The sequence below is a fragment of the Lepidochelys kempii genome, chromosome 28 (assembly GCF_965140285.1).
Source record: "Lepidochelys kempii isolate rLepKem1 chromosome 28, rLepKem1.hap1, whole genome shotgun sequence".
Classification (NCBI taxonomy): domain Eukaryota; kingdom Metazoa; phylum Chordata; order Testudines; family Cheloniidae; genus Lepidochelys; species Lepidochelys kempii.
Window position 1 is genome coordinate 3,522,521 of NC_136407.1, and position 270,543 is coordinate 3,793,063.

Consider the following 270,543-nt stretch of genomic DNA (forward strand, 5'->3'; position numbering starts at 1 on the left):
ACTTTTCTAACGGCTTCCAAGCCTGTCCCCTGACTCTATCTTGTATGTGGCTTCTTTTATCTTTGTCACCCACTCTTCCCCCTCGTGGTCCAGGGAAGAGGTAGGGGACACCCAGGCCCACCCTCTCTGAGTTCCAGCCCAGGACCTTGAAATCTCAGGGCAATGAAATCACAGGGAAGATGGAAAGGAAATCAGAAGTAGCAGCAGAATTATTGTCATGACTGGGAGGGATCATCTTGTGGTTGGGAGGAACATAAAGGGCTCAGAGATAGTAGCTCAGGTCCCAGTGGGAAGGGAACATGAGGTGGGAGGAGTAGGAATTGAGCAGTGGTGAGATAAAAAAGTGAAAATAATATTTGGGAAAAAAAATTACTGCGTAGGAAGGAGCGCTGCAGACAGGGATCTGGGGGGTCACAGTGGATTAGCTAAATATGAGTCAACAGCGTAACACTGCTTCAAAAAAAGCAAACATCATTCTGGGCTGTATTAGCAGGAGTGTCGTAAGCAAGACGTGAGAAGTAATTCTTCCGCTCTACTCCGCGCTGATTAGGCCTCAACTGGGGTGTTGTGTCCAGTTCTGGGCACCACATTTCAGGAAAGAGGTAGACAAATTGGAGAAAGTCCAGAGAAGAGCAACAAAAATTATTCGAGGTCTAGAACAGTGGCTCTAAATCTTTCCAGACTACTGTCCCCCTTTTAGGAGTCTGATTTCTCTTGCGTAGCCTCAAATTTCACCTCTCTTAAACTACTTGCTTACAAAATCAGACATAAAAATACAAAAGTGTCATAGCACACTAGTACTGAAAAAATGTCTGACTTTCTCATTTTCACCATATCATTATAAAATAAATCAAGTGGGATATAAATCTTGTACTTACATTTCAGTGTATAGTTAGAGCAGTCTACTGTATATAGAGCAGTCTAAACAAGTCGTGTGACATTTTAGATTGTACTGACTTCGCAAGTGCTTTTTATGTATCTGGTTGTAAAACTAGGGAATCTCTAGATGAGTTGATGCACCCCCAGAAGACCTCTGTGTACCCCCAGGTGTACACGTACCCCTGGCTGAGAACCACAGTCTTACACCACATGGATGGTGGCTTAGCTTAAATCTCTGAAAGCTAGGAAATGAAGAGTGAAGGTACACAACACCTCTTCAATGCAACTTTAACTTTGCCCCACTCCCTAATCCTGGAGCTGGCAGGAGCCACTGGGAATGTGTCAGTCCGGGTGGAGCAAAGGTTTAAAACTACCAAAGGAAGTGGAGGATTCTCCATCTCTTGAAGTTTTCAGGTCAAGACTGGATGCCTTTCTGGAGGAGGATTTAGTCAAACACAAGGTATTCAGCTCGGTACAGCAGTAATTGGATGAAATTCTGTGGCCTCTGTTATACAAGAAGTCAGACTAGATGATTTAATAGTCTCTCCTGGCCTTTCACCCTCCCCCCCAAAAAACAAACAAACAATAAATCCATAATAGATATGAGGAAGGTCTAAGAATATGCCATTATGTTGTGTTCACAGATCGGAATGCCAGCATTTGTCTGCATGCCCTCCAGCTGTGTGCACTGGGTCAGGTGTAGCTGTCACTGAATGTGGGAGGGATTAGTTGAAATAGTTTGGCAGAGCTGTGGTTGTGATATGAAGTCAGGTGCATGTGAAATCTGAAAGAGCAACTATGCCTCGTTTCAGTGCTGAGTGTTGTCAGTAATCGTGCAAAAGGTTATGCTCTTGCCGTGAGGATTGTCAGCAGTCTGGTGGCCTACATGCAAGTGGTCTGCTGGGCTTAGTGAGGGGCAAGTGAAGGCAATGACTCAGAAGGAAAATTCAGCACAAGAGTACAGGAGTGGTAACATTTTACAAGTCTCAGGTGGTTTATGTGGCTCAGTGTTTGAGTGTCAGCCCAGGGTAGGCAGCTTCTGTTCGTTGTGCTGGACCTAAATACAAGTTTTGCCTTAGCCAAGAGAAGACATTAGACTTTGTGCTGAACTGCTCCGTTCCCAGAGCGTTCTGTAGCAGGGGAGGGGAGAGGGCTAGTGTGTGTGTCACTGGCATGTCGGGGTGATGCTGAAACAGGGCAGAGGAGAGGTGGCATTGTGGGGTGTTGTGATCCTTAACTCTGCATTTCCACTTCTAAGAACTGAGGGAACGGGACGCCTTACCCAGCGAGGTCACATTCTCAGAGTTCTCCTGCATGACGTCTCTGCAGAGGGCTCTCTGAGCGGGGTCCAGCAGAGCCCCCTCTTCCCTGGTGAAATACACAGCCACCTCCTCGAAGGTCACCAGCCCCTGAAAGAGCAAGAGACCCACACTCAGTGTCTGCTGCCCCACTCACAGCCCCACCATTCATGGGGGAGCACGGACAATCAAAGGAAGCTCTGGGAGACTTGCAGTCAACAGAGTCCCACCTCCACCCTGCTCAGAGCATCCAAGAAGGCATCAGGGTGAGGGGATAAGGAGAGAGCTCCTTGTCTCTCCCAACAGATAGAGGGGGCAGGGTCTTCATATTCATCACATACCTACTAGCTACAGACTGATAGAGGAGATGGAGCCCCTAGCACGGTCCAGGGAGAGCTCCCTGGTAGGAATAGAATCATAGAATATCAGGGTTGGAAGGGACCCCAGAAGGTCATCTAGTCCAACCCCCTGCTTGAAGCAAGACCAATTCCCAGTTAAATCATCCCAGCCAGGGCTTTGTCAAGCCTGACCTTAAAGCCCAACACCCTCCTCATTGTGAGGAGCTGGATATAAGGCAAGGGGCATGTGTACCCTAAGCCCCTTCATAATGGTCGCCTTCTTCATATCTCACAGCAGCTGTTGGTTAGTTGGGTCAGGCTCCAGCACTGGGAGTCTGGTCCGTTTTCCTACCCCACTTAGGTGGGTTGTTTCCTGTTCCATAAAAAGAGAGGAACTTCCACCTCTCACCCCCCTGAGTCTTTTCCTAGAATTTAGGTGCCAGGTTAAACAAGTCTCAGCATGTTTGTTATACTTTATCTCCCTCCCTTTCTCTAGCCGGTGTATTTTCTGCCCCCTCCCCACCAGCGTCCACCTCCTATCTATTTACACCCCCCCCCCAGCAGCAACCCCCCAAAAAACTTTCTGATAACAGTGGACCTACTTCAGGCAGGGATTCTCGTCCCTGGTGATGGAGAGGATGGGACAATCTGACCCAAAATGTGGGTGGTGTTCTGCAGCCCCTCAAGGACAGAGTGGCAACTGAAGAGGTTTCAGCAGGAGCTTTTGACACCTGATTTCCCCCCAGTCTCTTTCCTGGCAGATGGACTTTCTAGACTCCACCTTGCTGGGCAAACACACAGTTGCTTTTTTGCAGCACAGACCCAACCCTTTGCACATGGGCTAAACCCATGGAGACTTTTTTAAACCCTCCCAGGAAGAGAGTCTGAACCAAACACTAGAAAGGAGCAGAACCAAAGGAGCTGCTTTGAGGGGCTCCCTCAGACATAAGTCCTTGGGATAGCATTCTCCCGCAGTGGCGTGGGGATGGGGCCGAGGCAGGAACTGGCTTTTCCTCCATCTGCCCCTCACCTTGTTCACAGGAACATGATGTTGCAATGTGTGTGTCTAGGCTCGTTTGAGAGCTGGGCATCTCTCTCCCCACTTATTTCTCCTGCTGCCTCTTTCAGTGTCTCTCTCCTCTTTCCCTCTCTCCACTCTGGCTGGGAGACTTGATCACTGGGCCATTTCCAGGGGCATTCGATCTGCAACTGGATTAGCTGACGCAAGTTCTAACGGGAGCAAGACCCTGTGTGCATCAGTGACGGCAGCAGCTCTGGGAGCTGAAGACACCTGAGGGGCAGAGAATGACCTATGTCCAGCACTTTCCCCAAGGTCTCCCGCAATCTCCTGGAGTCTCCGGCTCAGGAGCTGATGTCAGTTGCGCTAGGGGCTAGTCCTTGCAGGTGAAAGCCCCCACCCTGGCTGGGCACAGAGGGAGCTTTCTCTCTCATAGCATTCCCACTGGGGGAACAGCAGCTGTTCAGTCCCGGATCCCACATCTCAATGGAAGCAGCATCTGACTGTTGACTAATATATGCTGGCTAGCCTACAGATATATTAGGCATTAAGTACACACATTAAGCATTAATAGAGCAGTTATATAGACCAGATTAGCCAGTACCTTTGTTATAATCCTGTTCATTCATCCTGTAACATCTGGCATGAGCTGAGGTAAACTTTGGCTTAAGTAGCTGGGAAAACTGTTAGTATCAGGATATATAATTGTTTCCTTATACCAGGGGTGACCATCCAAGCCACAGATGACAATCTTCAGAAGTTCGAGAGCCAGGGTGTGCCTGCCAGGGCTTGGGGCTTCAGCCCTGCTCCTGCAGAAGCCCTGAGCCCCAGCAGGACCTCCCCATGGGGCTCAAGTCCCAAGCGCCCCTTCCCCGGGCAGAAGACAGAAATGACAGGCGGAAGGGGGCAAGAGGGCTCAAGTGCTCCTCCCCCATATTTTTGCCACGGTTTACTGGCCCCGCTTGGTCTCATGGTACTGCCAGGCCCCCTCTTTGCATGTCTGGTGCTGGAGCCTGCAAGCTGGGAGCTGCAGCCCTGGGGAAAGGCAGCGACAAACAGCTGAGGGCTGCAGGGAGAGCCACTGAGGGTAAGAGAGGGGTGTGCCTGGGCTGCGGGTGATTCAAGCTGTTGGGGGGCTGAATCTTTAAATTGTGCCCCCACACTCTCAGCATGCACCAGTCATCTCTGGCAAAAGCCTCTAGCCCCACCACCCCACTGCAGGGCAGAAGCCCTGAGCCTCCTCCCCGCACCCCCAAGTCTGGTAGGCAGAGGATGAGGGGAGGACATGGCGGGGGATCCGCAAGCCAGATTTTAACTGTAAAAGAACCACACTTTGGCCACCCCGCCCTATAGCAACAGGAAGGCAGTTACCCTCACAAACCTATTTATACAGGTACAGGTACAGCCCAGGAGTGTCTTCGTACCCCTTAGTTACTGGAATGTATGTGCCCAGAGCTAAGATAAGCGGGGAGGGATAGCTCAGTGGTTTGAGCATTGGCCTGCTAAACCCAGGGTTGTGAGTTCAATCCTTGAGGGTTTGTTTAGGGATCTGGGGCAGAAATTGGGGATTGGTCCTGCTTTGAGCAAGGGGGTTGGACTAGATGACCTCCTGAGGTCCCTTCCAACCCTGATATTCTATGATTCTGCACCATGACCTGGGATGAATGGTGGGTTCAGAAAAAAGAGAAAGGGTACACCATGGTACCAGATAATTAAGATAAAACATAATCTAGTCTGAAATGACTTATATGGGACCTTTTACTGGTAAACCAGTAGGGTATAAAAAGATAGCTTTAAGGATGTAACTTTGGCATAAGGTGAATGTAACAATATGGGCGGTGGGTATCACAGGCCAGGGGAGGTTAGATACAATCATAGAATATCAGGGTTGGAAGGGACCTCAGGAGATCATCTTGTCCAACCCCCTTTGAGCCTCCCTAAATAGCCATGCGTGGCCCTGCCAACGCTCCACCCCCAGGCCTCCTCCTGCATCCCACTCTTCCCCCATGGCCCGGACTGGGGCAGGCTGGCCTGTGGCTTGGGTCTCAGGGTGGCTGGGGCCAGTGCTTGCACTTCCCGGTGCTCTGGGGCTGGGGATGCTGGGGTTGCTCTGAGCTTCGGCAGGAAAGGGGAATGGGGCAGAAGGGGCGGGGCTGGGGGCTAGCCTCCCTGAACAGGCAGTTCACGTGCCGCTGTGTGTAACATCACTGTACGGGATGGCTCTTCAGACACTGGTATCATACAGAACCTCCTGTACCATATTAATCCACATGACTGACATTGGCTATTGGGTCTCTTGCATATATTGCATACTGAACGAAAGCGTGGTCAAGCATCAGCGATGCAATTTATCAGCATGACATTGGAAACTCAAACACCTAGACAGAGGCAGAGAGATTGAGAAGTCTCCATTCCCTTGAAAATAATCAAAGCCCTCTGGTGATGGCAGCCACTTCCCACCGATACAGAACTGTTCTCCACCCCAAAACCTGAACTTCCTGCAGTTTGAAAGAGAGGAAAGTGGAAATATCGGAAGGAATTTATATCAATAGTTGATAGGTAAAGTGATCAACTCAGAGTGGAGTTCATAGCAGTATTCGAGCATTAGAGAGGGACAAAATTGGCCAGAATTTTCTATCATTATTGGAATTTGCCGCCGGGGCCCCACTGCTCCTCAGCTTGGCCAGCTCCAGCTCATACTCACGTTGCCTCTCCTTCTCCTCCTGCTCATGCTGACGTTGCTTTTCATGATCCTCCAGCTCCATCATTTTCATCTCCTTCTCCCATTCCAGCTGCCTCCGCTCCAGGGATGGGGAGCTCTGCCAGAAGATTGAAATCTGAGTTGATTTTGTTGATGCCGGATAGTCAGAGGGATGGGGAAATCACAGGGGATATTAAAACAGCAATAGATAACAAAAGAGAACAATGGAGTGAATTTTTAGGGTACTTTACATCAGTCTGTGAGAATTGGGAAGAAAAGGGGCCACACTAAATAGCTGACAGCAATCCACAATAGCTGTGGGGATTGTGTAGGATTAGCCAATAAGAGGGAAAAGTCAAAAAGTCTGAGGAGAGTGTATAGGAATGATCAGTAAATAGAGAGAAAGGGATGGTTTCCCTGCTGCCCTGCCATTCACATGGGCAGCAGGGAGCCCTGGGAAAGGAGGGGTGAGGAAGCCCCAAGTTTACTTTGCAGCAGGGCGGCAGTAGCAGCAGGGTTGGGCAGGTGACTGGCAGCTGGCTGTCCCTGCGGAGCGAGTGCCTTGTTACCCTGGAGGTGGATGAGTGGAAGGTCAATGGATACTGGGGTACGGGCGCAAAGGTAACGCTGGCCTGGCCCATGGTGGTGGCCCCAGATCGGGTGGTACCAACACCAACCTGACCCTGACGGGGGTGGGCAAGACCACACAAGGGTACACCTGAAATGGGGGGCCAAGGAGGGCCCCAATGATGTGGGGGGTGCACCACCATTTGCCCACTAAGGTTTTGATGGGGGGAGACCTAGAGGACTGGCCAAGCAACCCCCAGAATACCCTGGTGGTGACCTGTAGCCAAAGCTGATGAGGGGCACTGTGCCCCGACCTCGGGGAGGGTACCACACCGGAGGTGCAGGGCCCTACCCTGATGGGGAGGGAGCACCGAGGGGCACAGCTCAGAGAGGCTGTGGCCTCAGACCCGGCCAATGAGAGGGAACCGGTCCCCATCCCTTCCCCAGCCGCTGAGTTCCAGGCCGAGTTGAGGAAAGATCCCTCCTTGTGGAAGCTCAGGGACCTGGCCGACCTCAGTGTGGGACGGACCATGAGGAGAGGTTGCCAGGAGAGGTTCTTGTGGGAGAAGGGGTTCCTGTACCGAGAATGGGCTCCCACAAGGGAAGTAGAGTCCTGTGGGATCAGGAGGTAGCTGGTGGTCCCCCAGAAGTATCACTGCAAGCTCCTGTTCCTGGCCCATGACATCCCCCTCACAGGGCACCAGGGAATCCGGCGCACGCGGCAGAGGTTGCTACAGAACTTTTACTGGCCCGGGGTCTTTACCACGGTCTGGCAGTATTGCCGATCCTGTGACCCCTGTCAGAGGGTGGGGAAGGCCCAGGACAAGGGGAAAGCGGCTTTGAAACCTTTGCCCATCATAGAGGAGCCTTTCCAGAAGGTGGCCATGGACATAGTGGGCCCTCTCAGCAAGACGACCCTGTCAGGGAAGAAATACATTCTGGTGGTGGTAGATTTTGCCACCCGCTACCCCGAGGCAGTGCCCTTAGCTTCCATTGAAGCAGACACCGTGGCCGATGCGCTCCTGACCATTTTCAGCCGAGTGGGGTTCCCCAAGGAAGTCTTGACAGACCAAGGATCCAACTTCATGTCGGCCCTGCTCCGGTGCTTGTGGGAGAAATGTGGGGTCCGGCACGACTGGGCCTCAGCTTATCACCCCCAGTCCAATGGGCTGGTGGAGAGGTTCAATGGGACACTAAAGATGATGCTGAAAACCTTTATGAACCAGCACCCGCAGGACTGGGACAAGTACTTACCTCACCTGCTGTTCGCGTACAGGGAGGTGCCCCAGGAGTCTACCGGATTTTTGCCTTTTGAACTGTTATATGGAAGGAGGGTAAGGGGCCCCCTGGACCTGATGAGAGACGAGTGGGAGGGGAAGGCCACTCCCAGTGGAGAGTCAGTGGTGGAGTATGTCCTGATCTTCCGAGAGAGACTTGCTGAACTCATGGGCCTGGCCAGGGAGAATCTGACCAGAGCCCGGAAGAAGCTGGTCTGGTACGACCGCACAGTGTGGGCCCATGCCTACGCCACCGGGGATCAGGTGATGGTTCTCATCCCCATGAGAAGGAACAAACTACAGGCCACCTGGGAGAGCCCTTTCAAGGTTGTCAAGCAGCTCAATGACGTAAACTATGTGGTGGAGCTGTCGAACCGGGCGCACCACCGCCGGGTGTACCATGTGAATATGATGAAGCCATATTATGCCAGGGGGAATGTGGTGTTGGCCGTGTGTGGACATTGGGAGGAGCAAGGACATGACCCTTTAGTAGATCTATTCCCTGGGACAAGAGCTGGTTCCCCCTGGAAACAATTCCCCTCTCAGATCAGCTAACCCCTGCCCAGCAAGCTGAGGTCGGGTGGGTGCTGCATCCGTACCGACAGCTGTTTTCCAACCAGCCTGGAATCACTAATCTGACTGTCCACCGGGTGCAGACAGGATCGCACCCGCTGATAAGATGTTCCCCCTTCCGAGTCACGGGGAAAACTGGAAAGAGAGGTCAGGGACATGCTGGCTTTGGGGGTGATCCAGCCATCTGCCAGCCCTTGGGCCTCGCCGGTGGTGCTGGTCCCCAAAAAGGACGGGTCGATCTGGTTCTGTGTGGACTATCGGAAGCTCAATGCCATCACTGTATCTGATGCCTACCCCATGCCTAGGCCTGATGAGCTCCTAGACAAACTGGGAGGAGCTCGATACCTTACCACCATGGATCTTACAAAGGTCTACTGGCAAGTGCCGCTGGATGCAGCTGCCCGGCTGAAATCGGCCTTTATCACCCCTCTGGGGCTTTATGAGTTCCTGACCCTGCCTTTTGGCCTCAAGGGAGTGCCGGCCACCTTCCAGCACCTGGTGGATCAGCTACTGAGGGGGATGGAGAGTTTTGCCGTGGCGTATATTGATGACATCTGTGTCTTTAGCCAGACCTGGGAGGACCATGTGTCCCGGGTTAGACAAGTGCTGGACCGATTCCAGGGGCTGGGCTGACCATAAAAGCTGAGAAGTGCAAGTTGGGGATGGCTGAAGTATCTTACCTGGGCCATTGGGTGGGGAGTGGCCGCCTAAAGCCGGAACCAGCTAAGGTTGGGGTGATTAGAGACTGGCTCACTCCCCACACCAAAAAGCAGGTCCAAGCCTTTATTGGGGTGGCAGGAGACTATCGAAGGTTTGTGCCTTGCTTTAGCACCATAGCCACCCCCATCACCGAGCTATGCAAGAAGGGGAAGCCAGACAAGGTGGTCTTGACCGAGCAGTGCCAGGAGGCTTTCCGGGCGCTGAAGGAGGCTCTGGTCAGTGGCCCAGTTCTGGCAAACCTAGACTTTGACAAGCCCTTTGTGGTGTTCACCGACGCCTCAGACACGGGACAGGGAGCGGTGTTAATGCAGGAGGATGAAAAGGGGGAGAGACACCCCATCCTGTACCTGAGCAAGAAGTTGCTACCCCGGGAGCAACACTACGCGGCCATCGAGAAGGAGTGCCTGGCCGTGGTGTGGGCCCTCAAGAAACTAGAGCCCTATCTCTTCGGGCGACACTTCACCGTGTACACCGACCACTCTCCCCTGACCTGGCTGCACCAGATGAAAGGAGCCAACGCCAAACTCCTGAGATGGAGCCTGCTCCTGCAGGATTACGACATGGACGTGGTCCACGTGAAGGGAAGTGCCAACCTGATAGCGGAAGCGCTGTCCTGGAGAGGGGGCCCTGAACTTCCCCAGGTCACTGGTCAGAGTGACCCCGCTCAGCTCAGTCTCGAAGGGGGGAGAGATGTGATGCAGTAGGGAGCGGGGAGTGTTGACCTGGGAATGTGGCAGGGGAGTTTCACTGGGGATGGGAAACCTGAGAGCCTGTAACCTGAGCCAGGATGGGGAGGGGGAGGTAGCACCTCTGCCCAGGAATGTGAACAGAGGCTGCAGGAGGGAGCCTGCTGGGGTGGTTTTGGTTTCAGTTTTGGGCTGGGTGGTGGAACGCAGGGAACCCCAGGGCTGGGGTCTAAGTTCCCTGCCCCCCAGAAGGACTTGACTGAGGGGTCCTGGTTGTACCCACAAGCTCTGTTTTAGACTTTGTTCCTATTGTCCAATAAATCTTCCGCTTTACTGGCTGGCTGAGAGTCACAGTGATTCCCAGGAAGCGGGGTGCAGGGCCCGGACTCCCCCACACGCCGTGACAGCCTGTTAATTCATTTCCAATGGGCCAAGGCAGAGATGTAGAAATATCCTCAGACTGTAAATGTCTTGGGGCAGATCAGGGCTTCCTGGCATTGACAATGGGTTTAAATTGCTGCAAGGGTGGTTTAGATTGGACATTAGGAAAAACATCCTAACGGTCAGGGTGGTGAAGCACTGGAATAAATTGCCTAGTGAGGTTATGGAATCTCCATCACCGGAGATATTTAAGAGCAGGTTGGACAAACACCTGTCAGGGATGGTCTTGTTAGTATTTAGTCCTGCCATGAGTGCAGGGGACTGGACTAGGTGACCTCTTGAAATCCCATCCAGTCCTACGATTCTGTGATGTTATAAAGCTGAGATCTTATCTCGACAGTGAAATCTAAGGTGTTTATACCACAATCAGCTACCAGGTACTGGGACATCTGTTTTCAGACACCCAGGATATCAATCTCCCCAAGACTGTTTTGGGAAGGGAATTCTATTAATTTTCTTTTCCGATGGTTTATCCCCTAAAGATTCCTATAAAGCCTTCGGTCAAGGGATACTGAAAACGCTCAGTAATGCGCGCACGTGTGTGTGTGTGTCCAATGCCAGTTTTATGCATGGCAAAGCAGATTTGTGCGCGTGCAAAATCTTGGCAGCTGGGAGTGCCACTCACTCCTGTGTTTCTTAAACATCTAAACGGCACCAAAGTTTTTAAAGGGACCTGAGAGAAGCGGGCGGGGGGGGGGGGGGAGAAACGTCACACCCAGGCCTAAATGCCCCATGGCACCAGCAAGCAGGGCCTTTTCAGTGAAAATAAATGCCCAGTGGAGAAATGTCTTGGGAAAACACAGGAATGAAGAGAAATGGAACCACGCGGGTGCCTGAAATGGAAGAGCTGAGGTCAGTGCTGAAGCGGGAATAGGCTGAACTCACTTAAACCCAACTGGACACATACTGGTCCATTTTGCATAATAAGTCTCACACAGCAAGGAGCACAGATTATCAGTGAGGGTGAACGACTGTAGTGTCTGTTAGAGAGCTTATTCCTTCACTCTCCACTTAGAATCATAGAATCATAGAATATCAGGGTTGGAAGGGACCCCAGAAGGTCATCTAGTCCAACCCCCTGCTTGAAGCAGGACCAATTCCCAGTTAAATCATCCCAGCCAGGGCTTTGTCAAGCCTGACCTTAAAAACCTCTAAGGAAGGAGATTCTACCACCTCCCTAGGTAACGCATTCCAGTGTTTCACCACCCTCCTAGTGAAAAAGTTTTTCCTAATATCCAATCTAAACCTCCCCCACTGCAACTTGAGACCATTACTCCTCATTCTGTCATCTGCTACCATTGAGTACAGTCTAGAGCCATCCTCTTTGGAACCCCCTTTCAGGTAGTTGAAAGCAGCTATCAAATCCCCCCTCATTCTTCTCTTCTGCAGGCTAAACAATCCCAGCTCCCTCAGCCTCTCCTCATAAGTCATGTGTTCCAGACCCCTAATCATTTTTGACAGGTTTCAGAGTAACAGCCGTGTTAGTCTGTATTCGCAAAAAGAAAAGGAGTACTTGTGGCACCTTAGAGACTAACCAATTTATTAGAGCATAAGCTTTCGTGAGCTACAACTCACTTCATCAGATGCATATCGTGGAAACTGCAGCAGACTTTATATATACACAGAGAATATGAACCAATACCTCCTCCCACCCCACTGTCCTGCTGGTAATAGCTTATCTAAAGTGATCATCAGGTGGGTCATTTCCAGCACAAATCCAGGTTTTCTCACCCTCCACCCCCCCACACAAATTCACTCTCCTGCTGGTGATAGCCCATCCAAAGTGACAACTCTTTACACAATGTGCATGACAATCAAGTTGGGCTATTTCCTGCACAAATCCAGGTTTTCTCACATACCCCCCACACCCCCATACACACACAAACTCACTCTCCTGCTGGTAATAGCTCATCCAAACTGACCACTCTTCAAGTTTAAATCCAAGTTAAACCAGAACATCTGGGGGGGGGGTAGGAAAAAACAAGAGGAAACAGGCTACCTTGCATAATGACTTAGCCACTCCAAGTCTCTATTTAAGCCTAAATTAATAGTATCCAATTTGCAAATGAATTCCAATTCAGCAGTTTCTCGCTGGAGTCTGGATTTGAAGTTTTTTTGTTTTAAGATAGCGACCTTCATGTCTGTGATTGCGTGACCAGAGAGATTGAAGTGTTCTCCGACTGGTTTATGAATGTTATAATTCTTGACATCTGATTTGTGTCCATTTATTCTTTTACGTAGAGACTGTCCAGTTTGACCAATGTACATGGCAGAGGGGCATTGCTGGCACATGATGGCATATATCACATTGGTGGATGTGCAGGTGAACGAGCCTCTGATAGTGTGGCTGATGTTCTTAGGCCCTGTGATGGTGTCCCCTGAATAGATATGTGGGCACAATTGGCAACGGGCTTTGTTGCAAGGATAAGTTCCTGGGTTAGTGGTTCTGTTGTGTGGTATGTGGTTGTTGGTGAGTATTTGCTTCAGGTTGCGGGGCTGTCTGTAGGCAAGGACTGGCCTGTCTCCCAAGATTTGTGAGAGTGTTGGGTCATCCTTTAGGATAGGTTGTAGATCCTTAATAATGCGTTGGAGGGGTTTTAGTTGGGGGCTGAAGGTGACGGCTAGTGGCGTTCTGTTATTTTCTTTGTTAGGCCTGTCCTGTAGTAGGTAACTTCTGGGAACTCTTCTGGCTCTATCAATCTGTTTCTTTACTTCTGCAGGTGGGTATTGTAGTTGTAAGAAAGCTTGACAGAGATCTTGTAGGTGTTTGTCTCTGTCTGAGGGGTTGGAGCAAATGCGGTTGTATCGCAGAGCTTGGCTGTAGACGATGGATCGTGTGGTGTGGTCAGGGTGAAAGCTGGAGGCATGCAGGTAGGAATAGCGGTCAGTAGGTTTCTGGTATAGGGTGGTGTTTATGTGACCATTGTTTATTAGCACTGTAGTGTCCAGGAAGTGGATCTCTTGTGTGGACTGGACCAGGCTGAGGTTGGTGGTGGGATGGAAATTGTTGAAATCATGGTGGAATTCCTCAAGGGCTTCTTTTCCATGGGTCCAGATGATGAAGATGTCATCAATATAGCGCAAGTAGAGTAGGGGCTTTAGGGGACGAGAGCTGAGGAAGCGTTGTTCTAAATCAGCCATAAAAATGTTGGCATACTGTCGGGCCATGCGGGTACCCATAGCAGTGCCGCTGATCTGAAGGTATACATTGTCCCCAAATGTGAAGTAGTTATGGGTAAGGACAAAGTCACAAAGTTCAGCCACCAGGTTAGCCGTGACATTATCGGGGATAGTGTTCTTGACGGCTTGTAGTCCATCTTTGTGTGGAATGTTGGTGTAGAGGGCTTCTACATCCATAGTGGCCAGGATGGTGTTATCAGGAAGATCACCGATGGATTGAAGTTTCCTCAGGAAGTCAGTGGTGTCTCGAAGGTAGCTGGGAGTGCTGGTAGCGTAGGGCCTGAGGAGGGAGTCTACATAGCCAGACAATCCTGCTGTCAGGGTGCCAATGCCTGAGATGATGGGGCGCCCAGGATTTCCAGGTTTATGGATCTTGGGTAGTAGATAGAATATCCCAGGTCGGGGTTCCAGGGGTGTGTCTGTGCAGATTTGATCTTGTGCTTTTTCAGGAAGTTTCTTGAGCAAATGCTGTAGTTGCTTTTGGTAACTCTCAGTGGGATCAGAGGGTAATGGCTTGTAGAAACTCGTGTTGGAGAGCTGCCGAGCAGCCTCTTGTTCATATACCGACCTATTCATGATGACAACAGCACCTCCTTTGTCAGCCTTTTTGATTATGATGTCAGAGTTGTTTCTGAGGCTGTGGATGGCATTGCGTTCCGCATGGCTGAGGTTATGGGGCAAGTGATGCTGCTTTTCCACAATTTCAGCCCGTGCACGTCGGCGGAAGCACTCTATGTAGAAGTCCAGTCTGCTGTTTCGACCTTCAGGAGGAGTCCACCTAGAATCCCTCTTTCTGTAGTGTTGGTAGGGAGACCTCTGTGGATTAGTATGCTGTTCAGAGGTATTTTGGAAATATTCCTTGAGTCGGAGACGTCGAAAATAGGATTCTAGGTCACCACAGAACTGTATCATGTTCGTGGGGGTGGAGGGGCAGAAGGAGAGGCCCCGAGATAGAACAGCTGCTTCTGCTGGGCTGAGAGTATAGTTGGATAGGTTAACAATATTGCTAGGTGGGTTGAGGGAACCATTGCTGTGGCCCCTTGTAGCATGTAGTAGTTTAGAAAGTTTAGTGTCCTTTTTCTTTTGTAGAGAAGCAAAGTGTGCGTTGTAAATGGCTTGTCTAGTTTTAGTAAAATCCAGCCACGAGGAAGCTTGTGTGGAAGGTTGGTTTTTTATGAGAGTATCCATTTTTGAGAGCTCATTCTTAATCTTTCCCTGTTTGCATTTTTGTTTGCCCTTCGCTGGACTCTCCCCAATTTATCCACATCCTTCTTGTAGTGTGGGGCCCAAAACTGGACACAGTACTCCAGATGAGGCCTCACCAATGTCGAATAGAGGGTAACGATCACGTCCCTCCATCTGCTGGCTATGCCCCTACTTATACATCCCAAAATGCCATTGGCCTTCTTGGCAACAAGGGCACACTGCTGACTCATATCCAGCTTCTCGTCCACTGTCACCCCTAGTTCCTTTTCCGCAGAACTGCTGCCTAGCCATTCGGTCCCTAGTCTGTAGCTGTGCATTGGGTTCTTCCGTCCTAAGTGCAGGACCCTGCACTTATCCTTATTGAACCTCATCAGATTTCTTTTGGCCCAATCCTCCAATTTGTCTAGGTCCTTCTGTATCCTATCCCTGCCCTCCAGCGTATCTACCACTCCTCCCAGTTTAGTATCATCCGCAAATTTGCTGACTTCCCTGGTCCTTCTCGCATGAACAGAGAGCAACAATACCCGAAGTCCGAAGGTGCAAATAATTGGATGTTTATTGGGGTGAACTTCCAGCAAGCTTAAATCCAAGTTCCTTTTTCCTTATTTTCGAATCCCACCTTACTTCCTGTTTGCCCCTAATTTATATAGTAATATTCTTAGCTATACCTTAACCAATCATTCTACTGAAATTTAACTAAACAATCCTAACATATTGTAACATGATTAGCTAACCAATTATATCCCACCACCTTAATTAGTTTACACCCAGCAAAATTAATTATACAGCCGACAGAAACAATCACAGAACCAGACAGAGACCATGCAAATAAACAATAGCAAAGTGGAAACTATAATGACAAAACAATACAGAAGTGAGGATTTCACAACTACATCTTTAAAGACTTAAGGGTTTCCCAGCTGGGTCTATTGATAAGTGAGTTCTTACCAGACAGAAAACTATCAACCTAAATTTCCTTTTACATCTCCTAGGCTCTTCCCTTTCTCTGGAGGTGATAGATCGGATCACCTTGCTCACAGCCCCAGATTGACTAGTTTGGAATGGGAGGAGATGACCAGTCGCTTCCCAGTTTATGGCTGCCTCTGCTGCTTAGCCAAAGGCCTTGGCCTAAGAACAGGGCCTCAGACTGTCACAGTGAGAGAAGGCCCTTACACAGATTCTTTCTTGTATACCTCTATTACTAGCTAAATGACAAACATATACCTACATTCTTAGAGTATAGGCCTTTACAGACAGGCCTGAATATCTATATCCTAACAGTGTCAGTAACTGAAATGACCTTTTCTCTCCATCTCACTCTCTATTTCCTTCCTGTTTCCCCCTCCCCCCAAAAATCTAACTCCCTTTCCAGCCCAGTTATTGTGGGGCCAGACAGTCTCTACGAACTCCAGTGCTGGACTTTGCAGGTGATGTGAAAGGCGCTCACTGTACTAGGGTGCTACTGGCTTTCAGTTTTAAACTAGATGGAAGCACAGATGGGAGGTGGAGGAGAGGACAAGAGAATTGGTGAAGAGGGTCTCAGTTTAAAAGATCAAGGAAGCCCCCAAAATCAGGACTGAAGCTCCATTCTGCATTCATGGCAGGTTCAGAGTGGCTAAAGAGATGGCAGTGGTGAGATTTGAACTCACACGTCCAAAGACACTGGAACCTTAATCCAGTGCCTTAGACCGCTTGGCTACACTACCATCTCTAAAAAGATGACTGTTTTGTCCTCTGTGAGGGCTTGTCTACTTAGGTCACCACTGTAGAGTGGAGGAGGGACCCCCCAGCAGCTCATGGGGTGTCACGGAGTGTGGGGGAGTCCAGGCCCTGCACCCCTCTTCCTGGGATTCACTGAGACTCTCAGCCAGCCAGTAAAATGGAAGGTTTATTGGACCACAGGAACACCGTCTCAAACAGAGCTTGTGGGTACAACCAGGACCCCTCAGTCAAGTCCTTCTGGGGGAGCAGGGAGCTTAGACCCCAGCCCTGGGGTTCCCTGCGTTCCTCTACCCAGCACCAAACAGAAACTAAAGCCACCTAGCAGGCTCTCTCCTGCAGCCTCTGTCCACATTCCTGGGCAAGAGGTGTTACCTCCCCCTCCCCCTCCCAGCTCAGGTGACAGGCTCTCAGGTCTCCCATCCTCAGGGCACATTCCCAGGTCAACACTCCCCCCTCCCTGCTGTGTCACATCGTCACAGGTGGGTTTCTCATAATAGAAAAAATTTCTTGCTCACAAAGATGCAGCAGAGAAGGTGATGCTTCCAAGACCCTGGGGAGATGGACCTGGGAAGACAGGTCAGGTTGCTAGGAAGATAACAGGATGCTGACCCCATCAGGAGAGGGATAGATAAGAAGACAGAAAAGATCCGATTGCTTCTATATCAATCCATGGTACGCTGTAAGGTGTTTGCAGCTGTTCCTCCATCTGTCTGGGAGGGAAGCCATGCCCCCTTGCTACAAGTCCTCTGGAAGGGCACAGTTCAGGTGGGAATTAGCACTGGTGTGATGTTGCACTCTATGACTTTATGAAAATATGCTAATGAGTGTGAATATAATGTAACTGGAATATGCCTCATGCAAAAGGTCTCTTGTAAGGTATCATTACAAAGCTTGTAATCTACTGAGTGTGGTCATCCTATTTCTATTAATGTATCTCTCTTGTATCTGAAATTAGAAATATGAAATATAACTCTGAGGTCCTGTTGTAGTTATGTAAAGTGTGGGCCATTAATGGTGGTTTGGAATCTTGATGGCTCCCATCAACCAGGACAATTGACTGTGGATGGCTCTGTTTGCAGGCAGGCCTTCCTGTGGGTCAGGCTGGGAGGAATGAAGGCTTGGGGTCTTACAGTGCCATGTGATCATGTCACCGGAACTGGGATCAGTCTTTAACCTGGTGCTTCTCCATTGACAAGGAGGGGTGGGAACCCAGAGTGGGACAAAGGATTCCTGCCTTATGCAAAAGATATATAAGGGGGTGGAAGAGAACAACAGGGGCTGGAGTCATGAGAAATCCCCTAGCTGCCACCTGAGCTGGAACAAAGACTAGAGCAGGGGAAAGGATTGGGCCCAGACTAGGAAGGCATCCAGTCTGTGATAGAAGCTTATTGAAATGTCTCTGAGGGTGAGATTTTATCTGTATTAAGTTTTCTTACTTTATTAAGTTTAAACTTGTATGTTTTATTTTATTTTACTTGGTAATTCACTTTGTTCTGTCTGTTATTACTTGGAACCACTTAAATTCTACTTTTCATAGTTAATAAAATCACCTTTTACTTATTAATTAATCCAGAGTATGTATTAATACCTGGGGGACGGGAGGAACAGCTGTGCATCTCTCTCTATCAGTGTTACAGAGGGTGAACAATTTATGAGTTTACCCTGTATGTGCTTTATACAGGGTAAAATGGATTTATTTGGGGTTTGGACCCATTGGGAGCTGGGCATCTGAGTGTTAAAGACAGGAACACTGCTTAAACTGTTTTCAGTTAAGCGTGTGGCTTTTAGGGGACATGGTTAAGACCTGGGTCTGGGTTTGTAACAGGCTAGCAGGTCTGGCTCAGATCAGGCAGGGCACTGAAGTCCTAAGCTGGGAGGGAAAACAGGCTCAGAGGTAGTCAAAGCACATAAGGTGGCAGTTCCCAAGGGGATTTCTGTGATCCAACCCATCACAGCTGGGGTCTCTGCCACTCTGCGGGGTAGCACAATACTGAGGGTAGGGGACCCTGGCCCTCTGACAGGGTGGGGTACCAAACAGTTAGAGGGCTCTGGCCTACAATCAGAGTAGGGCACCAGTGTCCATAAGCCCCAGCCCTCATGCAGAGCAGGGCAACAAGCAGTTAGGAGGTTCTGGTCTGTAGTCAGGACAGTGCAGTAATGAGTTTATATGCCCAGACACTCAAACAGGGCAGAGCAGCAAACAGATGGGGGACCTGGCTCTGGCGGACTGCTGACAAACACAGGTCTCTTGGCCTATGCTGGGGAGATTGCCACCCCAGGGGTGGAATGGCAGGGGATGCGGGGTCAGCAAGGTCAACAAGGTCAGCTCCCAGACTACTGCACTGGGCACCACAGCATGGGGAGGAGGTGGCCAGCCCTCTATGAAGGAAGAAGTGGTTCGGGACTATTTAAAAAAACTGGACGTGCACAAGTCAATGGGGCCGGATGCGTTGCATCCGAGAGTGCTAAAGAAATTGGCGGATATGATTGCAGAGCCATTGGCCATTATCTTTGAAAACTCATGGCGATCGGGGGAAGCCCCGGAAGATTTGAAAAAGGCTAATGTAGTGCCCATCTTTAAAAAAGGGAAGAAGGAGGATCCTGGGAACTACAGGCTGGTCAGCCTCACCTCAGTCCCCGGAAAAATCATGGAGCAGGTCCTCAAGGAATCAATTCTGAAGCACTTAGACGAGAGGAAAGTGATCAGGAACACTCAGCATGGATTCACCAAGGGAAAGTCATGCCTGACTAATCTAATTGCCTTCTATGGATATGGATAACTGGTTCTGTGGATGAAGGGAAAGCAGTGAACGTGTTATTCCTCGACTTTAGCAAAGCTTTTGACACGGTCTCCCACAGTATTTTTGTCAGCAAGTGAAAGAAGTATGGGCTGGATGGATGCACTACAAGGTGGGTAGAACATTGGCTAGATTGTCGGGCTCAACAGGTAGTGATCAATGGCTCCATGTCTAGTTGGCAGCCGGTATCTAGCGGAGTGCCCCAGGGTCGGTCCTAGGGCCGGTTTTGTTCAATATCTTCATAAATGATCTGGAGGATGGTGTGGATTGCACTCTCAGCAAATTTGCGGATGATACTAAACTGGGAGGAGAGGTAGATACGCTGGAGGGTAGGGATAGGATACAGAGGGCCCTAGACAAATTGGAGGATTGGGCCAAAAGAAATCTGATGAGGTTCAACAAGGACAAGTGCAGAGTCCTGCACTTAGGACGGAAGAATCCAATGCACCGCTACAGACTAGGGACCGAATGGCTCGGCAGCAGTTCTGCAGAGAAGGACCTAGGGGTTACAGTGCACGAGAAGCTGGATATGAGTCTACAGTGTGCCCTTGTTGCCAAGAAGGCCAATGGCATTTTGGGATGTATAAGTATGGGCATAGCGAGCAGATCGAGGGACATGATCATTCCCCTCTATTGAACATTGGTGAGGCCTCATCTGGAGTACTGTGTCCACTTTTGGATAGCTACTTTCAATTACCTGAAAGGCGGTTCCAAAGAGGATGGATCTAGACTATTCTCAGTGGTAGAAGATGACAGGACAAGAAGTAATGGTCTCAAGTTGCAGTGGGGGAGATTAAGGTTGGATATTAGGAAAAACTTTTTCACTCGGAGAATGGTGAAACACTGGAATGCGTTACCTAGGGAGGTGGTGGAATCTCCTTCCTTAGAAGTTTTTAAGGTCAGGCTTGACAAAGCCCTGGCTGGGATGATTTAATTGGGGATCGGTCCTGCTTTGAGCAGGGGGTTGGACTAGATGACCTCCTGAGGTCCCTTCCAACCCAGATATTCTATGATTCTATGATTCTGTGAAGGACCAGGGAAGTAAGTGGGTGAAGGGATAATCCCCCTGACACTGATGATGAAAAGAAAAAATGCTGGAGTGAATGAAAGATGAGATCATAGAACGGGAAGGAGAAGGGAAGCTCCACAGAGGGCCATGGGTGCTCACACAATGCAGTTAACCTGGGGAACTCTCTGCCAGAGAATGTTGTGAAGGCCAAGTCTAGAACAGAGTTCAAAAAAGAACTAGAGAAGTGCATGGAGGAGAGGTCCATCGATAGCTATTAGCCAGGATGGGCAGCGATGGTGTCCCTAGCCTCGGTTTGCCAGAAGTTGGTAATGGGCAACTGGGGATGGATCACTTGCTGATTACCTGTTCTTTTTATTCCCTCTGGGGTGCCTGGCATTGGTCACCATTGGAAAACAGGATAGTGGGCTAGATGAACTAGTCTGATCCAGTATGGCCACTCTTATGTTCTAACTGCTGTTTATGGAAGAGACAACCTTTCAGGCTACACAGAACTGAAGAAGTGTTCTGGGTTAGCTCCAAAGCTTTTCTCTTTCACCAGCAGAGGTTGGTCCACCACAAACTCTTACCCTCACCTGCGTTGTCTCTCTTGGACCCTGAAAAGTGTTTTCTCTCAACTCTCTTTAGAAAGAAGTTAAGTTTTCCCCTTGGGAAATTGTCAGGCTGAAGCAATTGTAGTGATTGTGACACTAGAATCAAAGGATTGGCAACAAAAATGATTAGGGGACTGGAACACATGAGTTATGAGGAGAGGCTGAGGGAGCTGGGATTGTTTAGCCTGCAGAAGAGAAGAATGAGGGGGGATTTGATAGCTGCTTTCAACTACCTGAAAGGGGGTTCCAAAGAGGATGGCTCTAGACTGTTCTCAATGGTAGCAGATGACAGAACGAGGAGTAATGGTCTCAAGTTGCAGTGGGGGAGGTTTAGATTGGATATTAGGAAAAACTTTTTCACTAAGAGGGTGGTGAAACACTGGAATGCGTTACCTAGGGAGGTGGTAGAATCTCCTTCCTTAGAGGTTTTTAAGGTCAGGCTTGACAAAGCCCTGGCTGGGATGATTTAACTGGGAATTGGTCCTGCTTTGAGCAGGGGGTTGGACTAGATGACCTTCTGGGGTCCCTTCCAACCCTGATATTCTATGATTCTATGATTCTATGATTATTTAATATTATAAATAAATGAGTGTAAACCTGGGCTTCCTGTTTTCAAACTGGTTTTCCCAACTCAGTTCTCAATTCTCTTCTAGAAAGGATTCCAGGATGCCTGCCAATGCCAGCAGAAGTGGCAAGGAGAAAGCCCCCCAGTGCTGCTCTTAGTCCCAGGTGGATTGTTCAGTGGCAGGGGGAGTTGGTTTGTTTGTTGCTGAGAAAGCTGCCAGGAAAGGTGTCTGGGCACCAGATCTCCTTGCTTCTTCCAGCACTCCCCTGGCTCCTTCCCTGCTCATCACTGGTGTAGGAGGGTCCTACATGCACTTAGCCAAAAGCCTTTCATAGACTTCTTAGTGCAGTTGGCAGTGTGTCAGTCTTATAATCTGAAGGTCCTGAGTTTGAGCCTCAGAGAGGGCAGACAGTCTGCTCCCTGCTTCATCTTTTTCTAAGGGAAATCCCAGAAAAAAGAGACTGGAGCAAACTGATTTCTGGAAACCCTCCTACCCATCTAACACACACACACACTCACACACACACAGACTTTTCTAAGACATTAACTCTTCCTTCTCTTTTATGACTCTTTAATGCAGCTGGAAATACCAGTTCCTGGAGACCCTTTCCACAGAGAACACAAGTCCTCCCCCTCCTTTCCATCTCAAAGCGGAATCTTTTTGAATCCATTTGAATCTTGATGACTGTGATGCTGAGTTTCCACTGCCTCAGCATCCTTGACCCTCACTGGAGGCCACTGTAGAGTCCTTAGATCCCTGTTCATATTTCAGACCCCAGCCGGTGCAGCATCCCTGCCCAGCAACTTACCATCTGTCCCAGGAGAACCAGCTGGTGGGCTGCACCCACAGGCAGATAGCTTATACCGCTCCCCTCAGAGCAGCAGCTGCAGCTGTTGGCAGCTAATCCACAGAGAGGAACTTGGGGGAAGGAGCTGGGGATCATTTGTTATTTCTTCTATATTTTGAGTCTCAGTGTGTTTGAACACATTTCTCTCTAAAACTGATTTAAATTTAGATACTCTTCCCCCCACTTCTGCTTTGTAAGTCCCTCATTCCTGTACATAAAACATAACAGTCATCCTGGGTCAGACCAATGGTCCATCTAGCCCAATGTCCTGTCTTCCAACAGTGGCCAATGCCAGGTGCTTCAGATGGAATGAATCGAACAGGTAACCATCAAGTGATCCATCCCCTGTCACCCATTCCCAGCATCTGTACAGATGTGCACACAAAGAAACATTTAGGGACCACTTGCACCTACTCAGGAGGTCATCAAGTCCAACCCCCTGCTCAAAGCAGGACCAACCCCAACTAAATCATCCCAGCCAGGGCTTTATCAAACAGAGCCTTAAAAACCTCTAAGGATGGAGATTCCACCACCTCCCTAGGGAACCCATTCCAGTGCTTCACCACCCTCCCAGTGAAATAGTTTTTCTTAATATCCAACCTAGACCTCCCCCATTGCAACTTAAGACCATTGCTCCTTGTTCTGTCATCTGCTACCACTGAGAACAGCCGAGCTCCATCCTCTTTGGAACCCCCCTTCAGGTAGTTATCAAATCCCCCCTCACTCTTCTCTTCTGCAGACTAAATAAGCCCAGTTCCCTCAGCCTCTCCTCGTAAGTCATGTGCCCCAGCCCCCTAATCATTTTTGTTGCCCTCTGCTGGACTCTCTCCAATTTGTCCACATCCTTTCTGTAATGGGGGGCCCAAAACTGGACGCAGTACTCCAGGTGTGGCCTCACCAATGCCAAATAGAGGGGAATAATCACTTCCCTAGATCTGCTGGCATCACTCCTAATGCAGCCCAATATGCCATTAGCCTTCTTGGCAACAAGGGCACACTGTTGACTCATATCCAGCTTCTCATCCACTGTAATCCCCAGGTCCTTTTCTGCAGAACTGCTGCTTAGCCAGTCAGTCCCCAGCCTGTAGCGGTGCATGGGATTCTTCCATCCTAAGTGCAAGACTCTGCACTTGTCCTTGGTGAACCTCATCAGATTTCTTTTGGCCCAATGCTCCAATTTGTCTAGGTCACTCTGGACCCAATCCCTACCCTCCAGTGCTTGGATTCTTTATGTGCTTTCACAGAGGGAAAAGCACATGTTCCATGATTTCATAGGGCAGAGTTTTAGGGCTATTTTGAGTCAGGGAACTATTCTATAGGGTGCTTTCCCTGTGTGGATTTGACAGGTGGATCAAAATAGATGCACATTGTGACCCTTCTCAGGGTGCTGAAGGCTCTGAGCCTCCTTGTTGCCACCTGCCACTAGTAAGAGGGACTTTTGCCTTTGGCAGCTGGATTTTCACGACCGAACTCACCCAGCCTGTCAGCCACTCAAGCACCCTCCTCTGAGCTACAGCAGCCCTGCCAGTTGACAATAGAGGCACCCTAACCCCTGAGTTCCTTCAGTGTGCCCCCCTCGGGGGTCCAGCCCCAATCACCAGATACTCAGAGAAATCCCAGATCCTCTCTGCCCGAAGCAATGGTACATCCTAGGTTACCAGTTTTACTGTAGACCACTGCTCCTGCATCACACACAGCACAGTTATTGAACAAACGGAAATTTATTCAGCAAGGAATAAAGATTTAAACAGAAACAAATGTAAGTGATGGAAACAGTTACAAACAAAACAAAACAACAAAATGCAACCTACACTATTTAATAGTTACCTTTCCTAGCTAAGTAGAGTCTCACCTCACATTTCAGTCTATTGCAGTGATTGCTAGTCCCTAGGAGCCAGGGCCTTGCCTTTCATGAAGCACCACTGGTCGTCAGGGATCTCCTTGGTGAATGGACACAGAGTATTTTTCTCCCCGCTTTTATAAACTGAACCAGTTTTTTGTCTTCATTCACAGAAAGGACGATCTCCTCATTGTCATATTGTCCTTGTCACTTCCACAGGGTTTCGATGTCTATAGTTTATCTTTGATGGTTTTCCGTTGGCTTTTCTGGGTTGGTGCAAAGGTTGACAATGGAGCAATACATTGCATAACTAGCTAGCAAGGCAGGGGGTGACAATTCCCTCCCACTGGATGGGCCATTCCCACCAAGACCTATGATTGGGGTGACTCACTTTCATGACAATACCATATGGGCATAACTTTCCATGTACTTACATTACTCCTTCAGCATGACTCGTACACACCTCTTGCAGTGATTACGAGTAACAATAATTTACAAGTTTTCATTAGAGATCTCACTGCTATGCTTCCTGGATAAATATAATAAAATCAGTGTATTAGGTGCGGCAAGTTTCTCAGGTCTGATACAGAAGTTGCTTGTGAACAACAGTGACCCATTTGGCAATTGGCACCAATGAGCTTTTGTCACACATGCATGAGCTATACTGAGATATACAGTCACACCCTGATATAATAGAAAGGCCAGCACAATAAGATACTAAAATGATAACGGTTGGAACTCTCCATTTCTCTCAGTCTTTGGATGGATAGGTACTAAGAGCTGTAGCTACAGTTGATGAACCAGGCGACTGGACAGCTGGCTCAGCCTCCATGCTAGTAGCTTTCTCACATACAGAAAGAAAGGTCAAGATCGGAATTGATGTCATGACTTGCTTCCCATAGGGGATCAATCTGTCTAAGGCTCTGTCTACACTTCAAACACTGGAAGTATTCTTCTGACAACCTAACACTGTCTACACTGGGGCTCAGCTCACAGTAACTACTTCTCTCAGTGGAGTGGATTTTTCACACACCCGAGAGATGTGGCTATGTCAACATAGCTTTTCAGCATAGACCAGCCTTTAGATGGCTTTTTGACCTGAAAGGCAATGGACTTCACCCTTTTCCTTGATATGGACGGTTGACGATTGCAGCTTTCCTAGCTGCTGGACACATCCTGTGACAGATGTCATGCCTTTCCTTTGAAAATTAGAGAAGTGGGGAAGTCAGTGACCCTACAGTCTAAGTGGGTAAAAAGTTATACAACTTGTCTCCTCAAGTAATTTTCCTTTTAATAGAAATTGACTTTGAAGCTAAGCAAAATAAGTTCTATTTGAAATACAAAAAATTAAAATCTATACTGGGCCAATATTCTCTTATACACTATTTCTCACATACATTCTCCCACCCCAACCTTTGGAGTGAGATTTTCTACCAGAACTCCTTACACTACAGGGGGTAAATTAAATCAAAGTAACTTTTCAAGATTAGCCATCATTTCCTGTTTGACAAAACAAAAAACAAGACAACTTTCAGTTTTCCAAAATAATTCAGATTATCACACAATTAGTCTCTTACTTTTTAGCCAATAACTTCAGCTATAATTTCATTTTCATTGGTAACAACAACATATTCAAAGATCACAAATTCTTCTCATATATGTTAGTTTTCTTTTAATCCCCATTGCCAACAACTGAACTTGGCTCAAGTTGTGGTTTGTCCCAACGTAGGTCCGAAGCACTTCTGTGAGTTCATATATGTCTGGTTCTTCTGCCATGTGCATTGGTGGAAGGGGTCTCCTAGGTGGGAATGTTTGCATCATGGGGAAAAATACCTCTCTTTTCACACTTTTTAATCTTTCAAAGTAGGAGGAGGTAGAGGAGAAGTGATGTAAATGCATAAAACACAAGAGAAAACTAAGGTCTGGTCTACACTAAAGACATTTATCAGTATTCCTATTTTGCTCAGGGGTGTGAAAAATCCACACCGCTGAGCTACGTAGTTACACAGCCCTAGCCCCTTGTGTAGATAGCGCTACGTCAGCGGGAGAGCTTCTCCTGCCAACACAGCCACCGCTGCTTGCGGGGCCTGGACTAATCAAGTCCGACGGGAGAGATCTCTCTCCTTGGCAGAGAGCATCTGTAATAACAATGCTAGACCAGCACAGCTACAAATCGGTGCAGCTGCGCCAACATCAGCTTTATTGTGTAGCTGTCGCGTCAGACACAAAACCAGAGAATCAGGACTCAGCATGCGAGTATCCGGAACTCTGAAATTGGAGCCTGACATGATCGTTGCCTCATTGGTTTCCATCATTTCTACAGCCTGAAAGTCCTTGTTACCCACTCAGGCAGCCAGTTTGGGATCCACGGGGAAGGAATGTCCTATGAAGCACTCTCTCTTTGGATCCAAACAATGAAGGATGATTGTTCTCAGTCGAACCCTGGCATCCTTTGGAACGGTAATCAGCGACACTGCACTAGTAAGTGGAGTTGTACAAACAATTTTCCTGGGGTCATTGGTCACCATCGCTTCCTTTACTGGGATGGAAACCAAGAACTGGTGTGGATTCTTTCAACCCCAGTTCTTTCCAAATCCTTGGCCTTTGTTAGGGTAAATTTACACTTCTCTGAAGTAGAATCCTTTACAAAACTACTCCAAATCTCAGCAGTGTTAGTGAGGAATGGCTTCCCGAAACATGCCTGGAACTGTGCCACCAAATTAAAGAAAAACTGGGCAAGGAACTGGACACAGGCCTGGATCAGAATCTCTGTTAGTTATCAGAGCTGCAGTTTCTATTAAAAACAGCTATTTTTCTGCAGCTATTAGATTTCCCACACTGATTTCATTTTATACACATTTTTAGCACCTACAAAGGATATTCAACAAACCCCCCACTTCTATTTCTACAACATCTGCGTCATGAAGGACAGCATCTCCCATACCATAGGATTAGCTATGAGAGATCTTCTGTGGAGCCTGGGTTACAAATGCTTTGGGAACGAAACATATGGGCATTTTGCCTAGTTCAAAATCACTTACCATGGAATTCTCTCCCCAGATCATCTGTGTCGATATTGACTTCAACAATTGAACTACACTGTGACCATATGCACGTCCTTCAATTAGTTGGGGTTCTGCTGTTGTTCACCATTTCCGAGTGGAGATTTTAAATCACGGCTGTTACTTTGTTAGCATGTCAGTAAATTGGAGAGTTCTGTCCTGTTGACCGAACTGCACTTGAACTGTCTCCATGTCATCATGGAGGGATGGGGAAAAAGCAAAGCTGAAGTGAGAAATGATGACTTTAGCAAATGGTCGTTTGTCTTAAATTCTCCTATGAATCTGAGCTACATCCTATCAAACTGAACTAATATCCAACTGGGTGGCCAAACAGCCTTTAGGAAAGAAAAATCCACATCACAGAGAAAGAATACATGACAATGAAAATGTCAAGTGAAATTCCAGAGCAGGTTACATCTGATTATTTAGAATCAGGACAAGAGATTCTCTCATCACATTCTCCTCTGATCCATTCAAACCTGCTTCACTCAGCACTGTCTCAATGGTCAGTTATGTTATTTACAAAATTTTTAGTATCCTAACATCCCCATAATGGGGGAAAAAACAGCCACCTTGCCAGAAGTGGCTTTACCAATAGATGGAACCTGGGATTTAAACTCCAAATGATCACACTGTGTTTGGGATCCATTTGAATTCCCCTTCCAGGTCTTTGACACTTTCATCTCCGGTCATAGTGACTCTGATATAGGATTAAAGAAGTAAAACATCATCTCCAAGCACAGACAGCTGAGAACACTTCATCACATGACACTTTGAAAAGTGGAGGGATAGAATGTGATGAAGATACCTCCTGTTTGAGCCATGCAGAAATTAACAGTTCTGGAGTGATGGGGAAGGAGCGAATCTCTGAGACACCCCATCTCCTCACAGCTTCACAGAGGTTCAAATGACACTTTTTTTCCTTACCCTGTTCCTCTTCATTTAAATATAATTTTAAAAGTTCCCAATATAACGGCTTTTCAGCACAACCCAGATCAACGTGAGAACAACTGGCACTGAGGTTCTGGCAAAGTCAGGAAATTATGATGTGACTGGAATAACAGACTTGGTGGGATAACTCACATGATTGGAGTACTGTCATGGATGGGTATGAACTGTTCAGGAAGGAAAAGGAGGCCAGAAAAGGTGGGGGAGTCGCACTGTATGTAAGGGAGCAGTATGACTGCCCAGAGCTCAAGCATGAAACTGCTGAAAAACCTGAGAGTCTCTGGATTAAGTTTAGAAGTGTGAGCAACAAGGGTGATGTCGTGGTGGGAGTCTGCTATAGACTACCGGACCACAGGGATGAGGTGGACGAGGCTTTCTTCCGGCAAGTCGCAGAAGCTACTAGATCGCACGCCCTGGTTCTCATGGGCGACTTCAATCATCCCGATATCTGCTGGGAGAGCAATACAACGGTGCACAGACAATCCAGGAAGTTTTTGGAAACTGTAGGGGACAATTTCCTGGTGCAAGTGCTGGAGGAACCAACCAGGGGTGGAGCTCTTCTTGACCTGCTGCTCACAAACCGGGAAGAATTAGTAGGGGAAGCAAAAGTGGATGGGAACCTGGGAGGCACTGACCATGAGATGGTTGAGTTCAGGATCCTGACACAAGGAAGAAAGGAAAACAGCAGAATACGGACCCGGGACTTCAGAAAAGCAGACTTTGACTCCCTCAGGGAACTGATGGGCAGGATCCCCTGGGAGAATAACACGAGGGGGAAAGGAGTCCAGGAGAGCTGGCTGTATTTTAAAGAATCCTTATTGTGGTTACAGGGACAAACCATCCCGATGTGTAGAAAGAATAGTAAATATGGCAGGCGACCAGCTTGGCTTAAGAGTGAAATCCTTGCTGATCTTAAACACAAAAAAGAGGCTTACAAGAAAAGGAAGATTGGACAAATGACCAGGGATGAGTATAAAAATATTGCTCAGGCATGTAGGAGTGAAATCAGGAAGGCTAAATCACACCTGGAGCTGCAGCTAGCAAGAGATGTTAAGAGTAACAAGAAGGGTTTCTTTAGGTATGTTGGCAACAAGAAGAAAGCCAAGGAAAGTGTGGGCCCCTTACTGAATGAGGGAGGCAACCTAGTGACAGAGGATGTGGAAAAAGCTAATGTACTCAATGCTTTTTTTGCCTCTGTTTTCACTAAGAAGGTCAGCTTCCAGACTACTGCACTGGGCAGCACAGCATGGGGAGGAGGTGGCTAGCCCTCTGTGAAGGTAGAAGTGGTTCAGGACTATTTAGAAAAGCTGGACGTGCACAAGTCCATGGGGCTGGATGAGTTGCATCCGAGAGTGCTAAAGGAATTGGCGGATGTGATTGCAGAGCCATTGGCCATTATCTTTGAAAACTCATGGCGATCGGGGGAAGTCCTGGACGACTGGAAAAAGGCTAATGTAGTGCCAATCTTTAAAAAAGGGAAGAAGGAGGATCCTGGGAACTACAGGCTGTTAGGGGGCTTATTCCTTCACCCACTTACTTCCCTGGTCCTTCTCGCATGAACAGAGAGCAACAATACCCGAAGTCCAAAGGTGCAAACAATTTGATGTTTATTGGGGTGAACTTCCAGCAAGCATGATTCCAGTTTCCTTCCTTAGTATCCTCCTTCCCAGCTCTGACACCACAGAGCCTTACACCTGTGTCCCTGTTCCCATTTCCCCCTTTAGCAAAACATGATTCCAATTTTCTTACCCCCATTCCCGGTTCCCATCTCCCTCCCCCACCCACCTTCCCACCCACACCCACTCACTTCCTCACTGACTACAGATTATATAATACAACTTGAGTTCTGCTTAGCTATACCTTAACCAATCATTTTCCTGAAATTTAACCAACCAATCCTAACATGTTGTAACATGATTATGAAACCAATTATATCCCACCATCTTAATTAGTTTACACCTAGCAAAATTAATTATACAGCAGACAGGAACAATCACAGAACCAGAGAGATTATACAGACAAACAATAGCAAAGTGGGAACTATAATGACAAAACAATACAGAAGTGAGGATTTCACATCCCAGCTATTGATAAGTGAGTTCTTGCCAGACAGGATGCTATCAAACTAAGTTTCCTTTTACATTTTCTAGGCACTTCCCTTTCTCTGGAGGTGATAGGAATACAATCCTGTCCTGACAGTGCCTAACAGCCCAATAGCACCTTATTTCAATGTGACTAGTTTGGAATGTGAGGATGTGACTGTTCGCTTCCTAGCTTATGGCTGCCTCTGCTGCTTAGCCAAAGGCCTTAGCCTAAGAACAGGGCCTCAGACTGTGATAGTAAGAGAAGGCCCTTACACCAGCAGACAGTGATTTTGATTCTTTCTTTTATACCTCTAGAACTAGCCAAGTGATAAGAATACACCTAAATTCTTAAAGTACAGGCCTTTGCAGACAGGCTTGAATATCTATATCCTAACACAGGCCAATCAGCCTCACCTCAGTCCCCGGAAAAATCATGGAGCAGGTCCTCAAGGAATCAATTCTGAAGCACTTAGACGAGAGGAAAGTGATCAGGAACAGTTAGCATGGATTCACCAAGGGCAAGTCATGCCTGACTAATCTAATTGCCTTCTATGATGAGATAACTGGTTCTGTGGATGAAGGGAAAGCAGTGGACGTGTTATTCCTTGACTTTAGCAAAGCTTTTGACACGGTCTCCCACAGTATTCTTGTCAGCAATTTAAAGAAGTATGGGCTGGATGGATGCACTACAAGGTGGGTAGAAAGTTGGCTAGATTGTCAGGCTCAACGGGTAGTGATAAATGGCTCCATGTCTAGTTGGCAGCCGGTATCTAGCGGAGTGCCCCAAGGGTCGGTCCTGGGGCTGGTTTTGTTCAATATCTTCATTAATGATCTGGAGGATGGTGTGGATTGCACCCTCAGCAAGTTTGCGGATGACACTAAACTGGGAGGAGTGGTAGATATGCTGGAGGGTAGGGATAGGATACAGAGGGCCCTAGACAAATTGGAGGATTGGGCCAAGAGAAATCTGATGAGGTTCAACAAGGATAAGTGCAGAGTCCTGAACTTAGGACGGAAGAATCCAATGCACTGCTACAGACTAGGGACCGAATGGCTAGGCAGCAGTTCTGCAGAGAAGGACCTAGGGGTTACAGTGGATGAGAAGCTGGATATGAGTCTACAGTGTGCCTTTGTTGCCAAGAAGGCCAATGGCATTTTGGGGTGTATAAGTAGGGGCATTGCCAGCAGATCGAGGGATGTGATCGTTCCCCTCTATTTGACATTGGTGAGGCCTCATCTGGAGTACTGTCTCCAGTTTTGGGCCCCCCACTACAAGAAGGATGTGGAAAAATTGGAGAGAGTCCAGCGAAGGTCAACAAAAATGATTAGGGGTCTGGAACACAAGACTTATGAGGAGAGGCTGAGGGAACTGGGATTGTTTAGTCTGCGGAAGAGAAGAATGAGGGGGGATTTGATAGCTGCTTTTAACTCCCTGAAAGGTGGATCCAAAGAGGATGGATCTAGACTATTCTCAGTGATAGCAGATGACAGGACAAGGAGTAATGGTCTCAAGTTGCAGTGGGGAAGATTTAGGTTGGATATTAGGAAAAACCTTTTTACTAGGAGGGTGGTGAAACACTGGAATGCGTTACCTAGGGAGGTGGTGGAATCCCCTTCCTTAGAAGTTTTTAAGGTCAGGCTTGACAAAGCCCTGGCTGGGATAATTTAATTGGGGATTGGTCCTGCTCTGGGCAGGGGGTTGGACTAGATGACCTCCAGAGGTCCCTTCCAACTCTGATATTCTATGATTCTATGATACAATTTGCATCATTGGTGACTAACAATAACTTTGCAATAGGAGGAATGTGATAAATGTGATGCTCCCTGGTTCCCTTTAGGAAGGGCATATTCAAATTACTCATGGGACAATGGAGTTGATAGAAAGGACAAATGGGTCCATCTCCAAACCAGGAAAACTGCAAAAGGCAAAAATGGGCCCCTCCTCTGGACAAGCTGAGGTATAACGGTGCTGCCAACACTTCAAACAGCTTTAAAGGTTAGTATGTGGGAATCAGCCAAAGTATTAAAGAAAAAAAGAAGTCTTCATAGCCCTAGAGTCTTTTATGGTGTTGATCTCCCTTGCAGATTTTCTGATGCCTAACACGGTCTGAGCTCCAAAAAAAAGTTTTCCCACACTCACTGCATTCATAGGTGCATTCATTTCTTACCTGTGTGCATTTTCTGATGTGTAATAAGATGTGAGCACCGAATGAAGGTTTTCCCACACTCACTGCATTCATAGGGCCTCTCCCCTGTGTGGATTCTCTGATGACTAACAAGGCTTGAGCGCTGACTGAAGGTTTCCCCACACTCACTGCATTCATTGGGTTTCTCACCTGTGTGCATTCTCTGATGTGTACTAAGATGTGAGCACCGAATGAAGGTTTTCCCACACTCACTGCATTGATAGGGCCTCTCCCCTGTGTGGATTTTCTGATGCTGAAAAAGTCCTGATCTATGAGTGAAGTTTTTCCCACACTCACTGCATTCATAGGGCCTCTCCCTTGTGTGGATTCTCTGATGGGTAATAAGGTTTGAGCTGCGATTGAAGGTTTTCCCACACTCCATGCATTCATACGGCCTCTCTCCTGTGTGGATTCTCTGATGGGTAATAAGGTGTGAGCTGCAATTGAAGGTTTTCCCACACTCACTGCATTCACAGGGCCTCTGTCCTGTGTGGATTCTCTGATGGGTAATAAGGTGTGAGCTGTGATTGAATGTTTTTCCACACTCACTGCATTCATAGGGCCTCTCCCCTGTGTGGATTCGCTGATGACTAACAAGGCTTGACTGTTGACTGAAGGTTTTCCCACACTCACTGCATTCATAGGGCCTCTCCCCTGTGTGGATTCGCTGATGACTAACAAGGCTTGGGCGCTGACTGAAGGTCTCCCCACACTCACTGCATTCATTGGGTTTCTCTCCTGTGTGGATTCTCTGATGTGTAATAAGATGTGAGCGCCAAATGAAGCTTTTCCCACACTCACTGCATTCATTGGGTTTCTCTCCTGTGTGGATTCTCTGATGTGTAATAAGATGTGAGCGCCGAATGAAGCTTTTCCCACACTCACTGCATTCATAAGGCCTCTCCCCTGTGTGGATTCTCTGATGTTGAAAAAGGCCTGATCTGTGAGTGAAGTTTTTCCCACACTCACGGCATTGATAGGGCCTCTCTCTTGTGTGGATTCTCTGATGTTTAATAAGGGCTGAGTAGTCACTTAAGTTTTTCCCACACTCAGTGCATGTATTTTTTTCTCTTTCCCATGAGGATTTCCTGCTGGATTGTTGTTTCCTTGAGGTTCTTCTGAGTTCCCTGAGAGTAAATACATTTACCCACTTTCTCCCCTGGCTGGTTTCCCTGCTCTCTCTCTGGTCTGTGCTGAATCTCACAGGATTTTCCCTGCTCATGACTCCTGGACACATTCCATTCCGATCTCTGTGATAATGCTCTGTGTTTATCTACTTGCTCAGCATCTTCCTGCTGAGAATTCTGCTCCTCTTTCTCACATGCCATTGCATCACCTGCTGTGATAGAGACAGAAACCTCAAACAGGAATGGAAAGGGGAAGATCAAACCAAAAAAAGTGCTGGAGACAGGTCAAATAAAAATCAGGGACCGAACTCCCCCAAACTCTTCCCCCAAATAGGAGAGAGGAGGGGGATCAATTCAGCCTTCACATCCCATCCAAATTTGAAGGGGGAAGGGAGGAAGCAATGGCCCGGTGTCTGCTAGGATTTACAGGAAGCCATGAGCTATATTTACCCTGAGGATACAACCCCTGCTAGGGACAATAATGAACCGCAAGACCTCCCAAGGGCTTTGTAAGGCATCCCAGATGTTTCCCTCAGACACTTACAGATTCTGAGTTGGTTTAATGTTTCCTCACCTATGCAGTGAGTTCTCAGGATCTCTCTTTCCTCTGAACCCTGGAGGTCTGGGACCCATGGCTCTTCCCCTTGTTCCAGCTGGGAGAACACATCAGGTTTGGAAACTGGAAACCCTGCTCAGATGAAAGAAAAGAAAGGAGTTCAGGTGATTTCATAAAAAACATTCTATTAATTTAACTTCAGTGCTTAGTGTGACCCAGTGTGCCTGGGGAAGTCCTCACTGAAAATGCCAAGATCTGGGCAGGTTGACTCAACAGGTGTATCCCCTTGGTCTTTTCCATGGGTTCATTGTACAGCTCAGGGGTGGCTCTGGAAAATATCTTCAGAAGATAATATGTGGCTCCTGCTAGGAGCCGACTCGGGGGAAAAATGGTGGTTGCTCAGCACCCACCAGCAGCCCTATCAGCCTCCCTTCCCTCCCCCAGCACCTCCCACCCACTAGTGGCCTCCCCGATCAGCACCTCCTTCTCCCTCCTCCGTGGTCTTGCCCACTGTGATCAGTTGCTTTGTGGTGTTCAGGAGCCTCTGGGGGGGAAGGGCGGAGAAGTGAGGACATAGCATGCAGCCCCCCTTCTTCCCCTAGCGCTTCCCACCCACCACAGTCAGCTGTTTCACGGCACTGAGGAGGCACTGGGCGGTGGGGGTAGAGGAGCAAGGACACGGTGTGCAGCCTCACCCCTCCCTCCCCCAGTGCCTCCTTCCTGTGCCTCCTGCCTGCTGCGATCAGCTGTTTTGCAACATGCAGGAGGCTCGGGAGGGAGGGAAGGAGCGAGGACACAGCTAGGGATAGGGTAGGGGGTGAGAAGAGGCGGGGGGGACTTGGGGAAAGGGGTGGAGTGGGGGGCGGGGCCTGGGACAGAGCCAGGGGTCCAGCACCCCCTGGCAAGCACCAGTGTCTCCTTGAAGAAAGCACACAGGGATTAGCTGGTGTGGAAATTTTTAATCAGAATTTTTCTTACACCATCTAACAATGGAAGGCAAGTGCAAACAGGAAAGAAAACACAGAGATGAAAATTGAGGTTTCCAACAGGAGTGGGAGAATAAGTACTTTTTCATTGAATGTAACGGTAAGGCCACGTGTCTTCTTTGCCAGATGTGTCTCTCTCAGTTCAAATCTTCAAACTTGCAGCGTCATTTTGCTTCTAGCCATCAAGAATTCCCACAAGGTTCTGAACTCTGCACTTTAAAACTGAAAACTTGGAGAAAACAAACAGATGTAGAAGCCCAGTTCTTCACCAGATGAGCCAACCGATCGCAGACTGTAACATTAGCCTCCTATTATGTGGCCTGGTACATAGCCCACGTGAAAAAGCCCTACTCTGAAGGAGAGCTTATAAAAACGTGCCTCACTGATGTGATTTCAATCCTGTCACCAGAGAATGAGAATCTACAGAAGAAAATTTCTGGACTGCAGCTTTCACACCACACAGTAGAATGCAGAATCTCCAATCTGAACAGTAACATCGAATCACAACTGCACTCACAACTTCAGCAGTATGAATATTTGAGCATCACTTTGGATAAGTCATGCCATGCACAGGATAAACCTTATTATTGGTATTTGTCCGCACTGTGTCCTACGACTGTGTTGTAAGGGAAGAACTCCTCGATATCGTGTCACTAAAGGACAGAACTCGGGGATGAGATCTAAAGGAGGCGTTGATGTTGGTAGCTGTGAAAAGCCACTTGCCTTTACAGAGGCTCACTGCCATTGCAACAGATAGGGCTCCATCCATGAGGGGATTTGCAAATGGATAAGTAGGGCTTTGTAAGTCTAAGGAGAGCTTTCCCGAATTTTGGACATTTTACTATTATTCATAGGGAGCAACTGATATATATAAATCTCAAATTTGATCACATCATGAAACTGGTCTTGCACATTGTGAATTTCATTCTCTCAAATGCACTCAATCACAGACAATTTCAAAATCTAATTGAAGAACTGGATGAAGATGACTCCCCTTCCGATTTCACTGTGCAGTTCAATGGCTCTCAAGAGGTAAAGTTAATTCCTGTTTTTTTGAGCTCCCAGAACCAGTAAAATTGTTTATGGAGGAGAAGCACAGAATACATCCAGCAACAAAACTTGATGCCAACTCTGCCCACAGATCTACACCAGCGACACCACCACAGGACCTAACCAGATCAGTCACACCATCACTGGTTCATTCACCTGCATGTCCACCAATGTTATATACACCATCATGTGCCAGCAATGCCCCTCTGCTATGTACATCAGCCAAACTGGACAGTCTCTATGTAAAAGGATAAATGGACACAAATCAGCTATTAGGAATGGCAATATATAAAAACGTGTAGGAGAACACTTCAACCTCCCTGGACACTCAATAGCAGATTTAAAGGTAGCCATCCTGCAGCAAAAAAAACTTCAGGACCAGACTTCAAAGAGAAACTGCTGAGCTTCAGTTCATTTGCAAATTTGACACCATCAGCTCAGGATTAAACAAAGACTGTGAATGGCTAGCCAGCTACAAATGCAGTTTCTCCTCCCTTGGAGTTCACACCTCAACTGCTAGAAGAGAATCATAGAATCATAGAATATCAGGGTTGGAAGGGACCTCAGGAGGTCATCTAGTCCAACCCCCTGCTCAAAAGCAGGACCCATCCCCAATTAAATCATCCCAGCCAGGGCTTTGTCAAGCCTGACCTTAAAAACTTCTAAGGAAGGAGATTCCACCACCTTCCTAGGCAACGCATTCCAGTGTTTCACCACCCTCCTAGTGAAAAAGTTTTTCCTAATATCCAACCTAAACCTCCCCCACTGCAACTTGAGACAATTACTCCTTGTCCTGTCCTCTTCCACCACCGAGAATAGTCTAGAACCATCCTCTCTGGAATCACCTCTCAGGTAGTTGAAAGCAGCTATCAAATCCCCCCTCATTTTTCTCTTCCGCAGACTAAACAATCCCAGTTCCCTCAGCCTCTCCTCATAAATCATGTGTTCCAGACCCCTAATCATTTTTGTTGCCCTTCGCTGGACTCTTTCCAATTTATCCACATCCTTCTTGTAGTGTGGGGCCCAAAACTGGACACAGTACTCCAGATGAGGCCTCACCAATGTCGAATAGAGGGGGACGATCATGTCCCTCGATCTGCTCGCTATGCCCCTACTTATACATCCCAAAATGCCATTGGCCTTCTTGGCAACAAGGGCACACTGCTGACTCATATCCAGCTTCTTGTCCACTGTCACCCCTAGGTCCTTTTCCGCAGAACTGCTGCCTAGCCATTCGGTCCCTAGTCTGTAGCTGTGCATTGGGTTCTTCCGTCCTAAGTGAAGGACCCTGCACTTATCCTTATTGAACCTCATCAGATTTCTTTTGGCCCAATCCTCCAATTTGTCTAGGTCCCTCTGTATCCTATCCCTGCCCTCCAGCGTATCTACCACTCCTCCCAGTTTAGTATCATCCGCAAATTTGCTGAGAGTGCAATCCACACCATCCTCCAGATCATTTATGAAGATATTGAACAAAACCGGCCCCAGGACCGACCCCTGGGGCACTCCACTTGACACCGGCTGCCAACTAGACATGGAGCCATTGATCACTACCCGTTGAGCCCGACAATCTAGCCAACTTTCTACCCACCTTATAGTGCATTCATCCAGCCCATACTTCTTTAACTTGCTGACAAGAATACTGTGGGAGACCATGTCAAAAGCTTTGCTAAAGTCAAGGAATAACACGTCCACTGCTTTCCCTTCATCCACAGAACCAGTTATCTCATCATAGAAGGCGATTAGATTAGTCAGGCATGACCTTCCCTTGGTGAATCCATGCTGACTGTTCCTGATCACTTTCCTCTCATGTAAGTGCTTCAGGATTGATTCTTTGAGGACCTGCTCCATGATTTTTCCGGGGACTGAAGTGAGGCTGACTGGCCTGTAGTTCCCAGGATCCTCCTTCTTCCCTTTTTTAAAGATTGGCCTCATCCAAAGAGGGCCTCATCCTCCCTGATTGAACTAACTTTGTTATCCCTAGCCTGATTCTTGCTTGCATATTTATACCTGCCTCTGGAAATTTGCACTACATGCATGAGACAAAGTAGGTATTCACCCAAAAAAGCTCATGCTCCAATACGTCTGTTAGTCTATAAGGTGCCACAGGACTCTTTGCCGCTTTTACAGATCCAGACTAACACGGCTACCCCTCTGATACTAGAATACATCTTGAACTTACAGATCCTGGATGGGTTCTAGACTTGGCATGTCTTGCAGACATGCTGCTGCATTTGGATAAAATAAACATGGACTTACAAGGAACATTTTGGTTGCTGTCTGATCTAGTGCAAGGCATATTTGCATTCATGAACAAACTGCAGTTGTTTCACAGATAAATGCTTGAGGGAGAGAAGCATAGAATATCAGGGTTGGAAGGGTCCTCAGGAAGTCATCTAGTCCAACCCCCTGCTCAAAGTAGCACCAATCCCCAACTAAATCATCCCAGCCAGGGCTTTGTCAAGCCTGACCTTAGAAACTTCTAAGGAAGGAGATTCCACCACTTCCCTAGGAAACCCATTCCAGTGCTTCACCACTCTCCTAGTAAAAAAGCTTTTCCTAATATCCAACCTAAACCTCCCCCACTGCAACTTGAGACCATTACTCCTTGTTCTGTCATCTGCTACCTCTGAGAACAGTCTAGATCCATCCTCTTTGGAACCCCCTTTCAGGTAGTTGAAAGCAGCTATTAAATCCCCCCTCATTCTTTTCTGCTGCCGACTAAATAATCCCAGTTCCCTCAGCCTCTCCTCATAAATCATGTGCTCCAGCCCCCTAATCATTTTTGTTGCCCTCCGCTGGACTCTCTCCAATTTTTCCACATCCGTCTTGTAGTGTGGGGTCCAAAACTCGACACAGTACTCCAGACGAGGCCTCACCAATGCTGAATAGAGGGGAATGATCACATCCCTTGATCTGCTGGCAATGCTCCTACTTATACAGCCCCAAATGCTGTTAGCCTTCTTGGCAACAAGGGCACACTGTTGACTGATATCCAGCTTCTCGTCCACTGTAACCCCTAGGTCCTTTTCTGCAGAACTGCTGCCTAGCCACTCGGTCCCTAGTCTGTAGCGGTGCATGAGAGTTGACATACTTTCCCTCAATGTTACAACTTCAAGCCAGATCAAAATAAGATGCAGCAGAACCCCTAAAATGGAGCACAACTAGATATGTGAGCCTGATTAAATATCTTAAGGACAGTTCTGAGGAAAGATTCCAACATTTGCAGCAGAAAAGACCTCAAAACAGATTTCTGATTGACCCTTTTAGTGCTGAAGCCAATTGTCTGAAACCCCCTTTAGTCACTGATGAAGAAACTTCCCAGAAGGAAATAATAGAACTTTTGGAAGATGACAGATTGAAATCTGTTCAGAAGACACAGGGGGACCCTTACTTTCTTGAAATCTGTATCAAAGGATAAATACCCCAACATCAGAGGAGTGGCCAAAAAATTAATCTTGATGTTTGCCTTGACCTTTCTTTGTGAGTCTGTTTTCTTGACACTCAAACATGTGAAATCCAAGCACCGATCCATTTTGACAGACAGCCACTTAAGAGAACTGCTGCATGTGAGCACAACTGAACAGAAACCAAACTTCAAGGGAATTGTTGAAAGCAAAGGTTGCCAGAAGTCCCATATCTACCTATCTATCCAAATATACACACACACACATATATAGATATATGTATATAATCATTACATATTACTGGGCTCTTTGGCAATGTACATTGGTAAATTCTGGCTTTCTCTCAGGCTCAGGTTGGCCACCCTTGGTACAGCTGATGACTCTTCATGGGCCATCAAACAGGCTAGATAGTGCTAATGGCATTCTGCCTGGGGATGTCCCCCAGAAACACTGGACAAGTCTGGAAATACAGATATATCCTGCATATCTATAACTCACAATACAAAGGTGATACAAACATAGAAACAAAAAGGAGTACTTGTGGCACCTTAGAGACTAACCAATTTATTTGAGCATAAGCTTTCGTGAGCTACAGCTCACTTCATCGGATGCATACTGTGGAAAGTGTAGAAGATCTTTTTATACACACAAAGCATGAAAAAATACCTCCCACCCTCCCACTCTCCTGCTGGTAATAGCTTATCTAAAGTGATCACTCTAAAGTGTGGGGGAGGGGAGGGGGGGAGAGAAAACCTGGATTTGTGCTGGAAATGGCGCAACTTGATTATCATACACATTGTAAGGAGAGTGATCACTTTAGATAAGCTATTACCAGCAGGAGAGTGGGGTGTGGGGGGAGGTATTTTTTCATGCTTTGTGTGTATAAAAAGATCTTCTACACTTTCCACAGTATGCATCCGATGAAGTGAGCTGTAGCTCACGAAAGCTTATGCTCAAATAGATTGGTTAGTCTCTAAGGTGCCACAAGTACTCCTTTTCTTTTTGTGAATACAGACTAACACGGCTGTTACTCTGAAACATAGAAACAAGAGTCACATACTTGGAAACTCATAACATTTTCACAGATACCTGACAGGGCATAGCTAGCACGATTCATTGCACTTTTATAATATTGGTATTAATAATAATAATATAAAGTGTCTCACAATTCCATACAGTGTCACACTTAGTAAACCAGTGAACAAGTATGGCTTGTGAGATATCGTTCTGAAAACTCATAATCCACTGAATATTATCCTCCTGTTAAAATATGTGTAGCAACACTGTAAAGTGATGAGATTTTACTGTATGGTATTACTGAAAAAGTTACAATTCTGGGGAACACCCACAGACCAGTTCCTCAGAGACAGCAAGGAAAACAGCTGGTGAAATAGCCATTCTCCAGCAGGGAGAAGGTGTGAACAAGACATTGGGCTCAAGGGGTAGCAATCAATGGCTCCATGTCTAGTTGGCAGATGGTATCAAGCAGAGTGCCCCAAAGGTCGGTCTTGGGGCCAGTTTTGTTCAATATCTTCATTAATGATCTGAAGGATGGCGTGGACTGCACTCTCAGCAAGTTTGCAGATGACACTAAACTGGGAGGCGAGGTAGATACGCTGGAGGGTAGGGATAGGATACAGAGGGACCTAGACAAATTGGAGGATTGGGCCAAAAAATTGTCCTTGACAGAACAAGGAGTAATGGTCTCACGTTGCAGTGGGGAAGGTTTAGGTTGGATGTTAGGAAAAACTTTTTCACTAGGAGAGTGGTGAGGCACTGGAATGCGTTCCCTAGGGAGCTGGTGGAATCTCCTTCCTTAGATGTTTTTTAGGTCAGGCTTGACAAAGCCCTGGCTGGGATGATTTAGTAGGTGTTGGTCCTGCTTTGAGCAGGGGGTTGGACTAGATGACCTCCTGAGGTCCCTTCCAACCCAGATATTCTACGATTCTATATTCTATGACTCATTTACATGGCATCACAGGGAAGGCTTGAAGCTCACATCCACAACAGACAGCCCGTCACCATGACTCAGGTGAAAATTGAAGATGTTTCTCGTTCAAAGGACTGAATTAAAAAAAGAGGTGGGGAAAATGCTTGAGACTCTCCCCCACTTTTGCCTCTCCTCATGACAATAATTCCTGAAGAATTGAACTTGGGCGGGAGGGGTGGGTTAGGGGGAGTCCTGGCAGAAAGGAAAGCCAGCCGGTCTCAGCATATGGTGAGAGAAACATTTACTTTGAATCCATTTTAGCTTGTTAAGTTAGACATTAGTGTGACGTTATTGACATAATCGGGACTGTATAGATCATTGTTGCAACCACGGTCCTGTAGTGGCACCAAATCTTCTATAAAGGGGGTCAAATGAGGTGTCCAGGACAAGGTTATGGTATTGGCTCTCTACTGTCTTTATTTCAGACTTTTGCTATTGCTTCTGGGTGACACCCCAGACAAGTTGGTGTCAGCTCTGCCTAGCCTGCTAGATGGCCCATTAAGGACCATCAGCGATACAACTGACCCATTGAGAGAAGGCAGACACCTTGGGACTCAGCAAGGTGTGCAGGGACCTGCCTCTGGACAGAACTCTGAGGTTTTTCCAGGCCATGGGATGGGCAGCTTGTCTTTGGGACAAAGAAAGCAAAGACCACATGGCAAGAGACTGTAAAAAGCTGCTGCAGCTCCTCCATCTTGTCTTCAATCCTGCTTCATACCTCTGGAGGGACTTCGCTACACTGAAGCTTTGAACCAAGGACTGAAAGACCCGTCCCAGCTGGGGATGTTCTCCAGAGACTTGATTTGAACCTGCAGTTTATTCTATCACTGCTACAAGCCTGAACCAAGAACTTTGCCATTACTGTAAGTCATTGATTCCATTTAGCCAATTCTAGCTCTCATCTGTATCTTTTTCCTTTTATGAATAAACCTTTAGATTTTAGATTCTAAAGGATTGGCAACAGAGTGATTTGTGGGTAAGATCTGATTTGGATATTGACCTGGGTCTGGGACTTGGTCCTTTGGGATTGAGAGAACCTTTTTTCTTTTACTGGGGTATTGGTTTTCATGACCATTTGTCCCTATAACGAGGGGCACTGGTGGTGATACTGGGAAATTGGAGTGTCTAAGGGAATTGCTTGTGTGACTTGTGGTTAGCCCGTGGGGTAAAACCGAAGTCTTCTCTGGCTGGCTGGTTTGGTTTGCCTTGGTGTGCAGAGACCCCCCAGCCTTGGGCTGTAACTGCCCTGCTTTAAGCAATTTGTCCTGAATTGGCACTCTCAGTTGGGTCCCACCAGAACTAGCATCGTTACAGGTTAGTTTGTGTTTTATCTTTCATTTCTTTTGTAACTAATTCTGACTTTTATGCCTCATTACTTGTAGTCACTTAAAATCTTTTTTTTTTTTGGTAGTTAATCTTGTTGTATTGTTTTATCTAACCAGTGTGTTTGGATTAAAGTCTGTGGGAAATTCCATTCGGGATAACAAGGCTGGTGCATGTCATTTTCCACTGGTGAAATGAAAGATTTTATATGAGCTTGTGTTGTTCAGTAGCATGCTGGACAGTGCAAGAGGCACATTTCTGTGGGGAGTCTGGCACTTGACAATTTGCTGGTGTTCTCCCGAGATGTAATTCAGGAGTGGCTGACTAGCAGCACTCAATACTATGTAGCTGGGAGAGAGTTACATGCTGGAGACTGTGTGTTAACCGGCCAAGAGGGGCTGTTCTCACAGTAAAACAGTGGAAAAAGCACCCCAGGTTGGAGAACTGAGGGGACACAGCTGTTCAACATTCCAGATTGGACTGTGGATAATGTCACAGACACTCATTATGACGGAGCCTCTTACAACACAGAGACGGTAAATCCATGTCCCAGAAATCGAAGACTCCAGACAGAGGACAAGTCTCCCTGGCACTGCTTCTTGCTGACAGAGAAGTCCAGAGACAATGAGAGAGTCCTGTGGAAGCTGGGAACAGTAAGCATTGGCTGGTGGGGTTCAGTGGAGAAAGGGAACAGGAAGGACAGGGATATTACTGAATGCAGGATCTCAGCAGTCCTAGATGTCAGGATAGCACATAGTGCAGCACCTTGGAAAACATAATCCCAACTATACATACAAAATGACGGGGTCTAAATTAGTTGTTTCCACTCAGGAGAGGGATCTTGGAGCCATTGTGGCTAGTTCTCTGAAAACATCCACTCAGTGTGCAGCAGCAGTAAAAAAAAGAGAACAGAATGTTTGGCACAATTAAGAAAGGGATAGATAATAAGACAGAAAATATCATATTGCCTCTATATAAATCCATGGTACACCCACATCTTGAATACTGCGTGCAGACGTCGTCACCCCATCTCAAAAAAAGATATATTGGAATTGGAAAAGATTCAGAAAAGGGCAACAAAAATGATGAGGGGTATGGAACAGATTCTGTATGTGGAGAGATTAAAAAGACAGGGACTTTTCGTCTTGGAAAAGAGATGACAAAGGGGAGATATGAGAGAGGTCTATAAAATCATGACGGGTGTGGAGAAAGTAAATAAGGAAGTGTTACTTATTCCTTCTCATAACACAAGAACTAGGAGTCACCCAATGAAAGTAATAGGCAGCAAATTTAAAACAAACCAAAGGAAGTATTTCTTCACACAACGCACAGTCAACCTGTTGAACTCTTTGCCAGAGGATGTTATGAAGGCCAAGAGTAGAACAGGGTTCAAAAAAAGAACAAAATAAATTCATGGAGGATAGGTCCATGAATGCCCCATTAGCCAGGATGGGCAGGGATGGTGTCCCTAGCCACTGACTGCCAGAGCCTGAGAATGGACGACAGGGGATGGATCACTTGTTGATTGCCTGTTCTGTTCATTCCCTCTAGGACACCTGGCATTGGCCACTGTCAGAAGACAGGATACTGGGCTAGATGGACCTTTGGTCTGATCCAGTATGGCTGGTTTTATGTACTAGGGAATCTAGTGAGACCAGTGTAATGGGAGGGAGTTTGAAAATCGCTGGCTGTGGAGAACACTGGGAAATTAGAAGCAATAATTCAGAAGCAACAGTCTCTAATTAGTCTGGAAAAGCAGAATGTGAAAAATAAGAATCAGGTCATGTGACTTCAGGAATGATGGACTTCAAGATCCACAGAGCCTGCAGAGAAGAGAGATTGTGGTGATTGCACATGGGGATGTGGGAGCAAGACTCTCCATGTCTCAGGAAGTTTCACTACTAACCTAGGCCATTTTCACACGCTGGGGTACAATCCAGATCAAGGAGGAGTTGTGTCACCTGTAATCCTGGGTGAGATTCAAGGTTCTGCTGCTGGAGCTCCCCTCTCTGGATGCCCCCCGCCAGCATTCAAGGGGTGTCTGTGTGATAAATAACCCTGAACCAGCAGCTCCGACTCCAGCAGCCTGCTTCTTACACCCCAAGCACATACTGGTCTGGGTGGAGCAGGCTCAGGGTTTGAGATAAGGCCAGGGGCAGGAAGCTTCTGTTTGTTATGATGGACCTAACCCCTGGTTCTACTTGTGTAAACAGGAGGTATTTGACACGGTGCGATACTGCTCCTGTGCTCTGCTCCCAAAGTGTTCTGCAGCAGGGGAGGGTCTCTGGCAGTGTGTGTGTCACTGGCATGTTGGGGTGATGCTGAAACAGGACAGAGTAGAGGTGGCATTGTGGGGGTGGTGTGAACCTCATCTCTTCAGTTCCCCTTCCAAGAACCGAGGGGACAGGAACCCTTACCCAGCGAGGTCACATTCTCATAGTTCTCCTGCATGACGTCTCTGCAGAGGGCTCTCTGAGCAGGGTCCAGCAGAGCCCCCTCTTCCCTGGTGAAATACACAGCCACCTCCTCGAAGGTCACCAGCCCCTGAAAGAGCAAGAGTCCCACACTCAGTGCCTGCTGCCCCACTCACAGCCCCACTAGTCGTGGGGAAGAGGAGCCAAATGGGAGCTCTGGGTGGACCACAATCAACAGAGTCCCACCCCCACCCTGCTCAGAGCATCCAGGAAACACCAGGGTGAGGAGACAAAGAGAGAGTCCCTTGTCTCTCCCAGCAGATCCATCACACTAGCCACAGACTGATACAGGAGGTGGAGCCCCTAGCAGGGCCCAGGGAGAGCTCCCTAGTAGGAAGCCCAACACCCTCCTCATTGTGAGGAGCTGGATATGGAGGGGAATCTCCCCAAACCTGACTGGTGGGGGCCCCCTTTCATATCTCACAGCAGCTGCTGGTTAGTCGGGTCAGGCTCCAGCACTGGGAGTCTGGTCAGTTTTCCTAGCCCCATGTAGGTGGGTTATTTTCAGTTTCACAAATGAGGGCATTTCCACCTCCAAACTCATGGGTCTGTTCCTAGAATCTAGGCCACTTATTAAACTAGTCCTGGCAGGTTTGCCATCACCTGGCCTCCTCCCTTTCTCCACACTGTGAATTTCCTGCCACGCTCCAACCTCCAAACCAGACTGTGCAAACCTTCCCATCTCCAGTGTATTCGCTGTCCCTCTCCCTCCTGCAGGACCCCACCAACTCCCCCCTCCCTCCCCACCGCCCGAATAATCCCTACCTCAGCTGGCTCCTCTGCAGCCATTTCTCTCCCCTGTCCCGTGGGAGTGTTGTACCAATAAAATAAAAACCAGCAGGATCTTATTAAAGGGAAAAGGGCAAAATACCACATTTATTGTGAATACAGAAAGAATCATAGTAAGCAGTTAGTTATAGCTATAACATTCCATTCAATCTCATATTTATTCACACATTCATTCATACAAACACACACCCACACACATACACACCCACACACACAGGTTCTGCAAGGTTGTTATCATAGTTACCAGCCTTAGAGTTGCTCATGCCAAGCCACTGGCCAGGTGGCCTGGACATGAGGAGGGAGCAGGGCCTTGTCAGATGCTCATCTGATGCTCCTGGAAGTTGGTTTGCAGAATCAGACCCCCCAAAGTTCTCACTTTTTAGAGTCTATTTTTATAGGAATTTCTTCCTATGCCAGTCTATGGGAATTGCTTCATCATGCTGTTGCTGAATCAATCAGCAGATAGCACATTCCTGACGGCTCCAAGATGTTATCTTGTTCTTTGGTTCTCCCATTCTTGAGGCTGTTGGGTGGATTCCAGTCTGCCCACCGGGGGGGGGTCCTCTGGTTATTTCCACTTGACGCCTTCTTCAGCCGATGGACACTGGATTCTTAGGCTGGCACCTCCCTGATCATTCAGTTATTATCCACACCAAGCATCCATCCACATACATCCTCTATCTCTATTTTAATCACAATGGTTAATACAACAAAAGGGCGGGGAGTCTCTGGGTGCTGTTTCTGTTGTTAGAGTATTGCTTTGAGTCTCTCTCTCTGTGAATTGCTTTGAGAACAGACTCTGTCTTGGAATGTACTAACACAATTAGCAGCTTGCAAGTTTCACACATAGAGGGAGAGAAACAGCACCAAAAACCAAGAGACCTCTTAATTAGTAATACCCTGGAATTGAAACTCTGGGGAATCAAACTCATTTGTGATTTTAATACAGAACTTCTTTAATATGATCCAACATAATCCCCCTTTTGACACTAAGATTTATAATCGTCAGTGTCACCTTCTATGTAGCCTATTCAAGAGAAAGTACTGTGAGGCAATTTGAGTTTGTGATTCCAATTCATGCCACATACATGATCCTAGTGATGTATCTTTACTACAAGGTTCTGGGGAAACAGGCAAGGTGAGGCACACCCACTTTTGAGGAGTCCATTCGGTACAACCTCTAGTGTCCAATAGCTTCCCTCCCTCCCCAGCCCACTGGCTCAAGGTCCAGGGTAGCCAAAAGGATCCCATGTGTAATATGGGGAGTGGGTTAACCTTCAATACCTTTGCCTCCAGGGACTGTTGGTGTGCAATTTTGACAACAATTTCTCCCATTAACAAGTCTGGTTTACAATAGTGGAAACATATTGCATCCATTCATATTGATAAGTGTCAAACAATGATCTCTTTCTTTTTTAACAAATGCATCAAACCCTTAATATTTCCCAATATGACCCAGAACATTTTGTGTTCCAAAGTAGCTAGTGCATTTCAGTGCATCCCATAGCTATGGCTGTGTAGTTTCCTATTTCTAATATTTTTTTTTCTTATGGATAAGCCATGTGGTAGTATTAAGCCATTACTAAAGATTCCATTGGCCTTTTAGGTTACCCAGACCAATTTGGACCAAGTCTACATTGGCATGTACTTGTTTTTGTATCAGGCTGTCCTGTAGCTGGGACAGAAAGCTTAATTTATTTTTAAGTTCCTGCAGGTCTTCAGTATTTTTTTTTTTTAAACACACAACAGTGCTAGCAACAACACAAAACACAAGACAAAACATAGAACACAGAACACAATTTCTATTGTGACAGTAGATTCATGGTATTGGGTTGCTTTTCAGCTGGCATCAGCTTTTCCTGATTTTCTGAAAGACAAAAAGAACATGTTTCTACCCCTTTTGGGGTGGCAGATTATTGCTTAAAATATTTCTTTTACAAATACCCTTGCTGATTGCAGGCAAAACAGAGAAATTGCCCCCATATTTTCCTGTTTTTGTTCTATAGGCAGGCCAGGTTTCAAAGGCTTTTATCTTTTAAGGGTTATGGGGAAATTCTCCCACTGTTTAGTCATTAAATCCCTGAGTTTTCCTTCTTATACAGCAGACCAAGTTTATAATGTTTTTCCTGCTGTGTTAAGCTTTAAGTTTTATTTACAGGTAATAACTGAGAAGCATCATTACCATACGACCTTAAAGGATTTTTCCAAAAATCATACACACTATACGTTGTTACAGGGATACTTATTATCATTACATTTATTAAAATTATCTTGTTATCCCATGCCTTTTATTTAGACAATTTGTTTGCTGACCAGGTATGTCCTTTATCTGCAGCTCCTTTGTGCTGCTAGTTCTTTCCTTCCTTTATCATTTAGGTAATTTGCATTTTCACAGAAACTTCCTGCTTTTGGATTTAAAGCCATCAGCAGCTCAGAGACTCTATCTTAAAAGGGACACAATCAACTTTCACCAGAGTTTTGATTACTTTTAACTTCTGCTTCCAAAACACACAGCAATCTGAAAAAGAAAACCCAACCTATTGTGGCTCCCTTTGGAGCCCTAATAGCATTTTAATTAAGTAGCATGGTATGTTTGCATTTCTTTTGCCCCTTCTACAATATACCCTGCACATGTTCTGGGGCAAATGCACATTTCTTCCATAGTTTAACTTCTATAACATTATCCAGATCCATTTTTACATAAGGTGTCACTATTTCTTTTTTTGCTTACAGAGTTTTCATGTACCTTTATCAAAGTGACAGTCTGATTACTCAGAGCCATTTTAAGACTCAGTGTTTCTAACATTGCTTCTTTTTGTTTTGTGCACCTCACCCCTGCTGTTGCTTCAGAGAGGCACTGTCTTTTTTTAATTTTTTTTTTTACTACAACTCTCATCTGCTATTTTGTTACAAAAACAAACAAACAAAAAACAAACAAACACAAAGAATCCAAAAAATTTTTTTTTTATATTCTCCTGATTTTGACTGCCCTGCTGCAGCCACAACTTAAAAACATTTTAAATTTTGTAAAGCATTGAGTTACCTTTTAAGGGTTAAATGCCAAATCCCAAAGCCAAACAACACTAATTACCTGTGTCTAGCAAAAAGGTCTGTCAGTTTTGCAACTTTGAATTAAAGAGTCAAATGGATTTTTAGTGGCATTATTTAAAACAAAAACAAAACTAACTGGTCCTTAGAACTTTACATATTTACACACACACAGACAGATACATACACATTTTCTTTTCCTTAACATCCCTTCCACACTGCTCTGTTTTTTACATCTTACATTCCCTTTATACATTTGAGGCAGTTAAGTTCCAATAGAACCCTCTTATGTTCTTTTAGCAAATTTGACTAAATTGTCCAGTCAAATGGTTTTAATCAGATAGTTTATTTTTGCCTGGCTAATTTACGGACATTCCTTTGGAAAAGGGCCCATTTTTCTTTCAGAATGGCTGCAAAGAAACCAAGAATGCTCTAACACTTTTCCTTTTTAACATTTTCGGTTAAAAGTTGTTTGGGTGAAATACAAAGTTTAACTGCTTAATTCCCTCCAGCCTCTGCAGAGTTAACTTTTTTTTTTTTTTTTTACTCTCTTTTCTCTTTGTAATTATGCCTGGGGGTGCCGTACATAGGACCTTCTCCCCCTTTACCTGCCTCCCTCCAGCCTCTGCAGAGTTAACTTTTTCACTCTTTTTGTATTCCTGGAGTGCCTCTTTCACTATTTTCAGCTGGCTTTGGATATTTGTAGCCAGCACCTTCCAATTGTCTGCTCCCTTTTCCATTTGTGCCTTTTCCTCTTTACATGAAGACAAGCGGAGGGAAGAATCCTTACATGCCTCCCACAACAACCAAATTGCTGCTGCATCTCTTTTGGCAGCACTAGAAGGTTTGTATATGAGGATATACTGAGCCAATCTATCCTCTAGGTCCGAAATAGTGCAGACATCAGCTAGGGCTTGTTTAGTCCAAGGACTGTGCCCAAATTTTTGAAGGATTTGTTTAAAAGGTGTAATTTCTTTAACAAAAGGTGAGGTTGGAGTTCCTTCTGACTCCATTCCTCCCTCTAGTACTGGCTTACCCTGTTTTCTTTTAAACATCTTAACATGGATATTTCAATCTCTTTGTCACTGCTGGTATTACTTAGCAAGTGACACAGCCTAGATTCTGAAATCATAGCTTAATCTATGTGTTTTTCCCCTGCTACCTTCCCGGAGGCCAGCAGGTCCCCTGCTACCTTCTCGGAGGCCAGCAGGTCTGGTTAACCTGTTTCTCCCTGCTACCTTCTCGGAGGCCAGCAGGTCTGGTTAACCTGTTTCTCCCTGCTACCTTCTCGGAGGCCAGCAGGTCCGGTTAACCTGTTCTTCCCTGCTACCTTCTCGGAGGCCAGCAGGTCCCCTGCTACCTTCTCGGAGGCCAGCAGGTCTGGTTTAATCTGTTTTCCCTACTACCTTCTCGGAGGCCAGCAGGTCCCCTGCTACCTTCTCGGAGGCCAGCAGGTCTGGTTTAATCTGTTTTTCCTGCTACCTTCTCGGAGGCCAGCAGGTCCCCTGCTACCTTCTCGGAGGCCAGCAGGTCTGGTTTAATCTGTTTTTCCTGCTACCTTCTCGGAGGCCAGCAGGTCCCCTGCTACCTTCTCGGAGGCCAGCAGGTCTGGTTTAATCTGTTTTTCCTGCTACCTTCTCGGAGGCCAGCAGGTCCCCTGCTACCTTCTCGGAGGCCAGCAGGTCTGGTTTAATCTGTTTTTCCTGCTACCTTCTCGGAGGCCAGCAGGTCCCCTGCTACCTTCTCGGAGGCCAGCAGGTCTGGTTAACCTAATAGAAATGCCTAGCTCACTAGAGCTGGCGGTGTGCACACCAATATTTACAATAACTGAGGTTTTTTACCAATATTCCCCCTTTCGCAATTCTCCACCAAAATGTTGTACCAATAAAATAAAAACCAGCAGGATCTTATTAAAGGGAAAAGGGTAAAATACCACATTTATTGTGAATACAGAAAGAATCATAGTAAGCAGTTAGTTATAGCTATAACATTCCATTCAATCTCATATTTATTCACACATTCATTCATACAAACACACACCCACACACATACACACCCACACACACAGGTTCTGCAAGGTTGTTATCATAGTTACCAGCCTTAGAGTTGCTCATGCCAAGCCACTGGCCAGGTGGCCTGGACATGAGGAGGGAGCAGGGCCTTGTCAGATGCTCATCTGATGCTCCTGGAAGTTGGTTTGCAGAATCAGACCCCCCAAAGTTCTCACTTTTTAGAGTCTATTTTTATAGGAATTTCTTCCTATGCCAGTCTATGGGAATTGCTTCATCATGCTGTTGCTGAATCAATCAGCAGATAGCACATTCCTGACGGCTCCAAGATGTTATCTTGTTCTTTGGTTCTCCCATTCTTGAGGCTGTTGGGTGGATTCCAGTCTGCCCACCGGGGGGGGGGGGGGGGTCCTCTGGCTATTTCCACTTGACGCCTTCTTCAGCCGATGGACACTGGATTCTTAGGCTGGCACCTCCCTGATCATTCAGTTATTATCCACACCAAGCATCCATCCACATACATCCTCTATCTCTATTTTAATCACAATGGTTAATACAACAAAAGGGCGGGGAGTCTCTGGGTGCTGTTTCTGTTGTTAGAGTATTGCTTTGAGTCTCTCTCTCTGTGAATTGCTTTGAGAACAGACTCTGTCTTGGAATGTACTAACACAATTAGCAGCTTGCAAGTTTCACACATAGAGGGAGAGAAACAGCACCAAAAACCAAGAGACCTCTTAATTAGTAATACCCTGGAATTGAAACTCTGGGGAATCAAACTCATTTGTGATTTTAATACAGAACTTCTTTAATATGATCCAACAGGAGTACGGGATGAACTGGAGGGAAACATGGATGTCATTCTGCAGCCTGGGAGGGGGAGAAGGGCAGTTGTGGGGGTTTCAGAACAGTCTTTAGTTAATTTCACATCACAATCCCCCAGGCTCTTTCCCTGCAGACAGACATCCTACATTCTGCCATACTGGGAAATTACTTGATCTCTTTATTACAGTGCAGACCTGGCCCCTCCTGCCAGGCTAAGCCCACAGAGAGATTTTTAACCTTCCTTCTCCCTCCCCCCATCCCATAACAAAGTATCTGAACATAATGCTAGAAAAAAGCAGAACCAAAGGAGTCACTGTGAGGGGGGAGGGATAGCTCAGTGGTTTGAGCATTGGCCTGCTAAACCCAGGGTTGTGAGCTCAATCCTTGATGGGGCCATTTAGGGATCTGGGGCAAAAATTAGGGATTGGTCCTGCTTTGAGCAGGGGGTTGGACTAGATGACCTCCTGAGGTCCCTTCCAACCCTGATATTCTATGATTCCCCTGGACACTGACCACACCCCAGCAGGGGGAATATGGAATCAGGAACTGGTTTTTCCTCTGTCTGATCCTTTTCTTGTTCACTGGGAAGTGATTCTGCCCAGCGATGCTGCAATACATGTGTCTGGGTAGATCAGAGAGCTGGAAATCTCTCTCCCCACTCAGTTCTACCACTGCCCCTTTCTTTCAGTCTCTCCTTCCCCTCCCCTCTCTCCCTCCCCTCTGTGTTAGATTAAAAGTAATAATTAATACATTAATTATTTTCGGGAAAATATGGTCCAGTACAGACCCCTGATTTGGCTTGTATTATTAGAAAGAAATATGTCTCTCAGCCTGCTGAGTTTGAGCGAAGTGAAGCAGGCCTGTTAGTTTGCAAGGTCCGTGCTAATTGTAGAAAAACATCCAGAGAAAAAAAGTTTGTTCTAAAGGTGATAAGACTGCTGTCTCCTTGAGGTCAGGAACAAGATTTGTTAATCCTCCACTTTTGCATTCCTATCTCCCTTGTTTTCTTTTCATGTTTAACAAGTGGCATGGATAGATTCACTGGAGTCTGTCATGCCCCAATGATTTGAGAATGGTTATGTTAAAGAATGTGTAGGTAATAAAATATAAATGTGATAGGAAGTAAAATATGAAGTAAAATGGAGTGTAATTGCAATTGTGTGTTTGGATGAGTAATAAAAAGGTTGAAGTGCCAGCCTAATAAATGACACCACATCAAGAGGAAGAACTGACAGGCTGAAGAGTGCATTGGGTGAGATAGCCGGATGATAAACCTGAGGGCATACCAGAATCCACCCACAACTGCCCCAAGGACAGGGAGAGCTGAAGAAACAAAGAACAAGATAAAAACATACTGTCATTCCGTCATTGCTGTGCCATCTGTGTGATTGACTATCACTTCAAACGTGAGAACAGCATGACAAAGCAAACCCTATAAACTTGTACGAGGATAAAACCCTATAAAAACAGACCCTGAAGACTGAGAACTTTGGGTCTGATTCTGCAACCAACCTCCAGGAACATCAGATGCACATCTGACAAGGCCCTGCTCCCTCTTCGTGTCCAGGCCACCTGGCCAGTGGCTTGGCTTGAGCAATCTCCAAGCTGGTAACTATAACAACCTTGCAGAACTCTGTGTGTATGAGTGAATGAATGTGTAAGAGAATGAAATGTTATAGCTATAACTGATACTTGCTCCTCCCTTCCCTGCCCCGGCAGAGAACCAGCATCTCCTCCCACCCCCACTCCAGGGGCAGCCAGGTTTTGGGGAACAATTTCCCACCTGAACAAGGACAAATCGCTGGGGAGAAAATGGGTGGGGAAGCCCCCCACATGGGAGGAGATTTTAAATGGACATTTGAGAATTATGGCGAGAACAGGGGGAAATCAGGAGAGACGAGAGAGCGGATCATTTGGGGGGAAAAGGGGGAATCGCCCCAGATTTTATAGCCACGTGTGATACTGAGAGAGAAAAGGGGAAACACTTGAGAGAATTTGTATCCGTGTGTGGGAGGAAGTGGCACAAACAGGGACAGGATCCAATTAACTCACCTCCCCCCGGGAATTTCTTGGCTGCACAGAGACAGTTCAACTACCCCTCCCCCCGTCCCATTGAACTTCCCGCTCCCTGCAACTCCGGCTTCTTCCCTCCCTGCCCGACACCCCCCAGGGGACCCCCCCGCCGGGCCCCAGTCTCTGCCCCCCCCCCATCCCAGCGGGGCCGGGGGCAGCTCCTGGCGGCAGCTCCGAGGCTTCTCCCCGGTTCCCGGGGGCAGAGAGTCACTTCCCCCCCCGGGGTCTCTCACTCACCGGGGGGCTCCGGCTGGGGCGGGCAGAGCCCCGGGCTGCCCAGGGGGCTGGTCCCAGCTGCAGAAAGCCCCCCCCGGCCGGGCACGGAGGGGTTAATGTCGGGCCCCCCAGCAGAGACCCTCCGGGTCCCACGGAGCCAGCAGCTGCGTCTGGTCCGGGCCCGCCCCCGGGCTCCGGGCTCCGTCCTCCCGCCCCCTGCCTCGCAGCCCCCGCCCGGCCTGTGCCCTGCAAGCAGAGGGGCCCTTTGTGTGTTTGCAGCGGGGCCATGGCCGGGGCCGGGAGCGCAGCGCGGAGGCTCCAGCCCGGCAGCCCGCGGGGCAGCGCGGTGGGGCCGGGGGCGGCGCGGCGCGGCGCGGGCAGGGCCTGGGCGGGCGGGCGGCGGAGACTCGCGGCCGGAGAGGGGCTGCCCGGGAGCGAGGGGATGGGGGCAGCTGAGGGGGATGTATCGGGGGGGTCAGAGCCGGGCTGGGTGGCGGGACAGCTGGGGATTGGGGTTGTTTGGAGCTGGGACTCTGGGGGGAGGTGTCATTGTGGGGGAGGGGTGGCAGAGCTGGGCTTAGGGGCTATTTGGTTGTGGGGGTGGAGGGGTCTGTGTTCAGATCCAGCACTGGGCTGTGGGTGGGGAGGGTTCGAGAGGGGAAGTTGAGGGCAATGCTGGAAGTTGGTTGCTTGGGAGCTGGGTGGGCGCAGGGAACATTGGGCGCTGGGGGTTGGGCTGCACCCCGTCACCTCTCCAAGGGGTCCTGTGTTTTCCCTGGGAAACCTGGGCCCCGTTTCACCAGCCCCTCAGAGCTTCCTGGCTGAGGCTGAACGAGGCCTGGGGGAAAAAGTCCCAGTGCGTCCCAGGGACTCTGCTCGGGCATCTGCAGGGCGGGATGGGCCCTGAAATCTGGCCTGTGAGGCCGTTTGCAGCGGTTTGTAACCCCCTCCCCCACTTCTTCCAGGAGCCCCCACGAGAGCATCGGGCCCCTCTGGGAAAAGAGGGAGAAGCAGCCAAAGCCGAGGAGCAGCAGCAAAGCGAGGAGCTGCTGGTAGGTGCCCAGGGCCCAGGTTCGCCTGGGATCCCGGGGCCCTGAGTGACGGTGAATGCAGGGCCCGGCCTGCCAGCCTCATCCAGGGACCCGTCCCCACTGGAGCCCAGGGAGAGGGCAGGGTCCGACACGGGGGTGACATGATGCCCTTAGGGTGCGGGAGGTGCTGGGCAGGAGAGAGTCAGTCTGTGTGAGCCCAGAGCCCCTGCCCACGGGCTGTCTGCGTGTCACAGTGACCGGGGAGCCTTTCTAGCACCTGGAGGGGATGGGGAGGAAGGAGATGAAATGTGGGCTGCTGCAGGGATGGAGAGTTTGGCTCAGTGCAAGTTGATGAGGTTTTGGGGGGAACAGGCCTTCCTCACCCCAGCCCTGAGCCCTCCTCCCTTCCTGGCCTAAATATATGTCCCTCCCCCAGCGGAAGAGATCCTGTGTTCTGGTAAATAACTTCCCCACCTACCAAGAGGTGCATTTATGGTTCTCCCTTGTTACCGAGCTGCTCTCTCCCTTTTGCAGAAACAAACAGAAGCCGAGAGGCAGAAGATGGTCTGGGAGTGGCAGGAGCTGCGAGGGTTTCTGGAGGAGCAGGAGCAGCGGCTGCTGTCCTGGCTAGAAGAGGTAGAGAGAGCCGTTGTCCAGAGAAGGGATGAGGACATCTGCAGACTGTCCTGGGAGATATCCCTGCTCAGGGAGCGGGGAGGAGAGAAGGGGCAGCCGCCGCTGAGCCAGTCCCTGCAGGTCAGGCTGTGTCATTGCAACGATCATACACACCGTTCCTATAGGCCAGCGGTTCTCAGCCCGTGGGCCGCACGCCACTCACTAGCACTACTGAGGCCCAGTTCAGCTGTGTGCTAAAGGGCAGCCCGTGGGCTGGGTCCCGCCAGGTTCCCGTCTGCCTGGCGCGGAGGAGTCCAGGCTGCCCCGCCACTGAGCATATGGCAGGAGTCTGGGGCCGGGGCTGGCCCCATCGGGTCAGAGGTCTGGGACAGCTGGCTGGCCCCGCTAGCTACAGGGCAACCAGCTTGCTCCTCAAGCTCTGGGTCTGGGGCAGATGGCCTGCTGTGTGTGGCAGGGTGTGGAGGTGGCAGCCAGCTCCAGGGCAGCCCTGCACCGGGTTCCGGGTCAGGCAGCTGGCCCACCACCCATGGTGAGGGTCTGGGGTTGGGGCTGCTGGCAGGTCCCCCAGGGTCTGGAGCAGCCACGTGGCAGGAGTCCGGGCTGGGCAGCTGGATGGCCCCACCCAGCGGGGGTCCAGCATCGGGGTCCAGGCTGTTGCTGCCGCCCGGCCCCTGTGGCCCAGTTAACACACTGTGTAATAAGCTGAGAACCACTGCTGTAGGCTCTTCTCCACTCTAGACCTCAAAGCACTGTACAAAGCTGGGTCGTGGGCATTATCCTTATGGGATAAATGGGGAAAGCGAGGCAGAGGGAGGGGCAGAGCCCTGCCCAAATCACATAGTAAATCTGTAGCAGCACCAGGGATGGGACCTGGGAGTTTGGGTGCTGCAACTCCAAGATTTTTCTCTCCTCTCCTGTAAATGTCTGTCTGCGTTTGCACTTGGAGGGTGAAATCTCCTCCCCCATGCAGAGGTCCCGAGCCAGCCTAAGGCCCCACTCACACCAGGGGGCTCGTGGGGCTCTCAGCACTGGGGCAATTTGACTCTCAAGACAGAGAAACATTTTCTACCTGGGGAGAAACTTGCCCCTGCAGCCAACTCTCAGCAGGGATTTCTGGGGCTGCTCAGAGCAACTGTCCCTGCTAGTAGGGAGCGGGAGATGGCACATGAGTGTCTGAAATTCCCTAAATACCAGAGGCTCCCATGGTGATTCTCCTGCAGAGCAGGAGGCTTTCCCAGCCTGGCACAAGTCCTCTGACTGCCTCTTCTTTCTCTCCCTCTAGGGTGCTGAGAGCACCTGGGGAAGGTAAGTCCTGGGCTCTGTCTCACTCCCCTCATGGTCTGTTAGGTCTGGTTACTGCACTGAATACGGCGCTCCCCCCGCCCGCAGTGTGACGTGGCTCTGTGATTCTGTCTCCCTTAGCAGCTGCCTCAGCAAGGGGCAGAGTCTGTTACTCTCTGTCAGCTAATGAGGTTACACCAGGGCTGTCAGACATATGGCCCCTGGGCCAGACCCAGCCTGTCTGGTGTATTTATTGGCCGTATCTCATATTCAGAATGTGCAGAATCTGTTTGCATTGTTTTAAAAGTACTTTTCTAGCCCTCCTGGTTACAAAGAAACCCTCCCAAATGGTCACAGAGACAGTGTTGCCTTTTGGATTGTGCAAACAGCCTGGAGCAGCGGCTCCGGGAGGTGTGAATTCCCTTGTCTTCTGTTCATCTCTGTGGAGTGTCAGCTGAAATGACACTTTAATATCAAAGTTCAATATTCCATGGCTGATCCCTTGAGTAGGTGGAAATGGGAGTGAAGCCTTTGAAGGGTGGGTATAGGGGGTTGCTGTAGGGAAATAAAAACAGAGGAGACACACAAGGACAAGAAAGCAAGAGATAAATAGAGAAAGGAGGATGGGAAAGGAAGGGAGAGAAAAGGTAGAAATAGCAGGGCCATAAGGCGGTGTGTGGGAGGGAGGCTATTTCTCCGCACAGTGATACTTTGTGACAGTAAAGGACTTAATAAGTAACAGTAACTAATATTGTATTTCCTATACAAAGGGCAGAGTCTCTGCTCATTCTTTGTGCACGCAGGTCCCAATGAGCAGTGGGTGTCCTGCTGTGAATGGAGGTGGGGTACGGAGTCCTAAATTGATGCCCTTGGGCCACTGACCATAACGGACAGCACAATATGGCCCTCTATACCGAATGAGTTTGACAACCCAGGGTTACTGGTTTAACTGAAAAAAAAAGGAGGACTTGTGGCACCTTAGAGACTAACAAATTTATTTGAGCATGAGCTTTCGTGAGCTACAGCTCACCGATGAAGTGAGCTGTAGCTCACAAAAGCTTATGTTCAAATAAATTTGTTAGTCTCTAAGGTGCCACAAGTCCTCCTTTTGTTTTTGCGAATACAGACTAACACGGCTGCTCCTCTGAAACCTGGTTTAGCTGAAGGGCTCAGAGCTTTTGGTGTTTAAGGGTCCATGTTCATCCCCTGCTGAAGATCTGGACTCTGTCCACATTGAGCATGTGGGACACACCCACTCTTTGGTCTGTGTCTCCTCTCTTTCTACGTAATCCCAGTGCTGGTGCCTCTTGTTGCTGGAATAGCCCAGTGTGGGGGGTGGCTCTGCTTCCCGCAGAACCAGAGCGTCCCAGAGAAAGCTCCTGAACCTGTCTTGGTTCCTTGTCCTAATGTTTCCCAGTGTCCCATCTCTCTGGGCCCATGGCAAGCCCAGGGCTGAGGGCGGGTGACTCACCATGACTATCTCAGGCTACAAAGCTCAGATCTAGGTTTGCTGGAATTTAAGGGTTGCTGGGCTCAATTTCTCACCCCTCCTCCTTTCCCTAGCAGGGAGGATGGGAGATTTCCAAAGCTGGAGCCAGGGTATGGGGAGCTGGAGAAGAGACTCAGCGATTTCTCTCTGAAAAGTGCCATGCTGCAGGAGGTGCTGCTGGGATTCAAAGGTGAATTGGAGTCTGGGGGTGGCGTCTCCTCTGGTTAGAGAGACCCCCACCCTGGGGAGGAGTCGGGGACTCTAGTGATGTCACTGACCCCACCCTCCGTCTCACAGCCCCAGCTCCGAGTCGCCCTTCCCCATGGGAGTAGCCCTGTGGGGCTGGCTCTGTCTGCAGCGGCTGCGTTATCAGCCTCGGTCTGTGTCACCATCTCGTAGTTAACAGCGGTTACATTAATAACCAATGGGAACCTCCCCAGGAATGCAAGAGCCTGAATTCTCACCTCTCCCATCCTCTCCTTCCCCTAGAGATGCTGCGACAGGAGCTGGGGAGCGACACAGGTACGTGTCTGTCTCTGATACAGGGGCCCTAGACAAATTAGAGGATTGGACCAAAAGAAATCTGATGAGGTTCAACAAGGACAAGTGCAAAGTCCTGCACTTAGGACGGAAGAATCCCATGCACCGCTACAGACTAGGGACTGAATGGCTCGGCAGCAGTCCTGCAGAAAAGGACCTGGGGGTTACAGTGGACGAGAAGTTGGATATGAGTCAATAATGTGCCCTTGTTGCCAAGAAGGCCAATGGCATTTTGGGATGTATAAGTGGGGGCATTGCCAGCAGATCGAGGGACGTGATTGTTCCCCTCTATTTGACATTGGTGAGGCCTCATCTGGACTACTGTGTCCAGTTTTGGGCCCCACACTACAAGAAGGATGTCGAAAAATTGGAAAGAGTCCAGTGGAGGGCAACAAAAATGATTAGGGGACTGGAACACATGACTTATGAGGAGAGGCTGAGGGAACTGGGTTTGTTTAGTCTGCAGAAGAGAAGAATGGGGGGGAATTTTATAGCTGCTTTCAACTACCTGAAAGGTGGTTCCAAAGAGAATGGATCTAGACTGTTCTCAGTGGGAGCTGATGACAGAACAAGGAGTAATGGTCTCAAGTTGCAGTGGGGGAAGTTTAGGTTGGATATTCGGAAAAACTTTTTCACTAGGAGGTTGGTGAAACACTGGAATGCGTTACCGAGGGAGGTGGTGGAATCTCCTTCCTTAGAAGTTTTTAAGGTCAGGCTTGACAAAGCCCTGGCTGGGATGATTTAATTGGGGATTGGCCCTGCTTTGAGCAGGGGGTTGGACTAGATGACCTCCTGAGGTCCCTTCTAACCCTGATATTCTATGATGGGCCACGGGGACATTTCAGAGCAATAAACAGGTTAGGGACATGGCATCACGGCCTCCAGTCCCAATGTTCCACAGCTTCCAGCTGCACAATGTAAAGCAGGGGAGCCCCGAGACTGAGTCACTCCTGCTGTGACATCTGATGGGGATTCGCAGTGAATCCAGATCTCAGGGGTGTGTTTCCCTTTGGGGAAAGGAACACCAACCTGAACGGTGTGAAATAGGATGGGACAAGGACAAAATATCCCGACCCTGAGGAGTCTGAAAGCTTCCATGAGTGACTGAAAATGGTCAGATGTGGGCAGCAGAGTCTCAGGCATGAGGAGGGGTGGAGCCCAGCTGTACCCTGTATGGACTGACTCTATCTGAGGCATGGGGCTGTGCGAAGGAGCAGAGAAACTGCCATCTGGCACAGCAGGGGTGAAAGAAAACCTGTGGGTTCAGCTAGCCCCATCCCGCTTTCCCTGCAGCCAGTGCCAGGCCTGGAGAGGGGGAGAAAAGAAGGGAGCCTGGCTCCGTTGAAGAGGCAGGAGCTCGGTTTGCCTGCCTGAAGGGCCAGATCAGTGACATGCCAGCCAGTGGAGACTTTAGTAGGAAGTAGCCCAGGAAATCTGATCTTGACTCCCTCTGCTGGGAGGGACACCCATTTCCACTGTTTAGGGGTTCAACTACACAGGGCCCTGGGCTGGGACCTGGTGGAATGGGGCCCAGGTCCCCCTGCACTCCTCTGACCAACAATCTTGCCACTAGTATCACAGGCTGGTTTACTGCATACAGACTGGCTTTGAATATTCGTTTGGAACAAAGATGGAGCTGATGTAGTGCATGTTGGCGTTTCTCACACTTTAGTGACCCCTTATTTGAAATCCCTCCCCGGGATCTCCTGACATTTACAATGATGTGAGAATAAAACACGTGTCAAGCCTGACCCTATACAACTTGCATGTCTGCACTTCAAGAGGCTGCCAGAAAGTAGTTGTCCTTGAGGGCTAAAAGTGCAGGAAGTGGGGGAGTGAGATTTTCTTTGCTTAAGATCATAGTAAATCTGTCAGTATCTCACGGCCCATCTGACTGCTTGTCATGAACCTCTGGGTGTTGCAACGCATCAGCTGAGAAACGTTGCACAGGATTCTTCATGATTTTGTATCCGTATTGGCTATGAAGGGGAAGAGAGTGTTACTTTTTATATGAAGGAAATCTGAATTCAGCAGCTAGCAGCTGGAGCAGATATGGCCCAACCCTGGGAAATATTGATTTCAATGCAAGCCACATTCTTAATCATTCGGAATCCCAGCTGTGATATTAGTAGGGCCCTTTCTTTTCAGTTTGTATTTGATTTAATTTTTCTGTGGAATTGATCAGTGTTTATTACCCCAACAATGAGAACAGGAGAGAATCAGTGCAAAAAACGATTAATTTTCCTGGGTAAATATTAGGGGTTTATTTTGATATGGGGGGGAGAGGAAGCATTCAGCAGATGAATGCTTTGAATTCCTTTCATCAATGTGGTTTGCTGCAGAACTAAAACAGAACTCAAAACATAACACTACCTTTGAGTTTAAGAAAACAATCTAATCCCCAAATAGAACTTTTCATTTGAATGAACAGGTTACTGGGCAGACTTACAACTATTAGCCTATAAATATTGACATTTAATAACTGGGCCACACCATTTGCAGTGCATACACTCAGCTTCATCCTTTTCTCCTGGGTTTGTTTTTTTAAAAACTTTTGAATACTTCCTTGTGTTCTGAAACATATTCTGAGACAGATTTTCGTTTTCTTCCCATTTTAGTGTGTGAAATCTTTAAACCATTATCTGCTAACAGCTTGAAATGTGTACACGATGGGCACATAGATTCATCAGTACGTTCAGATGCGCGCGCACTTCAGTGCTTGCATGCGTGCCTGTTTGTTTGTTGTGTGTGTCTTCTAGACTAAGACAGAGCTTTTCTTCAACTGGCAGCTTTGTGTATACACGCAGACTAATGTATTCTCCTAATGCATCTATCTCACGTAATGGATTGTATTTTCCTAGCTAAACAAGTTATTTTTTGTGTATTTGAAAGATACAAAAGTAAGGTGACAATCAGAAAAAACTGAATAATACTTTATTTTTCTGGAAAAATTGGTTTAAACTGAAAACGAAGGGGCTTAGATATTAGACAGCCTGAAGCTGGGCACAGTAACTCTTTCGCTGCTCTGTCTGTATCGCAGCCCGAGAGACTGACACCCCACCGGTGTTTAGTAGCGATAGCGATGAGGCAGAGTGTCAAGCCGAAATGGCATTAGTTCTTGCAGGATAGGGAAGGCCTCCAGGAATAGACAATAACCAAGTCTCTGAGTCAGGAGGGGAAAGAAAAACCAAGGAGGAATAAGTGGGGAGAGAGGCCACAGACTCTGAAACCTGCTCAGATCCAGTTCCTGTCTCAGCACTGGACAGATTTGGCCTGGTCCCTAGCTCTGTGGAGTTCCTCCTCTGCTGGGGGAATGTGCCATCCTTTGGAACCATGTCAGGTTTAAAGGGTCTCAGAGGGTTTAGTCCTGGTGGGAGGGGATGGGTCTGCGCTGCAGTGACAGAGTGCTTTCCCAGCGTGAGAGTCTGCAGAGAAAGGGCCAGTGAGACTCGTGACGTGAAATGACCTAAAGTCTGTTCTGAAATCCCCCCCAATAACCCTTCTCCCCCTGACAGGCTGCAGAATAACATCCCTGGGTCACTCCAGATTCTCCCAGCCTGCCCGGCAAAGGGAAATGGGCATGGCAGAGCTGGCTCAGGTAGGGATGCTGGGGGGTTCTTGCAGGAGCCAGAGGGACAGTGAATACACAGGAAGTGGGAGTTTGATCTAAGGGTGGGAGGGTGCAGGAAGTGCACAGGGTGGAGAAAGGGAGGGGGACAAGGTGCGATGAACCTGCTGGGACTTGATAAATCTGGGGTCTTGATTCTAGGAATAGAGGCATGGGGGTTGGGTGTGGAAATTCCCCTATTTGTGGAAGAGGAAACAAACTGGCCTGGGCTGGCAAAACTTCCCAGACTATCAGTGCTGGAGGGTGAACCCACTAACCAGAGATTGTTATGACATGAAGGGGACACCCAGCAGAGGGACTTAGGGGAGATGCCCCATCCCCTGACATCTAGCTGCTGGAAATGGGGAAGGTGTTGGGCTTCCTATCCGGGAACGTCCCTGGACCCTGCTTGGGGCTCCATCTCTTGTATCAGCCTCTGGTAAGTCCATGTCTGATGAAAGTGAAGACCTTGCTCCCTTTATCTGCTGGGAAGGATGAGGGGCTTGCTCTATCTCTATGCTTCCTGGGTGCTCTGAGCGGGTTGTGGGTGGGGCTCTGCTGACTCTGTATCCATTTGATTGGCCCTGCTACTTATGAATAGTGGGGCTGTGAGTGGGGCAGCAGGTCCTGAGTGTGGGACTCTTGCTCTTTCAGGGGCCGGTGACCTTCGAGGAGGTGGCTGTGTATTTCACCAGGGAAGAGTGGGCTCTGCTGGACCCCGCTCAGAGAGCCCTCTGCAGAGACGTCATGCAGGAGAACCATCAGAATGTGACCTCACTGGGTAAGGATTCATAGAATCATAGAATATCAGGGTTGGAAAGGACCCCAGAAGGTCATCTAGTCCAACCCCCCGCTCGAAGCAGGACCAATTCCCAGTTAAATCATCCCAGCCAGGGCTTAGTCAAGCCTGACCTTAAAAACCTCTAAGGAAGGAAATTCTACCACCTCCCTAGGTAACGCATTCCAGTGTTTCACCACCCTCTTAGTGAAAAAGTTTTTCCTAATATCCAATCTAAACCTCCCCCACTGCAACTTGAGACCATTACTCCTCGTTCTGTCATCTGCTACCATTGAGAACAGTCTAGAGCCATCCTCTTTGGAACCCCCTTTCAGGTAGTTGAAAGCAGCTATCAAATCCCCCCTCATTCTTCTCTTCTGCAGGCTAAACAATCCCAGCTCCCTCAGCCTCTCCTCATAACTCATGTGTTCTAGACCCCTAATCATTTTTGTTGCCCTTCGCTGGACTCTCTCCAATTTATCCACATCCTTCTTGAAGTGTGGGACCCAAAACTGGACACAGTACTCCAGATGAGGCCTCACCAATGTCGAATAGAGGGGAACGATCACGTCCCTCGATCTGCTCGCTATGCCCCTACTTATACATCCCAAAATGCCATTGGCCTTCTTGGCAACAAGGGCACACTGCTGACTCATATCCAGCTTCTCGTCCACTGTCATCCCTAGGTCCTTTTCCGCAGAACTGCTGCCTAGCCATTCGGTCCCTAGTCTGTAGCGGTGCATTGGATTCTTCCATCCTAAGTGCAGGACCCTGCACTTATCCTTATTGAACCTCATCAGATTTCTTTTGGCCCAATCCTCCAATTTGTCTAGGTCCTTCTGTATCCTATCCCTCCCCTCCAGCGTATCTACCACTCCTCCCAGTTTAGTGTCATCCGCAAACTTGCTGAGGGTGCAATCCACACCATCCTCCAGATCATTTATGAAGATATTGAACAAAACCGGCCCCAGGACCGACCCTTGGGGCACTCCACTTGATACCGGCTGCCAACTAGACATGGAGCCATTGATCACTACCCGTTGAGCCCGACAATCTAGCCAGCTTTCTACCCACCTTATAGTGCATTCATCCAGCCCATACTTCCTTAACTTGCTGACAAGAATACTGTGGGAGACCGTGTCAAAAGCTTTGCTAAAGTCAAGAAACAATACATCCACTGCTTTCCCTTCATCCACAGAACCAGTAATCTCATCATAAAAGGCGATTAGATTAGTCAGGCATGACCTTCCCTTGGTGAATCCATGCTGGCTGTTCCTGATCACTTTCCTCTCATGCAAGTGCTTCAGGATTGATTCTTTGAGGACCTGCTCCATGATTTTTCCGGGGACTGAGGTGAGGCTGACTGGCCTGTAGTTCCCAGGATCCTCCTTCTTCCCTTTTTTAAAGATTGGCACTACATTAGCTTTTTTCCAGTCATCCGGGACTTCCCCGGTTTGCCACGAGTTTTCAAAGATAATGGCCAATGGCTCTGCAATCACAGCCGCCAGTTCCTTCAGCACTCTCGGATGCAACTCGTCCGGCCCCATGGACTTGTGCACGTCCAGCTTTTCTAAATAGTCCCTAACCACCTCTATCTCCACAGAGGGCTGGCCATCTCTTCCCCATTTTGTGATGCCCAGCGCAGCAGTCTGGGAGCTGACCTTGTTCGTGAAGACAGAGGCAAAAAAAGCATTGAGCACGTTAGCTTTTTCCACATCCTCTGTCACTAGGTTGCCTCCCTCATTCAGTAAGGGGCCCACACTTTCCTTGGCTTTCTTCCTGTTGCCAACATACCTGAAGAAACCCTTCTTGTTACTCTTAACATCTCTGGCTAGCTGCAGCTCCAGGTGCGATTTGGTCCTCCTGATATTATCCTTATCAAATAAGGAAGTGTTATTTACTCCTCTCATAACACAAGAACTAGGGGTCACCAAATGAAATGAATAGGCAGCAGGTTTAAAACAAACAAAAGGAAGTACTTCTTCACACGATGCACAGTCAACCTGTGGAACTCCTTGCCTGAGGATGTTGTGAAGGCCAAGACTATAACAGGGTTCAAAAAAGAATTAGATAAGTCCATGGAGGATAGGTCTGTCAATGGCTATTTGTCAGGGACAGTGTCCCTAGTGTCTGTTTGCTGGAAGCTGGGAATGGGCACCTGGGGATGAATCACTTGATGATGACCTGTTCTGTTCATTCCTTCTGAAGCACCTGGCATTGGCCACTGTTGGAAGACAGGACACTGGGCTAGATGGACCTTTGGTGTGACCCAGTGTGGCTGTTCTTATAGAATCATAGAATCATAGAATATCAGGGTTGGAAGGGACCCCAGAAGGTCATCTAGTCCAACCCCCTGCTCAAAGCAGGACCAATTCCCAGTTAAATCATCCCAGCCAGGGCTTTGTCAAGCCTGACCTTAAAAACCTCTAAGGAAGGAGATTCTACCACCTCCCTAGGTAACGCATTCCAGTGTTTCACCACCCTCTTAGTGAAAAAGTTTTTCCTAATATCCAATCTAAACCTCCCCCACTGCAACTTGAGACCATTACTCCTCGTTCTGTCATCTGCTACCATTGAGAACAGTCTAGAGCCATCCTCTTTGGAACCCCCTTTCAGGTAGTTGAAAGCAGCTATCAAATCCCCCCTCATTCTTCTCTTCTGCAGGCTAAACAATCCCAGCTCCCTCAGCCTCTCCTCATAACTCATGTGTTCCAGTCCCCTAATCATTTTTGTTGCCCTTCGCTGGACTCTCTCCAATTTATCCACATCCTTCTTGAAGTGTGGGGCCCAAAACTGGACACAGTACTCCAGATGAGGCCTCACCAATGTCGAATAGAGGGGAACGATCACGTCCCTCGATCTGCTCGCTATGCCCCTACTTATACATCCCAAAATGCCATTGGCCTTCTTGGCAACAAGGGCACACTGCTGACTCATATCCAGCTTCTCGTCCACTGTCACCCCTAGGTCCTTTTCTGCAGAACTGCTGCCTAGCCATTCGGTCCCTAGTCTGTAGCTGTGCTGCATGCTGGAACCCTGTCCGCCAGCGCTGAAGCCTGCCTGTGCCTTTCCATTTGCCATGAATCCTTCCCTCTTTGGTATTGCACATGGTTGTTGGCCCTCTCCAGGATGTCAACCATAAGTTCATTGTGGACACACTACCTCTGGGACAGGTCTGTGATGGTACAAAGACCCAAGTTTCTGCTGGAGTGTTCACGCGCTGCTGACGTATGACAGACAGGACAGGTCGAACTGCCTGCAAGCAGACAAAAAACAAAACATTATTGTCTCAGTGATTCCAAAACGGCTCAGTGCAAAAGCTCAGAAAAAAAAAATACTGGTGGAATCTGAAAGAAGAATTGAATATTTTGTAAAACTGACCTTCAGTATAGTGTGAGAGGAATGCTGCAGATCCCAGAAACTCCATGGACACTACTGGGTTAATTGCAATGAAAAGAACATACAGAGAATGGTAACTTTAAAATAACAATTTTGCTTAAAATTGCAGAACATTTGGGGCTCTGGGGGAAGGGGGATGGCCATGACCTACTCCAGAGGCCTTCTCTATCATTTCAAGCATTGTACATTTTGGAGGATGTCTTGGAGTCCCTGGGCGATGCTCTGGAACTGCTCCCCACGAAGCCAGTCAGGACTCTGGGGAAGTCTCCTCTCTGGGAGCAGCCTGTCTGCAGGACACACAGCTCACCCGGCTTCCACCTTCCTGGGTCTGACCTCAGAGCATTCAGCATCCTCTGCCCCTCCGTGCGCTTCCCACAGCCAGTCCGCCCAAGTGGGGTCCTGGGGAAGCCAGAGGGTCCTGCCCCCCAACTCCGCAGTCAGGTGTGACTCTCAGCTAGCCATTAAAACAGAGGTTTATTAGACGACAGGAATGTGGTCTAAAACAGAGCTTGTAGGTTCAGAGAACAGGACCCCTCAGCTGTGTCCATTTTGGGGGGCAGTGAGCCAGACAACTCCGTCTGCACTTCACTCCTCGTCCCCAGTCAGCGCCAAACTGAAACTCTCTCCAGCACCTCCTCCTCTGGGCTTTGTCCCTTTCCCGGGCCAGGAGGTCACCTGATTCCTTTGTTCTCCAACCCTTTAGCTCTCACCTTGCAGGGGGGAAGGGCCAGGCCATCAGTTGTCAGGAAATAGGGTGTCGGCCCTTCTCTGTGTCCAGACCCCTGCACACACCTGCCCTTTAGGGCTCTGCAATGATCATACACCCTTATCCCACCACCTAGATACTTAAGAACTGCATAGGGGAAACTGAGGCACCCCCACAATATTCAGAGAAAACATTAAGAACAGTCCCACTTCGTCACATCTCTCCCTCCTTCAAGACCGAACTGAGTAAGGTCACTTTAGCCAGTGACCTGGGGAAGTTCGACCCCACCAACGTTTCCATGCCTGCCCCAGCATCTCTCCCATTCCCTAGCATTGGCTTGCATCAGCCCCACACCCCGCCCTGTGTCTGAGATGTCAGTGAACACTATAAAGGCCTTGGCAAAGTCTGGGTTTACCAGATTTACTGGGCCCTGTATTAGAGCCTTCTTCAACGCACAGAGAGCCCTCTGGCACTGCTCAGTTGCAGTAAACTGCTTGCAAAGACTACCATGGGGATTCCTTTCCCTAGGGGATTTTCTACGTAACAATTCACTCTTCACAGAAATTCTGCCCTTAACCTCTTCACCTAGGGCTTGCTCTAGAGGAACACTTTCCTGAGCAACAACAGACTCTTTCTGGGACTCACTTACATCCAGAATTACCTCTGGCCTATCAGGTGGATTCCTACACAATCCCCTTTCAGGCAAACTTACAGACTTCCTAGATAAAAGGCTAGAAGCATTCTCCTTCCCTTTGCCACACACAAGTTCAGGAATCTTTTCCTTCTTGCGACAGGTTTCCACACCCTCAGTAGGTAACACAATCAAATCACCTTTCTGCTCTCCTTGTGCCCTGGCTAGGATCTCACCCTGATTAGACAGAGTTGCTACACCCTTTCCCAGCAACACACTAGCAACAGGCAAAATATAAGCACCAGAATTATCTGGTCTCTGGGATTTTGCTAGGACACTAACTGAATGCAACCTAGTTACAGGGCCATTCTCCCGAGCAGACACAAACTTAGGACCCTTCCCTTCCCAGGCTTTAGTTGAATCCAGAACCAACTCTGAGACAACTGCACTATTCTCAACCATCACAGGCTGAAAGGGCCCTTCTGTCTGCTCCACAGACAAAGAAGAGCCGGAGACACATTCTCCTTTCCCAGACACCCAGCTTGGGATCTCATTCCGCTGGTCCCAGCACACAAGGCTGTTCACAGACAACTGCTTGGAGATCAGGGTAGCTCCCTCCACAGGCAAGTCAATACCCCTGACAGTCACAGGCACGTTTCCTTCACTGTCCCAATTCTCCACCCAGCTAACAGGTAAGGTCCAGGGACACTCATCTTCCACCCTCCTCGCCTTCCCACCCTGCTGACTAGACACAGCCATCAGCTCACAAGGCTGCCTAGGCTCATCCAAACTTTCCTTACCAAGCACCTTGCCACTCCCAACAGATAAACTGCTGCTTCTTCTCACTACCCTGAGCTACTTCCAGCAAATCGCAGCTACCCTTCTCAGGTTCCCTTTTACAAGGTGTGCTCTCAAAGTTCTGTTGTCCTTCCCTTACCAACCTCTGCTTCCAAAAGGAACTAGATGTTAAATTCACTGAGAGACTACAAGTCATATCCAAAGTGTCTAGAGATGAGAGTAGACCTGCCATCCCCTGCATCCTCGAGAGATTAACTACCCAGCTGTTCTGCTCTGCAGACTCAGCTACCCAGTCTTTCCTCTCGCTGGCTGGGCCTGGGGTCACAGCCCCGCTGAGCCCTGTCCCTGGTAGCTCCATCCTTGCCGTGGACTCACTTCCCAGCAGCACCTCTGGACAAGGCAAACCTGGTTGGCAGCTGACCTGCCCTGCCTGTGGGTCCCCCCATTCAGCTGGGGTCTTATCTTCCCCCTTGCTCAGCGCTGCCCTTGCTGTTCCAGTGGGGGCAGGCAGCGAGCTCTCTGCTCTCCTTACAGCATCAGAGCCAGCAGGAGCCTCATCTCAGTGTGCAAGGGGGTGGGGAGCATCTCTCTGTCCCACCCAGCCCCACGAGTCTGGTTACAGGTAGGCAGGTATCCTGAGCCTAGCCGCTCCTCCCCCCTGCCAGCCAGGTCATTTGCATTTTCACTGACAATTTCCATCTTAGCCAATTGGTTCTCTGGATTCAAATTCAAACCCCTGGCCGTTACAGGAGCAGGGCCTGGATCCTGTCCCAAAGAGACACAGTCACTCCCCAACAGGGTCTCACAGCCGATATCCTGGAGAACCCCAACGACTAGCCAGCCCGACCCCTTCTGTGTCCGCACAGGGATCTGGGCCATAGGCAGGGCAAGGGGCTTCGTCCCTGGGACCTTCACCCAGCTCACACAGCCCCTCAGCATCTGGTGGGGCTGCACCATCCGGGGCCTGACAATAGTTCTCTCTGTCCCAGCATCTCGCCACCCCAGGAATGTCTCCCCATTGACCATCACCTTCCGCTCCCACTGGGAGTCCAAGGGGCCTGGCCCCAGGTGACTCCACACAGACATATAGGTTGGGGTCAGGAGTGGGAGCCTGTCCACTTCCCCACCCATCTGGCTGACGGAATCTACGGCCTTGGGACCCAGCAAGGGAGCTAGACACCGGGGCTTTTCTGCAGAGTCCCCCTTCGTTCAAATCTCCAGCCTGCTCAAAGGCAGTGGGGTGGCATCCACATCCCCCCCTCCTTAACCAGGGGCAGCAATTTAGTCTTGAGGTTCCCTGCGGAACTGGCCCCCCGGGGTCTATCCCCACTCACCCCTGGGAGGTCCCCTAGGCCTTTCCCCTCCCCCACCGCCAGTTCATGCTGCTGCTGCTTCTGCAGCTCTTTCTCGGGCTCTCGCTGTCTCCCACAGTCCTCTGGCTCTCTCGGACTCAGCTCCCATCCCGTCCATTCCCCTGATGGGGAACCCGATCGGGAAGACCCTCGTCTGGTCGGGGACAGGAGTCTTGGGGTGCCTGGCTACCACTCCAGCTGCTCCCAGATCCTGCTATAGCCCCATTTGGGGTCAGGAATCTGCTCCTTAGAGCGGTCATCCTCCTCCAGCTGCACGATTAACTGTACTTTGGTGAACTTTCCAACGTGTAACCCTCGCTTTCTGCACAGGGTTACAATGTCCTTCTTAAGGAGACGGTGACAGGCCATCACTCCGCTCTTCCCAAGTTGCTGTGGACTCACAGGCCTGTGTGCTCTCAGCTCCCCACGGTTTCCAGGGAGAACCCCTAGTGTGCCAGCCCTTCTCGCGGTCACCTCCTCTTTGCCAGGGTCGAGCTGCAGACTCCACCGCCGCTGGGACAGCTTGCTGCAATCCCCAGAGGAACCCTGTTACTGCAAAAGTCCTTCTCTCTCCCAGGGCCAAGCCACAGGCTCCTCCACCCCTGAGACTGCTCACCACAGTCCCCAGGGGGACCCCATTACTGCAGAGTCCTTCTCGCTGGTCACACACTCCAGGGGTTAACTGCCCCCCGAAACCGCTCCTCTCTGAGCCTTCAGCACGCCTGGTCCCCGTCAGTCCCCCTTCGTTTTGCTGCTCCCCCATCACTTACTGCAGGAAGCGCCATCCACGGGGTGCAGTACATCCCACCGCTGCCACTAGTTGTCACAGAGTCCCCGGCGATGCTCTGGAACTGCTCCCTACGCAGCCAGGGAGGACTCTGGCGAAGTCTCCTTTCTGTGAGCAGCCTGTCTTCAGACACACAGCTCACACAGCTTTCACCTTCCTGGGTCTGACCTCGGAGCATTCAGCCTCCCCTGCCCCTCCGTGCGCTTCCCACAGCCAGTCTGCCCAGGCGGGGTCCTGGGGAAGCCAGAGGGTCCTGCCCCCCAACTCCACAGTCAGACGTGACTCTCAGCCAGCCAGTAAAACAGAGGTTTATTAGACGACAGGAACGTGGTCTAAAACAGAGCTTGTAGGTACAGAGAACAGGACCCCGCAGGTAGGTCCATTTTGGGGGGCAGTGAGCCAGACAACCATGTCTGCACTTCACTCCTCATCCCCAGCCAGCGCCAAACTGAAACTCCCTCCAGTCCTTCCTCTTCTTTGTCCCTTTCCCGGGCCAGGAGGTCACCAGATTCCTTTGTTCTCCTACCCTTTAGCTCTCACCTTGCAGGGGCGATGGTCCAGGCCATCAGTTGCCAGGAAACAGGGTGTTGGCCATTCTCTGTGTCCAGACCCCTGCACACACCTGCCCTCTAGGGCTCTGCAACGATCATACACCCTTACCCCAACACCTAGATACTTAAGAACTGCATAGGGGAAACTGAGGCACCCCCACAATATTCAGAGAAAACATTAAGAACAGTCCCACTTCGTCACAGATGACACAACAGTTCTTGTGGTTCCTGAATGGCAAAGAGAGATTTTATTCCATGTCTTTGGTGGCAAGCCAGCTATGTATGCCATCAAAGTATGCCAATTTATTGTGACTGAACAGCACATCTGTATGGGAAGTGGGCTGATCCACTACTGAGGACACCCTGGCAAATATACCTTTCTGGGAAATGTGACTCTATGTCTTGAGTGCCTGATACGGGAAAAGTTTGCAGCACTTGGGGCTGGGGAAAAATTTGTGCGGGAATCAGCAGGATACCATGTTAATATCTGCATGCCTTATGGCCTCCCGCTGGCTTTGAATACAGGCTTTTATGGCTACATACAAACACATAAACTATGAGGGACTCACAAGGAACTCTGCAGAAACCCCCCTCCTATTGCTGGACCCCTCAGCTGTATTTCAGAGAAATGGTTTTGTCACCCAGGGACTCCATTGAGCTAAAATGGACTCCATTTCAGCTTCCCACCCCGTACAGTTCACTGTTTGCAGGTGGCTGTCTTCACAGTGGGGCTGGGACAGAGCACCCCACTGACAGAGAAGGCAATATCAGGTTTTTATTTTTAACACCTTAGCAAGAATGAGTTTCTAGTAAAGTTTTATTTTTAATGCTTGTTTCAGTGTTTTTGCTTCCCAGTCTCCAGTTTGAATTGCACGTGGTGGTGGAGGGGGCAGGGGGAGACCAAGGTGTGCTGGTGGTGGTGGAAGTAAAGGCCAGGGTTGGTGCTCCAGGAAATGGGGGTGCTAGTAATGCAGGAGGGGAAGACAAGGGGCACTTTTTGGCCCTGTGGGTGGGAGGTGGGAGCAAGGACTGCTTGGGAGAGTGGGATGCAAAATGGTTGGGGACATAGACTCTGGGGCTTGAGCACCCATGGAAAAAAATGTGGGCGGGGGGGACTCAGCACATGCCAGGCACAGCTGTGGGGTGGCCCCAGATCAGCTATTCGGCAGCTGGCGGGAGGTGCTCCAGGGAGGGCGGAGAGGAGCCAGTGGGGGGCAGGGGGACCTTGGGGGAGGAGGCTGAGAGGAGCAAATGAAGGACAGGCAAGGAAGGGGGCTGGGGGAGGGAGTGGAGCAAGGTGGGAAGAGGTGGGGTATGGGCGGGGCCCCAGGAGAAGAGTGTTGCGGGGGGCTTTGGGGTGGAGCACCCACCGGGAAAAATAGAAGTCAGTGCCTATGGTTGGTGAGCAGGAAATTTGGGATAACTGGTAGTGAGCAGGGCTGCAAGACATGGGAAAGGAGGAGCCAATATAAGGAGTGACTGCTTGCGGGGTCCCAGGAGATGGAGAGGGCTGGGAGGAAGGGGTGTGGGTGTATTAGTGAGTGACAGGGCTAGCTGAATCTCCATCCCCTTCCTCAGCTCTTTGAGACCCCCACCCCAGTCAGGCCTTGTGCCTTTCTCTCTCCTGGAGTGGAATTCTGCAAGTCTCCTGTTCCTAGGCCAGGCCCTGGGCTACAATACCCGACAGATGAATCCAGCCTGAGTACAGACACCTTCGTCAGTCTGCAATCATTTGTGTACAGTAACAAATCAGCTTTCTTCACGCCAAAGTCATGTCTATTTTGCAGTAGAAATCAAGGGTAAGAGAAAAAAGGATTTAAAAATAACAATCTTCACGCCTGCTTGTCTTACCCTGGTGGTCAGCTAGGCAGGTGTGACCCAGTGGGAATTGGGGTGATAGTTTTATGATGCTGATGTCTGCCTCAGTTTCCCTGTGTACTTTTGTCAAGGTTCCTTCCCCACTCTGAACTCTAGGGTACAGATGTGGGGACCTGCATGAAAGACCCCCTAAGCTTATTCTTACCAGCTTAGGTTAAAAACTTCCTCAAGGTACAAACTTTGCCTTGTCCTTGAACCCTATGCTGCCACCACCAAGCGTGTTAAACAAAGAACAGGGAAAGATTCCACTTGGAGACGTCTTCCCCAAAATACCCCCCAAACCCTACACCCCCTTTCCTGGGAAGGCTTGATAAAAATCCTCGCCAATTTGTACAGGTGAACACAGACCCAAACCCTTCGATCTTAAGAACAATGAAAAATCAATCAGGTTCTTAAAAGAAGAATTTTAATTAAAGAAAAGGTAAAAGAATCACCCCTGTAAAATCAGGATGGTAAATACCTTAAGGGTAATCATATTTAAAACATAGAGATTCCCTCTAGGCAAAACCTTAAGTCACAAAAAGACACAAAAACAGGAATACACATTCCCTCCAGCACGGCTTATTTTACCAGCCATTAAACAAAAGGAAATCTAACGCATTTCTAGCTAGATTACTTACTAACTAACTAACAGAAGTTCTGAGACTGCATTCTGATCTGTTCCCGGCAAAAGCATCACACAGACAGACAGACCCTTTGTTTCTCCCTCCTCCAGCTTTGAAAGTATCTTGTCTCCTAATTGGTCATTTTGGTCAGGTGCCAGCGAGGTTATCTTAGCTTCTTAAAGCTTCTTCTTTTACAGGTGGAAGGGTTTTGCCTCTGGCCAGGAGGGATTTTATAGCACTGTGGACACAAAGGTGGTTACCCTTCCCTTTATTTTTATGACAACTTTGCATTGCTACCTGGGGTGAAAAAAATATCGCTCTGCTCTTGGGGCAGGACTGGAGATTTGAGTTGTTTGCATCAGGTAGCTGGCTGGGGTGCGCCGAATGGGTCATTAAAGGTCACGCTGAAGCTTACCCAGATCAATGCAGAATCCAAAGAGACCAAGTCACCTCCCATGGCCAGGACATTTCTACATGGCAACAACCAAGTGCGAGGAAAGAGAATCCCCCGCCCCCTCCTCTCAGCAGGGAAGCAGAGTAATGGGCTGAGCTGGAGAAGAAAGAGGAAAGGGGGCAGGCAACTGGGCTCTCTCCTGGCACTGTCAGAGAGACTAACATGGATTCCAAACCAACTTGCTGGCTCCTTGCACTGGCCTGGCCAGTACGGACCCTGCCTTAACTTTTGCTGCTCTAGACTAAACTAGGCTGAAACATAGACCAGACCCTGTGGATCCGTGAGAGCAGATGTAACTTCTTCAGACACCCCATTGCCCCCCCCCCGTGTCTCTGTCTCTTTCCCCTTTCCAACTACTTGAGATGGACTTCCTTTTTACCCCGCTCCAGTTTGGCCCTGCTCATCTAACCCAGTTCTGCAAGTTAGCTGGAGCTGGGAGGTAGAACAGGCAATGCTGATAATTCCTGCATTGTCTCATAACAATTTTCAAGTGTTTGCCAAAGGGTGGCTAATTTTGAGCCATTATTCTTCTCTTCCTGCTTGTTTTCCATACAGCCCCCCCCCCCCCATTACATTGAACCAGCATATGCATACAGTAGTTGTCCCAATAGCCAGGTCAATGTACAGTATTCAACAATATTACAGAGCAGCTCCAACTCCCATCTCAGGGGTTTGGAGCTACAGGGGAGGGCCCTACCAAATTCACGGCCATGAAAAATATGTCACGTACGGTGAAATCCCGTCTCCCCTGTGAAATCTGGGTATTGTAGGGGGGCTCTAGAACTGGGCAGCTAGAGAGAAGTAGTTGCTGGCCAGGCACCCAGCTCTGAAGGCAGCACAGAAGTAAGGGTTGCAATACTGTGGGCTCACTACAATAGCCTTGGGACACCCCACCCATGATGCTCTTTTGGGTCAGGACCCCTATGGTTACAACACCATGAAATTTAAGATTTCAATATCTGACACAGGGGAAATCAAGGTTTTTAAAATGCTCAGACTGTGAAATTTACGAAAATGAACCATGAATTTGGTAGGGCCCTAGATATAGGATTACGGGACACATGGGAAAGGGAGAGGGGCTGTTCGTTGGGAGTGAGTGCAGGGGAGGTCTGGGGGGATCTGGAGCTGCCAGGATCCTACCCCATTAATACAGAGTCCCTACAGAGCCCTCACTGATTTAGGGGCTGCGCCCCATTCTTCTTATTGTCCCATTTCACTTTATTTTATCTACATTTTCAAATATTATTGTTTTCACTCTTCTTTCTCCATTGCTGAGTGCCCACCCACCACCACACTTGCCTCTTCCTTGCCTACTGTGTTCCTAGCCACCATTTCTCAGGCCTTCCATTCCTCCCAGCCACAAGATGACCCCTTCCCTGCGAAAAGTGGGCTATCTTGGCCATGTTCTAGGTTGCGAGTGACTCTGGGGATGCAGAAGATTGTCCTTCCTCCTCCCTATCTGCAGCATCTCTCTTGGCTCTTTGAGTCAGTCCCGCCTGATGTCACATGGCCCAATTCCTATTAGAATCATAGAAGATTAGGGTTGGAAGGGACCTCAGGAGGTATCCAGTCCAAGCCCTGCTCAAAGCAGGACCAAACCCAACTAAATCATCCCAGTCAGAGCTTTGTAAGCCGGGCCTTAAAAACCTCTAAGGATGGAGATTCCTTCACCTTACTAGGTAACCCATTCCAGTGCTTCGCCACCTCCCTAGGGAAATAGTGTTTCCTAATATCCAATCTAGACCTCTCCCACTGCAACTTGAGATCATTATTCCTTGTTCAGTCATCTGCTACCACTGAGAACAGCCTAGTTCCATCCTCTTTGGGACCCCCCCTTCAGGTGGTTGAAGGCAGCTATCAAATCCCCCCTCAATCTTCTCTTCTGCAGATTAAATAATCCCAGTTCCCTCAGCCTCTCCTCGTAAGTCATGTGTTCCAGTCTCCTAATCATTTTCGTTGCTATCCGCTGGATGCTCTCCAATGTGTCCACATCCCTTCTGTAGTGGGGAGCCCAAAACTGGACGCAATACTCCAGATGTGGCCTCACCAGTGCTGAATAGAGGGGAATAATCACTTCCTTCAATCTGCTGGCAATGCTCCTACTAATACAGCCCAATATGCCATTAGCCTTCTTGGCAACAAGGGCACACTGCTGATTCATATCCAGCTTCTGGTCCACTGTAACCCCTAGGTCCTTTTCTGCAGAACTGCTGCTTAGCCAGTCAGTCCCCAGCCTGTAGCGGTGCATGGGATTCTTCCATCCTAAGTGCAGGACTCTGCACTTGTCCTTGTTGAACCTCATCAGATTTCTTTTGGCCTAATCCTCCAATTGCCTAGGTCACTCTGGACCCTATCCTTCCCCTCCAGTGTATCTACCGTGTCATCCGTGAACTTGCTGAGGGGGCAATCCATCCCATCATCCAGATCATTAATATTGTTCAAATTCTCCTTTTCCATGGGATGGATATTTATCCATCCCATCATACAGATCATAGAATCATAGAATATCAGGGTTGGAAGGTACCTCAGGAGGTCATCTAGTCCAACCCCCTGCTCAAAGCAGGACCAATCCCCAATTAAATCATCCCAGCCAGGGCTTTGTCAAGCCTGACCTTAAAAACTTCTAAGGAAGGAGATTCTACCACCTCCCTAGGTAATGCATTCCAGTGTTTCACCACCCTCCTAGTGAAGAAGTTTTTCCTAATATCCAACCTAAACTTCCCCCACTGCAACTTGAGACCATTACTCCTTGTCCTGTCCTCTTCCACCACTGAGAATAGTCTAGAACCATCCTCTCTGGAACCACCTCTCAGGTAGTTGAAAGCAGCTATCAAATCCCCTCTCATTCTTCTCTTCTGCAGACTAAACAATCCCAGTTCCCTCAGCCTCTCCTCATAAGTCATGTGTTCCAGACCCCTAATCATGCAGACCCCTAATCATGAATATTTTTTATATTCTCCTTTTCCAGAGGAACTAGAGTCTGATGCTCCTGAATTATAGCATCTAATTCCCCAGCCTTCTCCAGACCCTGGGGGATTTCCAGACTCCCTCCCATTTTGTCTGACTTGCTAGAGTCCTTTGCTAGAGCCCCCCAGCCCAGCCCGCCCCTTCTGCCTGAGATCCTTCCCCTTTCCTCTGCCGAATCCCAGAGGCACCGACATGCACTGGCTCCAGCTCCCCGGAGTCTCTGCCTGCAGCCTGGGCCCCGCCTTGCCCCAGCCCAGGGCCTGGGCCACAGGGGAAGAGCCCCAGAGGAGGAAGCCTGGGGGCAGACTGTGGGTTCAGCCTCCCCTGCCCTGTGATACCTGCCGCCCATGCCTCATTCCTCAAGATGTGCTTTCCTGACATCTAATGTTCCTGAGATACCGTGCTCACTCCCTCCTATTGCTTAGTCTGCTGACTCCCACCAACCCATGCTCGCTGTTCCCAGCTTCCCTGCAACTCTATTTCTCTTTCTCAGAATGAAGCAGGAGGTTTCCTTGCCTGCTGCCATCTTCCCCTTCTAGGCTGTGGAGTTACAGTCTCTGTGTTCTAGGCCCCCCTTTGAGGAGGATTGTCGGGTGGTGTGTTTTCCCAGCAGAGATGGAGTTAGTTAAATCCCTCTTTCAGCAGAGCCTCCGACACGTTTGAGCCTCTGGGGAGCTGGCCCCAGCATATTTCAACTTCCGAATGGGCTGGGGTTAAAATAAACAAATTTTTGTGTGTGACAAATCTCCCACGAACCCACTGGATTTCTTTTCCCTCTGCAGAGTTCCCAGTTTTCAAATCTGATGCGATCTCCCATCTGAAACAAGAGGATGAGCCGGGGGTCCCAGAGATCTCTGATTCAGAGGAGACAGAGAGCCTCAGGGGTGCATACACAGGTGAGGAATCATGAAATCAATTCAAAACCTGTCCGTGTCTGAAGGACACAGCTGGGATTCCCGACAGAGACCTTGTGAGTTCTCCAAGTTCAGGATTGTCCCCAGCAGGTTTGTATCCTCAGGGCAGATGTCGCTCCTGACTTCCTACCCATCCTGAGTGACACCTGGCAGTAGCTCCCTCCTTGGCCTCCCTTCCCCCTGTTTCAATGGGATTACAGGAAGGATTGATCCCCTCCTGTCCCGTGGGAAAGACTTTGGGGAAATTCAGTTCCTGATTAATTTCCATCTCTCCAGCACTTGTTTTGGTTTGCTCTCCCCTTTTCCATCCCTGTTTCTGAGGCGTCTCTCTCTGTCGCAGCAGGTGCTGGGCTGGTGAGTGAGGACGAGGAGAAGAAACCTCCTCAGGAAGATGCTGAGCAAATGGAGCCACGCAGGGCGTTGCTGCCAGTGGTACCTCAGGAGGATGCGTCCCGGAGTCATGGGCAGAGAGAAGGTCGTGAGAATCAGCACAGGCCAGAGAGGAGGCAGGGAAACAAGCCAAGGGAGAAAACAAAGAGCTCCATTCATTTTTGGAGACCTCACAAGTACCTTGAGGAAACCACAGCCCAGCACAAAATCCACACAAGAGGGAGAAATAACCCATGCAGTGAGTGTGGGAAAAGCTTCAGGAGACGCTCTGACCTTATTAAACATCAGAGAATCCACACAGGGGAGAGACCTTATGAGTGTTGGGAGTGCGGGAAAAACTTCACTCGCAGCTCAAACCTCAGTGCACATCAGAGGATCCACACAGGAGAGAGGCCCTATGAATGCAGCAAGTGTGGGAAAAGCTTCATTTGGCGCTCAAGCCTTATTACACATGAGAGAATACACACAGGGGAGAGACCTTATGGGTGCTGCGAGTGCGGGAAAAAATTCATTGAGAGCTCAAAGCTTAGAAAACATCAGCGAATCCACATGGGAGACAGTCCTTATGAATGCTGCGAGTGTGGGAAAAACTTCACTCAGAGCTCAGACCTCATTGCACATCAGAGGATCCACACAGGAGAGAGACTCTATGAGTGCTGGGAGTGCGGGAAAAACTTCACTCGCAGCTCAAACCTCAGTGCACATCAGAGGATCCACACAGGAGAGAGACCCTATAAATGCAGCAAGTGCGGGAAAAGCTTCATTTGGCGCTCAAGCCTTATTACACATGAGAGAATACACACAGGGGAGAGACCTTATGGGTGCTGCGAGTGCGGGAAAAAATTCATTGAGAGCTCAAAGCTTAGGAAACATCAGCGAATCCACATGGGAGACAGCCCTTATGAATGCTGTGAGTGTGGGAAAAACTTCACTCAGAGCTCAGACCTCATTGCACATCAGAGGATCCACACAGGATAGAGACCCTATGAGTGCTTTGAGTGCGGGAAAAGCTTTGCTCGGAGCTCAGACCTTATGAGACATCAGAGGATTCATGTAGGAGCCAGACCTTATGAGTGCTGTGAGTGTGGGAAAAACTTCACTCGCAGCTCAGACCTTATTAGACATCAGAGTGTCCACACAGCCTAGAGACACTACAGATGCTCTGAGTGTGGGAAAGCTTGTCTCAGAACTCAGCCCTTACTTATCATCAGAGAATTTGCAAGGGAAATAAACACCACAAGAACTTTATCAAGGGCTGAAAACAGGTTTTTTTTCCTCTTTACTAATTTTTGCTAATTTCCTCATAAAAGCTCTTTGAACTATTTGCTTCACATGGTCTCTTGGGTCCCCTAGGTGGGTTGCCCATTTTTCTCTTTTGTAGCTCACCATTCTTTGGGATTAATCCTCTGCTCCATTCTGTCAACAACTTTATTCTGCATGTTGTGGGAGCATCTGTCCCTCTTTTCAGGAATGTCATTAGCTCTGGGGACAGGAGTGACCTAAACTAGCTCCCATCGTGATAAAATTACCTGGCCCTTATCTCCACTCAGATTTCCCATGGCCTTAGCTAGCTTGATGTAAAACCACAACTATTCCTGCAGAAGAGACATAGCGTGTGTATAGTAGCTGGGGGTGTCTAGCAGGTTTACTCAGAATCTCACCAGTGCTCCATCATTTCCTTGTCTAAACAACCCTGGAGCGTGTCATTTGCTCCCACTGCAACGTGATTGTTAAAGTCACCAAGTTCCCCTTTGGGCACTGATTCCCTCATTCCCATTTGTTCTCACATTGCCATGGGTTGTGCTGAACATCGCTTATTTTTTGTACCATTTTCTCACTTAAAATGTATTTGATTATAGCAAATTCTGTGACACTCAAAGATAGTCGGTTGTGTCGGAGGGATTCCCTCCTTTCCCATTATCCCAGCAGTGTTTCCTTCTGTCTCAGCTGTGTAGAGTTTATCTTCTTCACATTCTTTCCCTCCACCTCCCATAGTTTCCCAAGACACAGTGTTCTGAGCTCTCCGTGCTTAGGAATCGTGGTTTGATTTCTTTGATCCTAAACCACTAGGTTTGGAGATAAAAGAGTCACAGTCCCAGAAGGAGATTTTTTAATGAATCTAAAACCATGTGATCATTCTTTGTTTAAACCCCATTTTTCATCTATAGGCAAAGCCACTTCTTGTCTTTTCCCTTCTGAGTTGGGATTGTTTTTGGATGGGAAGGCTGGTTGTTTTTTCACATTATGATGATGCTAAAACTTTCCTAAATCACATGACTCAGTAACTGTGAGACAGCATGGAGTGAAGCAGGTTTCAAAGGATGAGAAGAGAAGATGATGGAAGAATCTGTTGTCCTGATTCTGAGTCATCAGGTGTATCCTGTTCTGGAATTTAACATTCTGTGAAACAAAAAAGGTTCTTACCCCTCGGTGAGAGGTGGGTTTTTCTCTCTCTCCTGAAGGCCATTTCATTACATAAATGGACATTAGTTTTGTTTGACAGAATGTAACATATTTCCTGGGGAATTTGAACCAAATGGTAAAATAGATTCCATTTTTTTTCTTTTTCTTTTGCTATTTTCCCACCCTGCCATGATGATCCGGAGAAAGTCCAAGTGCAGTTCAGTCAACAGGAGAAAATATGCCAAGTTATTGGACATGCTAACAAAGCCATAGTAGTTTGTTTAAATCTCTGCTCTGAAATCGTGGTCTACAGCAGACCCCAAACTGTGCAACTAACTGAAGCAAGTTCAGATGATCACAGTGCGGTTCAATTGTTTAGGTCAATATGTCTCAGACGATCCAAGGAGAGAATTCCAAAGTAAGAGGCATGGAAGGGTGCAAAATCCCCTTGTATTTGGTTCTCAAACTGGTTGTGTCCCAGGCCCTACAGGAGGTTACTCCTGAAGATCTCGCCTGGCTAACCTTGTGAATTAGGAAATGTTGTCCTGAACTATGCAGATCTGGAGGAAAGAGAAGTGGTGCTTTGCTGAACTCACCCTTTCTAGTTGGTGCAATTGTGTATAAAATGAAATCAGTGTTGAATGTGAGACAGCTGCAGAAAAATAACTTCTCATAGAAACCCCATAGAAACCTCATAGAAACTCTGGTAACTCAGTGAGACTCGGATACAGGGCTGTAATCTGGTTCCTAATTTAGATCAATGACACCATCTTGAAGAAATAAACTGGGCATGTTTGAGAGGCCATTCTTCACTACAATTACCCAGATTTTGGGTGGTCTGGTAAAGGATTCTACCATGTAAATTTACCCTGACAAAGGCAAAGGATTTGCAAGAACTCAGGTAGAAATAACAGGCACACACTTGTTCATTTTCACCACAGAGAAGAAGCTGGGGTGCACTATGACCCAGGTCAAACTGTTTTTGGAACACCACAGCTGCTACTCTGAAAACTGCCTAGTACAGTGGCACTGATTACATCCCCAAAGGACGCCAGGGTTAGATTGGGAACAATTGTCCTCTACCATTGAGATCCAAAGTTCCATGAGGCAAAGTGAGAAATGGTTGATGCCTTCAGAGGACGTTCCTTCCCCATGGATCCCAGTCTGGCTGCCTGGTCGGACAACAAGGACGTTCATGCTGTGGAAGGGATGGTAACCAATGAAGGAATGAATGGATCAGGCACAGAGTTCAGCCTGCAGCATTCACAAATCTTGTGTCCTGATTCTATGCATTTGTCTTTTAGTTTTGTTCTTGTGTCTTATGCATTTGGAACCCTTCTCCTCCACCTCCTGCTACTTCGGAAGATTACAAAGTGTAAAAAAAAGCACAGGTTGTTTTTTATCATGATGCAAACCTGCCCTCCTAGGAGAAGCTTTCTACCAACACTTATGGCAGAAGACCCAGAGATAACTGATCTATTGGAAGTGGAATGCACCTATATGAGGGGTAAACTGTAATGGCTCACTTGGTCTCAACTGGGATATCAAAGGAAACTAACACATATCATAGAATCATAGAAGGTTAGGGTTGGAAGAGACCTCAGGAGATCATCGAGTCCAACCCCCTGCTCAATGCAGGACCAACCCCAACTAAATCATCCCATTTAGGGCTTTGTCAAGCCGAACCTTAAAAACCTCTAAGGATGGAGATTCCACCACCTCCCTAGGTAACCCATTCCAGTTCTTCACCACCCTCCTAGTGAAATCATGTTTCCTAATATCCAACCTAGACCTCCCCCACTGCAACTTGAAGCCATTGTTCCTTGTTCTGTCATCTGCCACCACTGAGAACAGCCGAGCTCCATCCTCTTTGGAACCCCCCTTCAGGTAGTTGAAGGCAGCTATTAAATCCCCGCTCACTCTTCATTTCTGCAGACTAAATAAGCCCAGTTCCCTCAGCCTCTCCTCGTAAGTCATGTGCCCCAGTCCCCTAATCATTTTTGTTGCCCTCCGCTGGACTCTCTCCAATTTGTCCACATCCTTTCTGTAGTGGGGGACCCAAAACTGGACACAGTACTCCAGATGTGCCCTCACCAGTGCCGAATAGAGGGGAATAACACTTGCCTCGAACTGCTGGCAATGTTCTTACTAATGCAGCCCAATGTGCCATTAGCCTTCTTGGCAACAAGGGCACACTGCTGACTCATATCCAGTTTCTCGTCTGCTGTAATCCCCAGGTCCTTTTCTGCAGAACTGCCACTTAGCTAGTCTGTCCCTAGTTTGTAGCAGTGCATGGGATTCTTCCATCCTAAGTGCACTTGTCCGTGTTGAAATTCAGTAGATTTCTTTTGGCCCAGTCCTCCAATAAGTCTAGGTCACTCTGGACCCTACTCTAGCATATCTACCTCTCCCCCCAGCTTAGTGTCATCCGTGAACTTGTTGAGGGTGCAATCCATCAGATCATTAATGAAGATGTTGAACAAAACTGGCCCCAGGACCGACCTCTGGGGCACTTTGCTTGATACCATCTGCCAACTAGACATGGAGCCATTGATCACTACCCGTTGAGCCTGACGATCTAGCCAGCTTTCTATCCACCTTATAATCCATTCATCCAATCCATACTTTTTTAATTTGCTGGCAAGAATACTGTGGGAGACCACATCAAAAGCTTTGCTAAAGTCAAAGTATACCATGTCCACCACATTCCCCATATCCATAGAGCTACTTATCTCATCATATAAGATTTTGCAATCTTTAGATGTGTCATTGGTACCAATGAAAAAGAAATTAAAAATGAATTTATTGGTTAAAGAGTAAGATGCTAATGATGTGATAACCTGAATTATATTGGAAAACTGAAGTATATGTTGTTGTTTTTTCCTTTTTGTTACTAATATAGGCAATGGTGGTTAATGCTGGAAAGTTTATTTGGGATAATTCATCCCCCTTGGACAGAGGAGTTCTGACATCAAACCTTACTCCAAAGCCTGGGGTGGGAGAAGTAATGGATCTGAGAGTACAAACTCCATAGAGAATTTAATTATTTGTATTTCAAATGGAATTCATTTGGGTAAGTGCTAAAGTAAATGTCTGTAAAGAGGAAAACAATGTGTGTGACTGTTTCCCTCGTTAGATTTTAAGGATCATGGAGTTCCCACCTTCTCTTGTTTGCAAAGGAAAGACATGAGATGTGTCATGAGATACACATACTGTGATAAACTCAGGACAGACAGCTGCAATGGGTGTGTGTGTAGACAAAACAGTCCCAGAAGGGTAAAAGGCCCTCCTCCCTATCAACTGAGGAGAGGTAACTACAGGTCAATCAGGTTCAGCTGAGAAGGGGTTACCAGAGAATCAATTAGGATCAGCTGAGAGGCAGTTACCTGAGGTCAATTAGGGTCAGCTGATTCCAACTAAGGGCTGCCTGAGACCTTTTTAAAATCTCCCCTGTTGGGAGAAGAAGGAAGGATGAGAGAGAGAAGGAGTCAAGCTGCTAGTAGGCTAGGAGCAACAAGACAGCAGGGGAGGCTGCATTCCCTCTCATAAGGGAAGAAAACCAAGCCCAAAAGACAGGCTGGGAGAAGGAGCGGACTGCCCCTGTGCATCTTAGAAGGGCTGTTTTACGCCAGCCTGTCTCACCAAGGCTAAAAACAGCTGAGGCTGGTGAGACCGAGGTGGTACCTTGCCACAATACTTATTAATAAGAATTGTGATGGATGCACAACACACAGTGAGTATTTTATCTTTTAAAAACTCCTGCAACCGATTTTATTTTTGGTGCTGAGATTCCTTTTCCTTTTGAGGAGGGTAGTTCTTAGAGGAAGGTTTCAGAGTAGCAGCCGTGTTAGTCTGTATCCACAAAAAGAACAGGAGGACTTGTGGCACCTTAGAGACTAACAAATTTATTTGAGCATAAGCTTTCGTGAGCGACAGATCACTTCATCAGATGCATTCAGTGGAAAATACAGTGGGGAGATTTATATACACAGAGAACATGAAACAATGGGTGTTCCCACAGCTCACTTCATCGGATGCATACTGTGGAAAGTATAGAAGATCTTTTTATACACACAGAGCATGAAAAAATGGGTGTTTACCACTACAAAAGGTTTTCTCTCCCCCCACCCACTCTCCTGCTGGTAATAGCTTATCTAAAGTGATCACTCTCCTTACAATGTGTATGATAATCAAGGTGGGCCATTTCCAGCACAAATCCAGGGTTTAACAAGAATGTCTGGGGGGGGGGGTCGGAAAAAACAAGGGGAAATAGGTTACCTTGCATAATGACTTAGCCACTCCCAGTCTCTATTCAAGCCTAAGTTAATTGTATCCAATTTGCAAATGAATTCCAATTCAACAGTCTCTCGCTGGAATCTGATTTTGAAGTTCTTCTGTTGTAATATCGCAACTTTCATGTCTGTAATCGCATGACCAGAGAGATTGAAGTGTTCTCTGACTGGTTTATGAATGTTATAATTCTTGACGTCTGATTTGTGTCCATTTATTCTTTTACGTAGAGACTGTCCAGTTTGACCAATGTACATGGCAGAGGGGCATTGCTGGCACATGATGGTATATATCACATTGGTGGATGTGCAAGTATACGAGCCTCTGATAGTGTGGCTGATGTTCTTAGGCCCTGTGATGGTGTCCCCTGAATAGATATGTGGGCACAGTTGGCAACGGGCTTCGTTGCAAGGATAGGTTCCTGGGTTAGTGGTTCTGTTGTGTGGTATGTTGTTGCTGGTGAGTATTTGCTTCAGGTTGGGGGGCTGTCGGCAGGCAAGGACTGGCCTGTCTCCCAAGATTTGTGAGAGTGTTGGGTCATCCTTCAGGATAGGTTGTAGATCCTTAATAATGCATTAGAGGGGTTTTAGTTGGGGGCTGAAGGTGATGGCTAGTGGCATTCTGTTATTTTCTTTGTTGGGCCTGTCCTGTAGTAGGTGACTTCTGGGAACTCTTCTGGCTCTATCAATCTGTTTCTTCACTTCCACAGGTGGGTATTGTAGTTGTAAGAATGCTTGATAGAGATCTTGTAGGTGTTTGTCTCTATCTGAGGGGTTGGAGCAAATGCGGTTGTATCGCAGAGCTTGGCTGTAGATGATGGATCGTGTGGTGTGGTCAGGGTGAAAGCTGGAGGCATGCAGGTAGGAATAGCGGTCAGTAGGTTTCCGTTATAGAGTGGTGTTTATGTGACCATTGCTTATTAGCACTGTAGTGTCCAGGAAGTGGATCTCTTGTGTGGACTGGACCAGGCTGAGGTTGATGATGGGATGGAAATTGTTGAAATCATGGTGGAATTCCTCAAGGGCTTCTTTTCCATGGGTCCAGATGATGAAGATGTCCTCAATGTAGCGCAAGTAGAGTAGGGGCGTTAGAACAATGCTTCCTCAGCTCTCGTCCCCTAACGCCCCTACTCTACTTGCGCTAAATTTGTTAGTCTCTAAGGTGCCACAAGTCCTCCTTTTCTTTTTGCGGATACAGACTAACACGGCTGCTACTCTGAAACCTGATTTAAATTTAGAGATCCTCCCTCCATTTCTGCTTTATGCCTCATTCCTATACAGATGTGAACACAAAGAAACCTTTGGGGACTACTTGCAGCTACTTCTTTGAAGATTTTTTAATTCAATAATTGCTGAGTCCTACCCGCATTAAGAACAGTGGATTTTATGCCCAGGAGCTTGGCTAAAGGCAAAATAATGGGCTAAGGTTTGTTACCCCCATGGCCAGTGCTGGAATTCACTATATTATCCCAGCACAAAGGCCGGACTATTGCACAAAAGTTCCTTTCATCTAGTTTTTCTTTTAGTGCCATCTGTGGCTGTTATTGTTTGTTCATTCAAGCCACAATCAGAGATGGGTGTTACCCTGACACACAGGGAACATAAAGAAGTCCACGAGCATGCAGAGTTTCAGAAATATACTAAAGCCCAGGTTTTTTACTTCTCGCTGTTGAATCGGATTGCAATGTGCGACTAAACAGGGAAATACTCAACCTGGTGCTAGAGTAAGATTCCAGTCTGCAGTGAATAAGGCGCTGAGAGGAAGATCCTGGGGCAAGTGTCAGGGACGCACACCCTCCTTTGCTGGTTATAAAATAACAGCAGCCCCAGCTCCAAGGGCAATAGCTCACTGGCTGAACTTCAAGCAGGGGCCCTTTCTGTGCATCACTCATCCTGGTGTGACTCAATAACAGTCACTGTGGGCCAAATCCTCCACTAAACAACAATAAAAAAACACCCTCCCCACAAAACCTCCAGAGCTGGGGGATCTGTGCCAAGAGAACAGAACTAGGAACCAAGGCAAGACAAGGTACCAGGGCCAGCTGGCACCTGCGGCCAGGTTCGGGGAGGGGACAAGAAGAGGCTGCAGATGCACAAGAGTTTCCACGAGGTCGAACACTGCCAGAGACAGGTTTTTCCGCTCGTGGCTCCCTGCAGAGAAAATGCGTTCCCCTGTAAAAGCAGCCCCTTGGGGAATGGATAAACCAGCCACATGGTGGCGCCATCCCTTCAGGGCTGCAGCAGCAGGCACAGGCCTGCACAGGGGCTCAGGGCACATCTACACTGCAATTGAAAACCCCAGGGCTGGGGTGGAAGATAGCAGGGAATCCTTGAACTGAGGCATCCTGGGCATAACTTGGGGGATCTGTGCTTTGCTCCACACTGGGGATATTTGCACACAGCTGATTAGGAATCTGCCCACAGGTGAAATGATGGGGAAGTTGGGAACTGCTCTGCCCACTTACTTCTCCTTCTGCCCCTTTCAGTCTCTCTCTCCCTCTCAGGCTGGGAGACTTTGGTCACTTTCCTCTTCCCAGCCAGCGGTGATCCCTCTCCCCGAGCTAGATCGGCTTCTGAAAGGGCTAGCCAGGTGCCAGAGCGCGTGTGTGAGTGTTTCAGTAAATACAGCGGCTCTGGCGAGTCAGACACATGGGTGGTGAGCAGAGAGGGGGGCTGGCTGCGGCCGGAGAAAGCCCTGCCTTGCCCCAGTGATCGCTGCTGCAGCGCGGGTTAGTGTTTGCAGGACACACACAGGAAGGGGCTGGAGCAGCTGGGAGCAGGGAGGAGCGAGGAGGAACTGGGGAGAACAAAGAACGGAGACCAGGTATTGTTCCAAGCTGCTGCTCTGCCTCTGTTGTGACTGGAAGCCCAGCAGGAGCAGCTGTTGATTCCCCAGCTGGGGAGAGACCAGCATTCAAGCTTCTTGTGTCTCCAGCTGAAGTGGGGGGAAGTTTCTCCAGCTGGAGCCAGCCCATAGGGCAACCCTGGGCTCTGCAGACACCAAGCCTGAGCCGAGACTCCAGGTAATTGAGAGAGACCCTTGGGTGGGGGTGGGAGAACTGGGCACGGGCAGGAAAGTGACTCTGAGCACAGAGGGATCCTGAGATCTTGTGGCTTTTGCACATCGGCTCCCTTGGTGCTAATGAACTTGCGGGAAGGGGCAGGACGGGGGTGGGTGGGTCTTAGCTGCAAAGGAAACTCCCACCCTCAGGCTGTCTCCAAGCTCCGGCCAGGATCTGCCCCAGAGAGGCAAAATGTGGGGAAAGAAATCGGGCCCCAGTGGGGGGTTCCCCCTTGTGTGTCTGGAAGTGTCAGGGAGGGGAAAGACAGTGTGACACTCTGGAGATTGAACGACCTCTGTGCAGGCAGAGCATCCCTGGAGGGGGAAGAACAGGACCCTCTCCTCTCAAACATCCATAAAAGTCTCTCCAGTTCTTCCTCCTTTACTCCCCAATTATTAACCAATCCCAGCTGCTGCCGCCTCCACCCACAACTGCCCCAAGCAAGTCCCTCCCCAGCTATTACTTGCCAATTTCCTGTCCATCCCCTGCTGGCTCCTTCCCAGCTTAAAGCAGCTTTAAAAAGGTTTCCCTGCTCAATGGTGGGAGGTGGTCAGGTGGTGGTGGTTTATTAAATATTTCGATATGGTCCCTTCAAACCTTACCAGTTTTCCCCTCTAGCTAATGACTAGAATCCCCCAGATCTTGGTGTTTTCCCTCTCATATAATCAAATATTTAAGTTTTGACCCATTTTCTCACCAATTCCCAAAGATTGATATAAAATACTAGGGCTGTCAAATAATTCAAAAAAATTAATCGTGATTAATTGCACAATTGAAAAATAACAATCACCATTTTAACTGTGCTGTTAACAATAACAGAATACCCTTTTTAAATATTTTTGGCTATTTTCTATATTTTCAAAAATATTAGTTTCAATTACTACACAAAATACAAAGTGCTTACTTTGTTATTATTTTGTTGACCTGAATTTTATGGGTTAGTTCTTATGGCTTGCCACTGATCGCATCCAACTGGAAGATTTATAGGTTCTTGTACAAGTCAGACTACAGGGTCCAAGAACTCAGAGAGCTCTATATTGGGAGAGGACTCTCAGGGTGCTTGGCAAAAACACTTACACTGAGGACAATACCAAATTGATAAAAACTTTATTGAGATTAACGAAAGAATAATAAATGCTATGAAACTTATGACTGCAAAACAGTAAAACAATTCCAAAACTTCTGGTGGTAATATTCCTATTATAAGTACCTTAACACAGTCTCAGCCTTCCTTGAGGACCCGGTAATAGGAGATGAAGGACCAGCCTTACTCCTGGCATGTCCGATAACACAATGGTGCTGGCTTCCCCAATAGTTAGGAATGTTGAGTAGTTATAGTATACTACACAAGCTGAGCATGATGGACGATTGTTCTCCTATATTCTATAGACTAAGAAAAGAAAGAGCTAAAGTCTAAAAAGCGCTCAAAACTCTTCCTTACAAGGTATTTTATAGGATCCTGACGCTATGTCATGCAGGCCTAAGCTACTTATTTGGAATCTTATTTCCATACCCTAAGAAATTTATCAGTACTTTTATCCTTTCGGTTAGTGGATTATGACATTTACTCTCTATATATTAATAAGGATTATCTCACTCCCAAAACTGCCAACCTAGGCTCTCTTGGTGACTTCCAGGTTGAGGTATACCCTGCGGTTACCAACCAGTTGTAGATGCTGGATAAACCTGTTCAGTGTTGTGTAGAGTTCCTCCCTTTGGTTCCCCAAAGTTTAGGGACCATTCCTATCTGTGCCAAAGGTTACCAGCCTTTATGCTGATTTACTCTTAACTGATTATACTTTTAGCTGTTTAGCAGATCTTATTGGATACAGGCCAGTGGGCTTCTTGCATTTCAGCAAAACTTATTCCATGCATAATTATTAGGAAACACATATCATATGCCTCAACACATCCTAAATTCATAGGAATTAATACTGACAACATAAGAATAAAATGGATTAATTCAGAAAGAGAAACATATTATTCGATATGGGTGGCTGGATTAGTAGGACATAATAGCTATCAAAACAATCCTATGGGTTACAAATCCCCCCTTTGATGGGGGGTGATTACTAAAGAACCCGATCACACTGACAAAGGGATAGATAGTTCATGTGTGGGAATAGGCTCTATTTCTTGATATATCTCTTATCATGAGCATTATAGAGGCATAATCAGTTGGTTGTATCGGAGGTGTTTTCCTTTGTAACTTCTTGAGTTTCCACTGCATACATCCTAAAGTTATAAAAACAATTTCTGTTGTAATACCTTGGATAATAATCCATCCTTTTAATCTAATTTCCTTCCAGGGAGAATCTACTTCTTGGCCTTTCCCATCTAATAACTGGATGATTGCTTGATTAGCCTTATCCACATCATTTGTAATTTGGATAAGGTAGGTTTCCTTTCGGGATACCAATTGTTTTAATTGTAGTTCCAGAGGGGGATTATGTACTAAAAATGTTGCAGTATATTGAATAGTCAAATTCTGATAGGAGGGATCAGACTGAACAACAGTTGTGTATTTTCAAAGGCAGGAATAGGGGAAATCACTTGATTTCCAATTGAGTTAAACTGCTTAGGAGTAAAACAGAAGTCTGGATCTGTGACCTGACATGCCAAGAAACCATATAGGAACCTTTCCTGGTTGGTTACTATGCAAAATTGACTATTTCCAGCATAGGTCACCCTCTCCACAGGAGTCTTCCATCTGGTCAGTTGGACCATACACTCTAGTGGTGATTGATTCTGGATCTCTCCCTGCAGTTCACACAAGATAGTACTTGCCTCAAACACATTACGTCTGCAGATATACCGAGGCCCCTTTTTAGAGCAACAGGCCATCTGCAGAACTTTCCATGTTTGGGGTTGCAGTGTGATAGACTACCAAGGGAGGCACATTGACACATTCCTTGTAGATGCCATCTGCGAGGTGACCTATGGACTGTACTGCAGCCAACCACTTATACACATCCTTGTCTGAGTCAAACACAGGTAAAGAGACTGTGAATGAAACATACAAGGATTGTGCTACAACACAATTTTGAGAAAATAACTGTCTCAGTTGGGATGTGGTGTCACAGACCCCCTTTGTCTCATAATTCCAACGGATACATGTGGACATGCAATCAAACATACAGATCTCTCCCCTTCAGGCCTTTCAAAACATTTAGGGCAATACCAATTCAATAATTGCTCATCTTTAATTAGATTGGGGATCCTTCCCAATTCTAGGGATTGCAATGCCTCAGTGATAGTGTTAGACATAGTCCCCATATGCAAAGCAAATAATTTCCTTTCCTAATGATTGGTCTTTTTGCCAATCATTATTATGAGCAATTAGCTGGTTAATTTTGCATGGAGTGTCATTGAATAGTCGTGCTATATCATACATGTTATAAATAGTAAAACGTTCCTCCTGTGACAGCTCTTGTATGCCTTGCAACATTGGATTCATCACTTGATTAGCTTCCTCTTGTATTACATAATTTATGTGCTTGCGGATTTTCCAAACATCAATACGGTTCCACATTGACATCCCTGAACCAAATAGTCCTAACATGGATCCCAGAACTCCCAGTGGATTTAAGCTACGTTTTTGTCCAGAGGTATATGATTTTGTTTTGTTATCTGCCCCCAACATTGATATGTTTCGTACTCGTTGCTGACAAGTTACAATCTTATCCACAAGGAGTACTGAGAAGAAGGAAACTACTTTGGCGTATTCAAACTTCCCCAGCTGGACAAGCTTAACACCACAGCAATATGCATAAATTGAACTTGGTTAATATACCGAACATGGGTGTTGTGGTGAGACCAATGGCTGATCCTGGGTTTGTTGCTGGTCAAATCAATACACCACCAATGGTGGTGTCAGAGTCCTAGTCAATTATTGGGTTGTGAACCTTAAGTTCAAAAGTCACATTCAATATGTATTTCTTATCTCCTAATTTAGTCTGAAAGGTAGCTATAAGACAGACTTCATATAGCCCTTCATTTTCATATTCTACCCTGTGTAAGGTTAGACTTCCTCCAGTTACAGAGTTTTCACAATTGGCCTTGCGTTTCCAATCCCCGTAGGGAATTCCATGTCTGAGGGATGTGGAATTGGTTAGTGAGGAGATATAGGTGTTACATCCTCCCCCCTTTGAATCCTCATCTAATGGCTGAATTTTTTTCCAACCACTTGATGGCAGTGATGTCACCCGTTAATTGATATTTAAAGGTGACTACTTCCCCTCTAAATCCTGTGACATGTTGGATTGGATGGATGGTTGATGAATTCAGGACGGGGTTCCAAATTTACAGTTTCTGGAAACTCATTTATGTGAGGCAGTCAAACAATTAATTTAGTATGGCTCTACCAAATGCAATTATTAGGCAATGGTTGAAGAACTGTACAAATTCCTGCTTGATATCTGCCAGACACAATATATAATGTACCCACATATATATCATTAGTCCAGGCGGATAGTTTGGTCCACCGTTTTATTGCTGTGACTAATTTCCCCTGATTTTGTGTGTATTGCCAACTTATGATTACCTCATGCTTCTAACTTTGAATCATGTGAAGGTGAAGATTTAGCCTTAGTCTCCTCTTTCTAACCCCAAACAATACTCACCATCGAATCAACACTTAATATGTTTACAAGATGTGGGAATGAGTCCATAGAGCCATTTGCCAGCAAATTGGCATATAGCTTTAAAGTAAGTTCATTGCCTTGATGGGTGATAATGGGTCATTCAGTCTCTGTTGGCGGTATGATAAGTTTTAAGTGTTCAAACACCTGAGTGTGGAGGCATCGTTGGGTATTATGGTCCTGGGCAGCTTGGTGTACTTTGTGTAGGAGTCTAGTCCCAAAGTCTTGATGTTGGTTTAGCCCTACCCTCAGGGCAAAGATGAAGGAGTAGCAGATCAGAAATCCCAATGTCCATTTCATGACTGCAATCCTCTGAACTCCAACTATGGCGGGTTCTTAGGAGACAATTCAGCTAGCTCCTGGGAAGCAAGCTGCTCCTGGGACCTGGATGATTGCTACAGCTTTAACTGGTTAGCATGGTAGATTTTTATCTTTAGCACGCTTGCCTCCTGTTACTCTAAACTTGTACACTGCTGAACTCAGTTCATCAATGATTCAGAAAGGTCTGATCCACCGATTACACAGCCTATGCTCTGGTGCTTTGTAGGATAACAGCATTACTAGATCACCAACCTCCCAAGTATTCTCTCTTTGGGTTTTATTGAAGTCGGCCTTAGCCTTATGCTTTGATTTCCCCAATTTAGCAGCTACCTGCAGATGGACCTGATTTAAATGTTCCTGCAGATTTTGCAGGTAGGTATCCATTTTGATTCCCTCCAACTGAGTGCCACTGGTGTGCCAAATTAGGTGTTCTGGCAACCTCATACTTCGGCCTGTCATTACTTCAACGGGTGTCTTATCGGTAGACACAGCAGGAGTTGCCCTTAGTGCCATAAGAATTAGAGGCATGAGGGAATCCCAGTTGCATCCACTGGCATCCACCAGTTTCCTCAACATTACCTTTATGGTCTGATTTATACGTTCCATCATCCCAGATGACTGTGGTCTGTGTAGCATGTGTAGTCTCTGTGGGACTCCCATTAGTTTAAGACAGTCTTTGAAGAACTGCCCTGTGAAATGTAATCCCTGGTCTGATTCCACTTTCACAGGGATCCCCCAACAAGCGACTTGTTCTACTAGGACCTTGGCTGTGGCCTTTGCAGTATTGGTCTTCAAAGGAAAGGCCTCCACCCATTTTGAGAGAGGATCACCAACCACCAAGAGATATTGGCTGCAGGTTTCACAGTAGAGGGCCTATGAAATCAATCTCCAAAGCCATCCATGGACCTTCATACACCTGAGATTGTAATGGTGCATTATGCTTGGAAGGAGCATGCTGACTTGGGCGCAAGTCAAACAGTTGTTACAGTACTGTTGTACATCTAATCTAAGAAGAGGCCACCATCCCACGGTTAAGAGACATTGGACAGTTTTGTCTAATCCCTGATGTCCCCCTGTTGGAGTATCATGGACCATGTATATAATTTCCTTTCTTAGGGAGGTTGGAACCACACACACTGGAAAAAGGTCTCCCATGTACATAACGATTTTATCCACCACCTGTAGATACTGTCTGTACCTCCCATATACAGGGTCAATATAGATGACCAGTCTCCTTCTGTCTTGGAGAGCTCTCCACTATATCTTTGTCTAATGCTTGCATCTCCTTTAAGTCGGGAATGTCAGTCTCTACCATCTTGGCAGCAGCAATGGAACCAAGGGTTATGAAGGAATGTGCTAAGTCTTTTTCTTTCCAAGGTTCCCCTGATCGAGCTCCCTCTCTGGCTAGGCTATCGGCCTTTCCATTCTTGATCACATAGGGTTGTGATTTGGAATGAGCCTTGACCTTTTTCAGCATGACAGGCCACCCTGAGATAGGATTTTTAAAGCCAGGTCACAGATGTACCTTAACAGTGATGCATACTTGATTGGGGACCCATCAGAGGATGTGAACTCATTTGTTTCCCAACAGGGCAGGAACTCAGTGAGAGAACTGCACACCCAAATGGAGTCTGAAAACAGACCAACACACTGGTACTAGGCTTTAAGGGAGGCCTGTACACAATACTCCAGTACAGAAGCCACTGCTGCTAACTCAGCATATTGGGCCGAATGTGGGGTACATGATTGCTTTTTCCCCCAGGCATTCCTTTGGGAGGGAAGACATAAATCCCAAAGCCAGTGCACGAATTCCCTTGAGGATCATGATAGCTTGATCCGTCCACAAAGAAGTGGTGTCCTTTAAAGGAATCTCTCTCTTGGATTAGAGGCAGGAAGAAGACTTTCTACCATTCCCTTTGGACTCTGTTCATTCGTGTCTTGACAGTCATGGGGCTCTCCTTGCTACAGTGAGGCTGTGGGGCAGCAAAGATGGTATCCTAACAGGTTTTACTGCGATATCCTTCTCCTGTAACAACAATGCCGAATGGGCTAGGTGGGCGTTGGAAACCTGACCATCTTTAACCCGATTAGATAGCAGAAACTGAAGGGTTGTGCGCAATGAGTGTAATATAATTGGGCTGAGGCCAACTAGGAAAGCAAAATGCTGTATGGCCCAACTAATGGCCAGTAAGTACTTCTCACATTTGTCATATTTTAAGTTCTACTGGAGACATTAAACATGAGGCATAGGCCACAGGTCTGAATTTTTCATGCCTTTTTTGGGAAGCAACAGCTGCTAATGCATTAACACTTACCGCCACCTCCAGGTGATAAGGTATCTCAGGATTTGGAGTGATCAACATCGGAGCCTTGACAAGGGCCTGCTTCAGTTGGGACACTGCTTCCGTGTATTGTTCAGCCATTCCCATAGAACATCCTCCTTTAGCAGTTGGTACAAGGGATTTACAATGGAAGCAAAATTAGGAATGAAATCCCTGTGGAACTCAGTTTAAGCCCAAAAAGGATCTTAATGCCATTAGGTCCTCTGGTATTGGCAACTTTTGGACTGCCTCCACCTTTTGCTGTGAGGGAGTTCAACACCATTTTGTCAGAGTCAGAAAGAAAGAGACAGTGGTTTTCATTAGTTGCGCCTTGGCAGAGTTGCCCTTTAATCCCGCTGTGATATTATTGAATGAACTGGGACCGTATAGATCATTGTTGCAACCAAGGTCCTGTAGTGGCACCAAATCTTGTACAAAGGGGGTCAAATAAGGTATTTAGGATGAGGTTATGGTTTGCTGGTTATGATTATGCTATCTGTATATGTGTATTGTTTCTGTATTTAAAGTTATAGTATTGGCTCTATACTGTCTGTATTTCAAACTTATGCTATGCTTCTGGGTGACACCCCAGACAAGTTGGTGTCAGCTCTGCCTAGTCTGCTTGATGGCCCATTAAGGACCATCAGCGATACCACTGACCGACTGAGAAATGGCAGACACGCCTTGTGACTAAGCAAGGTATGCAGGGACATGCCTATGGACAGAACTCTGAGGTTTTTCCAGGCCATGGGATGGACAGCTTGTCTTTGAGACAAAGAAAGAAAGACCACATGGCAAGAGACTGTAAAAAGCTGCTGCAGCTCCTCCATCTTGTCTTCAATCCTGCTTCATACCTCTGGAGGGACTCTGCTGCACTGAAGCTTTGAACCAAGGACTGAAAGACCCATCCCAGTTGTGGATATGCTCCAGAGACTTGATTTGAACCTGCAGTTTATGCCATCACTGCTATAAGCCTGAACCAAGAACTTTGCCGTTACTGTATGTCATTGATTCCATTTAACCAATTCTAGCTCTCATCTGTATCTTTTTCCTTTTATGAATAAACCTTTAGATTTTAGATTCTAAAGGATTGTCAACAGTGTGATTTGTGGGTAAGATCTGATTTGTATATTGACCTGGGTCTGGGACTTGGTCCTTTGGGATCGAGAGAACCTTTTTTCTTTTACTGGGGTATTGGTTTTCATGACCATTTGTCCCCATAACGAGTGGCACTGGTGGTGATACTGGGAAACTGGAGTGTCTAAGAGAATTGCTTGTGTGACTTGTGGTTAGCCAGTGGGGTAAAACCGAAGTCTTCTCTGTTTGACTGGTTTGGTTTGCCTTGGTGTGCACAGAAACGCCAGCCTTGGGCTGTAACTGCCCTGCTTTAAGCAATTTGTCCTGAATTGGCACTCTCAGTTGGGTCCCAGCATTTTTACACCCGCTTCCTTAAGACTTTGCAGGAGCTCATCCAGTTTTGCCAAATGCTCCTCCTTGATCCGAGTAGCTAAGCAAAGGTCATCTACATACTGGAATAAAACACTGTTTAGAAAATCACGTCAGGACTTGCCGCATTTGAGCATGGAACAATGCCGGGCTATTTTTATATCTCTGTGGTAATTGAGTCCAGGAATATTGGTCTCCCTGGAAGCTAAATGCAAACCTTTATTGCTACTCCCAGGCCACTGGTAAAGTCCAAAAGCTGTTACTGATATCTAGCACAGAGAACCACTTAGTCAAGGGACTTTATGAGGTCTGGCGTCTTTGCCACAGTAGGGGCACAAGTAGGGGTAACCTGATTTAACCATCTGTAATCAATGGTGAAGCGCCAAGAACCATCTGCTTTCTTTACAGGCCAAACTGGGGATTGGATGTAGAAGTGCTCCCTGTGCCAGCAACAACTTGATAGCCTTGGCTACATAAGGTATAGCCTGGTCTGGATAGGAATATTGTTTTTGGGTGAGCACGTCTTCCCTCATCCACAACAATAGTGACTACCATGCACCTGCAGTCATGTTTGTGTTTAGCAAAAGCATCAGCATGTTTGCAAAGTATGGCCTGTAACGCTGGATAGAGTGCATGTTTGGCTATTAATTTGTCCAGGTGGTATTCATCTGGTTCTGGCCCCTCGACTGGGGTGACCACTAGCAGGCAACCTGTCATAAATATAAAGGGAAGGGTAAACCCCTTTAAAATCCCTCCTGGATAGAGGAAAAATCCTTTCACCTCTAAAGGGTTAAGAAGCAAGGATAACCTCGCTGGCATCTGACCAAAATGACCAATGAGGAGACAAGATACTTTCAAAAGCTGGAGGGGAGGGAGAAACAAAGCCTCTCTCTCTGTGTGATGCTTCTGACAGGGACAAAACAGGAATGGAGTCTTAGAACTTAGTAAGTAATCTAGCTAGATATGCATTAGATGCCATTTTCTTTAATTGGCTGAGAAAATAAGCTGTGAATGGAATGGATATTCCTGTTTTTGTGTCTTTTTGTAACTTAAGGTTTTGCCTAGAGGGATTCTCTATGTTTTGAATCTAATTACCCTGTAAGGTATTTACCATCCTGATTTTACAGAGGTGATTCTTTTTACTTCTATTAAAATTCTTCTTTTAAGAAACTGAATGCTTTTTCATTGTTTTTAAGATCCAAGGGTTTGGGTCTGTGGTCACCTATGCAAATTGGTGAGGATTTTTATCAAACCTTTCCCAGGAAAGGGGGTATAAGATTTGGGAGGGAAAGAAGTTTCCAAACGGACTCATTCCCAGTAACCAGTGTTAGACGTTTGGTGGCAGCAAAAGTCCAAGGGCAAAAGGTAAAATAGTTTGTACCTTGGGGAAGTTTTAACCTAAGCTGGTAAAAGTAAGCTTAGGAGGTTTTCATGCAGGTCCCCACTTCTGTACCCTAGAGTTCAGAGTGGGGAAGGAACCTTGACATGGTGGCAGAGGGTGGGATTAACTTGAAATCATTTCGAGATTTTTTTGAACCAGAAGCACAGATTTGAAAAGGAAATATTTTTTTTTCCTTTGGAAAAAGCAGGTTTTAAAAAAGGTTTTAAACTGAAAGCAGTTAGAGTTTTTTCTTCTCTGCTTTGGTGCCAGAGCAGAGACAAAAGGGAATTGTCTTTTGTGAGCTGGAGTTTTCTCTACCTAAAGGCAGGGTAGTTAACCTCCTGTAGGGAAATTCACTAGTCTTCACAGACCTGAAGTTTTTTTTTTTACCTAAGAGCAACTAGAGGGGTTTTCTGCTCATTTGCCTGCAGACAAAGGTGTTAGGGTTTTTTTTGTTGGTTTTGTTTTTGTTGTTTTTTGGGTTTTTTTTAGGATTTTTCTGTAGGCTGACAATCACTATCAGAATATAGATATCATATTACAGGACAGCAAAATTTTACAAGCCAAGTTTTTGTTTGTTTGTTTGTTTTTTACTGCTAACTCTCGGGTATAAAGTTAGTTAAAAACAGAGACAAAGATGACAGAAACCAAGACACAACACAAATTGGAGTTAGCCAGACTGGAGGCAGCGAAAGAGGCAGAAAAAAACCAAGAGGCTGTCCACAGGAGAGCTATGGAGGCAAGGGCCAAAGAACTGGAGGAGAAGGAAAAAGAGAGGAAGCATGCAGTGGAGATGGAGAAGGCAAAGGCTCAGCAGAATATACCAACAAAGCCTAGCAATCCTTCTCCAGGTACCACTTCCCATCCCAGAAAGTTCCCCACCTACAAGGCAGGCGATGATACCGAGGTCGTCTTAGAAAACTTCAAAAGGGCCTGCCTTGGGTACAGCATCTCTACAGACCAATACACGGTATAGCTGAGGCCGCAGCTCAGTGGACCCTTAGCTGAGGTGGCGGCTGAAATGCCTAAGGAACACATGAACCAGTATGAACTGTTTAAAACCAAGGTGAGAGGCAGAACAGGGCTAACACCCGAGCATTCCCATCAGCAGTTCAGAGCCCTAAGGTGGAAACCAAACGTGTCATTTACCCGACATGCCTACCACATTGTGAAACATTGGGATGCCTGGATATCAGGAGCAAGTGTTAAATCTCCAGAAGATTTGCCTTTCCTAATGCAAATGGAGCAGTTCTTAGAGGGTGTTCCTGAGGAAATAGAAAGATACATCCTAGATGGGAAGCCCAAAACTGTAATCGAGGTGGGGGAGATTGGAGCCGAATGGGTGGAGGTGGCAGAAAAGAAAAAACTGGTCGCAGTTGGAGCAGAGACCAGAAGGGACAACTTCAGACCACACCCTACTACTGGGGGCAGCCCAAGGCCCCACCTACCCCCCAGGAACCCTCCAGCCACCTTATCCCACCACACCATTCTCCAGCAACCCCCCTCACCCCAGTGACCCATCAGCTGGACGATGTTTTAAATGTAACTAGTCAGGGCATGTAAAGGCCAACTGCCCCAAGAACCCCAACAGGTTACAGTTCATTGCACCGGAATGACACCAGAGGTCCTCAGGCCCAGATACCTCCCACATACCCTTGGAGCGGAGGGAAACTGTGAGTGTGGGGGGGAAGAAGGTCACCGCGTGGAGGGACACCAGAGCACAAGTGTCGGCTATCCATGCTTCCTTAGTGGACCCCAATTTAATCAACCCAGAGATCCAAGTGATGATTCAACCCTTCAAGTCCAACTCTTTCAATTTGCCTACTGCCAAGTTGCCTGTCCAGTACAAGGGCTGGTCAGGAATGTGGACTTTTGCAGTCTATGATGATTATCCCATCCCCATGCTGTTCGGGGAAGACTTGGCCAATCATGTGAAGCGAGCCAAGAGGGTGGGAATGGTCACCTGCAGTCAGGCTAAACAAGCCGTCACAGCTAGCTCTGTTCCAGAAACTTCTACCAGGACCCGGTCAGAGGTGATGGACCCGGACTCCAGGGCAATGTCTGCAACAGCAGTAGTGGATCCAATCCCAGAGACCCAGACAGAGCCAGAATCGGAACCAGCGGAACAACCAACATCAGACCCATTGCCATCACTGAATCCAGTACTTGCAACCCCAACACCAGAGGCCCACCCCCACCCCCGCGAACCGGAACCGGCAGCAGCTGATAAACCTACACAAGAGGCTCAGCCGGAGCCTGAACCCCAACATAGTGCACCAGCGGAGAGCGGTTCACAGTCAATGGAAATCAGCCCCATCCCCTACATCGCTTGATGTCTCCAGCATCAAGGGAACAGTTCCAGACCGAACAGGAAGTAGATGAAAGCCTCCAGACAGCTTGGACGGCAGCACAGAGCAACCCACCACCTCTCAGCTCTTCTAATCGATCCAGGTTTGTTGTAGAAAGACTACTTTTATACAAGGAAACTCTTTCTGGTGGACACCAGGAAGACTGGCATTCTCGGAGACAGTTGGTAGTTCCAACTAAGTACCGGGTCAAGCTCTTGAGCTTAGCCCACAATCATCCTAGTGGCCATGCTGGGGTGAACAGGACCAAAGACCGGTTGTGGGGGGGGGGGGGGGGTCATTCCACTGGAAGGGAATGGGCAAGGATGTTTCTACCTATGTCTGGTCTTGTGAGGTATGCCAAAAAGTAGGAAAACCCCAAGACCAGGTCAAAGCCCCTCTCCAGCCACTCCCCATCACTGAAGTTCCATTTCAGCAAGTAGCTGTGGATATTCTGGGTCCTTTTCCGAAAAAGACACCCAGAGGAAAGCAGTAAATACTGACTTTCATGGATTTTGTCACCCGATGGCCGGAAGCAGTAGCTCTAAGCAACACCAGGGCTAAAAGTGTGTGCCAGGCACTAGCAGACATTTTTGCCAGGGTAGGTTGGCTCTCTGACATCCTCACAGATGCAGAAACTAATTTCCTGGCAGGAACTACGGAAAGCCTTTGGGAAGCTCATGGCATAAATCACTTGGTTGCCACTCCTTACCACCATCAAACAAATGGCATGGTGGAGAAGTTTAATGGAACTTTGGGGGCCATGATATGTAAATTCGTAAATGAGCAATCCAATGATTGGGACCTAGTGTTGCAGCAGTTGATCTTTGCCTACAGAGCTGTACCACATCCTAGTTTAGGGTTTTCACTATTTGAACTTGTATATGGCCGCAAGGTTAAGGGGCCGTTACAGTTGGTGAAGCAGCAATGGGAGGGATTTACACCTTCTCCAGGAACTAACATTCTGGACTTCGTAACCAACCTATAAAACATCTCCGAACCTCTTTAGCCCTTGCTAAAGAGAACTTACAGGATGCTCAAAAAGAGCAAAAAGCCTGGTATGATAAACATGCCAGAGAGCATTTCTTCAAAGTAGGGGACCAGGTCATGGTCTTAAAGGCGCTCCAGGCCCATAAAATGGAAGCATTGTGGGAAGGGCCATTCACGGTCCAGGAGCGCCTGGGAGCTGTTAATTATCTCATAGCATTCCCCACCTCCAACCGAAAGCCTAAGGTGTACCATATTCTCTAAAGCCCTTTTATTCCAGAGAATTAAAGGTTTGTCAGTTTACAGCCCAGGGAGGAGATGATGCTGAGTGGCTTGAAGGTGTCTACTACGAAGGGAAAAGTGCTGATGGCGTGGAAGAGGTGAACCTCTCCATGACCCTTGGGCGTATGCAGCGACAACAGATCCAGGAGCTGTGCACTAGCTACACGCCGACGTTCTCAGCCACCCCAGGCCTGATTGAACGGGCATACCACTCCATTGACACAGGTAATGCTCACCCAATTAAAGTCCAACCTTACCGGGTGTCTCCTCAAGCTAAAACTGCTATAGAACGGGAGATATTACAGATGGGTGTAATCCGCCCCTCTGGCAGTGCATGGGCATCTCCAGTGGTTCTAGTTCCCAAACCAGATGGGGAGATACGTTTTTGTGTGCACGACCATAAGCTAAATGCTGTAACTCGCCCCGACAACTATCCAATGCCTCGCACAAATGAACTATTGGAGAAACTGGGACGGGTCCAGTTCATCTCTACCTTGGACTTAACCAAGGGGTACTGGCAGGTACCGCTAGATGAATCCGCCAAGGAGAGGTCAGCCTTCAGCACCCATGTCGGGCTGTATGAATTTAATGTACTCCCTTTCGGGCTGCGGAATGCACCCGCCACCTTCCAAAGACTTGTAGATGGTCTCCTAGCGGGATTAGGAGAATATGCAGTCGCCTACCTTGACGATGTGGCCATATTTTCGGATTCCTGGGCAGAACACCTGGAACATCTACAAAAAGACTTCGAGCGCATAAGGGAGGCAGGACTAATTAAGGCTAAGAAGTGTCAGATAGGCGTAAACAGAGTGACTTACCTTGGACACCAGGTGGGTCAAGGAACTATCAACCCCCTACAGGCCAAAGTGGATGCTATCCAAAAGTGGCCTGTCCCAAAGTCAGAGAAACAGGTCCAATCCTTCTTAGGCTTGGCCAGTTATTACAGGCAATTTGGACCAAAATACAGCCAAATCGCCACACCACTGACAGACCTAACCTAAAAGAAACAGCCAAATGCCGTTCAGTGGACCGAAGAGTATCAGGCGGCCTTTAACCAGCTTAAAGCGACACTCATGCCTGACCCTGTACTAAGGGCCCCAGACTTTGACAAACCGTTCCTAGTAACCACAGATGCGTCCGAGCGTGGTGTGGGAGCAGTTTTAATGCAGGAAGGACCAGATCAAGAATTCCACCCTGTAGCGTTTCTCAGCAAGAAGCTGTCTGAGAGGGAAAACAACTGGTCAGTCAGTGAAAAAGAATGTTATGCCATTTTCTACACTCTGGAAAAGCTATGCCCATATGTTTGTGGACGGCGTTTCCACCTGCAAACCGACCATGCTGCACTACGGTGGCTTCATACCGCCATGGGAAATAACAAACTTATTCGGTGGAGTTTAGCTCTCCAAGATTTTGATTTCGACATTCAAGACATCTCAGGAGCTTCTAACAAAGTGGCTGATGCACACTCCTGTGAAAGTTTCCCAGAATCAACTGGTTAAAATCGTCCTTGAGAAGTGGAAAATATTGTTAGTCTTTATATACTTGGTAGTATATTTATAGGTGCATGTGTCTTATTCACTCTGTTTTTTCCCTAGAGCTCCAGGAAGATATCCTAGCCAGCATTTCACCCTATCTGTGATTTGGGGGGGAGGGTGTCATTAAACCCCTTTAAAATCCCTCCTGGCCAAAGGAAAAACCCTTTCACCTGTAAAGGGTTAAGAAGCTAGGATAACCTCGCTGGCACCTGACCAAAGTGACCAATGAGGAGACAAGATACTTTCAGAAGCTGGGGGGAGGGAGAAACAAAGCCCCCCTCTCTCTGTCTGTTTGATGCTTTTGCCAGGAACAGAACAGGAATGGAGTCTTAGAACTTAGTAAGTAATCTAGCTAGATATGCATTAGATTCTGTTTTCTTTAAACGGCTGAGAAAATAAGCTGTGCTGAATGGAATGGATATTCCTGTTTTTGTGTCTTTTTGTAACTTAAGGTTTTGCCTAGAGGGATTCTCTATGTTTTGAATCTAATTACCCTGTAAGGTATTTACCATCCTGATTTTACAGAGGTGATTCTTTTTACTTCTATTAAAATTCTTCTTTTAAGAAACTGAATGCTTTTTCATTGTTTTTAAGATCCAAGGGTTTGGGTCTGTGGTCACCTATGCAAATTGGTGAGGATTTTTATCAAACCTTTCCCAGGAAAGGGGGTATAAGATTTGGGAGGGAAAGAAGTTTCCAAACGGACTCATTCCCAGTAACCAGTGTTAGACGTTTGGTGGCAGCAAAAGTCCAAGGGCAAAAGGTAAAATAGTTTGTACCTTGGGGAAGTTTTAACCTAAGCTGGTAAAAGTAAGCTTAGGAGGTTTTCATGCAGGTCCCCACTTCTGTACCCTAGAGTTCAGAGTGGGGAAGGAACCTTGACATGGTGGCAGAGGGTGGGATTAACTTGAAATCATTTCGAGATTTTTTTGAACCAGAAGCACAGATTTGAAAAGGAAATATTTTTTTTTCCTTTGGAAAAAGCAGGTTTTAAAAAAGGTTTTAAACTGAAAGCAGTTAGAGTTTTTTCTTCTCTGCTTTGGTGCCAGAGCAGAGACAAAAGGGAATTGTCTTTTGTGAGCTGGAGTTTTCTCTACCTAAAGGCAGGGTAGTTAACCTCCTGTAGGGAAATTCACTAGTCTTCACAGACCTGAAGTTTTTTTTTTTACCTAAGAGCAACTAGAGGGGTTTTCTGCTCATTTGCCTGCAGACAAAGGTGTTAGGGTTTTTTTTGTTGGTTTTGTTTTTGTTGTTTTTTGGGTTTTTTTTAGGATTTTTCTGTAGGCTGACAATCACTATCAGAATATAGATATCATATTACAGGACAGCAAAATTTTACAAGCCAAGTTTTTGTTTGTTTGTTTGTTTTTTACTGCTAACTCTCGGGTATAAAGTTAGTTAAAAACAGAGACAAAGATGACAGAAACCAAGACACAACACAAATTGGAGTTAGCCAGACTGGAGGCAGCGAAAGAGGCAGAAAAAAACCAAGAGGCTGTCCACAGGAGAGCTATGGAGGCAAGGGCCAAAGAACTGGAGGAGAAGGAAAAAGAGAGGAAGCATGCAGTGGAGATGGAGAAGGCAAAGGCTCAGCAGAATATACCAACAAAGCCTAGCAATCCTTCTCCAGGTACCACTTCCCATCCCAGAAAGTTCCCCACCTACAAGGCAGGCGATGATACCGAGGTCGTCTTAGAAAACTTCAAAAGGGCCTGCCTTGGGTACAGCATCTCTACAGACCAATACACGGTATAGCTGAGGCCGCAGCTCAGTGGACCCTTAGCTGAGGTGGCGGCTGAAATGCCTAAGGAACACATGAACCAGTATGAACTGTTTAAAACCAAGGTGAGAGGCAGAACAGGGCTAACACCCGAGCATTCCCATCAGCAGTTCAGAGCCCTAAGGTGGAAACCAAACGTGTCATTTACCCGACATGCCTACCACATTGTGAAACATTGGGATGCCTGGATATCAGGAGCAAGTGTTAAATCTCCAGAAGATTTGCCTTTCCTAATGCAAATGGAGCAGTTCTTAGAGGGTGTTCCTGAGGAAATAGAAAGATACATCCTAGATGGGAAGCCCAAAACTGTAATCGAGGTGGGGGAGATTGGAGCCGAATGGGTGGAGGTGGCAGAAAAGAAAAAACTGGTCGCAGTTGGAGCAGAGACCAGAAGGGACAACTTCAGACCACACCCTACTACTGGGGGCAGCCCAAGGCCCCACCTACCCCCCAGGAACCCTCCAGCCACCTTATCCCACCACACCATTCTCCAGCAACCCCCCTCACCCCAGTGACCCATCAGCTGGACGATGTTTTAAATGTAACTAGTCAGGGCATGTAAAGGCCAACTGCCCCAAGAACCCCAACAGGTTACAGTTCATTGCACCGGAATGACACCAGAGGTCCTCAGGCCCAGATACCTCCCACATACCCTTGGAGCGGAGGGAAACTGTGAGTGTGGGGGGGAAGAAGGTCACCGCGTGGAGGGACACCAGAGCACAAGTGTCGGCTATCCATGCTTCCTTAGTGGACCCCAATTTAATCAACCCAGAGATCCAAGTGATGATTCAACCCTTCAAGTCCAACTCTTTCAATTTGCCTACTGCCAAGTTGCCTGTCCAGTACAAGGGCTGGTCAGGAATGTGGACTTTTGCAGTCTATGATGATTATCCCATCCCCATGCTGTTCGGGGAAGACTTGGCCAATCATGTGAAGCGAGCCAAGAGGGTGGGAATGGTCACCTGCAGTCAGGCTAAACAAGCCGTCACAGCTAGCTCTGTTCCAGAAACTTCTACCAGGACCCGGTCAGAGGTGATGGACCCGGACTCCAGGGCAATGTCTGCAACAGCAGTAGTGGATCCAATCCCAGAGACCCAGACAGAGCCAGAATCGGAACCAGCGGAACAACCAACATCAGACCCATTGCCATCACTGAATCCAGTACTTGCAACCCCAACACCAGAGGCCCACCCCCACCCCCGCGAACCGGAACCGGCAGCAGCTGATAAACCTACACAAGAGGCTCAGCCGGAGCCTGAACCCCAACATAGTGCACCAGCGGAGAGCGGTTCACAGTCAATGGAAATCAGCCCCATCCCCTACATCGCTTGATGTCTCCAGCATCAAGGGAACAGTTCCAGACCGAACAGGAAGTAGATGAAAGCCTCCAGACAGCTTGGACGGCAGCACAGAGCAACCCACCACCTCTCAGCTCTTCTAATCGATCCAGGTTTGTTGTAGAAAGACTACTTTTATACAAGGAAACTCTTTCTGGTGGACACCAGGAAGACTGGCATTCTCGGAGACAGTTGGTAGTTCCAACTAAGTACCGGGTCAAGCTCTTGAGCTTAGCCCACAATCATCCTAGTGGCCATGCTGGGGTGAACAGGACCAAAGACCGGTTGTGGGGGGGGGGGGTCATTCCACTGGAAGGGAATGGGCAAGGATGTTTCTACCTATGTCTGGTCTTGTGAGGTATGCCAAAAAGTAGGAAAACCCCAAGACCAGGTCAAAGCCCCTCTCCAGCCACTCCCCATCACTGAAGTTCCATTTCAGCAAGTAGCTGTGGATATTCTGGGTCCTTTTCCGAAAAAGACACCCAGAGGAAAGCAGTAAATACTGACTTTCATGGATTTTGTCACCCGATGGCCGGAAGCAGTAGCTCTAAGCAACACCAGGGCTAAAAGTGTGTGCCAGGCACTAGCAGACATTTTTGCCAGGGTAGGTTGGCTCTCTGACATCCTCACAGATGCAGAAACTAATTTCCTGGCAGGAACTACGGAAAGCCTTTGGGAAGCTCATGGCATAAATCACTTGGTTGCCACTCCTTACCACCATCAAACAAATGGCATGGTGGAGAAGTTTAATGGAACTTTGGGGGCCATGATATGTAAATTCGTAAATGAGCAATCCAATGATTGGGACCTAGTGTTGCAGCAGTTGATCTTTGCCTACAGAGCTGTACCACATCCTAGTTTAGGGTTTTCACTATTTGAACTTGTATATGGCCGCAAGGTTAAGGGGCCGTTACAGTTGGTGAAGCAGCAATGGGAGGGATTTACACCTTCTCCAGGAACTAACATTCTGGACTTCGTAACCAACCTATAAAACATCTCCGAACCTCTTTAGCCCTTGCTAAAGAGAACTTACAGGATGCTCAAAAAGAGCAAAAAGCCTGGTATGATAAACATGCCAGAGAGCATTTCTTCAAAGTAGGGGACCAGGTCATGGTCTTAAAGGCGCTCCAGGCCCATAAAATGGAAGCATTGTGGGAAGGGCCATTCACGGTCCAGGAGCGCCTGGGAGCTGTTAATTATCTCATAGCATTCCCCACCTCCAACCGAAAGCCTAAGGTGTACCATATTCTCTAAAGCCCTTTTATTCCAGAGAATTAAAGGTTTGTCAGTTTACAGCCCAGGGAGGAGATGATGCTGAGTGGCTTGAAGGTGTCTACTACGAAGGGAAAAGTGCTGATGGCGTGGAAGAGGTGAACCTCTCCATGACCCTTGGGCGTATGCAGCGACAACAGATCCAGGAGCTGTGCACTAGCTACACGCCGACGTTCTCAGCCACCCCAGGCCTGATTGAACGGGCATACCACTCCATTGACACAGGTAATGCTCACCCAATTAAAGTCCAACCTTACCGGGTGTCTCCTCAAGCTAAAACTGCTATAGAACGGGAGATATTACAGATGGGTGTAATCCGCCCCTCTGGCAGTGCATGGGCATCTCCAGTGGTTCTAGTTCCCAAACCAGATGGGGAGATACGTTTTTGTGTGCACGACCATAAGCTAAATGCTGTAACTCGCCCCGACAACTATCCAATGCCTCGCACAAATGAACTATTGGAGAAACTGGGACGGGTCCAGTTCATCTCTACCTTGGACTTAACCAAGGGGTACTGGCAGGTACCGCTAGATGAATCCGCCAAGGAGAGGTCAGCCTTCAGCACCCATGTCGGGCTGTATGAATTTAATGTACTCCCTTTCGGGCTGCGGAATGCACCCGCCACCTTCCAAAGACTTGTAGATGGTCTCCTAGCGGGATTAGGAGAATATGCAGTCGCCTACCTTGACGATGTGGCCATATTTTCGGATTCCTGGGCAGAACACCTGGAACATCTACAAAAAGACTTCGAGCGCATAAGGGAGGCAGGACTAATTAAGGCTAAGAAGTGTCAGATAGGCGTAAACAGAGTGACTTACCTTGGACACCAGGTGGGTCAAGGAACTATCAACCCCCTACAGGCCAAAGTGGATGCTATCCAAAAGTGGCCTGTCCCAAAGTCAGAGAAACAGGTCCAATCCTTCTTAGGCTTGGCCAGTTATTACAGGCAATTTGGACCAAAATACAGCCAAATCGCCACACCACTGACAGACCTAACCTAAAAGAAACAGCCAAATGCCGTTCAGTGGACCGAAGAGTATCAGGCGGCCTTTAACCAGCTTAAAGCGACACTCATGCCTGACCCTGTACTAAGGGCCCCAGACTTTGACAAACCGTTCCTAGTAACCACAGATGCGTCCGAGCGTGGTGTGGGAGCAGTTTTAATGCAGGAAGGACCAGATCAAGAATTCCACCCTGTAGCGTTTCTCAGCAAGAAGCTGTCTGAGAGGGAAAACAACTGGTCAGTCAGTGAAAAAGAATGTTATGCCATTTTCTACACTCTGGAAAAGCTATGCCCATATGTTTGTGGACGGCGTTTCCACCTGCAAACCGACCATGCTGCACTACGGTGGCTTCATACCGCCATGGGAAATAACAAACTTATTCGGTGGAGTTTAGCTCTCCAAGATTTTGATTTCGACATTCAAGACATCTCAGGAGCTTCTAACAAAGTGGCTGATGCACACTCCTGTGAAAGTTTCCCAGAATCAACTGGTTAAAATCGTCCTTGAGAAGTGGAAAATATTGTTAGTCTTTATATACTTGGTAGTATATTTATAGGTGCATGTGTCTTATTCACTCTGTTTTTTCCCTAGAGCTCCAGGAAGATATCCTAGCCAGCATTTCACCCTATCTGTGATTTGGGGGGGAGGGTGTCATTAAACCCCTTTAAAATCCCTCCTGGCCAAAGGAAAAACCCTTTCACCTGTAAAGGGTTAAGAAGCTAGGATAAACTCGCTGGCACCTGACCAAAGTGACCAATGAGGAGACAAGATACTTTCAGAAGCTGGGGGGAGGGAGAAACAAAGCCCCCCTCTCTCTGTCTGTTTGATGCTTTTGCCAGGAACAGAACAGGAATGGAGTCTTAGAACTTAGTAAGTAATCTAGCTAGATATGCATTAGATTCTGTTTTCTTTAAACGGCTGAGAAAATAAGCTGTGCTGAATGGAATGGATATTCCTGTTTTTGTGTCTTTTTGTAACTTAAGGTTTTGCCTAGAGGGATTCTCTATGTTTTGAATCTAATTACCCTGTAAGGTATTTACCATCCTGATTTTACAGAGGTGATTCTTTTTACTTCTATTAAAATTCTTCTTTTAAGAAACTGAATGCTTTTTCATTGTTCTTAAGATCCAAGGGTTTGGGTCTGTGGTCACCTATGGAAATGGGTGAGGATTTTTATCAAACCTTCCCCAGGAAAGGGAGTGTAATATTTGGGAGGATTTTGGGGGGAAAGACGTTTCCAAATGGACTCGTTCCCAGTAACCAGTGTTAGACGTTTGGTGGTGGCGGTGAAAGTCCAAGGGCAAAAGGTAAAATAGTTTGTACCTTGGGGAAGTTTTAACCTAAGCTGGTAAAAGTAAGTTTAGGAGGTTTACATGCAGGTCCCCACATCTGTACCCTAGCGTTCAGAGTGGGAAAGGAACCTTGACACAACCCTGCAGTAAGACACAACGACCGATTAGCCAAATCAATAATGCGTTCCTGCCTACCTATTAAATCAGACCCCAACAGATTACCTTTTGGGTCTGACATTGTGAGCAGTGCAAAGACATGGGTCTTGTGCAAGTGACCAATTTGTACTTGGATAGGTTTAGATAGCATGGCCGTAACTTAGTAGTTTACAAACATTGATAGCATCTTTGTTTTTCCAGATGCCAAAACAGGATTTAGGATCCTTCACATGGATTATATTGATTGCTGCTCCGGTATCTACAATAAAATTTAGACAGCAGCCCCCAGCACTATAGATACTGTGGGTCTTCCACTTGCATCTCCTCCCAAAGGGGTTGTGACGCTCCTTGGGGCTTGCTGGCATCATGCAGAGTAACCTATAGGATAGATAGGTGGGTAGCCTTCAGGCTCTTCCACCTCCAACTCCTCAGGGATAGCTGACCCTGCATGAGAATAAGCCACCCAATTGGGAGGAGGGGTTGAGTCCACAGAGGCCACTGGTTGGTTTAAAGGATTTGGACGTTGATCGCCCAACACCAACTTGTTTAGGTGTGTCCGGAGTTCTTGGATATCCTGGGGAGGTGGTAGAATCTCCTTCCTTAGAAGTTTTTAAGGTCAGGCTTGACAAAGCCCTGGCTGGGATGATTTAATTGGGTATGGGTCCTGCTTTTGAGCAGGGGGTTGGAGTAGATGACCTCCTGAGGTCCCTTCCAACCCTGATATTCTATGGTGTTGGGTCTCCAGGGTTGGCTGCACCGTTTTGACACCACTGAGAAGTCCTTCTCCTGATGAGGCGGTAGTGATCTAGAACCCTGAGGATGAGAAGAGTTCTGCACAGCAACTGTAAGAAAAGAAACATGATCTCGAGGCCCCCCTCAGGGCCTGAATGCACACCCTTGTCAAATGTTCCGTGAATTGAAATTGGCCCAGCACTGAGAATAAGGGGACCTAGGATTAGTCTGGTTCTGCCCTGGAGGTGTCCTGGTAGGACCCTCAATCCTCACTGTGGGAGTAGCCTATGGCTCTTGTAAGGTTGCAACTGGGGCTCCACGCCGACCTGCTTTAGAGTTTCCCTGGGTATGGACCTTGGCTAGAAGAGCCAGGGACTCATTCAGGGAGATCCCATCATGGATCTGCATGTTAACCCTTTCCTGTAGGTAGGGAAGAGAATTATTGCTAACAACAAGCTAACATACACTTTCATGTGACTGCGCCAGGCTGCACTTAACCGTAGATGAAATTGGGGGGGAGACTCATTTGGCTTTTGCTTCAAGTTAGACAGGATAGCCACCTCCAGCTTGTCCAGGATGCAGATTACACTGAAGCACGGCCACTGTTTCTGAAAAAGACACCTTCCCCATGTCCTGGCACCCCAGAATTATCTACTCCACCCTTCTCCTCCCCTCCCACGGCTCTGTTCTCCCTTCACCTGTGGGATCCTGAATGGCAACATAATGTGCTCTCCTATCAAAAGATGAGCTCATCTGACTGTCACACAAGCCATGCATGAGTCATACACCTATTTACTCAATTTAGAATTCTACAGGTGGCATATTTTCCTCTTAAAATGAGGAAAAGGCATGAAAGCTGTAGTTATAAATGTAGTTATAAATTTATCCAATGAGGATACATTAAATGCAATTTTAAAATAACTGAGGGCACCAAAAAGGCACATGTCCAAAAATTATTCTAGTGGGTGGGAGATAAGGCAAAAAAAGGGGAGCAAGGAGACTTGTCAAAACTTGTATGATGAATAAAGGTTATTACTACGCTGGTTCTTTAGAGACCCCACAGCTTCTAATAACCCAGGGGACAGGACTCTTTACCCAGAAAGACCTCCGTCTCATAGTTCTCCTGCATGACATCCCTGTAGAGGGCTCTCTGAGTGGGGTCCAGCAGAGACCCCTCTTCCCTGGTGAAATACACAGCCACCTCCTCAAAAGTCACCGGCCCCTGAAAGAGCAAGAGTCCAACACTCAGTACCTGCTGCCCCAGTCACAACCCCACTATTTACGGAACAGCAGCACCAGGTAAATGGAAGCTCCAGGAGGCACATGTTAACAGAGTCCCACCCCACCTTGCTTAGAGCAGCCAGGAGGCATCAGAGGGTAGAAAGAGAGAACCTTTGTGTCTCCAAGCTGACAGACAGGCAGAGTCTTTACATTTATCACATAACTACTAGCCAGAGCTTAATATAGGAGATGGGGCTGTCTCTGCATCCTGCTGGTGGCTCCCTGGTAGGAATCCCAACATTCTCCAAATAAAATATATGGAAGAAAGGGGAAGTCAATAGTAAAGAATATAAGTTAGAAGATCAGAACGGTAGAAAATTGGTAAGGGAAGCTATCAGAAATCATTGACCAATCAATGAAAATAAGAAGGAAGTTTTTAAAAGTACAAATTTAATCTTAACAATGGTAGTGGTAAATTACTAAAGAGAAATGGCAGAATTATCAAAAATAATGCAGAAGAGGTAAAAGTGTTCAATAAATATTTCTCCCCTGGGTTTGGAGAAAAACAGATGATGTAGTCATATCATAAGATGTTGACGATGACACTCTTTCCATTCCAAGAATAGCTCACGAGACATTAAACAACAGCTATTAAAGTTAGAAATGTTTAAATAAGCAGGTCTAGATAACTTGTATACAAGAGTTTTAGAAGACCTAGTGAAGAAGCATGGTGGACTGTTAATGTTGATTTGAATTAGGACTTGGAACACTGGGGAAATTCCAGAAGACTGGAATAAAGCTAATGCTGTGCCAATATTTAAAAAGTGTAAAAGAGATGACCCAGCTAATTACCAGAGTGTCAGTCTGACATCAATTCTGAACAAGATTATGGAGCAGCCGATACTGGTTTTCATTAATAAAGAATTAAAGGAGGGTAATATAATTAGTACTCATAAACATAGGTTTAGAGAAAATAGATCCTATCAAACTAACTGGATATCCTTATTGGATGAGATCAAAAGTTTGGTTGCAGCTAATAGTATTGATGAAATATACCTAGACTTCTGTAAGACATATGACAAAAGGTTACAAAAGGACCTAGGAGTTACAGTGGACGAGAAGCTGGATACGAGTCAACAGTGTGCCCTTGTTGCCAAGAAGGCCAATGGAATTTTGGGATGTATAAGTAGGGGCATTGCCAGCAGATGGAGGGACGTGATTGTTCCCCTCTATTCGACATTGGTGAGGCCTCATCTGGAGTACTGTGTCCAGTTTTGGGCCCCACACTAAAAGAAAGATGTGGAAAAATTGGAAAACATCCAGAGGAGGGCAACAAAAATGATTAGGGGACTGGAACACGTGACTTATGAGGAGAGGCTGAGGGAACTGGGATTGTTTAGTCTGCAGAAGAGAAGAATGAGAGGGGATTTGATAGCTGCTTTCAACTACCTGAAAGGGGGTTCCAAAGAGGATGGATCTAGACTATTCTCAGTGCTAGAAGATGACAGAACGAGGAGTAATGGTCTCAAGTTGCAGTGGGGGAGGTTTAGGTTGGATATTAGGAAACACTTTTTCACTAGGAGGGTGGTGAAGCACTGGAATGCATTACCTAAGGAATTGATGGAATCTCCTTCCTTAGAAGGTTTTAAGGTCAGGCTTGACAAAGCCCTAGCTGGAATGATTTAGTTGCGGATTGGTCCTGCTTTGAGCAAGGGGTTGGACTAGATGACCTCCTGAAGTCCCTTCCAACCCTGATAGTCTATGATTCTATGACTTGGTTCAGCACAATATTTTGACTAAAAAACTAGAATGATACAAAATAAAAATGGCATACATTAAATAGATTAAAAGCTGTGATTGTAAATGGGGAACCATGGTCGAGTGGATTTATTTCTAGCCGGTTACCGCAAGCATTAGTTCTTGGCCCTGTGCTATTTAACATTCTTAGCAATGACCTGGAAGAGAATATAAAATCATCACTGATAAAGTTTGCAGTTGCCACAAAGATTGGGCATGGTGGTAAGGAATGAAGTGTCAGTAGATTCAAGCTCCAGTACTGGGAGTCTGAGAAGTTTTCCCAGCCCTGGCAGGAGAGTTATTTCCTGTTCTACAAAGAGGGGAAGTTCCATTCCCAACTCCTGTGCCTTGAAATTAGGCCCTATCTGACATTACATCCCATATTCAGCATAGTGGTATGATTATAATATGATTAGGACATATTTATTATGCATTTTGTGTAAGATGCATCATGTGTGGTGTTATTGGAAAAGCTATGATTTGCTGAATATCACTATCCTATTTGTGTGCATAGATCATGTTTGTATCTGAAATTTTGGATATTGACTATGTATCTGCATTTCCAATGTGCTTACTCTGGGTAACACCCACAACTAGCCTTTCAGGTACAACAATGAGGAAGCCAGACAGTGCTGATGGCTCATCAACAAAGACAATGGGCCGTGGAAGAGTTTAGCCTTCCTGTGAATGTTTCAGCCAGACTATGAGTCATGGCTTGCATGACTCAGCAAGTCATGCAAGGGCATGTGACCAGACCACATGATACTGAACTCCATTTTGGTACCTGTATTTTTCCACAAACTGGACTGGCACCTGAGTTTGGAACAAAGGGTTCTGGCCATCTGGAAAAGTTACCTAAGGTGGGGTGTGACATCATCTCTTGGCCTCACTCCTCACACAAGAGGACTCCTGGAAACATGTGAGGAACAAAGACTGACCTGGGGGAAGTGCTGGTCCCAGGGTAAAGGGATTTCTAGCTTGTGTATGGAAACTTGGTGGACTCCTTGTATCATCAGTCCTAGGACAGGAGACAGCTACTGGCTTCTATCGTGCTAAGAGAGGGCTGGATGGGATGGACAAGAAGGGGAGGCTGAACTGGAAATGGTGGCAGGAGGAGGAGGTGGAGAAGGAGAGAGAGACAAACACCAGCCCTCTCTCATGTAGTTAGTTTCTGTAACCACCATGTGATTAAACTGTCAAGATCTTGGAGCACAGACCATGTCTGAGATTTCTCTCACTGGCTCTGTTACCAACTGCCCATGACAAACACTTGAAAGAAGGGGAGGCTGAGCAGCAAATGGTGGCAGAAGGAGGAGGTGGAGAAGGAGAGAGAGATTTGAAAGCATGACCATTATTCCCATTCCACCGTAACAAAAAGTACAGGAGAAGGGAGCAGCACTTCAGAATCACCCAGCACCTATGTGGAGGCAGCACTGGATGGGGACTACTTCCAGCTCTTACCCAAGGTCACCCAGCAGGCCCATGGCAGTCATTGCACTTCTCTGTGCCTCCGATCGCAAACCTGCATGAGACCCACAACTGCCTATAGGGCTGCTAATTCCTCCAGTCAACATCGTTCTGTGCAAAAGCTAGGAAATTCACTTCCAAAAAACTTGATTAATGCAATTTAAAGTTGTCTGGAACTGTCTGGTGCCCCTCCAGAAGAGAGATCAGCAAAACTCAAACTTGTAATAATCAGGAAATGGAGATATAAAGTACAAACCAATGTAATCCTAATTCTGACCTACATGAGCAATGACCCTTTCTTTACTCCTACAACACACCAATGTGCACCCGGCCATTTGAGATAGTGCCTATCACTAAAGTACTAGGGAAAATGACAACCATGGCACAGAATCAAGCACCTTACCGTTCCTAAGACGGAATGTGGTTTTAGGTAAGCTGCACTGTACAGGAGCTACCAACACCTGTTCTACACTCAAATACTGAGCCTGCTTCCCAGAAACACTTGGTCAACTAAACACCTCTTCACCCTTTTTACAATTCTTTCATCCTTACTCACAGAAGTTCCAGCTAACATTCTACATTCACTTACCCATTGTTAAGCACACAGAGTGCTCTCAGATCCCATCTCACAGCTGACCATTCCCATGGCAAACAGTCCCCTGTTTCCTCCTGACAACATGCACAGTTCACTGCAGAAATTATACAGCCTGGAAGCTCATGGTACACATGCACCTTTTTCCTTTCATCGCACACATGGGGGACTCAGACCCAGATCTTCTCATATCACAATCACACCTCCACTAAGCTGTTCTAACTAATGCCTGTACCTTTCTATCTAGCTATACCTAACACAGCGAGTGCAGCTAGAGTGCAGGCCGATACCATCCAGTGTCTGTTGCCAGCTCCAGGGGGCAGAGTTATGGTTGCATTGTCTCTGTATTTCTAAGTTTTTGGAGGTTTGACTTTTGCTGAACTTGACATTCTGGCAGGGCCCAACCTTACCTCTGCATTAATGAAGGTGTCAGTGACTAGATGAATGTTCAGTAAATATGCAGAAAGTGATAGCCTCCCATCCCTATCTGCCATTCACACAGGCTGCAAAGCCCTGGGCAAGGCGACTTTCAGAAGCAAAGAGAAGGGGATAGAGCTTTGAGGTTCTCTGCCAGTCAGGAAGGGGTAGCAGCGAGGAAAGACTGGCAGCTGATAGTTGGAGAGGAGAAGAGGTTTGGGGTAGGGTGGGGGCAGAAGCAGCTGGTACTGGGTAACCTGGGGCTGGACAGTCTCCATAGGGGACCCTTGCTCCTCCTGTGCCCCTTCCACACCCTCTTGCAAGTAGAGAATGACCACCCTCTCCCCACCCCCAGAGGCAGTCTCAAGACTCTCCCAAGTTGCACCCACTAACTCTCTTCCCATTTTGGGTATAGCTCAGGGCAAAAATTTCAAGATGAACAAGATGAACCTAGCTGGTGTTCTGGTGCCACAGGGGCCTCTGGTGGGTGAAAGGCAGAACTGCAGGACTTCTCAGGCAGAATACATCTTCATGCAAAAAAAAAAAAAAAGAAATTCTGTGCTGGACGTGAATTCTCCATGCACGTGGTGGCACAGAATTCCCACGAGTAACTCACACCCAGCACAAACATAACCTGCTAACTCCCATCTCTTCTCCCTATGTCCCCAAGTCCCAGAGCTGCTGCTGTCATTAATGCACACAGGCTTTCACTCCCGTTAGTGCTGGCAAGATCCAATCCAGTGACAGGATTGAATCACATGAGACAGTCTCAGCTGAGGGGGAGGTGAGAGTGGGAGGGGGTACAAAGGGAAAAGAATTGTTGTAGCCATGTTGGTCCCAGGATATCAAAAAGAGGTATTTTTAATTGGTTCTAAAAGAAATTGCCTCACTCACCTTGCCTCTCCAAGAGATCTGAAAGTGGCAGAAGGAGACAAACAGGAAGACAGAGCTCAGGACTCTAAACCAAACATTGTCAATCCCCTGGAAGAAACTACATTTCCCATCTACCCCTGGGTATGTTTGTGTCCTCTTCCCCTTTCCTCTCACAGAAGCAAGGGGAGACTGCAGTCAGCCCCAGATGGTCCTTCTCCATCCTGGGATGTGTGTTGTGAGGAAGTTTGTGTGTGGTGGGTGCATGGGTTGGGTCCCCAGACAGCTAGACCCATCTGCAGACTGGAAAGCCAGGGCAACTCCAGCACAGCATGGGGGCTCTGGGAAGGGGTAGCAGTTCTGGAGCTGGGGCTCTCCCCCCTCTAGGTCCCATGGCAGATGGCTCTGGCAGCATCAAGTGGGTCCATAATTGCAGGGGAAGGTTGGGCTAGTGTCTGAAATTGGGGTGAGGATTGTGTGTGGGGGTCCATGCCCAGGAATGGGGAATGGAATTCACCTCTCCACTCCTCTGCAGAGCCCAGCAACTAAGGATTTATCCAGTGAAGTGAATTTCACTCTCGGTGACTTTGAGCTAGCCACTGAAAGATCTTTCTGCCTTAGATTCCACGCTAGCCAAAGGAGATTATTAGTACTCCCTCCCCAGACTTCCAGGGGGAAGCCAGAGATTATTAGTGGGTTATGGGAATTAGAAAATGAAAATTCATTAAGAACGATGATATTTCTGTGTTTATTATTAAATCCCCAGACACCCACCAATCCCTGTCCTTCTTCCGATGAGCTATAAATACCTAAGGGACTCAACTACTGATCCTGCAGTGAGTTTCTGCCCCTCCCCACTTTCTATAGCAGCACTTTTTATTAACAGGCCACGGAAACATGTAAATACTTTGAACCAAATTCCAGAAGCTGCTGAGCATGGACAAGTTAAAATGAAACCAAGGTCCTGTCTCCCCAAGGACCTGGCCCCAGTGCAAAATAATAGACACTTGCCACAAATCTGCTGACATGCTGCTTTGGTATGGAATGTACCACGGCCACAGGGAGCAGAGACAAGGAATCCTACAAAACAAAATCCCAGATACACCTCCAATGCTGCATCCCCTCCCCCACCTCCACACTGTCTGCCATCCGCTCCCTAACCTCCCATGGCCATTCTCAGCCTATTCCGAACAGTTCCTTCCAGCCTTCAGCACTATAAATAAATAAAACAGGTGTTACAAAAGGTAGAGAAACCTGATCATCTTCTGTGAGAAGGTAACTAATTTTTTGGACAAAGGAAATGCAGTAGGTCTTATCTATCTGGATGTCAGTAAGGCATTTTATACAGTTCCACATGGGAAACAATTCATTAAACTGGAGAAGATTGGGATTAATATGAGAACTGAAAGGTCGATAAGGAATTAGTTACAGGGGAGACTACAAGGGGTCATACTGAATGGTGAGGGAGGGACGTTACTAGTGGAGTTCCTCAGAGATCATTTTTGGGACCAATCTTATTCAACATTTTTATTAATTAGTGACCTTGGCACAAAAAGTGGGAGTGGGACACAAAGCTGGGAGGTATTGCCAATATGGAGGAGGACAGGAATATCATACAAGAAGATCTGCATGACCTTGAAAGCTGGAGTAATAGGAATGGTACGAAAATTAATAGTGCAAAATTATGCACTTAGGGACTAATGACAAGATTTTTTGCAATAAACTGGGGACTTACTAGTTGGAAGTGACAGAGGAAGAGAAAGACCTGGGTGTATTGGTTGATCACAGGATAACTAAGAGCTGCCAATGTGCTGCGGCCATGAAAAAGGTTAATGCAGTGCTAGGATGCATCAGGTGAGGTATTTCCAGTAGACACATGGAAGGGTTATTACTGTTATACAAGGAACTGAGGAGACCTCATCTGAAATACTGTGGGCCATTCTTGTCTCCCATGTTTAAGAAGGATGAATTCAAAGTGGAACAGATGCAGAGAAGGGCTACTAGGATGATCCGAGGAATGGAAAATCTGCCTTACAAGAGGAGACTCAAAGAGCTTGGCTTGTTTAGCCTAGCCAAAAGAAGGCTGAGGGGAGACAGGATTCCTCTCTATAAATAGATCAGAAGGATAAATACCAGGGAAGGAGAGAAGTTATGTAGGTTAAGCACCAGTGCTGGTACTAGAACAAATGGATATTGGTCATCAACCAGTTTTGACTTGAAATTAGGCGAAGGTTTCCGACCATCAGAGTAAAGTTTTGGAACAGCCTCCCAAGGGGAGCAGAGGGTCAAAAAACCTAACCGGCTTCAAGACTGAGCTCGATACCTTTATGGAGGGATTGGTATGATGGGACTGCCTCCAATTGTTATGTTGGATCATATTAAAGAAGTTCTGTACTAAAATCATAAATGAGTTTGATTCCCCATAGTTTAAATTCCAAGGTATTACCAATTAAGAAGTCTCTTGGTCTCTTATTTTTACTGTTTCTCTCCCTCTCTGTGTGAAACTTGCAAGCTGCTAACTGTTAGCACATCCTAAGACAGAGTCTGTTCTCAAAGCAATACTTTGTAACAACAGAAACAGCACACAGAGACTCCCCGCCCTTTTGTTGTATTTATCTCGCTTTGTTAACAATTGTGATTAAAATAGAGATAGAGGATGTATGCGGATGGATGCTTGGTGTGGACAATAACTGAATGATCAGGGAGGTGCCAGCCTCAGAATCCAGTGTCCATCGGCCGAAAAAAGCGTCAAGTGGAAACAACCAGAGGACCCCGGGAGGGCAGACTGGAATCCACCCAGCTGCCTCAAGGATGGGAGAACCAAAGAACAAGATAACATCTGGCAGCACGGAGCCATCAGGAATGTGCCATCTGCTGAAGCATGATGAAGCAATTCCCACAGACTGGCATAGGAATAAATTCCTATAAAAATGGACTCTAGAAAGTGAGAACTTTGGGATCTGATTCTGCTAACCAACTTCCAGGAGCATCAGATGAGCATCTGACAAGGCCCTGCTCCCTCCTCATGTCCAGGCCACCTGGCCAGTGGCTTGGCATGAGCAACTCTAAGGCTGGTAACTATTATAACAACCTAGCAGAACCTCTGTGTGTGTGTGTATGAATGAATGTGTGAATAAATATGAAATTGAATGGAATGTTATAGCTATAACTAACTGCTTACTGACAGGTTTCAGAGTAACAGCCGTGTTAGTCTGTATTCGCAAAAAGAAAAGGAGTACTTGTGGCACCTTAGAGACTAACCAATTTACTTGAGCATAAGCTTTCGTGAGCTACAGCTCACTTCATCGGATGCTTACTATGCTTACTATGATTCTTTCTGTATTCACAATAAATGTGGCATTTTGCCTTTTCCCCTTTAATAAGCTCATGATGGTTTTTATTTTATTGGTATAACACAATGGCAGGTAGCCTATCTGCAACTGCTAGCAGCAAATAGCTCCAGAGGCCAGTGATGGGACACTAGATGGGTAGGGCTCTGAGTTATTACAGAGAATTCTTTCGCAGGTGTCTCGCTGCTGGGTGTTGCCCAAATGCTCTGGGTCTAATTGATTGCCATATTTGGGGATGGGGAGGAATTTTGCCCAGACTCAGATTGGCAGAGACCCTGGGTTTTTGTTTTTTGGCTGTTTTTTTTTTTTTTTTTGCCTTCCTCTGCAGCATAGGGCAAGGTATGGGTCATTTGAAGGTTTAAACTAGTGTAAATGGTGGATTTTGTGTAACTTGAAGTCTTTAACTAATGATTTGAGGACTTCATAGACTCAGCCAGAGGTTAGGGGTCTATTACAGGAGTGGGTGAGGGAGGTTCTGTGGCCTGCGATGTGCCGGAGCTCAGACTAGATGATCATGATGCTCCCTTCTGGCAGTTAAAGTCTGTGAGTCTATAAACTGTGCCTTGCGTTGCACAGACACTGATGGAGATTAGGGCCCCATCATGCTGCACATGGCAGAGAACCTGTCTGAGATCAGCACCCCCACTGTGCTGGGCACAGCACAGACAGAGAGGGACAATCCTTGCCCCAAAGAGATCACAATCCAAGTAGACAATGGCTAGGAGGAAAACAGAGAGGGGCTGTGACTTCCCTAAGGTTACCAAGCAGATCAGTGACAGAGCCAGGAACAGACCCCGGTAATTCCAGAGCCCCGTCACCCACAGCTTGGAAAGGTCCCCAGACCCCATTGTTTTAGGCTGCAGGAAGAGGTGGTTTCTCCTTGGATGCACAGCCTACCTTGGCAGGGAAGCTGAGCTGCAGTCCCTACACCCAGTTGGGGGTGTGCGTCATGGGTCAGGAGAAGTCAGTGTCCAGTCCTGTGGGGCTGTGCTCCTGGCTTATACCTCCAGCACTCACTGCTGCCCCTCTGTTACCAGCTGCACTGTTCAGCCAGCCCCTGGCCTCAGTGAGGTCACTATTCCCCCCACCACCGCAAGCCTTCAAACTGGGACATGGTGCACCAGTGCCAATCAGAGTGCACTAGTGTAAATTCTGTCTATACTAAGGGTTTGCACCAGTGCCTAAAACACCAGTGTGGCAGAGACCTTCAGTACCCAAAACAGCAGTACAGCGGCACTAGAACTGGGATCTATTTCTAGCTTCGTCATGGACAGCCTGGGTGACCTTGGACATGTCAATGTTTCTCCTCCTAACTTTAGTCTCTTTACCCAGCTGCCCACTCACTGGGGTCTCCTTTCTCTCCACAGCTGCTCACCACTAAAGTCTGTGTGGGTGTCACCAAAGCTAAGTTTCAGAGTAGCAGCCGTGTTAGTCTGTATCCGCAAAAAGAAAAGGAGGACTTGTGGCACCTTAGAGACTAACAAATTTATCTGAGCATAAGCTTTCGTGAGCTACAGCTCACTTCATCGGATGCATTCAGTGCAAAAAACACTGAATGCATCCGATGAAGTGAACTGTAGCTCACGAAAGCTTATGCTCTTGTTAGTCTCTAAGGTGCCACAAGTCCACCAGAGCTAAGGTAGTTCAGCTCTGGAATAGTCTTACAAGAGTGGCTGTGGAGTCTCTTTCCCTGGAAGTTTTTAAGAGCGGGTAGGACAAACCTCTGTCAGAGATAATCTACATATACTTGGTTCTGCCTCGGCAGAGAGAGCTGGACTTGATGACGTTTTGAGGTCCTGTCCAGCCCTACATTTCTATGATGCTATGCAATATATACATATAAAACACAACATACAGAAACCCACCACCACAATATAATGTCAAAACAAAACAAAAAGACTCCACTCCACAGCATAAAATGACAATACAAAGGAAACAAAAGCAACAAAATGCAAACTAACACACCCTGGGACAAAAATTCACAATGGAAAAAGCTCAACTCAAACCAACACAACAGAGGCACCAAACATGCTGAGGCAAAACAATGCACCATAAAACTGCAACACAATATGGTGCGATCACAGTTCCAAATGGCAACATGCAAAACAGCTCAGCATAGAACAGGACTGTGACATTGCACCCCATAATGCTTTATAGAAATATGCTTATGAATGTAAATATCTTTGCGAAGGTTATGTTCTATCGAATGTATTCATCCTATTTGTATACACGTATCATTTTTATTTCTGAAGTTACGAGTGTTGGCTCTATGCTTGTATTTAAAGCGTTTGCTGTAGAAAGCACCTAAGGCAGATTTGGTCAACACAGTGTGAAGGGGTTATTCACGTAAATGGAAGTACTTGGTTAACAATGGACCTTGATAGACGCCAATCCACATCTGAGCTTTCGGCTTGGCCTGCAGACAACTGAGTCATGCATGGACATGTGACTTGCCCATGTGACTCCAAAACTCCATGTTGAGATGTGATTTTACACAGGGGGGAGAGAGAGGTTTCCACCCACAAGAAAGAAACTATATAAACCCCTGGATACTCCTCCATTTTGTCTTCAGCTGGCTCAAGAGATAGCCTCTCCAACTGAAGGAGATGCCTGAAAGAAACTGGAACAAAGGACAGTAACTATAGAGGTGTGAGTGATTGCTGAACCCAGCCTAGAAGGAGGTTAGTTTGTCAAAGAAGCTTATTGGAACATCTCTGAGGGTGAGATTTACCTGCATTTAGTTTCTACTGTATTAGGCATAGACTTGCGTGTTTCATTTTACATTGCTTGGTAATTCACTTTGTTCTGTCTGTTATTACTTGGAACCACTTAAATCCTTCTTTTTGTAGTTAATAAAATCAGTTTTTACTTATCAATTAAGCCAGAGTACGTATTAATACCTGAGGGGGGACGAACAGCTGTGCATATCTATCAGTATTACAGAGGGTGAACAATTTATGAGTTTACCTTGTATAAGCTTTATACAGGGTAAAACTGATTTATTTGGGGTTTGGACCTCATTGGGAGTTGGGTGTCTGAGTGGGGGAGACAGGAACACTTCTTAAGCTGTTTTCAGTTAAGCCCGCAGCTTCTGGGGGATGTGGTTCAGACTTGGATCTGTGTTTGCAGCAGGCAAGCATGTCTGGCTCAAACAAGGCAAGGTTCTGAAGTCCAAAGCTAGCAGGGAAAACAGGCTCAGAACATCAGGTGGCAGTACCAAAGGGGTTTCTATGATCCAACCCGTCCCAAGAACACAGCACAAAAGAGAATTATTTCAACGTAGGCATGGAAGGGATCTTGAGAGGTCGTCTACTTAAGCCTCCTGTGATGAGGCATGACCAAGTATCCTTAGATATTCTCAGACTGGTGTACCTCTTACCTGGTCTTAAAAACCTCCAATGAAGGAAATTCCACAAACTCCCTTTGAAGCCAATGCAAAGCAAACACTCAGACCAAAACAATGCTGTATGCTGGGCTAGGGGTTGAGGGGAGAAGCAAGAATTCAAACAACCCGGGTTCAGTTCCCAGTTTTGCCCCAAATTCTCCATGCAAACTTGAGCAAATTACTTCAGCTCTCTGAGCTTCAGTATCCCCATCTGTAAAATGGAGAGTAACCTCCCACCATTTGCCTATTTAGCCTTTGAGGTTTTTGCGGCAAGGACTCTCTGTCACTGTGGGCATGTCTACACTGCAGTTAGACACCGGCGGCTGGCCCGTGCCCACTGACTTGGGCTCACACGGCTCAGGCTGCAGGGCTGTTTAATTGTTGTGTAGATGTTCCGGCTTGGACTGCAGCCCAAGGTTTGGCACCCTCCCACCTCGGAAGTCCTACAGCCTGGCTCCAGCCCGAGGCCAGACATCTACACTGCAATTAAACAGCCCCTTCGCCTGAGCTCCTGTGTGCCTGAATCAGCTGGCATGGGCCAGCTGTGGGCTTTTAACAGCAGGGTGGACATACCCTTGGTCTCTGTTCAGCACCAGTCACAATGGGGACCCTGATCTTGGTCATGGTCTGTGTAGAGCCCTGCACAACTAGGGGCCTGACCTCAGTCAGGGGCTCTGCAACTCCTGGCATTACAGGATCCCTGATTTTGGTTGGGGTACCTGCAGCACCTGGCAAAATGTGGGGCCAGGATCTCTGTCAAGGTCTGTGCAGTACCCAGTACAGCGATGGGGTGTGATCTTGGTTTGGGTCAGTGCAGTGCCAGGCCCAACAGGGACACAGATCTCAGTCAGAGTCTCTGAAGTGCCCTGCACAATGAAGGCAGCACTCTGGGCAGCAGTCCTGCACTGTCTGGCACAAGGGGGGCTGTGATCTTGGTCCTGACACAATGGGGCGGCCTGATGTCAGTTGGGGTCTCTACAGTGCCCAGCACAACAGGGGCATAGATCTCAGCTGGGGTCTCTGCAGCTCCAGGAACAACTTCCTGATTTTGTTTGCTGTCTCTGCAGCACCTGGCCCAATGAGAGCCTGATTTCACTTGGGTGTTGATGCAGGGCCTGGCACAACAGAGGCACGGAGCTCAGACAGGGTCACTGTAGCACCGGGCACAACAAGGTCCCTGCTCTCTGTAGGGGTCTGTTCAGTTCCTGGCACGAGTGCCCCAAACTTGGTCAGGGTCTGTGCACTGCCTGACATACTGGGGGACGCTCAGTATAAGAGCCCTGATCTCAGTCAGACACCTGGAGAGCAAAGCGGAAAGATTTTCAAGACTTTTATATCAGTATTTCAGAACTGAGGAGAAAATGGGGCACAAACGAAATATATGCCACTATAAGAGAGAAGCACCAACATCTGGGAAGATTTTATGTCACCGTTCAACAGTTCAAGAGAAAAAGAGGAGAAATTTGAGGGGATTAAACAGTGATATTCAATCAACAAAATAGTGGGATGGATTCTTCTTGCCTCACATTCACATGGCCGGCAGGGAGCCCTGGGTGATGTGGCTTTCACAGGGGAAAGGAGTGGGGCTGGAGTCAGAAGGTCACTGGCAGAGGGGGCTGGGAATGTGACTAGCCGGCGGTGTCTTGGGGAGGTGGGGGGCTGCTGGGTTGGGCAGGGTAGGGGCAGGGGAAGTAGCTGGGACTGGGACACCTGGGGCTGAGCTGTTGAACTGGCCACGCGCGAAGTGGGGAGGAAACGGGGTCCGGGCGGGGGGGCAGAGCCCGTCTCAGGGAGGTGGGGGAAGGGGGGGGTCACCCGGGCTGCTGCTCGTCGCTGCCGGGAGCGAAAGGGGGCAGGGCGGGAGCGGGGGGGTCCCCAGGGGAGGGGGCAGCGGTAAATCCGAGGGGATCTCAGCCCCCCCTTTCCCTCCCCGCCCCTCGGGGGGCCCCGGCTCTTCTCCCCCCCCCCCCGGCCATGTCCGGGCTGCGCCGACATTTTCCCTCCGCCCCTTTCCCCAGGTCTCCCCCCGCCCGGCCCCACGCAGGGACCCCGGGGGGGCTGGTCCCCCCCCCGGACACTGGGGCAGAGTCACCGCCCGGCCCCACGGCTCGCCCCGGTACCTGGAGGCTGCAGCTCCGCAGCGGGGCGGGCGGAGCCCGGGGCGGCCCCAGGGCGGCTCCGGCGGGAGCGGGGCCCGGGCCGGGCACGGGGGGTGGATGAAGGTCTCCCCGGCACAGACCCTTCGGCCCCGCAGCCCAGGGGAGCAGCCGCGGGCAAGCTCCGCCTCTGCGCATGCCCGACTCTCCCCCGCCCCCCGATCTGCGCATGCCCAGAGCCGGGAGACACAAAACCCTCCTCCGGCCCTGGGAGAGGCTCCAACTGCCCCGCGCGAGCTAGGCAGAGCCGCAGCACCCCACGCGCGTTCAGAGCCCGACTCCTAATCCCTCCCGCAACACGTCACTTCCGCTCTCGGGAGAGTCAGGAACTACATCTCCCAGCCTGCCGCGGGGGCGCTTTCACCCTCTCCAGCTCTGGTAAGGCACGGTTTCAGCAGCTGTTACTGCGCATGCTCGGTGCGAGCCCCAACTAGGGGCGGGGCAGCTCCTGGGGGCGGGGCTCGAGCCCAGACTGGGGCGGGGCAGCTCCTGAGGGCGGGGCTCGGACACGGTCCGGGGGCGGGGCAGCTCCTGAGGGCGGGGCTCGGGCACGGTCCGGGGGCGGGGCAGCTCCTGGGGGCGGGGCTCGGGCCCGGCCCGGGGGCGGGGCAGCTCCTGGGGGCGGGGCTCGGGCCCGGCCCGGGGGCGGGGCAGCTCCTGGGGGCGGGGCAGCTCCTGGGGGCGGGGCTCGGGCCCGGCCCGGGGGCGGGGCAGCTCCTGGGGGCGGGGCTCGGGCCCGGCCCGGGGGCGGGGCAGCTCCTGGGGGCGGGGCTCGGGCTCGGGCCCGGGCCAGACGCTGTTGCCTCCGTGTGCCCCGGGAGCCCGGGCTGGGCAGTTGCGGCTCCCCCTGGGGTCCCTGCTGGGGGGGGCCGTCATTAACCCCTCCGTGCCCGGCCGGGGGGGCTCTCTCCAGCTGGGACCAGGCCTTGGGCCGGGGCCTGCAGGTAATTAACCAAGGGCTCGGGGGAGGCTCGGGGCGCACGGACAGGCAGGGAAGCGCCTCTGCACAAGGGGGCCCAGGTCCCCCCGCCCCGGGAACCTGCCCCCTGGTTGTTCCTGCACCTGGGGCCAGGCTCCGAGCTGCGTGCACAGCAGTGACCCCGCTGGCCCCCTGCCCGCGGCTCCAGCCGGGGCTGCCCCAGAGGCGCCGACGGGGGTGGGGGGTTAGGTTCGGAAGGGGGGGATGACAAATGAGCCAGAGATGGAGGGAGGGGACAGACCGTGTGGGCTGGGGGAGGTGGACCTGTCTCTGGGCAGGCAGGAGGTCACAGGGGGAGAAGAGCGGGGGAGGGGTTAATGACATTCTCTCTGCTTTTGTCACTTCGGTCTCAAAGACTGATTCATTTTTCCTGAATTCTTCCCCTTTTTCCTCTAATGATCAAATACAAGTATCAATATAAAATCCCTTCAGATCTTGGTTGTTTTCTATCATATCATCAAATATTTCTCTTTTGACCTATTTCCTCATCAGTTCTCAAAGATAGATCTAAAATATCCTGTGTGCAGTCTGTAGCAGCCATCGTGGTCCCAGGATATTAGAGGCTGCCCCTCGATTTATATACAAATGTTTGATATTACTCTCCATCCCATTCCTTATGAATCCTACCATGTTGTTAGCTTTTTTGGTGGCAGCTGTGAGAGTGGACTTTTTCACTGAGCTGTCTACAGCAACATGCAGGTCCTTTTCTTGAGTTGTGTAGCCTGATCTTTGGATTATGTATTAATTATATTGATTACTTAAGAATTCCCAGTTATCACTTTGAGGGTTCACAGGTTCTTGTCCCAAGATCTATAGTTGGGAACCCCGATGTGCACAGTTGCAACACTCACTGTAGGAACTATTTTATATTTACAATAGTTTAATAATATAGGTGTCAGAGCCCTGTTAGTCTGTATTCACAAAAAGAAAAAGAGGACTTGTGGCACCTTAGAAACTAACCAATTTATTTGCGCATAAGCTTTAATACTACAGTTAGCAAAGTCACAAACACTGTAACTCAGTAAGATAGAGATAATACAGAATGTACATCTGAACATCCATATACTCGCATCATCCCTTGCAGAACAACCTGAAATGTTAGTCATTATCTTCCTTATCCCCATCACCTTCCTCATCATAATGAGTAGCCATCATCGTGGCACGTTCACAACTTTTATAATATGTTACATTGATGCCACTCAGTCTAATGCATATTCAGTAGGGTTTCTCCTCTGTTCCTTATTTGTATTTCCTCACCCTACCAGTGTTGGGGTGTCCTTCTCCTGGGTTAGTGAGACCATTAATACAACTTAACATATTTGTCTATTAATTGCCATGGTACTTCTGTGGTGACGCATCTGCGGACGTTCTATCCAAAAGCTGGCATTAGCTCATGTTCCTGTGGTTGGCTGGTGTCATCATGGCCCAAATTTCCCCTTAGACACTCTATTTCCAGTTCTCCAAAACTTAGGGATGACCCTTAGGCCGTTTATCTGTGCCAGAGTTCATAGGCCTCAAGCCTTATGCTAACTGCTGAAGCCAATATCTTACTGGATACAAGCCTGTAGATTCCTTGCATTACTGCTGCATAAAATAAATGTTAAAGCTGGATCTATGGGCTACAGTTGATAGTTAATTTATCCCCAAATGTATAAGTAGCTGCAGTTTTTCTCTCGAATGGGCACTGCTTTGCATTTAGAAAGCCAAGGTGGGTGAGGTAAATCTCTGAGCTACACAGAGCTCTTCTTCAGAAGAATATTCTAAAATATCGCAAACTTTTGCCTGGCTTTCTCTCTAGTTAATATTCTCTAAGATTTTTTTCACTCTTTCTAATTATTAAACTTTAACATAAAATATCTTCTGATTTTAACTTTTGCTCAAATTCTTGAATATTGATAGAAAATTTTTGCAGGTTTTCCATTTTCTTTTGATTTGTCAAGTAACGATATGAAATTCACTCAAATTCTACCTCTTTACCTACTATTGGCTATCGATGTAAAATCCCTCACACTTTTCCACTTCCCTTTCTATTTTGTAAAAATTCACCAGATTTCCATCCTTGTCTTTTTAAGGACTGAACATTGATGTCAGCTGTCAGATTTTGCCTTTTTCCATGTAATTATCAAATGTTGGAGCCACTTTATAAGGTTTTCTATAAGGACAAGGTCCAGTTGCGTCTGTACCTGGCTTTTCTGCCCAAGGTCATCTCCCAGTTTCATACGGGTCAATGCATATACTTATCCGTCTTTTGTCCAAAGCCTCATGCGATGGATGAGGCATGCAGGCTGCATACCGTGGATGTCAGATGCGTGCTGGCCTTCTACATAGATAGAATGAAGCTGTTCTGACTGTCAATGCAGTTGTTTGTTGCTGTCGCAAACAGGATGAAGGGTTGCCCAGTGTCTGCCCAGAGAATCTCATCTTGGATCACGGCCTGCATCCATTTCTCTTATGAACATGCCGACTATCATGATGGCTTACTCCACTAGGGCGCAGGCTCATCAGCAGCCTTCCTGGTGCAGGTGCCGATCCAAGAAATCTGTCTGGCTGCAACCTGGTCATCCATCCACACATTTGCATCTCATTACGCTCTTACCCAGCAAGCTTGAGATGACACTGCCTTTGGCAGGGCAATACTGCAAGCTGCAAGACTGTGAACTCCGAGCCTGCCTCCGAGGACACTTCTTGTGAGTCACCTAGAATGGAATCGACCTGAGTAAGCACTCAAAGAAGAAAAACAGTTACCTACCTTTCCTAACTGCTGCTCTTTGAGATGTGTAGCTCATGTCCATTCTATTACCCGCCCTCCTGCCCCTCTATCGGAGTTGTCAGCAAGAAGGAACTGAGCACGCATAGGGCCAACTGCACCTGATATGCCACTGCATGAGCGCGGCACTCCAGGGGGCGCCACAGCTGACCCCACGGGTATCACTAAGGCAATAATCTCCCACGGCCACGCATGTGGGTGCATGCACACCTAGAAGGGCATGGACATGAGCAACCTATCTCGAAGAACAACCGTTATGAAAGTTAGGTAATCGTTTTTTATGACTGCAGCACCCAAAAGAGATGGTGTTTAGGAGGAGTCTCCAATCATTCGGACTCACTGAAGCGCTGTCATGACACAAAGGGGTACTGCCTCCAGAAGGGCCTGTCTCAGAGTAGTGGAGCTGTGGGGATCAGCCTTGCAAAAAGCAAAGCCTAGGAAGTAGCACATAATGAGTAAGTCTACACTGCCTCTGGGAGAGATCCTCCCAGCCTGGGTCTGCACACTTGTGCTGGTGGGCTATATGTAACTGTGTAGATGTTGGAGGTTGGGCTGGAGCTCGGTCTCTCAAAGCAGGGGGAGGCTTGGGAGCCTGAGCTCCATCCTGAGCTGCAATGTCTACACGGCTATTTTTAATGTGCTAGCCTGAGCATCATTAACACAAGTCTGTGGACCCAGGCTGAAAGCCCCACTCCCTGGTGTAGTGCAGACATACCCTAACGGGAGTGGAGCCAGGAGAGCCTCTCTCCCCCATCTCCATCATACCAGCACTTTACCTATGTGAAGCCTCTCTCCTGTCTGGTGATTTACAGAGCCACAGAGGCTCACGATGCAACTAGTCAGATATTAACCCAGGCAGCAACTCACAAGCATTCAATAAAGTCTAAACACATTTTTATAATTCTAATACTTATGTGATAAGCTCCCCCACCCCCTTCATTTCCTTTTATGGACACCCAGCCAGTCAGTTAGCTATAAAGTCCCTCTTGGTAGCTGTTCTCTACTTGCTTTACCTGTAAGGGGTTATAAAGTCCCGCAGGTAAAGGGGAAAAAAGTGGGCACCTGACAAAAAGAGCCAATGGGAAGGCTAGAACTTTTTTAAATGGGGAAGGAAACTTTCCTTTTGTCTGTTGCTCTCCAGGAAAGGGGGGAACAGAGGGCAGTAGCAATGCTGTGTAAAGCTTAAGCCAGGTATGATCATAAATCATCAGATCATGCCTAGAACTACTTATCTGAACTTCAAATGTGTAAGTAGATCAGAATGTTTAGCTGGACATGATCAGGTTTATTTCTTATTTTGGCTTGTGGATCTCCTTTGTGCTAACCCCAGATGCTTTTGTTACTTGTAACCTTTAAGCTGAACCCCCAAGAAAGCTATTTTGGGTGCTTAATTTGTGTAATTGTTTCTTTTGAGATCTAGCAAAAAGCCTGAGTTCCAGATGTACTTTTTTCCCTTTTTGTTTTTAATAAAATTTACCTTTTTTAAGAACAGGATTGGATTTTTGGTGGCCTAAGAGGTTTGATTGTTTGATTAGCTGATAGCCAGAGCTAATTTCCTTTGTTTTCTTTCTCAGCTCTTCCCTGGAGGGGGGTTTAACAATGCTGGTTCGGGTGCGACCCAACTGAGAGTGCCAGTTCAGGACAAATTGCTTAAAGCAGGGCAGTTACAGCCCAAGGCTGGGGTTTATATGCACACCAAACCAGCCAGGCAGAGAGGACTTTGGTTTTACCGCACGGGCTAACCACAAGTCACACAAGCAATTCCCTTAGACACTCCAATTTCCCAGTATGACCACCAGTGCCACTCGTTATGGGGACAAATGGTCATGAAAACCAATACCCCAGCAAAAGAAAAAAGGTTCTCTCGATCCCAAAGGACCAAGCCCCAGACCCAGGTCAATATACAAATCAGATCTTACCCACAAATCACGCTGTTGCCAATCCTTTAGAATCTAAAAACTACAGGTTTATTCATAAAAGGAAAAAGATATAGATGAGAGCTAGAACTGGTTAAATGGAATCAATTACATACAGTAACGGCAAAGTTCTTGGTTCAGGCTTATAGCAGTGATGGAATAAACTGCAGGTTCAAATCAAGTCTCTGGAGAACATCCCCAGCTGGGATGGGTCTTTCAGTCCTTGGTTCAAAGCTTCAGTGCAGCGAAGTCCCTCCAGAGGTATGAAGCAGGATTGAAGACAAGATGGAGGAGCTGCAGCAGCTTTTTACAGTCTCTTGCCATGTGGTCTTTCTTTCTTTGTCTGAAAGACAAGCTGTCCATCCCATGGCCTGGAAAAACCTCAGAGTTCTGTCCATAGGCAGGTCCCTGCACACCTTGCTGAGTCGCAAGGCGTGTCTGCCTTCTCTCAATGGGTCAGTTGTATCGCTGATGGTCCTTAATGGGCCATCAAGCAGGCTAGGCAGAGCTGACACCAACTTGTCTGGGGTGTCACCCAGAAGCTTAGCATAAGTTTGAAATACAGACAGTATAGAGCCAATATTGATAACTTTAACTACAAAAATGATACACACCTACAGATAGCATAATCAGCAAACCATAATCTTGTCTTAGACATCTCATTTGACCCCCTTTATGCAAGATTTGGTGCCACTACAGGACTTTGGTTGGAACAATGATCTGTACGGTCCCAGTTCACGTCAATAACATCATGGGGGGCGTGTGTGTGAAAGGGCTTGAAGGTACCCCACAGGGAGGAATTCCCACATGCTCCTCCCTGGGTTCAAAGGGGTTGGTTTTTTTGCATTTGGGTGGTGGCAGCATTTACCAAGCCAAGGTCAGAGAGAAGAGTAACCGTGGGAGTTTAATACAAGCCTGGAGTGGCCAGTATTAATTTTTGAAATCCTTGCATGCCCCCACTTCTGCACTTGTAGTGACAGAGTGGGGATTCAACCTTGACAACCTATTCTAACAATACTAACACAGGTAAGCCAGACTGATTCCAGCTCTGCATTTGTCCATGTTCAGTTTAGACATGGGGGCTTTTGCAAGAGCTAACACCCCATCTGCCAGTGTCACAGGCAGGATGGGTAGGGATGGTGTCTCTAGCCTCTGTTTGCCAGAAGCTGGGAATGGGTCAGGCTTGACAAAGCAAACACATTTAAGGTCAGGCTTGACAAAGCCCTGGCTGGGATGATTTAACTGGGAATTGGTCCTGCTTTGAGCAGGGGGTTGGACTAGATGACCTTCTGGGGTCCCTTCCAACCCTGATATTCTATGATTCTATGAATGGGTGACAGGGGATGGATCACTTGATGATGACCTGTTCTGTTCATTCCCTCTGAAGCACCTGTCATTGGCCACTGAGCTATATGGACCATTGGTCTGACGCAGTGGGCTATTCTTCTGTTCACAGTCTCTATCAGGAGTATCTACTCATTTGGACTCACTGGGGAGCCACAGAAAGAAACCAGGTGTGCTGAGGCAAGAAGGACCAGTCTTAGAGCCCCCCCGGGTCATGCTTGCCAAAAGCTAAAACTAGTCCCAGCCCTTGAAAGGGGGCACTCCCAGGAGAGACTCTATAAAGGTTGGAGCCAAACAACTTTGTAAACCTGAGACAGCTGCCTTGGGGACAATGACTCAGAATCCCCCAAAGTGACTTATTTGATTCTGCTCTTCTTTAGCCTTTGGTTCAGAGATTCTGTTACTGGGAGGGTTTCACCATGTCTCAGAGGGTTACACCCTGGTGGGAGGGGGCTAGGCCTGTACTGGAATAAGGTCACTCTGTGCTTCACACTGTGGCAGAACCTAGAATGCCCATTAGCAGGGAAAAATCCTAGGGGAAATCGGCTTATGGAATGGACAAAAGCCCCATCTGAATTCTCTCACGTTGCCCTTCTCGCCCTGGCAGGCTACAGAATAACATCCAGGTTTTGCACCAGATCATCCCGTCCTCACAGGGGGAAAGAAATGGCTGCAGTGGAGCTGGCTCAGGTAAGGGATTATCAGGGAGCTGGTGGTGGGCTCTGCTTGAAGGGAGAAGAGCAGTAAATGCATAGGAGGGTGGGAGCTGCTAGAGGTGGTGGAAGGCAAGAAATATCTAGGGAGGAGAAAGGGAGGGGACAGGATGTGGCAAACCTGCTGAGACTTGTGTAATCTGGGGTGTGATGGGTTGTCACCCCCAGGGTGCAGTCTGGCGGGCTTCTAGGAACCGCTGTGCCTTCTAACCCTCAGGCTGGGCTGGCCCTTCTCACACTGCTTTGCTGGAGATTCAGCCAGCCTCTCCAGGCCCTGTTATCACCCAGCATGACAACAAGTGGCATCATACAGCCAACAAAGCTACCTGAGTGCTTTACCTAAGCCACTCAAGGACAGATAGAAGACAACAGCCAATTTCCCAGCTCCCCAGTTTTGCACCCCTGCTGGAGTATAAACCCAGAATTATACCATCTTACACTGCAGAGGGATCTGTGCAATGTAAGCTCATTAATATAGTTTGCCTTCCCTTTGATGTGGGAAAGAGGTGCACAACAAGGTTGTGTTAAGCAAGCTGAGATTTTTTTCCCCCAGACACTTCAATCAAAATACACTGGTTAAGATAAAGCATAAAACAAGTTTATTAACTACCAAAAAATAGATTTTAAGTCATTATAAATGATAGCAAACAGATCAAAGCAGATTACTAAGCAAATAAACAAAAATGCAAACTAAGCCTAACATGCTAGATAGATACGATTTGAATTAGCAATTTCTCACCCTGACTGATGATAGAAGCAGTTCACCAAGTTTATACACAGGCTAGAAATTCCTTTAGCCTGGGACCAGCACTTCCCCCAGTGCAGTCTTTGTTCCAGGAGTTCTCTTGTGTGGGAAATGAGGCCAAGAGATGATGTCACACCCCACCTTATGTAGCTTTTCCATATGGCGGGAGCCCTTTGTTCCAAAGTCCATTCCCAGTCCAGTTTGTGGAAAAATGCAGGTACCAAAATGGAGTCCAGTGTCATGTGGTCTGGTCACATGCCCTTGCATGACTTGCTGAGTCTATCAGAACGAGGAGTAATGGTCTCAAGTTGCAGTGGGGGAGGTTTAGATTGGATATTAGGAAAAACTTTTTCACTAAGAGAGTGGTGAAACACTGGAATGCGTTACCTAGGGAGGTGGTAGAATCTCCTTCCTTAGAGGTTTTTAAGGTCAGGCTTGACAAAGCCCTGGCTGGGATGATTTAACTGGGAATTGGTCCTGCTTTGAGCAGGGGGTTGGACTAGATGACCTTCTGGGGTCCCTTCCAACCCTGATATTCTATGATTCTATGAGTCATAGTAGCCATGACTCATAGTCTGGCTGAAACATTCACAGGAAGGCTAAGCTCTTCCACGGTCCATTGTCTTTGTTGATGAGCCATCAGCACTGTCTGGCTTCTTCATTGTTTGACTAAAAAACTAGAATGATACAAAATGCACATGGCATACATTCAATAGATTAAAAACTGTGATTGTAATGGGGAACCATGGTCGAGTGGATTTATTTCTAGTGGGTTCCCGCAGGGACTGATTCTTGGACCTGTGCTATTTAACAATCACAGCTTTTAATCTATTTAATGTATGCCGTGTTTATTTCGTATCATTCTGGTTTTTTAGTCAAAATATTGTGCTGAACCAAGTCATAGGTCTTACAGAAGTCTAGGTATATTTCATCAATACTATTTGCTGCAACCAAACTTTTGATCTCATCCAATAAGGATATCCAGTTAGTTTGATAGGAGTACTATCAAACTATCCAGTTAGTTTGATATAGTTAGGAGTACTATCAAACTATCCAGTTAGTTTGATAGGGTACTAATTACAGTACCCTCCTTTAATTCTTTATTAATGAAATCCAGTATCAGCTGCTCCATTATCTTGCCCAGTATCGATGTCAGACTGACACTCTTGTAATTAGCTGGGTCATCTCTTTTACACTTTTTAAATATTGGCACAGCATTAGCTTTATTCCAGTCTTCTGGAATTTCCCCAGTGTTCCAAGTCCTAATTAAAATCAACATTATCAGTCCACCACGCTTCTCCACCAGGTCTTTTAAAACTCCTGGATACAAGTTATCTGGACCTGCTGATTTAAACATGTCTAACTTTAATAGCTGCTATTTAATGTTCTCAAGAGTTATTGTTGGAATGGAAAGAGTGTTGTCATCTGTTTTTCTCCAAATCCAGGAGAGGAAATATTTATTGAACACTTTTACCTCTTCTGCATTATTTTTGATAATTCTGCCATTTCCGTCTAGTAATTTACCACTACCATTGTTAGGATTCATTTTGTACATAATATACTTTTAATAATTTCCTTTTTATTTTCATTGGTCATTGATTTCTGATAGCTTCCCTTACCAATTTTTTACAATTCTGACCTTCTAATTTATATTCTTTACTATTGACCTCCCCTTTCTTCCATATATTTTATTTGGAGAGTGTTGGGATTCCTACCAGGGAGCCACCAGCAGGGTGCAGAGACAGCCCCATCTCCTATATCAAGCTCTGGCTAGTAGTTATGTGATTAAATGTGAAGACCCTGCCTCTGTCTGTCAGCTGGGAGACACAAAGATTCTCTCTTTCTACCCTCTGATGCCTCCTGGCTGCTCTAAGCAAGGTGGGATGGGACTCTGTTAACATGTGCCTTCTGGAGCTTCCATTTACCTGGTGCTGTTGTTCCGTGAATAGTGGGGTTGTGACTGGGGCAGCAGGTACTGAGTGTTGGACTTTTGCTCTTTCAGGGGCTGGTGACCTTCGAGGAGGTGGCTGTGTATTTCACGCAGGGGGAATGGGCTCTGCTGGACCCCACTCAGAGAGCCCTCTACAGAGACGTAATGCAGGAGAACTATGAGACGGTGGTCTTTCTGGGTAAGGAGTCCTGTCCCCTGGGTTATTAGAAGCTGTGGGATCTCTAAAGAACCAGAGTAGTAATAACTTTATACCCACTAGAATAATTTTTGGACATATGCCTTTTTGGAGCCGTCAGTCATTTAAAAATTGCATTTAATGTATGGTTATTGGATACATTAATAACTATATTAATAACTAGAGCTTTCATGTCTTCTCATTTTAAGAGGAAAATACGTCACCTGTAGAATTCTAAATTGCGTAAATAGGTGTATGACTCATGCATGGCTTGTGTGATTGTCAGATGAGCGCCTCTTTTGATAGGAGAGCGCATAATGTTGCCATTCAAGAGCCCACAGTTGAAGGGAGAACAGAGCCGTGGGAGGGGAGAAGAAGCGGGGAGTAGCTAATTCTGGGGTGCCAGGACATGGGGAGGGTGTGTGCAGGATTAGAGGTAATAAGGAGCACGGAGGGATGAAGTAGTGAGAGACAAGGAGGGAACACAAGAAGCTCCCAAGGTGCTGGGAGGTGGTGACGGCTGAGAGTAATGGGAAGAAGGGGAGGGGATTGTGGAGGAAGGGCACCCAGGAGGCGGTCTGGGTGGGTCAGTGGGAAGGAGGAGAGGTTTGGGGATCTAGAGCTGTGGGGGATCCGAGGCCTTTAACCCTGACTCCCTGCCCAGGCCTTGTTGCTTTAGAGCAGGGGCGGGCAAACTTTTCGGCCTGAGGGCCACATTGGGTTTCGGAAATTGTATGGAGGGCCAGTTAGGGGAGGTGTTAGGGGGCTTATTCCTTCACCCACTTACTTCCCTGGTCCTTCTCACATGAACAGAGAGCAACAATACCCGAAGTCCAAAGGTGCAAACAATTCGATGTTTATTGGGGTGAACTTCCAGCAAGCATGATTCCAGTTTCCTTCCTTAGTATCCTCCTTCCCAGCTCTGACACCACAGAGCCTTACACCTGTGTCCCTGTTCCCATTCCTACCCTTAGCCAAACATGATTCCAATTTTCTTACCCCCATTCCCTGTTCCCATTTCCCCCTTTAGCAAAACATGATTCCAATTTTCTTACCCCCATTCCCTGTTCCCATCTCACACACCCACATGCCCACCCCCACCCACACCCCATCACTTCCTCATTGACTACAGATTATATAGTAAAACTTGAGTTCTGCTTAGCTATACCTTAACCAATCATTTTCCTGAAATTTAACTAACCAATCCTAACATATTGTAACATGATTATGTAACCAATTATATCCCACCACCTCAATTAGTTTACACCCAGCAAAATTAATTATACAGCAGACAGGAACAATCACAGAACCAGACAGAGATTATACAGACAAACAGCAAAGTGGGAACTATAATGACAAAACAATGCAGAAGTGAGGATTTCACATCCCAGCTATTGATAAGTGAGTTCTTGCCAGACAGGATGCTATCAAACTAAGTTTCCTTTTACATTTTCTAGGCACTTCCCTTTCTCTGGAGGTGATAGGAATACAATCCTGTCCTGATAGTGCCTAACAGCCCAATAGCACCTTATTTCAATGTGACTAGTTTGGAATGTGAGGATGTGACCGTTCGCTTCCCAGCTTATGGCTGCCTCTGCTGCTTAGCCAAAGGCCTGAGCCTAAGCACAGGGCCACAAACTGTCACAGTAAGAGAAGGCCCTTACACCAGCAGACAGTGATTTTGATTCTTTCTTTTATACCTCTATCACTAGCCAAGTGATAAGAATACACCTAAATTCTTAGAGTATAGGCCTTTACAGACAGGCCTGAATATCTATATCCTAACAGGAGGTGGTTGTGGCCAGGCCCCCACCTTCTATCTGCCTCCCCCGGGACTCCTGCCCCATCCACACATCCCCGCTCCCTGTCCCCTGACCCCCCCCCCGGCCCTCTGCCCCCTAACTGCGCCCCGCCACTCCATCCAACCCCTTGACCCGTGCCCCATCTAACCACCCCTTCTCCCTGTCCCCTGACTGCCCCCTGCTGCCCCATCCAACCCCCCCTGTCCTTCCCAACTGCCCCCCTCGGGCCACTGCTCCATCCAACCACCCCTTCTCCCTGTCCCCTGACTGCCCCCTGCTGCCCCATCCAACCCCCCCTCCTTCCCGACTGCCCCCCTGGGGCCCCTGCTCCATCCAACCACCCCTTCTTCCCGTCCCCTGACTACCCCCTGCCCCCATTCAACCCCCTGTTCCTGCCCTGACCCCTATCCACACCCCCGCCCTCTGACCACCGCACCGAACTCCCCTGCCCTCTATCCAGCCCCCCTCCCCCTTACTGCGCTGCCTGGGCACCGGTGGCTGGCGGCTCTACAGCCGCCCGGCCATGCTGCCGCCGCCACCACACAGCACAGAGACCAGGTCAGGCCGGGCTCTGCAGCTGCCCTGTCCCAGGAGCTCATAGCCCCGCTGCCTAGAGCATTGCGCCTGCGGTGAGGTGAGGCTGTGGGGGAGGCAGGACAGCGTGGGAGGGGCCGGGGGTAGCCTTCCCGGCCAGGAGCTCAGGGGCCAGGCAGGAGGGTCCCGCGGGCTGTAGTTTGCCCACCTCTGCTTTAGAGCCTACACTCCAGTTTTATTTCTGTTCAGATTCACTTCATTATACATCCCCCCCCCCAAATATTATTATTTTAACTCTTGACCTCCCTCTCCCACTCATTACCCCATATAACCTCCCCATCTCTATGCATGGTGACCCTGGCCACCGATCCTGAGTCCTTCCTGCATTCCTCCCTCCCATAGCAGGGCCGCTACCCAGGCACAAATGGGCACTTTGTTGATGCAAAAAGAACAGGAGGACTTGTGGCACCTTAGAGACTAACCAATTTATTTGAGCATAAGCTTTCGTGAGCTACAGCTCACTTCATCAGATGCTGTAGCTCATGAAAGCTCATGCTCAAATAAAGTGGTTAGTCTCTAAGGTGCCACAAGTCCTCCTTTTCTTTTTGCGGATACAGACTAACACGGCTGCTCCTCTGAAACTTTGTTGATGATGTCTCAGGATGCTAGTGTAGCCTGTGTGATTTTTACACCTATACGATTACGTATTGGGGTACAACTCGCCCCTGTACCTGGCTATTCAAAGTTAACTGAGAAGATGAAAAGTGGTGAAACACACAGAATCTTGATTTAATACAGACAGTTATAATTGAAATCATAGGCCAGGATCAATACACTTAACGATTAGACTAAGACAAGTATAGTAAAGAGGGTCTTGCACTGTGCATACTTGCAAGTTATGGACACCATTGGAAACAAAGATCGAGGGGCAAGGGAGACCATCAGAAGGGAGGTCCTGATTCCATTTACACTGTCTTGAGAACCCAACAAAATGAAAAAATGGTTACTAGGAGAGGTATTTTATATGCTTCCTTATGGTAATAGAATGGCTCCTTTACTCTGCTCCTTTACTCTGATTACAATAATGTCAATAGCTGCCCCAACCCATATGTGGCCTTTGGGAAGTCCATAATTAAGCACCAAGCATTAATACTCAAGATTTACATCATTTATATATTAATTCCAATATATGAATACAGTCCAACTGCTGAGATTCTGCATAGCAACCTAATTGCTAAAGCCTGCCCCAAACTTCCTTCTTTCAGAATCCTGTGGCGATATTGCACCTGTTTGTGGTTCCTTGTTAGTCTCTCAAAATGAGGGTGCAAAATATCTGACCTTAGGCCTATTCCGGTAAATCCCAGACTTTTGCATAACTAATCCCACAAAGCCTCAACCTACTGTAACAGGCTCTTAACTATAGCAAGCTTAATAACCCATTTATTTCTGTTCACTTCCTTGCCCCTCCATGCATGTTCCAAACTAATAAGCAACACTCTGATAATGACATTTTACTTCTAACGACTATAAAATTACCCACAAGACCTGAGACTGGGTCATAGATCAAAGGCCATAAAATCAGGTCAGGATCAACAGGAGTGAGAGTTTGAGGAGAGCCTTGTCCCCATATCCCCATCTGCAGCAGCGGAAAGCTGACGAACAAGGTCAGCTCCCAGACTGCTGCGCTGGGCATCACAGCATGGGGAGTAGGTGGCCAGCCCTCTGTGGAGAAAGAAGTGGTTAGGGACTATTTAGAAAAGTTGGACATGCACAAGTCCATGGGGCCGGACGCGTTGCATCCGAGAGTGTTAAAGGAATTGGCGGCTGTGATTGCAGAGCCATTGGCCATTATCTTTGAAAATTCATGGCAAACGAGGGAAGTCCTGGATGACTGGAAAAAGGCTAATGTAGTGCCCATCTTTAAAAAAGGGAAAAAGGAGGATCTGGGAACTACAGGCCAGTCAACCTCACCTCAGTCCCCGGAAAAATCATGGAGCAGGTCTTCAAGGAATCAATCCTGAAGCACTTACACGAGAGGAAAGTGATCAGGAACAGTCAGCATGGATTCACCAAGGGAAGGTCATGCCTGACTAATCTAATCGCCTTCTATGATGAGATTACTGGTTCTGTGGATGAAGGGAAAGCAGTGGATGTATTGTTTCTTGACTTTAGCAAAGCTTTTGACACGGTCTCCCACAGACTAGGGACCGAATGGCTAGGCAGCAGTTCTGCGGAAAAGGACCTACTAGTGGACGAGAAGCTGGATATGAGTCAACAGTGTGCCTTTGTTGCCAAGAAGGCCAATGGCATTTTGGGATGTATAAGTAGGGGCATAGCCAGCAGATCGAGGGACGTGATTGTTCCCCTCTATTCGACATTGGTGGGGCCTCATCTGGAGTACTGTGTCCAGTTTTGGGCCCCGCACTACAAGAAGGATGTGGATAAATTGGAGAGAGTCCAGTGAAGGGCAACAAAAATGGTTAGGGGTCTGGAACAAATGACTTATGAGGAGAGGCTGAGGGAACTGGGATTGTTTAGTCTGCAGAAGAGAAGAATGAGGGGGGATTTGATAGCTGCTTTCAAGTACCTGAAAGGGGGTTCCAAAGCGGATGGAGGCATTTATTCTCAGTGGTAGAAGATGACAGGACAAGGAGTAATGGTCTCAAGTTGCAGTGGGGGAGGTTTAGGTTGGATATTAGGAAAAACTTTTTCACTAGGAGGGTGGTGAAACACTGGAATGCTTTACCTAGGGAGGTGGTAGAATCTCCTTCCTTAGAGGTTTTTAAGGTCAGGCTTGACAGAGCTCTGGCTGGGATGATTTAGTTAGGGATTGGTCCTGCTTTGAGCAGGGGGTTGGACTAAATACCTCCTGAGGTCCCTTCCAACCCTGATATTCTATGATTCTATGAAAGCTGTCTTCCTTCCACGCTCCTTGGATCTCTGAGCCTGACCCTCCTGAGGTTGCGTGGCCCAGTTCTTGTTTCTTACATTCTCCTTTTCTGGAAGAATTAGAGGCTGTTGCTCCTGAATTTTAGTGTTTAATTCCCCAGCCTTTTCCACATTACATATCTCCCTCCCATTACACCTGAGTCACTAGATTTCCTAATTCCCCAAAATGTGCTTTTGTGATGTGTCAGTTCTGGGGTAGTTAAGCCTTTGATTTGCCTTCATGGTCTGCTCAAGGAATGCCCTCTCAGGTATCGGGCCTTTAGCCAGCCCCTCTCTATGGGTAGGGACCCACATGACCAGGGTTGGAGGATTGCAGCTTGTCCTCCACTGTGGTCACTGGACTAACGTCCAGTTCCTGTGCTTTGCTTTCTCTCCAAGGGCTGTGAGCAGTGTGTGTGTGAGATAGAAGTGGGAATTTTGGTGATACTTGTATGATGCCAATTCACACCTCAGTTTCCCTCTATGACTGGTATTGCTATGATCATAAAGAGCAGGAGACATGAGGTGTTTTGTCACGTAGCTGTCATGGGTGATCTGAATGGGTCATTAAGGACTGGCTGGGATCAAACTACATCAGTGGAATACCCGACAGACAAGGGAATAATTGTCACCTGGCCATGGGAGGATCTCCGCTTGGCTGAGTGAAGCATACATGGACTCGTTATGTTTTTGGGAGCAGGAAGAACTGGGCTCGCAGACGCAGGGAGCTCTACTGGAGTGAAGACAAATGGACAGGCACAGTGAAAAGAAATCGAACTGTTTTCAACAGCAGCATGGCTCAAGGGCCTTGGCCGGTATGGACTAAATTGTCGTCTTTGCTTCTCTGTCCTCATCTAAGGACCTTCTAATGCTGTGTTTCAGTTGCCTAATAAACCCTGCTATGTTTTAAAAGTCTGCCCAGTGTCACAGAAAAAGCTTGCTGAGGTGCATTGAAGCGTGAATGAGGAACGGTCTCTGAAGAGGAGTGTCATTCAGCTGGACCTGCTGGCAGAGTTCACAGGTTGAAATAGGAGTCTTGAAGCCAGAGGCTCAGTCTTAGGTGTTGACGCTACATGGCCTATCCTTGTGGAAGAGTGGGACCCCTTGGGGGTCTAGTGCACTCCAGGGGCACCTCCCAAGGACTCTTTAAAAGCTAGGGCATTGCACGGATCCTGTGGATCTATGACAGTGTGCCAGAGGTTAAGTCTTATGGAGAAAAGATATAAAACAAGCAAAGGATCTAAATGCGTATTTACCATGGCCCCCTCATCAGTCCTTGTGGGGATCCCTGATCAGTTCCAAAGTGTATTAAGGAGTTACCTCTTGGTTTTCAGGTCATGTCAGTTTGTATCCCAAAGAAATCCTCCTCAGTCAGCTCAGACTCAGCTGTTTCTCCCCAAAAAGTCTGTCTGTTTTCTTCAGTCTCCTGAAAGACGTATAATCAGTCACTGCCCCTTTTGGCATGGGGCAAAGCTTAAGAAGCAGGAGATCTGCATAACTAGCCTTGAGATCTGGCATTCATCACCCCTTAGTGATACCAGATTGTATAGGAAACCCATCCCTCAACCCTCCCTGGTTGCTTTCAAGGGCTGGCTCAAATATACAGATAACAGTCATAACTAGGGCCAGTGTTTGCTGGCAATTAAAATAGAGAAATTTCAGATTTTCAAAGCTGTATGTTTTGGAAATTTCAGATATGCATTGTATTAATACAAGAAATACATATTGACAAACATGAACAATATGTAATCCTTTACTGCATGAAAGTGCATTGTGGGGAGGGGACAGGAGCCAGCTGTCTGGGGGAGGTAGGGCCCAGACACTGGGCATTGAGAGCCTAGAGCCAGCTGTGTGCTGGGGAGAAGGGGCATGAACCAGCTGTGTGCAGAGGAGAGATGCTGTGGACACAGCCGAGAGCAGGTGCGAGCGCCGTTTGCTCTGCGGCATGATGAGGGAGCCCGGCGTCCCCCTGCCAAGTGCCCTCCCTGCCCAGGGGAAACTCCACAGTGGTTTTGCTGAGCCCAGACTTGTATGGAGGAGGGAAGAAATTGGCAGCAAGTCTCAACTTCAGCCAGCCCCCAGCCTCTGCCTTGCGCCCTGTGGAAAAGTCAGGTGTCTTTAGGCAGAAATTGGGGCAGGAGGGTCATGACCCTGTGTGCCCTACCCACACATCACCTCTGCTCTGCACCCTGGGGATGAGTCAGGTGTCTCTGGGCAGAAATCTGGGGGTTGTGACCCTGCATGCCCCACCCACCCTCTGTTCAGCAATTACGGATGTGAAGGGTGATTCCAGAAATGAAGAGTAACTTCGGAAAAAAATGCAGTCATAACGGCAATTTCTAGAAAACACTGGCCCTAGTTGTAACATTAAATACGGTAGTCTCAAGATGGATGCCTGTGTTCATCAGATCTGTCACTCTGCCTTCACATAGTTCACTCGGCTGGTGGGTTCTACCCCTTCCCCCATTCTGTGTCTGTCTTGTCTATTTAGATTGTAAATTCTTCAGGGCATGGGCCATCTACTATTCTGTGTTTGTATGGTGCCTTCCACAATGGGGACCCACTCTTATTTGGCCCTTAGGCACTAAGGTAATGAATATGATTTATAATAATAACTCTCCTGCCACTCTGAGCTGGCCTTGGGATGTTATAGCTTAAAAATGAGCTGGGTTAAAACCATGGAATGTTCTTTGTGACAAATATCCCACAAATTCCACTGACCTCCCTTGTTTTCTTTGTCTTGAGCAGGGTTTCTAGTTTCCAAACCTGATGTGATCTCACAGCTGGAACGAGGGGAAGAGCTGTGGGTCCCAGATCTCCAGGGATCTGAGAAAGAAGTGCTCCCAAGAGCTGCCTGCACAGGTAAGGAATTGGTTAAACCAATTCAAAAATTGTCCTTGAATTCAGGAAACATTTGGGATGCCCTACAAAGCCCTTGTGAGCTCTTCGAGTTTAGGATTGTTCCCAGCAGGTGTGGAATCATAATGGCAGAAGTCACTCATGGTTTCCCACCTATCCTAACAGACAACTGGCAGCAGGTCCCTCCCCGATCTCGCGTTCGCCTGAGTTTTATGGTGAGATGCGGACCAAAACTGACCCCTTCCTCTCTCCTCTGGGGAAGGGTTTGGGGAAAATCAGCTCCTGATAGGCTTGATCTCTCCCGCAAATATTTTGGTTTGTTCATCCCTTTTTCCATTCCTCTCTCTGAGATTTCTTTTCTCTCCGGCACAGGAAGTGACCTATGTCTGGATCCTCTCTCTCTCCCATCGGGTGATGGGAAGGTGAGTGAGAACGAGGAGAAACCCTGGCAGGAAGATGCTGAGCAAAGAGAAGCACATGGGATCTTATCAGGAAAATCCAAAGGGAATGTTTCTGGAAGTTGTGCGCTCCCAGAAAAAGCAAAAGCCTGTAAGAGTCAGCACAGCCCAGAGGAAAACTTCAGTAGCCACTCAGACCTTATTAAATGTGAGAGAATTAACTTGGAAGAGACATGCTACACATGCCATGTGTGTGGGAAAAGCTTCAATGTGAACTCTGACCTTCTCACACATCAGAGAATCCACAGAGGAGAGAAACCCTACACGTGCTCTGAGTGTGGGAAAAGCTTCAGTTATAACTCACACCTTATTATACATCAGAGAATCCACACCGGAGAGACACCCTACACATGCTCTGAGTGTGGGAAAAGCTTCAGTCAGAGCTCAAACCTTATCACACATTACAGAATCCACACTGGCATGTCACCCTACAGATGTTCTGAGTGTGGGAAAAGCTTCAGTCATAGCTCAGCCCTTATTAGACACCAGGGAATCCACACCGCAGGGAGACCCTACACATGCTCTGAGTGTGGGAAAACCTTCAGGCTTAGCTCAGCCCTTACCATACATTGGAAAATCCACAGTGGAGAGACACCCTACACATGCAATAACTGCGGGAAAAGCTTCAGTCATAGCTCAGCCCTTATTAGACACCGGAGAATCCACACGGGTGAGATGCCCTACACGTGCTCTGAGTGTAGGAAACCTTTCAGGCACAGCTCAGCCCTTACCATACATTGGAGAATCCACAGTGGAGAGAGACCCTACACATGCAATAACTGTGGGAAAAGCTTCAGGCATAGCTCAGCCCTTATTAGACATCAGAAAATCCACATGGGCGAGAACTGTAACAAATGCCTTGACTAGGGCTGGCCAAAGTGTTTTTTTTGTTGTTTTTAAATCGCATTGCTAATTCCCACATAGCGATCTTTGCACCATCTTCACTGTAGTCTCTCAGCTCCCCCAGATGAGTTGCCTGCTTCTGCCTTTTGCAGCTCACCCTTCTTTCAGGTCCTGTGATCTTTTCTATCAACTCCTTTCCTTTTGAGTCATAAGAGTGTGTGTCCATCCAGCCAGGAATGTTCATCAGCTCCAGAGAGATGGTTTGATCCCAACAAGCTACACTGAGGCAAAAACTACTTGTGCCTTACATCCGCTAGGACTGTACATGGTGTTGGTTGCACAAGTTAGTGATCTTGGTGTAAAAAGACAATTATAGTTGTAGTGCAGATACAGCCCAGGTGCAGTGGTTGGCATTAGCTTTCCCCTTGGCCTGACCTAAACTCCATCACTTTTCCTCGTCTAAAAACAAACCCTGAGCATCCCAGTTATACTGTTCCCCCATTTCAAAGCAATTGTTAGTCATAAGGTTCCCCCTTTGGGAATAAATTCTTTCATTCCCAGTTGCTCTGATGTTGCTTCTAGTTGTGCTGGAGAGCAGATATTTTTACTACCATTTTCCTCATTTAAAATATATTGAACTATAACAAAGAGCAGGAACAGGGCAGGGATAGGGAAAAATGTCATTTCACCCTCTGTAACAACAGAAGAATATAGGGTAAATCAGGGATTTCCTTATACCCCATCACCATCCCAATCTCCCTGTTGTTCAATTGGTTAGGTCAATATTTTTTCTAAAGGGCTGGGAAGAGGATTCCCTAGTAAGTGACTTGTAACTAAGCAAAATACCCATGCATCTGGCTCCCAAAGCAGTTGTGACCCAGGCCCTGCAGGAGATGGCTCCTGAAGATAGCTCCTTCCTAATCAGGTGCATGTTGCCTATTATTTGGGAAATGCAATCCCTAGCTAGGTAGAGATGGGGAAAATGGAAATGACATTTCTGTTCTGCTCACCCCTGGGAGATGCTGCAAATGTGTAGAAAATGAAATCCGTGTGGAATGTGATAGAGCTGCAGAAAGATACCTATTGTTAATAGATACCTGACATTTGGTGTCTTACAGGGATTCTAAGACGCACCTGAATTTAGTCCCTAATTTAAATCTGTGCCACCAGATTAAAGAAATAAAAGGGCATATTTGGGGGAGTTATACCTCACTATCGCTACTGATTTGTTGTGTGATTGGTGAAGAATTCTACGCCAGAGAAGTGTAAAATTACTCCAAGTAAGGTCAAAGATTTGACAAGAACTCAGGTAGAAATTGCAGGTACGAGTGGTTGATTTTCACCCCAGAGATGGACGCTATGGTGACCTGTGGCCCAGGTAAACTATTTTTAGAATGCTTCTCCCTAGTTAAGTGGCATTGCTCATGGTCCTAAAGGATGCCATGATTAAATTAGAAACAATTGTCCTTTACCGTTTGGATCCAAAGTTTCATGAAGCACAGAGAGAAACAGCTGATTCCTTCAGAGCCATTCCATGCCTATGGGTCCCAATCTGGCTGCCTTGTTGGACAAGAAGCACTTTCATGCTGCGCAAATGAGGGAATATATCAGATTCCAAGTTCAGACTGCAGGATACATAAATGCTGAGTCCTGACTCTGTGGTTTGGTCTCTTAGGCTACATCTACACTACAGCCGGGATCGACGCTTTGAGATCCATCCACCAGTTGTTTTAGCAGGTCTAGTGAAGACCCACCAAATCAACAGCAGATCGCTCTCAGGTTGACCCCTGTAATCTACCCCCAACTAGAAAAGTAAGGTAAGTCGACAGGAGAGTTTCTCCTGTTGACTCCCTGCGGTGTAGATCCCATGGTAACTCAACCTAAGGTACGTCAACTCCAGCTACATTAGTCACATAGTTAGAGTTGCGTAGCATAGGTCGACTTTCTGCAGGAGTGTGGACATAACCTAAATTTTGCTCTTCAATATAATGCATTTGTATCATTTCTCCTCCTCCTGCTACTTTGAAAGATTAGAAAGTGTGAAAATAGAGCACAGGTGGTTTTTCTGATGATGCAACCTTCCCACATAGTGTGAGACCCCTTTCCACCCACACTTCTGGGAGAAGAGCAGGGGAGAAATGAATTCACAGAAATGGAAGGCTCCTAGGTTATTGTAGAATGTGACTTCACAAAAAGCTCACTGTGTGAAAATGGGAATTAAGAGAAAACTGCCCTATAGGTTTATATTTTGTAATCTTTGAATAAATTATCAGCGACAATGAAATTAAACATGAAGTTAATTAGTGTAAAGCAGGAGGCTGATTATGTGATAACCTGAATTATATTGTAACACTGAAAGTTTTCTTCTAGTTCTCTCCCTACCCCCTCCTACTATATAGGAAATGGTGGCTAATCCTGAAAAGTAAAACCTCACTCCAAAGGAATTAGAGTGGGGGAATATGTGAGAGAAATAGCATGTACGAGAACAGAGACCCAGTATAGACTGTAATTATTTCTATTTCAAATGGAATTTATTTTGATAAACTTTAAAATAAATTTTCTGTTAAGAGGAAAATTGCTTGAGACAAGATGTGTAACCTTTTATGCAGTTAGAGGGTAACAGCCACAAAGTTCCCCAATTCACTTGTTTACTAAGCAAAAACACATCGGGCAGGAGATGTCAGATTTTAAAATGGTGATGGATGCATGATGATTTATTTTTGCAGCCAGTTATTTTTATGGGTGCTGAGGCCCCTTTTCGTTTTGAGGAGCCCAGCTGTTCGAGCCCAGCTGTTTAACCCTCAGGTCTGGCCATGGAAACCTCCCCATAACTGGCCTTATGTTTCTTTCATGTTTGATACCTTTGGGGTTTGCACATCCACACTACATGCAGATTATGACAGCAGATATTTTGAGAAAACTGCTGGGTTAAGCGGGGCTTTTTCAAACTGACATTGGCCCAAACTCTGCCTCACTTCAACTGGAGTGGGAGACGTCTGTATCAAAGGAGTGGTTCACTCCTGATTTGCCCAGAGACCTTGGGGGAGGTGTGGTAAACTTGAATGTACAACAATAAAGTTAAAGATAAGGGTGGAAGTCCTTCAGCTTTCCAATCAACAAGCCTGTTGTGTTCATTCCCTCTGACGCATCTGGCACTGGTCACTCTCAGGCAGCACACTGGGCTAGATGGACCATTGGTCTGACCTAGTATGACCAGTCTTGCGTTCCTAAGTTATGGAAGTCATCTAAGAGAGATTGACTGCCAGGATCCCAGGACTGATCCCATCTGGGGAATGAAGCACAAGGTCGACAAGCTATGCAGCCTTCAGTAGTCTCCCTGTACCTGAAAAGCCAGCTAGCCTGAAGTGCTGGACCATCTGTGCCATTACCTGGTTCCTCAGCTGCAGCTATGGTTCCTACTCCATGTGAATCCAAAGACAAAGAGTTGCAGAGATCCAACCCCTTGTAATCTTTGAAATTTATTTTCCTTTTTCTATTTTTGTCTGTTTTTTTTAATGAACGTGGATCCTTCCAAGCCTTCCTATTAGATTGGGGTGTAACTGCGGCTCAGTTGGGGTGTGTGTGTGTGAACACCTCTGAAAACTACACAGGGAAGATGCTAAGAAGAATAGTTCCCCAAATCTTAATAGCCTTAAAACTCTGCCCTATGAAATGACTGCATGCATGCTCCTTTACCTATGGAAGCATTCCAAGGAATTGAGCTGTCTGATATGTATTGTTCAGCAAGAGCTGTTTGAACTTCTTTAACTAATGTTTCAATAAGGTCTGTATCTGTGTTTTGGGGTGAGAGGGCGATGAGAAGTATTAGCTACACAAGAGTGAAATCTAATCTTATTAGCTTTGAGATTTGGGGCTAAATGTAAGCAATAATTTGGTTTCGGTATTGAAATATTCAGCTGGCTAAATCTGGAATGCACTGCCTGGGTAAAAAATCTCTGATTGGGGTTTCGGCATCACTAAATACGCACTTGCCCCCTTAGGTTGCTGGTTTAGGATTTATAAGGGCTGATTTTCTGCTGTATTAATCTGATGGTTTGGCTAAATTGATGACTTGATTCCAGTGCAATATCCTTGTTAACTCATTGATTTACTGATTTGACCTGAACTTTATCATTTTTTATTAATGTTTTATCATTTATCATCACTTTATCATTTGTTTAACCTTTAGTTAGCTGAGTAGTATTTATAATCATTTATACTGATGTGTATTCTTGGTTTTATTTGTTCATGTTAATAAAACATGTGTGATGCTCTGTACCTCGGGGAAACACCCAGCACCCCCATGTTCATCCTTGTAAAATGATTGTGTGGTATCCAATGCAAAGTTTGTCATGTTGGGTGTCTTCGAAAGGCTTATGATGCACTGAGCATGGTTGTTATAGTGATGTTATAGTAATTGTTACAGTAATGTTATAGTAAGCTTATAGGTTAAAATTTCATGTATATAGTTAGGAGGCTGAAAATGTATCCTCATGGCTTAAAGCAAGCCCAGGCAAAAACAGAGAGGCAGTTCACACCTCATCAGGGCATGGATGGGACAAACCCAGACCAGCCTCACAGGAACAATGGACACTGGCTTAGGCAGCAACAAAAGAATCTGTTAGACACTTGAGGGAGTCATCCCCTTCCTTTGATCAGTTTGGAACTGTGATGAGGTAATGGTCACCTGACTCTGAAAGCATGGGACAAGGGGCAAAGCCAAGAGGAAAGAAAGGACATGATAAAAGGGAGAGACATTTTTGCCATGCTCACTCTCTTCTGCCTACATCTACAGACACCACCACCAAGGGACTGAAATGCTGATCAGAGGGGAGAGCCTGGCTGAAAAGTAACCAGTCAGCCTATGGTGAGAAGTATCTAAGTTTTTAAGGACACTGAAAGTGTTAAGATCAGCTGTTGTGTTTTTATTTCATTTGACCAAATCTGACTTGTTATGCTTTGACTTATAATCACTTAAAATCTATCTTTATAGTTAATAAATTTTGTGGTTTTTTTATTCTACCTGAGGCAGTGTGTTTGGTATGAAGTGTGTCAGAGGCTCTCCTTGGGATAACAAGCCTGGTACGTATCAATTTCTTTGTTAAATTGACAAACTCATATAAGCTTCCAGCATCCAGCGGACACAACTGGACACTGCAAGAGGGAGGTTCCTAGGGTTGTGTCTGGAACCGGAGATATTGGCTAGTGTAATTCGCTTGCAAGTAGCTGGGAGCAGTTTACATGCCAGAGGCTGTGCATGACCAGCCCAGGAGGGGGGATTCTCACAGCAGAGCAGGGTCAGGCTGGCTCCCAGAGTCAAGGATTGGAGAGACCTAGAAGATCACCAGTCCAGATAACACCAGAGGGGAACGTCACAACATTTAACTGGGATATTGTGTCATTTATTTCAGTAAGCAACAGGGGCTGGAACTGTGGAGAATCTGAGTGGAGATCAGCTACTCCACATCTGAGCCTTATCAGATTCCTCTGAATTAACACTTTGTTTCCCAAAGTGGAGCAATGGGGGGGCATCTCTCTTAGCTCCAGCTGTAGCTGGGTGGGGAGTGAGAGCTCAGACGATCACAAGGGAAAATAAGCTTCCCTACCCAGACTTTTAGGAATTTGGGGAGGGGGTGCAGTGTGTCTGAGTGAGGAGAGATCAGTGAAGTGAGGCTGATCTGAGTAGGGGTCAGGGGTCTTGCTCTGCACTCACTGTCATGGCCATGCCCAATCCTTACTCCAGTCTGGTTTGCCCAGGGGTTGTGCTTCGTCAGACCAAGACAGGGTTGGAGGTCTGGTTGGAAGGACTGTAAAAGGTAGTGAACAGCTTGTAGGTTTCAGCCAGCAGGGTTTTGGCAGAGTAAATGTGTGTGTGTTAATGGGACAATGCTGAAAGAGGACAGGATGAAGGTGGTGCGGACAACTGCAACTGTGTCTCCTGCTTTTCAGAAGTTTGAGTTTTGCAGATGTAGAGATTCTGCAAAGAGCTGTTATTGCACCAGCCAACCTTAACTCTGCATTAAGGAAGTGTTTTGTCATTTAATTAATACTGCCCCCTCAGTATTAACTGGGCGGTGAGGCTGACTCCAGAGCTAAATGCTTAGAAAGAAAACAATGAAAATATCCACTGTCCGTGACTCATTTAAAACAAATCATGCCCCACCTGTCTACACAGGCAATGCTGAGAGGAAACAAAGCCAAGTGACTCAGGGCCATTCCCTCAGGGGGGAAGTTTAATCACTTCCATTCTCTGTATCTTTACTATAAGGGAAAGAACAAGAAAAGCAAATTGAGTTCAGAGAGAAAGTGGCAGATTTCTTTTCTCTCCAAGGCCCTGAGAGTAAACCCTGTTCTCCACATGACCCTTTTCTTTATATTTAACTCCTCCCCATTAGGTGGGATTACTGCTCGTAACCAACACTAGTTCTACTCCCTTCAGCGTCTCAAGTGGTTAAGATTAGATGACTAATGTCTGTCCTTTCCCCTTCAACCTGCCTCAGATAGAGATAAGGAAGTTCTCCCTCACCAGGTGCCCTAGCCATGTGTCTGTGTGTCCATACACCATCTGTCCTTCCACTGGCAATCTTCTCAGATCACTGGAGAGAGAAGAGAGCTTAGTGCCTGTAACCATGCCTTAGAGGGCCACAGCTGAGAAAGCAGTTTGTCCTGAATTTGGCAGAGAAATAGGGCAGATACACCCCCAAGACTGGTACCTAATACCCCATAGGATATACCAAACCAGCAACAAAAGGAAACTTCTGCTTCACCACACCGACTAACAAGAAGTCATAAAAGCAGTTTCCTTAGGCATTCCAGTCCTTGTATTACCACCAAAAACACGAGACCATGAAATGAAGTGAGTGGTTCCTTAAAATAAGAGGTTCTTCTGATCCCAAAGGACCAGCCACACACCCAGGTCAATGTATAATTTTATTTATTTAAATAAATATATATATTATATATATTTATTTATTTGTATAACTTTTGATATTTCCCAAAAATCATGCTGATGCCAATCCTTTAGTATCTAAATTCTAAAGGTTTATTTTTGAAAAGAAAGAAAGAGAAAGAAAGGTGAGAATTAAAATTGGTTAAAGGAATCAAATACATACACTAATTGCAAAGTTCTTGGTTCAGACTTATAGCAGTGATGGAATAAACTGCTGGTTTGATAAGTCTCTGGTTGCTTCCAAATCACTGGAAGGTCCTCAGTCTCTTGGTTAGAATGATCCCATTAGTATAAGTCCGTAGTCCAGAGGTTTGAGCAGGAAAGAGGCTGGAGTAGGATAGAGACACAGTGGAGATGTTTCCAGGCCTCTTATAGCTTCTGCCATGTGGAGGGAAATCCATTGTTTCAAAGTCCTCTGCACAGCTAGAGGAAAATCACAGGTGAAAGATGGGAGCTTGGAGTCACATGGGCAAGTTCCCTGACCATGCCTGACTTTCCTCAGTCCTTGCAGGACGCCATTACCTATACTTCAGATGGAACATTCACAGAAAAGTCTGTTCAGTTTAGATGAGGTATCCCATGGTCCATTGTGAGTTGTGTCCTTTTCATGGGCCACTCAATTTGAACAGTCCCTCCAAGATGTGCTGGCTAACTACCTTGTGGGCGTTACCCCAGAAGCAAACATTTGAAATCCCGGTTTAGAGCCAATACTTATAACTTCAAATACAAAAACGATACATACATCCAGATAGCATAATCAATCATAACCTTTTCATAGATGCCAAGACTTGTTGGAAATATATAACAGTGGTTGCAACAATGGTCTATATTTTCATATTTTAATCAGATAACATGAAAAGAATATTGTTGTGATTTTTAGTGTAAAGGACCATCTATCATAGTGCTTGAGGAGTACATACTTGATAGTCGGTTGGTGACATCTAATTATAGAAAGATTAAAGGAATTGGCACCTGAAATTGCAAGCCCATTAGCAAGAATTTTTAATGAATCTGTAAACTCAGGGGTTGTACCGTATGATTGGAGAATTGCTAACATAGTTCCTATTTTTAAGAAAGGGGCAAAAAGTGATCCGGGTAACTACAGGCCTGTTAGTTTGACATCTGTAGTATGCAAGGTCTTGGAAAAAATTTTGAAGGAGAAAGTAGTTAAGGACATTGAAGTCAATGGTAAATGGGACAAAATACAACATGGTTTTACAAAAGGTAGATCGTGCCAAACCAATCTGATCTCTTTCTTTGAGAAAGTAACAGATTTTTTAGACAAAGGAAACGCAGTGGATCTAATTTACCTAGATTTCAGTAAGGCGTTTGATACCGTGCCACAGGGGGAATTGTTAGTTAAATTGGAAAGATGGGGCTCAATATGAACATTGAAAGGTGGATAAGGAATTGGTTAAAGGGGAGACTACAACGGGTCCTACTGAAAGGTGAACAGTCAGGCTGGAGGAAGGTTACCAGTGGAGTTCCTCAAGGATCAGTTTTGGAACCAATCTTATTTAATCTTTTTATTACTGACTTTGGCACAAAAAGTGGGAGTGTGCTAATAAAGTTTGCGGATGATACAAAGCTGGGAGGTATTGCCAATTTAGAGAAGGACCGGGATATCATACAGGAGGATCTGGATGACCTTGTAAACTGGAGTAATAGTAATAGGATGAAATTTAATAGTGAGAAGTGTAAGATTATGCATTTAGGGATTAATAACAAGAATTTTAGTTATAAGCTGGGGACACGTCAATTAGAAGTAACGGAGGAGGAGAAGGACCTTGGAGTATTGGTTGATCATAGGATGACTATGAGCTGCCAATGTGATGTGGCCATGAAGAAAGCTAATGCGGCCTTGGGATGCATCAGGAGAGGTATTTCCAGTAGGGATAAGGAGGTTTTAGTACTGTTATACAAGGCACTGGTGAGACCTCACCTGGAATACTGGGTGCAGTTCTGGTCTCCCATGTTTAAGAAGGATGAATTCAAACTGGAACAGGTACAGAGAAGGTCTGCTAGGATGATCCGAGGAATGGAAAACTTGTCTTATAAAAGGAGACTCAAGGAGCTTGGCTTGTTTAGCCTAACTAAAAGAAGGTTGAGGGGAGATATGATTGCTCTCTATAAATATATCAGAGGGATAAATACCAGAGAGGGAGAGGAATTATTTAAGCTCAGTACCAATGTGGACACAAGAACAAATGGATATAAACTGGCCACCAGGAAGTTTAGACTTGAAATTAGACAAAGGTTTCTAACCATCAGAGGAGTGAAGTTTTGGAATAGCCTTCCAAGGGAAGTAGTGGAGGCAAAAGATCTATCTGGCTTTACGATTAAACTCGATAAATTTATGGAGGAGATGGTATCATGGGATAACATGATTTTGGTAATTAATTGATCTTTAAATATTCATGGTAAATAGGCCTAATGGCCTGTGATGGGATGTTAGATGGGATGGGATCTGAGTTACCCAGGAAAGAATTTTCTGTGGTATCTGGCTGTTGAATCTTGCCCATATGCTCAGGGTTTAGCTGATAGCCATATTTGGGGTCGGGAAGGAATTTTCCTCCAGGGCAGATTGGAAGAGGCCCTGAAGGTTTTTCGCCTTCCTCTGTAGCATGGGGCACGGGTCACTTGCTGGAGGATTCTCTGCTCCTTGAAGTCTTTAAACCACGATTTGAGGACTTCAATAGCTCAGACATAGGTAAGGTTTTTCGCAGGAGTGGGTGGGTGAGATTCTGTGGCCTGCGTTGTGCAGGAGATGATCATAATGGTCCCTTCTGACCTTAGTATCTATGAATCTAAGAATGGCAATACTGGGTCAGACCAAAGATCGATCTAGCCCAGTATCCTGTCTTCCAACAGTGGCCAATGCCAGGTGCTTAAGAGGGAATGAACAGAACAGGGAATCACCAAGTGATCCATTCCCTGTCACACCCTCCCAACCTCTGGCAAACAAAGGCTAGGGACACCATCCCTGCCCATCCTGGCTAATAGCCATTGATGGACCTAACCTCCATGAACTTCTCTAGTTCTTTTTTTAACCCTGGTATAGTTTTCACCTTCTCAACATCCTCCGGCAAAGAGTTGACTGTGTGTTGTGTGAAGAAATACTTCCTTTTATTTGTTTTAAACCTGTTGCCCCTATCATGTCCCCCCACAGACAACTTGTTTGGGGGTTGTGCACTGGTTTGTAACACCACATCTGCGAGCCACTCCAGACAGCTTAACAACAGCCTTTCCTATGCATCTACACAGCTAAAACTCTTCCCCGGGCTCTCATCGTCTCCTTTCTCAATTACTGCAAAATCTTTTCTCTGACCTTGACAAATGCAACCTTGCCCTGCTCATCTGCATTCAGAAGTAAAAAGCTACCTCCTTATCCTCTGACATGCATAGGCAACAACTCCATGGATGCTCCAGGGCTGGAGCACCTATGGGGAAAAATTGGTGGATGCTCTGCACCCACCAGCAGCCAAGCTCCCTGGCCCCCCCACTCCAGCTCACCTCACCTCACCTCCGCCTCCTCCCCTGAGTGCGCCACGTCTCTGCTTCTCCTCCCAGTGCTTACCGCTGCAAAACAGCTGTCTCATGGTGTAACAAGCTGGGAGAGGGAGGGGAGAGAAGCGGGAATGTGGCATGCTCAGGGGAGGAGGTGGGGAAGAGGCGGAGCAGGGTTGGGGATTTGGGGAAGGAGTCCAATGGGGCAGGGAGGGGGTGGAGTTGGGGCAGGGACTTTGGGGAAGGGGTTGGAATGGGGGCGGGGCAGGGATGGGAGGGGGCGGGCCAGGGGTGGAGTCAAGGTGGGACCGGGGCGGGAGGTCGAGCACCCATTGGTGCCAGGAGAAGTTGGCACCTATGCTTGAGGAAAGGTTGAATTGGGCCTGTTTAGTGTTGAGAAAAGACTGAGGGGGGGAACCTGAGAATAGTCTTCAAATATGGAAAGGGCTGTTACAAAGAGGGTGGAGATCAATTGTTTTCCACGTTCACTGATGGTCGGAGAAGAAGTGATTGGCTTGATCTGCAGCAAGGGAAATTTAGGTTGGATATTAGGAAACAGTTTCTAACTATTAAAATAGATACGGTTTTGGAATCCCTCTCATTGGAGGTTTTTAAAAACACATTAGATAAACACCTGTCATGAATGGTATACTTATGTTGGATCCTGTCTCAGGGCAGGGGGATGGACTTGATAATGTCTTGAGGTCCTTTCCAGTCCTATATTTTATGATTTTATGATCCATTATCTTAGCCCTTTGTTTTGACCATATCTTCTTTCTTTCTTTCTTTCTTTCTTTCTTTCTTTCTTTCTTTCTTTCTTTCTTTCTTTCTTTCTTTCTTTCTTTCTTTCAAAATATGTATGACTCAGCTTCCCCTCACATTTTGCTTTGTTACTCACTGAGTGTGAAGGAGTTAATTCCTTCTGTGGGACAGAGGAAGGAATGGCTATTGGAGAAAGGTAGGCCTCTCCAGGTTGGTATGGATTCACTATGAAGAACTGTCCATATATGAATGGAGCACCCTGGAGAGATAACGGAATACCGAACTACAGGACATTGATTTGTAATGACTGTGAGCCAAGGAAAACAGACCATGGGAACACAGCAGGACTGCAACTTGGGACAGAAGGACTGGGCTATAAACAGGCTGTGCTTTAAGTTTGCTACTGCCCAAGGAGAAAGAAACAGAGATGAAATTGAGGAGTTTTCGGAAAAGCTGGGCAGATGACTTCACCAACACGAACATTAAGTTAAGTTTTGCTTTAACAGGCTAACCTGGGGATCCTTCAATCCTGTATTCTAGTTGTCTAATAAATAAAAGCTTGTTTTGAAAAAACTGTCAGGCTTTGCTGAAAATGCCTACTGGATTCATCGCCTTCAAAAGAGGTGAAGTCACTACCAGGAGTCTGAAATCATTTGGATGAGAAATGAGAAAAACGGGTGCTGCCACCCGAAGGCCTGGAGCTGTTGGGCTTGCCCTGGGAGGACTCTGAGCCTACATGAAAGGGGACAGTCCCAGAGAGGCTATGTTTTATTTCTCTTAAGCAGGGTTTCCAATTTCCAAAGCTGACATGATGTCCCATGTGGAACGAGGAAAAGAGTCATGGGTCCCAGATCTCCAGGGATCTGAGCCATAGAATCATAGAATATCAGGGTTGGAAGGGACCTCAGGAGGTCATCTTGTCCAACCCCCTGCTCAAAGCAGGACCAATCCCCAATTAAATCATTCCAGCCAGGGCTTTGTCAAGCCTGACCTTAAAAACTTCTAAGGAAGGAGATTCCTCAGGTAACGCATTCCAGTGTTTCACCACCCTCCGAGTGAAAAAGTTTTTCCTAATATCCAACCTAAACCTCCCCGACTGCAACTTGAGACCATTACTCCTTGTTCTGTCCTCAGCTACCACTGAGAACAGTCTAGATCCATCCTCTTTGGAACCCCCTTTCAGGTAGTTGAAAGCAGCTCTCAAATCCCCCCTCATTCTTCTCTTCTGCAGACTAAACAATCCCAGTTCCCTCAGCCTCTCGTCATAAGTCATGTGTTCCAGTCCCCTAATCATTTTTGTTGCCCTCCGCTGGACTCTTTCCAATTTTTCCACATCCTTCTTGTAGTGTGGGGCCCAAAACTGGACACAGTACTCCAGATGAGGCCTCACCAATGTCGAATAGAGGGGAACAATCACATCCCTCGATCTGCTGGCAATGCATATATATACATATATATACATATACATCCCAAAATTCCATTGGCCTTCTTGGCAACAAGGGCACACTGTTGACTCATATCCAGCTTCTCGTCCACTGTAACCCCTAGGTCCTGTTCTGCAGAACTGCTGCCGAGCCATTCGGTCCCTAGTCTGTAGCTGTGCATGGGATTCTTCCATCCTAAGTGCAGGACTCTGCACTTGTCCTTGTTGAACCTCATCAGATTTCTTTTGGCCCAATCCTCCAATTTGTCTAGGTCCCCCTGTATCCTATCCCTACCCTCCAGCATATCTACCTCTCCTCCCAGTTTAGTGTCATCTGCAAACTTGCTGAGGGTGCAATCCACACCATCCTCCAGATCATTTATGAAGATATTGAACAAAACCGACCCTTGGGGCACTCCACTTGATACTGGCTGCCAACTAGACATGGAACCATTGATCACTACCCGTTGAGCCCGACAATCTAGCCAGCTTTCTATCCACCTTATAGTCCATTCATCCAGCCCATACTTCTTTAACTTCCTGGTAAGAATACTGTGGGAGACAGTGTCAAAAGCTTTGCTAAAGTCAAGGAACAACACATCCACTGCTTTCCCTTCATCCACAGAGCCAGTTATCTCGTCATAGAAGGCAATTAGATTAGTCAGGCATGACTTGCCCTTGGTGAATCCATGCTCACTGTTCCTGATCACTTTCTGTGATCTGAGGAAAGAGAGATGCTGAGAAGTGCCTTCATAGGTGAGGAATTATTAAACTAATTCAAACACTGTCAGTGGCCAAAGCTGTGATACTCTACAAACACCTTAGGAGTTCTCTGAGTTCAGGGTTGTCCCCAGCAGGTGCCAGAACCTCAGGGCAGATCTCACTCATGGCTTTCTACCCACCCGGACTGACACCAGGAAGTAGCTTCCGCCCATTCCACTGAGTGTTTGGATGGAATGTGGAGGCAGAATTCATCCCACTGAGTGTCTGGGTGGAATCATAGAATCATAGAATCATAAAATATCAGGGTTGGAAGAGACCTCAGGAGGTCATCTAGTCCAACCCCCTGCTCAAAGCAGGACTAATCCCCAATTAAATCATCCCAGCCAGGGCTTTGTCAAAGCTGACCTTAAAAACTTCTAAGGAAGGAGATTCTACCACCTCCCTAGGTAACACATTCCAGTGTTTCACCACCCTCCTAGTGAAAAAGTTTTTCCTAATATCCAACCTAAACCTCCCTCACTGCAACTTGAGACCATTACTCCTTGTCCTGTCCTCTTCTACCACTGAGAATAGTCTAGAATCATCCTCTCTGGAACCACCTCTCAGGTAGTTGAAAGCAGCTATCAAATCCCCCCTCATTCTTCTCTTCTGCAGACTAAACAATCCCAGCTCCCTCAGCCTCTCCTCATAAGTCATGTGTTCCAGACCCCTAATAATTTTTGTTGCCCTTCGCTGGACTCTCTCTCCAATTTATCCACATCCTTCTTGTAGTGTGGGGCCCAAAACTGGACACAGTACTCCAGATGAGGCCTCACCAATGTAGAATAGAGGGGTACGATCACGTCCCTCGATCTGCTCGCTATGCCCCTACTTATACATCCCAAAATGCCATTGGCCTTCGTGGCAACAAGGGCACACTGTTGACTCATATCCAGCTTCTTGTCCACTGTCACCCCTAGGTCCTTTTCTGCAGAACTGCTGCCTAGCCATTCGGTCCCTACTCTGTAGCTGACCCTGCACTTATCCTTATTGAACCTCATCAGAATGTGGAGGCAGAATTGATCCCCTCCTCCCCACTCTGGGTAAAGTGTTTGAGAAAATTCAGCTCCTGATTTTTATTTTCCATCTCTCCAACACTTACTTTGGTTTGCTGTCCCTGTTTTCATCCCTCTGTCCGAGGTTTCTCTCTTTATGCCAGCAGGTGATGGGATAATGGGTAAGAACGAGAATCAGAGTCCTCACCAGAAAGATGCTGAGCAAGTGGAAGCGTGTGGAGCATCATCACGAAGGTCCAAAGGGAATGTGTCCAGGAGCCATGACAGGCAGCACAGGCCAGAGAGGCAGCAGGGAAACAAACCACAGGAGAAAGTCGGTAAATCCATTAATTGTCAGGGAACTCAAAAGGACCTCAAGGAAATCACCAGTCAGCAGAGAATCCTCAAGGGGAAGAGAAAAAATACATGCAGTGAGTGTGGGAAAAACTTCAATTACTGTTCAGGCCTTATTAGACATGAGATAATCCACACAAAATGAGTGCTGTGAGTGTGGGAAAGCTTCCGTGACAGATCAACCCTTATTCAACATCAGAAAATCCACACTGGGGAGAGACCTTATGGATGCTGTGAGTGTGGGAAAAGCTTCACTCAGAGCTCAGCCCTTATTACACATTAGAGACTTCACACAGGAGAGAGACCCTATGTATGCGCTGAGTGTGGGAAAAACTTCACTCAGAGCTCCACCCTTATCTATCATCAGAGAATCTGTAAGGGAGACAAACACCATAAAAATCTTGTCTGGGGATGTCAAAAGACTTTTTATTAGTTAATATTTTTGCTAATTCCCACATAGTGACCTTTAAGGATGTTTGCACAATTTTCTTCACCATCATCTCTCAACTCCCCCAGGTGAGTTGCCCACCTTTTCCTTTTGCAGCTCAACCTTCTATGGGGTTGATCCTGTGGTGCTTTCTGTCATCTCCATTGTCTTACGAGTCATGGAAATGTGTGTCCTTTACCAGTAATGTCTATCAGCTCCAGGTGGAGGAGATAGGGGTGACCTTATGTAGCTACATTGGGATAGAATCTATCTGGGCCTCATCACTGTGGTTTTCATGGAGTTAGCGAGAATTAGCGATCATGATATAAATACACAACTATTCTTTCAGTAAACAAATAGCCCATGTATAGTGGCCAGAGATATCTAGCATGTTTCCTCATGACCTGCCCTAAACTCCATCACTTTTCTTAGTCTAAACTGACCTGGAGCATCTCAATTATACTGTTCCTCCCACTGCAAAGTTACTCTTAGAGTCACCAAGTTCCCTTCTGGGGACAGATTGTCTCAGTTGCAGTTGTTCTCAAGTGGCCTTGTGTTGCGCAAAACAGCAGTTATTCTTTGTACCGTTATTCTCATTTAAAATATATTTGAATATAATGAAGAGCAGAAACATGGGCACACACACACACAAGTGTCATTTCAACCTCTATGACAGTGGAAGGATAAAGGGTGACTCAGAGGGAGTCCCTGCTTCCCCATCACCCCAGAACTGTTACCTTCACTCTGAGCCATGCACATTTTATCTTCTTCATATTCTACCCCTCCACCTCTCCAAAAATCAGGTAATGCAGTATTTTCAGCTCTCTGTGCTTGGGAATGCTGCTTTGATTTGTTTGATTTAAATAAAAAGAAAAGGAGTACTTACAATTTGGAAATTGGACACAATTAACTTAGGCTTGAATAGAGACTGGGAGTGGTTGAGTCATTATACTAAGTGAAACTATTCCTCCCCCCCCCCCCCCCCGACTCTTCCTCAGACGTTCTTGTTAACTCCTGGAAATGTGCTGGAAATGGCCCACCTTGATTATCACTTCAAAAGGTTTTCTTCCCCCCACCCCACTCTCCTGCTGGTAATAGCTCATCTTAAGTGATCACTCTCCCTACAATGTATATTTTTTCATGATCTGTGTGTATATAAAATCTCCTCACTGTACTTTCCACTTTATGCATCCGATGAAGTGAGCTGTAGCTCACGAAAGCTTATGCTCAAATAAATTGGTTAATCTCTAAGGTGCCACAAGTACTCCTTTTCTTTTTGTGAATACAGACTAAAATGGCTGCTACTCTGAAACCTGTCGTTATGCAAGGCACTGCATTTAGCCGTATGGAGTGGAAATCTATCAACTTCATGAAAAAACTTGTACAGATACAGACAGACATCATCTTCCTTTCCAAATGCAAACAGATGGACATCATACCAAAAGGACTGAAGGTAAAAATCCATTACAATCTACATACCACACAGATTATGCTGACAGCTTGTGCCACACGCTCTCAAAGAAACTGCGGAACCACCTGATCAACATCCTCTACAGCAAACAGGGAGAGATTAAGAATGAGCTCTCAAAACTGGATACTCTCATAAAAAAACAACCTTCAACAAAAACTTCCTCATGGCTGGACTTTACTAAAACTAGACAAGCCATTTACAACACACACTTTGCTTCTCTACAAAAGAAAAAGGACATTAAATTATCTAAACTACTACATGCCACAAGGGGCCACAGCAATGGTTCCCTTAACCCACCCAGCAATATTGTTAATCTATCCAACTATACTCTTAACCTAGCAGAAGAATCTGTCCTATATCAGGGCCTCTCCTTCTGCCCCTCCACCCCCACGAACATGATACAGTTCTGTATCCTAGAATCCTATTTTCGAAATCTCCGACTCAAGGAATATTTCCAACACACCTCTGAACAACATACTAACCCACAGAGACCTTCCTACCAACACTACAAAAAGAAGGATTCTAGATGGACTCCTCCTGAAGGTCGAAACAGCAGACTGGACTTCTACATAGAGTGCTTCCGCCGACGTGCACGGGCTGAATCTGTGGAAAAGCAACATCACTTGCCCCATAACCTCAGCCATGCAGAACACAATGCCATCCACAGCCTCAGAAACAACTCTGACATCATAATCAAAAAGGCTGACAAAGGAGGTGCTGTCATCATCTTGAATAGGTCAGAATATGAACAAGAAGCTGCTCAGCAGTTCTTCAACACCACTTTCTACAAGCCATTACCCTCTGATCCCACTGAGGGTTACCAAAAGAAACTACAGCATTTGCTCAAGAAACTCCCTGAAAAAGCACAAGAACAAATCCACACAGACACACCCCTGGAACCCCGACCTGGGATATTCTATCTACTACCCAAGATCTATAAACCTGGAAATCCTGAGCGCCCCATCATCTCAGGCATTGGCACCCTGACAGCAGGATTGTCTGGCTGTGTAGACTCCCTCCTCAGGCCCTACGCTACCAGCACTCCCAGCTATCTTTGAGACACCACTGACTTCCTGAGGAAACTACAATCCCTTGGTGATCTTCCTGATAACACCATCCTGGCCACTATGGATGTAGAAGCCCTCTACGCAAACATTCCACACAAAGATGGACTACAAGCCGTCAAGAACACTATCCCCGATAATGTCACAGCTAACCTGGTGGCTGAACTTTGTGATTTTGTCCTCACCCATAACCATTTTACATTTGGGGACAATGTATACCTTCAGATCAGCGGCACTGCTATGGGTACCCGCTTGGCCCTGCAGTATGCCAACATTTTTATGGCTGACTTAGAACAACACTTCCTCAGCTCTCGTCCCCTAACGTCCCTACTCTACTTGCGCTACATTGATGACATCTTCATCATCTGGACCCATGGAAAAGAAGCCCTTGAGGAATTCCACCATGATTTCAACAATTTCCATCCCACCATCAACCTCAGCCTGGTCCAGTCCACACAAGAGATCCACTTCCTGGACACTACAATGCTAATGAGCGATGGTCACATAAACACCACCGTATACCAGAAACTTACTGACCACTATTCCTACCTACATGCCTCCAGCTTTCACCCAGACCACACCACACGATCCATTGTCTACAGCCAAGCTCTGCGATACAACCACATTTGCTCCAACCCCTCAGACAGAGACAAACACCCACAAGATCTCTTTCAAGCATTCTTACAACTACAATACCCACCTGCTGAAGTGAAGGAACAGATTGATAGAGCCAGAAGAGTACCCAGAAGTCACCTACTACAGGACAGGCCCAACAAAGAAAATAACAGAACCCACCTAACCATCACCTTCAGCCCCCAACTAAAACCTCTCCAACGCATTATCAAGGATCTACAACCTATCCTGAAGGATGACCCATCACTCTCACAAGTCTTGGGAGACAGGCCAGTCCTTGCATACAGACAGCCCCGCAACCTGAAGCAAATACTCACCAGCAACCACACACCACACAACAGAATCACTAACCCAGGAACCTATCCTTGCAACAAAGCCCGTTGCCAACTGTGCCCACATATCTATTCAGGGGACACCATCATAGGGCCTAATCACATCAGCCACACGATCAGAGGCTCATTCACCTGCACATCTACCAATGTGATATATGCCATCATGTGCCAGCAATGCCCCTCTGCCATGTACATTGGTCAAACTGGACAGTCTCTATGTAAAAGAATAAATGGACACAAATCAGATGTCAAGAATTATAACATTCATAAACCAGTCAGAGAACACTTCAATCTCTCTGGTCACTCGATTTCTGACCTCAAAGTGACTATCCTTCAACAAAAAAACTTCAAAAACAGACTCCAACAAGAGACTGCTGAATTGGAATTAATTTGCAAATTGGATACAATTAACTTAGGCTTGAATAGAGACTGGGAGTGCTTGAGTCATTATACTAAGTGAAACTATTTCCCCTTGTTTATTCCTCCGCCCCACCCTCCACCCCCCAACTCTTCCTCAGACGTTCTTGTTAACTCCTGGAAATGTGCTGGAAATGGCCCACCTTGATTGTCACTTCAAAAGGTTTTCTTTCCCCCCACCCCACTCTCCTGCTGGTAATAGCTCATCTTAAGTGATCACTCTCCTTACAATGTATATTTTTTCATGGTCTGTGTGTATATAAAATCTCCTCACTGTACTTTCCACTTTATGCATCAGATGAAGTGAGCTGTAGCTCACGAAGCTTATGCTCAAATAAATTGGTTAGTCTCTAAGGTGCCACAAGTACTCCTTTTCTTTTTGCGAATACAGACTAACACGGCTGCTACTCTGAAACCTTTGATTTAAATCAGACTCATGGGGGGCAGGAGATGGAAGTGTCACAGATACAGAAGGGGAATTCAAATGGGTCCCAAACACAGTGTGATCATTCAGATCATTTTCATCCCAGTTTCCATTTATTGACAAAGCCACTTATGGGAAGGTTGGCTGTGGGTCACCCCGACCCCCACTCCATTATGATGATGCTAAAAACATTTGTAAATAACACAATTTAAGAATGAGACAGTGCTCAATGAATCATGTTTAAATGGACCAGTGGAGAATGGGATGGGAGAATCTCTTGTCCTGATTCTCAGCCATCAGAAGTAACCTGCTTTGGAATTTCACTTCACCTGAAAATTAAAGTATCTTGTACCTCTCTCTGATCTGGATTTTCCATCTTTCCTGAAGGCTGTATGGTCATAGAACTGGATATTAATTTTGGTTCACAGAATGTACCTCAGATTTTGTGAGGACTTTGAGACAAATGATCATTTGCTAATGTCATCATGTCTTAATTGCATTTTAGTTGCTCCTTGCCTTTCTTCTTGACATGGAGAAAGTTCAAATGCAGTTCAGTCAACAGGAGAGGACTCTCCAATCTACTTGACATGCTAACAAAGAAACAGTAGTGTTTTTAAACCTCCACTCAGAAATGGTGACCAACAGCATGCCCCACATTGTACTACTAAAAACCGAAGTAACTGCCTGCAATCACAGTGTTGTTCAGTTGTTTAGGTCAATATTGTCTCAGATGATCCACAGTAAGTGACTTGTGACGAGGCAAAATGTCCATGTTTTTGTTTCCCAAAGAATCTGTGATCCTGGCCCTACAGGAAATTACTCCTGAAGATATCCCCTAGCTAATCCTATAATCTGTGAAATGCTACTCTTAATGATACAGATGCGGAGAAACAGATATGACTTTTTTGTAGGTGTATCAAATGTGTTTAAAATAAATTCAGTATTGAATGTGAGATACTGCAGGGAATAACTATTTTCAAATAGAAACTCCATCTCTGGTAGCTTACAGGGAGTCTGACCCAGACCCATATCTAGTTTCTAATTTAGACTAGTGCCACCAAATTAAAGAACTAAACTGGGCATGTTTGGGGAACCTGTTCCTCACTTACACTGCTGACATTCTGCAAGGTTTGGTAAAGAATTCTCCACTGGAGACGTGCAAATTTACCCTAACCAAGACCAAGGATTTGGCAAGAACTTGAGTAGAAATAGTAGGCACATAGTTGTTGGTTTTCACCCCAGAAAAGGAAGCTGTGGTGAACTATGGCCCAGGTAAAACTGTTTTTGGAATACCACTTCCTAGTTCAGTAGCACGGATTACAATCCCAAAGGATGCCATGGTTAGATTGGGAAGAATTGCCCTTTGCTATTTCAATCCAAAGTTTCATGAGGCAAAGACAGAGAGTCCTTCATAGGACATTCCTTCCCCATGGAGCCCAAACTGGCTGCCTGAGTGGGTAACAAGGACTTTCAGGCTGTAGAAATGATGGTGACCAGTCAGGCAATGAATGTGTTGGGCTCCAATTTCAGACCACAGGATACTCGCATGCTGAGTCCTGATTCTCTGGTTTTGTGTCTGACGCGACGGCTACACAATAAAGCTGATGTTGGCGCAGCTGCACCGATGTAGCTGTGCTGGTCTAGCATTGTTATTACAGACGCGCTCTGCCAAGGAGAGAGAGCTCTCCCGTCGGACTTGATTAGTCCAGCCCCCGCAAGCGGCGGTGGCTACGTTGGCAGGAGAAGCGCTCCCGCTGACGTAGCGCCATCTACACAGGGTGGTGTATGTATGTTGCTCACCGGTGTGGATCTTTCACACCCCTGAGTAACGTAGTTATACTGATAAATGTCTTAAGTGTAGACCAGACGTCAGTTTTCTCTTGTGTTTTGTGCATTAATATCATTTCTCCTCTACCTCCTCCTACTTTTAAAGATTAAAAAGTGTGAAAAGAAGAGAGAGGTGTTTTTCCTCATGATGCAAACATTCCCACCTAGGAGACTCCTTCCACCAGCACACATGGCAGAAGATCCAGAGATATATGAACTCACAGAAGTGGGAGGCACCTGCATTGGGACAAACCACAGCTTGACCCAAGGGTTCAGTTGTTAGCAATGGAGATTAAAAGAAAACTAACATATATGACAAGAATTTGTGATCTTTGAATATGTTATTGTTACCAATGAAAATTAAAATTATAGCTGAAGTTATTGGTTAAAGAGTAAGAGACTAATTATGTGATCATCTGAAAGAGAAGCAGATAGTGAAATAATCAGCTGAGGTACAGTGGCTAACTCTTGTAACACAAATAAAAAAACCCAGTAAATGAGATGTGTCCCTGCAATACCAATGCAAACTGCATACTTACCGGAGGTTCCTTGCCCCACACCACGCTCGCCCATGCTGGAGTGCTGCAACTGGATGGACTGCTCTGGGGTTACAAACAGCTCCTGGCTTGCCACAACAATGGATTCCCCAACTCACCTGTCCCCCATTCTCATCCTCCTCTTCCTTGTCCAAAACTTCCTCTCCAGGGTTGCCTGCAGCGGCCTCTGATTCCAACTCCTCTGATATATCCCCGGGACTCTTGGGGAAGGGGGTGTCACTGCAGAGGATAGCATGCAGCTCCTTGTAAAAGCAGCATGTCTGCAGTGACTGCTTGCCTCCCTTGCCTTCGGGTATGCCTGCCATAACTCCCTGATGTTCACGCAGCACTGCTGCGGGTCCCTCTTGTAGACCTTTTCCCCCATGCCCCGAGCAATCTGTTTGTAGATGTCCAGAGTTCTTCAGCTTGATCAGACCTGTGCCTCTTCTCCCACAGGCCCAGGAGATCCACCACCTCCTCTGTCCTCCAGGCTGGACATGTTTGGAGCATGTAGCCGGCATGCTCAGCTGGGCAGTTGCCAGGTGAGCGCTCCATGCTGAGCAAACAGGAAATGGAAATTCAAAAAAATTGCAGTCCTTCAAACAGGGGACGGGCTTATTCCTGTGTACCTGGCTGCTGGGCAGCAGAGTTCAAATTGGTGACCAGAGCAGTCACAGTGGGGCATTGTGGGATACCTCCTGGAGGCCACTTCAGTTGACATAAGCAACGCAGCGTCTACAGTGGTGCTGTGTCGACATAACTACATCAACTTAAGCAGGACGCCTCTCATGGAGGTGGCATTTTAAGTCAATGTAGTCGGCAAATGACATCAGCGGGAAAGACACTCTAGTGTAGATGCCACATTATTAGCTTGACATAAGCTGCCTTATGTCAACTTAACTCTGTTGAGCCTGAGCCCTGGTCTACACTATGACTTTAGGTCGAATTTAGCAGCGTTAAATCGATGTAAACCTGCACCCGTCCACACGATGAAGCCCTTTTTTTCGACTTAAAGGGCTCTTAAAATTGATTTCCTTACTCCATCCATGACAAGTGGATTAGCGCTTAAATTGGCCTTGCCGGGTCGAATCTGGGGTACTGTGGACACAATTCGATGGTATTGCCTGAGTGTGTAACAAGGACTTTCAGGCTGTAGAAATGATGGTGACCAGTCAGGCAATGAATGTGTCGGGCTCCAATTTCAGACCACAGGATACTTGCATGTTGAGTCCTGATTCTCTGGTTTTGTGTCTGACGCAACGGCTACACAATAAAGCTGATGTTGGCGCAGCTGCACCAATGTAGCTGTGCTGGTCTAGCATTGTTATTACAGACGCTCTCTGCCAAGGAGAGAGAGCTCTCCCGTCGGACTTGATTAGTCCAGCCCCCGCAAGCAGCGGTGGCTATGTTGGCAGGAGAAGCGCTCCCGCTGACGTAGCGCCATCCACACAGGGGGTTAGCGTGGTGTATGTATGTTGCTCAGTGGTGTGGATTTTTCACACCCCTGAGTAACGTAGTTATACCAATAAATGTCTTAAGTGTACATCAGATTTCTCTCATTTTTATGTGTTAACATCACTTCTCCTCTACCTCCTCCTACTCTGAAAGATTTAAAAGAGTGAAAATAAGAGAGAGGTATTTTTCCTCATGATGCAAACATTCCCACCTAGGAGACCCCTTCCACCAACACACATGGCAGAAGAACCAGAGATATATGAACTCACAGAAGTGGTTGGGACCTACGTTGGGACAAACCACAACTTGAGCCAAGGTTCAGTTGTTGGCAGCAGGGATTAAAAGAAAACTAACATGTATGACAGGATTTTGTGATCTTTGAATATGTTATTGTTACCAATGAAAATAAAATTGTAGGTGAAAACAACGAGGAGTCTGGCGGCACCTTAAAGACTAACAGATTTATTAGGGCATAAGCTTTAATGGGTAAAAAAACCCCACTTCTTCAGATGCTTCTGATGCATCTGTAGAAGTGGGTTTTTTACCCACAAAAGTTTATGCCCTAACAAATTTGTTAGTCTTTCAGGTGCCACCAGACTCCTTGTTGTTTTTGTGGATACAGACTAGCATGGCTACCCCTCTGATTATAGCTGAAGTTATTGGTTAAAGAGTAAGAGACTAATTATGTGATCATTTGAATGAGAAGCAGATAGCCACTGTACCTCCACTGATTATTTCACTAACTCTTTTAACATGAATAAAAAAACAGTAAATGAGATGTGTCCCTGCAATACCAATGCAAACTGCATACTTACCAGAGGTTCCTTGCCCCACACCACGCTCGCCCATGCTGGAGTGTTGCAACTGGATAAACTGCTCTGGGTTTACAAACAGCTCCTGTCTCGTCACGACAATGGATTCCCCCACTCACCTGTCCCCCATTCTCATCCTCCTCTTCCTTATTCAAAACTTCCTCCGCAGCGTTGCCTGTGGTAGCCTGTGATTCCAACTCCTCTGATAGGTTTCAGAGTAGCAGCCGTCTTAGTCTGTATTCACAAAAAGAAAAGGAGGACTTGTGGCACCTTAGAGACTAACCAATTTATTTGAGCATAAGCTTTCGTGAGCTACATTAGATTAGTCAAATTAGTCCATGCATCCGATGAAGTGAGCTGTAGCTCACGAAAGCTTATGCTCAAATAAATTGGTTAGTCTCTAACTCCTCTGATGTATCCCTGGGGGTCTTGGGGAAGGGGGTGTCACTGCAGAGGATAGCATGGAGCTCCTTGTAAAAGTAGCTTGTCTGCAGTGACTGCTTGCCTCCCTTGCCTTCTGGTATGCCTGCCGCAACTCCTTGATGTTCATGCAGCACTACTGTGGGTCCCTCTTGTAGCTCTTCTCCCCCATGCCCTGAGCAATCTGCTTGTAGATGTCCACAGTTCTACGGCTTGATCAGACCTGTGCCTCTTCTCCCACAAGCCCAGGAGATCCACCACCTCCTCTGTACTCCAGGCTGGACATGTTTGGAGCGTGTAGCCGGCATGCTCAGCTGGGCAGTTGCCAGGTGAGCGCTCCATGCTGAGCAAACAGGAAATGGAAATTCAAAAAAATTGCAGTCCTTCAAACAGGGGAGGGGTTTATTCCTGTGTACCTGGCTGCTGGGCAGCAGAGTTCAAAATGGTGACCAGAGCAGTCAGTGGGGCATTGTGGGATACCTCCTGGAGGCCACTTCAGTTGACATAAGCAACGCAGTGTCTACAGTGGTGCTGCGTCGACATAACTACATCAACTTAAGCAGGACGCCTCTCATGGAGGTGGCGTTTTAAGTCAACGTAGTCGGCAAATGACATCAGTGGGAAAGACACTCTAGTGTAGTTGCAACATTACTAGGTTGACATAAGCTGCCTTATGTCAATTTAACTCTGCAGACTGAGCCTGAGTGTCCCAGTTCTTTTGTTTGCAAAGCAAAGATGTCACATCGGTCAGGAGATGTCTCAATAATGGTAGCTTTTCTGTGAATTTGTTTCAAGTAACTATTTGTATGGCTGCTGAGGCCCCTTTTCTTTTTGAGGAGGCCCCTGCTGTTAGAGCACAGCTCTTCAACCCTGAGGCCTGATTATGGGAACTTCCTCAAAACTGGCCTTGTTTTTCTTTCATTTTTGAGATCTTTGGGGTTCACACATACACAGTGCGAGTGGTTTGCAACAGCAGATATCTTAAGAAAGCTGCTGGGTTAAGCATCACTTTTCCAAACAGATACTGGCCAAAAGACGGCCACACATCAACTGGAGTGGGATGTGTTGTCTGTATCCAAGGTGTACTTCACACTTGATTTACCAGGAGACGTTCCGGAAGGCACGGTAAGGTGTAACTGACAACCATAAAGATCATGGTAAAGGTGGACATCCTTTGCCTTTCAGGGCATCAAGCCTTCCAAGAGAGACTGTTCCCCCTGGTGAAGGAAGTCATGACATTTACATCAGCCTTGACTAGTTTTGTGCACTTAATAAAACACACTATCCTGACACACCAGGCCAGCTATACAATCACCTGTTTCCTTCGGTGCAGTTACAGCTCCTATTCCACTTGAATCCAAAAAGTGAGAGAGCTGCAGAATTCTAACCCCTTGTCAATTTAGTAAATTATGGTTCCTTTTTCCATTTTTTGGTCTTCATTAATATCCCAGACTTTCTAGTATTGTGTGTGTGCACACGCACACTCCCCAAATCTAAATAGCCCTAAACCTCTGCCCTATTAAATCATTAAATGCACATTCCTCATCTGTGAAAGGGTTCAAAGAAACTAAGCGGTCGAACATAAATTGTTCATTGAGATCTTTAAAACTTCTACTTATAACAGGCTCAATAAGGTCTATCTTGGTGTTGCAGTGAGGAGGAAGCTTTAATTGGCTCTTAGGTTGTGGCTTAAAAGTAAGCAATAATTTGATTTCAGTAATATTCAGTAATATATTAATACTCAGAAATATTCAATTAGCTCAAGATGGATTGCACTGGTTGGTTTCAATTCTCTGTTTTAGGATTTATAAGGGTGGATTTTCTGCTGTATTAATCTGATGATTTGACTAAACTGCTGACCTGGTTCCAATGCAACATCATTGTTAATCCATTGATTTGACCCAAACTTGGTAACATTGTTGTTTAACCCTTAGTTAGCTAAGTGGTGTTTATAGTAGTTTTGCCTTAGTGAGGTGTATTCGTGATTGTATTAGTTCGGTGTATGAAAGGGATATACACTCAAAAATCTTCCAATGAGCACCATGGGCTGCCACTCCTCTGCAGAGCCCTATTGGCTCACTCTCAGTTTAACCTCTGGTTCTCACAGGGGCTCAGTTGAGGTGGGCTGCAGTCTAAGGGCCAGCTGAATCCTGTAGCACTCAAGGGAAAATAAACTCCCCCATGCAGGCTTTTTGGGAGTGTGTATGAGGGCCATGTGGTTGCAGGAGGGATCACCTAACTGGGGGGTGTTTATGAGTGGGTGGAGCTTGCTAGGCATTCCAGGGCCCCCGTCTGGCTCACCCTGGTAAGGGCCAGCTGAGGTTGTGGATCCGGTTTGAAGGGATCTAAAGGGAAGGGAAAAACTTCTCCTCTTGGTGGCCTGAGAATTCAGGCTACAATACTGAGCTTCACCCTAGCTTCTGGAAAAGGCATGGAGTACCCCCAGGCACATCAGAAACATGCTCTTTCAACTCCACCCCAATTGCATACCTCTTATGCTCCTCCAGCTCTGGGAACTAGCCCCAACAGCAGCAGCAGTAACCAGACGGTGGCGGGGGGAGGTGAAGGGATGGTCTCAGCCCAAGCCTAAAAGCTGCTCCCTCCAAGAAAAGCAGGCCCTGGATGAGCAGCAAACGCTGAAGGTGGATTTCTTTCTTGGCTCTGGGTAGAGCGCCCCTTGTCCTGCTGCAGGAGAGAGCACTCAATAAGGAGCAAAAGCTCCAAACATTCCCCAAATCCTGCGTCCCAGTCAGCAAATTCACTTAAAGGCAAAAGCAGAGGCAACAAGACAGAACTCCCACTTCCATGAACAGCTATCTAGGAGAAATAGCAAACAACTAAGATTTAGGGCCCGAGCGCTTTGCATAAGAACATTAGGTCTCTCTTCCTCCAGACTGCGAGGCTAGTAGGCAGGTCAGGAAGTTGCCCTTTCAGTCCCACGCACTTAAAGGGCCCTTCCTAGGAAAGGGCAAAATCTGAAGAAAATAAGTAATGTCAAGAAGGGTTCAAAAGAGATAATGTTTGAAGCTTGTGGGGAATGGATCCCTACTTGAGCAGGGACTTGTACCCTGGATCCTCAGATTAAAAGTCTGGTGCTCTGCAGACTGAGCTTGCCAGGCTCACAAGGAAGAGCAACAAGTTGGTGCAGAAAAGAAACTAGTCAAGAAAAGGCGAGTCGGAAACAAAACAGAAAACCTGCTGCTCCCTCTATCTTTGCAGCCCAGCCTGCTCCTCCCTCCAGCCCCTGAGGCATTTTGCTTTTTGTTTTCTGTTTATTAAAATATCAGATCCAGTCAAAAACATGGTTATACAAAGCAAAATGAAATCACAGACAGAAATTCTGTTGGAAATATCACAAAAAAAAAAAGGAAAATGCAATCTCTAGCAATGCATGGTAACCGGGCCAACCCCCTAAGGTCCCTGTGTGTATAACAGAAACCTTAAGGAACCAATACCAATGCCTGAATGTGATACCAATGCCTTAATTATTCACACTTATCCCTCAAAAGCTCAATTTTCCTCTGAAATTCACCCATCCAAACCCCTTATTTGTCATACACCCTATCTGGGGCCCGGAGCACTTGAGTATAACACTCCAGCCGGGTGCAAACATCCTCCTCCCATACCACAGCTGTGTGGAAAAATATGGTCACTGTCTTCACCACAGGCTTGAAAAAGGGGATGGCAACTAATCCCACCCACACCTGCTCTATGGGGGCTTTCTCCCCCAACTTCTCCAAGAACTGCTCGGACTCCTTGACTGAATGGAAACTAACGTCAAATTCCCTACTGTCTGGCAGGTGAACCACTGACCCCAGCTGCCGAGGGATAAAGCCCAAGGAGCAGAGCAGCAAAATGCCCACTACAAAGTCCCACATGGGGCACCCACTTGAAACCCTTGTGTACCATAGCCAAACCACGTGCTGCTGCTGCTGCAAGGAGACGGATGGCTGCAGTCCTGCAATCACCACTGCCAAACACACTGTGGTTACTGAAAGAGAGGCTGCCGCTATGTAGGATTTCCTCTTGGCTGGCGGGGGACCCTCTGGTTGGAACCCCACCACTGGCACCAGTCTGGAACTCTGCTCTGTTCTCCTGCCTTCCAGTTCAGCCGTCTCAGGGCCCTGACCTCTAACAACACCTGCCGCTCGAGAGGCTTACCCTGCTCGGTCACCTGCAAGTGCTCCCAGTCTCATGTCAGGTCCCAGGACACTGCGGGGCTGACCAACAGGTATGGTGCTCACCATTGAGTCAGTGCTCTCCCCATAAGGGGAGCTGGGTGAATGAGCCCAGACTGTTGCTCCCTATCCTCTGGGGTCCCACCACTACCCCTACCCAAAGAGAGCTCAGTCCCCACAAGTGCCCCCAAGGCGGGGTGAGCAGCTCCTGGCGCTCCACTCCCAGCTCCACCAATTCCACTCTCTCCTCCTCCTCCAACACTAGGCTGGACCCAAGACTACCAGGAACTGGCAACGCACAAATAACTTCTGCCTGGGAGAGGTACAGGCCTCCCCCAGGCACTGCAGACACATACTCCTCCTCCAACTCCACTCCTCTTGCAGACCTGTCACACTTCTCCAGATCCTGGTCAGCAGCCCCGACACCTGCACCCCTCTCCAGCCAGGGGGGCCTAAGCCCCATCCTCCTCATGGCTCCCTCAAAGGAAACCCAAGCGCTGGGTGAGCACCAAAATCTGATGGTGAAATAATTTCAGGGTCTCTGCAGAAATCACATCGCTTGGCTACAGGAGGAACCTGGTACATATCATAGAATCATAGAATATCAGGGTTGGAAGGGACCTCAGGAGGTCATCTAGTCCAACCCCCTACTCAAAGCAGGACCAATCCCCAATTAAATCATCCCAGCCAGGGCTTTGTCAAGCCTTACCTTAAAAACTTCTAAGGAAGGAGATTCCACCACCTCCCTAGGTAACGCATTCCAGTGTTTCACCACCCTCCTAGTGAAAAAGTTTTTCCTAATATCCAACCTAAACCTCCCTCACTGCAACTTGAGACCATTACTCCTTGTTCTGTCATCAGCTACCACTGAGAACAGTCTATATCCATCCTCTTTGGAACCACCTTTCAGGTAGTTGAAAGCAGCTATCAAATCCCCCCTCATTCTTCTCTTCCGCAGACTAAACAATCCCAGTTCCCTGAGCCTCTCCTCATAAGTCATCCGATGAAGTGAGCTGTAGCTCACGAAAGCTCATGCTCAAATAAATTGGTTAGTCTCTAAGGTGCCACAAGTACTCCTTTTCTTTTTGCGAATACAGACTAACACGGCTGTTACTCTGAAACCAGTCCCCTAATAATTTTTGTTGCCCTCCGCTGGACTCTTTCCAATTTTTCCACATCCTTCTTGTAGTGTGGGGCCCAAAACTGGACACAGTACTCCAAATGAGGCCTCACCAATGTTGAATAGAGGGGAACGATCACGTCCCTCGATCTGCTGGCAATGCCCCTACTTATACATCCCAAAATGCCATTGGCCTTCTTGGCAACAAGGGCACACTGTTGACTCATATCCAGCTTCTCGTCCACTGTCACCCCTAGGTCCTTTTCTGCAGAACTGCTGCTGAGCCATTCGGTTCCTAGTCTGTAGCGGTGCATTGGATTCTTCCGTCCTAAGTGCAGGACTCTGCACTTGTCCTTGTTGAACCTCATCAGATTTCTTTTGGCCCAATCCTCCAATTTGTCTAGGTCCCCCTGTATCCTATCCCTACCCTCCAGTGTATCTACCACTCCTCCCAGTTTAGTGTCATCTGCAAACTTGCTGAGGGTGCAATCCACATCATCCTCCAGATCATTTATGAAGATACTGAACAAAACCGGCCCCAGGACCAACCTCTGGGGCACTCCACTTGACACTGGCTGCCAACTAGAGATGGAGCCATTGATCACTACCCGTTGAGCCTGACAATCTAGCCAGCTTTCTATCCATCATATAGTCCATTCATCCAGCCCATACTTCTTTAACTTCCTGGCAAGAATACTGTGGGAGACCGTGTCAAAAGCTTTGCTGAAGTCAAGGAACAACACATCCAAAGCTTTCCCTTCATCCACAGAGCCAGTTATCTTGTCATAGAAGGCATTTAGATTAGTCAGGCATGACTTGCCCTTGGTGAATCCATGCTGACTGTTCCTGATCACTTTCTTCTCCTCTAAGTGCTTCAGAATTGATTCCTTGAGGACATGCTCCATGATTTTTCCAGGGACTGAGGTGAGGCTGACTGGCCTGTAGTTCCCTGGATCCTCCTTCTTCCCTTTTTTAAAGATGGGCACTACATTGACTTTTTTCCAGTTGTCCGGGACTTCCCCCGATCGCCATGAGTGTTCAAAGATAATGGCCAATGGCTCTGCAATCACATCCGCCAACTCCTTTAGCACTCTTGGATGCAGCGCATCCGGCCCCATGGACTTGTGCTCATCCAGCTTTTCTAAATAGTCCCGAACCACTTCTTTCTCCACAGAGGGCTGGTCACCTCCTCCCCATGCTGTTCTGCCCAGTGCAGTAGTCTGGGAGCTGACCTTGTTCATGAAGACAGAGGCAAAAAAAAGCTTTGAGTACATTAGATTTTTCCACATCCTCTGTCACTAGGTTGCCTCCCTCATTCAAAAGAAAAGGAGTACTTGTGGCACCTTAGAGACTAACCAATTTATTTGAGCATAAGCTTTCGTGAGCTACTGCTCACTTCATCAGACTAACATGGCTGTTACTCTGAAACCTCCCTCATTCAGTAAGGGGCCCACACTTTCCTTGACTTTCTTCTTGTTGCTAACATACCTGAAGAAACCCTTCTTGGTACTCATAACATCTCTTGCTAGCTGAAACTCCAGGTGTGATTTGGCCTTCCTGATTTCACTCCTGCATGCTCGAGCAATATTTTTATACTCTTCTCTGGTCATTTGTCCAATCTTCCACTTCTTGTAAGCCTCTTTTTTGTGTTTAAGATCAGCAAGGATTTCACTGTTAAGCCAAGCTGGTCGCCTGCCATATTTACTATTCTTTCTACACATCGGGATGGTTTGTCCCTGTAACCTCAATAAGGATTCTTTAAAATACAGCCAGCTCTCCTGGACTCCTTTCCCCCTCATGTTATTCTCCCAGGGGATCCTGCCCATCAGTTCTCTGAGGGAGTCAAAGTCTGTTTTTCTGAAGTCCAGGGTCCGTATTCTGCTGCTCTCCTTTCTTCCCTGTGTCAGGATCCTGAACTCGACCATCTCATGGTCAGTGCCTCCCAGGTTCCCATCCACTTTTGCTTCCCCTACTAATTCTTCCCGGTTTGTGAGCAGCAGGTCAAGAAGACCTCTGCCCCTAGTTGGTTCCTTCAGCACTTGCACCAGGAAATTGTCCCCTACACTTTCCAAAAACTTCCTGGATTTTCTGTGCACCGCTGTATTGCTCTCCCAAGCAGATATCAGGGTGAGTGAAGTCTCCCATGAGAACCAGGGCGTGCGATCGAGTAACTTCCGTGAGTTGCCAGAAGAAAGCCTCATCCACCTCATCCCGCTGGTCCGGTGGTCCATAGCAGACTCCCACCACCACCCTTGTTGCTCACACTTCTAAACTTAATCCCGAGACTCTCAGGCTTTTCTGCAGTTTCATACTTGAGCTCTGAGAAGTCATACTGCTCCCTTACATACAGTGCAACTCCCCCACCTTTTCTGCCCTGCCTGTCCTTCCTGAACAGTATATATCCATCCATGACAGTACTCCAGTCATGTGAGTTATCCCACCAAGTCTCTGTTATTCCAGTCACATCTTAATTCCTTGACTGTGCCAGGACTTCCAGTTCTTCCTGCTTGTTTCCCAGGCTTCTTACATTTGTGTATAGGCACTTGAGATAACTCACTGATCGTCCCTCTTTTTCAGTATGAGGCAGAAGCCCTTCCCTCTCACACTCTCCTGCTCGTGCATCCTCCCAGTATCCCACTTCCCCACTTACCTCAGGGCTTTGGTCTCCTTCCCCCAGTGAACCTAGTTTAAAGCCCTCCTCACTAGGTTAGCCAGCCTGCTTGCGAAGATGCTCTTCCCTCTCTTCATTAGGTGGAGCCCGTCTGCCTAGCACTCCTCCTTCTTGGAACACCATCCCATGGTCAAAGAATCCAAAGCTTTCCTTCCGACACCACCTGCGTAGCCATTCGTTGACTTCCACGATTCAACGGTCTCTACCCAGGCCTTTTCCTTCCACAGGGAGGACGGACAAGAACACCACTTGCACCTCAAATTCCTTTATCCTTCTTCCCAGAGCCACGTAGTCCACAGTGGTTCGCTCAAGGTCATTCTTGGCAGTATCATTGGTGCCCAAGTGGAGAAGCAGGAAGGGGTAGCGATCAGAGTGCTTGATGAGTCTCGGCAGTCTCTCCATCACATTGTGAATCTTAGCTCCTGGCAAGCAGCAGAATTCTCGGTTTTCCCAGTCGGGGCAGCCGATAGATGACTCAGTCCCCCTGAGGAGAGAGTCCCTGACCACCACCACCCACCTCCTTCTCTTGGGACCCCCAACCCTAGGACAGTGCATCTCATACCTTCCAATCTGCATATCCAGAGGCCTTTCTTCCTACACCCTGCAGAGCCAGTGGGCATGTCAGGAAGTTGCCTCTTCAATCCCATGCACTACAGGGCCCTTCTTAACAAAGGCCAAGTATGATGCAGTAGGGAGCGGGGTGGATTGACCAGGGAATGTCATCTAGTTCTGCTGGGACTGTCTGCATGGGGGATAGGAGAGCAGGGGATGACTCCACTTGAGTGAGGAGACCTGAGCCTGTAACCTGAGCTGGGAGGGGGTTGGACCCAGGTGACACCTTTGCCCGGGAAACTGGACAAAGGCTGGAGGAGGAACCAGGGGGGGAGGAGGAGTGAGACTGCAGGAGTTGAGTCTCAGTTTTGGGCTGGCTGTGAAGATGCAGGGAACCCCAAGTCTGGGTTCTAAGCTCCTTGCCTCCCAGAGGGACCTGGCTGAGGGGTCCTGGTTGTACTTGCAAGCCCTGCTTGGAACCATGTTCCTGTCATCTAATAAACTTTCTGTGTTACTGGATGGCAGAGAGTCACGGTGAATCACAGAAAGTGAGGGTGCAGGGCCCTGAGTCCCCCAAACTCAGTGACAACTGGTGGTAAAGGTGGGATCTACTGCACCCCATGGACGGCGCTTCCTGCAGTAAGTGATGGGGGAGCAGTAAACCGAAGGGGGATTGACGAGGACCAGGCATGCTGAAGGCTCAGAGAGGAGCGGTTTCGGTGGGGGCTGTTAACCCCTGGGAGTGTGTGACCAACGAGAAGGACTTTTGCAGTAACAGGGTGTGACGCAGCAGGGAGCGGGGTGGATTGACCGGGGAACGTCATCTAGTTCTGCTGGGACTGTCTGCATGGGGGATGGGAGAGCAGGGGATGACTCCACGGGAGTGAGGATACCTGAGCCTGTAACCTGAGCCAAGAGGGGGTTGGACGCAGGCGACATCTTTGCCTGCGAAACTGGACAAAGGCTGGAGGAGGAGCAGGGGGGAGGAGGAGTGAGACTGAGGGATGGGGGGTTTTGGTTTCAGTTTTGGGCTGGGTGGTCGAATGCAGGGAACCCCAAGGCTGGGGTCTAAGCTCCCACAAGCTCTGTTTTAGACTGTTCCTATTGTCCAATAAACCTTCCGTTTTACTGACTGACTGAGAGTCACGGTGAATCCCAGGAAAAGGGGTGCAGGGCCCGGACTCCCCCACTCTCTGTGACAGAGGGTCCCCCTGGGGATTGCAGTGAGCAGTCCCAGGGGTGGAGGAGTCTGCAGCTTGACCCTGGCAAAGAGGTGGTGACCTCGAGAAAGGCTGGCACCCTAGGGGTTCTCCCTAGAAACTGTGGGGAGTGGCGAGCACAGAGACCTGCGAATTGCCAGCAAGGAAATGTATAGCAAACACCTTAAGAGCAACCTGGTGGAGCTGTGCAGGCAGAGGGGGCTGCGCATTGGGAGGCTCACCAAAAAACAGCTGATTTCCCAGCTGGAGGAGGGAGATCACTAGAACAAACCAATCCCTGTCTCTGAGGGAAGCAGCCTGGCAGATGCAGTGCAGGCACCAGTGTCTGTCCCAGTGGGGAGTGAGGGCTTCCCAAGACCCCTCCTACCTATGCCTAGAGGAAGGGCTGGGAGGAGCCCAGTGAATACCGAGGGCACTGTGACCCTCGCGGCCAGCAGGGGAGCCTCCCGACAGAGCTCCCCATCCCTGGAGCTGAGGTGGCTGCATTGGGAGAAGGAGCTAAAACTGAGAGAGTTGAAGCTCAGACAGTGGGAACTGCAGGAGGAATGGGAAGAGCGGGAAAAGCAACGACAGCATGAGCTGGAGGAGAAGAAGAAACAAAGACAGCATGAAGAGAAGCAGATACAGCATGAGCTGGAGTTGTCCAAGCTGAGGAGCGGCGAGCCCCCGGCTGCAGTGAGTGATGGGGGACCCAGGACTGCATGGAGCTTTGACAAGTGCATCCTGGCCCAGCATAAGGAGGGGGAGGACATGGATGACTTCCTGGATGCCTCTGAGATGGCCTGCGACCTGCACCAGGTTGATCCTGTGGACAGGCTCCAGTTTCTCACCCCCTTACTGGACCCCAAGGCCATGGCATTGTACGCCGACTGGAAGGAGCAGAGAAAGGGGACTATGAACTATTCAAAAAGGCCCTGCTCTGCGAGTTTGGGCTGACTCCCAAGATGTACCGGGAAAAGTTCCGGAGTCAGTGTAAAACCCCAGAGGCCTCATATATGCAACTAGCCATCCGCATGGAGGAATATGCCACCAAATGGGCAGAGGGGGCCCAGACGAAGGAGGACCTGGTTAAACTGATCATACTAGAGCAACTGCATGAGCAGTGCCCATCCAAACTGATGCTAGGGTTGCTGGACAAAAAGCAAAAGAACCCACGACACACAGGGTGGCTGGCCGATGACTTAGTGAAGAGCCTGACAGGGGGTGGCAGGGAGGAGTCCCAAAGGAACAGGCCCTCCATGATGCAGAGGGACAGATGCCCTGGGGTCTCCCAAAGGGGGAATATGGAGAACCCCTTCCCAAGGGGAACATCCAGCGTCAGGGCCAACCGACTGGCTCGAGGGGACCAACGGGACATGGGCTGCTATTACTGTGGCCAGAGAGGCCACATATGGACCCAGTGCCCCAAGCTCAGGGACAGACTGAGCAGACCAAACCCACCCAGGGTTAACTGGGTAGGGACCCAGTGAATGAGGGGCAGGCTTCCCAGGCAAGGGGGGCTGGCAGCTTATCAACTGCTCAGGATGGGGAGGACCCCAGGCCAGCTCCTCTGGGGGGCTGGATTCCCTGGACTCAAGGTTCTCTGTTTACAGGGTGGGCACGGGGCTCTCCCTGCAGAGTGAGTGCCTTGTTCCCCTGGAGGTGGATGGGAGGAAGGTCAATGGATACTGGGATACAGGAGGTGACGCTGGCCCGGCCCGAAGTCGTGGCACCAGATCGGGTGATGCCCAACACCTACCTGACCCTGACGGGGGTGGGCGGGACCCCATTCAAGGTCCCTGTAGCGAGGGTACACCTGAAATGGGGGGGCCAAGGAGGCCCCCAAGGACGTGGGGATGAACCAACATTTGCTAATCGGAGGGGACCTGGAGGACTGGCCAAGCAACCCCCAGACTGCCCTGGTTGTGACCCGTAACCAGAGCCGGCAAGGGGCACTGCGCCCTGACCTCGGAAAGGGTACCTTGCCCGAGGTGCAGGACCCTACCCTGGAGGGGAGAGGGCGCCGAGGGGCATTGCTCAGAGAGGCTGTGGCCTCAGACGCAGCTGGTGAGAGGGAACTGGTCCCCATCCCTTACCCAGCTGCTGAATTCCAGGCAGAGTTGCAGAAAGATCCCTCCTTGCGGAAGCTCAGGGACCTGGCCGACCTCAGTGCAGTACAGATCATGGGGAGAGGTTGCCAGGAGAGGTTCCTGTGGGAGAAGGGGTTCCTGTACCGAGAATGGGCTCCCCCAAGGGAAGTAGAGTCCTGTGGGATCAGGAGGCAGCTGGTGGTCCCCCAGAAGTATCGCGACAAGCTACTGTACCTGGCCCATGACATCCCCCTCACAGGGCACCAGGGAATCTGGCGCACCCGGGAGAGGTTGCTACAGAACTTTTACTGGCCCGGGGTCTGTACCACTGTCCAGCAGTATTGCCGATCCTGTGACCCCTGTCAGAGGGTGGGCAAGGCCCGGGACAAGGGGAAAGCAGCTTTGAGACCCTTGCCCATCATAGAGGAGCCTTTCCAGAAGGTGGCCATGGACATAGTGGGACCTCTCAGCAAGACAACTCGGTCAGGGAAGAAATACATTCTGGTGGTGGTAGATTTTCCCACCTGCTACCCCGAGGCAGTGCCCTTAGCTTCCATTGAAGCAGACACCGTGACAGTTGTGCTGCTGACTATTTTCAGCCGAGTGGGGTTCCCCAAGGAAGCCTTGACAGACCAAGGGTCCAACTTCATGTCGGCCCTGCTCCGGTGCTTGTGGGAGAAATTTGGATTCTGACACAACTGGGCCTCTGCATATCACCCCCAATCGAACGGGCTGGTGGAGAGGTTCAACGGAACGCTACAGATGATGCTGAAAACCTTTATGAACCAGCACCCGCAGGATTGGGACAAGTACTTACCTCACTTGTTGTTCACGTACAGGGAGGAACCCCAGCAGTCTACTGGGTTTTCACCTTTCGAACTATTATATGGAAGGAGGATAAGGGGTCCCCTGGACCTGATGAGAGATGAATGGGAGGGGAAGGCCACTCCCGAAGGAGAATCCGTGGTGGAGTATGAACTGACTTTCTGAGAAAGACTTGCTGAGTTCATGGGCCTGGCCAGAGAGAATTTAGCAAGAGCCCAGAGGAAGCAGAAGGCCTGGTATGAACGCACAGCGCAGGCCCGCGCCTATGCCACCGGGCATCAGGTGATGGTTCTCATCCCCGTGAGAAAAAACAAACTACTGGCCACCTGGGAAGGCCCTTTCAAGGTTGTCAAGCAGCTAAATGAGGTAAACTATGTGGTGGAGCTGTCGAACCAGGCACACCACCGCCAGGTGTACCGTGTAAATATGATGAAGCCATACTATGCCAGGGGGAATGTTGTGTTGGCCGTGTGTGGACATTGAGAGGAGCAAGGAGATGACCCTTTAGTAGATCTATTCCCTGGGACAAGAGCTGGTTCCCCCCGGAAACAATTCCCCTCTCGGATCAGCTAACCCCTGCCCAGCAAGCTGAGATCAGATGGGTGCTGCATCCGTACCGACATCTGTTTTCCAACCAGCCTGAACGCACTAATCTGACTGTCAACCGGGTGCAGACAAGATCACACCCGCCAATAAGATGCTCCCCCTTCTGAGTCACAGGGAAAACTGCTCAGGACCTGGACAGAGAGGTCAGGGACATTCTGGCTTTGGGGGGTGATTCAGCCATCTGCCAGCCCTTGTGCCTCGCCGGTGGTGCTGGTCCCCAAAAAGGACAGGTCGATCCAGTTCTGTGTGGACTATCGGAAGCTCAATGCCATCACTGTATCTGATGCCTACCCCATGCCCAGGCCTGACGAGCTCCTAGATAAACTGGGAGGAGCCCGGTACCTTACCACCATGGATCTTACAAAGGTCTACTGGCAAGTGCCGCTGGATGCAGATGCCCAGCTGAAATCGGCCTTTATCACCCCTCTGGGGCTCTATGAGTTCCTGACCCTGCCTTTTGGTCTCAAGGGAGCGCCGGCCACCTTCCAGAGCCTGGTGGATCAGCTTCTGAGGGGGATGGAGCGTTTTGCCATGGTACATATTGATGACAGCTGTGTCTTTAGCCAGACCTGGGAGGACCATGTGTCCCCGGTTAGACAAGTGCTGGATCGACTCCAGGAGGTGGGGCTGAACGTAAAAGCGGAGAAGTGCAAGGTGGGGATGGCTGAAGTATCTTACCTGGGCCATCAGGTGGGGAGCGGCTGCCTAAAGCTGGAACCAGCCAAAGTGGAGGTGATCAGAGACTGGCCCGCTCCCCAAACCAAAAAGCAGGACCAAGCCTTAATTGGGGTGGCAGGATACTATCGAAGGTTTGTGCCCCGCTTTAGCGCCATAGCCACCCCCATCACCGAGCTATGCAAGAAGGGGAAGCCAGACAAGATGGTCTGGACCGAGCAGTGCCACAGGGCTCTCTGTGCGTTGAAGGAGGCTCTGGTCAGTGGCCCAGTTCTGGCAAATCCAGACTTTCACAAGCCCTTTATGGTGTTCACTGACACCTCAGACATGGGGCTGGATGTGGTGTTAATGCAGAAGGATGAAAAGGGGGAGAGACACCCCATCATGTACCTGAGCAAGAAGTTGCTACTCCGGGAGCAACACTACACAGCCATCGAGAAGGCATGACTGGCCATGGTGTGGGCCCCAGCTCCCTGCTCCCCACTCCCTCCCCTTGGCCCAGGGAGCCATGAGGCAGCTCCCTGCTCCCCTCTCCCTCCCTCCCTCCCCTTGGCCCAGGGAGCTGTGCAGCAGCTCCCTGCTCCCCCCTCTCTCTCCCTTCAGCCTGGGGAGCCATGCGGCAGCTCCCCACCCCAGGTCACCTCTGCTCCACCTCCTCCCCAAGCACGCCACCGCCGTTCTGATTCTCCCACCTCCCAGGCTTGTGGTGCCAATCAACTGTTTGGCGCTGCAAGCCTGGGAGGGAGAGAAGCAGAGCAGGGCGGCGTGCTCAGTGGAGGAGGTGGAGCAGGGGTGAGCTGGGGCGGGGAGCAGTTCCCCTGCATGCTGCCCCCCCGTTAGTTGCTGCAGGCGGCCCTCCCTGCACCCCTCTACTCCAGCTCACCTCTGCTCCACCGCTTCCCTGGAGCATGCTTTTGGCTGCCCCCAACCACTTGGCGCCCTAGGCAGCCACCTACTTTGCCTAGTGGTTGCATCGACCTGGTTTGTTGCCAAGAAGGCTAACGGCATTTTGGGCTGTATAAGTAGTAGCACTGCCAGCGAAATGGGGGACGTGATCGTTTCCCTCTATTCAGCATTGGTGAGGCCTCATCTGGAGTACTGGGTCCAGTTTTGGGCCCCACACTACAAGAAGGATGTACAAAAATTGGAAAGAGGCCAGGTGAGGGCAACAAAAATGATTAGGGGACTGGAACACATGACTTATGAGGAAAGGCTGAGGGAACTGGGATTATTTAGTCTGCAGAAGCATGATAGCTGCTTTCAACTACCTGAAGGGGTGTTCCAAAGAGGATAGATCTAGACCATTCTCAATGGTAGCAGATGACAGAACAAGGAGTAATGGTCTCAAGTTGCAGTGGGGGAGGTTTAGGCTGGATATTAGGAAAAACTTTTTCACTAGGAGGGTGGTGAAGCACTGGAATGGTTACCTAGGGAGGTGGTGGAATCTCCTTCCTTTGAGGTTTTTAAGGTCAGGCTTGACAAAGCCCTGGCTGGGGTGACTTAGTTGGGGATTGGTCCTGCTTTGACCAGGGGGTTGGACTAGATGACCTCCTGAGGTCCCTTCCAACCCTGATATTCTATGATCATTTGGCCAACAACATGCTACAAAGCACCCAGCTAAGTTGCATGAATGCGCTATAAGACACTCCTCAATTATACAGAAAGACCAGCATATCTCCCCAGCCCTCAGCCTTCCACCTCAGAAATGTACTGTCTTACACTGCTCATGGCCTTCTCTTGAAAAGTGTAAGCTGATTAATTAGTTCGCCACTTCATCAAAAATAAAGTGGACATGCACCTGACTTTGTCATGTGAGGAACTTTCCCAAGCACTTTGGACAAACTCACTACTAAGTATAAAACATTAAAATAAGTTTATTAACTACAGAAAGATAGATTTTAAGTGAGTATAATTTTTGGGCACAGAGGTCAAAAATGGTTACATAACAAAAGAAAATAGACTCTCAGTCTCAATTCTAATTTGAGTACACTAAGCAAGAATTGGATCAAAAACCTTTTCTCACCTGCTGGTTGCTCCAGGCAATGTTGAGTTCTTAATACACAAACTGAATTCCCTCTCAGCCTGGGACCAATATCCCCAGTTCAAAGTCTTTGTCTTCCAGACAATCTTCCAGGTGTTGAGATTACGGAACAGAGAGGACAAGTGGTGGTGTCTTTGACCCTCATTTATATTTTTTCTCCCGGTGCTAGAAAGATCCTTGCTGTGATGCTGGGGTTAGTTAGCCCCCAATATGGCTATGCAGCACTGGAGCAGCAGTTTGCCTCCTGCGTCTTGTGGTAGGCGTTCTACAGCTCCTTCACTTTGACCCTGCACCGCAGTGTGTCCCTGTCATGGCCCCTTTCTATCATGCATCATGAAATCTGTCCTTAGGTATCATAATTCCTATGGCTGGAGCACAGCTGGGACTGGACAGCCTCCTCTCCCCAAATGCTGATGAGGTCCAGCAGCTCGGCATTGCTCCAAGTGGAGGATCACCTGGTGCATGGAGCAGGCATGGTCACCTGGAAAGATGCGCTGAGACTACTGCATGCATCACCGAGCGAACAGGGAGGGGACTTTCAAAATTCCCAAGGAATTTAAGGGGGGGGTGTTTCACGGTTGGTAACCTGAGGGCAGTGCAGTAGAGTTCAAACTGATGACCAGAGAGGCGAGAACAGGGATTGTGGGACACTTCCCGGAGGCCAATTGCAGCACTGCAATCCACCAGGGTGTCTACACCGGCACCGCGCCGCTGTAACCCTGGTGCAGACAGCTCTACGCTGCTCGTTGGGGTGGTTTTTTTGCAGCGCTGCAACTGCACAGTTTCTGCGCGCTAAGTGGCTTGGCCGTGCGTACACCTGAGAAGTTACACTGCAGAAAGCTGCTTTACTGTGCAGAAACTTGCCAGTGTAGACAAGTCCGTAGATGGCTTACATAAGAATGCAAGATTGGTCATACAGAGTCAGACCAATCTCAAGTTGCAGTGGGGGAGGTTTAGATTGGATATTAGGAAAAACTTTTTCACTAAGAGGGTGGTGAAACACTGGAATGCGTTACCTAGGGAGGTGGTAGAATCTCCTTCCTTAGAGGTTTTTAAGGTCAGGCTTGACAAAGCCCTGGCTGGGATGATTTAACTGGGAATTGGTCCTGCTTTGAGCAGGGGGTTGGACTAGATGACCTTCTGGGGTCCCTTCCAACCCTGATATTCTATGATTCTATGATTCAATGGTCCATGGAGCCCAGTGTGCTTCTGGAGAGTGACCAGTGACAGATGCATCCAAGGGAATGAACAGAACAGGCTTGTTGACCTGCAAGGTGATGGTCTTTCACCCTTATCTTTAACTTTGTTGTTGATTCCTACTTATCCTATCTTACCACACCTCCCCTGAGGTCTCTGGGCAAATCAGGTGTGAACCACTCCTTTGATACAGATGTGTCCCAAACCAGCTGAATTGAGGCAGACTTTGGGCCAATGTCAGTCTGGAAAAGGCCTGCTTAACCCAGCAGGTTTCTCAAAGTATCCGTTGCTGTGAACTGCATGTAGTGTGGATGTGTGAACCCCAAAGATACTAAACATGAAAGAAACACAAGGCCAGTTCTGAGGAGGTTTCCAGAGCCAGGCCTGAGAGTTAAATAGCTGTGGTCAAAAGAAAAAGGGGCCTCAGCACCTATAAAAATAACTGGTTGCAAAAACAAAACAAAAATTAAATTAAAAAACCAAACCAAATAAAAAAAAACAAAAGCTGCCATCACACATCCATCACCATTTTAGATTTTGACATCTCCTGCCTGATGTGACATCTTTGCTTTGTGAGCAAGAGACCTGGGGAACTCGGTGGCTGTTACCCTCTAACTGGGTAAAAGGTTCACATCTTGTCTGAAGTAATTTTGCTCTTAACAGAAGATTTATTTTAAAATTTATCAAAATAAATTCAATTTTTAATAGAACTAATTACAGTCTATACTGGGTCTCTATTCTCGTACATTCTATTTCTCTCACATATTCCCCCACTCTAATTCCTTTGGAGTGAGGTTTTAATTTCAGGATTAGCCAACATATCCTATATAGTAGGAGGGCGCAGGGAGAGAACTAGAAGAAAAGATGGATTATATTGTAACACTGAAAATTATCACATAATCAGCCTCTTACATTACACTAAGTAACTTCATGTTTAATTTCATTGTTGCTGGTAACAACTTATTCAACAATTACAAAATATAAACCAATTGGGCAGTTTTCTCTTAATTCCCATTTCCACCCAGTGAACTTTGTGTGAAGTCACATTCTACAATAAACTAGGAGCCTTCCATTTCTGTGAGTTCATTTCTCCCTGGGTCTTCTCCCATAAGTGTGGGTGGAAGGGGTCTCAAACTACATGGGAAGGTTGCACCATGAGAAAAACCACCTGTGCTCTATTTTCACACTTACTAATCTTTCAGAGTAGCAGGAGGTGGAGAAGTGATACAAATGAATTAGACTCAAGAGCAAAACTAACGGACCAAACCACAGACTCTGGACTCAGCATTCATGTATCCTGCAGTCTGAACTTGGAATCTAATACATTCCCCCATAGGCATGGAATGGCTCTGAAGGAATCAGCTGTTTCTCTCTGTGCTAAATGAAACTTTGGATCCAAATGGTAAAAGACAGTTGTTCCCAATTTAATCATGGCATCCTATAGGAGTGTGATCAGTGCCACTTAACTAGGTAGCAGAGTTCTAAAAATAGTTTACCTGGGCCACAGGTCACCATAGCGTTCATCTCTGGGGTGAAAATCAACCACTCGTACCTGCAATTTCTACCTGAGTTCTTGTCAAATCTTTGACCTTACTTGGAGTAATTTTACACTTCTCTGGTGTAGAATTCTTCACCAACCACACAACAAATCAGTAGCGATAGTGAGGTATAACTCCCCCAAATATGCCCTTTTATTTCTTTAATCTGGTGGCACAGATTTAAATTAGGAACTAAATTCAGGTGTGTCTTAGAATCCCTGGAGGACACCAAATGTCAGGTACCTATTAAAAATAGGTATCTTTCTGCAGCTCTATCACATTCAACACAGATTTCATTTTCTACACATTTGCAGCATCTCCCAGGGGTGAGCGGAACAGAAATGTCACTTTCACTTTTCCCATCTCTACCTAGCTAGGGATTGCATTTCCCAAATAATAGGCAACATGCACCTGATTAGGAAGGAGCTATCTTCAGGAGCGACCTCCTGCAGGGCCTGGGCCACAACTGCTTTGGGAGCCAAATGCATGGGTATTTTGCTTAGCCCTGGTCTACACTAGGAGTTTAGGTCAAATTTAGCAGAGTTAAATCGATGTAAACCTGCACCCATTCACACGATGAAGCCCTTTTTTTCGACTTAAAGGGCTCTTAAAATTGATTTCCTTAATCCACCTCTGACAAGTGGATTAGCGCTTAAATCGGCCTTGCCAGGTCGAATTTGGGGTACTGTGGACGCAATTAGACGGTATTGGCCTCCGGGAGCTATCCCAGAGTGCTCTATTGTGACTGCTCTGGACAGCACTCTCAACTCAGATGCACTAGCCAGGTAGACAGGAAAAGGCCTGCAAACTTTTGAATTTCAATTTCCTGTTTGCATGGTCACCTGCAGCTTGCCACGCTGGCCAGAGCTCATCAGCAGAGGTGACCATGCAGAGCTCATCAGCAGAGGTGACCATGACGGAGTCCCAGAATCGCAAAAGAGCTCCAGCATGGACCGAACGGGAGGTACGGGATCTGATAGCTGTATGGGGAGAGGAATCAGTGCTATCAGAACTCCGTTCCAGTTTTTGAAATGCCAAACCATTTGTCAAAATCTCCCAGGGGATGAAGGACAGAGGCCATAACACGGACCCGAAGCAATGCCGCGTGAAACTTAAGGAACTGAGGCAAGCCTACCAGAAAACCAGAGAGGCAAACGGCCGCTCCGGGTCACAGCCCCAAACATGCCGCTTCTATGATGAGCTGCATGCCATTTTAGGGGGTTCAGCCACCACTACCCCACCCGTGTTGTTCGACTCCTTCAATGTACATGGAGGCAACACAGAAGCAGGTTTTGGGGGTCATAGAATCATAGAATAACAGAGTTGGAAGGGACCTCTGGAGGTCATCTAGTCCAACCCCCTGCCCAGAGCAGGACCAATCCCAACTAAATCATCCCAGCCAGGGCTTTGTCAAGCCTGACCTTAAAAACTTCTAAGGAAGGGGATTCCACCACCTCCCTAGGTAACGCATTCCAGTGTTTCACCATCCTCCTAGTGAAAAAGTTTTTCCTAATATCCAACCTAAACCTCCCCCACTGCAACTTGAGACCATTACTCCTTGTCCTGTCATCTGCTATCACTGAGAATAGTCTAGATCCATCCTCTTTGGATCCACCTTTCAGGTAGTGAAAAGCAGCTATCAAATCCCTCCTCATTCTTCTCTTCCGTAGACTAAACAATCCCAGTTCCTTCAGCTTCTCCTCATAACTCATGTGTTCCAGTCCCCTAATCATTTTGGTTGCCCTTCGCTGGACTCTCTCCAATTACTCCATGTCCTTCTTGTAGTGTGGGGCCCAAAACTGGACACAGTACTCCAGATGAGGCCTTACCAATGTCGAATAGAGGGGAATGATCACGTCCCTCGATCTGCTGGCAATGCCCCTACATATACATCCCAAAATGCCATTGGTCTTCTTGGCAGTAAGGGCACACTGCTGACTCATATCCAGCTTCTCGTCCACTGTCACCCCTAGGTCCTTCTCTGCAGAATTGCTGCCGAGCCATTCAGTCCCTAGTCTGTAGCGGTGCATTGGATTCTTCCGTCCTAAGTGCAGGACTCTGCACTTGTCCTTGTTGAACCTCATCAGATTTCTTTTGGCCCAATCCTCCAATTTGCCTAGGGCCCTCTGTATCCTATCCCTACCCTCCAGCATATCTACCACTCCTCCCAGTTTAGTGTCCTCTGCAAACTTGCTGAGGGTGCAATCCACACCATCCTCCAGATCATTAATGAAGATATTGAACACAACTGGCCCCAGGACCGACCTTTGGGGCACTCCACTAGATACCGGCTGCCAACTAGACATGGAGCCATTGATCACTACCCGTTGAGCCCGACAATCTAGCCAACTTTCTACCCACCTTGTAGTGCATCCATCCAGCCCATACTTCTTTAACTTGCTGACAAGAATACTGTGGGAGACTGTGTCAAAAGCTTTGCTAAAGTCGAGAAATAACACGTCCACTGCTTTCCCTTCATCCACAGAACCAGTTATCTCACTGCCAGTAGGACTGAATCGCCAAGAGACGAAACAAGGGAAATGACCTGGCTGAGTCACTCCCATGTTTGCCCAGGTGCCCGATTAAAAGAGCACCCAGGACTACGTCGATGACGGCTACCAGTCATACTGCACTGTCTACTGCCAAAAGGCAATTAACTGCTGCTGTGTAGCAATGAAGTACCACGTCTGCCAGCACCCAGGAGACATATGGTGACGGTGAGCTGAGCGGGCTCCATGCTTGCCGTGGTATGGCGTCTGCACAGGTAACTCAAGAAAAAAGGCACAAAACGATTGTCTGCCCTTGCTTTCACGGAGGGCGGGAGGGAACGGGGCCTGACGATATGTACCCAGAACCACCCGTGACAATGTTTTAGCCCCATCAGGCACTGGGATTTCTACCCAGAATTCAAATGGGAGGCAGAGACTGCGGGAACTGTGGGATAGCCACCCACAGTGCAACGCTCCGGAAGTCGACAGTTGCTTCAGTACTGTGGACACACTCCGCCGACTACATGTACTTAGAGCACTTGTGTGGGGATACACCACAATCAACTGTATAAAACCGCTTTCTACAAAACCGACTTCTATAAATTCGACCTAATTTCGTAGTGTAGACATACCCTTAGTTACAAGTCATTTACTAGGGAATCCTCTTCCCAGCCCTTTAGAAAAAATATTGACCTAACCAATTGAACAACAGGGGATTGGGATGGTGACGGGGAATGAAACAATTTGTTCCTGAAGGGGAAACTTGATGACCTAGAATTGCTTTGAAATGGGGAACAGTATAAACCTGATGCTCAGGGTTTGTTTAGATGCGGAAAAGTGATGGAGTTTAGGTCAGGCCAAGGGGAAAGCTAATGCCAACCACTGCACCTGGGCTGCATCTGCACTACAACTATAATTGTCTTTTTACACCAAGATCACTAACTTGAGCTGCCAACGCCATGTACAGTCCTAGTGGATGTAAGGGACAGGTAGTTTTTGCCTCAGTGTACTTGTTGGGATCAAACTTCTTTCTCCCACCTGGAGCTGATGAACATTCCTGGAAGGAGGAACACACACTCCTATGACTCAAAAGGAAAGGAGTTGATAGAAAAGATCACAGGACTGACCCCAAAGAAGGGTGAGCTGCAAAAGGCAGAAGCAGGCAACTCATCTGGTGGAGCTGAGAGACAACGGTGAAGATGGTGAAAGATTACTATGTGGGAATTAGCAAATGTGATTTAAAAAAAAAATCTTTGGCCAGCCTTAGTCAAGGCATTTATTACAGTTCTTTCCCATGTGGGTTTTCTGATGTTTAATAACGCTTGAGCTCCAACTGAAGCGTTTCCCACACTCAGAGCATCCATAAGGTTTCTCGTCTGTGTGGATTGTCCTATGTCTGATAAGGTTTGAGCTCCGATTAAAGCATTTCCCACAGTCAGAGCATGTGTAGGGCCTCTCTCCACTGTGGATTCTCTGATGTGTGGTAAGGGCTGAGCTATAACTGAAGCTTTTCCCACACTCAGAGCATGTGTAGGGCATCTCTCCACTGTGGATTCTCTGATGGGTGATAAGAGCTGAGCTATAACTGAAGTGTTTCCCACACTCAGAGCACGTGTAGGGTTTCTCTCCGGTGTGGATTCTACGATGTATGCTAAGGTGCGAGTGCCAACTAAAGGTTTTCCCACACTCAGAGCACATGTAGGGTGTCTCTCCTGTGTGGATTCTCTGATGTGTCATAAGGTGTGATCTCTGATGGAAGCTTTTCCCGCACTCAGAGCATGTGTATGGCCTCTCTCCACTGTGGATTCTCTGATGTGTGATAAGTCTTGAGCTCTGACTGAAGCTTTTCCCGCACTCAGAGCATGTGTAGGGCGTCTCTCCGCTGTGGATTCTCTGATGTGTGATAAGCCTTGAGCTATAACTGAAGCTTTTGCCACACTCAGAGCATGTGAAGGGCATCTCTCCAGTGTGGATTCTCTGATGTGTGATAAGGTTTGAACTCTGATTGAAGCTTTTCCCGCACTCAGCGCACGTGTAGGGTTTCTCTCCTGTGTGGATTCTCTGATGTGTGGTAAGGTGCGAGTGACAACTAAAGCTTTTCCCACATTGAGAACACATGTAGGGTGTCTCTCCAGTGTGCATTCTCTGATGTGTGATAAGGTTTGAGCTCTGATTGAAGCTTTTCCCACACTCAGAGCACGTGTAGGGTTTCTCTCCTGTGTGAATTCTACGATGTATGCTAAGGTGTGAGTGCCAACTAAAGCTTTTCCCGCACTCAGAGCATGTGTAGGACGTCTCTCCATTGTGGATTCTCTGATGTGTGGTAAGGGCTGAGCTCTGATTGAAGATTTTCCCGCACTCATGGCATGCGCAGCATGTCTCTTCCAAGTTAATTCTCTCACATTTAATAAGGTCTGAGTGGCTACTGAAGTTTTCCTCTGGCCTTTGCTGACTCTCACAGGCTTTTGCTTTTTCTGGGAGTGCACAACTCCCGGAATCATTCCCTTTGGATCTTCCTGATAACATTCTATAGGATTTTACTTCCTCAGCATCTTCCTGCTGGGGTGTCTCCTCATTCTCACTCACCATCCCAATGCTTGATGAGAGAGAATCCACACATAGATCACTCCCTGTGCTGGAGAGAAAGGAAATCTCAGAGAGAAGAATGGGAAAAGGGATGAACAAACCAAAATATGTGCGGGAGAGATCAAACCTATCAGGAGCTGATTTTCCCCAAACCCTTCCCCAGAGGAGAGAGAGGAAGGGATCAGTTCTGGGTCCGCATCTCACCAGAACTCTCAGAGGAAAGCAAGATTGGGGAGGAACCTGCTGCCAGTTGTCAGTTAGGGTAGGTGGGAAGCCATGAGTGACATCTGCCTAATGATTCCACATCTGCAGGGAACAATCCTGAACTTGGAGAGCTCACAAGGTCTTTGTAGTGCATCCCAAATATTTCCTGTATTCACAGACAGTTTTTGAGTTGATTTAACCAATTCCTCACCTGTGCAGGCAGCTCTCGGGAGCACTTCTTTCTCAGAGCCGTGGGGGTCTGGGAACCACGGGTCTTCCCCTCATTCCAGCTGCGAGATCTGATCAGGTTTGGAAACTGGAAACCCTGCTCAAGGCAAAGAAAATAAGGGAGGTCAGTGGAATTTGTGGGACAGTTGTCACAAGGAATATTCCATGGTTTTAACCTCAGCTCTTGGCTCAAAGTATCAGAAGAGTTATTATTGTTATAAATCATATTCATTACCTTAGTGCCTAAGGACCAACTAACAGTCCGTTGTGCTAGACACAGTACAAACCCAGAACAGTAGATGGCCCATGTCTTGAAGAATTTACAATCTAAATAGACAAGGCAGACACAGACTGGGAGAAGGGGTATAACCCACCAGCCGAGTGAACTATGTGAAGGCAGAGTGACAGATCTGATGAACACAGGCATATATCTTGAGACTATTGTATTTAATGTTATGACTAGGGCCAGTGTTTTCTGGAAATTACTGCTATTACAATTTTTTTTTCTGACATTACTCCTCATTTCTGGAATCACCCTTCATATCCAGAATTCCTCAACAGAGGGTGGGGCATGCAAGGTCACAACTCTCCAGATTTCTGCCCAGAGACACCTGACTCATCCCTAGGGTTTAGGGCAGAGGTGATGTGTGGGCAGAGCACACAGGGTCAAGCCCCCCACCCCCAGATTTCTGCCTGGAGACACCCGACTCCCCTCCAGGGCAGAGGCTGGGGGCTGGCTTCTATTGAGACTTGCTACCAATTTCTTCCCTCCTCATACAAGTCTGGGCTCAGCAAAACCACTGTGGAGCTTCCCCTGGGCAGGCAGGGCACTTGGCAGTGGGATGCGGGATCCCTCATCATACTGCAGAGCAGAAGGCACTCGCACCTCCTCTCGGTTGTGTCCATAGCACCTCTCCCCTGCAAACAGTTGGCTCTAGGCTCTCAATGCTCAGTGTCTGGGCCCCACTTCCCCCACACAGATGGCTCCTGCTGCCTCCCCCAAATGCACTTTCATGCTGTAAAGGATTATACATTGCTCATGTTTGTCAATAGAAAATAACAGAACGCCACTAGCCATCACCTTCAGCCCCCAACTAAAATCCCTCCAACGCATTATTAAGGACCTACAACCTATCCTGAAGGATGACCCAACACTCTCACAAATCTTGGGAGACAGGCCAGTCCTTGCCTACAGACAGCCCCCCAACCTGAAGCAAATACTCACCAGCAACCACATACCACACAACAGAACCACTAACCCAGGAACCTATCCTTGCAACGAAGCCTGTTGCCAACTGTGCCCACACATGTATTCAGGAGACACCATCACAGGGCCTAACCACATCAGCCACACTATCAGAGGCTCGTTCACCTGCACATCCACCAATGTGATATATGCCATCATGTGCCAGCAATGCCCCTCTGTCATGTACATTGGTCAAACTGGACAGTCTCTACGTAAAAGAATAAATGGACACAAATCAGATGTCAAGAATTATAACATTCATAAACCAGTCGGAGAACACTTCAATCTCTCTGGTCACGCGATTACAGACATGAAAGTTGCTATATTACAACAAAAAAACTTCAAATCCAGACTCCAGCGAGAAACTGTTGAATTGGAATTCATTTGCAAATTGGATACAATTAACTTAGGCTTGAATAGAGACTGGGAGTGGCTAAGTCATTATGCAAGGTAACCTATTTCCCCTTGTTTTTTCCTACCCCCCCCCCCCCGACGTTCTTGTTAAACCCTGGATTTGTGCTGGAAATGGCCCACCTTGATTATCATACACATTGTAAGGAGAGTGGTCACTTTAGATAAGCTATTACCAGCAGGAGAGTGGGTTTGTGTGTGTGGGGGGGGGGGTGTGTGAAAAAACCTGGATTTGTGCTGGAAATGGCCCAACTTGATTATCATACACATTGTGAAGAGAGTGATCACTTTAGATAAGCTATTAGCAGCAGGAGAGTGGGGTGGGAGGAGGTATTTTTTCATGCTTTGTGTGTATATAAAAAGATCTTCTACACTTTCCACAGTACGCATCCGATGAAGTGAGCTGTACCTCACGAAAGCTCATGCTCAAATAAATTGGTTAGTCTCTAAGGTGCCACAAGTACTCCTTTCCTTTTTGTGAATACAGACTAACACGGCTGTTACTCTGAAATCTGTTTTCATTGCCAGCAAACACTGGCCCTAGTTATGACTGTTATCGCTATATTTGAGCCAGCCCTTGAAAGCATGAACACTTCACAGACTATGATGCTGAGATGGGTCAGATGATACTGGGATGGGCTTCCTGTGCAAGCTGGTGTCACTAAGGGGTGATGAATGCCAGATCTCAAGGTAGTTATGCAGCTCTCCAGCTTTTGAAGCTTTGCCCCACGCAGAAAGGGACAGTGACTGATTTTACCTCTTTTAGGAGACTGAAGAAGAGACAGACTGACTTTTTGGGGAGAAACAGCCAAATTTGAGCTGACTGAGGGGGTTCTTTTTGGGCTACAAACTAACATGACCTGATAACAAGATGTAAGCCTTTAAGGAAGGTTTTAATACACTTTGGAACTGACCAGGGATTCCCACGAGGACTGATAATGGGGCGATGGTAAATACACATTTAGATCCTTTTCTTGTTTTATATCTTTTCCCCATAAGGCTTAACCTGTGGCACACTGTCATGGATCCATAGGATCTGTGCTATGCCCCGGATATTGAAGAGTCCTTGGGAGGTGCCCCTTGAGTGCACTAGACCCCCAAGGGGTCCCACTCTTCCACAAGCATAGACCATGTAGCTTCAACACCTGAGACTGAGGACATGTCTACACTTACCTCCGGAGTGATTGATCCAGCGGGGATCGATCTATCACGTCTAGTGAAGACATGCTAAATCGACTACCGAGCGCTCTCCCATCAACTCTAGTACTCCACCAATATGAGAAGTGTAGGCGGAGTCGACAGGGGAAGACACTGTGGTAAGTAGCTCTAAGTATGTCAACTTCAGCTATGTTATTTTCATAGCGGAAGTTGCATAACGTAGACCAATGTAGCTGGTTCTCCCCCACCCCCACCATAGACCAGGCCTGAGCCTCTGGCTTCAACACTCCTATTTCAACCTGTGAGCTCTGCCAGCAGCTCAAGCTGAACTACACTCCTGTTCAGAGACTGTTCTTTATTCATGCTTCAATGCACCTCAGCAAGTTTTTGCTGTGACACTGGGCAGACATTTAAAACATACCAGGGTTTATTAGTCAACCGAAACACAGCATTGGAAAGTCCTTAGATTAGGACAGAGAAGCAAAGAAGACAATATAGTCCAGACTGGCCAACGCCCTTGAGCCATGCTGCTATAGAAAACAATCTCATTTCCTTTCACTGTGCCTGTTGTGGCAGAGCACCGGCTTTGCCTTGGAGGGTCCTGCGCTTTCAGGCGGTTAGGGTTTGCCTCAGAGGTTTCCCCGGACCCACAATGTAGCCTCTCTCCCCTCCTAGAGGCAAGGGTTACAGTTTACTGAGTCACCTTCATCATCGGCCAGTCAATGGGTTTGGTGTAAGAACCCTCTCTAGTCCCTGTCTTCCTTCTCAGGAAGCGTTTGCGCAGAGAGGGATTGGGAGGAAGTTCTGTCACACTGTGAAGCACAGAGTGACCTTATTCCAGTACAGGCCTAGCCCTCTCCCACCAGGGTGTAACCCTTTGAGAGAGGGTGAAACCCTCCCAGTAACAGAGTCTCTCTGTTACACTTATCAAGTCTGCGGATGATACCAAGCTAGGAGGGGTTGTGAGTGCTTTAGAGGATAGGATTAAAATTCAAAATGATCTGGGCAAACTGGAGAAATGGTCTGATGTAAACAGGATGAAATTTAATAAGGACAAATGCAAAATACTCCACTTAGGAAGGAACAATCAGTTGCACACATACAAAACGGGAAATGACTGCCTAGGAAGGAGTACTGTGGAAAGGGATCTGGAGGTCATAGTGCATCACAAGCTAAATATAAGTCAACAGTGTAACGCTGTTTCAAAAAATGCAAACATCATTCTGGGATGTATTAGCAAGAGTATTGTAAGCAAGACATGAGAAGTAATTCTTCCACTCTACTCTGTGCTGATTAGGCCTCAACTGGAGTATTGTGTCCAGTTCTCAGTGCCACATTTCAGGAAAGATGTGGACAAACTGGCAAAAGTCCAGAGAAGACCAATAAAAATTATTAAAGGTCTAGAAAACATGACCTATGAGAGAAAATTGGGTTTGTTTAGTCTGGAGAAGAGAAGACTGAGAGGGGACATGATCACAGTTTTCAAGTACATAAAAGGTTGTTACAAGGAGGAGTGAGAAAAATTGTTCTTCTTAACCTCTGAGAATAGGACAAGAATTTAGTTTGGACCTTAGAAAAAGTTTTCTGTCAGAGTGGTTTGCACTGGAATAAATTGCCTAGGAAGGTTGTGGAATCTCCATCATTGGGGATTTTTAAGAGCAGGCTGGACAAACACTTGTCAGGGATTATCTAGATAATACTTAGTCCTGCCTTGAGTGGAGGGGACTGAACTGGATGACCTCTCGAAGTCCCTTCCAGTTCTGTGATTCTATGAACCAAAGGCCAGAGAAGAGCAGAATCGAGCGGCAGCGAACCAGCTGAGTAGCGGGGAACAGCAGAGCAGCACACAGCAGGAGTTTGCCTGGGATTGGTGAGTATCCGAGTGCGTGTTTGCTGAGTAAGTATCCGAGTGTGTGTCTGCTGGGAGGGCAGTGTGAGAGCCTGAGCCTGCAGCTGGTAGCCTGCAGGGGGCGGGCACTGGGGCTGTCTGTTTGTTTCAAGGAAGCCTGGCTATTTAAAAATAGCCAGAGCTTCGCGAACCAGCTGAGCGGCGGCGAACCAGCTGAGCAGCGGGGAACAGCAGAACAGCACACAGCAGGAGTTTGCCTGGGAGTTCACCTGGAGTGAGCCCAGTGAGGCTTACATCTTGCCAATTTCTCTGAGGAAGCTCATAGTAGGAAGGTGATATGGAAGGGGGGGGTTCAGCTGTTGTGACCTGCACTGGATGTGCCATGTTTGTCTTTCTTCCACAGGACAGAAGCGACTTTGTCTGTAGAAAGTGCAGGCTGGTCTCCATATTGGAAGAGAAGATTGAAGGTCTGGAGCAACAGATAACGACCCTGCGTTGCATACGAGAAATGGAGGATTTTCTGGACAAAAGTCAGGATATGCTTCTACGGGCACAAAGCTCTAAAGATTTAGAGCAGGTTGCACAGTGGAGCCAAGAGGCCAGTGAAGGAGCTTGGCAACATGTGATCTCCAGAAGAAGGGGGAATGTCTGGGTTCCAGCAATGCGGACACAGGTAACTAACCGCTTTCATGTTCTCTCCACAGGTACCATTGCGGAGAGTGGACCAGATGATAGGTCTGGGGGTAGAAAGCAGGAGACTGCGCCGGTTGGAAGGCATGAGATGCACTGTCCTGAGATGGGGGGTTCCACGACCACCACTCCCAAGAGAAGGAGGCAGGTGGTGGTGGTCGGGGACTCTCTCCTTCGGGGGACTGAGTCATCTATCTGCCACCCTGACCGGGAAAACCGAGAAGTCTGCTGCTTGCCGGGGGCTAAGATTCACGATGTGACGGAGAGTCTGCCGAAACTCATCAAGCCCTCGGATCGCTACCCCTTCCTGCTTCTCCACGTGGGCACCAATGATACTGCCAAGAATGACCTTGAGCGGATCACAGCGGACTACGTGGCTCTGGGAAGAAGGATAAAGGAGTTTGAGGCGCAAGTGCTGTTCTCGTCCATCCTCCCCGTGGAAGGAAAAGGCCTGGGTAGGGACCGTCGAATTATGGAAGTCAACGAATGGCTACGCAGGTGGTGTCGGAGAGAAGGCTTTGGATTCTTTGACCATGGGATGGTGTTCCATGAAGGAGGAGTGCTAGGCAGAGACGGGCTCCACCTTACGAAGAGAGGGAAGAGCATCTTTGCGAGCAGGCTGGCTAACCTAGTGAGGAGGGCTTTAAACTAGGTTCACCGGGGGAAGGAGACCAAAGCCCTGAGGTAAGTGGGAAAGCGGGATACCGGGAGGAAGCACAGGCAGGAATGTCTGTGAGGGGAGGGCTCCTGCCTCATACTGAGAATGAGGGGCGATCAGCAGGTCATCTCAAGTGCTTATATACGAATGCACAAAGCCTTGGAAACAAGCAGGGAGAACTGGAGGTCCTGGTGATGTTAAGGAATTATGACGTGACTGGAATAACAGAGACTTGGTGGGATAACTCACATGACTGGAGTACTGTCATAGATGGTTATAAACTGTTCAGGAAGGACAGGCAGGGCAGAAAAGGCGTGGGAGTAGCACTGTATGTAAGGGAGCAGTATGACTGCTCAGAGCTCCGGTACGAAACTGCAGAAAAACCTGAGTGTCTCTGGATTAAGTTTAGAAGTGTGAGCAACAAGAGTGATGTAGTGGTGGGAGTCTGCTATAGACCACCGGACCAGGGGGATGAGGTGGATGAGGCTTTCTTCTGGCAGCTCGCAGAAGCTACTAGATCGCACGCCCTGGTTCTCATGGGTGACTTTAATTTTCCTGATATCTGCTGGGAGAGCAATACAGCGGTGCATAGATAATCCAGGAAGTTTTTGGAAAGCGTAGGGGACAATTTCCTGGTGCAAGTGCTGGAGGAGCCAACTAGGGGGGGAGCTTTTCTTGACCTGCTGCTCACAAACCGGGAAGAATTAGTGGGGGAAGCAAAAGTGGATGGGAATCTGGGAGGCAGTGACCATGAGTTGGTGGAGTTCAGGATCCTGACACAGGGAAGAAAGGTAAGCAGCAGGATACGGACCCTGGACTTCAGGAAAGCAGACTTCGACTCCCTCAGGGAACAGATGGGTAGGATCCCCTGGGGGACTAACATGAAGGGGAAAGGAGTCCAGGAGAGCTGGCTGTATTTCAAGGAATCCCTGTTGAGGTTACAGGGATAAACCATCCCGATGTGTCGAGAGAATAGCATATATGGCGGGCGACCAGCTTGGCTTAATGGTGAAATCCTAGCGGATCTTAAACATAAAAAAGAAGCTTACAAGAAGTGGAAGGTTGGACATATGACCGGGGAAGAGTATAAAAATATTGCTTGGGCAGGTAGGAATGAAATCAGAAGGGCCAAATCGCACCTGGAGCTGCAGCTAGCGAGAGATGTCAAGAGTAACAAGAAGGGTTTCTTCAGGTATGTTGGCAACAAGAAGAAAGCCAAGGAAAGTGGGGGCCCCTTACTGAATGAGGGAGGCAACCTAGTGACAAAGGATGTGGAAAAAGCTAATGTATTCAATGCTTTTTTTGCCTCTGTCTTCACTAACAAGGTCAGCTCCCAGACTGCTGCGCTGGGCATCACAACATGGGGAATAGATGGCCAGCCCTCTGTGGAGAAAGAGGTGGTTAGGGACTATTTAGAAAAGCTGGACGTGCACAAGTCCATGGGGCCGGACGAGTTGCATCCGAGTGTGCTAAAGGAATTGGCAGCTGTGATTGCAGAGCCATTGGCCATTATCTTTGAAAACTTGTGGCGAATGGGGGAAGTCCCGGATGACTGGAAAAAGGCTAATGTAGTGCCAATCTTTAAAAAAGGGAAGAAGGAGGATCCTGGGAACTACAGGCCAGTCAGTCTCACCTCAGTCCCCGGAAAAATCATGGAGCAGGTCCTCAAAGAATCAATCCTGAAGCACTTACATGAGAGGAAAGTGATCAGGAACAGTCAGCATGGATTCAGCAAGGGAAGGTCATGCCTGACTAATCTAATCACCTTCTATGATGTGATTACTGGTTCTGTGGATGAAGAGAAAGCAGTGGATGTATTGTTTCTTGACTTTAGCAAAGCTTTTGACACGGTCTCCCACAGTATTCTTGTCAGCAAGTTAAAGAAGTATGGACTGGATGAATGCACTATAAGCTGGGTAGAAAGTTGGCTAGATTGTTGGGCTCAACGGGTAGTGATCAATGGCTCCATGTCTAGTTGGCAGCCAGTGTCAAGTAGAGTGCCCCAGGGGTCGGTTCTGGGGCCGATTTTGTTCAATATGTTCATAAATGATCTGGAGGATGGTGTGGATTGCACTCTCAGCAAATTTGTGGATGATACTAAACTGGGAGGAGTGGTAGATACGCTGGAGGGGAGGGATAGGATACAGAAGGACCTAGACAAATTGGAGGATTGGGCCAAAAGAAATCTGATGAGGTTCAATAAGGATAAGTGCAGGGTCCTGCACTTAGGACGGAAGAACCCAATGCACAGCTACAGACTAGGGACCGAATGGCTAGGCAGCAGTTCTGCGGAAAAGGACCTAGGGGTGACAGTGGACGAGAAGCTGGATATGAGTCAGCAGTGTGCCCTTGTTGCCAAGAAGGCCAATGGCATTTTGGGATGTACAAGTAGGGGCGTAGCGAGCAGATCGAGGGACGTGATCATCCCCCTCTATTCGACATTGGTGAGGCCTCATCTGGAGTACTGTGTCCAGTTTTGGGCCCCACACTACAAGAAGGATGTGGAAAAATTGGAGAGAGTCCAGCAAAGGGCAACAAAAATGATTAGGGGTCTGGAACACATGACTTATGAGGAGAGGCTGAGGGAACTGGGATTGTTTAGTCTGCAGAAGAGAAGAATGAGGGGGGATTTGATAGCTGCTTTCAACTACCTGAGAGGTGGTTCCAGAGAGGATGGTTCTAGACTATTCTCAGTGGTAGAAGAGGACAGGACAAGGAGTAATGGTGTCAAGTTGCAGTGGGGGAGGTTTAGGTTGGATATTAGGAAAAACTTTTTCACTAGGAGGGTGGTGAAACACTGGAATGCGTTGCCTAGGGAGGTGGTGGAATCTCCTTCCTTAGAAGTTTTTAATGTCAGGCTTGACAAAGCCCTGGCTGGGATGATTTAATTGGGGATGGGTCCTGCTTTTGAGCAGGGGGTTGGACTAGATGACCTCCTGAGGTCCCTTCCAACCCTGATATTCTATGATTCTATGAAAGGAGTCACTTTGGGGGGATTCTCTCTGTCATTGTACCCAACGCAGCTCTCTCAGGTTTGTAAACTTGTTTAATGCTCCAGCCTTTATAGGTTTCAGAGGAGCAGCTGTGTTAGTCTGTATTCGCAAAAAGAAAAGGAGTACTTGTGGCACCTTAGAGACTAACCAATTTATTTGAGCATGAGCTTTTGTGAGGTACAGCATCCGATGAAGTGAGCTGTAGCTCACGAAAGCTCATGCTCAAATAAATTGGTTAGTCTCTAAGGTGCCACAAGTACTCCTTTTCACTTAAGGTGAGCTATTACCAGCAGGAGAGCGGGGGGGGGGGGGGGGGGGGAACAGCTTTTGTAGTGATATTTCCAGCAGTTGACAAGAATGTCTGAGGAACAGTGGCAGAGGGGGGACGGGGGAATAAACATGGGGAAATAGTTTTGTGTAATGACCCATCCACTCCCAGTCTTTTTTCAAGCCTAAGTTAATTGTATCCAGTTTGCAAATTAATTCCAATTCAGCAGTCTCTCATAGGAGTCTGTTTCTGAAGTTTTTCTGTTTCTGAAGAATTGCAACTTTTAGGTCTGTAATCAAGTGACCAAAGAGACTGAAGTGTTCTCCGACTGGTTTTTGAATGTTCTAATTCTTGACGTCTGATTTGCGTCCATTTATTCTTTTACGTAGAGACTGTCCAGTTTGACCAATGTACATGGCAGAGGGGCATTGTTGGCATTTGATGGCATATATCACATTGGTAGATGTGAAGGTGAACGAGCCTCTGATAGTGTGGCTGATGTGATTAGGCCCTATGATGGTGTCCCCTGAATAGATATGTGGACACAGTTGGCAACGGGCTTTGTTGCAAGGATAGGTTCCTGGGTTAGTGGTTCTGTTGTGTGGTTGCTGGTGAGTATTTGTTGCAGACTGGGGAGTTGTCTGTAAGCAAAGACTGGCCTGTCTCCCAAGATCTGAGAGTGTGATGGGTCGTTCTTCAGGATAGGATGTAGATCCTTGATGATGTGTTGGAGAGGTTTTAGTTGGGGGCTGAAGGTGATAGTTAGGTGCGTTCTGTTATTGTCTTTGTTGGGCCTGTCCTGTAGTAGGTGACTTCTGGGTACTCTTCTGGCTCTGTCAATCTGTTTCTTCATTTCAGCAGGTGGGTACTGTAGTTGTAAGAATGCTTGATAAGAGATATTGTAGGTGTTCGTCTCTGTCTGAGGGGTTGGAGCAAATGCGGTTGTATTGTAGAGCTTGGTTGTAGACACTGGATCGTGTGGTGTGATCTGGATGAAAGCTGGAGGCATGTAGGTAGGAATAGCGGTCAGTAGGTTTCTGGTATAGGGTGGTGTTTATGTGACCATTGCTTATTAGCACCGTAGTGTCCAGGAAGTGGATCTCTTGTGTGGACTGGTCCATGCTGAGGCTGATGATGGGATGGAAATTGTTGAAATCATGGTGGAATTCCTCAAGGGCTTCTTTGGACCTAGGGGTGACAGTGGACAAGAAGCTGGATATGAGTCAGCAGTGTGCCCTTGTTGCCAAGAAGGCCAATGGCATTTTGGGATGTATAAGTAGGGGCACAGCGAGCAGATCGAGGGACGTGATCGTTCCCCTCTATTCGACATTGGTGAGGCCTCATCTGGAGTACTGTGTCCAGTTTTGGGCCCCACACTACAAGAAGGATGTGGATAAATTGGAGAGAGTCCAGCGAAGGGCAACAAAAATGATTAGGGGTCTGGAACACATGACTTATGAGGAGAGGCTGAGGGAGCTGGGATTGTTTAGCCTGCAGAAGAGAAGAATGAGGGGGGATTTGATAGCTGCTTTCAACTACCTGAAAGGGGGTTCCAAAGAGGATGGCTCTAGACTGTTCTCAATGGTAGCAGATGACAGAACGAGGAGTAATGGTCTCAAGTTGCAGTGGGGGAGGTTTAGATTGGATATTAGGAAAAACTTTTTCACTAAGAGGGTGGTGAAACACTGGAATGCGTTACCTAGGGAGGTGGTAGAATCTCCTTCCTTAGAGGTTTTTAAGGTCAGGCTTGAGAAAGCCCTGGCTGGGATGATTTAACTGGGAATTGGTCCTGCTTCGAGCAGGGGGTTGGACTAGATGACCTTCTGGGGTCCCTTCCAACCCTGATATTCTATGATTCTATGATTCCATGGGTCCAGATGATGAAGATGTCATCAATGTAGCGCAAGTAGAGTAGGGGTGTTAGGGGATGAGAGCTGAGGAAGTGTTGTTCTAAGTCAGCCATAAAAATGTTGGCATACTGTGGGGCTATGCGGGTACCCATAGCAGTGCCGCTGATTTGAAGGTATACATTGTCCCCAAATGTGAAATAGTTATGGGTGAGGACAAAGTCACAAAGTTCAGCCACCAGGTTTGCATGACATTATCGGGGATACTGTTTCTGACGGCTTGTAGTCCATCTTTGTGTGGAATGTTGGTGTAGAGTGTATGGTGTAAACACCCATAGTGGCCAGGATGGTGTTTTCAGGAAGATCACCAATGGATTGTAGTTTCCTCAGGAAGTCAGTGGTGTCTCAAAGATAGCTGGGAGTGCTGGTAGCGTAGGGTCTGAGGAGGGAGTCTACATAGCCAGACAATCCTGCTGTCAGGGTGCCAATTCCTGAGATGATGGGGCGTCCAGAATTTCCAGGTTTATGGATCTTGGGTAGCAGATAGAATACCCCTGGTCGGGGTTCCAGGGGTGTGTCTGTGAGGATTTGTTCTTGTGCTTTTTCAGGGAGTTTCTTGAGCAAATGCTGTAGTTTCTTTTGGTAATCCTCAGTGGGATCAGAGGGTAATGGCTTGTAGAAAGTGGTGTTGGAGAGCTGCCTAGCAGCTTCTTGTTCATATTCTGACCTATTCATGACGACAGCACCTCCTTTGTCAGCCTTTTTGATTATGACGTCAGAGTTGTTTCTGAGGCTGTGGATGGCATTGTGTTCTGCACGGCTGAGGTTATGGGGCAAGTGATGCTACTTTTCCACAATTGCAGCCCGTGCACGTCAGCGGAAGCACTATATGTAGAAGTCCAGTCTGTTGTTTCGACCTTCAGGAGGAGTCCACTCAGAATCCTTCTTTTTGTAGTGTTGGTAGGAAGGTCTCTGTGGGTTAGTATATTGTTTAGAGGTGTGTTGGAAATATTCCTTCAGTCGGAGACGTCAAAAATAGGATTCTTGGTCACTACAGAACTGTATCATGTTCGTGGGGGTGGAGGGGCAGAAGGAGAGGCCCTGATATAGGACAGAATCTTCTGCTGGGCTAAGAGTATAGTTGGATAGATTAACAATATTGCTGGGTGGGTTAAGGGAACCAGTGTTGTGGCCCCTTATGGCATGTAGTAGTTTAGATAGTTTAGTGTCCTTTTTCTTTTGTAGAGAAGCAAAGTGTGTTGTAAATGGCTTGTCTAGTTTTTGTAAAGTCCAGCCATGAGGAGGTTTGTGTAGAAGGTTGGTTTTTTATGAGAGTATCCAGTTTTGAGAGCTCATTCTTAATCTCTCCCTGTTTGCTGTAGAGGATGTTGATCAGGTGATTCCGCAGTTTCTTTGAGAGCATGTGGCACAAGCTGTCAGCATAGTCTGTGTGGTATGTAGATTGTAATGGATTTTTTACCGTCAGTCCTTTTGGTATGATGTCCATCTGTTTGCTCTTGGAAAGGAAGATGATGTCTGTCTGTATCTGTACGAGTTTTTTCATGAAGCTGATAGATTTCCACTCCATACGGCTAAATTCAGTGTCTTGCATAATGACAGGTTTCAGAGTAGCAGCTGTGTTAGTCTGTATTCACAAAAAGAAAAGGAGTACTTGTGGCACCTTAGAGACTAACAAATTTATTTGCGCATAAGCTTTTGTGAGCTACAGCTCACTTCATCGGATGCATAAGAACGGCCCATTGCATCAGGCCAATGGTCCGTCTAGCTCAGTGGCCAATCCCAGGTGCTTCAGAGGGAATGAACAGAACAGGTAATCATTGAGTGATCCATTCCCTGTCACCCATTCCCAGCTTCTGGCAAACAGAGGCGAGAGACACCATCCCTGCTCATCCTGCCTGTGGCACTGGCAGATGAGGTGTTAGCTCTTGCAAAAGCCCCCATGTCTAAACTGAACATGAACAAATGCAGAGCTGGAATCAGTCTGGCTCATCTGTGTTAGTATTGTTAGAACAGGTATGAGAATTATAAGAACGTGTTTTGTGTTGAGACTTTATTGAATGCTTGTGAGTTGCTGCCTGGGTTAATATCTGACTAGTCGCATTGTGAGCCTCTGTGGCTCTGTAAATCACTGGACAGGAGAGAGACTTTACCTATGTGAAGTGCTGATTGGCAACAGAATGCATTATATGCTGCCAGGCAGGAAAGGTCTATCAACACCAGATAGACTATTATGGGATGTTAAGGAAAGGCAAAAGACTGTTGTTGTGCTCTTGACTTTCCCTGGCAGGAAGGGGATAAAAAGCCCCACAGAGAAGGAACTGATTTTCTGTATGCTGCTTGGACTCCGGGGGTCAAAGTTTCTAGGCATAAGCTAGATATCCCCAGCTGCTTAGCTTGGGTTAATCCTAAATAATATATAGAGCTTGCTTATTATAGAAGCTTCTATTACACCTTTTGAAATTTAAGACCGTAACTGGTCTCCATCTATATGATTACCTGCTTTAACTTTGTAAACAACTCTCATTTCCTTTCAAATATACCTTAATATAGGTGTGACGGTGCCCCATAAGGCTTTATGGAAATATAGTTACGAATGTATATATGACACAACTAGAATGTGTTTTATGCTACATGTGCCATGTAACATATCTCTGTAAAGGTTATGAAGTCTGGGGCCCTGAGCTCCACCACCTGGGGCTGAAGCCAAAGCCTAAGCAATGTAGCTTTGTGGGGGTCCTGCGGCATGGGGACCCAGGCAGTTGCCCTGCTTCCTACCCCCTAAAGCCAGCCCTTGCTTTTATATGCCTAAAACCAGTATTGTGGCCCAAGTGCGCCATGGAGTTTTTATAGCATGTTGCGGGGGCCTCAGAAAGAAAAAGGTTGAGAACCCTGGTGTAAGGGACCAGGGGGAGACCCAACCCCGAACATTGGTGGAGCCGGGCCCCTGGGCCCTCAATACTGCTGGAGCCATGAGCCAATATAACTCACCTCTGCTGCTTGCCGGTACAGTGGAGTCGCATCATATGTGCATTTAACTTATGCGAATTCAACTATACATGCTCAGCAAAAATAAATAACAATAACAATAACTCGCAGCAGTGGAGTACTGTACAGGAGTCGACAGGAGAGTGCTCAGGGGTCGATTTATTGCGTCTAGACTAGATGCGATAAATCAACCCCTGCTGGATCAATCTCTGCCTGCTGATCCGGTGAGCATCTCATGGCGCTGAGTGTGATTCTAGCATTTAAAGATACATATTTTTCGTACAACATGCCCCTAAACACAAGCCAACTACTTCATCTAGTGCTCAACCAAAGAAACAGCGATCTGTTCCAACGCTGGAGGAAAAACTGGCTGTGTTGGACTTCTTGAGAGACAGTATGTTGGTCTCCAACGTGGCGCATAAATATGGCTGCAACAAATCTCGCATCCATGCCATCAAGATGAGAGAGAGAGAAATTCGTCAAGCCACTGGAGCAGTTGATGCCACAACTGCTAAGGTGACGAGCCAGATGTGTGATAAGTGAGCCTGGCTAGCTCAGTTGGTAGAGCATCAGAATTTTAAACTGAGGGTCCAGGTTTCAAGTCCCTGGTCAGGCAGAGGGACACGTTCCCCCTGTGATATCCCCCAAGAACTTCAGAAGGCATCTCTTGAGGACCCTCCTTGAGGGGAGGGATAGCTCACTGGTTTGAGCATTGGCCTGCTAAACCCAGGGTTGTGAGCTCAATCCTTGAGGGGGCCATTTAGGGATCCGGGGCAAAAATTGGGAATTGGTCCAGCTTTGAGCAGGGGGTTGGACTAGATGACCTCCTGAGGTCCCTTCCAACCCTGATATTCTATGATAAGACTTTAGTGAAGCCTAAAAAGGCATTAAACTTATGGCTGGAAGACATGAACCATGAACATGTGCCTATCGATGGCAACACATTGCGAGAAAAGGCTCTTAGCCTCTATGTGCTGTTGTAACCTCCCCCCGAAGAGGGACAGCCTTCTGATGAGAAGGAATTCAAAGCTGGCCCAGGTTGGCTGAACAATTTTAGGAACCGCTTCAACCTCAAAAACGTGCAGACCACTGGTGAAGCTGCATCTGTCAATGAAGAGGCAGCAAAAGCCTACCCCGAACAATTAAAGAAAATCATAGAAGAAAAGGGCTATCTTCCGGAACAAGTTTTTAATGCTGATGAGACTGGGCTCTTCTGGAAAAAAAATGCCCAACCACATTTACACTTCAAAATCAGAAAGACAAGCCCCTGGCTTCAAAGCAGCTAAAGACTGTTGTTTTGTGGCAATGCGGCTGGGCATTTAATGAAGCTGGGCTTGCTCTACAGGGCTGCAAATCCCCATGCCCTAAAAGGCAAGAACAAAAATCTCCTGCCTGTGTTCTGGCAACCAAATAAAAAGGCTTGGGTGACAGCAGCATTATTTCTGGATTGGTTCCACAAGTGTTTCATTCCAGAGGTCAAGCGGTAACTCGAAGAGAAAGGACTTGACTTTAAAGTGTTGCTGATCATAGACAATGCTCCTGGCTACCCTGCGGCATTCCGGTTTGCGCATAACAATGTTGAAGTTGTCTTTCTCCCTTTTTTATTCTTTCATTCTTCCCTCTCTGTCTCTTTTTGACTATACACTATTTTTGCCTTAAGCACTGACTTTAGAACCTAACCCCCGCATAAGATGCGATTTCACTGTACGCCGTACCAGGGCGTACCGGCTAACTTTCACCTCTAGGTCTCTGCCGCACCTGGCAGAACAGGGCTCAGATCTCAGTTGGGGTCTCAGCAGTTCCAGAAACAACAAGGTCGCTGATTTTGTTTGCTGTCTCTGCAACACCTGACACAATGGGAGCCTGATTTCACTTGGTGTTGATGCAGGGCCTGACACAACAAGTTCCCTGCTCTCTGTAGGGGTCTCTGCAGTTCCTGGGACAAAGAGTGCCCCAAACTTGGACCTGATCTCACTGGCTGTGGGGAGGGGCTGGCAGCGGGGTCTGAGAATGTGACTAGCAGGTGTGGGTGGGGAGGGCTGCTGCGTTGGGCAGGGTGAGGGAGGGGGAAGTAGCGGGGACTGGGAAACCTAGGACTGGGCCATCTCCATGGGGGATGCTTGCTCCTCTTTTCCCTTCCTAGGCCTTTCCAGGCCCTGTGGCCAGCAGAGAGCGCCCCCCCCCCCCGCAGCCCAGCCCAATCCCTGTCTCAGGGCTCTGCCCGCCTCTGCCCATTAACCCTCTTCCCATTTCAGAAATCACTCAGGGGAACAATTTCCCACCTAAACAAGGACAAGTCACTGCAGGTAAAAATGAGGGGGCTGGAGGAACACCCCAAACCTGAGATTTGAACTGGACATTGGCAAAGTGGAGAGGAAATGGGGTACAATTGGTGGAGGAGAACAGAGCCCTTCTCAGCGATTTGAGAGAAAGGGGCGGGAGGATCACCATGGATGTCAATTGCTGCTATCTAGAGCAGGGATAGGCAACCTATGGCATGTGTGCCAAAGGCAGCACGTGAGCTGATTTTCAGAGGCACTCACACGGCCTGGGTCCTGGCCACCGGTCTGGTGGGCTCTGCATTTTAATTTAATTTTAAATGAAGCTTCTTAAACATTTTTAAAACCTTATTTACTTTACATACAACAATAATTTAGTGATATATTATAGACTTAGAGAAAGAGGCCTTCTAAAACCGTTGAAACGTATTACTGGCACGCGAAACCTTACATGAGAGTGAATACATGAAGACTGGGCACACCACTTCTGAAAGGCTGCCGACCCCTGCCCTGGAGAGAAAGGGGGCAGGGCGGGAGCGGGGGGGGGGACCCCAGGGGACGGGGCAGCGGTAAATCCGAGGGGATCTCAGCCCCCCCCTTCCCTCCCCGCCCCTCGGGGGGCCCCAGCTCTTCCCCCCCCGCCCTTCTTCCCCCCCCCCGGCCATGTCCGGGCTGCGCCGACATTTTCCCTCCGCCCCTTTCCCCAGGTCTCCCCCCGCCCGGCCCCACGCAGGGACCCCGGGGGGACTGGTCCCCCCCCGGACCCCTCGGGGTGCCGCAGGGCAGAGCCGGGCCGGGGGCGTTGGGCTCCTGCGGGGACCGCAGCTCCGAGCCCCCCCGGAGCAGATCCCGGCGCTGCGAGATGCCGGGTCCCCCCCCCCCCCCCCGACACTGGGGCAGAGTCACCGCCCGGCCCCGCCCCCAGGGCTCGCTCCGGTACCTGGAGGCTGCAGCTCCGCAGCGGGGCGGGCGGAGCCCGGGGCGGCCCCAGGGCGGCTCCGGCGGGAGCGGGGCCCGAGCTGGGCTCGGGGGGGTGAACGAAGGTCTCCCCGGCACAGACCCTTCGGCCCGGCCCTGCAGCCCCGCGCGAGCTCTGCCTCTGCGCATGCCCGACTCTCCCCCCCCCCCCGCTGATCTGCGCATGCCCAGAGCCGGGAGACACAAAACCCTCCTACGGCCTCAAGAGAGGCTCCAACGGCCCCGCGCGAGCCAGGCAGAGCCGCAGCGCCCCGCGCGCCTTCGCAGCCCGGCTCCTCCTCGGCCCCCCTCCGAACGTCACTTCCGCTCCCAGGAGGGTCAGGAACTTCCTCTCCCAGCCTGCCCCGGGGGGGGGGCGCTTCCGCCCTCCCCGGCACAGGTGAGGGAGGGCTCCGGGGTCAGGCGAGCGGGGGAGGGGGTGAGGATCCTAGACGGTCAGGGCTGGCAGGGGCCTCAGGAGGGGTCTAGTCCAACCCCCTGCTCCAAGCAGGACCAGCCCCAATTGCACCGCCTGGCCAGGGACACTAGCCCCCAGCGCCCCCGAGCACCTGCTGCCCTGGGGTCGGGTCCGCGCGGCCGGCCGGGGGCTCCTGGCGCTGCGGCTGCCCGGGCCCGGCGGTGAGTGGGGGGGCCGGGCACAGAGTCCCCTAGGTCTGCCCCCCCCCTGCATCGGTGTCTTCAGCCTTCCTGGGGCTGGGCCCTCTGGGCTCGGGAGATCCCTTTTCCTGGGGTCTTGGTTTTCATAACCATTGGGCCCCATGACGAGTGGCCCTGGTGGGGGTACTGGGAAACTGGAGTGTCTGAGGGAATTGCTTGTGTGACTTGTGGTTAGCCCGGGGGGTGAAACCGAAGTCCTCTCTGTTCGGCGGGTTTGGTTTGCCTTGGTGTGCACAGAGACCCCAGTAACCGTAATTGCCCTGCTCTCAGCAATTTGTCCTGAACTGGCACTCTCCACTGGATCCCACAAAAGCCAGCATCCTAACGCCCTCCTTGTCCGTCCTGCCCCTTTGAAAACATTCCCAGTTGACAAAAAAATCTATAGGGAAAGCTCTTCCCTGCTGCTTTTCCTCACTTTTTTGGAGCTGTTTTTCTTTCTTTCTTCCTGCTTGACGACTGCTTACTGCTTAAATGCAAATTAAGCAGAGCACACATTCCTTTGAGACAGACCTGTTTGCCAACGTGTGCTGTGGTTTGCAACAGGAGTTAACATTATGCCAATGTGTGCCTCTGGGAAGTGGAGTTGATTGGGATAAGGAGGTTCCACTTGGCCAAGGTAAACTAATTTCCTGGTTTTAAGAACGGTTCATATCATAGAATCATAGAATATCAGGGTTGGAAGGGACCCCAGAAGGTCATCTAGTCCAACCCCCTGCTCAAAGCAGGACCAATTCCCAGTTAAATCATCCCAGCTTTGTCAAGCCTGACCTTAAAAACCTCTAAGGAAGGAGATTCTACCACCTCCCTAGGTAACGCATTCCAGTGTTTCACCACCCTCTTAGTGAAAAAGTTTTTCCTAATATCCAATCTAAACCTTCCCCACTGCAACTTGAGATATCTGGCGATGATGCAACATAGCTGGTGCTTCAGAGAAGCCAGTCTGTTCTTACTTTGGCATTTAATCCAAATGACAATTTTGTTGGAGGGAGGAGTGAAATCATACTGCGGTTCACCATGGTGGCTGGATGACACCTGGCACTGTTAAATATTCATAATCCAATAGGCCTCCTGGCTCCTCTTCGCTATTGTATCTGTGTAATCCTGCTGTTCACTAAGTAAAAGGCATAATAATGACTTCAAGAAGTCATGACCCTTCCCAAATCTGACTATCCACTTAAAATCTGAAGCTGTTTTGGAGTGAATCACAAAATTAATTTGCCTCTACTTTAATTTGATCTCTTGGATGCTTTCTGGGCTTGGTCTGTCAATCATGCTACTGATGTCCAGTCTAGAATCAGCTGCTGCTACAAGAAATGTCCTAGCTTAGTTTTCTGCTGGTGGAACAATACTACCCCTAGAGATTCCAGCTCCCTGAGGCTAATGTTGGGAAGAGGCATGCTCTGTTAAGGTCATCATCCAGAGCTGGTGTTTTATGGCGTATCCTCTTTGAGCAATGGACGTACTGGGTTGGGTCGAGCCTAAAAGCTGGAAAACCTTCAGAATCTGAAAGGGGGTATTGCTTCAAATGTTAAAATGCAATGTTAAGTACACTTCCAAATGGCTAAATAGCTTTTTGGGGGGATTTGAGACAACTTTCTTAGTGAAAACTCTCTACATTGAAGGTGAACTGAAAACTTTAATTTTCATGTTGACAATGTATTGCTGAAGCAAAATATGTCTTCCACCTCCTGATATCACCCATGGATCCCATAATGGTCAGAGTGGACAAGAGTTTTCCTTTGTCTCAGCAGTAACTTACAACAAAAGATAATGTCAATGGAGAATGGAGTGGGCCTGCCCTTGAATTCTCCATTGACCTTCTCAATGCAAAGGTTAGTAGCATCTGTTTTTTATCCCCTTCTTATTCTACTATCTCCTCCCAGGAAAAACTATATTTTGATTTCTAAGTAAACCCATAAACCTGAGGAAATTCAGTTAGTGCTTAATCCTGTTAAATACGTATCATGAAAACTAGTTATTGTTGGAAAACTAAAGAATGACTGACACTTCATAAATCATTCCTGGAAACAATTTTGCCTCTAATACATCCTGTATTTTTTGTCTCGCTTCAGTGTTCCAAGACTGCAGTTTATTCTCATGTCACAAACAGTTGATTTTAGGTGGAGATAAACTCTTAAACTAAGCAAAAAGAAAAGGAGTACTTGTGGCACCTTAGAGACTAACCAATTTATTTGAGCATGAGCTTTCGTGAGCTACAGCTCACTTCATCGAATGCATACCGTGGAAACTGCAGTAGACTTTATATACACACAGAGAATATGAAACAATACCTCCTCCCACCCCACTGTCCTGCTGGTAATAGCTTATCTAAAGTGATCATCAAGTTGGGCCATTTCCAGCACAAATCCAGGTTTTCTCGCCCTCCACCCCCCCACAAATTCACTCTTCTGCTGGTGATAGCCCATCCAAAGTGACAACTCTCCACACAATGTGCATGATAATCAAGTTGGGCCATTTCCTGCACAAATCCAGGTTCTCTCACCCCCCCACCCCCCTCCCTCCAGAACATCCGGGGGGGGGGTAGGAAAAAACAAGGGGAAATAGGCTACCTTGCATAATGACTTAGCCACTCCCAGTCTCTATTTAAGCCTAAATTAATAGTATCCAATTTGCAAATGAATTCCAATTCAGCAGTTTCTCGCTGGAGTCTGGATTTGAAGTTTTTTTGTTTTAAGATAGCGACCTTCATGTCTGTGATTGCGTGACCAGAGAGATTGAAGTGTTCTCCGACTGGTTTATGAATGTTATAATTCTTGACATCTGATTTGTGTCCATTTATTGTTTTACGTAGAGACTGTCCAGTTTGACCAATGTACATGGCAGAGGGGCATTGCTGGCACATGATGGCATATATCACATTGGTGGATGTGCAGGTGAACGAGCCTCTGATAGTGTGGCTGATGTTCTTAGGCCCTGTGATGGTGTCCCCTGAATAGATATGTGGGCACAGTTGGCAACAGGCTTTGTTGCAAGGATAAGTTCCTGGGTTAGTGGTTCTGTTGTGTGGTATGTGGTTGTTGGTGATAACAGAACGCCACTAGCCGTCACCTTCAGCCCCCAACTAAAACCCCTCCAACGCATTATTAAGGATCTACAACCTATCCTAAAGGATGACCCAACACTCTCACAAATCTTGGGAGACAGGCCAGTTCTTGCCTACAGACAGCCTCGCAACCTGAAGCAAATACTCACCAACAACCACATACCCCACCGGATGTTCTGGTTTAACTTGGATTTAAACTTTGAGAGTGGTCAGTTTGGATGAGCTATTGCCAGCAGGAAAGTGAGTTTGTGTGTGTATGGAGGTGGGGGGGGGGGTGAGAAGGCCTGGATTTGTGCTGGGGGTGGCCCACCTTGATTATCATGCACATTGTAGGGAGAGTGGTCACTTTGGATGGGCTATCACCAGCAGGAGAGTGAATTTGTGGGGGGTGGAGGGTGAGAAAACCTGGATTTGTGCTGGAAATGGCCCAACTTGATGATCACTTTAGATAAACTATTACCAGCAGGACAGTGGGGTGGGAGGAGGTATTGTTTCATATTCTCTGTGTGTATATAAAGTCTGCTGCAGTTTCCACGATATGCATCCGATGAAGTGAGCTGTAGCTCACGAAAGCTCATGCTCAAATAAATTGGTTAGTCTCTAAGGTGCCACAAGTACTCCTTTTCTTTTTGCGAATACAGACTAACACGGCTGTTACTCTGAAACCTGTCTTAAACTAAGGTTTTGCTTTTATGCCAGTACCCTACTATTCAAGTGCTAAAGGAGAGAGAGCGCCTTACAAGCAGGATTCTTTGGAAACCGTATTTTTCAGAACTCTCTGGGAGAGCTCCTTGGCAGTGAAGGCTAATGCTTTTGAGAGTTCATATCACAGCCATAAGGCTCTTAGGAGGGGGAAATAAAGGTTATTATACAATCCTCATTTTGGTGACTTCAGTGCTCACGCATACTATTGCATTTAGCTAACAATGCATTTATGTACTTGGTATTCAAGCAGCTGCAACAACTTGGTTTTATTGTTGCTGAGTTACCCAGCCTAACAGCTGGGACTGAGGCTTTTTCAGAGGCATTCGGCAGGTTGGTCACTTCGCTACTTAATATTCACTCCCCAAAAAGCAGGGAAGTTCAGTTCCAGAATGTCATTGTATGTAGATCTGTTATAGCTTGACCCAAATTCCTGATGGCTTCATACAATGATGATGTTTAACTCGTACAGTTTACTGGATGTGGGGGGGAAGGGGCCTGATAGCCCTACAATTGGGTGCTATGTAGACTAACATCTTATACAACTTTGGATCTTTCCCTTTAATAACTTTAATTGTTTATCTTCCTTTTGCAGGAGAGATTGGAAGAAAATCATGGAAAAGTTAGGTTTCAGAGTAGCAGCCGTATTAGTCTGTATCCGCAAAAAGAAAAGGAGGACTTGTGGCACCTTAGAGACTAACAAATTTATCTGAGCATAAGCTGTTGTGAGCTACAGAGCTCACGAAAGCTATGTTCAAATAAATTTGTTAGTCTCTAAGGTGCCACAAGTCCTCCTTTTCTTTTTATGGAAAAGTTAGGAGATAAATGTCATACATTTGTATTGAAATTTCTGGAGTCAAAATAGACCCCTCTTAGGCAACTGTTGTTACTTTCGCTACAACTTCTTTCCTCTGTTGAGCTGGTCTTGTAGTAAGAATCCACTGCATTTGAGTAAAGCAGAAACACCAGAGGTGGATCATTGCCCTTGCCCTTGAAAATGGCTTCTGAAGCAAGCAAGGTAGTTGGCAGCCTCAAAACTACTTGCTCTTCTGAACATGTAGCTGGGTCCTTATTCAGCCTCTCCACAGTGCTAAATGTTTCCCCTTAGAGAACATAGTCACCATCAGAGCGTGGCATGGTTTGGATTGTGCATTGTGGTTTTAACTGCAGACAGCAAGAAAGCCTCTTCAGATCGCTACTTACAAGTTTCCATCATGGAGTGCGTATTACTCTTTAAACACAAATCTAAAGATGCCAGACACTAGGTGAAATGCTGTAGATTCTTCATAAAAACATCAATACTGGGTCAGGCCAATGGTCCATCTAGCCAAGTGCTTCAAAGGGAATAAACAGAACAGGGCAGTTATCAAATGATCCATCATCCCGTCAGCCAGTCCCAATTTCTGGCAATCAGAGATTAGGGACACTTGGGGCATGGGATCCCTGGCCATCCTGGCCATCCTCCATGAATTTATCTCATTCTTTTTTGAACCCAGTTATAGTTTTGGTTTCATGTGACCTTTCTTCAAATTTACTCTCCATTTACAGATTTTTTTTTTTTAAGTGATACTACAGAAAGAAGCCAACTTTTGTTCCCAGCTCCACAATGTGTATTCTTACTACAAGCTTGATATCTAGTGTCTCCCCTAAGAGAAAACTAAAAGTAATGTAAATTTACATGTGGTTCCAAAGATGCTCAGAATATTCACTACTGATTTGCTAAAAATTCTCTCAATGAGAGAATAAGAAATCACGTTTGTTTCCTTGCAATCCACTAGCACTCCCTTATAAGAAGTAAGCAGTAGGATCCAAAGTGTCCTCCTGAGAAGTTCTCTAGTGGTTTAGTGCCTACGTTATTTTTATAAGTTAGTTGTCGAAAACTTTCTAGATCTTAATAAGCTTTTTTTATATTCAGGAACTGTCTCACACTGCTGCTGGGAGGGGGTGTTTATAATCAAACACTTTGTCGTCTGTCTTATAAGATTTAAAATGTTATTTACACCCTTTTTTTGTGACTGCAAGCTGCATTGAGTTTTTGTTTAGCAATAAGAAGAAATCTTTTCCACAAATGAAGAAACTATTGAAGATATTTACAATGTCTTATTTGGAATAGGCCTTTTTCTTAAATAAAAGGGTTACTGAATAAAGACTCTAGCATCCTGATATTTTTTCCATACATGTTAATAGAAACTGTCTCATTAACTATTTAAAAGTGATGTTGAGATCTAGCCCTATGCTCTCATCTAATCGCTAGCTGCTTACAGAACAGAAAGAAAGTTCTCTCCTTTCCTGTTGCAGATAAGCATCTTTACTACTGTGGAAGGATTTTTCGTAATATGTCAGAAGTTGACTCAGTTCTGCTTAACCAGACTCCTGCGGGATTGCTATCAGAGTAAAGAGATCCCCACTGCTCAGAGCTGAGATCAGTGCTATGTCGTCAACTACAGCTGCAGTCCTTCCCCCTACGCTCACTCCCTGTTAGGGTGTGAACTGGCAAGGCGAGATGCCACAGAGCTACTTCTGCAGAAGATCCTGGCATTTAACACAGGCTTTGTCAGACAAATTTTGGTCCTGTGCACTAGACTGCAGTTAGGAGGAGCTCAGTGGACTAAGATGAGTTTCTCTCCTGCTTCCACATGTTTCTTTGCTATGCAGTGGCAAAAACAAATGTTAAGAAGGTTAGAACTCTGACACTAGTCCCAAAACTTCTTCTAGATAGGGAAAAAGAGTCTTGCAGTCTGCCCCCATGGTCAATAAACTAAGGCCTTTATGGTCCAAGTATCTCCCTCTTATATGGTGGCTTTGGGAATATATATTTTTATGTGAAAGGCCATAGATACAAATTTAAGGTGAGGGATAGGCTATACAAATTGTTTCAGCACCCTTGCATCACTGGAACTGAGGATGCTCAGTAACATCTGCTGCCCTCGTCCTGCCTCCCTTGGTGTAGCAATCTGCTCCCTGCTGCTCATGGGGCAAGATGGGGGGGCAACAATCCGAGGGGAGGGGTAGGGAGAGGACAAACTGGCTGCACAGCTTGAAGCAGGGGAAGGAGAGGGGTTGAAGTGCAAATCAGGGACGGAGTTGAGAGTAGGAGCCAGGATCAAGAACAGGATTGAGGCACTGCTGGATAGTAGCAGAGGGGAAACCCTGGCCCAGGGAGGGGTGGAAGGGATAAAATTTACATAGATTGGATGAGCTACCTGCCGTGTTTGCAAAACTCTGGTGAGTGGGCAGAGGAGCTTTTTTATTTCACCTCCCACAGGACGGTGTATCTCAGCACCCACTTCCCAAACACTCAGTATGACTCTGGATTATGTCATTCAGGTTCCTGCCATTTGCACGCTACTGAGCTATGCTGAGTTGATCAGACTCAAGTGTAGTGGGTGGGGATAGGGTGTACCACCCATCCAAAGTTACGCGGACGACCTCTTCCTCTATATACATTTACACGTTACATTGCATTTGCTATATGGTTAAATCACCCATTTTTGGATTGGCTTAGTTACTTTGCAGGAACAAATCCCTGTGCAGCATGCTCCGTCCATGTGCTGTTCACGTGGAACCAGATCTTTACACTTCAGGTTTATCTTGTCCATAGTCCCAACCATCAGGGTCTTGCTGCTGATAGAATCATAGACTTTGTCTTAGCTGGCACAGACATTCTGACTCCAGCATGCTGTTTGTCAAGCTCGTATTGACAACTTAACCTTCCATTCCCCCAGGTATTCCCCATTCCCCCAGGTATTCCTGCTACAACATGAGACAAGTTAGTTATGTCAAGCCAGGCCTACACACTGCCTATATTTTTACTGTGATTTTCAATTTTTGTTCTTATTTCTACACCACATGTTTATTCTTTGAGGTCATATGACTTCCAGGCTGATGGATTTCCTTGACTGGTCTCAAAGTTTTCTTCATTTTCATTTGATCCACGAAGGGGGATTGCCTTCCTCAGTGGTTCCTTTGCCTCTCAATCCAGACCTCAATGCTTTTTCACATGTCACTGCTTATGTGTAGGACTTGGCCCCCAGATATTCACTAAAGGCACTATACTATCTCCTATGAAATCCTTCTCAAAGGCAAACATCTACTGTAATTTTTGCTGAACATACATCTCCAACTCCAAAATAGATCAACAACCACAAGAATTCAAATATGAATTATATATCAACAAGTCATGATATTTAAAAAAATAATAATTTTGGGTTGTTTGTCTTTTTGTTCTTTAGGGTGCAGTAGGCCCAGAGCCACCAAAATAGGAGCCCAAGCTCTGGTCTACACTACAAATTTATGTCAGTATAACTATGTCACTTGGGTGTGGAAAATTTGTACTGACTTAACCCTCACTGCAGATGGTGTTATGCTGATGGGAAAGCAGTGACATGACAAATGAGTATAAATTTAAAATATTGCACACACACAGACACCCCTTCCCTCCCCCACTATTATAATTTAACTTTATTTCTCAGTTATGTTATCCTGGGTATCCACGGTCATGCTCATGGCCATGAGTCAACCTCACCTCAGTCCCTGGAAAAATCATGGAGCAGGTCCTCAAGGAATCAATTCTGAAGCATTTAGAGGAGAGGAAAGTGATCAGGAACAGTCAGCATGGATTCACCAAGGGCAAGTCATGCCTGACTAATCTAATTGCCTTCTATGACGAGATAACTGGCTCTGTGGATGAAGGGAAAGCGGTGGACATGTTGTTCCTTGACTTTAGCAAAGCTTTTGACACAATTTAATACAGTATTCTTGCCAGCAAGTTAAAGAAGTATGGGCTGGATGAATGGACTATAAGGTGGATAAAAAGTTGGCTAGATCGTCGGGCTCAACGGGTAGTGATCAATGGCTCCATGTCTAGTTGGCAGCCGGTATCAAGTGGAGTGCCCCAAGGGTCGGTCCTGGGGCCGGTTTTGTTCAATATCTTCATAAATGATCTGGAAGATGGTGTGGATTGCACCCTCAGCAAGTTTGCAGATGACACTAAACTGGGAGGAGAGGTAGATACGCTGGAGGGCAGGGATAGGATACAGAGGGCCCTAGATGAATTAGGGGATAGGGCCAAAAGAAATCTGATGAGGTTCAACAAGGACAAGGGCAGAGTCCTGCACTTAGGATGGAAGAATCCCATGCACCGCTGTTGGGAACACTGGGGCATGGCCCCTAGGTAACTCGAGGGGATGGAAGACCACGAGTGTCGATGAAGCCCCCTCGCACTAGGCCCAGGTGTCCTTGGCCCCCCCTCCTGTCTGGAGGCACTTGCAGCAGCTCTGCGTACTAGGCCTAAGTGTCCTTGCTCCCCCCCCCCCCCCCCCCGCCTGGAGGCACACACAGCAGTTATGCTGAGAATCTGCAACAGTATGTTGCAGAGTCAGACTGCCTGAAACTAAGCAAGGCCAAACAGGGGAGATATGGAAGAACAATGCTGAATAAAGCAGCTTTATGTATAGTTTAACAAATGATACAGAGAATCAGAGAACTAGCTGGGAACTGGATTGGCTGGCTATATGGATACTTGGGGCAGCTTGCTATTGGATAAGTATGCTGGGAAAAAGGATGTATAAAAGCCTGTGTAACTTCCTGCTCTGTGTGCAGGATTTGAGATTTTATTCTCCCTGTACCTTTTTGCAGCTGCAAATAAACTTTTCTGCTTCTCCACCCCGTTGTGATTATTGGGTGTAGCACACCGGGTAACGAACCAACTCAAGCTGTTGTTCAGCCTCTCGGCACTGGGTGCCGGCAACAGCTTTTGGCGTCCCTGGGTGGGCTCGAGGCTGCAATTTAACCTTGCCCGGACCCCTCCTGGAGGTCGAGGATTGTGGCGAGAACCGACGCCCAGCGCGCACCGGTGAGTTCATCGGGGGCCTCGGAGGAGACGCGATTTGATCGACCCCAGAGGGCACAACGGTGCAACGCACTCATGTAGTGGAGAAGCTGTTGTGGACGGCAGTGAAGAACCGGTCCCTTAGACATGGGGGAGGAGCAGCTGCAGGCCACGGTGAAGAACCGGTCCCTTGGATAAGGTAGGAACCTTTTAAAATCCGGATTATATGCTCTGTTGGAACCTGGGGACGCCCAGAGTTACCCTGTAGGTATGGGACAGGGACAGAGCTCAGAGGTTAGGGCACGGTGTACGCCCCTAGAGTGCATTCTAGCAAACTGGAAGGTATTTGGTGCGGATCCAATGACTAAGAGCCAATTAAAATGATTCTGTACAGTTGAATGGCCTCAATATCAACTAGAGGACCAGGAGTGGTGGCCACCAGGAGGGTCAATTAATTTCAACACGATCCTTCAGTTACTCCTGTTCTGTCAGAGAACAAGGAAATGGAATGAACATATGTATGCGCATTTGTTTCTGACTTTATGTACTCGACCAGATATTTTACAGCACTGTAATCTGACTCCGACTGGTTCGGTAGTAGCTAATGTTAGTCCCCAGACCCCCACCCCCACTGTAATGGCAGGGCCGGTGTCCCCTTCGGTCCCCACACTCCCACCTTATAAGGGTAGGATGCCTCGGGTTACAGAGATTGCCCCCTCGGTGGTACTCTATCCTTTGCTTACCGAGACGGTTGTGGCTTGCCCAGGGGCAGATGGACGTCAGGCTACCACTATGCAAGTTTACACCCATGTGCCATTCAATCCAATAGACTTAGCAGCTTTTAAAACACAGGCTGGGGAATTCTCAACAAACCCAAGCAGGTTTATTTCAGTCTTTAAGGGGTGCCTCAGTAGTCACTAGCCAATTGAGACGACTGTAATATCCTCCTGAGAACCCTGTTGTCTGAGGTGGAGAGGGATCAGGTTACAGCTAAGGCAAGGGGAGCGTCAGCATTCAAGTGAAAGGAATCTATCTGTCAAGTTCCTCTCCAAATAATTGTAAGCGGCTCAGGGCATTTCTGGGTATGGCAGGCTTTTGCAGGATATGGATCCCAGAGTTTGGACTGTGGACTAAACCCCTGTACGACTGTGTAAAAGGAGCAGATCATGACCCCTTCTATTGGACCCCAGAGGCTGATAGGGCATTTAAAATCCTGAAAAGAAAATTAATGGAAGCCCCAGCTCTGGACCTGCCGGATCTCTCTAAGCCGTTTCAGTTGTATGTACATGAACGAAGGGGGGTGGTCCTAGGAGTGCTTACACAGCTGTTAGGAGCATGGAAGCGTCCTGTGGCTTATTTTTCTAAGCAATTGGATCAGGTTGCAAAGGGTTGGCCGGCATGTTTACGGGCGGTCGCAGCTACTGCCCTATTGCTTGAGGAAGCCGAGAAGCTAACATTGGGAGGGGTTATGCAAATCTATACTCCCCACATGGTCCGAGCCTTATTGGATGCAAAGGGAGGGCTTTGGCTCATCCAGGCTCGGATTGCTCGGTACCAGGCTAAGCTGTTAGAGAACTCTGAAGTCACCTTACAGCCTTGCCCCTCCCTTAACCCAGCCACTCTCTTGCCAGAAACAGAGGAACAGAAACATGACTGTTTAGAGATCATAGATGTCCAGTACTCCAGCCGTCTGGATTTAAAGGATGTACCCCTCGCAAATGCAGATTATGAGTGGTACACTGATGGTAGCAGTACTGTAATAGATGGGCAAAAGAGGGCGGGTTATGCTGTTGTGAAAGGAGGGATGGCTCCATTCCCCAGAAGGGAAGTCCTCTTACCAAAGGGCCTAATTCGGCCAGTGCTTCAGAAACTACATCAAACCACTCATGCTGGCAGGGAAACACTTATCCAACTAATGGGAAAATACTTCCGGACTCCGACCCCTGGCTGCCCAGGTACAAGTGGACTGTTCAGTCTGCCAAAAGAATAACCCCCGACCAGGACATCCTGTGCCACCAGCTGCCCTAGAACCCACTCCGGGCCCCGGACAAGTGTGGCAAATAGATTTTACTGAGTTTCCCCGGACCCAAGGGTTCAAATATCTCCTTGTCATAGTGGATCGGTTCAGCGGATGGCCAGAAGCCTTCCCATGCTGTAACTGCACTGCTAGAACAGTGGCCCTCAAGTTTGTTAAGGAGATCATTCCTCGCTTTGGACTCCCCCTGTGGATGGAATCTGACAACGGGACACACTTCACATCAAAAATCATTCAAAGCATCTCACATGCCTTACAGATCCCCTGGAAACTCCATACGCCCTGGAGACCGCAAGCCAGTGGGGTAGTGGAGCGGACCAATCAGACCCTTAAACGGCATCTCTCAAAAGTGTGCCAAGAAGCCTCACTGCGATGGACTGATGCTTTGCCCCTCGTCCTACTCCGTATCCGCGTTCTCCCAAAGGGTAGATTAGGGCGTAGTCCCTTTGAAATTATGTTTGGAAGGGCATGGCCTATGAATGGCACCCCGGTTCTGTCAGGGGAATGGGAGTTGGGTAATGGCTTTTTGTCACAGTATATGTGTTCCCTGTCTGCTGTTCTCTTGTTTCTTCACAGGTATACCAAGGATTCCCAGCCTCTCCCCTTGGACTCTCCTGTTCACTCGTTACAGCCCGGTGACTCTGTGCTTGTTCGCACCTGGAAAGACAAGCCTCTCCAGGAAAAGTGGAAAGGACCCTATACCGTCCTGCTGATCTACCATACAGCGGCAAAGATCGAGGGACACAAGAACTGGATCCATCACTCTCGTCTGAAGGCAGTAACCGCCCCCTCGTCAGCAGGACAGTGGACCGTCCAACCTGCTGACTCCTCATCTAGTGACGATCTCGGGCTAAAGCTACTGTTTAAAAGACACAAATAGCGGGCACCTTAATGCTAAAATGGGCCCACCCAGGTACTGGAGACCCTGGGTTGGGAACACTCTGGTGATAATTAATTGGGTAACATTGTTATTCTCTGTATTGGTATTTCCAAACTGTGCATATCGGGAGCATAACTCCTTTGTTTTGCTTGTGCACCATGTTGCTAATTTAACAAACCAGACTGATTGCTGGGTATGTGCTCCAACTCCACTATCCCCGAAAACGGGAATGCCCCTTGACATGCTGCCCTTGACCCTAGCAGAATTAGCCACCACCAAAGAGCAGAAAAGAACGGACTCACCGTTCTGGAACAAGACCTCTTTACAGCAAGCCACCTATCAGGACCAGGAGTATTCAGTTGCAGTACTCACTAAGGGAGTGTTATGTTTTACCCGAAACCAATCTGATCACTATGGGCATCCTGTGGGAAAGAGCTCCTGTGTTATTACACAGTGGGCTGATGGGTATTAAATAAAAACCAACAGGGGAGGCCAACAGTGTGGGTGTAATGGTTCTTCCCCTTTTAGGGAAACACTTACAAATAATCTTACCACAAAAAAAGGGGTTTGGAAATGTAACTTGCTGTTCAGTTAATATCTCCAATGTAGCAAGCCAATGGTGGGTTTGTAGTGGTCCCTATGGCGAGTGTAATTTGAACAGCACAATTAGAAATGCCCCCACTTGTACCCAGTCAGGAGGATGGGATGCCCCCCTAGGGGCATATGAACTGTTTGGAAAAGCAGCCTTAAATATCCCAGAAATCCCCTTAAGAAACAGTCCTTACTGGGCCCTACAGAGTCACTATTTTGTATGTGGCCGAAAGGCTTACAAGGTGCTGCCAGCCAACTGGACAGGTAGCTGTTATATAGGTCATGGAGTTCCTCATCTTTCCATAACTGCCACACTGCCCAAAGGAAAGATTAGAAATGCCCGAGACACCTCTGTTGAGTCACGAGAAAAGACCCTGCGGCGACTGACTACGGCATTAGAGGGCAATATGAAGAATCCCCTCACAACCGAGAAGCTGGTAGGGTGCTCTGTACTAAAAATAGCACCACTGTTTACTGGGCCAGCCATGGCATGCATAGGCCGCTATACTGTAAAGCTGCAGATGGTATTTGAGAAAGTGGCCTTAGAGTTAGAGGACTTGGTTAGTGATTTAGGGTCAGCAGTAAAAACTTTAAATAAAGAGGTACAGCAGCTCAGGACGTTTTCCCTCCAAAACAGGCTGGCTTTGGACTATCTCTTGGCATCCCAAGCAGGGGTTTGTGCCCTCGTCGGGCCCCGATGTTGTGTATATGTAAATGATAGCAGTTATGAGATCTATGAAAAGGTGGTACAGGCTGAGGCCCATGCCCGAGCCGGAGCACAGGTTGCCTATACTGCCCCAGAGAACAATTGGTTGCAAACCTTGTTTTCAGGCTGGGGTTTGTCGTCTTGGCTTGGTGGTTTATTTAGCCTGCTATTGATACTTCTCTTTCCTGTATTGCTTGTATTACTGGTATTATGCTGTGCAGTCTCATGTGTCAGGGCCCTTTTGCAGAAGTTAATAAGTCCTTCTCTTCAGGGCTATCACAAAGTGCTTATGCAAAGTCATATTGTAAAGAAATAAGTAGCCCAAGTGAGAAAACTCAGAGCTAAGGCTGTTGAGTGTTCTCAAAGGGGGGAGTTGTTGGGAACACTGGGGCATGGCCACAAGGTAACTCGAGGGGATGGAAGACCACGAGTGTCGATGAAGCCCCCTCGCACTAGGCCCAGGTGTCCTTGGCCCCCCCTCCTGTCTGGAGGCACTCGCAGCAGCTCTGCGTACTAGGCCCAAGTGTCCTTGGCCCCCACCCCGCCTGGAGGCACACACAGCAGTTATGCTGAGAATCTGCAACAGTATGTTGCAGAGTCAGACTGCCTGAAACTAAGCAAGGCCAAACAGGGGAGATATGGAAGAACAATGCTGAATAAAGCAGCTTTATGTATAGTTTAACAAATGATACAGAGAATCAGGGAACTAGCTGGGAACTGGATTGGCTGGCTATATGGATACTTGGGGCAGCTTGCTATTGGATAAGTATGCTGGGAAAAAGGATGTATAAAAGCCTGTGTAACTTCCTGCTCTGTGTGCAGGATTTGAGATTTTATTCTCCCTGTACCTTTTTGCAGCTGCAAATAAACTTTTCTGCTTCTCCACCCCGTTGTGATTATTGGGTGTAGCACACCGGGTAACGAACCAACTCAAGCTGTTGTTCAGCCTCTCAGCACTGGGTGCCGGCAACACCGCTACAGACTAGGGACCGAATGGCTCGGCAGCAGTTCTGCAGAAAAGGACCTAGGGGTTACAGAGGACGAGAAGCTGGATATGAGTCAACAGTGTGCCCTTGTTGCCAAGAAGGCCAACGGCATTTTGGGATGTATATGTAGGGGCATTGCCAGCAGATCGAGGGACATGATCATTCCCTCTATTCGACATTGGTGAGGCCTCATCTGGAGTACTGTGTCCAGTTTTGGGCCCCACACTACAAGAAGGATGTGGAAAAATTGGAAAGAGTCCAGCGGAGGGCAACAAAAATGATTAGGGGACTGGAACACAGGACTTATGAGAAGAAGCTGAGGGAACTGGGATTGTTTAGTCTGCGGAAGAGAAGAATGAGGGGGGATTTGATAGCTGCTTTCAACTACCTGATAGGGGGTTCCAAAGAGGATGGTTCTAGACTGTTCTCAGTGGTGGCAGATAACAGAACAAGGAGTAATGGTCTCAAGTTGCAGCGGGGAAGGTTTAGGTTGGATATTAGGAAAAACTTTTTCACTAGGAGGGTGGTGAAGCACTGGAATGCGTTACCTAGGGAGGTGGTGGAATCTCCTTCCTTAGATATTTTTAAGGTCAGGCTTGACAAAGCCCTTGCTGGGATGATTTAGCTGGGGATTGGTCCTGCTTTGAGCAGGGGGTTGGAATAGATGACCTCCTGAGGTCCCTTCCAACACTGATATTCTATGATTCTATGAGTGCCTACCTCAGGGCATACTGTCAAATGTGAGACAGAAACCCCAAAATTGTAGTGAGCAATTTTTTACAAAAGCAATTTTCCCTCTCTTGGTATTGACACCTCCTCATCAATTATTGGGAGTGGACCACATCCCTCCGTGACTGAATTAGCCTTGTCAATACTGCCTGTATATTTATGCCTGTGTCTGTAACTTTCACTCCATGCATCTGAAAAAGTGGGTTTTTTACCCATGAACGCTTATGTCCAAATAAATCTTAGTCTTTAAGGTGCCACTGGATTCCTTGTTGTTTTTGTGGATACAGAGTAACACGGCTACCCCCTGTGATACCTAGTACCAAGAGACCATCAGTCACCCAGGTCAGTTTGCATCCTAGATTTCACACCAAAGACAATGTTGGTTGACAGCTCTATAGTAAACTAACTAAAGGTTTCTTAGCTAGGGAAAAGATGTGAGAGTTACTGAGCAGTTAACGCAGTTAACAGCCACAGAGGTGCCTACTCTGTGGGTGCTCTGGGGCAGGAACACCCATGGGGAAAAAATGGTGGGTGCTGAGCACGCACTGGCAGCCCCCCTATTAGAACCTTCCCCCCCCCCCCCAGGCCATCTGCCCACCAGCGGGCCTTGCTGATCAACGTCTCCCCCTCCCTCCCTGTGCCTCCCACCCACTGCAATCAGCTGCTTTTTGCTGCCTGGGAGGCTCTTGGGGAGGAGCTAGGGTGCAGCACGCTCAGGGAAGGGGGTGGGGTGAGGTGGGTGAGGGTAGGGGCTGGGGCAGGGGGCCAAACACCCCCCGGCACATTGGAAAGTCAGCACCTGTATGTACAGGTGAATCACAGTCTATAATTGCAAATGGTAGGAGATATGTCATCATCTGCCAGTTTTCCAGAAGTCTTTTAGGGCTACCCAGAGTAACTCTGGGGATCTCTGTCTTCTCAGTTGGTTATTCTATCCTGCAAGAGTCCAAACAGTCCAGAAATGAAGAATTTTTCCTTGTGGCCATAGTTACAGCTTCATTTCACAGAAAACAAGCTGACAGGGTCACTACCCACACTTTCCACATGGAGTGGAAATCTATCAACTGCATGAAAAAACTTGTACAGATACAGACAGACATCATCTTCCTTTCCAAATGCAAACAGATGGACATCGTATTAAAAGGACTGACGGTAAAAAATCCATTACAATCTACATACCACACAGACTATGCTGACAGCTTGTGCCACACGCTCTCAAAGAAACTGCGGAACCACCTGATCAACATCCTCTACAGCAAACAGGGAAAGATTAAGAATGAGCTCTCAAAAATGGATACTCTCATAAAAAACCAACCTTTCACACAAAATTCCTCGTGGCTGGATTTTACTAAAACTAGACAAGCCATTTACATCACACACTTTGCTTCTCTACAAAAGAAAAAGGACACTAAACTTTCTAAACTACTACATGCTACAAGGGGCCACAGCAATGGTTCCCTCAACCCACCTAGCAATATTGTTAACCTATCCAACTATACTCTCAGCCCAGCAGAAGCAGCTGTTCTATCTCGGGGCCTCTCCTTCTGCCCCTCCACCCCCACGAACATGATACACTTCTGTGGTGACCTAGAATCCTATTTTCGACGTCTCCGACTCAAGGAATATTTCCAAAATACCTCTGAACAGCATACTAATCCACAGAGGTCTCCCTACCAACACTACAGAAAGAGGGATTCTAGGTGGACTCCTCCTGAAGGTCGAAACAGCAGACTGGACTTCTACATAGAGTGCTTCCGCCGACGTGCACGGGCTGAAATTGTGGAAAAGCAGCATCATTTGCACCATAACCTCAGCCATGCGGAACGCAATGCCATCCACAGCCTCAGAAACAACTCTGACATCATAATCAAAAAGGCTGACAAAGGAGGTGCTGTTGTCATCATGAATAGGTCGGAATATGAACAAGAGGCTGCTCGGCAGCTCTCCAACACGAGTTTCTACAAGCCATTACCCTCTGATCCCACTGAGAGTTACCAAAAGCAACTACAGCATTTGCTCAAGAAACTTCCTGAAAAAGCACAAGATCAAATCTGCACAGACACACCCCTGGAATCCCGACCTGGGATATTCTATCTACTACCCAAGATCCATAAACCTGGAAATCCTGGGTGCCCCATCATCTCAGGCATTGGCACCCTGACAGCAGAATTGTCTGGCTATGTAGACTCCCTCCTCAGGCCCTACGCTACCAGCACTCCCAGCTACCTTTGAGACACCACTGACTTCCTGAGGAAACTTCAATCCATCGGTGATCTTCCTGATAACACCATCCTGGCCACTATGGATGTAGAAGCCCTCTACACCAACATTCCACACAAAGATGGACTACAAGCCGTCAGGAACACTATCCCCGATAATGTCACGGCTAACCTGGTGGCTGAACTTTGTGACTTTGTCCTTACCCATAACTATTTCACATTTGGGGACAATGTATACCTTCAGATCAGCGGCACTGCTATGGGTACCCACACTATAAGGTGGATAGAAAGCTGGCTAGATTGTCGGGCTCGACGGGTAGTGATCAATGGCTCCATGTCTAGTTGGCAGCCGGTATCAAGTGGAGTGCCCCAAGGGTTGGTCCTGGGGCCGGTTTTGTTCAATATCTTCATAAATGATCTGGAGGATGGTGTGGATTGCACTCTCAGCAAATTTGCGGATGATACTAAACTGGGAGGAGTGGTAGATACGCTGGAGGGGAGGGATAGGATACAGAAGGACCTAGACAAATTGGAGGATTGGGCCAAAAGAAATCTGATGAGGTTCAATAAGGATAAGTGCAGGGTCCTGCACTTAGGACGGAAGAACCCAATGCACAGCTACAGACTAGGGACCGAATGGCTAGGCAGCAGTTCTGCGGAAAAGGACCTAGGGGTGACAGTGGACGAGAAGCTGGATATGAGTCAGCAGTGTGCCCTTGTTGCCAAGAAGGCCAATGGCATTTTGGGATATATAAGTAGGGGCATAGCGAGCAGATCGAGGGACGTGATCGTTCCCCTCTATTCGACATTGGTGAGGCCTCATCTGGAGTACTGTGTCCAGTTTTGGGCCCCACACTTCAAGAAGGATGTGGATAAATTGGAGAGAGTCCAGCGAAGGGCAACAAAAATGATTAGGGGACTGGAACACTTATGAGGAGAGGCTGAGGGAGCTGGGATTGTTTAGCCTGCAGAAGAGAAGAATGAGGGGGGATTTGATAGCTGCTTTCAACTACCTGAAAGGGGGTTCCAAAGAGGATGGCTCTAGACTGTTCTCAATGGTAGCAGATGACAGAACGAGGAGTAATGGTCTCAAGTTGCAGTGGGGGAGGTTTAGATTGGATATTAGGAAAAACTTTTTCACTAAGAGGGTGGTGAAACACTGGAATGCGTTACCTAGGGAGGTGGTAGAATCTCCTTCCTTAGAGGTTTTTAAGGTCAGGCTTGACAAAGCCCTGGCTGGGATGATTTAACTGGGAATTGGTCCTGCTTTGAGCAGGGGGTTGGACTAGATGACCTTCTGGGGTCCCTTCCAACCCTGATATTCTATGATTCTATGATTCTATGGCCCCACAGTATGCCAACATTTTTATGGCTGATTTAGAACAACGCTTCCTCAGCTCTCGTCCCCTAAAGCCCCTACTCTACTTGCGCTATATTGATGACATCTTCATCATCTGGACCCATGGAAAAGAAGCCCTTGAGGAATTCCACCATGATTTCAACAATTTCCATCCCACCACCAACCTCAGCCTGGTCCAGTCCACACAAGAGATCCACTTCCTGGACACTACAGTGCTAATAAACAATGGTCACATAAACACCACCCTATTCCGGAAACCTACTGACCGCTATTCCTACCTGCATGCCTCCAGCTTTCACCCTGACCACACCACACAATCCATCGTCTACAGGCAAGCTCTAAGACACAACCGCATTTGCTCCAACCCCTCAGACAGAGACAAACACCTACAAGATCTCTGTCAAGCTTTCTTACAACTACAATACCCACCTGCAGAAGTAAAGAAACAGATTGATAGAGCCAGAAGAGTTCCCAGAAGTTACCTACTACAGGACAGGCCTAACAAAGAAAATAACAGAACGCCACTAGCCGTCACCTTCAGCCCCCAACTAAAACCCCTCCAACGCATTATTAAGGATCTACAACCTATCCTAAAGGATGACCCAACACTCTCACAAATCTTGGGAGACAGGCCAGTCCTTGCCTACAGACAGCCCCTCAACCTGAAGCAAATACTCGCCAACAACCACATACCACACAACAGAACCACTAACCCAGGAACTTATCCTTGCAACAAAGCCCGTTGCCAATTGTGCCCACATATCTATTCATGGGACACCATCACAGGGCCTAAGAACATCAGCCACACTATCAGAGGCTCGTTCACCTGCACATCCACCAATGTGATATATGCCATCATGTGCCAGCAATGGCCCTCTGCCATGTACATTGGTCAAACTGGACAGTCTCTACGTAAAAGACTAAATGGACACAAATCAGATGTCAAGAATTATAACATTCATAAACCAGTCAGAGAACACTTCAATCTCTCTGGTCACGCAATCACAGACATAAAGGTCGCTATCTTAAAACAAAAAAACTTCAAATCCAGACTCCAGCGAGAAACTGCTGAATTGGAATTCATTTGCAAATTGGATACTATTAATTTAGGCTTAAATAGAGACTGGGAGTGGCTAAGTCATTATGCAAGGTAGCCTATTTCCCCTTGTTTTTTCCTACCCCCCTCCCCGATGTTCTGGTTTAACTTGGATTTAAACTTGGAGAGTGGTCAGTTTGGATGAGCTATTACCAGCAGGAGAGTGAGTTTGTGTGTGTATGGGGGTGGGGGGGGGGTGAGAAAACCTGGATTTGTGCTGGAAATGGCCCACCTTGATTATCATGCACATTGTGTAAAGAGTTGTCACTTTGGATGGGCTGTCACCAGCAGGAGAGTGAATTTGTGTGGGGGGGTTCAGGGTGAGAAAACCTGGATTTGTGCTGGAAATGGCCCAACCTGATGATCACTTTAGATAAGCTATTACCAGCAGAACAGTGGGGTGGAGGAGGTATTGTTTCATATTCTCTGTGTGTATATAAAGTCTGCTGCAGTTTCCACGGTATGCATCCGATGAAGTGAGCTGTAGCTCACGAAAGCTCATGCTCAAATAAATTGGTTAGTCTCTAAGGTGCCACAAGTACTCCTTTTCTTTTTACCCACACTGGGTGTTTCTTTGATGAGGGAGAATGAGGAATGCATTTAGTGTCTTTGATCTCCCATCATCACACACACAGTGACTACTGGCTTTGAAATTAGCACTTTCTTGTTAAAGTTCTTCCTTTGCATTACACAAGTCGTCTTTCTAGTTTGATGGATTAATTAGTTACAGGGGTATATACAATGTAAATCTTTGCTCTTACAGTGTAACAGAATAGAGATAAGTGAAAACAATGCACGCAGCATCCCCCTATGTTTTCACCAAATACACTTGTATACATTTAACCATCACTTTGATCTCTACTAATATGCAAGTGGATTGGCCTGGCTTCCAGCTATGAATCTGTAAGTTTTTGGTGAGGCCTGGGGCTTTGCTGGCACCTGATCTGCCCATGTCACATCTGCAAACAGCAATACCAATCCATGTATTTTCACTGAGCAATGATTTCTAGTTGTTTTTGGAATTCTGTCTAATTAAAACCCTGTAGTAGAATTCCACCCCCTTTTGTACTCAAGCCATCACAGCTCATACTGTATATGAATGGGTGACAGGGGATGGATCACTGGGTGATGACCTGTTCTGTTCATTTCCTCTGAAGCACCTAGCATTGGCCACTATCGAAAGACAGGACACTGGGCTAGGTGGACCTTTGGTCTGACCCAGTATGGGCGTTCTTATGTTCTAAGCAAATGAAGGAATAGAAGAGGAAAGTGTGCCATTTGCTGTTTGCAGGTTAGAGAATTATTTACAAAAATAAAATAAATGATCAATTACAAAGAATTGGGGGGGGGGGGGTCACATGTTACCAAAAGTCCAAAATGGTACTGAATGTTATAGGAATCTATAACTGTTTTAGGTGTATGGATTCTTTGGGAGAGAGAACAGCAAAAGTATAAAGGCTCAGAAACAAAAAGGCAAATGAAAAAGAATCCAATCTGTATTTATTTATTTTAATTTCATGTCTTTTGGGTGCATAACTCATGATTCTTGAATACTTGACTTCTCAATCTACCTTGGGCTTATACGCCCATATTTAGTAAAAATTACAGAAGAAATTTGCCTTTGAGAAGGATTTCATACAAGATATTATGGTACCCATGGGACCAGATTTTTAAAGGTTTTTAGGGAATTAGTGCGATTTTCAAAAGCATCTAGGTGCTTTCAACCATTAAAAAAAATTGATCTGTAGTACAGTATTTGGGGGCCAAGTTCTATGCACAAATGGTGACATGTGAAAAAGTGCTGAATTGAGAGGAAAAACAACTGTGGGCAAAGGCAGTCCCCATCGGTGGATTTAAAGGAAAGACTAGATGTTTTGACACCAACCCAGGTAATCGGTTGGCCTTGGCCTCACAGAATCCCAAAGAATAAACTTGTTATTTAAAATGATTTTTTTAAATTAAAAGGACACTACAAGCAGGAAGTGCTCTACCAGAAATACTGTGAGATGTGATGGTGGAATTCCCTGCAACATGATATTCTCAATGATTATTCGCTATTAAAGACACGCACAAGGATGCAGAAGGACATCCGTCCGCTCCATGATAATGAAGATAAAGGATGAAATGCTAAAAGGAACAAAAATAACATTTGGAAAAGTAAACCATTTAAACAGCATTTCTAGTGGATTGCAACCAGAACAGCAGCTAGGCCAGTATGGCCTACGGCTATGAGGCTCTGTGCAGACATATACACTGATAAGGGATCCTTTGAAACACTAAAACCACGTATGACAATGGTTGCAGGGGTGAGTGTCCAGCCTCCTTTATTACCAGCAGGAGAGTGAGTTTGTGTGTGTGGGGGGGGGGGGGGGAGGGTGAGAAAACCTGGATTTGTGCTGGAAATGGCCCAACTTGATGATCACTTTAGATAAGCTATTACCAGCAGGACAGTGGGGTGGGAGGAGGTATTGTTTCATGGTCTCTGTGTGTATATAATGTCTACTGCAGTTTCCACGGTATGCATCCGATGAAGTGAGCTGTAGCTCACGAAAGCTCATGCTCAAATAAATTGGTTAGTCTCTAAGGTGCCACAAGTACTCCTTTTCTTTCAGCCTCCTTTAGCAGCTCAGCGCGTCATTTCCGACAGGGAAGAAGCTGCTTTGAACAGCAACTGGGATGCAAGGTGCCTTTGAGAAAAGAGCCCGGGAAGCGGCTAGGACACTGTACCTGCACTGTCCTGAAGACCCAAAAAGTCCCTCTGCCTCCCCGCTTAACCTGTATTTTTGCTCACCCCCTTTGTGGTGACTTTGGCCCTCTGTGTCCCTCCCTGCGCCAGGTTTCCCCTCCGCCACTGTACTGCCCTGCATTGCCCAGTTCTTAGGGATGCTCCCTGGCCCCGATTTTGCCCCTTGGCTCCTCTCCTTCCCAGTAGCATCGGATGAAGTGAGCTGTAGCTCACGAAAGCTCATGCTCAAATAAAGTGGTTAGTCTCTAAGGTGCCACAAGTCCTCCTTTCCTTTTTGCGAACACAGACTAACAGGGGTGTTACTCTGAAACCTCTCCTTCCCCTGGTTGACTGTCCCGTGCCCCCTCCCCTCCGATCTTCCCCCTTTAACCCCTCCCCCCATGAGCAGCAGGGAGCAGATCCCCCCCTGCAGAGCCGGCTGCTGAGCATCCCGCCCTGGCAGGGGCACGGTCAGACCAGCTCGCTGCGGGGCTCGGGGACTCCCCCCGGCCGGAGGCGGGTTCCCCGGCCAGCGCTGGGTTGGTTCCCCGCGTGTCACAAACACCCTGCGCGGGGCCCGCACCAAGGGCTCCTGCCCGGGCCGCTGCACACGGAGAGGCGGCTCCGAGCCGGGGCTGGGGAGGAGACGCCCCTCCGTGTGCAGCAGCCCGGGCAGGAGCGCTTGGTGTTTGCACACGGGCCATGGCCGGGGCCGGGAGCGCAGCGCGGAGGCTGCTCCAGCCCGGCAGCCCGCGGGGCAGCGCGGTGGGTCCGCGGGCAGGGCTCGGGTGGGCGGCGGGGGCCGGAGACACCGTGGGGCGGACACGCTCCTGCCGGGAGGGGCTGGGCCCTGCTGCCTGGTTCGCTCCCTGCCCGGGTCCCGAGCTCCCGGCGGCCGGAGAGGGGCTGCGGGGGGCGAGTGTCCGGGGCGGAGCGGAGCAGCCCCTGCTGCGGAGCCGGTGGGACGAAGCCCAGGAGCTGCAGGAGGGGCCCGGAGCGAGGGGATGGAGCAGCTGGGGGAGGGATCTGGGGATCAGAGCCGGGCTGTGGGGTGTGGGAAACGGCTGGGGATGGGGATCGTGGGGCTTGGGGGCTCTTTGGAGCTGGGAGTTTTGGGGGTGCCGGGGGTGGGGCATGTTCAGATATTGCACTTGGGGAGTGTGTGTCTGTGTGGGGGTGGGTTGGAGCTGTGGAAATTGGTGTCTGAATTTGGTAACTTGGGTATGAGCAGGGCCTGGGGATGTTTGCAGCTGGAGGCTGCACCTCTGTCACTTCAGCCAGGGGTCCTTTGTTTTCTCTAGAAAACCTGGTGCCCCTTTCACCAGCCTCTCTCAGAGCTTCCTGGCTGAGGTTGAACAAGACCTGGAATAAAAGTCCCAGTGCATCCCAGGGATTCTGCTCGGGCATCTGCAGGGCAGGATGGGCCCTGAAATCTGGCTGTTGTGAGGCCGTTTGTAGCGGTTTGTAACCCCCTCCCCCACTTCTTCCAGGAGCCCCCACGAGAGCGTTGGGCCCCTCTGGAAAAAGAGGGAGAAGCAGCCAAAGCCGAGGAGCAGCAGCAAAGCGAGGAGCTGCTGGTAGGTGCCCAGGGCCCAAGTTTGCCTGGAATCCCAGTGCCCTGAGTGATGGTGAATGCAGGGCCTGGCCTTCCAGCCTCAGCCAGGGAACCGTCCCCACTGGAGCCGAGGGATCCTGCAGGGTCAGACACAGGGGTGACAGGATGCCCTTAGGGTGCAGGAGGCTGCTGGGCCAGGAGAGGGTCAGTCTGTGTGAGCCCAGAGCCCCTGTCCACGGGCTGTCTGCATGTCACAGTGACCGGGGAGCCTTTCCAGCACCTGGGGGGGATGGGGAGGACAGAGATGAAATGTGGGCTGCAGAGATGGAGAGCCTGGCTCAGTGCAAGTTGATGAGGTTTGCAGGGGAGCAGGCCCTCCTGTTGGTGATGCACAGCTCACTGGTGCCTTGATCCATCCACCCTTCCTGGCCTAAATGCGCTTCCCATGAGCCACCACAAGAGATCCTGTGCTCTGGTAAATAACTTCCCCACCTGCCTGGAGGCACATTTATGGTTCTCCCCTGTTACCGAGCCACCCTCTCCCTGTTGCAGAAACAGACAGAAGCCGAGAGGCAGAAGATGGTCTGGGAGTGGCAGGAGCTGCGAGGGTTTCTGGAGGAGCAGGAGCAGCGGCTGCTGTCCCAGCTGGAAGAGCTAGAGAGAGCCATTGTCCAGAGAAGGGATGAGCGCATCTGCAGACTGTCCTGGGAGATTTCCCTGCTCAGTGAGCGGGGAGGAGAGAAGGGGCAGCAGTTGCTGAGCCAGCCCCTGCAGGTCAGACTGTCATTGCAATGATCATACGTAGTGTTCCTATAGGAGCTCCTCAGCCTTAGACCCCAAAGCACTTTACAAAGGGGGGTCAGGGCCATTATCCCTATGGGACAAAAGGGGAAAGTGAGGCAGAAGGAGGGGCAGAGCCCTGCCCAACATCACATCATGAGTCCGTGACTGGCTGGGGATGGGTCCCAGGAGTCCTGGGTGCTGCAACCCCAAGACCTTCTCTCCTGCCCTGCAAATGTCTGTCTGCATTTGCACTTGGAGGGTGAAACCCCCTGCCCCCATGCCGTGGTCCTGAGCCTGACCTAAGGCCCTGTTCATCCCGGGTTAATGGGGTCAGGGGCTTGTGGGTCTCTCAGTAGTGAGGAGAATTTGACTCTCAAGGCAGAGAAACATTTTCTTTCTCTGACGTGCCTGGGGAGAATCCTTCTCTAATGGCAACCCCCCAGCAGGGATTGCTGGGGCTGCTGAGAGCAGAATTCCCTGCTTGGGGGATGGCAGCTGGTCTGGGAACATGAACCCGAGTGTCTGAAATTCTCCAAATACCCAGGACTCCAATGGCGATTCCCCTGCAGAGTAGGAGAGCTCCCCAGCTTGGGACAACCCCTCTGACTTTCCTCTTCTTTCTCTCCTTCTCCAGGGTGCTGGGAGCACTGGGAGTAGGTGAGTCCCCGGCTCTATTTCACTCTCCCTCATGCTCAGCTACATTTGGAAACTGCACTAAATACAGAGCTCCCGCCTGCTCCTGCGGTGTGACACGCCGGCTTGGTGCCTGTGATCACATCTCCCCTAGCAGCTGCCTCAGCAAGGGGCAGAACCTGTTACTCTGACAGCTAATGAGGTCCCACCAGGGCTGTCAGACACATGGGCTAGACCCAACCTGTCTGACAGGTTTATGTGGCCACATCACCTATTCACAGTGTGCAAAAACTCAGGTTTCCATTTTTTTTAAAAAAAGAAAAGGAGTACTTGTGGCACCTTAGAGACTAACCAATTTATTTGAGCATGAGCTTTCGTGAGCTACAGCTCACTTCATCGGATGCATACCGTGGAAACTGCAGCAGACTTTATATACACACAGAGAATATGAAACAATACCTCCTCCCACCCCACTGTCCTTTTAAGTAAGTGTCAAGCCCTCCTGGCTAAAAAGAAACCCTCCCAATTGCGAACGGAGACAAGGTTGCCTTTCAGGGTCTGCTGATGCCATGGCTCAGACAGGAGTGAACTCCTCTGCCCTCTGTTGATCTCATTGGCGTGTCAGCTGACATGAGGACACTCTAATGTCAACATTCAATATTCCGTGGCTGGTCACTGGTGGACCAGGGAGGGGGCGGGAGTGAAGCTTTGAGGGGTTGGAAGAGGGAGCGGAGAGGAGAGGAGAGACACAACAACAGTGAGGAGAGAGAAAAATGGAGAAAGGAGGGTGGAGAAAAGAAGGGAACAATAGGTAGAAATAGCAGGGGCCATAATCGTGTGGGGGGGCAGGGGTGTTCTCCCCTTGAATGATACTGATCATGACAATAAAGGACTTAATAGAGAACAGTAACTGATTGCTGGCATGGGGATCGGGCTCATTTCTCACCCCTCCTCCTTTCCCCAGCAGGGAGGATGGGACATTTTGGAAGCCAGAGCCGGGGTTTGTGGAGCTGGAGAAGAGACTCAGCGATTTCTCTCTGAAAAGCGCCCACCTGCAGGAGGTGCTGCTGGGATTCAAAGGTGAGTTGGAGTCTGGGGGTGGCGTCTCCTCTGGTTAGAGCGACCCTGGCCCTGGGGAGGAGTCGGGGTCTCTAGTGATGTTACTGACCCCGGGCTCCATCTCGCAGCCCCAGCTCAGTGGGTCACCCTTCCCCATGGAGTAGCTCTGTGGGGCTGGCTCTGTCTGCAGCGGCTGCGTTATCAGGCTCTCTGTGTCACCATCTTGTAGTTAAAAGAAGTTACATTAATAACCAATGGGGATTTGTCCATGAGTGTGAGGGCCTGAATCCTCATCTCTCCCGTCCTCTCCTTCCCCTAGAGATGCTGCGACTGGAGCTGGGGAGCAACACAGGTACGTGTCTGTCTCTGACCAGCCATGGGGAGATTTCAGACCAATAACTATGTTAGCGACAGGGCATCATGGCCTCCAGCCCCAATGTGCACCTGGAAGCTGTGGAACAATGTGAAGCCGGGTGAGCCCCATGACTGCCCAATTCGCTCCTGCTGTGACATCTGATGTGGATTCAGAGCGAATCCTGATCTCACTGGTGTGTTTCCCTTTGGGGCAAGGAACAAGCCCCTGAAAGGTGTGAAACAGGGTGAGACAAAGATGAAATGTCCATAGGCTGAGCCGTCAAGCACCTTCAAATGGGTGACTGAAAATGGCCACAGTGGGTGGGGGGCAGAAGGTCTATAGAGGATACAGCTGGGCTTCACCTGAGACTGACCTTGAATGAGAGATGGGACAGTGGATACAGACTGGCTATGAATGGGACGAGATCGCTGGGTTGAATATGTCCTAATTTTGAATGAGGAGGGAGCTGCTGTAGTGTTTATCTGTGTTTCTCACACTTTTCTGTTGGTAACCTGTTGTATTGATTTTAAAGGTTAAATGTGTTTAACTTGTTTTTTACTGTTTAATATTAAAATAGTGATCAGTCTCTCTTTCTTTCTTTCACAGAGGCTTTGGTTTTACTTTTCTTTTGGCAAACACTTAAAAACATTTATTTTAGTTGAAAGTTTATTGATTGAACATGAGTTAATATTGTCACTTGCCACACTGTTTAATGCACTTTTTTGGCAAGTGTGTTACCTTTCTTATTGTTTAGATGAGTTTGCTTATTTGCATATGAGTGATTTTTTTCTGTTTTTAAATTAAATGGTTCATTTATTTTTTAATTAATTAATTTATTATTTTAATTAGTTTAAAGTGTTTGTTTTCTTTTCTTTTAGCACTTTAGAATTTATTGTTATGCCAGGTATGAAGATAAAACAGGAAGCTACTCATTACGTAGTTTGAATTTCTACATAATATGAAAGTTGACACAATTATTTTTTTACAGCTGATTTTAAGGCTAACAATACAGCAACAATTTCAGGATACTGACTGAGGACAAAAATTAGTTTAAATGTTTTAGGGTTTTTTTAAAATATATTTTCACACTGGCATATTAGTCCCTATTTTGATGGAACGAATAGCTATTTATATGTGCAATGCGTATATATGTGCAATGTGCCTTTTTCACAGCCACATGACCTTGGTGGCTCATAGTTAAGGCTACGTTTTAGTCACGGGTATTTTTAGTAAAAGTCATGGACAAGTAGGGTGACCAGATGTCCTGATTTTATAGGGACAGTCCCGATTTTTGGTTTTTTTTTTAATATAGGCTCCTATTACCCCCCACCCCCGTCCTGATTTTTCACATTTACTGTCTGGTCACCCTATGGACAGGCCATGGGCAGGAAACAAAAATTCATGGCCTGTGACCTGCCCATGACTTTTACTATATACCTCTGACTAAAACTTGCGGGGGTGGCCCTGGGGGTTCCACGGGTGCTGGAGGGGTGAGGGTTGGCGGGGCTGGGGCAGGTTCCCTACCTGGCTCCAGGGAAGTGGCAACCTCCAGCTTCTAGCTCCACATACTGCCTCTGCTCTGCCCCCAGCCCCATTTCTTCAGCTCCCATTGGCTGGGAACCGTGTCTAACGGGAGCTGTGGGGGCAGTACCTGCGGGCAGAGGCAGCATGTGGAGCTAGGAGCTGAGGGAGAGGAGTTCCTGTCACCCTTCCGGGGAGCTCCCTCCCCAGGTAAGCACTGCCATGCACCCCAGTCCCCAGCCCTGAGCCTCCCCACACCCAAACTCCTGCTGCTGGGAGGCGGAGGGGGGCCCAAGACTGCCCCAGCAGTTGCTGGTGCGACTGGCCCAGGGGCTGCCCGAGCTGCTCAGGAGGCTCCCGGGCCAGCTACATGGGCCTCTCCAGAAGTCACAGAGATGAGTGACAAACATGGAGCCTTACTCATCGTCACCTGTGATCCACCCACACACCCAGGTCTCTTTCCTCCTCTGTCTCTTCCGGCCACGGCTTGTAGCAGAAGTTCTTATTATTAGACGCTCTGTGTGTGACCTTGCACTTTGTACTATTGAATTTCATCCTGTTCCTGTCACTCCAGACTTGGAGGCCATTCACACCGGTACAATGTTCTGATCCTTCGCATTTCCGGCAAATTGCATTTCATTTAGTGCACCTGCACTGAGCAGACTTTGTCCAATACCTGCCTCTGCTTAGTTCCCGTGCTGCAGGGGGAACATGCTGCCCTCAGGGAGCATGACAGGGTTGGAAAATGTCTCAGCAGGTTCAGTCCTGATGGGGATGGGTTTGTGTATGTGCTGTAATAAAGTCATAGAATGACTGATGATGTTCCCAGCATGAGTGTCTGGAACATCTTATTTGCAGGGAAGGAGCTAGGTGGAATCAAGATGTGGAATGAACTAAAGTCCCTTCTGGACTCTCACCAGTTCTCCCTCTCACCCTGACAGGCTGCAGAATAACACCCCCTTTTAGCTCCAGATTGCCCCATCCTCCAAGGAGACGGGGAAGGGAAATGGCTGCAGAAGAGCAGGCTCAGGTAGGGATCCCAAGGGAGTTGCTGGTGGGTTCCTGATGGAGAGAGAGGGGGCAGAAAACACACAGGAGGTGGGAACTTCTGGGGAGTTCAATCTGGAGGTGGGAGGGGGCTGGAAATACACAGGGTCATAGGCACCAATGGCTAGGAAGGGCTTGGTGGAGGGTGGAGAGTGGCAGGTGGGTGGGAAGAGAAAAAGGAAGTCAGCACCTGTGCACAGGGTGCAGAAAGGGAGGGGAACAGTGGGTGACAAACCTGCTGGAACTTGTTTTTACTTGGGGACTAGATTATAGGAACAGACTCTGGGGGTTACGGTGGAAATTCCTTCTCCGTGGAACAGGAAAGAGACGCCCTGAACTGGGCTGGGATAACTTCCCAAACTGCCATGCTGGAGCACGAACCTACGAAGTGGAGGCTGCTCTGAGATATAAAGGAGTCACTGACCAGAGGGGCTTAGGGGAGATGCCCCATCCCTTCCCCTCTGGCTGCTGGCAATGGGGAGGAGGTTGGGATTCTTACCAGGGGGCCTGGAGCTTTGTAGGGGTCCATCTCCTGCATCAGCCTTTGGCTAGCTGTGTGATGAGTGTGAAGACCCTGCCAGCCTCTGTCTGCTAGGAGGGAAGTGGGACTCTTTTTCTCCCCTCACCCTAATGCCTCTTGGATGCTCTGAGCAGGGTGGGACTCTGTGCCTCCTTAGACTTCCAATTAATTGGCCCTGGGGTGTCATGAATAGTGGAGCTGTGAGTGGGGCAGCAGGTCCTGAGTGTGGGACTCTTGCTCTTTCAGGGACTGGTGACCTTCGAGGAGGTGGCGGTGTATTTCACCAGGGAAGAGTGGGCTCTGCTAGACCCCGCTCAGAGAGCCCTCTGCAGAGACGTCATGCAGGAGAACTATGAGAATGTGACCTCGCTGGGTAAGGATTCCTGTCCCCTCGGTTCTTGGAAGGGGAAGTTAAGACTTAAGGTTTATTTTACCCCCACAATGCCATCTCTACTGTGCCCTGTTTCAGCATCACCCCAACATGCCACTGACACATACAATACCACTCTACCCTCCCCTGCAGCATCGCAGTGTCAAATATCTCAGAATTGCAAAATGTTACCACCCCTTTAACCTCACTGGGCCCTGCGGACCACTAGCATGTATGCCACCAAACTACTGACAGACCCGTAGCAAGAACACACTCTGTGCACCTTTACTAAGACAGCCTACAGCACTGAGCCCTGAAAGGAGGCCTACTCGGTCCACATGCACCTCTCTTCCTACGACAGTCACAGCTCTGCCATGCTATTGCAACCAATCCTTCCCCCGTCCAATTACAGCTGGCACAGTGCACACAGCTGGAGGCATGCAGAGAAATGCTGGGATTCCAACCTGTGGAACAAAACACTAACAACAGCATCTTCCCTTAGTTCTTCCTCATATCGATTATAAATTCATCCATTTTATGGCCAGAAGGCAGTATTAGACCACCTTGTCTGACTGCTGTAATCAGCTGAATAGCTTGTGTACGACTAACTCATCCTCTAGAACAGCAGTTCTTAAACTTTAGCAACCCAAGGACCCCCATTTTGATTTAAATTTTTTCACGGACCCCCAAGCCAGCTGCTCAACCCCAGGCCCCACCCCCACTTCACCCCTTCCCCCAAGGGCCTGCCCCACCTCTTCCCATCCCCACGCCACCCCTCCTCTTCCCCACCTCTTTCTGCCCCTTCCACCGAGTGCACCCCATCCCCACTCCTCCCCCTCCCTCCCAACACCTCCTGCATGCCACTGAGCAGCTGTTCCGCTGCATGCAGGAGGCCCTGGGAGGGAGAGGGAGAGTTGATCAGTGGGATTGGCAGCCCCAGATATGACTCGTGGACCTCCTGGAGTACTAGTCCAGTCCTGCTCTAGAAAGTTGTGACCCGAGGTGCCTAGGGTAGCCCACACTGCAAATGCTAAGATCAGTTCAGGCTGCAAAAAGAAGAGCAGATTCTCCCAGAACTGGTGGTTAACACTGTAGTTCGATTCACCAACCAGCCACAAACTGTGCTCCTGTCAAGAAGCTGAAAAAAATAAATGACACAGCCCCCTTACTGCATTCCAGGCTCTGGCTCCCAGTCAGCAAATAGATCCGGTAAAGTGAGAAGTTACTTAAAACTCTACTCACTATACAAAATGTTCTTCTGATCCCCAAAGCACCAGTCACATTACCAGATTGCAGTGATCCCTCGCTCTCCAGTGGGGAGGGAGGCCATGCTGCCTCATCATATTGGATGGTAACCCTCGGGCTTGGGTCACACCAGTTAGCCTGAGCCATAAGTAGTCTGTAGTTCTGGGCCCGTCTGACAGAGGCAAACAAGCAACAATAGTCTGGTGTTCTTGTCCCCACTCTCAGGCAGGGCAGAGCACTGGGTAGCCCCTTGCAGCCCCTCAGCTGGGGCTGGCAGTATTTAACAGCCTGGAGCTCTAGCACTTTGAGTGGGGCTGAGCAGGGAGTAGACTGTAACCTAAGCCTCCTGGCCAGGCAGCCAGCTAACACACACAATCTGGAGCTTTCACCCTTTGGGTGGGCAGAGCAGGGAGCAGGCTGCAGCTAAGCCTCCTGGCTAAGGCAGCCAACAAACTCTCAGTTCTTAGTTCAGGTAGGGGTGAGCACCCACACAGTCTAGGGGTTCTGAAAAGGGTGAGTACCCACACAGTGTTGGGGCTTTGGAGGGAGTGGGAGCATCCTAGCTTGGCGGATGGTAGATTCACACAGGCCTTCTGGCCTATGGTGGGGCATCAGCCACCCCAGGAGTGAGGTGGCAGGGGTAGGGGAACGGAGGCCTGCCCGATTCTACTGCGTCCAAGCCCAGGGCCCTGACTGAGGCGGAGTAGTCTGCCACTGGGTCAGTGGGGATCCAGCTGCAACATGCTGACCCTAGAAGCAGTCAGCCACTTAGTCAGACAGTTGTTGGGTGACCCTGGGCTACTTCCTACCTCCCTGGGGTTTGGTATCTCTGAGATCCACAGGTCCTCTGGGTACACAGTGGATGGTAGTCCCGTTACCTCCCCTTCTGGGTCCGTCTCCTCCAGGGGCAGGGTGCTACAGAGCACAGATTCAGCTCCCAGGTGCCACAGAAGCGTGGAGAAGTCCATCTCCTTCCCTGGCTCCCACTCAACTGAGCCCTCCCTTTATACATCCTGTCCAGCCCTGGTACTTCCGGTGACAGGGGGCGGGGCAGGTTTGCCTCTGCCCACCAGGGGGAGTGTAGTGATCCCTTTCTCTCCAGTCCAGAGGGAGGCCACTCTACCTCACTACACAGATCAATACTAGTTTGGATCTTACCCAAAATACCACGCTGCCAGCCAAGTCCTATAATGGGGTTGGCACCCGCCTCTTGCGAGAGCCCCCTTGTCATCAGGTGTGAGCCTGCTGTTTTTGTTTGGAATAGGGGTGGCACCCACTTCTCGCAAGAGCCCCTCTGCCCCAAGGCCGATGATGGGTCTTCAGTGACTCAGCCCTCCGGCTGAGTCACCCACACTATCTCTAGGTGGACCAAACAAACAAACCCTTTCCAGGGAATAGAGTCTCTACCTTCTTTCTCATGGCCCTAGTATGAGGCCATACAACCAAGGCTTCCTTCCCAGACACACTGTCTTCTATAACAGTCCAACAGGGGCACATCACGGTACCCTCAGCTGGTGTGTCCTTTTCAGCAGCCGTCCTTGGGCTCAGTCTCTAATCAGACCAACAGGGCCCATCACAGTACCCTCGCATGGTCTGGCTAGGCTCTGGTCTCAGTCCTTACTCTATCTTCTCAGCCAGCCAGGAGCAGTTTCTTAGCTCCCCTGGTCTTTGGCAGCCCTCCCTGGGCTTGGTCCAGTGCACACTGAGCTGTCCATGATCCTGCTGCTCTTCCAGCCAGCAAGGAACCCAGCCATAGGATCATAGAAGATTAGGGTTGGAAGAAACCTCAGGAGATCATCTAGTCCAATCCCCTGCTCAAAGCAGGACCAACCCCAACCCTTTGCTGAATAGAGGGGAATAATCACTTTCCTCGATCTGCTGGCAATACTCCTACAAATGACAGGTTTCAGAGTGGTAGCTGTGTTAGATTGTATCAGCAAAAAGAACGAGGAGTCCTTGTGGCACCTTAGAGACTAACAAATTTATTTTGGCATAAACTTTCTTGGGCTAAATCCCACTTCATCAGATGCATGGAGTGGAAAATACAGTAGGAAGATATAGATATACAGAGAACATGAAAAGATGGTGGTAGCCTTACCAACTCTAACAAGAGTAATTGATTTGTCTTAATTTGATTTGACAATAATAACCCTGATCTAGTGCTACATGAGTTGATATATGTAGCAAATTGGTGTTAGACTCAGTTCTAAGATCACAACACCACCCTATTTGAATTTAGGTAATCAATGCTGTCGTTCCCATCATTGTTCCATTCCGAAGTCGCTTCAGCTTCAAGAGAGCAAACTCACTCTTCAGAGATTTTGACATAGCTGTCTGATCTGTTGAACTGATAGCTGAGAATTATGGCTGCTTTGTCAATGCTGTCTGCTAGGGTAAAGTTACCTCACAAATGTTGGATAGAGTATACCTGTGGCCTGGCATGCTGTGGTCAGCCATGCTGTATGAGGCATACAGGCAAAAATTCCAAGAAGGCCCCTTTTGGGATCACACAATAGCTGCTGGTCAACATCTACTGTTGGAAACTGCTCAAAAATGCCTAAATTTTTGGCAGAACTTGATAGAATCCTTAGATGTGATTAAGGTTAAGGTTTTGACATGGATATTTTTAGCAAAAGTCACAGACAGGTCACAGGCAATAAACAAAAATTCATGTGAGCTGTGACCTTTCCGTGACTTTTACTAAAAATAATGATCAGTGTCTGGCCGTGTGTGTTCCCAGCAGACATGGGGATAGATAAATCCCTCATTAAGCAGAGTATCCTACACATTTCAGGACCTAGGTAGGTGGCCCCAGGCTATTACTGCTTTAAAATAGTCTGGAGTTAAAATAATAGAACATTTTATTGTGTGAAATTTCCTATGAACTCACCTGATCTCACTTGTTTTCTTTTCTCTGAGCAGAGTTTCCTGTTTTCAAAGTTGATGTGATCTCCCAGCTGGAACAAGGAGAAAAGCCAGGGGTGCCAGAAGTCCAGGGCTCATATGAAAGAGAGATCTGGAGGGATGCCTGCCCAGGTGAGGAATCATTAAATCAGCTCAAAAGATGAGGGTGCCTGAAGGAAACAGCTGGGATTCCCTCCAAAGACCCTTGTTAGCTCTCTGAGTTCAGGATTGTTCCCAACAGGAGTCATATCCTCATGCCCGATATTGCTCATGGCTTCCTTCCCATAACAACAGACCCCTGGTAGTAGTTTCCGACTTGACCTCCCACCCCAGATGAGGTGTAGAAACAGATTTTATGCACGCTTCTCTCCTGGGCAGGGAAGAATTTGGTGGGATTCTGATCCTGAATTTTTTCTGACTCAAGTTGCAGTGGGGGAGGTTTAGGTTGGATATTAGGAAAAACTTTTTCACTAAGAGGGTGGTGAAACACTGGAATGCGTTACCTAGGGAGGTGGTAGAATCTCCTTCCTTAGAGGTTTTTAAGGTCAGGCTTGACAAAGCCCTGGCTGGGATGATTTAATTGGGGATGGGTCCTGCTTTGAGCAGGGGGTTGGACTAGATGACCTTCTGGGGTCCCTTCCAACCCTGAGATTCTATGATTCTGCAGCATTTATTTTGGTTTGCTCTCCCCTTTTCCGTCCCTGTTTCTGAGGTTTCTCCCTCTATCCCAGCAGGTGCTGGGATGGTGAGTGAGAACGAGGAGCAGAATCCTCAGCAGCAAGATGCTGAGCAAGTGGAACCATATGCAGGATTATCACAAAGATCCGAAGGGAATGTGTCCAGGCGTCATGTGGAGGGAAAAGCCTGTGAGAGCGAGCCCAGGCCAGAGAGCGAGCAGGGAAACAAGACAGGGGAGAAAATGAGTAAATCCATTAATTATCAGGAAACTCAGAAGGAAACCACAGCCCAGAAGCGAATCCTCGCAGGAGAGCGAAACAACACATGCACTGAGTGTGGGAAAAATTTCAGTAGCCGCTCACACTTTATAGAACATCAGAGAATCCACACAGGGGAGAGACCTTACACGTGTTGTGAGTGCGGGAAAAGCTTCACTCGGAGCTCAACCCTCGTTCGGCATGAGAGGGTCCACACAGGAGAGAGACCCTATGAATGTTGTGACTGTGGGAAAACCTTCAGTCAGAGCTCATCCCTTATTGCACATCAGAGGACGCATACGGGAGAGAGACCCTACGAATGCCGTGAGTGCAGGAAAAGCTTTGCTCGGATCTCAACCCTTGTTACGCATCAGAGCACTCACACAGGAGAGAGACCCTATGGATGCTGTGAGTGTGGGAAAAGCTTCAGTCAGAGCTCATCCCTTATTGCGCATCAGAGGATCCACACAGGAGAGAGGCCCTACGAGTGCCGTGAGTGCAGGAAAAGCTTCAGTAGCCGCTCAGGGCTTTTCGACCACAAGAGAATCCACATGGGGGAGAGACCCTATGAATGCTGGGAGTGCAGGAAAACCTTCACTCGGCGCTCACACCTTATCACACATCAGAGAATCCACACAGGCGAGCGCCCCTATGAATGCCGTGAGTGTGGGAAAAACTTCTCTCAGGTCTCAGCCCTTATTAGACATCAAAGAATCCACACAGGAGAGAGACCCTATGGATGCTGTGAGTGTGGGAAAAACTTCTCTCAGAGCTCAGCCCTTACTGCACATCAGAGAATCCACACAGGAGAGATCCCCTAGAGATGCTCCTTGTGGGAAAAGCTTCCGTCAGAGCTCAGCCTTTACTTATCATCAGAGAATACACAAAGGAGATAAACACCATAAAAACCTTATCTAGAGCTGATCAAACAAAATTCCTTAATACTTTTTCTAATTCCCACATAGTGGCCTTTCATGCTCTTTGAATCATTTCCATCACCATGGTCTCTCCAATCTACCTAGTGAGCTGCCTGCTTGGGCCTCTTTTTGCCTCTTGAGCTCCCTTCATTTCCTACAAATCCATGACTTTATGTGGAAGTTATGTCCAAGCACAAGATGGTTTGGGGAGGAAATTATTAAAGCGATTCCTCTAATAACACAATGATGGCTTCCTAGCGATACTCTCAGCTGCTCACTTAATGCTGCAGCAAAGGATCTGCCATTTAAACAGAATGCCAGATGAATTCATCTTTATTGCTTTCAGTTAGACTTTGCATTGAACTTTCTTGGAAAAATGTGACCCGCTTTCTCCTATGAAATTGAGTATATAAAAACTGTTCTTTTAGTGGAAAACTTTGATATCAACTACATAAGCAAGAGAAGTGCCAAAAGGAGGATAGCTATTTAGCAATTTTGTCATATATTCTCTTGGACTCAGAGGAGGAGGTGTCCCTAGCCAGCAAGCCACAATCTTTAGCCAGGGTCTTGAAATGTTACCCTGGTCCTGAATAAGTAACGTACAATGTAGTATGTTAGCATTTTATTGTAACTTTGTCAGAATAAAAAGTTTTAAAAAATAAATAAAAGCGATATTGAGTCATGTATCTTCCAGTATACAACATGGGTCAGAACCATTATGGATCTGATTGGAGATCAGCCGATACAGTTGTGATGTTGCCCACTCATGCCCAGCTGAGGTTGTCAGTCTGGTTTGAAGAGTTTTAATGGACATGAAAAGCTGTCAGCAACTATGTTGTTCATAGAGTAAATGTACAGTTAATGAGGTTCATAGAGTAAATGAGGTTTTTAAGGCCCATCTTGACAAAACCCTGATTTGGGATGATTTAGTTGGGGTTGGTCCTGCTTTGAGCAGGGGGTTAAACTGGATGACTTCCTGAGGTCTCTTCCAATACTAATTTTCCATGATTCTATGTGTTAATGGGCCATGCTTTAAACCAATCAAACCTTGGAAGGGGACATTGAAAATGCATAAGAATTTTTTCTATGTCTGAAGGACAGAGTTCTAGGCTTTATTTTGGAATTCATTCACCATTAGCCATGCACCCTTTCACGTACAAACACGGCCCACTGCTGAGATCTCCCAGGGATTTTAAATTTAACACCCAAGGACTTGATGACCTCTTTTTATTTCCAAAATTTCAGCTCAGCACCCTTGTCTCCCATGTCCTCTGGTGACCTCAAATGCTGGCCACAATGCAAGCCTATGTGGTCTCTTGTAGTGTATGTGCTTGCTGCAAGGCACAGCCCAATAACTCCATTGGACTCCTGCAACCACTTAAGACTCCACTGGGCCCCTGGACAGCCATCACCTTCAATTTTGTGGTAGAATTATCCAATGGGTTCATGACCATTCTGACTGTAGTGAACCACCGCATAAAGATGGGATAGTTCATCCCATACTCCTAGGAAATTGCCTCGCTCTGGGTGGAATAAGTTGTCCACCTACATGACCTCCCAGAACACATCATCTCCAACCAAGGTGTGCAATTTATCCCACTTTTGGTGAGAAGCAGTCTGGATTTTGGATATCTAATTCTGCCTCTCCTCTGCCTACCACGCTTATGATGATGATGAATAGTCAGGTAGAGAGAACCAACAAGATCCTGGAGCAGTATGTTAGATGCTACATAAACTTCCACCAGCACAACTAGTCCTTGCTGCAACCTCAGGGAGAGCTTGTGGACAGTAATGTAGAACACAGCAAAGCCCTTTTATTTCAAACAATGAGTTCCACCCTTGGTTCTACCTGGATACAACACAAACATTGAACCTAAGATGACATAAAAGTTCACCTGGAGGAGACCAAAAAGATCTACAAACAATATGCAGCCCACTGAAGAGAAGAGGGCTCTGCCATTATGGTAGGCCAGAAGGAATGTCTCCCCATGAAAAACCTACACAGGAACAGGCCAACTCATAAAGTGGACTACCAGTTCTTTGGGCCCTACCAAGTAAGCTGGCAAATTCACCCAGTCTCCTTTGAATTCAACTTACCCCATTTCCTCTGCATAATCCTAGTTTTCCATTAAAAACTCCTGAAACCCCACATTAAGGACCTATTGCTTCATCATTCGCAATCCCCCTCCCCACCGCATGTGTTCAAGACCATGATGCATACATTGTTCATGAGCCACTTGATACTAGAATCAGAATTGGAGAGAGATACAGGCTGCATTTGAGTTGAGTCCTGCAGCTGGACTGGCTGGCATAAGGTATGCTGCCCTACTGGTTGACCTCTAGGCCCAACTGTGGGTTCCCACCTGCAGTTTTATACTTTGAGCTAAAGTGCTTTAGTGGGGCCATCAGAGAGGGAGACTTACCGCACAGACCAATTTGGCAGGGGTAAAGAGCAGGAATGCAAGACTACACATATTGATGACTTGGGGCTGCTAGAGTTTAGTGGGGGAAAACTTCACTTGTGTGTAGGGCCACAAAAAGGCCTCAGGGTGCTGGAGGGAAAAGGGAGGACAACGTGTGGGCTAGGGCTCTGGCAAGAAAGATGCAGGCTTCCTGTGGGTTTTCCTGCACTTTTGCATACCTAGCTTCTATTCCACAACAATTTGTTTCACTTCTTCGTAAGTCTGGGCAGCTCAGTTGGTTGAACCCAAAACATTAATCTGAAGGTCTGAGATTCAAGCTCTGGGGTTTTTTTCAATGTTCTTTGTGCACAAGAAGCTAAAGAAAATGCCTCAGGGCACTGGAAGGAGGAGCAACCGGTCCTAGGGCTGCAAAAAGAGCGAGAGTAGCAGGTTTCCTTTCTTGTTTCCGGCTCTCTTTTTCTTGACTTGTTTCTCTTCTGCACCAGTTTACTTCCAGGTTAGCCTGGCTAGCTCAGTGGGTAAAACACCAGGCTTTTAATCTAAGAATCCAGACTTCAAATCCATCATCAGGCAATAATGAGCCTTTCCTGTTATAGCACCCCCCAAAAACTTCAAAAAGCACCTCTTCAACACCTTCCTTGACATTCCTTTTTCCTTTTCAGGACTTGACCTTTCCTAGGAAGGGCCCTTTAGTGCCTGGGTCTGAAGGTGGGTTGGGCCTGGTGGGCTTTGAAGCCTTTTATGGTGCTACATTTTTGTTTTTCAATTTCCAGCAGGTGGCTGAGCTGGAGGGCAGGCCAGGGCAGAGGGGAGTGGTGGGGCAACCACAAAGAACGCAACCGACTCTTCTGATCTGTCCATATTTTTTGCAAGCCCACTGGGTGCAGCACCAGGTCTGAGGTGGCTGATGGTGGCAGAAGGGAGAGGAGATTAGGAGGGCCCCCCGCTTTCTCTCTTGCGTTCATCCACTCCCACCTTATGTCCTATGGGTTTTTCAGTGGAAAAGTGCTTGCAGGATGATTTCAGCCACAACAGTGGCCGCCCTCACAGCATTGGCGGCCAGAGCAGCAAGGCCTGCCTTTGGCTTGATCCATACGGAGGTCAATGTACCTCTGGGTGATACAGGCCAATTTTAGGGATCTTCCTCTGAAGGTGAGCAACTGTCCCCAGAACACTGAGAGGAGCTTTAAAGTGTTTGCAAATGGCACGGGTGCCCTTCAAGTACCGAGATGTACAGTGGCGCCTCTTTCATGGGAAACTCTCATTCCATGCAAATGTGCAAGTCTGGCATGTGCAGAGCAAAGGCTGCCCAGGGGCGCTGTGTCATCTATGGACCATGTTCTGGTGGCCTGGCTTTCTTCTCGGCAGGTGTGGGGACTTCGGGCTCCATGATGGCAGTTGCCAGACTTGGTTGGACAGGATTATTTACAACTGGCCTTAGGCCTGTTCCTGGACAAACGAGGGCAAGCCACAGGGCACCAGCAGAACCCGCTGCAGTTGCAGCAAGGGTGCCCTTGGCAGGGGCCACCGTATAGTGGATGAGTGTCGTGGGATACACTGCACCTAATCAATGCCACAGCATTGTATCACCTTTGGCAGATCCACTGTCAGGAGCATCTTCAGCGACAAAGGCAGTTTCCTGCAGCAGTGGCTAACCGGGTTTTTGTCGCTGTTAAACGGCTGGTTGAGGTGGAAAAACACAGTGAGTCACCAGCAGAGCTGGGCGTGGGCTGGGCTTGCCTCTGGGACCTGGATGGGCCTTGATTCCGTCCTGCTGGTCTCTGAGGGCAGGGAAAGGATTTTACTGCGGCAAGTGGGAGCAGTTGTGTTTCGTGTTCAGGATTTGGTATGGGTTTCTCCAGGTTTCTCATAAGCACACAGGGACCTTAGCAGGTGCTCTCAAGGGAGGACTGGCCCAGATACCATAAAGTGATGGGGACTGCATTTTCCTTTTTTTTGTATTTCCAATGGCATTTCTGTCTGTGATTTCGTTTTGCTTTGTATAACTGTGTTTTCTCCTGGATCCAATATTTAGCTAAAAAAAGAAGGTCTCCGGGCGCCAGATGGAGGAGCAGGCTGGGACTAGGGCTGCTAAGAGAGTGAGACTAGCAGGTTTTCAGTATTGTTTCCTGACCTCTTTTTCTTGACTAGTTTCTCTTCAGTACCAAACTTGCCCCTTTCCCATGTGAACCTGGCTAGCTCAGTTGGTAGAGCATCAGACTTTTAATTTGAGAGTCCAGGGTTCAAGTCCCTGGTCAGGTGGAGGGATCTTTCCCCCTTTGGTATCCCTGAAGAACTTCAGAAGGCATCTCTTCAGGACCCTCCTTGACCATACCTTTCTCTTTTCAGGACTTGGCCTTTCCTTGGAAGGGCCATTTACTGCCTGAGACTGAAGGGGTGACTTCCTCACATGCCCACTGGCCTCGCAGTCTGGAGGAAGAAAGGCCCCTGGGTCTACAGCAAAGTGCTGCATGTTGACTTGTTGAGCAAATGCAGGGCTGGCCAGAGAGGCCATAGAGACATTGAGCGAGGGAGGCAAAAAATTATCCGCACAGGGTCTTCCACACCGGAAGTCGTCAGAGCTAAATGTGCTCCTTGTCAGTTCCATGGTGTAAGGGCCAGCACTCAGGACTATGAATCCTGTCCTCTGAGTTCACATCTCAGTGGGACCTTGGAACAACTCATTTGCCACCTAACCGTGCTGGATGTTCCAAGGCTTTGTCTTGCTCTCTCAAATGGCGTGTGAGCCTGTCTTTTGCCCGCTACCTGTTGTGTCTTGAGCGCAAGAGGGGACGTTTGATTCAGAAGGCTGGCCGTGCCTGGATTCCTGTAGGTAGGGATGCAAGTTGCATTTCCTCTGAGTCCTGAAGCCTTGAGTGAGGGAGGCAAAAAATTCTCTGCACAAGGTCTTCCACACTGGAAGTCAGAAAAACTCAAGGTGTTCCCTGCTGGTCTCATGGTGTAAGGACCAGCATTCAGGCCTTTGAAATCTGTAATCCGAATTCAACTCTGGGTCGGACCTTGAGATAACTCATTTGCCACCTAACCCTACTAGATGCCCCAAGGGTTTGTCTTGCTCTCTCAAATGACGTGGGAGCCTGTCTTTTGCCCACTAGCTGTTGTGGCTCATTGGGTTTCTGGGGCCATTAAGTGGCTGGCCAAGGTGGAAAAACACCATGAGTCAGCAACAGAGTGAAGGCTGGAGTGGGCTTGGCTCTGTGACCTGGATGGGCCTTGATTCCATCCTGCTGGTCTCTTATTGAGGGCATGGAAAGGGTTTTACTGCGGCAAGTAGGAGCAGTTGTGTTTCGTGTTCAGGCATTGGTATGGGTTCCTCCAGGTTTCTCGTAAGCACAGAGAGACCTTAGTGGGTGCTCTCAATGCAGGATTGGCCCAGATACCATAATGTGACGGGAATTGCATTTTCCTTTTTTTTTTTTTTTTTTTGTATTTCCAATGACATTTCTATTTGTGATTTTGTTTTGCTTGTATAACTGTTTTCTCCTGGATCTGATCTTTAATTAAAAAAAGAAGAAGGTCTCGGCACCAGATGGAGGAGCAGGCTGGGTCTAGGAACTGCTAAGAGAGTGAGAGTAGGCAAGTTTTCTGTATTGTTTCCTGCCTTCTTTTTCTTGACTAGCTTCTCTTCTGCACCAAACTTGCCTCTTTTATGTGTGAGCCTGGCTAGCTTAGTTAGTAGTGCATCAGACTTTTAATCTGAGGGTCCAGGGTTCAAGTCCCTGGTCAGGCACAGGGGACCCTCTCTCCCCTTGTAATTTTCCCCAAGAACTTCAGAAGGGCATCTCTTGAGGACCCTCCTTTACTTTACTTTTTTATTTTCAGGACTTGGCCTTTCCTAGGAAGGGCCCTTTACTGCCTGGGACTGAAGGGGCAACTTCCTCCCATGTCCACTGGCCTCGCAGTCTGGATGAAGAAAGGCCTCTGGGCCTGCAGCAAAGAGCTGCGTGCTGACTTGTTGACCAAATGCAGGGCTGACCAGAGAGGCCATGAGTGAGGGAGGCAAAAAATTGTCCCAACAATGTCCTCTCTGCTGGAAGCCAACAAAGCCTGAGGGGTTCCCTGCTGGTCCCATGTTGTAAGGGCCAGCACTCAGGGCTTTGAATCCTGCAATCCAAGTTCAAGTCTCAGTGGGAGCTTGGGGTCCTTCGGTAGCCAGCTAACCCTATTGGGTTTTCCAAGGCTTCATCTTGCTCTCTCAAATGACATGGTGTGATGCAGCAGGGAGTGGGGTTGTTGACCTAGGAATGTGGCAGGGGAGTTTCACTGGGGATGGGAGACCTGAGAGCCTGTAACCTGAGCCAGAGGAGGAAGGGGAGGTAACACCTCTGCTCGGGAAACTGGACAAAGGCTGCAGGAGGGAGCCTGTTGGGGGCTTGGGGGTTGGTTTCAGTTTTGTGGTGGGACACAGGGAACCCCAGGGCTGGAGTCTAAGTTCCCTGCCCCCCAGAGGGACTTGACTGAAGGGTCCTGGTTGTACCCACAAGCTCTGTTTTAGACTGTGTTCCTATTGTCCAATAAACCTTCCACTTTACTGGCTGGCTGAGAGTCACGGTGAATCCCAGGAAGAGGGGTGCAGGGCCTGGACTCCCGCACACTCCGTGACAACTGGTGGCAGCTGTGGGATGTACTGCACCCCGTGGACGACGCTTCCTGCAGTAAGTGACTGGGGAGCAGTAAAACAAAGGGGGATTGATGGGGACCAGGCATGCTGAAGATTCAGAGAGAGACGGCTTCAGGGGGTGGTTAACCCCTGGGAGTGTGTGACCAGAGAGAAGGACTTTTGCAGTAACAGGGTCCCCCGGGGGATTGCAGCGAGCGGTCTCAGGGGTGGAGGAGTCTGCAGCTCGACCCTGGCAAAGAGGTGGTGACCTCAAGAAGGACCGGCACCCTAGGGGTTCTTCCTGGAAACCATGGAAAGCTGCACAGGCCTGGGAGTGGCCAGCAGGGAGATGTATGCTAAATGCCTTAAGAGTGACTTGGTGGAGCTGTGCAGGCAGAGGGGGCTGCACACTGGGAGGTCCACCAAGGAACAGCTGATTGCCCAGTTGGAGGAGAAGGATCGCTTGGATGACCCGATCCCTGTCCCTGAGGGAAGCCTCCCGGTGGACGCAGCGTGGGCCCTGGGGCCTGACCAGGCTGGGATGAGTCAGACTGCTGCCAAGGACATCCCAAGACCCTTCCTACCTATGCCTAGGAGAGGGGTTAGGGGAAGCCCAGCGAATACCAAGGGCACCCGTGACCCCAGCAGCCAGCAGGGGATCCTCCCGGCAGAGCTCCCCATCCCTGGAGCAGAGGTGGCTGGAATGGGAGAGGGAGATGAAAATGAGGGAGCTGGAGGATCATGAAAAGCAATGTCAGCATGAGAGGGAGGAGAAGGAGAGGCAACATCAGCATGAGCTGGAGCTGGCCAGGCTGAGGAGCAGTGGGGCCCCGGCTGTGGTGAGTGCGGGGGGACCCAAGACTGCAAGGAGCTTTGATAAGTGCTTCCTGGCCCAGCGGAAGGAGGGGGAGGACATAGATAGCTTCCTGACGGCCTTTGAGAATGCCTGCGAGATGCACAGGGTTGACCCTGCAGGCAGGCTCCAGTTTCTCACCCCCTTACTGGACCCCAAAGCCATGGAGGTGTACAGCCGAATGAAAGGGGCGGAGGCAGGGAACTAAGAACTGTTCAAAAAGGCCCTGCTCTTTGAGTTTGGACTGACCTCCGAGATGTACCTGAGTCAGCGTAAAACACCTGAGGTCACATACCTACAACCCATCAACCGAATGCAGGGATATGCCCGCAAGTGGGCAGCTGGGGCCCAAGCTAAAGAGGACCCACTTGACCTAGTCGTACTGGAGCAATTGTATGAACAGTGCCCTTCCGACCTGAGGCTACGGTTGGTGGACAAAAAGCTAGAGGGCAGCTGGCCGACGAGTTTGTGAACAGTCGGTCAGGGGGTAGCAGGGAGGAGTTCCAAAAGAACAGGCCCCCCACGATGCAGAGAGAGAGTCACCATGGGACCTCCCAGGGGGAAATGTGGAGAACCCCCTCCCAAGGGGAATGCCTGGCGTCAGGACCATCCAACCCGCTCAAGGGGACCAACGTGACCTGAGCTGCTATCACTGTGGCCAGAGAGGCCACGTACGGACCCAGTGCCCCAGGCTCAGGGACAGACTGAGCAGACCCAACCTACCCAGGGTTAACTGGGTAGGGACCCAGCTAGACCAGGGGCAGACGGCCCAGGCAAGGGGGCTACCAGCTTACCACCTGCTCAGGAGGGAAGAGTACCCCAGGCCAGCTCCTCCGGAGGGCTGGATGCTCTGGACTCAGGGTTCTCGGTTTACAGGGTGGGCACAGGGCTGTCCCTGCGGAGCGAGTGCCTTGTTTCCCTGGAGGTGGATGGGAGGAAGGTCAATGGATACTGGGATATGGGCACGGAGGTGACGCTGGCCCGGCCTGAGGTGGTGGCCCCAGATCGGGTGGTGCCCAACACCTACCTGACCCTGACGGGGGTGGGCGGGACCCCATTCAAGGTGCCCGTGGCAAGGGTACACCTGAAATGGGGGGTCAAGGAGGGCCCCAAGGATGTGGGGGTGCACCACCATTTGCCCACTGTGGTTTTGATCGGGGGGACCTGGAGGACTGGCCAAGCAAGCCCCAGACCGCCCTGGTGGTGACCCATAGCCAGAGCCGGCGAGGGGCACTGCGCCCTGACCTCGGGGAGGGTACCACACTGGAGGCGCAGGACCCTACCCTGATGGGGAGGGAGCGCCGAGGGGCACGGCTCAGAGAGGCGGAGGCCTCAGACCTGGCCACTGAGGGGGAACCGGGCCCCATCCCTTCCCCAGCCGCTGAGTTCCAGGCCGAGCTGAGGAAAGATCCCTCCTTGCAGAAGCTCAGGGACCTGGCTGACCTCAGTGTGGTACGGACCATGAGGAGAGGTTGCCAGGAGAGGTTCCTGTGGGAGAAGGGGTTCCTGTACCGAGAATGGGCTCCCCCAAGGGAAGTAGAGTCCTGTGGGATCAGGAGGCAGCTGGTGGTCCCCCAGAAGTATCATCGCAAACTCCTGTATCTGGCCCATGACATCCCCCTCACAGGGCACCAGGGAATCCGGCACACCCGGCAGAGGTTGCTACAGAACTTTTACTGGCCCGGGGTCTTTACCACGGTCCGGCAGTATTGCCGATCCTGTGACCCCTGTCAGAGGGTGGGGAAGGCCCGGGACAAGGGGAAAGCGGCTTTGAGACCTTTGCCCATCATAGAGGAGCCTTTCCAGAAGGTGGCCATGGACATCGTGGGGCCTCTCAGCAAGACGACCCGGTCAGGGAAGAAATACATTCTGGTGGTGGTAGATTTTGCCACCCGCTACCCCGAGGCAGTGCCCTTAGCTTCCATTGAAGCAGACACCGTGGCCGATGCGCTCCTGACCATTTTCAGCCGAGTGGGGTTCCCCAAGGAAGTCTTGACAGACCAAGGATCCAACTTCATGTCGGCCCTGCTCCGGTGCTTGTGGGAGAAATGTGGGGTCCCGCACAACTGGGCCTCAGCTTATCACCCCCAGTCCAATGGGCTGGTGGAGAGGTTCAATGGGACACTAAAGATGATGCTGAAAACCTTTATGAACCAGCACCCGCAGGATTGGGACAAGTACTTACCTCACCTGCTGTTCGCGTACAGGGAGGTGCCCCAGGAGTCTATCGGATTTTCGCCTTTCGAACTGTTATATGGAAGGAGGGTAAGGGGCCCCCTGGACCTGATGAGAGACGAGTGGGAGGGGAAGGCCACTCCCGATGGAGAGTCAGTGGTGGAGTATGTCCTGATCTTCCGAGAGAGACTTGCTGAACTCATGGGCCTGGCCAGGGAGAATCTGGCCAGAGCCCAGAGGAAGCAGAAGGCCTGGTATGACCACACGGCGTAGGCCCGTGCCTATGCCACCAGGGATCAGGTGATAATTCTCATCCCTGTGAGAAAGAACAAACTACAGGCCACCTGGGAGGGCCCTTTCAAGGTTGTCAAGCAGCTAACTGAGGTAAACTATGTGGTGGAGCTGTCGAACCGGGCGCACCACCGCCGGGTGTACCATGTGAATATGATGAAGCCATATTATGCCAGGGGGAATGTGGTGTTGGCTGTGTGTGGACAGTGGGAGGAGCAGGGAGATGACCCTTTAGTAGATCTATTCCCTGGGACCAGAGCTGGTTCCCCCCTGGAAACAATTCCCCTCTCGGATCAGCTAACCCCTGCCCAGCAAGCTGAGATCAGAAGGGTGCTGCATCCGTACCGACAGCTGTTTTCCAACCAGCCTGGACTCACTAATCTGACTGTCCACTGGCTGCAGACAGGATTGCACCCGCTGTTAAGATGCTCCCCCTTCTGAGTCACAGGGAAAACTGCTCAGGAGCTGGAAAGAGAGGTCCAGGACATGCTGGCTTTGGGGGTGATCCAGCCCTTGGGCCTCACTGGTGGTGCTGGTCCCCAAAAAGGACGGGTCGGTCTGGTTCTGTGTGGACTATCGGAAGCTCAGTGCCATCACTATATCTGATGCCTACCCCATGCCCAGGCCTGATGAGCTCCTAGACAAATTGGGAGGAGTTCCTGACCCTGCCGTTCGGCCTCAAGTGAGCCCTGGCCACCTTCCAGCGCCTGGTGGATCAGCTCCTGAGGGGGATGGAGAGTTTTGCTGTGGCGTACACTGATGACATCTGTGTCTTTAGCCAGACCTGGGAGGACCATGTGTCCCAGGTCAGACAAGTGCTGGACCGATGCCAGGAGGCTGGGCTGACCATAAAAGCTGAGAAGTGCAAGGTGGGGATGGCTGAAGTATCTTACCTGGGCCATCGGGTGGGGAGCGGCCGCCTAAAGCCGGAACCAGCTAAGGTGGAGGTGATCAGAGACTGGCTCTCTCCCCACACCAAAAACCAGGTCCAAGCCTTTATTGGGGTGGCAGGATACTATCGAAGGTTTGTGCCCCGCTTTAGTGCCATAGCTACTCCCACCACTGAGCTATGCAAGAAGGGGAAACCAGACAAGGTGGTCTGGACCGAGCAGTGCCAGGAGGGTGCTGAAGGAGGCTCTGGTCAGTGGCCCACTTCTGGCAAACCCAGACTTTGACAAGCCCTTTATGGTGTTCACCGATGCCTCCGACATGGGACTGGGGGCGGTGTTAATGCAGGAGGATGGAAATGGGGAGAGACACCCCATCATGTACCTGAGCAAGAAGTTGCTACCCCGGGAGCAACACTACATGGCCATCAAGAAGGAGTGCCTGGCCATGGTGTGGGCCCTCAAGAAACTAGAGCCATATCTCTTTGGGTAACACTTCACCGTGTACACCGACCACTCTCCACTGACCTGGCTACACCAGATGAAAGGAGCCAATGCCAAACTCCTGAGGTGGAGCCTGCTCCTGCGGGATTATGACATGGACATGGTCCATGTGAAGGGAAGTGCCAACACGATAGTGGATGCGTTGTCCCGGAGAGGGGGCCCTGAACTTCCCCAGGTCAGTGGTCAGAGTGACCCCGCTCAGTTCAGACTCGAAGAGGGGAGAGATGAGACGCAGTAGGGAGGGGGGAGTGTTGACCTGGGAATGTGGCAGGGGAGTTTCACTGGGGATGGGAGACCTGAGAGTCTGTCACCTGAGCCGGGAGAGGGAGGTAACACCTCTGCCCGGGAAACTGGACAAAGGCTGCAGGAGGGAGCCTGCTGGGGGGGGTTTGGTTTCAGTTTGGTGCTGGGTGGTGGAACGCAGACAACCCCAGGGCTGGGGTCTAAGTTCCTTGCACCCCAGAAGGACTTGTCTGAGGGGTCCTGGTTGTACCCACAAGCTCTGTTTAGACTGTGTTCCTATTGTCCAATAAACCTTCCGCTTTACTGGCTGGCTGAGAGTCACGGTGAATCCCAGGAAGAGAGGTGCAGGGCCCGGATTCTCCCACACTCCATGACACATGGGAGCCTGTCTTTTGCCCACTAGCTGTTGTGACTTGAGGGCAGGATGAGACATTTGATCCAGAAGGCTGGCCGTCCCTCAAGTACTGTAGGTAGGGATGCGAGCTGAATTTTCTCTGAGCCCTGATGCTGGGCTGCAGCCTGGCCTAGGAGGCAGCTCTCTTGGTTGACCTACTGGCCCAAAGACACTTGGGCAGCATTGGTGTTCCCCAGGAATGCTGAAGGGCTGGCCTAAGGGAGGGAGGCTTAATACTCCTCCCTGTCAGTCGGGGTGGAAGAGGAGGGCTGCAAGAGTGGGCAGGTTGATGAGCTGGGCCTTCTAGTGTTCAGTTGGTGACAAGGTGAGGAGCTGCCAGCCTGTGAGGAACAGCTCGGCTGGTGCCATAAGTGGACCTTGTCATTACCCCTGAAGGTTGTCATGCTTAAGAACTATCTTTTGGCCACAGGGAATTTCCTCAGCCATGTATTTCCCCCTGCTCCACAAGTGCTGCTGAGACCGAACATGATGGCCTTCCACTTCTTGTGGGGCAATAGGATGTCCCTAGCTAGTCAGGAGAAGTGTGGCCTTTCTGCTGTATTAGAAGGGGGGTTTGGGCACGGTGGGCTTTGAAGCCTTTTATGGCTCTACTTTTTTTGTTTTTCAGTTTTCAGTGGGTGGCTGAGCTGGAGGGCAGGCCAGGTCCGAGGGGAATGACTGGGCAACCACAAAGAACACAACCGACTCTTTCAATCTGGCCAAATTGTTTTCAAGCCTGCTGGGTGTAGCACCAGGTATGGGATGGCCAACAGTGGCGGAAGGGGGAGGAGATTAGGAGGGCCCCCTCCTCTCTCTCATGTTCATCCACTCCCACCTTACGTCCTATGGGATTTGCAGTGGGTGTCTAGGTGGAAGGTGTTTGCAGGATGGTTTCAGCGACAACAGTGGCTGCCCTCACAGCAGCATCAGCCACAGCAGCGAGGCCGCCCTTCGGCTTGGTCTGTGACGAGAGTGAGAGTAGCGGTTTTTCTGCAGTCTTTCCCCCTCTCTTTTTCTTGACAACAACAGCTTGGCCATTTGGCATCCAGACCTGGCTAGCTCAGTTGATAGAGCATCAGACTTTTAGTCTGAGGGTCCAGTGTTCACATCCCTGGTTAGGCAGATGGAGCTTCTTCCTGTGTGGTATTCTCCAAGATCTTCAGAAGGTATGTTCCTCCTTCCTTTTCAGGACTTGGCCTTTCCTAAGAAGGGCCCTTTACTGCCTGGGACTGAAGGGGCTCCCTCCTCATATGTCCACTGGCCTTGCAGTCTGGAGGAAGAAAGGCCTCTGGGCCTGGAGCAAAGCGCAACGGGCCGACTTGTGGACCAAATGCAGGGCTGGCCAGAGAGGCCTTGAATAAAGGATGCACAAAATTGTCCCAACAATGTCCTCCCTGCCAGAAGAGGTCGAGGGGTTTCATGGCAGTTCCACGGTGTAAGGGCCAGCATTTAGGGCTTTGAATCTTGCAATTCAAGTTTAAGTCTTGGTGGGACCTTGGGATCCCTTGCTTGCCACCTATCCCTGGTGGGTGTTTCAGTCTCATTACTGTCTGTGATTTAATTTTGCTTTGAATAATTGTGTTTTCTACTGGCTCTGATATTTGAATAAACAAAAAGCAGAAAGCAAGCTGGGGCCTGAGTTGTCAGGAGACTAGGGGGAAGAGAGTGGAATTGGTGGAGCTGGGGAGTGGAGCACCAGGAGCTGTTCACACCGCCTTGGGGGCACTTGTGGGGACTGAGCTCTCTTTAGGGAGGGGTAGCGGTGGGCCCCCAGGTGTTGGAAAGCTACAGTCAGAGGGATTATTCACCCAGCTAAGGAAATGCCCTTATGGGGGGAGCACTGACCCAGCGGTGAGCAGTACCTCTTGGTCAGCCCCACAGTGTCCTTGGACCCAACTTGAGACTGGCGCCACTTGCAGGTGTCCGAGCAGAGGGAGCCACTCGAGCGGCAGATGTCAGGGGATTAGTCGCCATCCCCCTTTTCAAGCCTGTGGTGAAGACGGTGACCATATTTTTCCTCACAGATGTGGTATGGGAGGAGGATGCTTGCACCTGGCTGGAGCGTTATGCCCTCCTGCACCCACACGGCCTTCACACACACTCAGAAATGAAAGAAAAACAAGGCCAGTTTTGCAGACATTTCCATAATCAGGCCTTAGGGTTGAAGAGCTGTGCTCTAACAGCAGGGGCCTCCTCAAAAAGAAAAGGGGCCTCAGCAGCCATAAAAATAGTTATTTGAAACAAATTCCCAGAAAAGCTATCATTATTGAGACATCTCCTGACCGATGTGATATCTTTGCTTTGCAAACAAAAGAACTGGGACACTCAGGGTATGTCTACACTATGGAATAAGGTTGAATTTATAGAAGTCGGTTTTTTAGAAATCGGTTTTATATATTCGAGTGTGTGTGTCCCCACAGAAAATGCTCTAAGTGCATTAAGTGCATTAACTCGGTGGAGTGCTTCCACAGTACCGAGGCTAGAGTTGACTTCCGGAGCGTTGCACTGTGGGTAGCTATCCCACAGTTCCCGCAGTCTCGGCTGCCCATTGGAATTCTGGGTTGAGATCCCAATGCCTGATGGGGCTAAAACATTGTCGCGGGTGGTTCTGGATACATATCGTCAGGCCCCCCTTCCCTCCCTCCCTCCGTGAAAGCAGCAGCAGACAATCGTTTTGCGCCTTTTTTCTTGAGTTACCTGTGCAGATGCCATACCATGGTAAGCATGGAGCCCGCTCAGGTAACCATCACCGTATGTCTCCTGGGTGCTGGCAGACATGGTACTGCATTGCTACACAGCAGCAGCAACCCCTTGCCTTGTGGCAGCAGACGGTGCAGTAGGACTAGTAACTGTCATCGTCATGTCCGAGGTGCTCCTGGCCTCATCAGCCAGGAGTGCCTGGGCAGACATGCATGCAGGGACTATATTAGAAGTGACTTGACCAGGTCATTCTCTTTAGGCCTGCAGTCAGTCCTATTGAACCATCTTATGGTGAGCAGGCAGGCAATACGGATTGCTAGCAGTCCTACTGTACCATCTTCTGCCAGGCAGGCAAGAGATGAGGATGGCTAGCAGTCCTACTGCACCATCTTCTGCCGAGCAGCCAAGAGATGTGGATGGCTTGCAGTCCTTCTGCACCATCTGCTGCCAGCCAAAGATGTAAAAGATAGATGGAATGGATCAAAACAAGAAATAGACCAGATTTGTTTTGTACTCATTTGCTTCTCCCCCTCCCCCGTCTAGGTCTCATTCCTCTAGGTCACACTGCAGTCACTCACAGAGAAGGTGCAGCGAGGTAAATCTAGCCATGTATCAATCAGAGGCCAGACCGACCTGCTTGTTCCAATAAGAACAATTACTTAGGTGCACCATTTCTTATTGGAACCCTCCGTGAAGTCCTGCCTGAAATACTCATTGATGTAAAGCCACCCCCTTTGTTGATTTTAATTCCCTGTAAGTCAACCCTGTAAACCATGTCGTCAGTCGCCCCTCCCTCCATCAGAGCAATGGCAGACAATTGTTCCGCACCTTTTTTCTGTGCGGACGCCATACCAAGGCAAGCAAGGAGACCGCTCAGCTCACTTTGGCAATTAGGAGCACATTAAACACCACATGCATTATCCAGCAGCATATGCAGTACCAGAACCTGGCAGAGTGATACCGGGCGAGGAGGCGACGTCAGCGTGGTCACGTGAGTGATCAGGACATGGACACAGATTTCTCTCAAACCATGGGCCCTGCCAATGCATGCATCATGGTGCTAATGGGGCAGGTTCATGCTGTGGAATGCTGATTCTGGGCTCGGGAAACAAGCACAGACTGGTGGGACCGCATAGTGTTGCAGGTCTGGGACAATTCTCAGTGGCTGCGAAACTTTCGCATGCGTAAGGGCACTTTTATGGAACTTTGTGCCTTGCTTTCCACTGCCCTGAAGCGCATGAATACCAAGATGAGAGCAGCCCTCACAGTTGAGAAGCAAGTGGCGATAGCCCTGTGGAAGCTTGCAACGCCAGACAGCTACCGGTCAGTTGGGAATCAATTTGGAGTGGGCAAATCTACTGTGGTGGCTGCTGTGATGCAAGTTGCCCACGCAATCAAAGATCTGCTGATATCAAGGGTAGTGACCCTGGGAAATGTGCAGGTCATAGTGGATGGCTTTGCTGCAATGGGATTCCCTAACTGTGGTGGGGCCATAGACGGAACCCGTATCCCTATCTTGGCACTGGAGCACCAAGCCAGCGAGTACATAAACCTCAAGGGGTACTTTTCAATAGCCCTGCAAGCTCTGGTGAATCACAAGGGACGTTTCACCAACATCAACGTGGGATGGCCGGGAAAGGTACATGACGCTCGCATCTTCAGGAACTCTGGTCTGTTTCAAAAGCTGCAGGAAGGGACATTATTCCCAGACCAGAAAATAACTGTTGGGGATGTTGAAATGCTTATAGTTATCCTTGGGGACCCAGCCTACCCCTTAATGCCATGGCTCATGAAGCCGTACACAGGCAGCCTGGACAGTAGTCAGGAGCTGTTCAACTACAGGCTGAGCAAGTGCAGAACGGTGGTAGAATGTGCATTTGGACGTTTAAAGGCACGCTGGCGCAGTTTACTGACTCATTTAGACCTCAGCGAAACCAATGTTCCCACTGTTATTACTGCTTGCTGTGTGCTCCACAATATCTGTGACAGTAAGGGGGAGATGTTTATGGCGGTGTGGGAGGTTGAGGCAAATTGCCTGGCTGCTGGTTATGCGCAGCCAGACACCAGGGCGGTTGGAAGAGCACAGGAGGGCGCGGTACGCATCAGAGAAGCTTTGAAAACCAGTTTCATGACTGGCCAGGCTACGGTGTGAAGTTCTGTTTGTTTCTCCTTGATGAACCCCCCCGCCTCTTGGTTCACTCTACTTCCCTGTAAGCCAACCACCCTCCCCTCCTCCCTTCGATCCCCGCTTGCAGAGGCAATAAAGTCATTGTTGCTTCACATTCATGCATTCTTTATTCATTCATCACACAAATAGGGGGATGACTACCAAGGTAGCCCAAGAGGGGTGGTGGAGGAGGGAAGGAAAATGCCACACAGCACTTTTAAAAGTTTACAACTTTAAAATTTATTGAAAGCCAGCCTTCTGTTTTTTGGGCAATCCTCTGTGGTGGAGTGGCTGGTTGGCCGGAGGCCCCCCCACCGCGTTCTTGGGCGTCTGGGTGTGGAGGCTATGGAACTTGGGGAGGAGGGCGGTTGGTTACACAGGGGCTGTAGTGGCGGTCTGTGCTCCAGCTGCCTTTGCTGCAGCTCAACCATACACTGGAGCATACTGGTTTGATCCTCCAGCAGCCTCAGCATTGAATCCTGCCTCCTCTCATCACGCTGCCACCACATTTGAGCTTCAGCCCTGTCTTCAGCCCACCACTTGCTCTTTTCAGCCCGCCACCTCTCCTCCCGATCATTTTGTGCTTTCCTGCACTCTGACATTATTTGCCTCCATGCATTCGTCTGTGCTCTGTCAGTGTGGGAGGACAGCATGAGCTCAGAGAACATTTCATCACGAGTGCGTTATTTTTTCTTTCTAATCTTCACTAGCCTCTGGGAAGGAGAAGATCCTGTGATCATTGAAACACATGCAGCTGGTGGAGAAAAAAAAGGGACAGCAGTATTTTAAAAGACACATTTTATAAAACAGTGGCTACACTCTTTCAGGGTAAACCTTGCTGTTAACATTACATACATAGCACATGTGCTTTCATTACAAGGTCGCATTTTGCCTCCCCCCACTGCATGGCTACCCCCTCAACCCTCCCCCCTCCCCGTGGCTAACAGCGGGGAACATTTCTGTTCAGCCACAGGCAAACAGCCCAGAAGGAACGGGCACCTCTGAGTGTCCCCTGAAGAAAAGCACCCTATTTCAACCAGGTGACCATGAATGATATCTCACTCTCCTGAGGATAACACAGAGAGCTAAAGAACCGATGTTGTTTGAACGCTAGCAAACATACACTGCAATGCTTTGTTGTACAATGATTCCTGACTACGTGTTACTGACCTGGAGTGGTAAAGTGTCCTACCATGGAAGACGCAATAAGGCTGCCCTCCCCAGAAACCTTTTGCAAAGGCTTTGGGAGTACATCCAGGAGAGCCGCGAATGCCAGGGCAAATTAATCCTTTCACATGCTTGCTTTTAAACCATGTATAGTATTTTAAAAGGTACACTCACCAGAGGTCCCTTCTCCGCCTGGCAGGTCCAGAAGGCAGCCTTGGGTGGGTTCGGGGGGTACTGGCTCCAGGTCCAGGGTGAGAAACAGTTCCTGGCTGTCAGGAAAACTGGTTTCTCCACTTGCTTGCTGTGAGCTAGCTACAACCTCCTCCTCCTCATCATCTTCTTTGTCCCCAAAACCTGCTTCTGTGTTGCCTCCATCTCCATTGAAGGAGTCAAACAACACGGCTGGGGTAGTAGTGGCTGAACCCCCTAAAATGGCATGCAGCTCATCATAGAAGCGGCATGTTTGGGGCTCCGACCCGGAGCGGCCGTTCACCTCTCTGGTTTTCTGGTAGGCTTGCCTCAGCTCCTTAAGTTTCACGTGGCACTGCTTTGGGTCCCTGTTATGGCCTCTGTCCTTCATGCCCTGGGAGATTTTGACAAAGGTTTTGGCATTTCAAAAACTGGAATGGAGTTCTGATAGCACGGATTCCTCTCCCCATACAGCGATCAGATCCCGTACCTCCCGTTCAGTCCATGCTGGAGCTCTTTTGCGATTCTGGGACTCCATCATGGTCACCTCTGCTGATGAGCTCTGCATGGTCACCTCTGCTGATGAGCTCTGCATGGTCACCTGCAGCTTGCCACACTGGCCAAACAGGAAATGAGATTCAAAAGTTCGCAGTTCTTTTCCTGTCTACCTGGCCAGTGCATCTGAGTTGAGAGTGCTGTCCAGAGCGGTCACAATGGAGCACTCTGGGATAGCTCCCGGAGGCCAATACCATCGAATTGTGTCCACAGTACCCCAGATTCGACCCGGCAAGGCCAATTTAAGCGCTAATCCACTTGTCATGGATGGAGTAAGGAAATCAATTTTAAGAGCCCTTTAAGTCGAAAAAAAGGGCTTCATCGTGTGGACGGGTGCAGGTTTACATCGATTTAACGCTGCTAAATTCGACCTAAAGTCATAGTGTAGACCAGGGCTCAGGCTCAACAGAGTTAAGTTGACATAAGGCAGCTTATGTCAAGCTAATAATGTGGCATCTACACTAGAGTGTCTTTCCCGCTGATGTCATTTGCCGACTACATTGACTTAAAATGCCACCTCCATGAGAGGTGTCCTGCTTAAGTTGATGTAGTTATGTCGACACAGCACCACTGTAGACACTGCGTTGCTTATGTCAACTGAAGTGGCCTCCAGGAGGTATCCCACAATGCCCCACTGTGACTGCTCTGGTCACCAATTTGAACTCTGCTGCCCAGCAGCCAGGTACACAGGAATAAGCCCCTCCCCTGTTTGAAGGACTGCAA

At 48.1% G+C, this 270,543-nt stretch overlaps 5 protein-coding genes and 4 non-coding genes across 10 annotated transcripts; 6 read left to right on the forward strand and 3 right to left on the reverse strand.

Moving 5' to 3' along the window:
• Nucleotides 1–16,508: 16,508 nt before the first annotated feature.
• Nucleotides 16,509–16,590, reverse strand: TRNAL-AAG (transfer RNA leucine (anticodon AAG)). The gene has a single exon. It is a non-coding gene; the product is annotated as a tRNA-Leu (tRNA).
• A 13,519-nt stretch (nt 16,591–30,109) lies between these two features.
• LOC140904242 (uncharacterized) lies at nt 30,110–195,911 on the reverse strand. Its single transcript, XM_073326718.2, has 3 exons — nt 195,828–195,911; nt 34,259–34,372; nt 30,110–33,896 (listed from the first exon to the last, which is right to left on the reverse strand). Exon 3 carries the CDS (start codon nt 33,792–33,794, stop codon nt 32,529–32,531), a length of 1,266 nt encoding a protein of 421 aa, XP_073182819.2. The 5' UTR covers nt 33,795–33,896; nt 34,259–34,372; nt 195,828–195,911; the 3' UTR covers nt 30,110–32,528.
• LOC140904212 (uncharacterized) lies at nt 55,100–80,469 on the forward strand. Its single transcript, XM_078850921.1, has 9 exons — nt 55,100–55,479; nt 55,993–56,214; nt 57,377–57,399; nt 58,939–59,054; nt 59,354–59,386; nt 62,920–63,002; nt 63,666–63,792; nt 78,700–78,813; nt 79,172–80,469. The coding sequence occupies exons 1-9, from the start codon at nt 55,324–55,326 to the stop codon at nt 80,197–80,199; spliced, it is 1,902 nt and encodes a 633-aa protein (XP_078707047.1). The 5' UTR covers nt 55,100–55,323; the 3' UTR covers nt 80,200–80,469.
• LOC140904243 (uncharacterized) lies at nt 127,817–152,070 on the forward strand. The gene is made up of 5 exons (XM_073326719.2): nt 127,817–128,005; nt 134,675–134,757; nt 137,528–137,654; nt 145,664–145,777; nt 146,147–152,070. The coding sequence occupies exons 2-5, from the start codon at nt 134,734–134,736 to the stop codon at nt 147,097–147,099; spliced, it is 1,218 nt and encodes a 405-aa protein (XP_073182820.1). The 5' UTR covers nt 127,817–128,005; nt 134,675–134,733; the 3' UTR covers nt 147,100–152,070.
• On the reverse strand, nt 189,713–195,917 carry LOC140904240 (uncharacterized). 2 transcript variants are annotated; one of them, XM_073326710.2, is made up of 2 exons: nt 195,828–195,917; nt 189,713–195,461 (listed from the first exon to the last, which is right to left on the reverse strand). In XM_073326710.2, the coding sequence occupies exon 2, from the start codon at nt 195,413–195,415 to the stop codon at nt 194,090–194,092; it is 1,326 nt and encodes a 441-aa protein (XP_073182811.2). In that variant the 5' UTR covers nt 195,416–195,461; nt 195,828–195,917; the 3' UTR covers nt 189,713–194,089. The 2 variants fall into 2 exon arrangements, with proteins under 2 accessions (XP_073182811.2, XP_073182812.2); XM_073326711.2 differs by having other exon boundaries at nt 189,713–195,456; nt 195,828–195,910.
• Nucleotides 195,918–210,513: 14,596 nt separating this feature from the next.
• Nucleotides 210,514–210,586, forward strand: TRNAK-UUU (transfer RNA lysine (anticodon UUU)). The gene has a single exon. It is a non-coding gene; the product is annotated as a tRNA-Lys (tRNA).
• Nucleotides 210,587–237,450: 26,864 nt separating this feature from the next.
• On the forward strand, nt 237,451–251,406 carry LOC140904216 (uncharacterized). Its single transcript, XM_073326618.1, has 10 exons — nt 237,451–237,572; nt 238,298–238,384; nt 238,915–239,136; nt 239,780–239,802; nt 240,743–240,858; nt 241,157–241,189; nt 243,655–243,767; nt 244,527–244,653; nt 248,818–248,931; nt 249,531–251,406. Exons 1-10 carry the CDS (start codon nt 237,510–237,512, stop codon nt 250,553–250,555), a joined length of 1,923 nt encoding a protein of 640 aa, XP_073182719.1. The 5' UTR covers nt 237,451–237,509; the 3' UTR covers nt 250,556–251,406.
• Nucleotides 251,407–255,263: 3,857 nt separating this feature from the next.
• TRNAK-UUU (transfer RNA lysine (anticodon UUU)) lies at nt 255,264–255,336 on the forward strand. The gene has a single exon. It is a non-coding gene; the product is annotated as a tRNA-Lys (tRNA).
• A 1,416-nt stretch (nt 255,337–256,752) lies between these two features.
• On the forward strand, nt 256,753–256,825 carry TRNAK-UUU (transfer RNA lysine (anticodon UUU)). Its single transcript has one exon. It is a non-coding gene; the product is annotated as a tRNA-Lys (tRNA).
• Nucleotides 256,826–270,543: the final 13,718 nt, after the last annotated feature.

Excerpts from the sequence above, each read along its gene's own strand:
- LOC140904243 (XM_073326719.2), top strand. The coding sequence starts at position 134,734 with ATGGCTGCAGTGGAGCTGGCTCAG. Across the intron at positions 134,758-137,527 it reads CTGCAGTGGAGCTGGCTCAG|GGGCTGGTGACCTTCGAGGA; the intron begins GTAAGGGATTAT and ends TTGCTCTTTCAG. Across the intron at positions 145,778-146,146 it reads CCCAAGAGCTGCCTGCACAG|GAAGTGACCTATGTCTGGAT; the intron begins GTAAGGAATTGG and ends TCTCCGGCACAG.
- LOC140904240 (XM_073326710.2), bottom strand. The coding sequence starts at position 195,415 with ATGGTGAGTGAGAATGAGGAGACACCCCAGCAGGAAGATGCTGAGGAA.
- LOC140904242 (XM_073326718.2), bottom strand. The coding sequence starts at position 33,794 with ATGTGTCCAGGAGTCATGAGCAGGGAAAATCCTGTGAGATTCAGCACA.
- LOC140904212 (XM_078850921.1), top strand. The coding sequence starts at position 55,324 with ATGGGCCCTGAAATCTGGCCTGTGAGGCCGTTTGCAGCGGTTTGTAAC. Across the intron at positions 55,480-55,992 it reads AGCAAAGCGAGGAGCTGCTG|AAACAAACAGAAGCCGAGAG; the intron begins GTAGGTGCCCAG and ends TCCCTTTTGCAG. Across the intron at positions 63,003-63,665 it reads GCATGGCAGAGCTGGCTCAG|GGGCCGGTGACCTTCGAGGA; the intron begins GTAGGGATGCTG and ends TTGCTCTTTCAG.
- LOC140904216 (XM_073326618.1), top strand. The coding sequence starts at position 237,510 with ATGGCCGGGGCCGGGAGCGCAGCGCGGAGGCTGCTCCAGCCCGGCAGC. Across the intron at positions 238,385-238,914 it reads AGCAAAGCGAGGAGCTGCTG|AAACAGACAGAAGCCGAGAG; the intron begins GTAGGTGCCCAG and ends TCCCTGTTGCAG. Across the intron at positions 239,803-240,742 it reads GCTGGGAGCACTGGGAGTAG|CAGGGAGGATGGGACATTTT; the intron begins GTGAGTCCCCGG and ends TCCTTTCCCCAG.